The sequence below is a fragment of the Myxocyprinus asiaticus genome, chromosome 3 (assembly GCF_019703515.2).
Source record: "Myxocyprinus asiaticus isolate MX2 ecotype Aquarium Trade chromosome 3, UBuf_Myxa_2, whole genome shotgun sequence".
Lineage (NCBI taxonomy): Eukaryota > Metazoa > Chordata > Actinopteri > Cypriniformes > Catostomidae > Myxocyprinus > Myxocyprinus asiaticus.
The window spans coordinates 44,820,624-45,108,981 of NC_059346.1; the positions used below are offsets into that span (position 1 = coordinate 44,820,624).

At 38.9% G+C, this 288,358-nt stretch overlaps 5 protein-coding genes, 1 long non-coding RNA gene and 2 other non-coding genes across 16 annotated transcripts in view; 4 read left to right on the forward strand and 4 right to left on the reverse strand.

Moving 5' to 3' along the window:
- Positions 1 to 56,911: 56,911 nt before the first annotated feature.
- Positions 56,912 to 56,983, forward strand: trnaq-uug (transfer RNA glutamine (anticodon UUG)). The gene has a single exon. It is a non-coding gene; the product is annotated as a tRNA-Gln (tRNA).
- Positions 56,984 to 58,160: 1,177 nt separating this feature from the next.
- trnaq-uug (transfer RNA glutamine (anticodon UUG)) lies at positions 58,161 to 58,232 on the forward strand. The gene has a single exon. It is a non-coding gene; the product is annotated as a tRNA-Gln (tRNA).
- Positions 58,233 to 62,429: 4,197 nt separating this feature from the next.
- LOC127430952 (MAM domain-containing protein 2-like) lies at positions 62,430 to 92,487 on the reverse strand. 2 transcript variants are annotated; one of them, XM_051681084.1, is made up of 14 exons: positions 92,318 to 92,487; positions 91,955 to 92,074; positions 81,088 to 81,338; positions 79,673 to 79,757; positions 78,205 to 78,342; positions 77,748 to 78,004; positions 75,366 to 75,459; positions 74,897 to 75,043; positions 74,134 to 74,399; positions 73,230 to 73,326; positions 67,398 to 67,553; positions 67,012 to 67,265; positions 66,701 to 66,785; positions 62,430 to 66,132 (listed from the first exon to the last, which is right to left on the reverse strand). In XM_051681084.1, the coding sequence occupies exons 1-14, from the start codon at positions 92,445 to 92,447 to the stop codon at positions 66,071 to 66,073; spliced, it is 2,142 nt and encodes a 713-aa protein (XP_051537044.1). In that variant the 5' UTR covers positions 92,448 to 92,487; the 3' UTR covers positions 62,430 to 66,070. The 2 variants fall into 2 exon arrangements, with proteins under 2 accessions (XP_051537044.1, XP_051537051.1); XM_051681091.1 differs by lacking the exons at positions 62,430 to 66,132; positions 66,701 to 66,785 and having other exon boundaries at positions 67,071 to 67,265; positions 67,402 to 67,553.
- Positions 92,488 to 96,001: 3,514 nt separating this feature from the next.
- LOC127431052 (uncharacterized) lies at positions 96,002 to 107,871 on the reverse strand. The gene is made up of 3 exons (XR_007895520.1): positions 106,990 to 107,871; positions 97,126 to 97,186; positions 96,002 to 96,734 (listed from the first exon to the last, which is right to left on the reverse strand). It is a non-coding gene; the product is annotated as an uncharacterized LOC127431052 (long non-coding RNA).
- A 1,394-nt stretch (positions 107,872 to 109,265) lies between these two features.
- Positions 109,266 to 125,558, forward strand: LOC127430989 (protein prenyltransferase alpha subunit repeat-containing protein 1-like). The gene is made up of 7 exons (XM_051681159.1): positions 109,266 to 109,364; positions 110,449 to 110,618; positions 110,782 to 110,848; positions 113,705 to 113,809; positions 115,080 to 115,314; positions 120,103 to 120,392; positions 121,261 to 125,558. The coding sequence occupies exons 1-7, from the start codon at positions 109,279 to 109,281 to the stop codon at positions 121,604 to 121,606; spliced, it is 1,299 nt and encodes a 432-aa protein (XP_051537119.1). The 5' UTR covers positions 109,266 to 109,278; the 3' UTR covers positions 121,607 to 125,558.
- Positions 125,559 to 126,766: 1,208 nt separating this feature from the next.
- On the forward strand, positions 126,767 to 216,066 carry apba1a (amyloid beta (A4) precursor protein-binding, family A, member 1a). 6 transcript variants are annotated; one of them, XM_051681056.1, is made up of 15 exons: positions 127,367 to 127,805; positions 150,430 to 150,622; positions 151,358 to 151,454; positions 183,122 to 184,813; positions 193,930 to 194,040; positions 195,509 to 195,548; positions 197,122 to 197,267; positions 202,664 to 202,696; positions 204,281 to 204,367; positions 205,046 to 205,231; positions 209,261 to 209,440; positions 209,972 to 210,184; positions 210,331 to 210,450; positions 210,601 to 210,741; positions 213,683 to 216,066. In XM_051681056.1, the coding sequence occupies exons 4-15, from the start codon at positions 183,200 to 183,202 to the stop codon at positions 213,752 to 213,754; spliced, it is 2,943 nt and encodes a 980-aa protein (XP_051537016.1). In that variant the 5' UTR covers positions 127,367 to 127,805; positions 150,430 to 150,622; positions 151,358 to 151,454; positions 183,122 to 183,199; the 3' UTR covers positions 213,755 to 216,066. The 6 variants fall into 6 exon arrangements, with proteins under 6 accessions (XP_051537004.1, XP_051537016.1, XP_051537009.1 ...); XM_051681049.1 differs by lacking the exon at positions 151,358 to 151,454 and adding an exon at positions 178,562 to 178,658; XM_051681044.1 differs by lacking the exons at positions 127,367 to 127,805; positions 151,358 to 151,454 and adding an exon at positions 126,767 to 126,870.
- Positions 216,040 to 242,580, reverse strand: LOC127430967 (endosomal transmembrane epsin interactor 1-like). Of its 2 annotated transcripts, none has more exons than XM_051681107.1 (11): positions 242,075 to 242,580; positions 239,891 to 239,947; positions 236,592 to 236,702; positions 233,955 to 234,074; positions 232,091 to 232,198; positions 231,791 to 231,924; positions 231,158 to 231,236; positions 230,686 to 230,773; positions 228,794 to 228,943; positions 224,686 to 224,987; positions 216,040 to 222,722 (listed from the first exon to the last, which is right to left on the reverse strand). In XM_051681107.1, exons 1-11 carry the CDS (start codon positions 242,408 to 242,410, stop codon positions 222,438 to 222,440), a joined length of 1,770 nt encoding a protein of 589 aa, XP_051537067.1. In that variant the 5' UTR covers positions 242,411 to 242,580; the 3' UTR covers positions 216,040 to 222,437. The 2 variants fall into 2 exon arrangements, with proteins under 2 accessions (XP_051537067.1, XP_051537058.1); XM_051681098.1 differs by having other exon boundaries at positions 231,158 to 231,284.
- A 39,622-nt stretch (positions 242,581 to 282,202) lies between these two features.
- The window catches only part of zgc:158260 (uncharacterized protein LOC571389 homolog), a 10,971-nt gene continuing 4,815 nt past the window's right edge, over positions 282,203 to 288,358 (reverse strand). For both annotated transcript variants that reach the window (XM_051681178.1, XM_051681168.1), the window contains exons 2-8: positions 285,761 to 286,133; positions 284,679 to 284,848; positions 284,328 to 284,487; positions 284,057 to 284,248; positions 283,734 to 283,856; positions 283,533 to 283,610; positions 282,203 to 283,418 (exon numbers count right to left, since the gene is read on the reverse strand). In XM_051681178.1, the coding sequence (XP_051537138.1) occupies positions 283,344 to 283,418; positions 283,533 to 283,610; positions 283,734 to 283,856; positions 284,057 to 284,248; positions 284,328 to 284,487; positions 284,679 to 284,848; positions 285,761 to 285,943 (981 nt within the window). In that variant the 5' untranslated portion in view covers positions 285,944 to 286,133 and the 3' untranslated portion in view covers positions 282,203 to 283,343. The remainder of the gene's footprint in view (positions 283,419 to 283,532; positions 283,611 to 283,733; positions 283,857 to 284,056; positions 284,249 to 284,327; positions 284,488 to 284,678; positions 284,849 to 285,760; positions 286,134 to 288,358) is intronic.

A 288,358-nucleotide genomic window follows, 5' to 3' on the forward strand; every position in this document is an offset into this window, starting at 1 on the left:
AATGCAGAGTGCGGTCCTCTCCGAAAGTGCACAGTGATACATGTCCAGGAAGGGAGCTGGTAACCATGATGCTGTCAAAAGAACCGATATATGGCGTCCCTTTAGGCTCTAAAATATGACTTTGCATCACGCACTCGTCTCACTGAACATTTCACTCAACATCTTGATTTTCTAAAGGTTCTGCCATTTACTCCATTAAATTCAAGATGCAGACGAGATGTTGACGCAACACAGACATCACATAAACCACGTGTGTCAGTGAAGCATCTAGGCAGATGTCTCATGTCATTCACGTGTTGCAATGGAGTAATTTGTGTTCAGTTTCGCTAACACGTATTGCAACATGGTATGTAACACAGTTCAGTGAAGCGTGTCAGCGTCTGCCCTAATTACTTTCCTTCACTTACTTGAACGTCTGCGTCTGCCATTTTTTAAGCACTTAACTATTGTTCCTGTTATCCCCTATATGTTATGTGTTTTTCTTGGTCAACTTGTTCAATGAACTTATAAATATATTTTAAAAATAAGAATGTATTGCAGGGGTGTCAAACTCAGTTCCTGGAGGGCCACAGCCCTGCAGAATTTAGTTCCAGCCCTGCTTCAAAATGCCTCCTTGTAATCTTCAAGCACTCCTGAAGACCTTGATTAGCTGCTTCAGGTGTGTTTAATTAGGGTTGGAGCTAAATTCTGCTGGACTGTGGCCCTCCAGGAACCGAGTTTGACACCCCTGATTTATTGCATCACACTCTTTTGTTTATGGCAAGATTCAATTGTTATATTGTCAGTATAATGCATAACTAGAATGAGAAAAGAGATGCTTAAATTTAAAAACTCTACCAAATATAACATAAATAAATCCTTAATAGCAAAATATAAATGTGATCAAAGATAGAAAAGAAATACAATTATTATCTTTTATATGAAATCTACACACTAATTTGCATTGCATAATATATTATTAGAATAAAAAGATACTTAAATTGACAGTCATTTGGTTTGATGCATACAACTTTGTTTAGGTTTACATGCATTTTATCTAAAGAAACTTACAAATGAGTAAAACAATATAAACATCCTTGTCCCGATCTGGGACAAAAGATCTAAAAGGTGGGCACTGGCAGCGGCAAGGGAGCGACCTCCGTGGTCGTGAACACAGGCAGTGACAGAGGAACGACCTCCGTGGTCGTGGGCTGCTGCTTTACAAACTCCCAAAAAATAAGATCTGTAAAAATTTTCTGGACGATTCTAGCATTTTCATATTTTGTTCAGCCCCCTGAAGTATTTCAAAGACAAGATAAGTATACAAAAAGGTTCGTAATAACTCATTAACTAAGTTTGTACAATATCAGCAACACACTTCATTAATTCAGTCTGATTTTACAAGAACTAGAGTTATTAGAGTTATCAATATGTATTAATGGGATATCTATTTTAACCATTTAATACACATCTTATGAAACAATCTAACAGTGAAGTACACACTTACAGCTTTTTCAAATTTGTCAACAAGGTGTCATTTGTTTTAAGAGTTTGTAATTTGTAACCCCATGTTTTATTAAACAATGTTTTTTTTTTTTTTTTTAAATACAAACAACATTTGAACACTTATGTTATGTCCCTTTATGTCTATGGCGACATTTTAACACTAACAACATTCAGTACATTTAATAAGATCATTTTTGCAAACAATTTTGCATTTTGCCAAAAGCCCACAAGGTAGCAGTATTGCATTACTTTCTATTCCAGGAACAGCGCAACAGTTTGTTTCCGGAAATGAAAATCTCATTAATTTTGATTTTCAACAATAACTTATCTTATTTTAACTATCCATCTGCGTTATCTTAACTTCATTGTTTAAAAATCAAATTTGATAGCAGAATACATGGTAAACATCTACATTACCCATGTACTTCAGAGAAAGTGTGAAGTGGCACACGCAGACATCATGTTCATTCAAACGAGCTAGTGAAGTGATGTGAAGGCACATGCAGAAGTCATGTTCAGTGAGACGAGTGCGTGATGCAAAGTCATAGGCTGTGTCTCGTTAGGAAGGATGCGTCCTCCGGAGGTCGCAATCTGTTGGCCACATACGTCATCGAGGCTGTCTCGTTTCATAAAAGTGAGTAGGACACTTCGAATGCAGACTTCAAATGCAACCTTCTTTCACGGGAATTCGGAGATGCATGAAGTGTATCCTTCGTGGGCACTCACAACCCACAATTCTTTGATTCAACGGAAATTTATTTTAAAAAAATGACGCCAATTTAAGAAAAATAAGATCAATGTTCAAATGCAAGGAATGTTAATTCCCAAGTTGAAGTACCTCAGTAGATGGGTGCAGAGTATATAATATGTATAATTATATTAATATATAATCAAAATAAAGTATTAGACTAAAAGTACACCTGTAAAATCTTTTTCTTATCTCTTTATCTATCATTATAACTCTCCTAAAATGTACCTCATAAATTCCCTTCTAAAGGGACTTTGTTCCCTTATCACTTGAAGCGCTCGCGCTTGTTAAAGAGTGGCGTGCTGTCATAGCAACCATGTTACGTTCCATTTCCATTTGTCCTACCAAGACCGTCTCATTTAAATGAGGCTTGTTTAAAGGAGGACGCTTGGTATACTGCAGCCTTCAAAGGACGCGTCCTACCTAGCATGCAGCCTTCCAAATGAGACACAGCCACAATTTTGACCCTAATGGGACGTCATACTGATCCGTGCCACTGACTGAAATCACGCGCCTGCCATGCTCGTGCTCCACCAGCGTGATGTACCGAGCAGCTGCAGAAAGACTGCAGGCTGCAGCAGCCATTAGATCCTACCAGAAGCGAACGCTTCTCTGTGCTGTCTGACCTTCCAGTTATTCATCTATTTTATATGACTTTACTCTATGACCGCTCTCTCTGCCATATTTGTGAACAAAACCCCCATATACTGTACCTGAATCATTCACAGCCACTGGGATTCGATACAATTTACTAAACTGTTTCTATTTATATAGCTTGATAAATTGATACTGCTGTTCGCTTACACAACCAGAAAAGTTTTTTTTTTCTTCTTTCAATTAAAGTTATACCTTTTAAGTAACATGGCTTCATTTCACACAATTCAATCAGTAAAGGGGAAGAGCGGGGGTAAAACACTTATTGATTTTTGATCATTTTTATTCAGAAAATGTTTAGCCTAAAGCTTTGACAGTTTACCTGAAAAATCTATGACATGTTAGTTGCCTGTGTCAATTAAATGTAAAACACAATTGAGTCTGATACAATTAAACTGTAAACTAATTAATGTTAAATTCACTACACCAAGACTACAATTGCAAGAGAGGAATGTGACAAAAGTAGCAATACTTCACAAAGCACTTCAATGCCAATTTACAGTGTGTGTTTAATGTGGGTATACTGTATAGCTACTGTTATAGTCAATAAACATCTTTATGAAGATGTGCACAACACAAGATTAAGAAGCACAGACTTTATTTTCAACATTAAAAATAATCATGTACACAGCAGGTAGATATTATAAGTTTTTAAATTAGTATTCCAAAGAGAGCGTTTTAAATGCTTGACAACAATTAAAACACAACAGTAGTTTAAAGGAATAGTTCACCAAAAAGTGAAAATCTGCTGATAATTTACTCACCCTCAGGCCATCCAAGCTGTATCTGAGTTTCTTTCTTCATCAGAACAGAATTTAAGGACTCCTCCTTTAAACAATGCAAGTGAATGTACTCCATTTTTTGATGGTCCAAAATGCATATTCACACGACTCAAAATACATCAAAATAATCCACACAACTCCAGTCGACAAATAAAGTTCTTCTGAACCCAAACGATTGATTATTTTTAGAAACAAAACAATATTTATATACTTTTTAACTACAAATGTTCGCTTCCGTACATCTCTGTGACATGCGCTCATGAGAGGGATGCTGAAGCTCGTTGGTAAGGTCACGCGTCATGTGGAGGAGGCAGGAAGCGCATCATTATTCACAAGAAACTTGCACAGACCAAGCGCTGTTCACAAACCAAAAAATCCAAAACAATTTCAAAACAATATAAAATAAAAATAATAATTTCCAAATAATAATAAATAAAAAAAACATTACTGTAACAAGGAAGGACACCGGGAACTGGATTCTTCAAACACAGGTAGGGAACTTCTCTGGCTTACATCTCACTACAATTAAAGACAGGTGTAGTCATAGTTTGGCTCAGCACCCTTTCCTCTCTCTCTCTCCTGAAGGACGCTCGACCATGCCCCTGCTGCCACATATCCCCACCGCCCGACTCAGGCCAGGGAGACATCCGGACTGCCTATCACCCCCCCCCCATTTCTGGACAGGAAGTCGGTGACAGCCATCTGCGTTCCCAGTCTGTGGACCACCAACCTTGAATTTAAAGGGCTGGAGTGCCAGATACCACTGGGTGATCCGCGCGTTGGTATCCTTCATGCGGTGGAGCCATTGGAGTGGGGTGTGATCCGAGCAGAGGGTGAAGGCCCGCCCCAGCAGGTAGTAACGGAGACTGAGGACAGCCCACTTGATGGCCAGACACTCCTTTTCCACGGTGCTGTACTTTGTTTCCCTCAAGGAGAGCTTGCGGCTGATGTACAGCACCGGGCGCTCCTCCCCCTCCACCACCTGCGAGATTACGGCCCCCAGCCCCCTGTCTGAAGCATCCATCTGTAATACAAAAGGGAGAGAGAAATTAGGTGCATGTAAAAGCGGCCCCCCGCAAAGTAAACGACTGTTGGCACTGCTCCGTCCACTGGACCGGGTCTGGAGCTCCCTTTTTAGTGAGATCAGTCAGCGGGCTGGTGATGTCCGAATAGTTAGGCACAAATCTCCTATAATAGCCAGCCAGCCCCAGGAACTGTCTCACCTCCTTTTTGGTCTTGGGTCTCGGGCAGGTCGCAGTCGCCGCCGGCTTGTCAATTTGGGGACGCACCTGTCCGTGGCCAAAGTGGAACCCCAGATACTGTACCTCCACCTGCCCAATTGCGCACTTCTTAGGGTTTGTTGTGAGCACCGTCCGTCGCAGCGACCTCAGAACTGCCCTCAGATGATACATATGCCGCCGCCAATCATTGCTATAAATGATGATGTCATCCAAATAGGCAGCGGCGTAAGCCGAATGCGGTCTGAGGATTCGGTCCATGAGGCACTGAAACGTGGCCAGAGCCCCAAACAAACCAAACGGAAGTGTCACAAATTGGTATAACCCGAACGGTGTGGAGAAAGCCATTTTTTCACGGGAAATTGGTGTCAAGGGGATCTGCCAATAACCCTTTGTCAAATCCAGTGTCGAGTAAAAACGAGCAGTGCCCAACCGATTGAGCAATTCATCAATACGAGGCATTGGGTAGGCATCAAATTTAGACACTGTGTTGACTTTTCTATAATCCACACAGAACCGTACAGACCCGTCGCTCTTAGGCACCAGAACAACCAGGCTGGACCAGTCGCTGTGGGATTCCTCTATTACTCCCATATCGAGCATTGCATCCAATTCTTCCCAAACTATTTTTTTTTAATGTTCAGGCAATCGGTAGGGACAGGTATGTACAACCACCCCCGGCTCAATCTCGATGTGGTGTTGGATGAGGTTCGTGCGACCCGGTAGATGTTAAAACACATCTGCGAATTCTTGATGTAGTTTTGCAACTTCTGCGAGTTGGTACAATGAGAGGTGGTCTCCGCAAGTGACCGGGGTGATGTGATTGTTTTTTGTGTTTACTTCCAGCCCGAGCTCCGCCCTCTCCGGAACTACCATAGCCAATGTCACCGGGGCCGCCTCCCTCCACAATTTCAGGAGGTTGAGGTGAAAAATTTGACGTGTGCCCACTCTATCGGTTCGCTTTACCTCATAATCAAGTTCCCCCACTCGTCATGCGACCTCAAAGGGTCCTTGCCACTTGGTGAGTAATTTGGAGCTCGATGTGGGGAGTAATACGGGTACCTTATCTTCCGGTGCAAATTCCCTTAGCTGAGATCCCCTGTTATACAGTTGGCTCTGTCGTTCTTGAGCTTGGAGCAAATTCTCCTGTGTTAGTTGCCCCAAGGTGTGGAGTTTTGCTCTAAGATCAAGAACGTACTGAATTTCATTTTTTACTGGTTGAAGGTCCCTCCTCCTAAGCTTCGTGTATGACATCAAGCACGCTGCGCCGGCGCCGCGATGGCGCTGAGTATGGCTGCTGCATTGTAAGCTCTGAACAACATTGTAGTTTTTTGTTTGTTTTGTTTACAATTCTTATGTTTTTTGTCTTGGATGTTGTCTGCCTTATAGTCTACGACAGACAAACACTTTTGGACATTGGTTCTGCAATTACACACCGTAAACTGGACTTCAAATTCCTCAATGCCGACCCGCTGTTTACAAACACGGCAGCGGAGCCCTTTGTCTGGGCTGCCCGGCCGCGAAAACGCAGAAGGAAAATGGGAAACAGAGCCGGCGTTCTCATCAGAGTAAGACGTTGCGCAAATCGACCCCCACTACCCAATATTCTACTGGCAAATATTCAGTCTCTGGACAACAAGTTCTGCGAGCTGAGAGCGCGGATCTCTTTCCAATGAGAGACGAGGGACTGCTGCATTATCTGCCTTACAGAAACTTGGATGTCTGCGGAGATTCCAGACGCAGCCATCGAACCCGCGGGGTTCTCCGTGCACTGAGCGGACAGAGCGAAAGACCTCTCAGGTAAAAGCAGAGGTGGTGGTGTATGTTTTATGGTCAACAAATCCTGGTGTGATCAGAGGAACGTACATTCTATCAAGTCTTTCTGCTCTCCTGATCTGGAATTTCTCATGCTTCTGTGTCGACCATTCTGGCTACCGAGGGAATTCACAGCGGTCATTATCACAGCTGTGTACATCCCCCCACAAGCTGACACAGACCGGGCACTCAAGGAACTGTACGGGATTATAAGCAAGCAGGAAACCGTGCACCCTGAAGCCGCGTTCACTGTGACCGGGGAATTTAACAAAGCCAATTTTAAATCAATTGCACCAAAATATCACCAACACATCAGTTTTAACACACGAGGGGACCGGGTTTTGGACCATTGCTACTCTCCCTTCCGGGATGGTTACAAATCCCTCCCCCGCCCACCATTTGGCAAATCGGACCACTCTTCCATTCTGCTTCTGCCTGCTTACAGGCAGAAACTGAAACAGGAAGCACCCACCCTCAGAACGATCCAGTGTTGGTCAGACCAATCAGAATCTATGCTACAAGACTGTTTTGATCACGTGGACTGGGAGATGTTCCGGTCCGCCTCTGATGACGACATCGAGGTTTATGCTGATAGCGTAACGTGTTTCATCAGAAAATGCGTAGAGGATGTTGTTCCGTCCAAAACAATACGGATCTACACGAACCAGAAACCTTGGATTAATAACAATGCTCGCGCGGCACTTAATGCGCGGACCTCCGCTTTTAATTCCGGGAACACAGAGGAGCATAAACAAGCCAGTTATGCCCTCCAAAAAACTATCAGAGCAGCAAAACGCCAGTACAGGAACAAGACTGAAGGACAGTTTAACACCACCAACTCTAGAAGCATGTGGCAGGGAATGAATATCATCACAGACTTTAAAGGGAATAAAAACTCCGCCATGAACACCGCTGCCTCTCTCCCGGATGAGTTAAATACTTTTTATGCACGGTTCGAGGGAAATAACACAGCCCTCGCAGAGAGAGAGCTCTCATGGCCAAACCTACAAAGGTTAGTTCACTCTCCGTCTCTGTAGCGGATGTAACCCGATCCTTCCGATGGGTGAATATCCATAAAGCCGTGGGTCCAGATGGCATTCCGGGCCGCATCATCAGAGTGTGCGCGAACCAACTGGCTGGTGTTTTTATGGACATTTTCAACCTTTCCCTCTCCTTGTCTGTGGTCCCCACATGCTTTAAAACGTCCACCATTGTGCCTGTACCAAAGCAATCCAAAATCACTTGCTTAAATGACTGGCGTTCTGTTTCTCTGACCCCCATCATCAGCAAATGCTTTGAGAGACTAATCAGAGATTACATCTGCTCTGTGCTGCCTCCATCACTGGACCCATTGCAGTTTGCTTACCGCAACAACCGCTCCACTGAGGATGCCATTGCATCTACAAAACACACTGCTCTCTCCCACCTGGAAAAAAGGAACACTTATGTGAGAATGCTGTTTGTAGACTACAGCTCAGCATTCAACACCATAGTGCCCTCCAAGCTTGATGAGAAACTCCGGGCTCTGGGCTTAAACAGCTCACTGTGCAGCTGGATCCTGGACTTCCTGTCAAGCAGACGCCAGGTGGTTAGAATGGGCAGTAACATCTCCTCATCACTGACCCTCAACACTGGAGCCCCGCAGGGCTGTGTTCTTAGCCCACTCCTGTATTCCCTGTACACACATGACTGTGTGGCAACACATAGCTCCAATTCCATCATTAAGTTTGCTGATGATACAACGGTGGTAGGTCTGATCACTGACAATGATGAAACGGCCTACAGAGAGGAGGTGCACACTCTGACACACTGGTGTCAGGAACACAACCTCTCCCTCAACGTCTGTAAGACAAAGGAGCTTGTGGTGGACTTCAGGAGAAGAAAAAGCGAACACAGCCCCATCAACATCAATGGAGCACCAGTGGAGAGAGTCAGCAGCTTCAAGTTCCTGGTTGTCCACATCACTGAGGAACTCACATGGTCCGTTCACACTGAGGCCATTGTGAAGAAGGCTCATCAGCACCTCTTCTTCCTGAGACGGCTGAGGAAGTTTGGAATGAACCGCCACATCCTCACACGGTTCTACACCAGCACTGTAGAGAGCATCCTAACTGGCTGCATCTCCGCCTGGTATGGTAATAGCACCGCCAACAACCGCAAAGCCCTGCAAAGGGTGGTGCGAACTGCCAGACACATCATCGGAGGTGAGCTTCCCTCCCTCCAGGACATATACACCAGGCGGTGTGTGAAAAAAGCTAGGAGGATCATCAGAGACTCCAGCCACCCGAGCCATGGGCTGCTCTCACTGCTACCATCAGGCAAGTGGTATCGCACCATCAGGACCCGCACCAGCCGAATTCTTCCCCCAAGCAATCAGACTTTTGAACTCTTGATCTCTCACGATCAATATACATCAGCACTGCACTTTATTTATCTTATTATCTCACACTGAACTGTCATAAATTATATTCTCTTAACAACACACTGGCAACTGACTACCAACCGACAGCCTGAATGTGAATACAGTACAATACAACCTACTGTACATTTTATATATACTATATATGCTATTTTTTTATTGTATAATGTGTATTCTATATTGTGTGTATTGTATAATGTGCATTGTAATGTACAATGTACAATGCCCAATAATTCGTAAAGCTCGCATAGTGTTCGTGACATAAAGGTTGTGCCCTGATTGGTGAAGATTTCTTTCGGAATCCCCACCCAGGAGATTATTTTGAAGAGTGCCTCCACAACACTTCATGCTGAGATGTTGCGCAGAGGCACTGCTTCCGGATATCGTGCTGCATAGTCCACTAGGACCAATACAAAGCGATGTCCGCATGCTGACCGCTCTAATGGCCCGACGAGGTCCATGCCAATTCTCTCGAAGGGGACCTCGATCAGTGGAAGAGGGCGCAATGGCGCTTTTGGGGTGGCCAGTGGATTCACCAGCTGACATTCACGGCATGCCGCACACCACCTGTGGACATCGCCGCCAATGCCCGGCCAATAAAAATGGGCTATTAGGCAGTTCAGTGTTTTTCTTTCCCCTAAGTGACCCGCCATCGGATTATAATGAGCCGCCTGGAACACCATTTCCCAACGGCTACGCGATATTAAGAGCTGGGTTGTATCTTCCTTTGTTTGAGCGTTCTGCATCACTCTATACAACCGCTCGTTTATAATTGCAAAGTAAGGATATGAAAGTGCGACATTCGGCTGGAGTTGTTGACCATTGATCACTCTCTCTTGGTCAAAGGCGTGCTTGAGGGTTTCATCTCACGACTGCTCCAAAGGGAAATACCCTTCGGGAAATCCCCTGAGGATGGGAGGGGCTGCAGCCTATCCCCCCCTCATTTCATCCTGATGTGGATCTGACGAAGACGGCCCCGGCTCCGCCTCCCCTGCCAGAGCGTCACACATTTCACATCTCATCGCTTTTGTGCAGGACCCATCCGCACATTTTCCCTTTAAAACATTTCTGAATTCAGGCCAATTAGTCCCCAAAATCAGCAGATGGGTGAGGCGGGAACTAACCGCGGCCTCCACTCTATGCTTTGTTCTCCTAAATTTAATAACAAGGATCACCACAGGGTAGTTGTGAATATCCCCATGTACACATTTCACCCTCACCCTTTTAGCTGTGCCCAAAGACTCGTGTTGAACCAAGCATTGGTGGATAGTGGTCTGGTTACAACCTGTGTCCACCAAGGCTTAGTGTGTACTCCCCTTGATTCTTACCGGTATCCTGTACCCTCCAGCCCGATCGGGGGCAGCCTGTGGTGCGTCGGGGATCCGGACTACAGTTCCCAGCTCCATCACAGGACACTGATCCCGGAAGTGTTTCGGATCCCCGCAACGGCAGCAGGCCGGCCCAGGCGCTACACTCGCACTTGTGGGGGCAGGTATATCCACCTGAGGGGGAGAGCAAGTAGACCCTGAAGTTGCCGGGAAAGGGATAAACCAGTGCAATTGAGGAGCCGGTTTAACAAGGAAGGACACCGGGAACTGGATCTTCAAACACAGGTAGGGAACTTTTAACTGACCACTTCTCTGGCTTACAGCTTCACACTAACTCATCAGCTTCACACTAACTCATCAGCTTCACAGTAAGGCTCTCGACCCAGTCTCTCTCTCCCAATCTGGCGCTGGCATGGTCCTTTTATGCCGCTCTCCCCAATCTCACTACAATTAGAGACAGGTGTTAGTCATAATTTGGCTCAGGTGTATGCTCAGGTGTATGCACCCTTACCGTTCTCTCTCTCTCCCCCGACGGACGCTCGACCACACCTCTGCTGCCACAATTACTGCAGTAAATAACCATCCTTTATTTTGGAGCAATGCCGTTGCTTTATCTACTTGTGCTTTTTCTTTAGCAGAAATAAATAGGCTATATGACTGTCAGGAATTCAAGCCACACAAGTTGTAGTTAGTGAAACCAAGTGTGAGAGCGTTTACTGAGATTCACAGGATTTACACAGTGAGATCACATAGAAGAGAAGCTTCACAAACTGAAGAGGTAACAGGCAAAACAACAGGGTAAGCACTAAACAGATATCGACGAAGATCAAGAGCAAATACAGACAGGTAAATAAACACTGCGTGAAAGCAGTGCAGTCAAACTAGAGTCCTTTGTGTGAGACTTGACAGTGAAGTGGCGTGAAGGTGAGTTATTTATGCAGGCAGTGATGAGCGAGTGAATTGAGTGCAGGTGCGGTGAATTAGAAATCAGGTGATGAAGAGCGGAGGGCTGAGGGAGGTGCAGAGCCCGAGGGAGGCGTGACAATGACAAAGTTTTCACACATACCTGAGTTCGCTGGAAAAACAGCATGGGCACAGCCGATGAATTCAGATATCAACGTTTCTTTCGATGGTCTGAAATCCTCAGGGGTATAATGTTCACTGCACACCCTTCAATATTTGAGAGAATGTAGATGTGTACTGATATCCAGGTTCAGCACGATAAGCCAGAGCTTCAATCGCTCATGACCATGTATAGACAATCGATGAAAAGTTAACATTTTTTAATATTGCATGCATTTTCTTTGGGGTTTCTGATGGTTGAAGCATCAAGGATACACACGCCAAATGACCATTTTGAACAATACACTTATACAAATACAAATCTACAGCAAAGACTATTAAACTTTTGTACAGCGCTCCTTCTCTTGTAAACAATGACACACTTTCTGCCTCCTCCTCCACGTGACCTTAACAACGAGCTTACGTCATCCCTCTCATGAGCTCGTGTCACGAGTACACTGCCCTACAAAGGCAAAAGACCTTAACTCGCTAGAGTGTGGAACTGAGAAAAATGACTTTAAAGTTTTTTAGTTGTCCAGCCAAATCTGGCAATTAGATGTTTTAGTAATGACATTTATCTACATAAAAAAATTTTAAGCTCAAACTTTACTTTTGACCACTATTTTGAAGCTACTGTACTCTGCCTTTGTATTGTCTGCAAAAAGTGAGAATTCACACCAAGGCAAAAGGCAGTAACTTCCACATTATCAATATTTTGTTGATGTCACCATTTACAAAATCATTATAGTAACACCTTTATAAAATCTAGTGATCATGGCATTTATTTTGGATGATTTACAATTACTTATAGCCATGTACTTATTGCTATCCTGTGCTTTGGTTATATTCTGATGGCATTTTTAATACATTAGACATGACACATACCTCCATAGTGGTAAAGAATATCTTCAACTGGTGTGCAGCAAAACTAACAGATTGACTGCAGACAGGTGACACTTAATTATATGAATAAATACAAGATAAGCATATTTCTAATGAGTAAACATAATAATTTAATTAATAATGGAATGCAAAGACATAACAAATCATGTACAAATTTAAAATGCATGGGATTGGAATAAGAGATAATAAATACAGCCACAGGCCTACAAGGTAGTGCCACAGCTGGTTAATCAAGGGTTAAGTTTGGCTACCATGCTCCAGTGCACAGCTCTCTGACTGGTGGACTGGATTGGCCAATCTCAAAGGCTATAATATAGAGTAATATGACTATATTATTTGTTTTTCTGAATCTGACTGTAACTGACATCCAGACAAAAAGTTATACTTGTGGTTGGATACCGTTTTGAAAGCAATTTATTTATTGCAGTGTTAACTAACGTAAAAGGATACAAGACATAAGTTAGCCTAAGTGCTTTTACATCGAATTGAATGAAAGTAGTCTAGCCTAAAAGATCGACTTGTGGATTGATGTGAACGCCATCAAGTAGGAATAATGCTCTGAAATCAGAATGCTTGTGGATTGTTGTGGATTAAACATCTGCGATGACGTTCATTGCCATGGATTTTATCGGGTTACTAGAAAAGGTAGGACAGATTTAACTGCGAACTGTTACTACTGATTTTATGTGTGATCATGCTACATGCCATGCTGTCATGGCATTCGAGTCCACACTCGTGCAACTAGTGGGCAGACTCAGACTCACTGACACTGATGTTGACAGCTGTCACTGATAGGCTGGCACTGACTGAATAATCTGCATTATGGAAAAAAAAAAACTTTGAGAATATTTACGATTACTTATTGCTGGCAAGTTATCCAGTCTTTGCTTGTTTACAGTGCTTTGTTATATCGAGCAGTTTGGTAGCCTATTCATTGGATAGCCGAGTAGCCTATTCATGCTATAGGCTGCTAGCTAGCTAAATGAAGTAGATTGTGATCTATCTATCTAATTAGTTTTTCTAATGCATCTTTTGTGTTATACACTTTCTTACCTTGACCTTGATGTCGTCGTTTCAAAGCAATCTCAACCATCATTTTCCCTCGAGAGGCCATCCTTAAACGCTATAGAAAAACACACAACAATATTTGTTTACTACACTTTTATTCAGGTATCGTGTGCGTCAGATTGCTTCAATGACAGATGTATGACAGTACACAGGCTACACCGTAAATTAAACGCGGTAAACTTTAATGTAAAAACAAAGGCAGAGTACAGTAACTCCATGCCGGCACAGTAACTTCATTTTGACGCACGGCTAAACAAAGGCAGAATACCCTAACTCAATTTGAGGGTTCCAAAACAAAGTCAAAGAGCGGTAATTTGGAGTTACGGAGTTCTGCCTTGGTTTCTCTTAGGTTTTTGGAAGTTACTGTTAAGACAAACCATTATTTTATCGAAAAAACAACGAAATTGACTCAAGATACTTATCCACATGATAAAGGAGGTCTTGAATGTCTCAAAAATATCAATAACTAATTTTCGACCAAAAACGAAGTTACGGCCTTTTGCCTTTGCACGGCAGTACAGAAGTGAACATTACATATAAGTATTGTTTTGTTTCTAAAAATAATCAATCATTTGGGTTCAGAAGAACTTTATTTGTTGACTGGAGTCGTGTGGATTATTTTGATGCACCCGAAATATGCATTTTGGACCATCAAAAAAATTGAGTTCATTCACTTGCATTGTTTAAAGGAGGAGGCCTGAAATGAAATACTATAAATCTTAAATTCTGTTCTGATAAAGAAAGAAACTCAAACACATCTTGGATGGCCTGAGGGTGAGCACATTATCAGCAAATTTTCATTTTTGGGTGAACTATTCCTTTAAGCTCTACCATTTTCAAAAAAGTATGCTCGCTTCTGTGTATCTGCTGGTCTGCATTTTCCAGTTCATATTCAGGCAATTCTTTCAATAATAAATGAACCTAAAATATTAAAAAGATGGACATAATTTGTCTTAAGTGGAATATGATATCACTGAAAGTGGACTGATAGGATGAGGGAAGGTCTGGCTGCAAAGAGAAGCTTTTGCTTCCAGTGGGATCTAGCGGCCGCTGCAGCCCGGAGGTCCAACGTCTTTTTCCAGCTGCGAAACTTATATCGCTGCAGAACAAAAATTGGCTTTTCTCACCACTGCCGTGGCAATCAGTGGGTGTTTTCAAACTATTGAGATTCCCTACATTAATTGATTAGTTTAGAAATGCCCATCCTGGTTTGGAAACACCCACTGATTTCTACACTGAGATTCCCCACTTTCATGGATAGTTTAGAAACACCCATCCTGGTTTGAAAATGTCCACATATTTGAAAACACCCATTACTGTTCTGCAGAGACCTATACTTACCAGCTGCTCTGTACCTCACGCCGGTGGGAGCGCGAGCATGGCCGCCGCGTGCTTTCAGTCAGTGGCATGGATCAGTTCTTTTGACAACATCACGGTTACCAGCTCCCTTCCTGGACACGTACCATTGTGCACTTTCGGGGAGGACTGCACTCGGCATTTAACTGCAGCAGTGACAAGTGACCATTAACTTCTGACGCATTTTTTCTGTGCGAGCTTCATAGATCGTAAACTTCTATCAATTGCCATCCAATGACAGACCATCTTACATCTCCTTTGAGTGGGATGTGAGAGAGGGGGTGTGTCTTAAAACTGAGTCGAAAGTTCATTGGATGCTCCCGTATCAACTGTCCAATGGCATTTTTAAACTTTGTCAAAATGGAAGTTTTTGACAAAACTTTATCAAAGATTGTCAAATGGATAAAGAAAAGCCAAAGTAAAATGAAAAAGAAAAGCCATTGGCAAATAGATGAAGAAAAGCAACTGGCAAATGAATGAAGAGAAGCAACTGCCAAATGCTTTTTTTAAAACAATTTAAAAGGTGCATTTAAAAATAACTTATTAATGTGCTATTTTTGTAACACTGGTGTCTTGGAGTGGAAGAGAGGAGACACAGGAGCAGATACTTTTCATAATAAATGCTGTAGTGGAACAAATGCTGGAGTGGAACAAAACAATAAAGCTAAACATAATAACACAATGTAATACTTCAACACAACCTAACACTTCAAGAACTGACAATTGAATTAACAAAACTAGAGGGTATATATACACAAGGAACTAATGAGGGAATGGAAGGCAGGTGTGGATGATGATGAACAGATGGAAGTGATGAGGGTAGTGAATTATGGGAGATGTAGTCCAGGAGAAAACTTCAAAATAAGAGTCCTTGAAGAACATAAGGGAGAGAGACTGTGACATTACCCCCCCCCTTTAAAGGGTGACTCCTGGTGCCCAAAGATGGATGAGGAGGGTAGGGTGACGCAGAAGGTGAAGGAGGATCCAAGGAGGACGATCAGGAGGCCTGGGGAGTGGCCACAGGTCCAGGACTGAGTCAGGAGGCCTGGGAAGTGGCCACAGGGTAAGGACTGGGTCAGGATGCGGAACTGCTGGAGGAGGAAATTCTGGGGAAGCGGGTGGAGCCGTGGAAGAGTCTGAGGGCAGAGCCGTGGAAAAGTCTGAGAGCGGAGCTAGGAGAGGCTCGATGAAGGCAGGCGGAGCCATGGAAGGCTCTAAGGGTGGAGCCGTGAGAGGCTCGAGGGGCGGAGCCATGAAAGGCAGAGCCGTGAGAGACCTGAGGGGTGGAGTCATGGAAGGCGGAGCCGTGAGAGACCCAAGGGGCGGAGCCAGGGAACTTGGTGCCCGGAGAGTAGCCGACGGCTCAAAGGGCAGGGTGGAGCCGAAGGTTTGGAGGACTGAGGTAGCCCTGAAGGCTCGGAGGATTGAAGTGGAGCTGGGGGATCTGAGGACAGAGGTGGAGCCAGTGGGACTGAGGTGGAGCCCTAGGGAATGAGATCCCCAGTGAAGCTGGAGGTTCGGAGTGATGAAGCATAGCTGGAGGATCGGAAAGCCGAGGCGGAGCCAGGTGACCCATTGACCAAGGCAGAGCTGGAGGGACGAGGGACCCCGGAGAAGCCAATTGGCTGAAGGACCACGGTGGAGCCAAAGGGACATAGAGCCGAGGTGGGACAGAGGGAACGAAGGGCCAAGACGAAGTCCAGGGCTCGGAGGGTCTAGGCAGAGTTGGAGGGTTTGAGGTTCCCCTTGACCATGGTTTCGCAGGGAGTGAAGGTGTGACCGTGGTTTTCTCTGTGATGTGGGAGGAGCCAGTTGACCAGGAGGAGGAGGAGGAAATGTATTGAGTGGAACCAGCAGAGGAAGGGACAGGGCACTGGACGGCACAAGGGTGTCCATTATGCTGGCTGGAACCAGCGGAGGATGAAGGGTAGTGAGGGTGGGAACTAGGGTGGGGAGCAAGTCCAGGTCTATTAACTTGGTGAGAGCTGGCTCAGGGGCGGTCAAGGCAACAGGCATTGGCACTGGGATGGTCAAGGCTACAAGCACTGGCTCTGGGACAGTCAAGGCTACAGGCACTGGCTCTGGGATGGTCGAGGCTACAGGCACTGGCTCTGGGACGGTCGAGGCTACAGGCACTGGCTCTGGGACGATCGAGACTACAGGCACTGGCTCTGGGATGGTCGAGGCTACAGGCAGTGGCTCTGAGATGGTTGAGGCTACAGGTGTGGGCGGTGGCTCGTTGACCATGGCAGGCGTGGGTGCTGGTTCGTTGACCATGGCAGGCTTGGAAGGAGGAGTCGTGGACGGCTTGGTGGGAGGAGCTGTGGAAGGCATGGAGCAAGGAGCCATGGAAGGCGTGGAGCAAGGAGCCGTGAAAGGCGTGGAGCAAGGAGGTGGCACAGGGTTCCTGCCAAACCCCACAATGTGAGGGCAGAAAGCTGAGAGAGGAGTAACTGTGGTAATGGAAGATAGCGAGGGATAATGGATGTTCAGTGTAGCTAGGATATAATCCGCTAGGGAAAGATTCTCCGCCTCCAGAAGCGTTGTGAAAGTTGTGAAAGTTTAAGCCCATACCATAAATGGTTTTGAGGTACATGTCAGATATGGAGGTTGAAGCAGCGAGTTGGATGAACTTGGTGGAATATTCCAAGAGGGGAAGATCCTGCCTGAACAGTTCCATGTATACACCTGTTAGCTCCATGCTCTGTGATGTGCTCGTGAGGTCTGGCTTTCTAGGAGAGTGGGATCGATGTAGTAGAGGAGGACGTTTGAAGGAACAGGTAAGTGAATTCAGTATTCTTTGTTGGTCAGTCCTTCTGTAACGTTGGGTACTTGGAGAGGAAGAGAGGAGATGCAGGAGCAGATACTTTTCAATCTTTTAATAATAAATGCTGGAGTGGAACAAACGCTGGAGTGGATCAAAACAATAAAGCTAAACATAATAACACAACGTAACTCTTCATCAACACAATGTAACACTTTAAGGACTGACAATTGCATGAACAAAACTAGAGGGTATAATGTATATACATTTGTGCTCAAAAGTTTTCATACCCTTGGAGAATTGGTAATATATGTACAATTTTAAAGAAACATGAGTGAGCAGGCAAAACACATTTCTTTTATTTATTATGGGATTCATATTCAACTGTAGGTTATAACAGAATGGCACAATCATAAAACAAAACATGGCAACAAAGAAAAAAATGAAATGACCCCTGCATACCTTTTAGTTCTTAATACTGTGTATTGCTCCCTTTAGCATCAATGACAGCATGCAGTCTTATGTAATAGTTGTCTATGAGGCCCCAAATTCTTGCAGGTGGTATAGCTGCCCATTCGTCTTGGCAAAATGCCTCCAGGTCATGCAAAGTCTTTGGTCGTCTTGCATGAACTGCACGTTTGAGATCTCCCCAGAGTGGCTCGATGATATTAAGGTCAGGAGACTGTGATGGCCACTCCAGAACCTTCACCATTTTCTGCTGTAACCACTGGAGGGTCAACTTGGCCTTGTGATTAGGGTCATTGTCGTGCTGGAAAGTCCAAGAGCGTCCCATGCGCAGCTTTCGTGCAGAAGAACGCAAATTGTCTGTCAGTATTTTCTGATAACATCCTGCATTCATCTTGCCATCAATTGTCACAAGATTCCCCGTGCCTTTAGAGCTCACACACCCCCAAAGCATCAGTGAGCCACCACCATGCTTCACAGTGGGGATGGTATTCTTTTCAATATAGGCCTTGTTGACCCCTCTCCAACATAGCGCTTATGGTTGTGACCATAAAGCTCTATTTTGGTCTCGTCACTCCAAATTACAGTGTGCCAGAAGCTGTGAGGCGTGTCAAGGTGTTGTCAGGCATATTGTAACAGGGCTTTTTTGTGGCATTGGCAGAGTAAAGGCTTCTTTCTGGCAACTCAACCATGCAGCTAATTTTTGTTCAAGTATCGTCGTATTATGCTCCTTGAAACAACCACACCGTCTTTTTCCAGAGCAGCATGTATTTCTCCTAAGGTTACCTGTGGGTTTTTCTTTGTATCCCAAACAATTCTTCTGGCAGTTGTGGCTGAAATCTTTCTTGGTCTACCTGACCTTGGCTTGGTATCAGGAGATCCCTGAATTTTCCACTTCTTAATAAGTGATTGAACAGTACTGACTGGCATTTTCAAGGCTTCGGATATCTTTTTATATCCTTTTCCATCTTTATAAAGTTCCATTACCTTGTTACGCAGGTCTTTTGACAGTTCTTTTCTGCTCCCCATGGTACAGTATCTAGCCTGCTCAGTGCATCCACATGAGAGCTAACAAACTCATTGACTATTTATACACAGACACTAATTGCAATTTAAAAAGCCACAGGTGTGGGAAATTAACCTTTAATTGCCATTTAAACCTGCGTGTGTCACCTTGTGTGTCTGTAACAAGGCCAAACATTCAAGGGTATGTAAACTTTTGATCTTCTGTTATCATTATGATTTAAAAAGGAGCCAAACAACTATGTGATAATAAATGGCTTCATATGATCACTATCTTTAAATAAAAGGATCAGTCATATTTTAAAAATCAATGCCAAAATTTCACAATTTCTGCCAGGGTATGCAAACTTTTGAGCACAACTGTACACAAGGAACTAATGACGGAATGGAAGGCAGGTGCGGATGACGATGAATAGATGGAAGTGATGAGGGTAGTAAATTATGGGAGATGTAGTCCAGGGGAAAACTTCAAAATAAGAGTCCTTGAAGAACATAAGGGAGACAGACTGTGACAATTGTATTGTTACATTTAATTAAATTTTAAACATTAATTAAATACATGATTCATTAATGCAATTTAACTGTTAAATATAATTACATTTTTAAATGTGAATTAAATAAACATTTAAATGTGTCTATTTATTTGTCCATTTATAAATTGGTTTATTTATCCACGTTTTTATATTCAAATTAATAGATTGATCATTTATTTCTTCATTCTTTTTTAATCGGCACTCTGCAGCTTCCATAGTAGATAACAGTTTTTATAGTTGAGGCTCTGATACAATCAAGGTCCTGCTTCGTTCTTCACTCCGTGCTAAAAAGTCGGTCGACACAGTCGAGCAATGGTGTACTGTTTGCGAACTTTTGGACTAGAGGTTGACCGATATATCGTTTTGCCGATTAATCGGCACGATAACAGATTTCTGGAATTATTGGTTATCTGCAAAAATCCACACCAATAGTTTTTCCCCATTGCATCTGGGAAGGGTCCATTGTCGTTGTACAGTATGAGAGCGGCACTTCACTGATGCCTTGTGGTGTTTGTTTTGACATGTGAGACTATACTCTGCATGGAGTGGAACACTTCAGATGCAGATTTAAAACATCAACAGTGAAAATGTATGTATACAGTACACTACAGTACACGTTGTCATATCATTATAAAGTAAGGCTGAGAGAGGACGCTAACATTAAAGCTAACCTCAAGTGATTAGAACAATGTGACAAAAATACAAATGTCCTCCCCAAATGTCTAAATGTCTCGATTGTTTCCATTTTTTACCATCTATTTGCATTAGTTTATATCTAGCTGGTCATGTTTATGCATGAGTTAGCCAGCTAAGTTGCATATTTAAAGCTAGTGACATGAGAAAGCAAACTAATATCTTCATGCAGCTGAGAGAAATGTATAAACAAATCAGAAACGCATCTGATTGCAGTTCAGTTTTTTTATCCTCACTGTAATACGATGACTTCAGATCGATCACATTCTTGTACTAAAAAAGGCTAGACACAGCGCAGCAAATACAGTTTAACAAAAAGAAGGTGTCTCAATATGCTTTTAAAGTTCTTTTTAATTAGACGCATCATCTAAAAAACAGCGCTCGTGCATGAGACGCTGAATAAACAAAAACAAAGGGAAACAAATGGATGGTTGCAAAAGCGTTCAGTGTGAACAGCCCCTTACAGTTGGTGGAGGTCTTTGGCCCTTGCGTCTTGCTCTCTTATAAGCATTTCTCAGATTAAGCAATGAGTTGTTTAAATGCTTTGTCAGGAAAGATGTTCAACTTGGAAATGTGTGTCTCGAGATCCTTGCGTTCGGTTCCAGTCTGTTGTGTTCCATCTGTTTGAAAAGCCCCTGGCCTGGGCTCATAGTCTGAGCCGCTTTACCACCGAGTTCAGCCGAATACCACAGCTATCTGTGAATATTGCTACTCTACATACAACTGTACTGAATAAAAAACAATGTGGTATTTCGCTGTTATTATGAAGCTTGAGTCTGGAGAATCAGTGCAAGTGTAACACCATATGAACTGTCTAACCCCACCCCCCTCATTTTACTTTTGACTTAACATTTGAGAATATGGACCGAATAAATTTTTTTATTTATTTATTTAATGCACATTAGTTGAAAATGAAATGCTCTTTTTTAACAGCCAGGATAGGGATGTTCAATCAATAATTTTATGGTTTATGTATTTATTGCGCCCTCTTGTGGACTAAGAAAACAACGTCAATTTAAAAACCAGCTGACATTAAAATTAGAATATTAGTTCATATATATTAATATTTATATATTTATTTCATTTAAAAAAGTACAATACATTTTCATGGTTCAGTCAATACTGTTTATTTTTGTAATAAAGTTCAGCACTATTTTACTTTGAGTGTTATTTTTACATTCAGTATCAATTTTAAAAAACTATCGTTTGATTAATCGGTTATCAGCAGGTACTGCCCAACTTAGTTATCGGTATCTGTAAAATCCACCATCGGTTGACCTCTAATTTGGACACCACCCACGCCGCTGGAGGCACATTTAAATATAAGACACATGCTGTCCTGTCAACAGACTATATGTACATAAAACATTAACTAATGTGACATTGAAATGTGTTATGAATGACTACATGCCTCATTCTATTGCTGAAAATGTTTCATGAACTCTTGATTTTTGTAGGGGTATAATCCACATGAGATCAGTAAAAGAAGCTGTTTACCACTCAGCGATGATTTAAAGTAATATATATGCAGTAGATAATGTGTCATTTGTTGTGTTTACATTCTGCATTCATGGCGCTAATGGTAATGCTAATGCTAACACTAACATGCTATGCATGTCCATAATATGCACCAGTTACTAGGCTTGAGATCGATGCCTTTTTACACACATCGATAATTGGAAGATTTTCCCAATGATTATTGATATACAGGTATATCTGGATTTTTTCAGCTATACAGCTGAAGTCAGAAGTTTACATACACCTTAGCCAAATACATTTGAACTCAGTTTTTCACAATTCCTGACATTTAATCGTAAAAAACATTCCCTGTCTTAGGTCATTTAGGATCACTACTTTATTTTAAGAATGTGAAATGTCAGAATAATAGTAGAGAGAATGATTTGTCATTCAGCTTTTATTTCTTTTATCACATTCTCAGTGGGTCAGAAGTTTACATACACTTTGTTAGTATTTGGTAGCACTGCCTTTAAATTGTTTAACTTGGGTCAAACATTTTGGGTAGCCTTCCACAAGCTTCTCACAATAAGTTGCTGGAATTTTGACCCATTCCTCCAGACAGAGCTGGTGTAACTGAGTCAGGTTTGTAGGCCTCCTTGCTCGCACACGCTTTTTCAGTTCTGCCCACAAATTTTCTATCGGAATGAGGTCAGCGCTTTGTGATGGCCACTTGAATACCTTGACTTTGTTGTCCTTAAGCCATTTTGCCACAACTTTGGAGGTATGCTTGGGGTCATTCTCCATTTGGAAGACCCATTTGCGACCGAGCTTTAACTTCCTGGCTGATGTATTGAGATGTTGCTTCAATATATACACATCATTTTCCTACCTCATGATACCATCTATTTTGTGAAGTGCACCAGTCCCTCCTGCAGCAAAGCACCCCCACAACATGATGCTGCCACCCCCATGCTTCACGGTTTCCTCCAAACACAATGATGGTCGTTATGGCCAAACAGTAAAATTTTTGTTTCATTAGACCAGAGGACATTTCTCCAAAAAGTAAGATCTTTGTCCCCATGTGCACTTGCAAACTGTAGTCTGGCTTTTTTATGGTGGTTTTGGAGCAGTGGCTTCTTCCTTACTGAGCAGCCTTTCAGGTTATGTCACTATAGGACTCGTTTTACTGTAGATATAGATACTTGTCTACCTGTTTCCTCCAGCACCTTCACAAGGTCCTTTGCTGTTGTTCTGGGATTGATTTGCACTTTTCGCACCCAACTACATTAATCTCTAGGAGATCTCCTTCCTGAGTGGTATGATGGCTGCGTGGTCCCATGGTGTTTATACTTGTGTACTATTGTTTGTACAGATGAATATGGTACCTTCAGGTGTTTGGAAATTGCTCCCAAGGATGAACCAGACTTGTAGAGGTCTACAATTTTTTTTTTCTGAGGTCTTGGCTGATTTCTTTTGACTTTCCCATAATGTCAAGCAAAGAGCCACTGAATTTGAAGGTAGGCCTTAAAATACATCCACAGGTACACCTCCTATCAGAAACTATTTGGCTAATTGTCTAAAGGCTTGACATAATTTTCTGAAATTTTCCAAGCTGCTTAAAGGCACAGTTAACTTAGTGTATGTAAACTTCTGACCCACATGAATTGTGATATAGTCAGTTAAAAGTGAAACAATCTGTCTTTAAACAATCGTTGGAAAAAATTACTCATGTCATGCACAAAGTAGATGTCCTAAACGACTTGCCAAAACTATAGATTGCTAATATTAAATCTGTGGAGTGGTTAAAAATGAGTTTTAATGTCTTAAACCTAAGGGTATGTAAACTTCTGACTTCAGCTGTAATTAGGGCTACCAGTTGGACAATAGTCTGTCTTTTCAAACATATTTCTCCACATAACTTTCGTAAAGTGTGAGCGACAGGGTAAATTTTAGGAGGTCGCATCTGGTGGACAATGTGACATGTTCTAAAATTCAAAACAATTAATTTCTATAAAGGTATCAAAAATCTGCAGCACCACAGAGCATAACTCACATAGTTTTCCATTAAATTTGACCCAAATCATTATCAAAGGACAAAGATTTTTACTCTAGCCATCAGTGGATGATATATTGTGTATATGCATCTTTCATATAGCCTACACAATGTATTTTCAGTTACAAGTATGTCTTTTTGTGGTTTGATAGCTTGAATGAAACCTCTTCAAAGATACATACACAGAAACTGTACATCAATTTCTAATCATTCCGTTTGTTCAGTTAAATCAGTTTCATACATAAACCTGCAAACTCATCAACATCACTTTAATTCTTGAAGTACAAAAACCTTTGTAACTTTTGTGTGTATGCATCCTGTGCAAGGAGCACTAAAATACCCATACTATGTCGTGATCCCTGTGCCTTGCAACCTGCTTCAATAAATGTTATATAACCCCCTTGTGGTTTCCCAATGTTATTACGCCAGACATTCAACCGAAGCCCAATTTAGGGTATAATCCACATGAGATCAGTAAAAGAAGCTGTTTTAACCGCTTAATTCTGATTTAAAGAAATATACATATGCACTAAAAAATATATATAATTTGTCATGTTTACATTCTCCTTTGCCTGTGCTAATGCTAACATGCTATACATGTGTATGCGTCCTGTGCAAGGAGCGCTAAAATATCCATCCTATGTTGTGATACCTGTGCCTTACGACCTGCTTCAGTAAATTTTAGATCACCCCCTTGTTGTCAGGGTTGGGAGGGTTACTTTTTAAATGTATTTTACTACAGATTACAGCATACATGCTGTAAAATGTAATTTGCTACATATTCTGTTAGATTACTTTATGACATACCTACCTGATATCAGTTAACCAATACTCTGTTACTTTATTTTATTATATATTTTGTAAAAAAAAAAAAAAAAATGTTTTTAATTAAATCTACATAAAATCATGAAAAACATCTTGTCAAGCAAGACACTGGGTCTCATTCACTAATAATCAAGTGGATTTTGCTTACTGTATATGCACAGGAATTTTTTTTAGAGAGATTTCTGTATGATTCACAACACGTGTGTATGCAAATTAATTTGTTCTTACCCTTGTTCTAATGTTAATGAATCCGGATTATTCTTAATAAAGGAGAGAGCACCCGTAGTTTGTAGATTATTTAAAACATGCCCATTTCCATATAAGGGCTTTTACCACCACCGCACCTGTTCAGTTGCAAATGTGTACACAAAGATGCTTAGAATTTAGAATACATTTTTGTATAATCTTATTGATGAATTATGTTTTCTGCGTGAAAACGTTTACAAAACAAATGTGTGCATATGCACATTTTATGAATGAGACCTGTTGATACTACTGCAAAGATGGGTATACAGAAGGGTTAAAGAAAGGTGTCAATGGACAGAACACAGAAAAAAGAATAATGATTAGAGGCATATCTCGCTTTGGACTGAAGTGTGAATGGATTACAGGCTGCAGACAAAGGCACATGAAAGGAGAAACATATCAAACAACAATGTGAATTGGCACCTTAGTGTTTTAGTAGATTTGGTTACTTTTGTAGATTAATAAAAAATCCATGACATGGTCTTGGAAAAGCAGGTATGTTAGTACCAGCTCAGCAACACTGTACTTCAGTATGTTCATTGACTGATCTTGACTGAGGGAATAAATTAACCAGAAAAAGATGTTAGGGTCACAGTAGGTGGAGTACCCAGTCACACCCACTGATTAAATGGACCAATGGCAGTATAAAGGTGTTTGACAGCCGGTACGAAGTTTTCATGGAAGTTCACGCTGGCAAAGCACTAAACTAAAAAAAAAAAAAAAAACGTATTTTTGACCAGATTTTATTCAAAATGACATCACACTTGTTCTTTTTTTATTCTGCTAGAAGTATACTGGCAGATTTAATGTGAGTGGAGAACAAAGTATTCAGCAAAGAAATAAAGATTTTTTCTCAAGTGCATCAAGCAATATTTAGTCGAAACAAATCAGAACAGCTCTAAAATAAGCATTATAAGCACAGTGTTATATGTTTCTTGAGCAAACTCTTAATCAAGGCACAATTTATTTTATTACAGAGATTGTGAAAGACTCTCTCAACAGCAATTCAACCTGTCTGTAACGAATGCTGGCAATGACAGGCAGATGAAGACAATGGTGATGTGAAGAACCCAAGTGCAGTTTATTCATAAAAGTGAAATCCAAAAACCGTGAACAGAAGACAAGACAAGACAAGACTTGACTTGACTTGACTTGACTTCCAAACAATGTTACATAAACAATACCTGACCAGAGACAATGGCAAACACGAGGGCTTAAATACACAGACATGGGTAACAAGTAAACAAGACAACCAATCACAAGACTGAACTAATGAACAAGATAACAAGACAATGACCATGAACCAATGACATAACAGAACTAATAACAAGACTATAACCAATGGGAACAGGACACATGAACATGAGGGAAACAGGATAATCACATGATTTGACATGGATACAGGGAATCACATGACATGGTAAGGAAACAGGAAATAACATGACATGGAAACACTTTTCAAAATAAAAGACATTAACACAAAACATGAACAAAAACACATCTAGACGTGACACTGTCCTGCATCAATCGGTGAACAAATGACTATGAAATCAAGGTTGGAAGTGGTGAGGGGAGGAACGCCACTGAGCTATTCATGGACTAAACAAAACAAGACCAAATGCAGATTGACCAGCTATGGCATCATTTAAATCTCATTTGGGACAGGTTTCAAGTGACTACAGAGTAAAACAGAAAACTACTAAACAATGTAATTTTTACAACACTAATGCCACAACCCATTTGATAATCTCAAGTATAGTGAATACGTTAACTCATCATTTCCTTTTCTTATCAAACTTCTAAAACACAGCAAACTCACTCATTGATGCTGATCAAAAGAAACCATCCCAGAAGTGTAATAAGGCACCTATCTCCAGACAAAAACCTACAGTAAGCCATATATGCTTGTCAAAGCGATGTGTATTCAAAATTCTCTTCACTGTGGGGAGAAGAGGGACAAAGGCAGATGTTCTTTAGATGAAGCTAACAGCCGCTACACAGACATGAAAAAGTCAGAGTATGAAGCAGTCTCCTTGAAGCTTGAAAATGATTGATCAAAAGCTCTCTCACTCTTCATTCTTTTTGATTTCAGAGTGGTCTTGCTGGAGTGGAAAATGGAAAAAAGAAAATGAAACACTGGACAAGGAGCTAAAATGAGCATTGTCTCATATGAGACAAGTACTCTAGACTGGCACAGGATGACACCTGTGTAGCAAAACACTATCTCTCAAAACAATCCCATTATTTCCTGATAGGTGTATAAAATTCCTTCTGAGAAGGCAGATGATAGAGCATGTAATAACACCTTACCTATTATTTAACTGAACATTCTATCATTGTGATGTGTTATTATCCGGGGCAGAGGTGGGCTTTATATCATTCCTGCTTCAACAAAACAATGATCGTAATGCTGAAATAAAAAGCAAAATGATAGATAAAGAATGACAAACGGATCCTAGATCATTCAAGGGAAGACAAATCTTCAACTCTGGACAACATACTATTATGGCTTGCAAGAAATCCGTCTACTGAATTAAAGGTGGTGAGGATCTTTTGTTCTCTGATCGTAAATCAGTAAAATATCTACTTAAAAACTGTATCATAGTCAGTAGCCACTTTCACACATGAAACCTGGTAAATTGCAAAAAAACTGTTGTATTGTTTTTACTGATAAATGTACCACATCTGCTATTCCATAGTGATAACAAAGAAAACAATTAATTAAGGCATATGATAGTCTGCATATGTGAGATACATCTTATGTATAGCTCTACCACACACTATGCATCTCAACCACGGTGACCACTATTTAAATTCTGAAAATTATAGTGTATTATTGAGTCTAACATCTTACTCTTGTCTTACAACTCATTAAAATATAAAAATTACTTATTTTAAAATTCACTGAAAATACATTTCAGGCTATATTAAAGATACATATCCACAATATATCCTCTTCAAGCTTCAAAAAGAGACAACAGAAGTCTAATAAGTTATTCCATGAGACTCAAGCATACGATAAGGTTTGGTGCGAAACAAATTAAGCGAAGCTCTTCACTGATCGTTGATCTCCTGTGTGCATTCATGAGTCTGCACTCAAGCTTTTGAGCTCTTTGCACTAGAGCAACAGTAGTTACACAGCACGTGGTGCCAGTTCATAGCCGACGCGGTTACCGACGGCAAATTTAGAAACCAAGCAATCGACAGAATGTCCCGTTGCTCGTCGCAGCTGCTTAGTACAAAAAACTCTGATTAACATAGAAAAGATTGTGCGTCGTATTGTGTGTTGTTTGGTGTCTGAGTAGGACACGGTGTGACTGTAGCTACCTTCAGCCCATCTCTCTGTTTGATTGAGGACTCCAGTTCAAACAAATAAATCTGGACATTGAAATGCATCTATTCTTCTTCTACAAACTCTTCATACATGTTTGTAAGTTCTGTTCTATGGTTTGTGTGCAGCTATGTTGTGTTTTCTGTTGTTGATATTGCTGATGATCATGTTGAAGCAAAACAAAACGAGTTTTTGCTTGAATCCCCCCCCACTGGATGATCGCTCTGGCTGTCAAGTCGATCTGATCACAAACTCACGTGGAAACACACGCCTCAGTTCTAGGAGATGCATGACAGATGTAAACAAACAAGGATGTTTGGGGTGCTGCCATTACTCTGTTCCGGGTAGCGAAAGAAACAGGTCGAGCGCATTTGTGTGCGGTTTTGATTGGAAAGATGGAGACTGCGGCGCAAGTTTGAGGTGAGTGCCGTTAAATGTTTTCTCCACTTTGAGCGCTTCTCGTTTGCCATCTCCATTTCTTCATGCTCTAGTGACGTAGCCACACATCGTCGATTTCCATTGGCTGCTCATCATATGACTTCAGACTTGAGTCGTGGAGAATCATACACTATGAGATGTCCTCCACAGTAGGCTCTAAAATATCAACAAAAAAATTTTTTTTGGAAATAAATGGAAAAATTTCACAATCTGTTCAATTTGATCAACTTTTTTGACTCCAGAGTAACTGAATCATCTCTGTCTTACATCAGTGCAACCTGACCTTGTACATGCTCAAACCATTAATCTTACGACTCTGTTCACACATAGCATCGTAACTAAACTTTTCAGGTAATGTTACAACTTCTCATTCAGGGAAATAGCCAGTGTTCAATTTATCTGTATTTTTGAACGTGTCATGTTAACACATTACCTCTAAACTGAAAATTGCAGTTAATTGTCTGGAAAAGTATGTGTGATACCTACTAGTGACTAACAATAGTGATAAATAGTGTGCCTGTACAAAACATTAAAGCACCTACAACAACAAAAGGGGTTGAGCACAAAGAGACCCTGATTGTGTTTTTCTGTTCAAACTGTAATTTGTCATAATTGTTTAGGTGTTGAAACATAACGAGGAATTGCTATTACCCATGACTGTAGCACATTCAGCTGCACACCCCAACACATTAACAGCATAATGGATATTATTATTCCTGTGTAGTTTCTGCTTCAAATCATCACCTCTTTATCAGCAGAGCTGTCTGCCTGAGCTATAGAAACTTCAGCACCATAGGCCATTAAGCAAGAGATTTAACAGTATAAAAAAAAAAAGTGCTAGCCAATAAACATCATCATGTCATTTGTCCAGAACTCACTGAGTAATACTGAACTTTTAGATAGATCAGATCAAGATTAAAATGGACGTGATCATACACATGTTGGAAGCTTTGATAATAAAAGACCTCATGAAATCACTTGACAAGTACAATTTTCTTACCAGTGTTGACATATTTCTTACTGAAACAGGAACTTTGGGCAGGACATACAGTATGGAAGGACTCATCCCTTTTTTTGTATAGCCAATAAGCTCTTGTTATGTCAAAGCTACGATTTGCTAGTCTGTTGCAGTCAATAGAGGGAGGCAATTTAGCATTCACTAAAAAATGTTTTTAAAGATTTTTGCATTTCAATTTCATAACAAACTTTCATTAAATTGTGTAACCTTTGAGATACCTTTAAGAAAACTGAATAAAAAAAATAGATATTTTAAGTTAATTTAATTTAAAGATTACACAATTCAATTTGATGGAAATTTGTTATGAAACTGAAATGCGTAAATCTTAAAAATAGACTTAAATATATAAGTTCTAGAGAATAAGCGACTGGACAAAAATCTGTGTAGTGCATAATGAGTCATCAGACTTTTTGGATGTTTTATGGAAGAGAAATACTGTAAATTTTAAATGTGTGTGCTAAAAGTAAGTTTTGTCTACATTTAGGAGTTCTCTTGGAAATAGATGGCCTCAAAGCTAACACACATGGACTAAACTCATGATAACTCTCATTTCGATTTCATGGGGTCTTTGAGACATCTATGACTGAAAGTTAAATTCTTCTTTATTATTTTGGGTAGTCAGTGAACATGGGGAAATGAGTACTGGGGTCAGAACTTTTTTTGTGGGGTAAATGATATTCAATGAAATTTAAACTCAGCGCTAAGTGCTATAATCCTGCTGATTATTGGACCAGCTGCAAAATAACAGGCACTTAGAGCTGGTGTAATTGCGGGGGATTACCTGCACCGTATCACTTCTGCTTATTACACTGATGTACGTAGGTGAAGCCCCTGTGAGGACCTGACATGGCCTGGAGATGCCGGTTGGATGGTAATGGTGTTTCTGAGCTGATCTGAGGCTAGTTTTCTTGTTTCATTCATAACAGCCAGCATTACAATGGAGGAAAAGAAAACCGATCCCATAACAGCCAAAAGAGGGAGTCTAGGGAAGGCAGACCTGGATAATGTCATGCTTCTGTCTTCTTTCACCACAGTTCCCTCAAAACAACTGACACTGAGCAGGTGTTTTTGTCTCTGTGTGTAAGTCAGGATGTAAAGCACAGTGGGAAAAACACTGGAAGTGCCGCACCTTAAACTTTGAATGAATGCATATGCTTAGGTCAATCTCAAGGTTTTTATAGAGCTAATTTCTTGCAATAATAATGTACAATTCTGAAACTGATGCAATACAATTCAATAGATTTCTGAAATCAAATTATACTTTGCATTCTTTGATTTTAGATTACTCTGTAAGGGTAGTGGCTTATTTTTCTCTTATGGTTTACTATAACTTTTACTTAGAAGAAATAAAAGAAAACTGCATTTGTATTCAGGTACGGTATTACACAAACAGTACTAGTGGAGCATACCTCAGTCCCTGCATGAGAAGATCAAGGGCTTTCTCCACATCCTAACAGCAGCAAAGCTACAGAATACTTTGCCTTCAGACAGCAAAACAACCTGGAAAAGAAACAATGCGCATCTTTAATTAATACAGGTGGTGAATTGTATAGTAAACAAAAATACTCCTGCACTCACAAACAACAAAAATTTCTGCAATGGTAGAGTTAATGCATTAATATGTATGACCCTGTTCTGTACTGAGAGATTACTGGCAATTTGCAATTCAATTTAGAGAACATTTACAGAATAATGAATGGTGAGAAATCATGAATTGCTTCAGGTCAACTAGACAAACAGTGCATGAGCCTTAAGCAGGTTCATTCACCTCTCATCAGACATTTCCTCCACTAGCTTCTGACACAATGACACAAAAGCAAGAACATTTTATAATTTTTATAATGTTAATAATATTAGTGTATAAAAAAGGGTAAAATAAAAGTATATATTTAATATACATAAGTAATTTATTTAAATAATAATAATTAATTGTGTTATTTATTTTAAATCCTTATTTATTATTAAAATATTTGGTAAAACTTACCAATAAGGTTCCATTCATTAACATTAGTTAATGCATTAGGTATCATGAGCCAACCCAGTCTCGTGAAAATTCTTACATATTTTGGCTATTTCGTATGATTTCATTTGAATAAATTTGTACGATTTCATCAAGTGCAAATGCCCGGATGTCTAATGCGGAAGTGCGAGTTTCGCATTCGAGGTGTTAAGGACATGCTTATTAATATTATGCTCTTACCCAAACCCTTTATGCAAACCTAACCGATCAGTAGAGTTTGTAAACGTGATAGGAAGCTGTTGTGTGTGACAGAAGCAAGTAATTGTCGCGTATTAGATGGAAACGATGTCCAGTGGCTTCATTGGCTGTTGTGAAGGTCATACGAATTCATACGAGTGCAGTTGTACCATATCATACAAATTAGCCAAATTTAGAAAAGTCATATGAATCCTTATGATTTCACCGTGAGAGTGTGTAGCATGAACAAACAATGAACAATATATTTGGCACAGCATTTTTTCATCTTTGTTAATGCTAGTTAATACAAATACAGTTGTTCATTGTTAGTTCATGTTAGTTCATAGTGCATTAACTAATGATAACATATACAACTTTTGATTTAAAAAATGTATTACTATATGTTGAAATTAACCAAGATCTATAAATGCAGGTACTCTCCTTGTTACTATTAAACTCTGAGACTGTTTTTGTTCACATCATATTTTTATTTAAAAATAAGTAAATAATCAGTTTATTTATAAACTAAACTGGGGCCAAACTTTTTTATCCGTATTTATCACACTTTTCTTTTATCTTTTATCACACAACACTTTTATTGTAACTAACATGTTAACATGTAAAAACAAAACGGTTAATAATGTGTTTATTTACATTAAAATAGTATTTAATTACGTTAAAAGAGGTATTTAAATAAAATGTTCAAGGTCTGGCTGTAAATTCCTTCTTAAAATCTGGCTCAAGAAAAAATATTCCCTTACATCCTCAAATAACAAATAGGTTTTGATTAGCTTTACTTTGAAAATAAAAACATACAAAGTAGGGTTATGGTTTATGAAAACTGAGAAAGAATATTTAGATCTGCTAAAGTCTGTATCTTTGTCAATATCAACACACATAAGAGAACTATGGCAATATAATGTTGAACTATCTTTTTACACAAAATAATTGTAGCCTAAAACTGAAGAAGAGCATTATGTCTGTTTTTCCTTTTTACATTTTTTATTATCCCATTCAGTGAGGGCAATATTTGCCTTCCTTATCCTGCACACATTAATTTGCACAAAGGAGCCAGATACTTGTGCAAATAATAATCATTAGAAACGGTGAACAAACTGATTTGAAGATGTTCATGATTGAGAACGATGTAGAACCAAACACTGTCAGGATATATGCATAGGCAGGTTCATTGACAATTCACATAATCTTTTTACAAGCACTACAGAAAAGAATGGAGAATAAAAGCTAATTTTCCTATGTATTTTCTTTGAAAGTTCGGTTATCATCATCGTTTTGCCTCTTGTGAGAAAAGGTTGTGCATATGAGCTGACGTCACTTATGTAACAGCTTTTTTTTTTAAGTCTGTTGTTTTGACTCCCTAACACTGTTTGGGATGCAGACACACTCGCTCAGTTTAAGTCTAGACTAAAGGCTCATCTATTTAGCAAGGCATACACCTTATTTATCCATCAACTCACAAATAGGCTGCTTTAGTTAGGTCTGCCGGAACCAGAAACATCCATCATGATCTATAACTCTGCATAAAATTGAATGGCATCTACGCTAATATTATTCTTTTTGTTTCATATCCCGAGGTTACCAGAGCCGGCCAGATCCAGCTCTGTTCCTGCTTGGTGTTGGACTCCACTGCTCCACTGCTGAGTGATGACGACAAACTACAGCCGGTGCTAGCCAGACATCACTTCAGTCTTGTGACTTCAGGGGATGAACTGATGCCAACTCCAACTGTCAGACATGGGATACTTCATATGCCACTGCCTGAAACTTGGACTTAGGATGGACCCCACCGAACCTCACCTGAATGACCTGCCGGTTGAACTGCGATGCACCTCATTGATCTCTGCCTGCATCACCTTTGTCTATTGATGGACTACTCTCTTGAAATGGAATATATAGACTAAAGGTGTGTTCACACTTGTAGTTCGGTTCTCTTGGTCCGGACCAAAAAAGAAAATGATACATTTAGTCCTGGTTCTCTTAGTGTTCACTCTGGCATTTATAACACCGAACCTAAAGATACAAAACAAAAGGCATAAGGATAAGGTCACAACCTGATTGGACTTCTTTTATGAGGTATATTTTGGGACGGAACTTGCCGAACATCCAAAAAAATGCTGGATGCTGGGCTAAATGCGCTCATTGGATTTATGTATATATGGTGGTATTTTTACCTGCTGAGAAAAAACAAAGAGCTAATAAAATGTGTAAAGGAGTCAAAACAGTGCCAGGAATTCCTCCGTTGCACACACAAATGAAGATATGCTGCAGGGACGGCTGACGGTGTTTCCGACGCCTGTACCGAACTGTAATGGGCAACATAGCTCCTATGATGAGAAGAACCAGGTATGCTTGAGGTCAGTATTAGGCAAATTACTTCCTGTTATTGGTCCATTTAGACGTCTTTGGTCTATGATGCGTTCATATATCAGTCAAACCGCACCAGAGTTTGTATGGAAGTGGACCGAGACCCACTTTTCAGGGGTCTCGGTCCACTTGTTTGGTGCGCACCAAGGTTCGGATGGCAGCGTTCACACTTGTTCAAATGGTCGAGTTCATTTTAATCTAACCAAACCTGCCAAGTGTGAACACACCTTAACATTTAATTGCCAACAAAAGCCTTCATCAGCCAACTAACAAGGACAGTAAATCTATGTGAACTTCTGCAGTTAATCCAGGATGGACTTCAAAGACATTAGTCATAAATCTTAAAGTTAATAAAAAATCATTTTTTTTTCTTCTGTTTTTTTTTTTTAACACTGGACTTTAACGCTTACTTAATTTACAAATTTTAAACCATGACCTGCACTGCACACAAATAACTAATATTGGCATTATATTCGTGTTGTTTAACCAGAGAGGAACTGGCCCCCACAGTGAGCCTGGTTTCTCCCAAGGTTATTATTATTATTATTATTATTTAATTTCTATACACAGTCATATTTAATCAGACTACACAATGATCACTCTAAGACTTTATAGATATTACAGTTTCATTATTTTATTTATTTGTTTATTTTAATGCATGATTTTCTGTAAAGCTGCTTTGAAATTATATACAAATAAACATGACTTGACTGCACCTAGCAGCTAAGCAATTTGCATAAATACATTTGAGTGAATAAGACTCGTTAAAATGTGCTCACCCAAAAGTTGCTGGTTCATGTTTTGGAGAAGAGTGAAACTGAATAATGTCCAAACAAGCTTAAACACGCGCGCTCCACCGGAACTGGTCCACGGATCACTTGACTAGCGCCGATGCTGTTGCACGTGCTGAGTGTTGTTAAACTCATCGCTGAGTTTTGCATAGAGAGCGTTCGATGTTTACCGCGATTTTATCAAAATCATATGGAAGGTCAGATAAAAGTGATCGGAGGACCGCATCAAATCACTTACTTACATTAAATAAAGACATTACATCGTACAGGGAGACTCTGAGAAGTGGTGGTAGGCAAGAAAAACTGCCGGTACCCTGTAGACAAAATTAGAGAAGTGCAGGTATGGAGTCCCTCTTTAAGCACTTCGTAAAATTATTGTTTATTGTTAATTCATGTTAAGTAATGGAACCTTATTGTAAATTGTTAACAAATATTTATGAAATATTTTATATTTTATTTAGATAAGCGATTTAATATCTAATCTTAGTTTGTTTGTTTGTTGTTGTTGTTGTTGTTGTTGTTGTTTTCTTCACATTTTCCAAACAAACACTTGCTTCTAATAGATCTGTTTATTGCCTTTTGAGCCTTTTTTCCCTCTTAAGTTAAAATGATAAAATACTAAATAAAACTAAAGGGGTATGTTCATAAAAACATTATTTTATCCAAACTTCAAAAACTACAAAAGTTAATGATAAAAATAAGAATAAGAATAACTATATATATATATATAAAATAAGCTATATAAGAATAACTATAAAAAATACACGTGGAAAACCTTTTTTATGACTTTTCAATTTGTGCATTAATGCTATTTTGAGAGGTGTCTTTCAGGTATTTTTCAGTGTTTTTGCTCGGAGAGCATGTCTCAAGCAGACTGCTGAATGATATTGATAGCTGCTCAGTTAAGCTGTCCTCCAACTGAGACCCACCTGAAATGACATCAGGGGAACACAGTATTCCATGATTGTAGGGGATCAGTTATTCATGGAAATGTCTGTGCATTTGTAATTTACAACAAGGTGGTCTCAAAGAAAAAAAGTGTTCAGTCTTAAAAACACAAGCAGCACAGCAAGCTTTCAAATATACAAAGGGGCCTATAGCAGCATCAACATATTACAAACCATTTGGCTGATGCTGGTTCATCGTTTAAGAAAAATAAATCAATGCATTTGGTTAGTTTAGAGGTCACTTTACTTGCTTAGCAAGGACAATATACTCATCTACCAAAAATACTTTGCAGGAAGTTCCAAGCACAGCATAGGCCTATAGCACAAAAACAAAACAAAAAATGGGGAAAAATGAATAAACACTGGCTTGATTTCATTTTGTTTTTAACCTTTTTTAGAGTTTTCATTTTATATATATTCATGTATCGACTTACATCTTTCTTACTTCTACACCAATTTATATTCTGAATATGGTACCCCAAAGCAGGGAGCACATTGGAAGCATTTGCATCTGTTAACTTCATTTGAACAGTAAGGAGGGAGAAGCACCTCAGCTAAAGCATAACAGACAATCACATATTTGTTTTATTTGGTGCAACCTGTTGCAGTTAATTATTTAATTTAGGTCTGAAAATGCATCTGATAAATATAGAATAAATAACCCTAAAGCTCCAGCACTCTGTTAAATTTGTTTCACAAACTATGCTGCAATCCCAAGGAAGACCAAGAGATGAGAAAGCAAGACAGAAAGACACATTAGTGGTGGAGTCACTTGGAGATAGTGATTAATGGTAATTTATGGGCTGAACATCCTGCGATGACTTCAGCCCTCTGTCCTCTGCACTTCTCCTCTTAGCACCCATCCCCCAACCCCAATTCCAAACTCCATTACCATTTTCAATGGATTAATAGCTGATCAGGCCCACACAGCTCAACTTTTTTCAACATTGCCGCCAAAAGTTAGATAATCTTGGAAGGACGCCCAGCCCTTTTCTTCTTGATGCTAGATTCCCTCCAAACAAAAAGATGAAACAGCTGAAAATGAGAGCTCAAAGTGGGATGAATGATTTTCACAGACACATCTGGTCAGGGCTGAGCACGGCATGTGAGCTGTGGGAAAGACTGTTTCAGCTAATCCATGCAAAGTCACGGTGCTGTCAGAGAAAAAGTTGAGAGTCTGGTAGTGGGCCACAATGGCAGACACAGCTGTCTTGGTCAACAAATGGTTTCCTGGTTTCTCTTGAACAACACCTGAATTTAGAGTGGAGAAGTACTTACAAAGAGACTGACATAAAGATCTTTGCTAACTTCAGTGAACTGTCTTTTTCATAATAGGGGGGCAGGAAAAAAAAAATACTGAGAGAGTATTGAGATAGAGATGTAGGAGGTGTTCAGTGCCAAATGTCTAATATGTGGAGGCAAACACTATTTTTTGCGGAATCAAAATTAGAGACTTTCTTCTTTGTTTAATTTTTTACCAAATATTTAATACACTCTTATAAGCACTTCTAGGTTAACTAGACCCTCAGCTATTTTCCCTATAGTGTAAAAATTCATTGTGTTTTATCAGTGTAGATACATAGGGAAGTCAGTGCAACATGATCACTATTTACATAATGAGAGGAATGGGAATATAAAACCATGAGAACACAAGGGCATGAGTAAGACAGCCTCGAGCCTTAACCTTGCTAGAAATAGATATCACGGGGTAACATCTCGAGAGAGAGAGTCTCTAAAATATTAGGAAAATGTAAAACAAATTACATGATTTAATTCATGGCGAAGGTTGGCTGAGATTCATTGTTGAAAATTATAATAAAAAATATAAAAATGAAAATATAATAATAATTGCCATCATCATCATCTTAATAATAATTAACATTGTTATTATTGTTATTATAAAGATTAGACTAATGATGAGAGACGGAGTGAGTTAGGCATCCTGTCTGGCTTACATGAAAAGATGCTGTATCTGGTTTTCGAAAATTATACTAAACTGACTTTTGTATAGTTTTGACTTGAACCAAATTAGAAAAATGGACTGGAAACAAAAGGCCAATTTACTGTAATGGACAATCTAGGGGAAGAGTGCCATCTAGGCACCAAATGACACAACAGCATGCATCAATCTAAACATTGCTTGTTTAAACATTGTATTTCAGTAACAACTGAGGCATATCAAATACCACAGCCAATTACATGCTCTCATAGTCTTTTTGCTACCACAGAAAGTTTTGGATGCATTAAAAACATTACATTAAATACATCAATCTTGAGGTCTGCTGTTAGAGATTACTTAAGGCATGTTTTTGGGTCATCATTTGTCTCCTCACATTCCAATGTTTGTACATTAAACCAGAATCACAATTTATTCTTTGTGTCGCACATCATCTATGAAACAAACCAGTTTTTCAATAACTGTATTATATCCATTAAAGCTTCAAAACTATGCATCTCAGCAATGAAAAACTTGGAACAAGCACAGGTTGATGCTTTTGTAAGATTTAATGACAGTTTGGCCTGTATTGGATGTCTGTTCACCCTTGGTAAAAAATGTAACATTATGTTATAATCACAGACCGTGTACATTTGGGGATTCCTTTAATCATGTCTTCACAGTTGCTATCTGTTCTTATCTGTCAATGAAGGGGAGCTCAGAAGCCTTGGGTCTGTCGTCATTTGAGGCCACATCAATGAAGAGGAATGCACAGCTCAACAGTCCATTTCCAGCAGATGACACTGGGGGTGGGAATTATGGGCTGTTTGCTTTAGTGTTTTAAAGCTCTGTGTTTTGCATTCAGTTGACGTTCTCGGTAAAGACGCTGATGTAAACACAGAGAGGGTGCGCAATGCTAAACCCATCTGTGTAGCGCATGATAATCGAGTGAAAACGTTCCACTCAAACTCCCTCACAAACATAATGCAAAAAGTCTAACTTAATGAAGACTCATATATATATATATATATATATATATATATATATATATATATATATATATATCATATAATATAAACTCCACTTACAATGTGTGCTTAAAAGAAGGATTGTCCTTTGTTTTTGTTTTCTGCAGTGCATTTCATGTAATGCTGCCAATCAAGAATGAAATGCAGATAAATATCTCTCATTTGATTGTTCCTCATCACTAGATTATTAATTTAGATCAACATCACTGCTGATAAAAAACATGGATAAATGAAAATTGTTGAAAGCAGCTTTGTTGAAATGAACGGAGCCACGTTGATTAGACTGTCTGACTGACGGCTTATTACGTAAAGGTTGTTTTGGCTCATGAAACTTACCTGTGATTGGCTGGATGGTCTCTCAATCATCCCAGAGTAACAAAACACAAAGAATACTGTATACAAATCCACCATTTGGACTCAATATGGGTTTAGCTTTAAAAACTGCAGGGGACCAAATTACCTTTTTGAAGAGTATGTCCCCAACGTCCCCCGTGGAACATCTCCTTTTTCTGTTACACAAAAGTAAGAAACATGATCACACTGGAAGTCAGCATGTTAAAAGGAAGTCATATGGGTTTGGAACAACATATGGGTAAATGAATTTTCATTTTTGAGTGAACTATCTACTATTAAAACTATTTTAATAACCAATATGATGTAATGTGATCAAAGAAATAGTGTTTGTAATATAGCAGTCTGGACTATACGACTACCACACTTTGTAGGGAACAATATCCCTTTAATTGTCTAAAACATTTTTAAAAAATGCACTAAAATTGATTCTTTAGTTGACTTGTGCAAATGCAAAAGCTCTAACCTGCACTATACTAACTAGGCCAAGCGTCTGGGCCAACTTAAATGGCATGTCTCTCTTGCACACAAATGCAAGGAAAGAGATGTAATCAATACATTCCAGATGACAGGGGATTCAGGGGGCACATCTCACCAGGCACTGTGTAACTCAAACATGAATAAAATCTCTTCTGCCTCATGTTTTAATTTGTGTGCAGCAGAGCATCTTCAACAGATCAGCACTACAAACACTGATCTTTTCAGCATGGCGACATTTAAAATAACTGGCACCTAGTCCTTCAGACTCTGATTCATCACTGACAACAATAGTTCAAGAGGCTTGAGGTTTCACTCTTGCGGAGAAAGGGAAAGTTAAGGGAAGGAGGAGGCCCTGGTCAAAATCTGCCCTGCTGCCCACTTAAGAAAAGTGAACATGAGCAGCCTTAATCCGAATAAAACGTTTTACAGACATGACACATCCAGTGCCAAAACAGCGTGCTTAATTAGTGGGCAAGTTCCGGTCTGATGGGCAGGGCCATGACCTTCCTAGGGGAATAATGAGCCAGGCAATGTTTGGGGCCTCGAGCTGTGGCATCCACACAGAAGCGAGGTGCTGATTGCTGCTTTAGACGTGCTAAACTGACAGATTCATGTGACCGGACAGTGAACCATATACTTGGCACAGGGAAGCTGAAATATTTGCTGCCATGTTGGGGTTGGTCAAAGCTCTTGTTTTGTGTCCTTTTGTTTCCGCTTTGTGAAGCTAGATGAGATTGGTCAGCTTTCTCTTTGTCCTTGAGCAAGAGGAGAGCTTTTGAAAAGCACAGAGCGGGGCTATAAATCCTAGATGTTTTATCAGCATGGGTTAAGAGAAGCTATCCAAATTATATGTATGAAATCTGTGTGGTGGTTTTTGTGAAGGAAGTCAAGTTTAAGTCTTCGCAGGGTACACTGTTTGTATTTGATGTAAAATTAGGAGTAGCAAGTTCACAGAAAATTGGCAGTGAGAGAGAAAAAAAGGGTGGAAAGAATGAGATGAGGAAAAAGTATAAACATTTCCATTATAGACACTAAAAGAGTCTGTCATACTGGCATGTTTTAGTTTCACACATTTTAATGAAAGTGTTAGGTTGATTCTATTATTTAATGACAACTAATAATTTATTTGGAACAGTTTAATAGTGACACAAAATAAAAATACACAAAGAAAAGAGTAGGGAGGAAAATATCTACAGAATATCCATGCTAATTCACAGACAAACGAGGGGCTTGAAGTGGGACCGTCCATATAAATCATGAAGGACTAGTTTATTCTACCTGGGGTCCTGCTTCATCTGCCATATGAATAAAACATTTCCTCCTCATGGCCTAACTCTCCTCTATACCTTAAAACCTAAAAATCTGCTGACCTTACACGGAATAGACCTAAGCCATGACATCTTTACCTCCCAAAAACGTGTTGTAGAAACAACATACCTAACGAGTTTGGCAATCACATGATACCATAAAATATCGTGTGTTGAGATGTGGCAGAAGTGCCATCTGCTGGTAGTTCAATTTAATTGCATCCTTCTGGGCCTTCAGTACAAAAGTGAACCAGCCTTGCTAGTGCTGTGCCTCAGTGTGTGTGTGTGTGTGTGTGTGTGTGTGTGTGTGTGTGTGTGTGTGTGTGTGTGTGTGTGTGTGTGTGTGTGTGTGTGTGTGTTGTTTCAGGTATAGTTCGGGCTGTGAGGGGCGTGGCTGACACACCTGACACTTGTTCGTGGTAGCTAGTTCAGCGTCCTCGCGGTCATCGGGCTGCGTCGTGGATCTGAGAGCTTTTAGCGCCTAGTTTTAGCTTTGTGTTTCTTTCTTTATTTTTTGCTGTGTTACACATTCAGGCATGCTACACTACATTTGCCCCACGCACTTGCAGACATGACTGATTATCACTTATACTGACTTGAATTACATCTCATTGCTCTTCTGTTAAAATAAATGTATTATTTTTGGTACTTTTGAGCATGTTGTCTCCATTTTGTTACAGCCTTAGAGCTGGGTTGTAACCAGTACTGATTCTTGACCAACTGAATTTAAAAGATTACTTTCCTGAAGAGGTCAGTTGCTGACAAGATATTAAATTTAGTACAGAGCGCACATCATGAGTGGCGGCTCCAGAACTTTTTAAGTAGGTTGGCCATGATGGGTCCAGATATATTGTTAAGGTGGCACACAGTTTTTGACCATTTTTAGGCTATATTAATGCTACAAGATATTAATGCTGAAACATATAAACTCAAATTAAAAATGTATTTTTCTTCTTATATTTCATTTGTGTGTTTGTGTGTGGCAGCACCAGTAGCGGCTTTAACCAACATGCAAACCACGCAATTGCGTGGGGCCCCGGACATCGGGGGGCCACCCACCCAGGTAGGAAAGCTCGGCAAACAACGCTTGAGGGGTGACATGTTGTTCTGGGTACATGCGCGAATACGCTGTTGTCAGCGCTCTCAGAGCGTTTTACATTCCAAGTCCACCGGGTTTGGGTCAGTTTTTCAAGTAGGAGTTCGGTATGTAATTTATGAAAAAATATACAAGCCTTCCAAACTTGTTTCACCCGCGTGCTTTCACTCACACTGATACGTGCGAAAGGATGAGTTAAGAGCTGTTCACACTGAAAGTGTTTTTGTGTGCATCTGCTCTGTTTTTCCATTGTTTTTCTACGTAAACACGCACTGGACGAACGTCCTTGACTACTGCACCGCATCTCACTGTTTCTTCAGTGTCTCACGCAGGACCAGCACATTTTTAGGCACTGTGTCAAGTTAACAAGAACTTAAGGTCTCAAAAACGCATGTCAAAACACCTGCGTTCTGTTTCATTCGTTGTGCTGAATCTAGATTGTTTTTAGCACAGGTGTCACAAATATTTAACATGCTAAACAAGTTCAGGTTGCAAAGAGGAGACTGTTACAATGTTTAACATTATTCCAGATTGTTCTGCACCAAGCAAAGTTTCAGAGCTTGATAAACAGCAATGTTTTTTCCTTCTAGTGTACTGAGAGGCTGCCGTGTCTTGTATGTTTACTGTTACAGTTACAAATGTTGCCTACACTGCTTACATAAAATACAGCCTTTTGCAACATGGTGAACAATACACTGCAGCATTAGAATATAAGCTCCAGAAGAAAGTAAAGTAAATAAGACAGAAATATATTACTATTGTATACAGCAAATCCTCAAAGTAATAATAATAATACTGTATTAAATTATAATGACAAACTGGACAACACTAAATAATTGTTGGGTTATAATATTAATATATACTGTAACAACAGAATTCCAAAATGTTACTGGGTGAAGTAGTTTTGCACATCATTTTCACACAAAAAAGAGAGAAAAAAGTGTTTTATAAAATATATGTACGTAGGTAAATATAGCTTTTTTTATCACTGTATTGTGGAAAAACTGGAAAACATGTATTAATTATCTTTAACTAGATTTTTATTTCATTAAACATTTTTAATGTACTTGGCTAAAACGGCTGATAGGATGAATTTAAAATTATTATTTAAAATCTATTTTGTCATTTTTAAGCAACATTTTTCAAAATGGGGCCCCGGGTTGGTCGGTGAATTAAAGTACCAATTTCCTTCCAAAACAGCAAAATCTGTACATTATTCCAAACTTTTGGCCGCCAGTGTATATCTGTAGATTTGGTATTGCAGATATCTGGAAATGGATTTCAAATATTAATAAACAGGAGTTAAAGATTTAAAGAGCCCATATTATGCTAATGTACAGGTTCATGATTTTATTTTGGGGGTCTACTAGAATAAGTTTATATGCTTTAATGTTCAAAAAACACATTATTTTTCTCATACTGTCAGGGTTGGGGAGTAACGGAATACATGTAATGGGATTACATATTTAAAATACAAAATATAAGTAACTGTATTCTACTACAGTTACAATTTAAATCATTGGTATTTAGAATACAGTTACATTCAAAATGTATTTTGATTACTGAAGAGATTACTTTGCATTTTATTGTCATTTGTTTCATTTAATATTTATTCCTTTCAGATGGAAAACATTTATACATATAAATGATGCGATCCAAAGTGCATTTGAACAGCGGTGAAACACTTTCTTATGATGTGTTACATTCATACGAGCAGACAGAGAAGTAAGTTTGAAGTAAGTTTGGAGCAGAAGAAATAGAAATAAACCTTGTGTAAATTGTCAGCTTTACGCTAAGCTAAAATGCTATTTCTAGCCATTTTACATGCACGTTACCAGGCACGATCATATTTTTTTATCAAGAAAATTCACGTTGGATCATAATTTCTTTTTTCTTGTAAGACCTTTGATATTAGGGCAAAATTCTTGATAATAATTTTTGTTTTGTTTTCCTGTAAAAATATCTAAAAATCCTTAAAACAAGATCATTTTGATTTATCTTGTTTTAGAAACAACACTGCATAAGATATTTAGGTTTTTCAGAGAATGTATTTTTAACATGTGTATTTTGTCTAACTGTACTGGCAGAGTTTTTATAGTCAAAACAAGTCAAATAAAATCTACCAGTGCTGAAGAAGTAATCCAAAGTATTTAGAATACATTACTGACCTTGAGTAATCTAATGGAATACATTACAAATTACATTTTACAATATGTATTCTGTAATCTGTAGTGGAATACATTTCAAAAGTAACCCTCCCAACCCTGTATACTGTACATTGCTGCAACACCTATTTTCATCCTCTGCTCTGATTTAGCTCCTGTCTCTTTAAAGCCCCCTTTCCGAAAAGCCCAGTCTGCTCTGACTGGCCAGCTGGCCCAATCTGTTGTGATTGGTCAACCGCTGTGTGTCGGAAATGTAACACCCCTTACCATAACTGAGTTTCAGGCTTCTTGGGCAGCTGTAAACACTATTGTATCTATGGTAACAGTGGTGTCGGTTTTGCCATACCAGTTTGAGCCAGAGTTCGATAATTAAAGTTTGGAAGAACAAGCTGATTGACCCGAACCACCTTCGCAAGCATGACTTGAGCAGGACGTTTCACAGTAAGTTTTAATTTTGTAGATTTCTTACAAGTACACTGTTGATTATTGTGAACCTAACAAAGCTTCAAGTAAAAGACATGTAGTGCATCAAAGTTAGTCATCTTTTGCTGGAATGGGTGTAGCTGAACTTTGTTCGCCCGAGCTATGAACGGAGAACAGAGGCTTACTCCCGGTTAGTGAGCAAGTTAGCCATGGACTACCATAGATAGCGACCGTAACATTACAGCTTGTAATTCTATAATTATAGAAGACTCTTGAGATCGACCATTTTGTTATACAGTTTTTAGGTGAAAGCCGGCCCACAGCTGAATAGTAAACCCTTACCAAAACAATAACATTACATAGCAAGTTATCCGAGCACTACCGTGGATAGCAGACATAAAATTACCGTTTGTAAAAATACATTTATCTCCACACTTGATCACTATTCATGATAGTAAGAATGACAAACAATCTGCATAATTCTACACAATTGTAGGTAAAAGTGGGCCTGCAGCTGATTAGCAAAACTATTTCAACACTATAACATTAGCTAACAGGTTAGCAGAGGCCTATAGCTGTGCACTGGGTTTACACGGTAGCTACAACACAAAACTCCGCATTTCAACTCTCGGTAGCAAATAAATCCACAAATAATCAAACATACTTACAGGTTATGATCCTGAAGCACCAGATTGTCCCAACAAAGTGGACACCATCTTTCAGGAGTAACCATCTTGAAAATCTGGCATTGGTTGTGGTTGTACTGCTGAGGAATACTGATACTTCAATTCGTCTGCCTTTGGAAGTCAAAGCAAAGAGATTTTGCTTTTGCAGTGAAGAACATGGCGACAACACTAACCCAACTCATCCTGGCAGGTGGGCCAAATTAGCCCTTAGGCGGGCATTATGCAAATGTGTTACATAGTGACGTAGATACTTTACGGAAGAAATGGCTGGACTACAAAACACAAATTGTAATCTCTACACACTAAAGGAAAGATAAAATCCCAAAAAGCAAAATAGGGCCTCTTTAAGGTTTAAAAGACTTTCTTACCAATTACAATCACATTACAGATATCTGAAAATAAAATTTTCACTAATGAAATACCAAATTACAGATTTTTAAAGTTGCAATTCTATTGTTGATATCAGGAATTAATTTGCACTAGTATCAAAATAATTATTGATATCAAAAAATAAAAATTTAAGAAGTGCATTGCTGGTATGTGAAATTGGATTTTCAAATAGTAAGAAATTAATTATAGATATGGTCGTGTATCTTCCGTTCATTCCATATCCGTTTTGAAATAAAAAAACGGAAAACGAAAAACTTTTAGCAATTGTTTACGTAGACTATTTTACCTTCTATATATATATATATATATATATATATATATATATATATATATATATATATATTTGTTTTTTGTTTTTTTTGTTTTTTTTTTTCGGTTAAGAAAGTGAGAAAAGTAGCTAGACAAGCACGTAAAAATTGTGATTTGCCCCCTGCGTTTCAGAACATATTTTGCAGAGGGACAGATATAATGTGTACGAATTGTCCATATTTTTTATTCAAGAGTGTAATATAGGATTTCAGGCTCACTAATATCACCAGTTCTGTCATATTTTGCCAGATATTCCAATCAATTTCTTCTAATAATCCCAGATCCAGAATATGATCATGTTTAAAATGTCCTGCATAATTAATGCACTGCAATAAATATTCTGATAGGTCAGTTATGTGGCGACAGTGTGCAAATGCAGAAGACACACCCATCTCTATGATTTCTGCAGACATTGCTTAAGTCCTATCCTGCAAATCAATGGTAAATTTATAGACATCTGCAGTAATAACATACAGACATAAGTCCGGTAAAATGATCCTGTCTGAATAGGGCTTTCCTTCCCCCTTAAAAGTCCCTTTACTGTATATTCCTTAAAATCACCATGTTAACATTAGTTCCCTAACGACTCAGTACACTTGACATTGCGTGCTAACGCATATGGGAGTGTCCTTCCAAACAACCTAGTTGAAACCTGTCTACAATAAAGCCAATATTTTAATATTGGCTATGGTGTTTGAGCCCCGCCCTTTTAGGCACGAAGCAGTCTGCTATAAAACCAGGCGCGCAAACACCATTCCTCAGAATTTTCTTCCTTCAAGACAGCGATTAATTTCTCGTCTAGAAGCCCTCTACTGCTTCATCGTCGACTACACGAGTCAGTGGGCGGGATCTTCACGGTAACGAGAACACTCTCCGCTCCCCTGCAGTGCTCCTGGGAACATCACTCCGCCTCGCCGCATTGACGCTTCGCTGATGAACGGGCTGCCTCAGCATCCTGATTTCCCACAGCGCTTCAGCAGGAGTTGTGTATCCTTATAAAGCAATTGTATATTGTGTGTGTGTATATATATATATATATATATATATACTGTATATATATATATAAAATAGTCGCTAACGTGTTCACATCTTTTTAAAGATGTTGTTTCGTAAGTGTTCCTTGTGCGAGTGGCACATCCCACCGTCAGATCAGCATGAGAGCTGCATTCTCTGTCTGGGCCACGGCCACGCAGAGTCAGCTCTCATGGACACAGACTGCCCTCACTGCGAGGGCATGAGTCTCAAAACTCTGTGCTCGCGAATCGCCCTCATTCTGAGTGTCGATTCAGACTCCCACAGCTTCCCACCTGCCTCTTCTGTGATACCCGAGGGATCACACGAGGAGGCATGGTGGGGCCATGAGTTTGAGCAGGATGAATTTGAGGCGGGCCTCGTGCCGGCACACGCCCCGCAAGCCACTCAATCTCCATGCAATGCGTCTATGCAGATACATTATGTGCGTGATGAGCTCCGGCCCTCCACAGGAGCGCACAGCCTCGTCTCGTTCAGCGGTTCTGATGCTGGGGATGATGACGATGTCATGTCTCTCACTGCATCAGGCGAGTGGTCAGTGGATGATGCTACCGCCCCTTCCCTCAACGAGGAAGAGGTACACGCCACTTACAAGGAGATGCTTCGCATCCTTTCAATTGCGAAGAGCTCGATATTAAGTGGTCTCCTCCAGAGGAACCTACATAATCTCACCTTGATGAATGGTTCCTGCAGTCCGGACACCGTCAAGCGACCGCGTCTCATAGATCTGCCCCGTTCTTCCCTGAAGTTCATAACGAACTGTCAAAGTCCTGGCACGCACCTTATTCAGCTGCCCGTGCAGCGAATACATCCTCTCTAATGTGGATCATGGGGAAGAAAACAGTTATGCCCATCTACCCCCTGTGGATACGTTTGCCGAGCATTACGTCACGACTCAGCAACACTCACAGGCTATGAGACACTTTATGCCGAAACGGAGTAGTGTATCACAGCCAGTACGCTCCCGCTCTGTTTCGAGCCAGCGCAGCCACCGCCGAGCCACCGGTGGCCCAAACGGAAGCAGCCGTATCAGTGCATGCCCCGCGCCAGCGTGCAGCAAAAGCGCTTGCTGTTCCCTCCAGGTCTGCTCCGAAGAAGGCTCAATTGGAGACACACATCACTGTTCCCCATCTCCCTACTGTTGTTTGTCTGGAAAGGAATATTGCTGTTCACAATATTGTTCAGAATGTTGTTTCTGTGTCTCACATTTGTATGAATGCCATAAAAAATGCAATAAACACAAAAATGAATACAGCGCTCATTGCACATTCACAAGATGCTCACACATTCTCAATAAAGAGCTCTTTTCCTCTTCAAAGCCCACACATTGTGCACAACCGCTTCCCACTGGCAAGCGGCGCATTATATCATACAATGAACAAAACAAATTGCCCTCTGTCCCGTTACGTGGATGCGTGGCGAGATATTTCAGATTGGGTGCTAAAAACGATCGAACATGGGTATACGGTCCAATTTGCATGCTGGCCACCCCGTTTCAACACCGTTCTGTCTTCCACAGTTTCGTCTGAAGACGCGCCAGTGTTACGAGCCGAAATAAACAATCTCCTCGTGAAAAACGCAATAGAGGTTGTTCCAAATTGTCAAACTCAAAAAGGATTTTACAGCCATTATTTTCTTGTCCCTAAGAAATATGGTGGGCTTCGGCCAATCGTAGATCTGCAAAGCACCCATTCAAAATGATTACTAAGAAAAGGATCTTATTGCACGTCCGCCCACACGATTGGTTTGCATCGATAGATCTGAAAGATGCGTACTTTCATGTCCAAATTGTACAACATCACAGGGCACTCGAGGGAACAACGTATCAATTCAAAGTCCTGACCTTCGGGCTGTCTCTGGCTCTTTGCATGTTCACAAAGTGCATCGATGCGGTTCTCGCCCCTCTGAAACTGCATGCGCATTTTGAACTACCTCGATGATTGGCCCATTCAGAGGTTCTGTAATGCCAGCACAGAGACTTACTGCTTCAGCATCTAAACAGCTTGGGCCTCAATGTCAACTGGGCAGAGAGCACGCTCTCCCCCAGCCAACAAATCTCCTTTTTGGGAGCCCCCCTCGACTCCATGAGCGGGCATGCGCACCTCACGAGCGAGCATGTCCAGGCCATTCTACAGTGTCTGTCTCAGTTCAAACTGGGAGAACACTTCCACTGAAGCTATTTCAAAAAGCATTGGGGTTTATGGCAGCAGCATCTGCGGTCAATCCATTAGGACTTTTACACATGAGACCTCTTCAGTGCTGGCTCAAGCGCTGTGTGCCACGACATGCTTGGCACCATGGGCGCATGCGCATCACTATAGTATATCGCACTGCTGTATAGCTGCTCTAGCACCTTGGACAGCTCCTGCCTTTTATCAGCGAGGTGTCACGCTGGGGCAGATTTTCAGGTGGAAAGTGGTGACCATGGACACTTCCAACACAGGTTGTGGGGCAGTGTGCGATGGACGCCCGGCTTTTTGGACCAGTGTGAGGAGGGCATGGCACATCAACCACCTAGAGCTATCAGCTGTATTTCTAGCCTTGAAGGCTTTTCAGTCAGAAATAGCAAACTGTCATGTTCTGGTTCGCTCAGACAACATGACAGTTGTGGCTTATATAAACCACCAAGGTGGAATTCATTCACCGCCATTGATGAGACTGACGCGTCACCTCCTCCTGTGGAGCGGGCATCATCTCCTTTCCCTGAGAGTGACATATGTCCCAGACCGTCTCAATTACGGTGCGGACCTATTGTCATGCCAAGGGGTGATACCAGGGGAATGGAGACTTCATACTCAAACTGTCCTGAGGATTTGTGAAATATTCAGCACAGCAGAAATCGATCTATTTGCCTCAGTGGAGAACGCCCACTGTCCCCTCTGGCACTCAAAGTCCCAAGTCCTGCTGCGAGCACACACAGTGGCCCACAAAAGACTGGGGAAACCCAACTATGCATTTCCCCTGGTGTGCCTAATTCACTCTGTGAAATGCAAAGTCCGAGAGAACACAAGGAAACGATTCTATTTGTTGCACTGAAATGGCCCAATCAGCCATGGTTTCCGGAAATGATAAAGATGTTATACAGCTCGTCATGGGAAATACCGCTGAAGAGAGATCTCCTCTCTCAGGCGCAAGGCACAATCTGGCATCCCCAGCCCAAGCTGTGGAACCTGCATGTGTGGCCCCTGAACAGAGTGCGCTAAACGTGCCAGAACTGTCGTATTCAGTCATGAACACCATTTTACAAGCCAGAGTGCCGTCCACAAGATGCCTCTATGCACTGAAATGGAATGTGTTCACTTCCACATGGCAAAGACCCCGTAAACTGCCCCATAAATTAAATTCTCATATTTCTACAAGAGTGATTAGACGCAGGACACACTCCATCAACGCTTAAAGTTTATGTTGCGAATATATCTGTGTATCATGCACCTGAATCCGGTGCCACTATAGGCAAACATGATTTAATCATAAAGTTCCTTAGAGGAGCAAGACGATTAAATCCATCTTGGCCGGCTATTGTCTTGACTTGGGACCTAACTTTGGTCCTAAAAGCGCTTGCAGGGCCCCCCTTCGAACCTTTGGACTCTGTTGATTTATGCATGCTCTCCATTAAGACCGCACTGCTGCTGGCTCTGGCCTCAGTAAAATGGGTCGGTGACTTACATGCACTATCAATTGACAATTCATGTCTGGAGTTTGGCCCCGGTCTTTCAAAAACCACTGTCAAACCCAGAAAAGGCTATGTGCCTAAGGTTCTAACCACGCCCTTCAGAGCGCAAGTGGTTCAACTTCAAGCCTCCTCCCCTCCATTTAATTTGGATAATCCGGATATTTGTTATGCTCTGTGCGGGCGCTACACGCATACGCTGTGCGCACCCTCCAGTTCAGACTGTCTGATCAGCTCTTTGTGTGCTATGGAGGATGCACGAAAGGAACGTCTCCAAGCAAAGACTTTTTCACTGGATTGTTGATGCGACTGCCCTGGCTTATGAGTCGCAGGGTAAGATTTGCCCAGTTGGTGTAAAAGCACACTCAACTAGAGGCATGGCCTCATCATGGGCTTGGACGAACGGTGTGTCTTTACAAGACATGTTTTGCAGCAGGATGATCTTCTCAAAACACATAAGCAAGGTTTTACAACCTAGTAACGTCTCTCTCTTCACAAGTCCTCTCTGTTTAGAGCCCTTGCTATTTCGTTTGCCAAACATATACTAATGCCCCTCCCCTTAAGTAAGGGCTCCCCATCATTTTACACAACCGCCTGCATTCAGGTCATTGTAATTTACCATAAAGTCACAAGCACTTTAATTATAAATAAACTTCCTCCCCAACTGGGTTCATGAAGGGGTTAATTCACACTATATGACTATAGTTCATATATTCATTCTGAGTGCTCCCCTTCTGGCCCAACATGAGGGTCACTCACTTGCAGCATACTCATGTCGGTCGCCATCCCATGGGACGGCAGCATCATGTTTCCCCTCTGGAAGTTATGTTGTTTTGTGCGGCATGATGGGATTCTGTTCCCCATATGCATTAGCATGCAATGTTAAGTGTACTGAGTCATAATGGAATGTCTCGGTTACGTACGTAACCTTGGTTCCCTGAGACGAAGGGAACAAGACATTGCGAATGCTGGCCGCACTACAAGACTCAGAGTTCTTTTGAGGTGCGAGCGATGCACTCCTTGTTTCTCAGTCAGAAAATTCTGAGGAATGGTGTTTGCGTGCCTGCTTTTATAGCAGACAGCTTTGCGCCTAAAAGGGCAGTGCTCAAACACCATAGCCGATATTAGAATATTGGCATTATTGTAGAGAAGTTTCAACTAGGTTGTGTGGAAGGACACTCCCATGTGCATTAGCACACAGGGTCTCGTTCCCTTCGTCTCATGGAACCAAGGTTACGTACGTAACCGAGACGTTTTTCCACAAAATGCCATATTTACTTTACAATTATTTATCATCTAAATAGTCACATCCTCTTACCCCATATAAAATATACAGTATATTAGGTATCTTATCTTTACTCCCCCTGCTGGTGACTTTTGTAAGTGTTGATGAGAAGAGTTAAGTAAATTAAAATAGGAGTTTTTTTAGATTTTAGTTTTTCTTCTCTTCAATTTTAGCTTTGAGGAGGGAGAATGAGAAACCAAAAATAGAAAAAGGCTAAAATTCTACTTTTTTAAAAATTAATCAATTTATGTTTGTTTTTTACTTGTGCAGAAAAATTTAAAAAGAAAACACACTTATTTTTTCGTTATCCATTTTTTGATTTCAAAACAGAAATGGAATGAATGGAAGATACACGAATTTGGTCCGTGTGACACTTCACAGTTCAATTTTCAGACTATACCAATCCAAATGCAAAAATAGAAAAACGGGTTAAACCTTTCATTTTTCATTTTCTCAGATACTTCAAGAATGGATAATTGACCTTTTCTCTCTTTTTCTGAATTTTTCTACATTGTGACTCGTGACATTGTGAAAATTATTGACCAATTTCTGTTTTTACATTTTGTGTCTTGCAATTTACACTTTGGGTTGTATTATAGTTGTCTTGAAGGGATCCCTCTCTTGCCAATCTCACGAGATTCTTACACGGCGTGAAGTCTCAGCAACAAAGAGCGCTCGTAAAAGATTATTTTAAATTGTCTGTTTTGATGAAAACTCAGTTTTGATGATCAATTCAAGCTCTTAAAATAAATATTTCACATAATACATTTTAGAACATTAGCTCTACATCTGCTATTTTTGGTCATGAGATATTGTTGGTCACTGGAAAAGTACATCAATCAGCTCAGTGGTTAAGAGTCTGACTGTATGGTCAAGTAGTAACGTATTTGCCCCTTATATAAGAATTCCCAGGTTCTAATCCACTCAGATGGAACTTTATATTTTAATATAAGATTGCATCTGCACTTCAGTGGACGTATTTCTTGAGTGGGGACACATTTGTTTGCATTTTTCTTTGCGATCCGACTGCAAAGGAGTGTGAGCTGCAGAACACAAACAAAATCTCCACAAGATTTGTTTTACATTTTCCAGTTCTAAAAGAGATAAAAGACTTTAAACAGCAGCAAGTTATTTTCAACACAAACACTTTTTAATTAATGAATTATTACATAACAGTAACAGAATCTAAGATTTAAAGTAATATGTGTCTTAACATGAACATTTGTCAAAATATTACTGTATCCTAGAAACATGGGATGCTATATGAGATTTCAAGAAGACAACAGGATTTCTTAACAATAATAAAAAGGAAGAGGCTATTTGCACTAAGTGTAAATAACAACATTTTTGCACTAGTGTTAGACAGATACTATTTGCACCTCTAATTAAATAATAACAGGGCATCACTGCAGTGTGTTTATGTACAAGACTCACAGACACCCTACACCAACCTATCACTGCGAGGAAATCAACCTTTATATTCGTTTTATTTATTATTATAAGTAGTATTAAAGAAAAATATTAAGAGTGGAGACAGGAAACAGGATAGGGGAAACTGGGTCAAAAGAAGGATTAGAACCCAGGTCATCCACATAGTAAAAGCACATTTATACGGCCTTATCACACTAAGCCATTATAGAGACACTCAAGCAGCAGTTTGTCTTAAATTTTTTTTTGTTTCCACCAGACTATTTCAGTGCAAATTGCCGTACTATGTGGCAGGTATTTTTGCAAATAGCCACTCTATGATAATGATGATAATAATAATAATAATGTTATATTATTGATATTATTGAAGTTCTAATGCTTTCCATCATTAATACGCTGAGATGCAAGCAAAAAAGCACAGGCAAAAGCATCTTAACACAATGCGCATGCGCGAGAAGTTGACGAGAGAGAGATCCCTTCTAGACACAACCTTGTACTATTAGCATGGGGGTGAGTGTTAGGAAACGGACTGCATGTATGCTGAGGAGTAGTTTAAAAGGCTTGCACAGGGGTCGGCAACCGAAGGCACATGTGCCACCTTTGCCACATGGAGGGGTAATTATTGGCACTAGCAATAGCAAGAGAGTATATATATATATATATATATATATATATATATATATATATATATATATATATATATATATACACTGGCGGCCACTCTGGAAAATGTCTACATTTATTTTTTTAAATACATGGAAATTATTTTCAGATATCCAAACTGAAACATTTACATTATGCATACTTATTCTAAATAAGACTAATATCAGAATATTCTTGTTCATGTAAATGTGCTCATTTAATAGTAAATTCAAACGTATTTGCATCACTAAAAATCAAAAACACAAGTCAGCGCACAATGGCACACCAGAGCATGCTTGTCAGTTGACATATGCAACAGAATATTTTCAAGTCAGTTTCTGCCTTTATAAATCCCGATTTGATCCTCATTTTTGACGTAGGTTCAAATCCATGGAAATTAAGATTTATAAATGAGGACCAGGTCTTTCAATTTAAGATTGCCATCCTAAGTCTGTCACATTAGAGAAGGGCAACTGAAAAAGAAAGCTACCAAGTGGAGAATGTGGGCATCACTCCCACTACATCTCGCATGCTAAGCAAGCGCTCCATTTGAGCTATTTCCACTACATGTAGTATTACAACATGCCTTGCTTTCATTGTTTTTTGGTTCCTCGGTTGTGCATCCCTGAGTTACCCAAACACTCTTGTTTGATTCTTTTTGGCTTGGGCCATGGGCCAGAAATACCTTGTAATAGTCAGAAAGACAACATCCAAGGAGAATCACGAGGTAGTGATCCGCTATGAAAAGTGAGTGTGGCAAGGAGGAGGGCGGGGCCGGGCCGTGATGATGCACGCCCAGCCTCTAATCAGGCTAATCAAGCCGAGGAGAGGGATAAAAGCGTCCGGAGGTGGCAGTTTGGCAGAAAGAGAGCTACAGGCAGCTGCCCTGTATGCGTTTGTGTTGTATGTCTTTTGCTTTAAGTTAATCATTAAATTATTATTTATATAGTCAAGCCGGTTCTCGCCTTCTCCTTTCCCTTTTACCCTGTTACATTGGTGCCGAATTGCCGCCTCCAGCTGCCTTTATCCCTCTCCTCAGCTTGATTAGCCTGATTAGGCATGCATCATCATGGCCCGGCCCCGCCATACTCCTTGCCACAGTGAGTTTTCTGGTCAAGTAGGTTTGCACCCAAGAGGAATGTGACATGGTGAGTGCTCCCAAGGAAACTTCTATACACATTAAACTTGTGTTTCAAGAAAGATATAGATGCAGATGACTGTGCAATGAGTGCTAATGAGAAATAGGACAAAAGAAGCACATTTTAGGATAGCATTTTAGTTATGATTTATTGCTGATTTGACATAATATTGAACTGTATGCTTGCCAAAGAGTTTTGAAGATTTCTTTGATTACCCTGTCATTTAAATATAAGCTGTAATTGCATGACTGGAAATAGATGTACGTGGAATGTTGAGCTCCAGAACTTCATGAGGTTTGTGTTCAACTTGCAGAAGAGAGAAGAGAGCTCAAGGTGTCTTGTTGATCTAGGGGTATGGTTCTTGCTTTGGGTGTGAGAGGTCCCAGGTTAAAATCCTGACGAGCCTGTTCATACCCTTCAAAATTCACTCCCATGGAGTGTATCGTCTTACTGTTAGCATTATGACCTACCAAGAATGTTGTGGGACTTTGGCCCCAATAAAAGTTCTGCATGGCAAGTTAGCTCAGTTGGTTAGAGCATGGTGCTAGTAACACCAAGGCTTTGATCCCTCTACAGGTCCATAAGTGTTTTGTTTTGAATCTCTCTTCTGCTCAGCTCTCCTGTGCTGGCTAACCTCATGCAATTCCATTTAGAGCAATTTATATACACTCCTAGGCTGAAATAGCTCAGTTGGGAGAGCATTAGACTTATGATCTAAAGGTCCCTGGTTTGATTCTGAGATTTGGCAACCAATTTTATCAGCTGCTTTTAGTCCATGGCTGCCTTCGGCCCACTTTGTACCCCTTTCCACAGAGCTTACAATCTCCACCCCCAGATGGGCCACTCAGAGAATGGCTCAGTTCCATGGTGTAATGGTTAGCACTTTGAATCCAGCAGTCCAAGTTCAAATCTCAGTGGGACCTTCTGCAACTTCTGTGCCAAAGGTATAGAGGACACAGTCAGAGGGGCTTTTCAAAAAGAAGTTAGCCTCCAAATCTCCTGAAGGGAAATCTTTCGTACTCTGATGGCCAGTGGCCTCACTGTGTTTGTGAAATGACCTTAGTCATGGACATACAACAATTTCCTAAATGTTCCTATGAAGGATTTATAAAACATCCCTAAGCACAAAAATATTTTTCTTAATACATCCCACTTCTGCATGACTGATTAGCTCAGATGGTTCAAGTGTGTTGTTAATAACACCATGGTTGTGGGTTGTATCCCTGTATGGGCCAGGAAGTGTTTTGTTTTGAATCTCTCTCTCTTCTGCTCAGCTCTCCATGCCAGCTGGCCTCATGCAAATCCATATAGAGCAATAGCACAAAGCTGCTAGGCCAGAAAAGCTCAGTTGGGAGAGTGTTAAACTGAAAACCTGAAGGTCCCTGGTCTGATCCTGGGTTTTGGCCACTGACTCTGTCAGCTGCTTTTTATTCCATGGCTGTCCTCAGCCCACATCATACCCGTTTGCGCAGAGCAATTACAGTCTCCACCCTCAGGGGGGCAATTCAGAGAAACACTTGGTTCCATGGTGTAATGGTTAGCACTCTAGACTTTGAATCTGGTGATCTGAGTTCAAATCTCAGTGGGACCTTCTTCAACTTTTGTGCCAAAGGTATGGAGAACCCAATCAGAGGGGCTTTTCAAAAGCAGCTAGCCTCCGAATCTCCTGTTGGGAAAGCATTCTCTGATGGTCAGTGGCCTCATTTATACAGACAGAGTGTTAAACTGAAAACCTGAAGGTCCCTGGTCTGATCCTGGGTTTTGGCCACTGACTCTGTCAGCTGCTTTTTATTCCATGGCTGTCCTCAGCCCACATCATACCCCTTTGCGCCCCTCAGACAACTGCTTGGTTCCATGGTGTAATGGTTAGCACTCTAGACATTGAATCTGGTGGTCTGAGTTCAAACGTTGGTGGGACCTTTGTACCTTCTCTTGCACAAAAAAACAGAGAAGTTGGCTGTTCTTATGCCTCTAAAGAGACTGACTGTCAGCCTTGTTCTTGCCCATTTTCACCAAGTAATTACATTCTCCACATCCAGGGAAATGCTTCTGAAAGCAAATTGGTTTCATGGTGTAATGGTTAGCATTCTAAATTCAGCTATCCAAGTTCAAATCTCAGTGGGACCTTCTTCAATTTTTGTGCCAAAGGTTTGGAGAACCCAATCAGACGGGCTTTTCAAAAGCAGCTAGCCTCGGTATCTCCTGTTGGGAAAGCATTCATACTCTAATGGCCAGTGGCCTCATTTATAAAGATGTTTGTAAAATGACCTTAGTCATGGATGTACAATAATTTCCTAAATGTTCCTACAAAGGATTTATAAAATGTCCCTAAGCATGAAAAAAAATTTCTTAATGCATCACACTTTATAAGAATTTTGTGGGAATTTGGGCCCAAATAGCATTTCTGCATGACTGGTTAGCTCAGTTGGTTTGAGCATGGTGTTAATAATGCCATGGTTGTGTGTTTGATTCCTGTATGGGCTGGGAAGTGTTTTGTTTTGAATCTCTCTCTCTTCTGCTCAGATCTCCATGCCAGCTGGCCTCATGCAAATCCATATAGAGCAATAGCTCAACACTGTTAGGCCAGAAAAGCTCAGTTGGGAGAGTGTTAAACTGAAGACCTGAAGGTCCCTGGTCTGATCCTGGGTTTTGGCCACCAGCTCTGTCAGCTGCTTTTTATTCCATGGCTGTCCTCAGCCCACATCATACCCGTTTGCGCAGAGCAATTACAGTCTCCACCCTCAGGGGGGCAATTCAGAGAAATGCTTGGTTCCATGGTGTAATGGTTAGCACTCTAGACTTTGAATCTGGTGATCTGAGTTCAAATCTCAGTGGGACCTTCTTCAGATTTTGTGCCAAAGGTATGGAGAACCCAATCAGAGGGGCTTTTCAAAAGCAGCTAGCCTCCGAATCTCCTGTTGGGAATGCATTCTCTGATGGTCAGTGGCCTCATTTATACAGACAATCTTAAACATTACGTACAACAATTTCCTAAATGTATACAAAGGATGTATAGAACGTCCCTAAGCATTAAAAATTTTCCTTAATGCATCCCATTTTATAATTCACAACTCCCAAATGGAGAACGCTGGTATCATTGATCCCACTACATCTCGCATGATATGCGAGCACTCTACCATTCCCCTACATGTAGTTGTACAAGGCGCCTTGCTTTCATTGTTTTTGGTTCCTCAGTTGTGCATCCCGGAGTTTCCCAACCACTCTTGTTTGATTCTTTTTGGATTGGGCCATGGGCAAGAAATACCTTGCAATATTCAGAAAGACAACATCCAAGGAGTATCACGAGGTAGTGATCCACTATCAAAAGCGAGTTTTGTGGTAATGTAGTTTGCACTCAAGAGGAATGTGACATGGTGAGTGCTCCTAAGGAAACTTTGATACACATGTAGGACTTTGAGGCTGAAGAAAACTAAGAGAAATTGAACAATTCTACACAGAATGACTTAAATATAGAATCTACACTGACTTTCTCCTGAGCTAAAAATAAATTCGGACTGGTGCCAGGAAGTCTGAATTTGTCACATCTGGCAAACCTTAACTGCGGGGGAAAGCACAACAAAATCTCTCTCCTTTTTGTTCTTAATCAGATAAAACCCCATCTTAATTTATCACGACAAGTTGAAGGACTGTTCTATGACCGCCATGGAAACCTCTATTGTCCTTCAATATAACCAACTCTCTACACTTAAAATTATTATTTTAAAGGCTATTATTCCCCACAAACTTTACTTTTGTGACCAGGACAGTGATATTTTGAAATGTACCTATTTCCAATGAGAAAACAGGCAAATCTGTGTCTTTTCGTTCACATAAAGTCTAGTATTACTAAAGTAATATTCAAAGCCATGATGGTCCATAATGGTAACAAGTACCCATCTCTTCCCCTGGCTCACTTGGTGCACCTCAAATAGGATTACAACAGCATCAAGACCTTGCTGGATGCCTTGAAGTATGATGAGTACGGCTGGGAGGTCATAGGAGACTTCAAAATGGTGGCATTCCTGATGGGTCTCCAAGGCGGTTTTACCAAGTTTTCTTGCTATATTTGCCTTTGGGACAGCCAGGACACCAAGGCACATTACCACAGGTGGGACTGGCCACAGCGGACCGAGTTCTCTGTGGGGAGGAACAACGTCAAGTGGGAGCCACTGGTGGACCCCCGGAAGGTGCTGATGCCACCACTGCACATCAAATTGGGCCTTATGAAACAATTTGTCAGAGCTCTAGATAAGGAGTCGGCAGCCTTCAAGTATCTTCAAGACTTCTTCACTAAGCTGTCTGAGGCAAAGGTCAAAGCCGGTGTCTTCATCGGGCCACAGATAAAGAAGGATTTTGGATTCATATGTTGTTTTTTTCTGACTTTATGTGAACGAAAAGACACAAATTCACCAGTTTTCTCATTGGAAATAGGTACATTTTAAAATATCACTGTCCTGATCACAAAAGCAAAGTTTGTGGGGAATAATAGCCATTTTCTATACTTTTGAGGCATAAGCAATTAGGAAATAACACTTACTACCCAGGAACAAAAATTGTGTTACATAGTGTTATATGTACAAGTGTTTGGTATGTTAGTTATTGTCTTTTAAATTCCAGAGTGATGGTGTGAAGTATTTTGGGTTATTTCCAGTTATAGTTGTCTTATAAAATTAATTATTAAAATGTTCACTTTTTGAGCGGGAAACTCACAAACCTTAGAACAATAGGTCTTAAATTAATTATCTTGAGGGGAGGACAGAAATGACCATGTGACCTAGCAAAAGACACATCTGATTGGCTCAAGAGACTTTTGGGGTGCGGTCAAACTCAACTCAACAAAACTTGCCTGCCTTGGACAAACGCCCTCTCTGTTCTTCATTATTCTTCTTGCCCACACAGTTCTTCATTACTGGTTAGCTCAGTTGGTTAGAGTGTGATACTAATAAAACCAAGGTCTCAGGTTTGTTCCCTGTATGAGCCATGAAACATTTTGTTTTGAATCTCTCTTCTGTTCATCGCTGGCTTTATGCAAATCTGTATAGAGCAATTTATCAAAGCCATTAGGCTGAAATAGCTCAGTTGGGAGAGTGTTAGATTGAAAATCTGAAGGTCATTGGTTTGATCCCAGGTTTTGACAACCAACTATTTTGGCTGCTTTTAGTCCATGGCTGTACCCCATCTCACAAAGAAATTACGGTCTCCACCCCCAGAGGGGTCAACTCAGAGAGAGGCTCAGTTCTGTAGAGAAATGTTTAGCACTCTGGATCATTAAATCCAGTGAACCATGTTCAAATCTCAGTGGAACTATCTTACATTATTGATCCATACGTCACTGATTATTTTCACATGCAAATGAGCTTTGCGGCGAGCTTTGCGGCAAACTTGCGGCAAATTGCCCATTGTTGCCAAAGGTTTTCTGCAGGTTCACCACTACTGGTGAAGAGCTGCAAACTTCTGGCAAACATTTGCAGTGAATCACAAGCTCACTTGCATGTGAAAATACGGAGTGGTAAATTTGCGTCAAAGTTGCGATGAACTCTCGATTCTTGTAAGGGAGTCCATCTAAAATGCAAGGATCATACTTGGAGAATGCCAGCATCAATCCCACTACCTCTCACATGGTAAGCGAATGCCCTACAGCTTGAGCTAATTCCCCTCTCTGCAAGCCAAAAACGTGCATGGCTTTGGATTATTGTTTTTTTATTATTGTTTTTGATTTTGGTTTCGCAACTGTGATTTCCGGTGGTTACCAAACCACTCTTATTTGTTTACTATTGGATTTGGCCATGGCCCAGTAATACCTTTTGTCTACACTTGGAAAATTTTCTCAGACCAAGCCCTGGATAAGATTCCAATAGTCAGAAAGACAATGTTTGAGGAGTAGTTTTGTGGTCCAGTAGATTTTCACCCACCAGGGATGTTCCATGGTGAATGCTCCAAAGTAACCTTCCATACACATTAAACTTCTGTTTTGAGAGAGCTAGGTGCAGATGACTGTGCAGTGAATGCTTCATGAGAAAGGGGACAAAAGAAGCTAAATGTTATTCAACTTTTTGCTTGCCAAAGAGACATGGTATTCTAAGCATCAGAAATTCTTTTGGTTTGAGTTGACTTTGCAGTGCTGAGCATGCAGAGCAGGATGGCTTGTTGTTCTAGGGGTATGGTTCTTACTTAAGTTGTGAGAGGTCCCTGCTTCAAATCAGTGCCTGTGCATTGTGCGAGGCGATTGTCTGTGTTCAGCGACTACTATCGAGTTGTTGAATAATGTATAACATGAGAGGAAGGGCAGCTGGTGGAGTTTCTGGTGCCCCGCTAGGGAGTTGGTGACCTATGCAGACGGTGTAATACATGTATAGGGAGCAGCGGTACTTCACTGAGCATTAAACATTTAGACAAAGTAACAAGATTAAATAGACAAAACAAGGAAACTAACATCAGTGGACAATACAGTAAATTTCATGTAACAACACACTAACAAGGCTATAAACACAAATCTGTTAATTGATGATATTTTTGCCAGCATTTAGATTTTGTGCATGTGTGATGGTGGAAACAGTTCATGTGAGCACATGCATCTTCTCTGTCCCTTCAAAATAAAAGTCCTAGGTCACAGTTAGTCTGTGACAAACTCGTCTGTAGAGTACTCCAAAAGCATATGTGGCCGCTGTTCCCCGTTCCTACCTAAACCAAACACTCCTCTGCTCTACCAGACTTTCACTGAGTCCCAACATTCACCGCGAGGACACCACATTTTCAGTTATATCACATTTCCCTTAGACACATTTGTAAACATCAGAGTTTCTGCTAAAAAAATGTGGTTTCACAACGTTGCAGTTTGGTTGCAGTTATGTTATGTTGCAGTCCAACATTTTAAAACATCCTAAAAATGGCACCTGAATAACATAACCAAAGTACAACATATTAAAAATGTTGTGAAAGTACCAACCTAGTATGTTTTCTTTAAGTAGCCACAAAATGTAAATATAGCATGTATTTAATACGAAAATATAACCAGACCAAACTGTGACTTTTGTGGGACATTTTATTCAGATGTAAAAATAACGTAATTAGTAAGTTTGAATAAGACATTTAAAATAGGCTATGTCATAAAAATACCAAAATATAACCAGGTCAAATTACAATGTTTGTGTGACGTTTTATTTAGGTGTCAAAATAACGTAATTTGTACGTTTGAATAACATTTTTAAAATACATATGAAAATGCCAAAATACAGCCAGGCCAAATTACAATGTTTGACCCCCCCTTTGTTCAGGGACTAACATTATTCCATTTCTGTTAGTCACATGTCTGTGAAACTTGTTCAGTTTATGTCTTAGTTGTTGAATCTTTTTATGTTCATACAAATATTTACACATGTTAAGTTTGCTGAAAATAAAAGCGGTTGAAATTGAGAAAACGTTTATTTTTTTGCTGAGTTTATGATCAAACCATCTTGACATCAGATGAGAGGTTAAAGGTGCTATACATAATATTTTTACTGTACTAAATCATAAAATGACCATAATATGTCATTAGAGAATTAGGAAACATGCTAAGTTGAAATACTGGCTTCTCCAATAACAATGATACAGCCAGTATATTCTATTTTGAAGTTTCCATTCCGGGCGGAATTTCTGTTTATGTTTTGGCCTGTGTGATCCCGCCCACTGCCCACTCACCAACAGAATTGACACCGCTGGGTTGCCAGTTTTGAACAAGTTTTCAGGCAAACAACACTGCGTGCTGCAGCCATAAAAGCCAGCAAACGAACTGGATCAGAGATAACAGATTCCACCCGACCTAAAAAGCCTCACCATCCGTCTAAAACCACCATGACCAGAGGCGTAGTAAAACAAGGATAAATATTGGAGATGCCTTTGGAAGATGGAGACAGCTTAAAGCTCAAAAATCTTTTAAAACAGATGCTGAGTTGGCTGATTTTGCATGTCAACATTCTGGCAACCCACATGAGCTTCAAATCTGGGGCGGGGCAGACAACTCTCCAATATTTTGAATTTGAACTGCAGTAACCATTTCAAATGCTTGTTGTCAATCTAACATATAGCACCTTTAATGACATATTCTATGGAACTCCATATGCTTTCATAGCTGACCTCAATCTCAGGTAAAGAAAGAATGAGGAGCCAGGGAGGTCAAACATACACTGTAAATCCTGAAATGAGTGTAAACCATATTCGTCGTATAGGTTCCCTATTTTATAAATATCTTTTGAGACCCACAGTGGAGATGTGAAAGGTTTGTCCCCTGTCAATATATACAGGGATTAAAAACTATTCATTTTAATAAAAACACATGAATGTAAAAAACATTTATGGTACAGCAAGGGCATAGCAGCCACAGGGGACGTGGAGGACACATCCCTCGCACTCTTTAAAAAGGTGATTTTTGTCTGAATACTGAGTATAAATGGTGGATTTGAATACAGTATTCTTTGCGTTTTATTACTTTGGGCTGATTGAGAGACCATCCATCCAATCACAGGTGATCAGTATGACAGTCTAATTAACTCGGCTCCATTCATTTCTACAAAGTTGCTTTCAACAATGCTCATTTATCCATGTTTTTTATTGGCATTGATGTTAAATTAATAATCTAGAGATGAGGAACAATCAAATGAGAGTTATTTATTAGCATATCGTTCTTGATTGGCAGCATAATGTGAAATGCACTGCAGAAAACAGAAACAAAGGGCAAACCTTTTAAGCACACATTGTAAGTGGAGTTTATATCAGCGCATGAGCCTTCAAGTTATGCTTTTTACATTATGTTTGTGAGGTAAAAGTTTGATTGGTTGTTTTTGCCAATTTAAGCAGATTACTAGATCTGTGTTAAATATGTAAAGCTGTTTTTTATATCAGCTCCTGTTTTTTTTACCTCTACGTTGGTGTGCAGTCGACAAACTGTAGGAAAAAAGATAGATCTGCTGCGTTCTTAGAACACTTAGACATTTTACTGAAGTGAATAGATATGTAGACATGCTTTTTTATACATGAAAACATACGGACATTATTGAAACTCATTTATAATTATTATAAGACTATTATTGTTGTCTTTTGATAAAAGTCATGCTCAGCAGCTCAAAAACTGTAGGGAAATTATAGATTTGCTTTTTGTTCTTATAATGCTTAAAACCTCTACTAAAGTCTCTTTATAGGTCAGCAGACATACAAATTGTAAAGGATTAAAATGTTCTTTTGATCGTTAATTAAGTGACTAACTAATTTCACACAAGACACTCATTTGTCACCCTCTTCTGGCATCACCAGAAATGATCACTGAATCATTAAATGGATCTGATCGAATTTTGGTGAACGTAGTCAAAACACTCGAGCCACTTGGATGCATTTAAATCCCACAATGCACAAGCACAGAGTAAAAAATAAAAATTGTTTGTCATTATTGTAATTGATTAAATAATTTATTCAGGACCAGCTTATGCTCATTCTTTTATTGTCATGTGTGAAACAGAATCAAGTGCTCCAAAAGATGCCCTTTATTTTTGCAGCTAATTTAGCAAAATTTTTGCAATAATTGAATCTTTAAAATACTACAAATATTAAAAGTAAATAATACGTATATATTAATATAATACTTATATGAATATATACTGTAATATATTAATACTGCACTGTAAGTGTTGGGTCTGTGTGAGACACCTACTCACAGCTGTCCCCCCCCCCCTTTTATAAAATGTCTGCTACACCCCTGGTTATAGCATTTAGATATGGAGATTATGTATGTAAACTAACAATTATAAAGCTAGATTGAGTTTACTATACATTAATCTCCCGCAAAATAATTGTATTTTATCCGGGAAACGGCAGCATGACAGTATCATCGCCTGAGTCTTGTAATACACAAGCATCTTGCTGTCTGGACCTCCCCTGTATCTGCAGTAAGTACATAATCTCAGTACAACAAACTCTTCAGGTTCTGACTAGACTCAATGCATGCTTTAAAATAAACATAATTATCTACAGTTCTCAAAACATGTCCAACTTTACAGCTGTGAAGGCGCTAATAGGCTGCATAGCTTATCAGGTTAGTCTGCTCAGGTTCTTCTATCGATGGATAAAACTCAACAAAATAACTCAAATGCTTCTATTTGCAATATTTGGCCGTCATCCTGAAATCCATAATCATTAACAGTAGGTGGGAAGAACAATATCGCCTCGCTATAATTCTGTGATCATTTGTTCTCAAGTTTCTGTCATTTTTAATGCTGCGTTAGTACATAACATTACGATTGTGTACACTTAAACGGAAGTTCAGCCCACATCACCCGCAAAGCGTCATGGGACTCAGGAATATTGTGGATATGGTTTATTACTAAACCTGACAAAGCCTTTTCAATTAAAAACAAAGGTTGTTTAGTAAATGTAACACTGTAAGTGAGAATGTATACAACTGGACACGGATCAATGTAAAAAGAAACAAGAAAACATTCACATCAGCAAAAAGTTTTAACAACAACCCATGTATGCTACCCAGCAGCATGCTGCTGAGCAATGTCAACACATTACAAAAATTAAAAGTAATTTCTGATATTCTATAAACAAAGTACACAAAACTAAAACAGTTCCCAAGATGTCTCAATGCCTGTTCCCAGTGAATCACAAATAAAAACAAACACACATCAGCATTCCAAGGCCTTGCTTAGTACTCAATCTCATTAAAATTCTCAGAGAAGCCTGAGTATGGGATGCTGTCTGCAGGATCTATAGAAAGAGAGAGAGAGAAAGAGAGAGAGAGAGAGAGAAATAAAAGTAAAAAAATATATATATTATACAAATACATTGTTCTATATTATTTTACAGGGTCCGATATTACTGCTACCTCCGTGAACTGACAGACAGAATCAGGTAATTGCAATGACAGTATGTAATCCCTTCCACAAACCACTTGTATGGGAAATGCAGTAAAAAAAAAAAAAAAAAACTGCTTCCCCCTCTTGCTGTTACTGCACTCTAGCAGTGCAGCCAACTGACCTCACACAGGATGCCTCAATACATCATGTAAAAGAAGCCACTGTACGACACAAATGAGCCGTGAGAAAATGAGGTGATGTCTGAACCACTGACACTTCCTCTTCAGCCTTCTGGTTATGTATTTGAACACACAGACTACAGCTCAGAAGAAGTCATTCTTCTTTGAAGAAGTTGACATTCATTTTAATTTCAAATTATGTAAGAGTAGAGCAGGAAATTGTATTACACCCATGGATGTCGCATTTGAGCAACACTGTATTCTTGTTTTGGTACCAAACCAAGTGTTTTTTTCACTCACCTTTGCAAGGTCCCTTTTTAAACACAATATCATCAATAGCAATGTCACTCCTTACTGAAGATCCTCTGATGGCTTCAAATATAATCTGCAAACAATTAGGGAGACATTAAAACTAAAAATAAAAATAACAACATCAAGTAACAAAGTGATGTTTAAAGTATGTGATACTGTGATACTCCATCATTTGCCTGGCATGCAAGTACCTTCTTTTCAGTGATCAAACTGCCTTTTAAAGGTTAATAAATAGTTTTGATGTGGACATTATCAAAGACAGTATTCAACAAGAAAGGAAGTATGTGTGTGTCTCTAACCCAATGCCTTGTGTAACACTCATAATCCACTGTGGCCTTCATCCAGGACACACTTTGTTCCCCTTGTCTCGTCCAAAGCAACATCTCTCTGTCCCCCTTATGCAGCAGAACGCTCAGGGTCCCTGTGCCCGAGCCATACATGTGGTAGAAGAAGATCAGACATTGCGGTCCGGTTGAACCCCTGAGCTCAGTGGACATCAACCGGGCAGACTGACCGGGTAACATGTGTGACGCCTCAATGTACATGAAGTAACCTTGAAGTCAGAGCAGGACAAGACTTAGTGTGCACTGTCTGGTAAAATCAACGATTATAAAGCATTTCACAAATGTTTTTGTGTTAAATCGGAATATCTCTGCATTTGCACTGAGGATTAGAGTTGACTCACCTACCCCTAAGGTGTGGTCCCCCTTCGGTCCTGTGTAGGAGGTGGGTGTCTGTCCCCTAATCCGTAACCAATGTCCCTTCTTAATTTTCTTTTTCTGGGTGTAGCCACAGTCACCAGTTTCAAAGTTACAATGTCCAGGAGGTGGCTTCAATGGTCCTAAACAGAGCACAAATCTATGATAATGGCTAAGAGTAATCCTATGCAGGGACTAAAAATGGTTCAAGGAACGAAAACCGAAAACGAACTAAAGTTTTAGCAGAATGTAACCGTGATTTTAAATTGTTCTGGAGTGAAAATGTTATTTTTAAATGCTGGTAACTGGTTATAACTGGTTAATTTTGTTCCGAAAATGTTTTCATGGAACGAAAGGCCAAAGGGTTTATCACAGTAAATTTTTGGAACTACACCACTTCATGTTGCCGGAAAAAATGAAACGTGCTTTGATCCTGAAGAAAACTGCTGCATTACACATTTCTTTGCCTAACTGCCCATTGTGAATGTCGCATTCTCTGAATGAAGGCCTGTAGAACTATGTATAAATACTAGAGTTGAAGTCAGAAGTTTACATACACCGTAGCCAAATATATTTAAAATCAGTTTTTCACAATTCCTGACATTTAATTGTAGAAAACATTGCCTGTCTTAGGTCAGTTAGGATCACTACTTCATTTTAAGAATGTGAAATGACATAATAATAGTAGAGAATGATTCATTTCAGCTTTTATTTCTTTCATCACATTCCCAGTGCGTCAGAAGTTTACATACACTTTGTTAGTATTTGGTAGCATTGCCTTTAAATTGTTTAACTTGGGTCAAATGTTTTGGGTAGCCTTCCACAAGCTTCTCACGATAAGTTGCTGGAATTTTGGCCCATTCCTCCAGACAGAACTGGTGTAACTGAGCCAGGTTTGTAGGCCTCCTTGCTCACACATGATTTTTCAGTTCAGCCCACACATTTTCTATTGGACTGAGGTCAGGGCTTTGATATGGCCACTCCAATACCTTGACTTTGTTGTCCTTAAGCCATTTTGCCACAATTTTGGAGGGATGCTTGGGGTCATTGTCCATTTGGAAGACCCATTTGCGACCGAGTTTTAACTTCCTGGCTGATGTCTTGAGATGTTGCTTCAATATATCCACATCATTTTCCTTCCTCATGATGCCATCTATTTTGTGAAGTGCACCAGTCCCTCCTGCAGCAAAGCACTCCCACAACATGATGCTGCCACCCCCATGCTTCACGGTTGGGATGGTGTTCTTCAGCTTGCAAGCCTCACCCTTTTTCCTCCAAACATAACGATGGTCATTATGACCATTTTGTTTCATCAGACCAGAGGACATTTCCACAAAAAGTAAGATCTTTGAAAACTGTAGTCTGGCTTTTTTATGGTGGTTTTGGAGCATTGGCTTCTTCCTTGCTGAGCAGCCTTTCAGGTTATGTCAATATAGAACAAGTTTTATTGTGGATATAGATACTTGTCTTCCTGTTTCCTCCAGCATCTTCACAAGGTCCTTTGCTGTTGTTCTGGGATTGATTTGCACTTTTTGCACCAAACTATGTTCATCTTTAGGAGACTGAATGTGTCTCCTTCCTGAGCGTTACGATGGCTGTGTGGTCCCATGGTATTTATACTTGCGTACTATTGTTTTTACAGATGAATGTGGTACCTTCAGGTGTTTGGAAATTGCTCCCAATGATGAACCAGACTTGTGGAGGTCCACAGTTGTTTTGTTTTTTTCTGAGGTCTTGGCTGATTTCTTTTGATTTTTCCATGATGTCAAGCAAAGTGGCACTGAGTTTGAAGGTAGGCCTTAAAATACATCCACAGGTACATCTTCAATTCAGAACACCTCCTATCAGAAGCTAACTGGTTAACTGTATAAAGGCTTGACATAATTTTCTGGAATTTTCCAAGCTGCTTAAAGGCACAGTTAACTTAGTGTATGTAAACTTCTATCCCACTGGAATTGTGAAATAGTCAATTAAAAGTGAAACAATCTGTTTGTAAACAATTGTTGGAAATATTACTTGTGTCATCCACAAAGTAGATGTCCTAAATGACTTGCCAAAACTATAGTCTGCTAATATGAAATCTGTGGAGTGGTTAAAAAAAAATTAGCTTTAATGACTTCAATATAAGTGTATGTAAACTTCTGACTTCAACTGTACATGCATAGTTAATCCAGATACAAGGAAAACATTATTAGAGGTAAAAATTAAGTTTCCAAGTCTTCGCTGAATTATTGTTAGATATGATGCATTAAAACAGATATGATGCTGCCGTGTTTTTACTCAGAAGCAGATCTGTAAATAAAACTATACTTAACTGTTAATGAACTGCTTGCTATGCCGATAAATCCACCACACATGAAAAAATGTATTGCTTATTTTGGTGACACTTTACAATAATGTTCCATTTGTTAACATTAATTAACAACTTTAGTTAACATGAACTAACAATGAACAATACTTTTTAAGCATTTATTAATCTTAGTTAATGTTAATTTTAACATATACATTTTTAAAATCAAAAGTTGTATTAGTTAACATTAGTTAATGCACTATGAACTAACATGAACTAACAATGAACAACTTTTTTTTTTTATTATTATTAACTAACAACATTAACAAAGATGAATAAATAATGTAAAAAATATATTGTAAATGGTTTATTCATGATAACTAATGCATTAACTAATGTTAACAAATGGAAACTTACTGTAAAGTGTTACCCTTATTTTCACTTATTTTGGTGAGGCAAGTTACTTATTTTGGGCTTGTTGTTCCAGACCATGTTGCTTGTTTCTCTTGAGAGATCTGGCAACACTGCAATAGGTATTTCATCCAGCCCTTTGCACAGAGTACTGTCATTTTTAAAATAACTTTATTAACTGTTCTGTTATTTTGTTCTAACCAGTCACCTTTTGGAAAGGAGGCTGCGGAAATTCTGAACCGGAACGAAAAAACATTGTTTTTGCTCAGAATGAACCGAAATGAAAAACACTACTGTTTTTAGTCCCTGATCAGAATCAGAATCAGAATCAGAATCAGCATTATTGCCAAGTATGCTTACACATATAAGGAATTTGTCTTGGTGACAGGAGCTTCCAGTGTACAACAATACAAAAACAATACAAAAACAGCAGCAAGACATAGATAATAATAAAAAATAAAAAATAGTTATACACATACGTACATACACACACAGACACACACATACATACATACACACATACACATACGTAGTGCAATCTAATACAAATCTGTTATCTGTTATGTACTGTGCACATACAAATCTGTTATGTACAGTGCAATGTTTTTTTTGTTTTTTGTTTTTGTTTTTTCCATAGGAATGAAGTGGCAGAAGAGGTTGGATGTGTTGGATAAATATAAAAAAAGACTAAACTGTGTACTGCACATAGTTATTGCTCAATGGGGCAATTTAACTGTTGATGAGATGGATAGCCTGAGGGAAAAAACTGTTCCTGTGCCTGACGGTTCTGGTGCTCAGAGCTCTGAAGCCCCGGACAGAAGACAACCATTCAAAAAGGTAGTGGGCAGGGTGAGTGGGGTCCAGAGTGATTTTTCCAGCCTTTTTCCTCACTCTGGAAGTGTATACTTCTTGAAGGGAGGGCAGGGGGCAACCAATAATCCTCTCAGCAGTCTGAATTGTCCTTTGTAGTCTTCTGATATCTGATTTCGTAGCTGAACCAAACCAGACAGTTATAGAAGTGCAGAGGACAGACTCAATGACCGCTGAGTAGAACTGTATCAGCAGGTTGAACTTCCTCAGCTGGCCAAGGAAGTACAACCTCTGCTGGGCCTTTTTCACAATGGAGTCAATGTGTGTCTCCCAGTTCAGGTCCTGTGAGATGGTAGTGCCCAGGAACCTGAATGACTCCACTGCTGCCACAGTGCTATTTAGAATGGTGAGGGGGGTCAGTGTTGGGGTGTTCCTCCTAAAGTCCAAAATCATCTCCACCGTTTTGAGCGTGTTCAGCTCAAGGTTGTTTTGACTGCACCAGACAGCCAGCTGTTCAAACTCCCTTTTGTATGCAGACTCATCATCATCTCGGATGAGGCCGATGACAGTGGTGTCATCTGCAAACTTCAGGAGCTTGACAGAGGGGTCCTTGGCGATGCAGTCATTGGTGTAGAGGGAGAAGAGTAGTGGGGAGAGCACACATCCCTGGGGGGCACCAGTGCTGATTGTACAGGTGCTGGAAGTGAGTTTCCCCTGTCTCACAAGCTGCTGCCTGTTCGTCAGAAAGCTGGTAATCCAGTGACAGATAGACATGGGAACAGAGAGTTGGTGTATTTTATTCTGGAGTATAGCTGGGATGATGGTGTCGAAAGCCGAACTGAAGTCTTCCGGCTCGTCTTCCTCGCCTGCGTCTCCTGAACAACAAAGCCACGCCTCCAACTAAAATGTCTAGCAAAATGTCTGAATATTCAAAAACCGGGAAAAGACTGTCTGGTATAAGCTGTCGAATGTTCAGCAGTTCGTCTCTGGTAAAACTGACTGGAAAAGGATTACTAAACACAGGACAAACAAACAAAAACAACAAAACAATAGGAGCGCTCCACACCGAGGCGGCCATCCACGGCGCCATCATGATGTATATCCTATGCATTATAAAAATGAGCAGCAATTCTAAAACTGTTATTAGGCCATACTCTATTTTCATGTCTGTAAACACTACACGAGTGAAATGGCTAAAGCATGTCTATTTCTGTCTACCACAGCCGGCACTGCCCATTTAATTTCTATGCTTTTGAGGGCAGATGTTCGCCATTGCCATGGAATATTGATCTATAAACAGCATATTTAAGAACCTTACACAAGGGCCTTGCCCATTCTCTTCCACATTATTTATAACCTGCTCACAATACAGACAAGTAACAAGTAATAAAGTTTGCCCTTTAATAGAACAAATGAGCACCTTAAATCTTCCATGAATCATGGGTTTCAGATTGATAAAAGCAATAAACCTGGGTTGAACGGCATTTTTTTTTTGTAGGACAATTCAAAATTTAGGGTCACTTTTCTCATTAGAAGATGGAAAAAACACTTTGTGAGCCAAAATATTAACAATGCTTATATGAATGGAAATTTTCAGGTGAGTACACAATTAGGTTCTTAAGATTTTTAGTTGTTCTCCATTAAAGTGAGAATTCGGTAGGGTTAGGGTTAAGTATGCAATGAGCAATAAGTTGTTCTAACACAATTTTCCAAAAATGGAGGATGCTGGTCTACAACTTTTTAGGCCACGTCCACACTAATACATTTTCATTTGAAAACACATCTTTTTCTCTACGTTTTGGCCTTTCATCCACAGAGATGGCATTTTTGACAGCGAAAACTGAGCTTTTTGAAAACGCTCTCCCAAGTGGATACATTTGTAAACACAGTCTTCGTGTTGGAATGTGGACAGGGGAAATCGAGATATTTGAAAACGATGACGTATTTGTTGTCATGTGACGCAGTCATGTGATCCATTCAACCCAAAACAATCATGATGGCGGCCCTCGTTGAAGTGGCATTGTTGTGCCTGCTATTCACTCTGATGGCATTTGTAAAGATAAATGTTACTTTGTACAACCTTCATATTGTATTCCTTCAAAGCGATGGAAGTTTACTTGGAATTACTGTCCAGCGACAGAACACGAGGACAACTGTGTTTCAGACCGTACATGGAATGGTGATTTTTCACATGCGCAGTAAGGGGATTTAAGACTTTTCATTCATTTCAGTGAGGAAGACAGCAGTGTGGACGAAGAGCTTTACTGATTAATGCGGACGTATTCTTACTCTATCAAGAGGGACATACCTGTAGTGACCTGACAGTCTCCAAGGGCCACTGAGATGTCATCAAGAGATACAAGTCCACAATCCCAGAAGTTTCTGCAGATGCTGACAAATGCTATCTTAAAGGGAAGATAATGAAAAGGTAAAAATACAAATATTAAGACTGATAAATTAAGAGCAATAAGTGTTGTTCAACTATTCAAACATCATTATCATTATGATGGGTTTATGTCCCAGACCCTTGTAACTGAACCAATTGAACAAGGAACTTTTATTGAAAAAACTATTTATTAACTATTGACAAAGATTAAATAACTTCAACAGTCATTTTCAAATATTAATGACTACAGTTATTTGTCTTTAGAAAATTAGCAAAACTCAATTTAAAACATACCTGTGATTTTACGGTAATATTTCTTTGAAATTACTTTGACATTTTGAGGAAGCACAACGTATTCCACAAATGGGAAAGCTATAAATGTGGTTTTGATGTGCTATGCCGGTAGCCAGACACTGCATTAATAAGAGTTTTGCTATTAAATTATACTCAAAATCAGAATCCTTGAGCTTACTACAAGAATTTAATCTAAGTCCTTTTAAATTAATTTATGGGGTGAACTGAAGTGCAGTTAAAGATTTGAGGTGGCTTATCATTTGGTAATTATAAGAGAATGTTTTACTAAAACAAAAAACTTTAAAACTGTATTTGTGCACAGTGTCCTTCCATCATCTCCAATCTGAAGAACACTTAAACCTTCAAGTTATTTATCATCAGACCGATTTATTATATTATTATATTTTACTCCACTAAACACTGAAATAAATCAAATCAGCCTTGATCATGAACAGAATTCTGCTTTGATGTATAATAGTTAAAAACTCTCTCATTTATTGACCAACAATCCATCAGTCCATTTTAGACTTACTTTAGTAGACATTGGCTTCTGGTAGGTGACTTCCACCTCTGTCCAAACATCTTTAGACCTCTCAAACACAGTCCAGATTTTTTCTTGAGCAACATTGTTTTCATCATAGACGTACAGTGCCAGAGCATTATCTATTTTCATGAAGCCATGCAGGGCATAGTAGAACCTAAGGCAGTATTTGTGGTTCCCTGGTAGGAAGGGTCCAAAAAGGCGACCCACATACCCTGGACGAGAGGTAAAACGAGTATTGGCCAGAAGAAAAGACCCTGTGGATGTAAAGGATGGATTAAAGTTGTTAGCGTTTGAGAGATCATTCTCATTGCATTCAGTTGTCAGACCTTAATATTTCATATTACCATTTAGACAGGTTCTCTCTGTCTTACTGTTAAATAAATCTTTGAGTACTCCAGAGAGAATTTTATGATATTTTAAATACTTTTTGTTTAATTTTCTTCTTTGGTAATTTCATTTATAATGAAGGAAAATTAAAAATGCATGAGGTAGATTCTGTTCTAGGAGTCTCATGCCTTAAAATATTTGCATAGTCTATTCTACATGGGATATGAGAATAAAAAATGACCAAATATTTTACATGCATGAAAACAGTTTTAAAGTTATAGTTTTTAACCACCCCAGATAAACAATATCACTTTATTATGTTTACACTTTATTAAGATATAATTTGATCAAGCTATTGCAATTTTTGGATGTCACACTCCTCAAATTTGGAGAAATAAGGGATAGAATAGGCTCACTTCCGCACCAGTGCCTGTGGTGTGATCCCCGATGCGGTAAGCATTTGGTTTCACAGAGACCCTGTTCCACACTGCACCACCAATCTGTTCCTGATAGTACTGACACAGTCCTTCTTCAAAGTCACAGTTTGCAACAGAAGGGTCAAAAGCTGGCTCTGAAACATGAGTCACATGAAACAAAATCACCAACTGAACATCTGCCATTGCTGACTGAAGGGAATTTCTCACTCTGATTGCTAAATAACTAAATAACAGCAAGAAAATCCCCTGCTATACATAGAAAAAGACTGTATGTCTCCAGATTCCCAACCAAAAACACATTTCTAAAAAAGATTTAACAGATGATACACAGGTAACATTGACCCTTGAAGTGAGGCCATACAAACTTGCAAGTGCTTTAGAACTCCACAGACAGTATTGTGATGCTTAGCTGCATAAGGCATGTTATTGCTTATTATGCAACGGCACTGTACTGACCTGTCTCTATGTGGCAGAACTCTGAGGAAAAAGAGATGTCATCTAGAGCAACATAGCCACTACTAGCACTGTTAAATGCCACCTCAAACACCACCTTGAAAACCAAATAGAACAATCTTAATTATACATATGAATTTCCCAACACAAAGTGAACAACAGTGCCCAAAATGCTTCAATTCAGAAGGAGCTCTTTAGAGAGTAAAATCATCTGTAGCAGAGGATCTCCACACTCCACTCACACACTCCCACTTTCATTATTTACATTGTCTGCCACAATTGGCTGCTCACAGTCAAACATGGCAGCCACAGCACTAGTTTTTCACTTCATGTTTATATTATTCCTACAGATGGAAAACAAAAACTCCTTTGTCCTCAAAAACATTATGTATGGCCTGAAATAGACCACACTTTGAGCTGCATTTGGAATTCCCTTCTCATCCTCAGTTCAGAACTGTGGCTATACAAAGCTGTTTTAGTTTTCAGTGGAATTATCCATATTTAATTTGGTCCATATTTAATAAGAAATTTCGCTCTACGCTGCGGAGGATAGTTCAAGATTGGCAAACTCTGACCTGCGAATCTGGATGACAAGAAGGAGTGTGACCAATAGAAGATGGAAACATCACAAACTGATCTCTTGGCTCTTTTCAAAGATACATATTTCAAAGCTACGTTTTTTTTTATTGTTGCTGGAAAGTTAGTTGACTGTATAGAGAGCACTATATTAGGTACACCTGTACACATACTTATTCATGCGATTATCTAAATAGCCAATCATGTGGCAGCAGTGTAATGTATAAAATCATGAAGATACATATCAGGAGCTTCAGTTAATGTTCACATCAACCATCAGAATGGGGAGAAAATTTGATCTCAGTGATTTCCACCGTGACATGATTGTTGGTGCCAGACGGGCTGGTTTGAGTATTTCTGTAACTGCTGATCTCCTGGGACTTTCACACACAACAGTCTCTAGAGTTTACTTAGAATAGTGCAAAAAACAAAAAAACATCCAGTGAGCGGCAGTTCTGCAGACAGAAACGCCTTGTTGATGAGAGAGGTCAATGAAGAATGGCCAGACTGGTTCGAGCTGACAGAAAGGCTATAATAACTCAGATAACCACATCTCACTGTGGTGAGATGAATAGCATCTCAGAATGCACAACATGTTGAATCTTGAGGCAGATGGGCTTCAACAGCAGAAGACCATGTCAGACACTTTATTGGACCACAGTGCTCCTAATAAAGTGCTTAGTGAGTGTGTGTATATATATATATATATATATTAATGTTCTAAGCATTATCTAATGTAATAATGTTTGCAAATGTTATTAATGAAAATATTTCAAAAGTGTTACCCATTTATCAACTGTCCACTGCAGTTGTAAATATATTCATAAAGATGGTGTGAAGAACACTTCACTGAACATTAATTCATATTTGTTTGACTATAACTTGGCATCTATATTATGACATCCATCTGCACAACGTCTTATATACGTTTAGGGATACTATGTAATAAAAGAAGGCCCCTTTTATAAATATGTGGTAAGTCTTGTTAGAATGGAGTTCTGGTGTGTACACATGGGAAATATTTCTCTTAAATCGGGAAGTGTATTTGCAGATGGCGTTAGTATATCATGGGTAGTTCAAACTTAAAATGATATACTAACTGGACATACCATCTGTTCTAAACATGAGATTACTTTATATGGATAGTGTCAACATGTGAACGTCTCTTGTGTATACATGTGGTATATGGCCTGCAACCTGTAGCATAGCAAATGAGCGCACAACAGAAAGATGTTAAAAGGTCTCCTGGGCACTTTTAATTATAAATGTCTAAGGCTAAATGTTTGTTGTATTCAATTTTACTTTATTAGATATTATTTTAAATTCACTGTATTGAGGAATTTAGTTTAAAATTAATTCATATTTCCAGATGGAAACCCAACTAAATACATTAATTCAATTAATTACTCTTATGATAAATACATGTACATTTTATAGCAGACATTGTAAAACCGCATGACAGACTGTGAGCAAATAGAGTCTGTTCTCTCTCACATATAGTGTGTTTCCATGTGCTAAAGGGTGATTTACAGCCTGTTCTGCTGTCCTGCTCCCCTGCATACCAGTGCCTACTGTGGCAGGATTTACTTAATTATTTAGAAATGTATTTAAAAAACAAAAGTACAAAGAAATATTTCAGATATTTAATACATCACAAATATGGAGTGTTTTTAGCAGCTTATATTAGCACCTGCACCTATGCAGATGAATGTCAGTTCTTAAACCTGTCATCCTACTCTATGAAGAAATATATTTTAGAAAACTCTGATCATCTTTGGGACACACAATTTTTATAAAAACCTCACTGACCTCTAAAGAATTTGGTGCCTTAATATCCACTTGCACTAACTTCCAACTTGATGTTGCATACACATCAGGCCTCCATATTTCTTCATAGTGGCCTAGCTGGTCCTTAGTGAAGATGGAGAAGAAATTCCCAATGGCTTGGTCCCTTTGATAGTAAAATGACAAGCATCCTGCCATTGGAGTGGTAGTCATTGGCGACACCAACTTGGCCACCTCCTGGAACTTTTTAGCATAAACTGAGTCCACATACATGTAATGACCTAGTTCAGAGTGGAAAAATAAAACAAAGGATGGATTCACACAGTACATTCCTCAGGGTAGGAGAGTAAGCAACTTCCAAACTAAGAGAATAGTGGGTTGGGAAGATGCTGACAAAAGCTATGGTTGTAAAGCCTAGGTCAGTATGATACATTACAGCATTTGAGTTATTGTATAAAGCTGTTCTGTTAGCCATTATTACCTCTTTCATTGTTCATGGTGTGGTCATTTGGAAGTTTTGACTGAGGGTCCCGGGCCAAGCTCCCTCCCACATACCAGTTCACATTGGGATTCCATTGATTACTATAGCCACACAAATGGTGCTCTTCAAAGTTACATTCTGAAATAGACAGAGCATTAAAGGAATTTAAATTCAGTCTCATACTCTCATGCCGTTCCAAACTCATCTGACATTCTTTCTTAAAGGAATAATTCACCCAAAAATGTAAATTCATCATATACTCACCCTTATGCCATACTGGATGTGTTTGACTTTCTTCAGAAATTAAGATTTTTAGAAGAAATTCTCAGCTCTTTTGGTCCAAGTGAATGGATGCCAAAATTTTGAAGCTCCAAAAATCACATAGGTCAGCATAAAAGTAATCCATATGACTACAGTGGTTAAATCATTGTCTTCAGAAGCAATCTGATAGGTGTGGGTGAGAAACAGATCAATATTTTAGCACATTTTTTTTTTTTACTATAAATTCTCTTCCCTGCTCAGTCAATCTCCACTTTAACATTCACTTTCAAATTCTTCTTCTTGTGTTTTTGGTGATTCATATTCTTCATGCATATGCACCCTACTGGGCAGGGAGAAGAATTTCTAGCAAAAACTGACTTAAATATTGATCTTTTTCTCACCCACATCTATCATATCACTTCTGAAGTTATGGATTTAACCACTGGAGTCTTACGGATTACTTTTATGCTGCCTTTATGTGCTTTATGGAGCATCAACATTTTGACACCCATACACTTGCATTGTATGGACCTACAGAAGAAAGAAAGTCATACACATGTGGGATGGCATGAGGGAGAGTAAATGATGAGATACTTTTCATTTTTGGGTGAACTATTCCTTTAAGCAGAACACAAAAGGAGATGTTTTAAAATAAGGTCCCCTCTGTATTTTTAGTACTATGGCAGTGGATAACTCTCTTTAAAGCTTAAAAAATGACCTAAAAGTATTATAAAAATAGTCCATGCGACTCATACATCATATTCCAAGTCTTCTGAAGCCATATGATAGGCTTTGGTGAGAAATAATTCAGAATTGAACTAAATTTTCAGTGAAAATCTTTCTCACGCGAACATGTGCCACTGTGAACTCTTCTCAAAGCGCTCATGAACGCACAACAGACATCAACGAATGGTCCATGATATTCATTAAAACATCAAATTTTGTATTTCGCACAAGAAACAAAAAAGTAATACAGGGTTAACTATTGCTTAAAACATTCAAATCAATTAGTCTAAAAGATTACAACACAAACTTTCCATAGTGCAGGAGCATTATTGTTACTGAGTGGAAAGTATCATTGCATTAGCATACTGTAACACTGTCTTCCTACACATCTTTGTAATTTTTGTAAAGCATCAGAGATGCTGTGCTCCATAATACATACATTGTGCCAGTTAACAGTAGGGTATAAAATTAGAAGACCTACCTATACAGTACCCAGGGATGATGCTTATTTCAAAAACAGCGATGCTGTTTCCTATTCCTCTCCTGTGTTTACCCTCAAATAGTAGCTGAGAATGTAAAAATAAAATAAAAAATAACAAAGAGAAGTGAAATAGGGCTGTTGAACAGCATGAGTTTACACACATTCGAATCTTAGAGTAAATATAAAATCAGAACATTTACATCAGAAACCAAGTCAAAACTAGCATAATGGATTCCTTATCTTTCCAGTCATACTTCACAGCACTTGTTAATAAACAAAAAGTCGATTTTTATTCCTTTATTTACAATGAGCAAGCATTTCACTCAATCTGTTTTCTAAATTCCTACAAACATAGCACAAGCATTAGTGTAGTAATATAGTACAAGTGGCTTGTATGATCAAAGCAGAGGCATGTCCACGGTAGTATTTACAAAGGCTCTTTTCTTCAGCTCTACTCAAACCCTCTTTAGGCTTGGAAAACTATGAATAATCTGAATACATTATATCACCAGGTTTGGGGAGTAATGAAATACATGTAAACGGTTTTACGCATTTAAAATACAAAATATAAGTAACTGTATTCCACTACAGTTACAATTTAAATCATTGGTAATTAGAATACAGTTACATTCAAAATGTATTTTGATTACTGAAGAGATTACTTTGCATTTTATTGTCATTTGTTTCATTTAATATTTAGTCCTTTCAGATGGAAAACATTTATACATATATATGATGCGATCCAAAGTGCATTTGAACAGCGGTGAAACACTTTCTTATGATGTGTTACATTCATACGAGCAGACAGAGAAGTAAGTTTGAAGTAAGTTTGGAGCAGAAGAAATAGAAATAAATCTTGTGTAAATTGTCAGCTTTACGCTAAGCTAAAATGCTATTTCTAGACATTTTACATGCACGTTACCAGGCACGATCATATTGTTTTAACAAGAAAATTCACGTTGGATCATAATTTGTTTTTTTCTAGTAAGACCTTTGATGTTGGGGTAAAAATCATATTTTTTATAATTTTTGTATTGTTTTCCTGTAAAAATATCTAAAAATCCTTAAAACAAGATCAGTTTGATTTGTCTTGTTTTAGAAACAACACTGCATAAGATATTTAGGTTTTTCAGAGAATGTATTTTTAACATGTGTATTTTGTCTTACTGTACTGGCAGAGTTTTTATAGTCAAAACAAGTGAAAAAATCTACCAGTGCTGAAGAAGTAATCCAAAGTATTTAGAATACATTACTGATCTTGAGTAATCTAACGGAAAACGTTACAAATTACATTTTACAGCATGTATTCTGTAATCTGTAGTGGAATACATTTCAAAAGTAACCCTCCCAACCCTGTATATCACATACAGATCAACCTCTCTGTTTCCTGCCTCTGTGCCATGTCATGTAGATACCTGGTAAGCCCCAGACATATTGCGGAGGTCCACACTGGCAATGAGCCAACTGTCTGAGGGTTCCTCTGCTGTCCATAAAGTGTAGTCAAAGTTCTCACCCTCAGGTCGTAAGTGAAGTTGAAGAGATCCCGAGCCAGTGATTTGATAGACTAACCGCACACAGCTCCAGTCACGGAGCTCCAACTCTGGGCTGACCAGAACATACTTTTCTTTTTCACCAATAGACATGTTGTCTGCTGTGATGAAGCGACCTAAAGGAAGAGGAATAATTTCAATTACATAAACATAACTTGTGCTATATGGTGATTTTACTCATCAGGCCATCATGGTGGGGTGCAACTAGGAATGTTGATCAGGACCCTGTGACCAGGGGGGCCCAATAAGTTCCTCTATGGTATAGCCTACTCACTGGGCCCAAGTCATGGGGGCTTCTTGCATAAAAAATAAAACAATTGTCCTGGGTCACCTAAATTTCTGTGTGCATGTTTTAATGGCTGATGTCATAAGTTTAGGTCTAAGGACAGAATAAAAAACATACATATATTTGTTTGAGAAAGAAGTTTATGATTGTTTATGATTGTTTTAAACACTCATCTGTTATTTTTTCTGGAGGATTGACTGCTATAACAATGGAGTTTTATGTTCAAAAGACAAATCAATCAAATAATCCTTATATACAGATATCTGGGTCACACGTGGTAAGCAGTAATGAACAGAAACATCTTAATAGATAAAGTAAATTAAATGAATGGGTGGTCCCTGTAGCACTAGGTTAAACTGTGTGTCAAAAGACAGGTGTAATCCATATCAGGTTCTCAAAAATGTAAAACAAAGACTCACTTAACAGTCCCTTTATTGTCTCCAGTTTAATGGACAGACTGTTTAGAGCAAAAAAAAAATAGACTCCCTCCACATTTAAGCAGTTTAATTAAAAGTTTGAGAAGAAATATAAACTGTCAGAAACAAAGCAATTACAGATGTTGTGCATTTATCTGATTTTCACTTGTTTAATAGGCATCAAACTTCCAAATGATGTAAAAGTGTTTTGTTGCGGTTAACTTTAATGATCTCCTCTGATACCTCCAGACGTTACCATGGTGATTCATTCCGTGTGCCAGAGGAGAACCATGTCTCTAATTTTTCTTTTCTTCTCATGCCTTCTTGCAAAAACACACTAATTTCCTTCACTTTGGGTTGGCTCATTTTATAAAATTTTTCATGCATTTAGCCCATGAGTAAAATACAAGCCACTTCTCAGGCCAAGATTTACATGAACTGAGCTTTTTGTTTAAAATGGTGAAGTCATGTCTTTTGTAAAGTCCATTAACGTTAGTCCTCATTTTGGATGGCAGGGTTTGATGAAGTTCAGTTACCACAAAGCAGTGTTGACAACACCTCTCATGATTAGCATCTTCAGAATGTCAACTGACAGTTCACTTAAAGACATAGGCTAGTTCACCCCAAAATAAATATTCTCTTATCATTTACTCACCCTCATGCCATCCCAGATGTGTATGACTTTCTTTCTTCTGCTGAATACAAACAAAGATTTTTAAAAGAATAGTTCAGCTCTGTAGGGTCATACAATGCAAGTGAATGGTGGCCAGAACTTTGAATCTCCAAAAAGGAGATAAAGGCAGCATAAAAGTAATCTATACGGCTCCAGTGGTTTAATCAATGTCTTCTGAAGCAATCCAGATGGTTTTAGGTGAGAACAGACCAAAATTGAACTCCTTTTTCAATGTGCATCTTGACTTAAAGCTAGATTACACTTCCTAGTGCTTGAAGCATACAATTATGGTAATTTTGTAGTTTTTGGAGTTCTGGTCACCATTCACTTGCATTGTATGGACCTACAGAGCTGAGATATTCTTCTAAAAAATCTTTGTTTGTGTTCAGCAGAAGAAAGAAATTCATACACATCTGGGATGGCATGAGGGTGAGTAAATGATGAGAGAATTTTATTTTTGGGGTGAACTAACCCTTAAACTGTTTAAAACAAGAACAGGCGCAACATATTTCATGCCACCAATTTAGGAGGGAAAGGACTGATGCCTACACATACAAATATTTGCTGATTCAGTTTACCTCATGTATACCAGGCCTACTGAGCTTTTCAAGACAAAAATTCACAGACCCAAGGAATAGTGAGAATGATGCATTGAATTTAAATTTTTTGGTGAACTATTCCTTTAATGGCAAAGTGGCTGAGGATTCTCTACACATTCACAACCTCCCCTTGCAGCAGCTCTTTTACAGAGATTGCACATTGTGGTGTTTTATGTAGCCCACTTCTTTTTCTCCATAGGAAGGGTCAGAACTCTGTGAATGTCTGCTGTACATCTCCAAATGCCTACAATAATTTCTACAGCTGTCTGAAAACGCTTCCTCATATATCCTCTTTCTCTTTCACTCCATCCTTCTGAGAACATTTGGCCAAATTTCCATGTTTTTAGCTGGCTTTACATTCAATCAATAAATTGAGTAAACACTCCAAATGATACAAAGATAGACAGCCGTCATCACAGACAGCCATAGAGACATTTTTATTATATAACAAAAATGTATATGGTAGAAAGATAAAAAAAAATTTTTTTTCAAAAAATGAAATTCTGACCAAATACATGAAAAAATCATTTATAAGCACCCTATTGTTCCCACTTTCCTAAAACTAAAAGGTCTGACTCTACTTTGTTTCCACCACAAAGTCTGTGTTGTCTAGGAAACCAAATAGAGGCACACATTTGTAGCCCAGTCTTGTTTTATAGCTATTCTTATTGACATGTGGGGAAAAAACTAGCACACACAATCCATGCCCAAAAGGTTGAGAAAAGGTGACATCTTGCCAGTTAAACTGCCCAATGTATGTTCACAGGATTATACTTCTTCCATTACACTTCAGTTCACAGTCAGTCAAACTCTTTTTTTTTTCCACAACAGCTGAGCCCACCCAGTTGTACACCAGACACATATTTTTTGGCAGAGGCTAGTAACAAAAGTAAAGCAATGATAACAAGGCTTATTTTTAGAACAGAACACAATTAAGCCAGAAAGGTTATGCAAAATGCTTATCCTGCTGAATTCAATATTAAGGGTAATTTAAAAGACAAGAAACAACAACAAACAGGACAGCTATCATTTAACATGTGTCTCTAGCAAGACGGTAGTAGGAGGGGGATATTGAGTGTGCATAATACAAGCCAGTTACACAATCTATGGCAGCCCTTAGCAGTAGTTAGAATGACAACAGCAGAGATCAGATAAAGTACTGTCATGTACCTAATGAAGTATATCTGTGAAACCAGCAGTTCTAAATGCTGAAGAAACAAACACTTTCCATGAGGCCTGTATATACGTATAATGTATTATAAAGGTATTCTTAATGGATTACAATGCATTCATAATGCCTTATAATAAACCTTATTATTAATTGTCTGTTCTTGCAAATAATTGTAACCAAAGTTATAATAAAATATTATACATACCTACCTCTTCATGTTTTATTTTTAAAAAGTATAATGTATTGAAACACATGGTCAACACCAAATTTCATGCACTGAAACAAATGTATTCCCTAAAAATGTGCTTCATGAGGTAACATGGTCATTAACTGGTTTCATTCAAGTAAAAAATATTATTTAACATCACTGAATCAACCTGAATACATTAGGCTACACCAACAAAACTATTTTTAGGGTTAGATCAGGTAGAAATAACTCTTTAAGGTAATAATTGCAGGTTACTTTTTACAATGTGTGTTATCATGTTATTTAACGTAATATACTCTTTCAAGATGCATGGATAGGTAAGTATTATAACTGTAGTTACTATTAATTATAAGAAGACTGTAGTTTACAATGTGAATTATAATGAATTATGATTAACATTATAATGCACCACATAGAGTATGGGGCACCAAGTGTAAAATGCCTAATTTTGTGGACTAAATGAATTACGTGACACCAAATGCAAGATTTCATGGCGAAATGCAATTACAACGAAATGCATTTCGTGCACAGAAAGAGGACAGAAGCCAGTTGCATTATGTCTACGAAAATGTAAAGTCAGCTCTAACAGAAAACACCTTTCATGGACAAAATGCACCCAGCATACATGTCACAAAAGGCATTTTGTCAAAGCAAGGGGATGTCTGGATCACAAAAACATTTCATCCACTAAATTATTTCTGTACATTCAATTTCGTGATCCAGACAACCGCTTTGTCCATGAAATGTATTTCTTGACATGATGAATCACAGAAATGGATCTTGCAAAAATCATTTCATAGACGAAATGCATTTTGTGACACACTGAATCACAAAATGGAATGTACAAAACTTATTTTGTGGACGAAATGCATTGTGTGATCCACACAGCTCCTTTTTTGGAAATGCAAAAATCATTTCATAGACGAAATGCATTTTGTGACAAGATGAATCATGAAATGGCATTTACAAAAATCATTTTGTGGACGAAATGCATTTCGTAACATACTGAATCATCAAATGTCATTTACAAAACTAATTTTGTGGACGAAATGCATTTCGTAACATAGGGTGCGTCTCAATCAGTCCCTAGTTCAGTAGTTAGGGCACTGATCAGGGAGTCGCCCATTTAGAGGGCTGTCTCAGGCCACGTCCACACTAATACGTTTTCATCTGAAAATGCATCCATCTTTTAGATGCAAGGGTGCACCTTATGCAATTTAAGATTTTACATCGATTTTATTGGACCCCCTCTAGATTGTATAGGCTTGGTCTCAAAGACACACCCACCTGATGGCGATGCCAATCAGAAGATGGGGACACAACCCATGTTTTTTGGTGGTGTGTTAAGATCCAAGATTTTTGGTTGAGGGTTCAGAATTTTATGTGCGACGTATTGGACACTCAAATTCCATTTTGCCCCAGACTCTGTATTTTAGGCAATGGAGCGGTCATTAATATAGGGGATAAATCTATACAAAAATTGGGTCCTAGCCAGTGTTATGATGGAAGTCGGCTGGAGCGCCCTCATTTCAGGAGTGGTTCATTGAGATGGGCAGGGTGGCGGCATTCGAAGAAATGTCATATAGAAGGCAGGGAAACTTGGAGTTATTTAATAAAATATGGGGCAGCTATTTGGCATTTTCGGGGGAGAGGAAGTGGAGAGAGATGTGTAGTTTTAAATGTGTGTGATTTTAATTTTTAAATTTTTTTATATATATTTTTTGTTTTGTTTTGTTTTGTGTGTATTCTCAAATTGGACCACAGGGATATTTGTTGAGAGTCAGGGTGGGGTTGGGGATTGGGAGGACGAAAAGGAATTATGGGGGTTAAAAGTTGATTTGGTGTATATATATTTGCTTTTCTGTTTCATGTGTCTGAATCAATAAAAGTGTTAATCAGAAAATGCATCTTTTTTTCAACGTTTTGGCCTTCCGTCCACAATGAGATGACTTTCTGACATCGAAAATTTAGCTTTTTGAAACGCTCTCCCAAGTGGATAAATTTGTAAATGCCGTCTTCGCATTGTAGTGTGGACAGGGGAAATGAGGATATCTGAAAACAATGACATATTTGTTGTCATGTGACACAGTCATGTGATCCATTCAACCCAAAACAATCAATACAGCGACCCATGTTGTAGGTTATTGTGCCTGCTATACACTTTGATAGCATTGTTATATAAATGTTAGATAAATGTTACTTCGTACAAACTTTACATTGCATTGCTTTATGAAGTCAAAGCCTTATTTTCTCTTTAAAAGAGATGTTTGTAATGTCTTTCATCCATAATATCCATGAAAGGGAAACAAATATTACAGTTGCTGGGAGAAGGTTAAAAATATTTTTTACTTTATTTATGTCATTTATCTTTCATAATAACACTGCATGTTTAAATATCTACAACGAAAACGCACATTTATACATCAATGTTGTTGATTAATACCAGCTGTGTTTTAATGCATAAGCTTGTAAACGTGTCTCAGGTAACTGCTGTAACGTGCTTCATTTACTCCGTTACATTTACTTGAGTAACTTTTTGGAAAAAAAGTACTTTTATGAGTATATTTAAAGGGGGGTACATTTCACACTTACTCAAGTAAATTTCTAATAATTTTTTTTTTTACTTTTACTTCGTTACAATGTCCGACGTTCCTGTCATTACATTACTGGTTGGCGCTGTTTTGGCGGCACAATGGAGACCTACACGATATTAGGCAGTTGGTTTTAATGTTGTGGCTGATCGGTGTACGGAAAATATTAGAGGTAAAAGTTAATTTCTCCTTTACTTCAGAGTCACTGATTGGTTAATTAGATATGATGCATTAATACAGATTTGATTTGACCGGAATTTGTCGGCGAAGCAGACGTGTAATTAAAATTATTTGTGCAGTTTTTTTTAATTCAAGCCTTAGTTTGTGATCACATTCGGTTTCAGCTGGTTTATTACAGCTAAAGTCAGGGTTCCCACCCTTTTTGGCATATGAATTTCCATATGTTTTCCTTATTCAAAATAACTGACTCAAAAGAACAATTCACTTACAAATGAGCCATCATTATCGACTGTACTCAACACAATAAGCGATTTCAAGCCCATTAAATATTTAGAGTAGAGAAACACTATATACAGTACATATTTTAATATTCCCTGATATTTTCAGGTTTTCCATGACAGTGAAAAAGAGCAATGAGTGTGTGCTCCCTTTTGATTTATCACAAATTCCATTATTAAAGCAGTATAAAGTTAATTCAGGACTTTATTAACTCCAGAAGAACATGTGCACGTGCACTCTGGAGGGAAAAAACTATTATATGCTCGCGTAACGTGATGTTTAGTTTAAACCGGCTACTTAATGCTGTTCTATGCTAGCATATAGCATATAGTCTTGCGATCTCTCACACGTCATCCATTGAAGGCAACACCTCGCAACAGCACCAGTTATGTGCCCAGCAACAAGTTTACTACATATGGCATGCATATTTTACAGTGAGTGGTGGTTCAGGACAATATTCCATAAAAATGTAGACAAATTTGCAGAGCTGTCCCAACTCTAATTCTGGCTGATAGGATTAAAGCAGTACAGAAGACGGGGCTGGTTGACCAATCTGATGAAAGGGGTGTTTCAGTGCCGCCCACATGTGCGTATCAAATATTCAAGAGATAAAGTAATTTCTTAAAGTGCACCTATTATGGTTTTTATTATTTTGTTTTAAAGGTCTCATACAATAGATTTACATGCATCCAAGGTCAAAAAACCTCACAATTTAAATTGCAGCATTACCTTTTTTTTCCCAGTGTCAAAAATGGCTCATTCAATGATCCGTTCTAAAGGATTCGTTCTAAACTCCTCCTTTCAGAGCATACTCTGCTCTGATTGGTCAGATGTCCCAGTCTGTTGCGACTGGTCTACCGCTTACAGCACATGTCGGAAAGGAAATGCCCACTACCATATCCGAGTTTCAGCTCCGTCTGAAAAAATGTCTGATTTACCTTACCAATTTGAGCCCGAGTCCGATAGTGATATATCGGAAGATCAACCTGAACCACCATCGCAAGCACGACGAGAACAGGATGTTTCTCAGTGGTAAGTTTATATGTATTTTGACAATAATGTGAGTAATAACAGCTAACAGGCTAACAGCCTGCACTGGCTGTACATGTAAACAGACCAGAGGTGGGTTTTTTGTTACCAAATTACATAGGTTAGTACAGGAAGTAAGTCTGGAATTACTAACGACTTGTTTCAGGTGTTCAGAATCAGTTCTTTCTTTTGGGAGTCAATAACTCAATTTGTCGTGCACTTTGGTTTTTGAAACTTTGTAGACTTTTTTACATTCACAAACAGCTATATAACACACTACATGAAAGGTAATATTTGAAAAACCATAATAGGTGCTCTTTAAACAATGAACAAAATAGGAAAGAAAAGCCATTTCCCCCTTTCTCTTTATTCTTTTTTAAATAGAAAATGAAATGGTCAACAGAAAACGAGTTTGTATCTGCTAATTCTATTCATCAGTGTTAAAACCTATAAAGAATAAAACATATTTTTCGTTTTTAATATTTGGGTTTTAAAAAAATGGAATGGACGCAAAAGGACACAGACCATTTGTTCTTGCATTCGCTTTTTCAAATTTTCAGATCGTACACATATTTTTCTTTAAATCCACACGGAACCGGATGTTACAGCCCAGTCATCCCATTTCAAACAGATCGCCAAAACTACATCTTATAATTAAGATAACAAAATTAATTCACAAACTAGTTTACTCTTGATAACGTCAACAAACATGAAAGAACGGCTCATGCCCATTTTGCTATATGCAAAAGGAAACATTTAAGAAAGACAATTATAATAAAGACATTGGGTAGGGAGATGTGTGTGAGTTTCATTTTATTTTCTAATAATATTTTGTCTTCTGCTTCCTAATACCTTGCCCTCCTCTTGCGCTCTCTCTATATTTCATTGGCTGTGGCTCATTGTCACGATGCGCACACCTGAAGACAAGACATCTCGATTTCAAGCATTCGTTTTGAAAACTGTCGTAGCATCTGGGACTCGTCTCGGCATGTTGCAGGAGTGCGCACACAACAAGACCGTTCATCGTGAGATCCAAGACTTCTCTTGTCGCAGACCAGTCATCAACTCAAAACATCAAAGGAGACGAGCTTCAGTCGTGTACACTACACTGTAAAAAATGTCTGTAATTTTAATGGTAAAAGACTGTAAAAATGCTACAGAATTTTTTTCTTAATTAATGAGTATTAACTGTACAATATAAAGTTGTAATATATTTTAAAAGACAATACAGTAGTTTTTACAATAAAATGTTTATTTTAGATGCAAAAATATGATTTTCCTGTATAATTAATGGTAAAAATGTACATTATGTTTAACAAGAGAGTACACTTACTTTTTACAGTAAATTATTGTTAAAATTACCATAAAAAATTATAATCGGGTGTTCCCACGATTCCCTGCATGACCCATCATATTTCATTATATTTTATGGGAATAGTTATGTTTCTTCTTATTTTTAATATCAGTTACGTACATTTAATTTCACGTTTTACCCTGATGGTGTTTAGTGTTTGTGTGTCTCTACATGTTTATTGGTCATTGCTCCTGAAAGAGCCACTACTGCTGAACTTCATATCATCATGTGCTCTTCTGTAATTTTTACGGTGATTAACAATACATTATAAAGTAAAAAGCAGATTTTTACAGTTTCAAAAGGTTAATATCAAGGTTATGATGTTTTTTACTGTGAATTTAACAGAATTATTATTATTTAATTTTTTACAGTGCAAGCATGGTCATGTAAATTACAACAGTTTTAAACTGTAAAATGTTCAGGTGGTTCTGTGAAGTTGTTTACATTTTTACTGTATTTTTTTCTGGCAACTGTTCTGTAATTATTCTGGCAACCACAGCTGCCAGTTTTTTTGTATTATTTTTTTTTTTAAACAACAGGATTTTTTTTTTTTACAGTGTAGGCTTTATTTTGGGCTTGTTTTTCCAGATCAGGTTGCTTGTTTCTGTTTTATGATCTGGCAACACTGATCCTAATATACACTGGATGAACACCATTCCCAGTGCCCGAATTCATGTTCACCATATACTGATTAAGGTCTGTGATGAGGAGGAGGGCGGCCCTTAATTGGGCTAATCAGCTGAGGAGAGGGATAAGTGCAGCGGGATGCGGCAGTTCGAGAGAGAGAGAGAGCCACACGCAGCTGCAGTGTGTGTGTTTATGTTTTGTGTCTTTTTGTTTAAGTTCTTATAAAAAAAATTAAAAAAAAGACACAAAACATAAACACACACACTGCAGTTGCGTGTGGCTTTCTCTCTCTCTGGAACTGCAGCATCCCGCTGCACTTATCCCTCTCCTCGGCTGACTGGGGGACAGGCGTGCATAGTCAAGGCCCGGCCCGCCCTCCTCCTCATCACAACGACACAGGGAGCAAGACTGATTGAGAAGTACCCATACTGAATCACAAAATGGAATTTAACAAAACTGTTTTTGTAGACAAAATGCATTTTGTGATCCAAACAACCCCTTTCGTAGACGAAATACATATTCAGTCACAGAATGACTGGGTGCATTTTTGTATGTATTTTTTTCGCAAAAGGTGTTTTCCCTGATAGCACACTTACATCCAAAATTCTGTACATCACCTAGACCTCTATTTGATGTGTGTGTGTTTACATCTAGAAGACGTGTCGATGAGACGTTTCCTCTCGGTTGTCAATAAGACATTCAGCAGATGTCTTCGAGAAGTTTATGATGTAGAATGTTTGTAAATCTGATCTTATTAAGATGTTTAGCAGATTTGTATTAGATTGTGATGCGTTCCAGATGAAACGATCTAAAACAGACATCTCGGAGGTGTAAGTGTGCTATCTGGGTTCTGTTATCCACAAAATGAAAATCATTCTAATGTCCACGAAATGGAAGGAACTTGTCTCAGTTTCGTGCACGAAATCCAGTTTTGGTTTAGAATTTTGTGCAGTAACATAAAGTACTAACTTTACATTTTCGTAGACAAAATACAACTGGCTTTTGTCTTCCAGTGCACGAAATGCATTTAAGTGTAACTTTATTTAGTCACGAATTACTGCAGGTGGTGTCACGTAATTAATTTATTCTACGGAATTAGGCATTTGAGCTGCACTTGGCGCCCCATAGTAAAGGCTTCATTGAAAGTTCCATGCAACTCTTTCAAAACAAATTGTTTCCCACTAATAAACTCCAAAGCTTCCTGTGCTGGTATTGGTATTTTTGTAACCTGTTGCAATTTAAACTTAATGGAAAATATCAAATGCATTCGCAACTGACCAAACTGTGAACTCTACAATAAGAACCGATAGTTTTCATACCTTCTTCGTTAATGGTCCAGGCAGCGTAAGCGGGATCAGACGTGTAGCCGCAGCTGTCCAGGTCGAAACTGCAGGAGCCGCGCAAGAGCTGTGGCTGAGCTCTCACTACAAGTGCGGCGGCTGAAGAGGGGGTAACATATCAGAGTATATAAAACATCTAAGAGGCACCTCAAGAATATTAAACTCTCATTAAGAGTGGTCTATCTCTTCCGCACCGATGGATCGAGTCCACACTGAAGAAACGGCAGTAAATTCAACTTGCACAAAGGTATAGAAAGTTGCAAGCAACCGATTGTCTAGCCAGATATTCAGATCAATCGAGCGCTTATTTATCAAGACATTCAGGAAAAAATGATGACTTACCCAGGAGGGTTGATAGGTGAAGCAAACTCATGGCAAAACTTGCAGAGTGATGCTGAGTGGAAGAGTTAATGTCCACTAACGCAGATTGCGTACTACAGCGTGATTTTACAGCGTACCGTTGCTGTTGCATTGACTTGAACTCTCCATACTCCGACTTTGGCAATGCTGAACAGACAGTGGGAGGAGGGAGGGGTTCGTTGTTGAGGTTTCTATCTCAGAGCAGGCAATCAGTTCAGTAAGTAATCCTTCAGTAAAGAGATCACTGATTAAGTGATGTATAACAATTGAGTGCCTCTTGCAATAAACGAGTAATAAATGAATAAAACCAAAACAATTGCAGGATTTAGCCACTCTCAGTAAAACAGTGTCTATATTTATGACATGGATATTTAATGCCTAGATGTGGAGTCTTCAACATAACTGTAGACATACAGACAGTACTGTATATACGTACTGTAAAAAATCATCTACGAAATGAATTTTCCCACATAGTACATTTCTGAGATGTTTGTTTTAGATCTTTTCATCTGGAAAGCATCTAATTAACATCTACGAAACATCTTAAAAAGATCAGATTTACTAACATTCTACATCACAAATGTCTCAAAGACATCGGATAAATGTCTTATTGACATCCGAGACATACTTCTTTACAAACATCTTATAGACGTATTGCAGATGAGCAAAAAACTTTAAAAACAAAACGTCTTCCGGACGTAAACACACACATCAAATAGACATCTGGGTGATGTACGTGTGCTTGCAGGGTTGTGACCTGCTGGGTGCCACACTGGCTTAACCTTCTGGAAAACCAAGGTACTCTTTAAATGAGTCTTAAATATCCTGTTTATGTAGGGGAACTTCAGTATTTATATTAGTGCCTTAACCTTTTCATGAGTAGGGTCTAGATTCCCCTGCAGTGGCCCCCTGGAGTGACACTGCACAGAGGGGGTAGAATGTAGACAAGTTTTTATTTATTTTTTTATTACATTTTAATTTTATTTCTTGTCATTAAAAAATAAAAATACTGTATATAATATAGTAAACGTGAACAAATGGGTTATGTCTGCTGTACTGTATTTGTTTTGTTTATTTTGTTTATATATAGCTATAAAAAACAACAACAAATGAACAAATAATATCAGCAATCCGGTTTGCCTATGCACTGTTTGACATCTCTGATATTGTGTGTGTGTGTTTGTGTGTGTACATGTTTATGCTACATTGTGGGGACCAAATGTCCCCACAAGAATAGTAAAACCTGAGATTACCTACATTGTGGGGACCAGCCAGCAGACCCCATGAGGGAAATGGCTTAGTAAACACACTAAACAATGTTTTTTTGAAAATGTAAAAATGTAGGGTTAGGGGATAGAAAATATCGTTAGATCTGTATAAAAATCATAAAATGCATGAAAGTCTATGGAGAGTCCCCACAATGATATAAAAACAAGTTTGTGTGTGTGTGTGAGTGTGTGTGTTTGACAAGCACTAATGTAAACAGACGTCACTGCGTGCATCTGATAATCGTGCTCAGCATGTGTTCACTGTGAGTATGTGAGTTTTAAACTGTTATCGTGGTGCTTTTGTGATAGTTTGGCTGTCTGTTTCAGTAAACAAACATATTATATGGCTGAAAAGACTGTTTGAGTTGCTATTTGTGTGAATGAAAACCGCATGTGCACCTAAGCAGACGTGGCTGCGTGCATTGGAAGATCGTGTTTAGATATAATGGCTGTGCATAAACAAGCTGTAAATTGTTATCGTGGTACTTTAGTGACAATTTGGCTGTTTGTTATGTAAAATAAACATATTATGTGCTTGAAAAGACTCTTTGAGTAGCTGTTTGTTTGATGAATGACAACCGCTACTAATGTAAACAAATGCCAGCACGCATCAGAGAAAGATCGCGTTTGATGTATTAACTTATTTTGTGGTTTAAAGACTGTATGAGTAACTGTTTGAGCAAATATAAATTACAGCCACTTGACCAGTGCAGCCTGTGTCGGTGCGAAAGCCAGTTTGAATCTGGCAGCTTGTAACATAACTGGATGTTGCAGAAACACATATGTGTGATACTATTCTGCTGGCCCAGTTGTTAACCGTCACATATTTGTGACAGTACGTATGAAAGGGTTAAACCTTTACCCTTATGATGCTATTATTAGAGGAATCATTGACAGCCTTTAGAGTTCTCACAAGAACTATAAGTCAGTGTGACGATGAAGAGGGCGGGGCAGGGCCGCGACTAAGCACGCCCGGCCCCCAGTCGGGCTAATCAGCCGAGGAGAGGGATAAAAGCAGTCGGTTGCTGCAGTTCAAGAGAGAGAGAGCCACACGCAGCTGCCTTTAATGCATTTGTGTTTTGTGTCTTTTTGTTTCATTAAATATTTCTTTGTCTGTTCAGCCGGTTCCCGCCTCCTCCTTGCCCATTTTAACCCTTGTTACATTGGTCCCGAAACCCAGAAAGGAGGAGGGATGCGCTGTCGTGGAGTCTTCCCCACTGCTGTCTGCCCAAAGGAGCAGCCGTGGCCATCCACCGGGGGACGGAGGAGTCGCTGCTGGCTGCCTGGATGCAGAGGAATGGCCGCCATCCACGAGGGGAGGGGCTCGTTGCTGGCTGCCTGGACGCGGAGGAATGGCCGCCGTCCACGAGGGGAGGGGCTCGCTGCCGACTGCCTGGAACAGTGGAGCCGGTGCCAGGGACGGAGGGGCTCGCTACCGGCCACCAGAACATGGAGGGGCATTCTACCCGCCAGGGGTTGGAGGACTCGCTCCGGTCCACCCAGGGAGGAGCGGCTGTCATCCGCCAGAAAGTGGAAGAGTGGTCGAGGACCAGGCGACGGCATGTCTGGGAACCGGCGAGCAATTTTTTTCTCTCTTTCCTCTCTTTCTCTCAATGTCGCTCTGCCTCACTCTTTCCCTCTCCTCTTTTCCCTCCCCTTGTCTCCCTCCCAGGTCTCGAGAGAGGTGGGGAAAAGCCTGCCGGTAGGTGCAGCCTGAAGGGCAACCCCAGAAAGAAGGGGGAGTTGTACGTCATGCTGTGGGTTCCCCGGCCTGAGGCAAAGGAGGGAGGTTTGTGACGAGGAGGAGGGGGGGCCGGGCCGTGACTAGCATGCCTGGCCCCCAATCGGGCTAATCAGCCGAGGAGAGGGATAAAAGCAGCCGGTTGCGGCAGTTAGAGAGAGAGAGAGCCACACGCAGCTGCCTTGTGTGCGTTTGTGTTTTGTGTCTTTTTGTTGAATTAAAGATTATTTGTCTGTTCAGCCAGTTCCCGCCTCCTCCTTGCTCATTTTAAACCTTGTTACAGTCAGTTTTTCAGAGAACTGAAAGAGTGCCTACCAGTGTCAAAACTGGTGTCCTATTTAACAGAACTTCATGGGCACAAACAAACAAACAAGGCTTTGGAATACATAGTGATGATCTTTTATGCGTATACATCTGCATTTTGTGCTATGATGTCTCTACTCATATGCATAAAACGTTTAATAAGTACTCTAAAGATGTAAAACCAAAGTTTTGCCAGAGCTGTCATTTTTATTTTTATTGCGATTTTCAAAACACACACCATTACAAAGTAGCTGTACAAAAAATTATGCTGTAATGTCTGTAATGCCTTAAAGTCCTCATTGAGCAGTTTAAATTAAAAAGTGACTGAAAATCATGCTTTAAAAATTATTTGTCTTTAGGCCCCCAGTGAGCAAGCGAAAGGCGACTGCAGCAAGGAACTCAAAACTCTATAAGATGTTAATTAATTGAGAAAAAAACCTTGGGAGAAACGAGGCTCAGCTGTGGGAGTCAGTTCCCCTCTGGCCATACTGCATGAATATACTGCCAGTATTAGTTATCTAAGTGTAATACAAGTCATGTATTAATTGAGTAAAATTTTGATTGCCATTGTTTAAAAATAAAGGATATTGACTGAACTTTAAAATTAATAAATATGTGCCTTTGAAGTCCATCCCAAATAAACTGTGGAAGTGCATGTAAATGCAGTGTCCTTTTTTATCTGGCTGATGAAGGCTATAGTTGGCATTAATTTATTGTCTATGTATACAATTTTAAGAGTGTGTAATCCATCCTATGACCAAGAGGTCATGAGGTGTGCCTCGTAGTCTGGCTGGAAGCTTCATTTCCAGTGAACTCCAGCTTAAGTCTGAGGTGCAGGCAGTGGCCAGTTAAGTATACCTTGTTGTATGGTTGAAGTTGGCAGCAGTTCATCCTCTGTTAAGTCCATTAAAATAGATTTAAGTGATGCAGACAGTGATCAATGAAGCACCCCTCACTGTCTGGTTGGCACAGGATGCAGTTAGTAGTCATCGCTCAGCGACACATAGCGGTCGGAGTCAAACATCTGGCTGGACTGGAGCAGGATCTGGCAGGCTCTAGTAACCTCAGGATATGTCACCCATTTTCCCTGGAGTAAATAACAATTAGGATGAGATCATGGAACAAAAACAGACATTCAGCTTTTATTGGTGTAAACTAAACCAACCACTGGCACAGTAAGAGAGTACCAGCACAGGAGAGACAAACCCTAAGTGATTTCGTAAAGTGGTCTGATGGAGGTAAAAGCACAAAACAGTTACTTTGTTTAAAACAATGTACTGATAAAATGGGATTTGATGATAGGTACACTGTCTGGAACATTTAAAAACAGAGATCCAGCTGCTGGCTTTAAACAAATCTATTGTTCAATAGTTTATTTGTCTTATCCTTGCAGGCACAACTATTTTCTCAGAGTAACAAATCCATTGCATATGCACTCCATTAAGATTGTGGTAATTGTCATCAGCTTCATAACTCACCAGGATGGCCCCACAGTGTTTGTGCTGCTAATAATATAACATGGAGTCTCCAAAACATTGCCTGGGGAAAGAGAGAAAGAAAGAAAGACAGAAAGAAAAAAAAATCAAAGATATGATTTCTGCAGCTAGGGGTTGCAGCTGATTTTTAATGATCGATTAGTCAAGCCCATTAGTCGAATTCGACTAGTCATGACGTCAGTGTATTTAAATGATTTTGCATAGTAGTAATTCTGTTATATTTGAAGGCTGTTTTGCATATATTGGAGGTTACTGTATCATCTGTGTACTCTTTATCAAAGTACATTTGTGCAACTTTGCTCTTTCAGTGCAGAGCCATTGGCTTCCAACCCGCTGGCAAGTTTCCGAAAAGTAGAATTGCAGGGAAAGAATCATTTATATTCATGAGGAATGCAATAACTGATTGGACGATTAAGTTATATTTATCAGGAAAACGCTACCTCCGAGAAATTATAACTCAAACTCTAAACCAATCCCTAACAAATCAGGTAGAGCTTTCCTCATTAATATGAATGTGTCTTCCCTTGCAATCCTATATTTTGGAAATCCGCCACCCGCTGTATTTCCTACAGACAAGTTTTGTAAATCATGTGGAATGCGACTAGTCGACTTCAGGCTGACAGTGTCAACTACATTAGTTATAGCTGACTAGTCAACTTGTCTATGCAAATCCTTGCAGTTACATACAGATCATTTACTCTAAATCTGTGATTTTTTGCTATGCCACTGCATTTTAGAAATGTTGAACATGTGTAGTTTAGCCTGTCAGCAAATAAAAGAATATTTCAAAATGTTCAAGTTGTTCTTTGAGGTCATGTCTCAGTGTAAACCATTTGGGCCCTGCCGCACATCTGGCAACTTCTGTGAATCTGTGTTCATAGACAAAGGATGAATTGATTGTGTGTTGATGTAAAAATTACAGCCTTTTTTATTTCAAGGCCTCCCAATGTTGAAAACAATATTAGAAGCCACTGACCTCTGGTACTTCTGCTGTAATGATGACAAAGCTGCTTGTTTTCAATCTTTTAATTTTGTAATTCCAGAAGTTTTAAGAACTTTTTTTTTTTTTTTTTTTTTTTAAAGAACGGTTCTTTAAGTGTTGGTTCACCCAAAAATGAAAATTCTCTCATCATTTACTCACCCTCATGCCATCCCAGACTTTTTTCTTATGCAGAATACAAATGAAGATTTTTAGAAGAATATTTCATTTTACATGATGAGAGAATTTTCATTTTTGGATGAACTATTACTTAAAAGGGAGCTGTTGAATTATTAAATGCGAAATATGTCAGTTTACATCTTGTACATCTTGATTTTTGCCTTTCTATCCATTTTTAGCCTTTTTAAAATTTATTACAGCAAGTTAGATTATTTAATAAGCTATTATAATTAGCTTATTATCTTACTTTAATGAGCCTAATTTTAAGTAATTTTGAGGCCCCCTAGGAAATTTGCTGAGTCCCCCTAATGGGTTACAATTGATGGTCTCAACAAAGCACATGAATGATGTAATTACAGATTGATGGTAGATGGTCAGTGATGATCCATATTTAAATGATCTGATTTGTTCAATTTGAGTTGTTCAAGCACTATTATCCAAGACTTATTGCTACTACATTAATCTTTTTGATTATTCAGAATAAAAATGTTGACATAGTTACAATAGACTACTGTGCACAAAGTACATTGAACACAAACAGCTTTATTATTTATTATAAACTGATATCAGGGATAATGTGTCATTTTTCTCTCTCTGCTTGATTCTTGCCACGCACCAAGTGAGCTTGGACAGTGTTCTGTAAATTTCCCCTCATTCAGGAAGCCTGCTCTCAGGCAGTCCTGTGTAAAAATCCTGGGTTTTCACTAACCATGTGTTTAGCTTGGAGGACTGCACTTTTCCACACACAGCCCGGAGAAAAGGAATGATGGGATTGGTGAAGGATGAATTCTCCACCAACCATAAAAACCCACAGATCCTGGTTCAACCAAATAACACTAAACAGGATATGAAAAAAATAAACTTCAAATAATAGAAAGTGTTGTTTTAAAGCTCTAAAGGTTTGAACAAAACAACTTATTCAGTCTTTGGACTGTGGAAAGGCACTCGTGATTTAAATGTATTACATAAAGTACATCTTTATGTTTTTAAATGGCCAGATCAGCAATGATAATAATGCATTATCTCTTCTTAAATCACTTGAAAATAAAACAGATGTCTGTCTTCATGATTATTGTGTTTCCACTGGCAGGTCTTCACATCAGTAAAGAATTGCATGTGGTTAGGATATTCAGTCCAGTGGTACTGACTACTGTAATTAACTTCATATCTCACATGCAGCAAACAAACATTTCAAGGTTTGTTTTGTTTTTTCAGTTTCCTGTGCAATTTCAAAATGAAGGAATCTCATTTGAGACAAAAAGCTGTTTTGACACAAGAGAACAAGGAGATGTACATTTCAGTGGTGGCAAACTATTTTATGAAACAATTAAATTGACACAAAAATTCTATGGCCACTGTATGCCCAAATTTATGGTTGGCTCTATGTAGTCTATCCACACTGAGTGTCTTGACACTCCTTTAACACTGCTGTGACCTTATTTCAAATATGCACTGAGATAACTGTCTAGACTTCGGAGATGGATCCCATGCTAGACAGAAATAATAAAATATTCCTCAAGGATAAATTTAGGTTAAAGACACACAGTTGCATACACCCATATCTGCATGTTACCTTACATAACTACATAATTGTCACCCTGTGGCTTCCTGCATGGAAAAGCTTCTCACTCAAAGAGCAGTTGGTAGCAGAGGCACAGCTAAAATTGCTGGAGGCTAGATGCCTAGTCATTTCTTGTTGCCAAAGCATTTAATGCGCCTGGATTACTGAGTATATTTGATGCAGGTGCTGAGCTCGCCAACCGTAGCAACTTTCCTGTTCCAAAACCACCATGACATCATCAGACACATATTCTCCCTATGATTTGTCAAATTTACAGGGGTGTGAGACAGATGAGGGCACTTAAACATAATGTTTGCTTGTTGGCCTGTATTGAGACTTGTCTCTTGGTTTAGAACCTACTGTAACAATCAATAGATGCATGCATGTCTTTGTTTTTGAAACCTAAATTGATGGTGATTAAATAAATGTTCATAGTTTAATTGGTAAACAACACAACCTTTGCATCACTGAATGTAAGACAATTTGACCTTCTAATACCAGTGATCCAAAAAGTCAACATTAGCATGCATGTGTTCCACAGACACCACAAAAGAGCTTGAATTTTATTTACAGTTAGCAGCTTGTGTTAATCAGTGTACAAGAACAAGAAGAATATGTTTAATTGGAGTTTGTGTGACAGTGTAAACTACTTGCTCAATAATAAAAGAAAAAACAGATCTAAATGAACAGTGGCTCTAATTACATGGTTGCGAGTCATTCAGTTGCATAAACCACAAAAGGGTGTTGTGCATAAATGTCTTTGTTAATTCATACAATCATAGCAAGAATAAAAATATTTACAGGAAAAATTATTGTACATTTAGGTTCCTTTTTTTCCCACAATTCTGTCAGACACACACACACAGGTTTTGTTTTATATCATCGAGGGGACTTTCCATAGACTTCTATGGATTTTATATGGATCTAACGATAATTTCTATCCTCTAACCCTACCCCTAAACCTAACCCTCACAGAAACGTTTTTGCATTTTTACATTTTCAAAGAAAAACATCGTTTAGTATGTTTAATAAGCCATTTCCCTCATGGGGACCGCTGGCTGGTCCCCACAATGTAGGTGATCTCAGGTTTTACTATGGAGATTAAACCTGTACGCACACACACGCACACACACACACGCACACACACGCACACACACACACACACACACACACACACACACACACACACTTAAATTGGCACAAATTGTCTGTTATTGCTTAGAACTGTCTAACATGGTTACCTCTCTGGTGATAAAAGAAGGTGATATGACTTCAACTAAATGGACACTGATTTATATAGGATAACTGTTTACTGCCTAAAGTTATGCTGCTTGAAACAGTAACAGCACATGGTGCTTCAAAACACCAGACCCACTTGCTTTATATGGGTCACACAGAGGGAGTCAGTCAGGATACTGTGGTTTCCTCCACTATATTATTGTCTTTCTCTGAAAAAAACAAAAGAAAAACATACCAGTGAAATGCCATGGAAAATTATGCCATGGTTCCTTATAAGCATATAAACAAATTAATCATAGCAACAAAAAGGTCTATGCAAAAAAAAAAAAAAAAATGTGGACTACATTGTAGTGTAAAAGTCTTGCATTTGTCTGGCAAGAGAACAAGACCCACCTTGAATGAAAATCATTCAGCAGGCCTATGTAAGATAATGTAAAGACCATGACCAGCAGCAGCACAGCGCCGGATCATTTTGAGAGCATGCTGAGGCATTAATTTATTAAACCGATGCAGAGTTTTGATCCCAAAGGAAAGATGAACTGCGCTGTCTATTTAACTAGGCATCTGTGTCTGCTGTTTGTAAGGATATGTGAAGGACATTGAAGTCTGATTTGACCAAATATCAGAGTGTTATATTTCAGTTGTTATAAATGAAAATAAAACTATTTTTTATTCCATTTTCTAATATATATAGGGGAGTCTGTGGCTTGTTGTCAAACAGGGAAGTTGTAACAAGGACTTTGTCCCAGTAATTAGGTTTTGAGTTAAAGCCAGCAGTGGTTTTGCATGTGTAGGTTTCGATCACATTCTGCCAATAAACTGTCAGGCCAGTCAGCTGAGAGTGATTCTCTCTGAAATCAGGTTGGCTGTCAGTCATGGACTACTATGGATAACAGAATGCAGGATGCAATCTACATTCACTACATGAACAAAAACTTTTATATATAGTTACATGATGCTGATATGTGAATAGCCTACAAATGCACACAGGAAATTCCCTGTCCAGTTCTCTAAATCTCTACTTCCTGTTCAGAATTTAAAAAAAGCATTGGAAAACACTGTTTTAACGTGAAGCGTATGCCGTTCCTTGGAGTTATTATGGTCCTGTTAAAGCTGAAGTGTGTAAATTCTGCAACACTAGTGCCACCGAAAAGAATTGCAAAAATAAGCATAGTTTTCAAACAGCTTTCTGAATACACCCCTCTCTACTGTTGATTGAACAAACAGATAGTCCTGCCCCCAACTCACACCATTGGTTGAGTCAATGTTGTTGTGTTGGGCTGGATGGGTTGCTCAAAACAAACAGAGGAGTTTTCAAGAAAATTAATGTATGAATGACTTTCTTATAGTTGCTGGGATACGAGAAAGTATTTTAATACAAAAACATTTTTCACACTTTAAGGGAATGAAGGAGATTCACATATGGTTGCATTTTTAAAGATAAGAAACCCAAAGATACATTGAAAAAGAATATAGCAGTATAATGTTCCTATAATGAGTGACCCTCAGTTGCATCATCTGTGTAGACAATAAATTAGGGAAGGATTTGAACACAGACTGAACCACATCTGCAAATGACAAGCTTCTTGTTGAAATTACATGTTTGTCTGAACCTGCTTGCAGTTTAACGCTCAGGTAATTTCTACTCTGTTTGGAAATATTATCAATTAATTTCAGTACTTGCAATACACTGTAAAAAATTAATTTCTTTTTACAGAGAAAATACAGTAAAATTTAACATTCATTCCCCATTTTTCAGTAAAAGTGTTAAATACATTTATTCACACCAAATTTACATTTTCCTTGTTACTTAAATGATTATAAGTATTACGTAAAAAAAACAACAGGCATTCTTCTTTTAAATGAAGGTAAACATCATGTTTTCACATGTGAAAAAGTAATTTTAACCTGAGATGTCTGTAAAAATATGTGCATAAAAGATTTATTTATGTGTAAAAAAAAAAAAAAAAAAAAGTATTTTTACAGAGAAAATACAGTATAATTAAACATTAATTACATTTTATTTTATTTTTTTTATAAAAGTGATAAATTCCCCTAAAAATACATTTATTCACACAAAATGTACATTTTTAGCAAATATTGCTCATGGAAAAAAACTGATTTTACTTATAAAAGTTATGTTTTGAACTTTTCTTAATTTGACGCTACATTTGCGGGCTCAAGATATTGAGTTCATGCTGTTCACATAATATGAAGAAACTCTACAAATAATTTTGAGGGTCAAAGTTTCGAAAACTAACTCCAAAGTTACTAACTCCAAGTATTTTGCATGACTGAAACTGGGTGGGGGATTTATATAACTGTATGTCATATTGTAATTTTTACAGAAAAATTATATAAAAATGTTACAATATAAAACTTTAATTAACAGGTAGTTACCTTAACATATACAGTAAAATATATATATATATATATATATATATATATATATATATATATATAAGATAATACATGTAATTTTATAGTCAAATATTGTAAAATTTAAAAGTATGATTTTACCATATAATTAACAGTAAAAATATATATTATGTCTATCAAGACAATACATGGACTTTTACGTTAAACTATTGTTAAAATTAGAGGGAAATACAATAATTGGGCATTCCCAGAAGTCCCTGTGTCCCCTTCACATTTCATTATATTTTATGAAAATAGTTGTTTCTTCTTATTTTTTTATATCAGTTATGCACATTGGGGTGATCTATGTAATATTTTATGTTGTTTATTTAATGTTTATTGGACAATTTTAGTGTCACATGTGTTACCCTGATGGTGTTTTGTGTTTGTGTGGGTAATGCTGTGCACACGGTCTCTACATGTGTTTTAATTATTGCTCCTAGAAGGGTCTCTTGATGAACTTTAAGTCATCATGTGGCCTTCTGTTGTTACTAAGGCGTCAAAAAAATTAATTAACAAAAAATAAAAGCAGATGAAGGGAAAAACAGATTTTTGTAGTTCCAGAAGGCTGATATATTAAGTACTGTATATAAGATTAAATAATATAAACGATTGTGAAATTGTATCTGTAGATTTTTTTCCCCTAGTATGCTTTGCATTAGACTCAACGGGGAGATGTTTGATTTTTGGTTGAGCTTGAGCTTAAAAGCTCCTAAAATGTAGAGTGTCTAAGTCTTAAAATAATATGTCTAAATGAGCTTAAAATGCATAGAGGAGTAAACCTAGACTCTTAGGGTTAAAAAACTGAAATGTATTTGTTGGCAAGGCAAAGTAATTACTGAAAAAACAAGCTAACAATGTTATTTCTATTTAAAGTCAAAACAAGTTTTTCAATTAATGGTATACAATTTTTTTTGTTTTTTTTTTTAATGAACAGCCAAAACAGTATAATTTCATTTTATAGTTGAAATATGTTTTTTCAAATTACATTTTAAACATGTCATTTCACTCTTTAAAACATGTTATTTCAGTTTATGGTAAACGTTTGTCACCCTGTACTGTCATGCATTTACCTTTCTTTTATGTCGTTTTTTTTTTTTTTTTTTTTTTGTGTAGGTGACCGCATGCATGATGTATGAATGGAAATGTTTGAAGTGCATGAGACTGTTTTAACTGCTAAAGGAATTACAGTGGGCACAACTACAGTCCTTCTTAGCTATACCTGATGCAATATTGCAACAGAAATCATACTCATGGTCGAAACGTGGGCGAACATACAGTAATTCAGCACATATGTACAAATTCCCTGAAAACTGATAGCCACAAGTGGATCTGCACCCAATGCATCAAGCTTATTTACTGTAACACTCCCAAAAGAGAAGATCCAAATCAGTCAAATCTATTAAGGTTAAGATAAAAGAAAATCTTTTCAGACAAAGTGCTTTTTTCTTGAGATGATTCAGTACTGCTGTATTAAGATGCTATATCTTTCCCAATCCCATATGAATTATTAGCCTAAACTAATAATATTTTTCACACTGAGTTCTTAAACTCTGAGATTACATTCCATAATTTATCATGCTACAACTTCTGCAGATACTGTTGACCCAAAAGCAGAGCCAAAAGAACTGTCGCCTGAGCTACGTCTTCTGGATCTCTCCTGTAACCTTTTGTGATCATGCAATGAGGGGAACATGTTTATAAAAAAAAAGAAAGAAAAAAAAAGGAGAGTGTTAAAATGTGAGCAGTGAAATGATAAACACTTTTCCACATATTTATCAATGAGAATTATATTCCTACAAAAAAAGCTATGTAAAACTACTGCATTTAAATACATTAAACTGTTCAACAATTTAGGTGAAAAAATATATCTAGTCAAGTAGATTTTATAGATATATTATCTACAGTACTACAGATTACAGAATACATGCTGTAAAATGTAATTTGTAACATATTTCATTAGATTACTTAGGTTTTAAGATTTTAAGGATTTTTAGATATTTTTACAGGAAAACAATACAAAAATTATTATCAAGAATACGTTTTTTGCCCTAATATCAATGGTCTTATTAGAAAAAAAGAAATTATGATCCAACATGAATTTTCTTGATAAATAAATAAGATCGTACCTGGTAACATGAGCATGTAAAATGGCTTGAAATAGCATTTTAGCTTAGCGTAAAGCTGACAATTTACACAAGGTTTATTTCTATTTCTTCTGCTCCAAACTTACTTCAAACTTACTTCTCTGTCTGCTCGTATGAATGTAACACATCATAAGAAAGTGTTTCACCGCTGTTCAAATGCACTTTGGATCACATCATTTATATGTATAAATGTTTTCCATCTGAAAGGACTAAATATTAAATGAAACAAATGACAATAAAATGCAAAGTAATCTCTTCAGTAATCAAAATACTTTTTGAATGTAACTGTATTCTAATTACTAATGATTTAAATTGTAACTGTAGTGGAATATAGTTACTTATATTTTGTGTTTTAAATACGTATTCCCATTACATGTATTCTGTTACTCCCCAACCCTGAGTATAACAGATATATTATCTATATTATACCACGTAACTTTTTTATTATGTCTTGTCAAATACTGAGATACACTCAACTGCTGAACACAAACTGGCATGATAATTTTCATTTCTACACCACCAAGCGTTGCCTACTGTTCCAGATTACCATCTCAACACACCAGACCCAGATCAAAAACCACAAGTCTCCCTCTACCGGCAGTCACAGCAAGAACAATCCGGACCCCACTAAACACCACACATATGCACCATTCATTGGTAAAAGTGCCTTGGAATAATTCAAAGTACATGAGGATGAGCTCACGTCCATGAAGCAAGTGCACAGCAGTACAAAAAAACAAAAAACATCCCCCTTCCATTCTATTGTATGGTGTTTGATGCTGTGCTGAGAAAATTGCAACTAGCATGTTGTCCTGTTTATAAGCATTACAAATACTATGGTAAAATGTTAACTAGCTAAGGAATGCAAATAATTATGGCAACACTTTACAATAAAGTTCCATTTGTTAATGCATTAGGTATCATGAACAAACAATTAACAATATAATTTTTACATAATTTATTATTATCTTTGTTAATGTTGATAGTTAATAATAAAAATACAGTTGTTCATTGTCAGTTCATGTTAGTTCATAGTGCATTAACTAATGTTAATATATACAACTTTTGATTTTTAAAATGTATAACTATATGTTGAAATTAACATTAGCCAAGATTAATAAATGCTGTAAAAGTATTGTTCATTGTTAGTTCATGTTTACTAATGTTGTTAACTAACGTTAACCAATGGAACCTTATTGTAAAGTTTTACCAGAATTATTAACTACTGTTTTTGGAAAATTACATCCCTTTTTGAAAAGATAAATGGAAAGTATTAGTATGAATAATACTGTATATGGTATAGCCAGAGTTGGGTTACTCACAGTGATGGAGAACAGTCTGATGATGGCTGGGCTGCAGAAGTGAAAGCTGTCTCATGGTGTTGCCAGGATCGTCCATAATCACCATTTATACCAGCAGTCATATCACTCTGTAGCTCTAGACTGGTTGCCCACTGAAGCTAAGCATGGTTGAGACTGGTCAGTAGTAGTACCTGGATGGGAGACGTCCTGGGGAAAACCAAGTTTGCTGCAAGAAGAGGTTTTAGTGAGGCCAGCAGGGGGCGCTCGGCCTTCAATCTGTGTGAGTCCTAAACCCCCAGTACAGTAATGGGAACACTATACAGTAAAAAGACTCAGTCCTTCGGATGCTATGTTAAACCGAGTTCCTGACTCTCTGTGGCCATTAAAAATCCCAGGTCACTTCTCATAAACAGCTGGGGTATTGGCCAAATTCCCCCATTGGTCCTCAAGAAACATGGCCTCCTAATAATCCCTATCCATAAATGTTCTCTATAACTCTACTCTCTCCTCTCCACCAATAGCTGGTGTGTGGTGAGCGTACTGTCACACTATGGCTGCCGTTGCACCATCCAGGTGGATGCTGCACACTGGTGGTGGTTGAGGAGAGTCTAGAAATGCAACTTCTTGTCGACTTCAAACTTTTCAGACATGTTTTGTAAATTCTGTTCTCTGGTTTGTGTGCAACTGTGTTGTATTTTATATATATATATATATATATATATATACACTGAACAAAAATATAAACGCAACATGTAAAGTGTTGGTCCCACGTTTCATGAGTTGAAATACAAGATCCCAGAAATTTTCCATACGCATTGATTAGATTAGATTAGATTAGGGCCAAATTCATTTATTTCAATTGACTGATTTCCATAAATGAACTGAAACTCAGTAAAATCTTTGAAATTGTTGCATGTTGCGTTTATATTTTTGTTCAGTATATATAATCGCTGGTGGTCTGATTGAAGCGAAACAATGCTGTTTCTCGCTTGAACGCCCAATTTCGCAAGTGGGGGCTGCGTGAACTGCTGCTCTTGTGCACTCTCATGAAAATAAAATCAAGGGTGCCTTTTACCCCGTTGTACATTAAATGGATATTCCGGGTTCAATACAAGTTGAGCTCTATCGACAGCATTTGTAGCATAATATTGATTATCACAAAAAATTATTTTATTTTCCTTTACTTCTGGGTTTCTGGCTAACAGTGAGGCACAATGGAAGTGAACGGGGCCAATGTTTGGAGGGTTTAAAGGCAGAAATGCAAAGTTTATAATTTTATTCACCTTATGCACCAGAGAAACTAGCGCGCAGCCATCTTGATAGTTTTGTCTTTGATCTTCCGTTCTAGTGGTTCTATAGATATCTGTGGCGTTGATGTCTAAGTGTAGCTAGCGAAGTGGATTTACAGGTTATAGAGTTGTCATAACTATCATGAATATTTTAAAGTGTTCAGAGGACATCATAACAACTGGAAGCAGACCAGGGAGATTTAAAAACAAGAGTACTTCATTCATAAATACACAAGATCCTCCCATCACACTGCAGACATACTGATATTCTTCTGTGCTCATGAAACTCCAAGAAAAAACACAAAGTCATTCAAAAATATCTCTGTACCACACCTCTCTCTCTCTCGCTCTCTCTCTCTCTCTCTCTCTCTCTCTCTCACACACACACACACACACACATTTAAGCCTCTAAAAAAATGCAGGGTGACAAATTAATTCGTCTACAAAATATACATTTACAGTGACAGAAAAAACACCTCACGAGCATTTTCACGTAGTAAAGGTGTGCTGTAGACTCACACCATCAACTCTTGGTGAAAAATACTTTCTGTGCTCCCACACGAAATCCATTTTAATCGACTCTTCTCAGTAGCTTCAATACAAACAGGAAGTTAGATGACAAAATTCGGAAGAGCGGAGCGCGGAAAAGGGGCGGGGGTGAATAAGGATACACATTAATTATTTTGTTAAAACTTGAGTATTATTTGAGCTGTAAAGATGTTTAAACCGTCGTTTTTGCCGCATTACAGGTATTTTCTTTCTTCTTCTTCTTTTTTTTTAAAGACAAGAATATTGATATTAACAAGTTTTTTTGGAAATCAACATTATGCCACAAATGCTGTACATATCTTGTATTGATCTCGGAATATAAAGTGTCTGTATCATGAGTATCAACAATATTTGGTTATGGTTATGGTTACCAAGACAACCTGTCTCCTATTACTGTCCTGGTGCGCTACACACTGTGAAATGTCCCGGATGAGGTTGAGTCACCCACGTTGACGTCACTCGAGCTCTGAAAATGGCCGAGTTGGAAGAGGAGGTGGATGTCTTGGTCCAGAGAGTTGTAAAAGATATCAATAACGTCTTCAAAAGAAACCCGAACATGTACGTATGTGCACTCGCATTGCCGTTTGTAATGCAGTCGTCCAGCGATGCTTTACAGCGGTTTACATTCTTGCTTTCAGACGCAGAGATAACATGGTGCAGCAGCCTGGGTAACTTGCACGCATTGGTTGGCTGGCTAACTGGCTACTTTATTTGAGCTAACCGGCCATAACCCTCTGGCGCACGGTACAGGCCAACAGCAGGCACAGCTCACCAGCCTCACTGGTCTAATGGCACTGGGATGCATTGAGTTGTGTCTGGACTGGCTGTTAAACTTTAGGTTGATTGCTGCTCAGAGCAGCCGCTGAAGTTTCTTGAGTGAACCGCTGCTTGGCGAAGTAGGAGTCTTGGGTCATTGTGTATGCTTGTCATGCAGCTGGTGCTGGAACTGTGCATGATTGTGAATGTTACAATCGTTGGACAGTGAAGGGCGTTGCGCGCATTGACAGACACTAACGTTATGTTACTTACTGTCACAATTTTCTGTAATTGTCCATGACCGGTTTACCCGGCTTTTGCAGTGTCCATGTTAAGGCTAAGAGAGTCCGTGGTTGCAAATTTTCAACTTTGCAACATCCGAATATGTCACTTCGATTGGTTGTTTACTCCACAAACGAAACATCTCATAGGTTTTGCATATCGTTGTCTGCTGAGCATTTAAAGGGATAGTTCACCCGAAAATGAAAACGCTCGCGTCATTTACTCAAGTCGTTCCAAACTTGTATCACTTACTAACTTAAAGGTTAAGTTACAGGTTTGGAACAACATTAGGGTGAGTAAATAATGACAGAATTTTCATTTTTGTGTAAACTACCACTTTAACTACAACAGCGACCAATATTGGAATTGTTATTGTCTCGTCTATCTAGACTCCAATTACTTGATCCATGAAAGTCAGTGCCCTGTCCCAAAAATGTATCCCCTAACGCTTCTCTTATGTCAGTCTTGTATCTCTGCCAAAGAGAGTCAGTGTCAGCAGAGATGTTTGGCAGTTTGTTTTTTTGTCATTTGCCTTGTCGGGTTTCTCAGAATAGTCTTGTGACTTAATCTCTTTTTGTCTGTGCTTTTCCAATGTTGTTCACAGTGATGAAATCGGACTCATTCCATGTCCAGAGGCCCGATATAACAGAAGCCCCATCGTCCTGGTGGAGAACAAGCTGGGAGTGGAGAGTTGGTGTGTCAAGTTTCTGCTACCATATGTCCATAATAAACTCCTGCTCTACAGGCAGAGAAAGCAGTGGCTAGACCGGGAAGGTAGGATGAATGTTTATTGGGTTATCTCGTTCAGCCAGCTCACGTTGTTATGACTTCAATCTTTATTGAAAGACGGTTGTACATACAACAGCTCATACCAGTGGTGCTGGAAAAAGGTGAATTATCGAGAAAACTGATCTGTCTTTCTCTCTCTTTCTCCCAGCACTGGTAGATATAACCTGCACTTTGCTTCTCTTAAATCCAGACTTAACCACAGCTTGGAATGTCAGGTACCGTTTGCTTTTTTTAATACTTGCATTACCTGAACAAAGAAGCTAAAACAAACAAAAAGATCTTTATCTCTTCTGACAATTTTTCCATATCAGTTTTCATGGCTCTGAAGTTGGTTGATAACTTTTATGTGTCATTGTTGCTGTTTTTAGAAAGCTGTCTCTAATTTTGGAAAAAGGACATCAAAATACTGCTTCTGTATGAAATACTCCTTTTTATCATTTCAAATAGCGAGTTATAATTTCCACATTCATACAACGGGGCTAAAGGCCCACACTTGGGGTAGAAAGCCCACGGGGGGGAGGGGGGATTATATCATGTAAATTTAGGGACAGTAGTTAGAGGGCAAAATTTGTCAACGTATCTAAATACATTTGAGACATTAAGATGCTTTATTTTTTAATTTTTTTTTATAAAATGTTAAGACAATACTTATTTAAAATAACCACTTCAGTAAAGAGTTAAACATTTTATGTTCATTTTAATCACATTTGGCATTTTATATCAAGTTTTTAAAAACAAATTAATCCCCATTGTGATTGGATCAGTCAATGTGAGCCCACTTTGAACATTTATCAGAACAAATTTATTTGCCCCACTTACAGTTGAAGTCAGAAGTTTACATACACCTTAGCCAAATACATTTAAACTCAGTTTTTCACAATTCCTGACATTTAATCGTAGAAAATATTCCCTGTCTTAGGTCAGTTAGGATCACTCCTTTATTTTAAGAATGTGAAATGTCAGAATAATAGTAGAGAGAATGATTTATTTCAGCTTTTATTTCTTTCATCACATTCCCAGTGGGTCAGAAGTTTACATACACTTTGTTAGTATTTGGTAGCATTGCCTTTAAATTATTTAACTTGAGTCAAATGTTTTGGGTAGCCTTCCACAAGCTTCTCACGATAAGTTGCTGGAATTTTGGCCCATTCCTCCAGAGAGAACTGGTGTAACTGAGCCAGGTTTGTAGACCTCCATGCTCGCACATGCTTTTTCAGTTCAGCCCACAAATTTTCTATCGGATTGAGGTCAGCGCTTTGTGATGGCCACTCCAATACCTTGACTTTGTTGTCCTTAAGCCATTTTGCCACAACTTTGGAGGTATGCTTGAGGTCATTGTCAATTTGGAAGACCCAATTGCGACCGAGCTTTAACTTCCTGTCTGATGTCTTGAGATGTTGCTTCAGTATATCCACATAATTTTCCTTCCTCATGATGGCATCTGTTTTATGAAGTGCACCAGTCCCTCCTGCAGCAAAGCACCCCCACAACATGATGCTGCCACCCCCATGCGTCACAGTTGGGATGGTGTTCTTCGGCTTGCAAGCCTCACCCTTTTTCCTCCAAACATAACGATGGTCATTATGGCCAAACAGTTCCATTTTTGTTTCATCAGACCAGAGGACATTTCTCCAAAAAGTAAGATCTTTGTCCCCATGTGCATTTGCAAACTGTAGTCTGGCTTTTTTATGGCAGTTTTGGAGCAGTGGCTTCTTCCTTGCTGAGCAGCCTTTCAGGTTATGCCGATATAGGACTTGTTTTACTGTGGATATAGATACTTGTCTACCTGTTTCCTCCAGCATCTTCACAAGGTCCTTTGCTGTTGTTCTGGGATTGATTTGCACTTTTTGCACCAAACTACGTTAATCTCTAGGAGACAGAATGCGTCTCCTTCCTGAGCGGTATGATGGCTGCATGGTCCCATGGTGTTTATACTTGCGTACTATTGTTTGAACGGATGAACGTTGTACCTTCAGGCATTTAGAAATTGCTCCCAAGGATGAACCAGACTTGTGGAGGTCCACAATTTGTTTTCTGAGGTCTTGGCTGATTTCTTTTGATTTTCCCATGATGTCAAGCAAAGAGGCACTGAGTTTGAAGGTAGGCCTTAAAATACATCCACAGGTACACCTCCATTCAGTACACCTCCTATCAGAAGCTAATTGTCTAAAAGCTTTACATCATTTTCTGGAATTTTCCAAGCTGCTTAAAGGCACGGTTAACTTAGTGAATGTAAACTTCTGACCCATTGGAATTGTGATATAGTCAATTAAAAGTGAAGCAATCTGTCTGTAAACAATTGTTGGAAAAATGACTCGTGTCATGCACAAAGTAGATGTCCTAAACGACTTGCCAAAACTATAGTTTGCTAATATTAAATCTGTGGAGTGGTTACAAAATAAGTTTTAATGACTTCAACCTAAGTGTATGTAAACTTCTGACTTCAACTGTAAGAAAAACAATGTGTTTTACGGGGGCCTTTAGCCCCTGCAACAGGGGGGCGTTGTACCCCAAATACCATCCTTTCACTTATTGGACAATTATTAAAAAAACGTTTTATTTAATCCCCTTGAACAAAACTGAAAATGACAAATAAGTATTTAGTCTTAAAATAAATGTGATAATTTCAAGGATTCACATTAACTACATAAATTTGCAACATTAAAAATAAAAAATTATTACATATATCAAATTAAATAAAAATCTAACTTAGACATTGCACACAATGATCTCATTTATCAGGAATATTTTTGTAGTGTAACACAAGCAGGTGTTAAAGAAAGTACTGTGGTAGTTTTGGTTGCTGTTTAGTGTTTAAAACCCTACTACCTAGTTTCACAAGGCAGCCTCAGCAGTCATTACTGTTCTGTTTACTGAGCAAAAACTTTATATGGCAAGTATTTGTTAAAACTATTTTCAGTTACGATCCGAATTGCAAAAGAATCTTGGTTTGATGATTTTTAAAATAATGTTGTATGATTGTCCAGTAGGTGGTGCTGTATTGTTTTTTATGGTTGATTTGATAAGTCAGTGAATTTCTTTTATATAAAATTATATTTAATGTTTTGTAGGAAAGAGCTCCTGCAGTGTGGTGTGTTGAACCCTGAGAAGGACCTTTACCTGGGCAAACTAGCTCTAACCAAGCATCCTAAAAGCCCGGAAACATGGATACACAGGTTAGAGACACCATTCAGTGATATTTTATTTAGCCACAAATGTATTTTAGCGTAAATGAGGAGCAAGATGACATGTTTACCAAATCATTGGTAACTATGACTTAAATGTGAATAATGTGCATGCATGCAAACCCCAATAAAATCAGTTGCTTCAGTGCATTTTTGGACATTGTGTAAGCCTGAAGACTTCTACTCTGAGTATTCAGTTAAATGAAGTGTCTTTAAATATTAAAGATCAAGTAACACATAATTAAGGGCTGCATTGCTGCACCCCCTGAAAGTGACCTATTTTCAAGAGCACCTTTAGTATGCATTGTTTTCCATTAGAGTATGGGTCTGAATTTTTAAATGGTGGAAAATAAATCTAGTAATGAATTCATCCTTTTTAATAAAAACAAAGCAATGATGACATAGTTAGATGTGCAGTACTTGCTTTTATGTTTAGGAAGTCTGTTGGTATGGAAGAGACTTTGTTCTGCTTTGAACTGAATAAAAGAATGGAAGGAGTGACTAGGAGACCATGAAATGAAACATTTTGCAATTGCATATCTCTTGCAACATGTAAACAATGGCTCTGGCTGAAGCAGAATTTCATCACTACCGCAAGGACATGGGCAAAACACTTGACATGGATCACTTGGATTTGAGCTGTCAGATAGTTTGTGAACAATATTATTATTAGTATTATTATTATTATTTTATATAACCACGGCTGTTCGCCATGTCACTTTGGATTGGAGTATCATCATTAGTAATGACTGCAGATAATAGTGTCCTCGGATCTCCCAGGATGATAAGGAGGCACGATGTACTGAGATGAACTGGATCAGCTCAGAACTGTTTAGAGGATTTGAGGGAAGAGGAATCTTAGTCTTAAATACACATATGATTTATTTTGGATTTCTTTACAAAACTACATTTATTTTTATTAAAAATAGTGAAGGCAAAGTAGCCAACAAGTGCTCAACATACATGGGAACACTTTCTACCCTTTCATGAAGTTGCTTGAGAGAATGCCCGGTGTGTGCAGAACTGTAATCTAGACAAAGGGTGGCTCTGAAGAGTTTTGACTTTTGAGTGTTGGTCACTTTTTTTTACACACAATTCCTATGCTCATTTTCCCAATGTGTTGTTTCATATTTTTGATAACCATACTATTATTTTAAAACATAAGTATGTGGACAATGGTTATAATAAAGAACGAGTAGGTGTGTCCAAGCTTTTGACTGGTAGAGTATATTTATGATCAGTGTTTGTGTTTTGGACACAGGCGGTGGGTGCTGCAGTGGTTGCAGAAGGAGTGCTCTCCCTCTGGGTCAGAATTAAAGGAGCAGGTTGAACCCAGGGGTGACGCTGAGAGGAGTAGTCAGTGTGAGCGCCTGCAGAGAGCCTTGCAGGAGGAGATGAGGGTCTGTGCAGATGCAGCTGGCCGTTACCCCAGCAACTACAATGCCTGGTCCCATCGCATCTGGGTGCTGCAAAACTTGGCCAAAGGCAGTCTGAAGGTAGGCTGACTCAGTCAGTTCACTGTGAGTTTCCGCTGTAATTTGTTATAATTTATCATAATAACTGAAAATGCGTCTCCTAAGCATCGCTTGGCTTGCATACATTTCATAGATTACAGTTGTCATTTTGATTACTGCGAGCAGTGATGTATCACACTATAGATATAACACCATAAATCATAAGTGTTTATATAGTGAAAGCAACCTGACACATTTATTATGAGGTTGATAAATGTTGATGATAAATTATGTTTTGTTGCAATGCAAATTTGTTTGGAGGCTTACCTGAGCCTTTAACTCTGATCACACCTGGAAAACATCAAAAAATCAAAAACATATTTTGTTCCAGTGTATAATAGGCCAAGACTACACTCTCATCTTCATGTTCACTTCAATCCATCTTTAACTCACAAAAAAAAACAAAAAAAAAACACTCTCTTCCTAGAGCTGTGTATCGCCAATTTTCTTCACGATAAGATACACATACAATATATTCACGACATCACGTTATAATCTAGATGCCTCAAATGTGCACGAGTGTCCCAGTGCCAGGGTGTGCATCAGCCTGGAGAAGATTCAATCTCTCCCGATTGGGTCACTTCACACGTGTCATTGAAGCAGCGCTGACCGCACAGTGTCGGAGTTTGTTTATTTACATGACCTGCTTCCTTATTATTTGAACTTTAATAAAGGATGCATTAAAGATATAACACTGGGGTGTTTCCTTTAAAGATGCTTTGATGTGCAAGTTTTGTTTAAAGGTGCAATATGTAACAATTTTCATGTAATTCACCTTTTTTTCTTTTTTTTTTTCTTTTTTTGCCAATGTGTGAACGCCATGTAACGCAACTTAAAAATTAGCCCTTCCCGGACTTCCTAGGTTGCCTATTAAATCCTGTTGACTGATTTTCATGTGAAGGGAGCGGGTCAGCTTTGCCGGGAAAATCCAAAGGATGTGACATTTATGCGCACTCCCGAGAGCCTTGCCTCAGTGCTTCTCTTCCGCTATTCAACAGCGACAACAAACTGCAACACTAGGTAACGTTATCTTAAAGATGGAATCCAGCAAACGTCCAGCTCCCAGCACAACACCGACTCCTGCACAAACTCAGAGTAAGCCCCAAAAAAAAAAAAAACAGTTATCTACTGAATCCCGTCTGGCTAAGCGGGAACATGATCATGGTCGAGTGAAAACTAGAGTGAACATCGGTAGGGCATTTGATTCCTGGAGGGACCTTCGTTCGGTTTTGTGGATCAAAACCGACCCTGAATTGCCGTTCTTCTTATTGGACACGTAAGCTTAGATAACTGCAAAGCATGTGAAATATAGTGCCATAAGGATTGATCTGTGTAATATTAGCTAACTTGATCTTGCTTGCTAACACTGTCAAAATGCAAGCTACCTTGCTTCATAACTTTCAAATAATTTCAACGATCTTCTCTTTATACTAAAAGTCAGGTATACAGGATCAGTTTAAGCAAATACGCTGGTTTCTTGATCGTAGTACAACATATGACATACAAAACATACAATAGTGCAACATAACAGTGCAGTGCAACAGTAAACTGTCTGGTATAGTTCGGTAGTATGTAGCTGTATGTGTGTAACAGTATGCTATGTTAGCTGATAAGTAGTTTTAGTTTAGTCTCAAAGTTTGTAGTAAAACAATCATAACTGTGTAATTTTAATTATGCTACCTCATCTGTCAGCATGATGCCGGTGAATCACGTTCAGTCTCTTTGTACGTTACATTATTGTTTTGGCCGATGCTCGCTCACTCGCGTCCCGATGGAGTGTGTGCACGAGCAACAGATAGCTGACTACAGTTCACTTAATGGCCACAGGTGTCATTAATAACAAGGGTTTCTGAATCTTACATACTGCACCTTTAAGCGGAATGCCAGATCTGGCATTCCAGACACTGCTTCTGTATTTACTTATTTTGTATTTTTGCATTATAATTCTTTCATTCTTGGTGATCTACATCACCTTTTTGGCTGTTTGGAAAGTTTGGAGTGCTTGTTTTCTTCCTCTCCTCAATCAGGCGCGATCTGTAGTGCTGCTCTTGCGCGGCATCATTACAGTTTCATATGATCTCATGTTACATTAAATGAGATCTAACAACTATTCGACAACGACAAATTGTATTTAACAATTTTGTATTGTCGACGTTGTCAAACGTTGACTTATTGTTTCAGCCCTTATGTAAATAAGGCCTCACTCACTAAAAAGCCTGATCACAGACTCAAAAACGTCATATAAACGAGAATGGCGATTTTAGGGCTGGTACGATTAATCGACGTCATCAATTACAGATGCGCCAACGCATGTTATGCAAATCGACGTGTCACAATGGAGTAATTAAAATGGCAACACCCAGTTTAAGCATGGATTCCTCCGAAGAACAAGCTACAGCTAAAAAAAACTCACCCACGGTCATCTAAAGCATGGGAGTATTTTAACCAGAGACCCAACAATGTGGTGCTGTGTAAGCTATGCAAATTGGAAATGGCTTATCACAGCAGTACAACCGCCATGAACGAACACTTGAAGCGAAAGCATCCCGTAGCGCTTTGTCAAGAAGTTAGTACCGTAAGTCCTGTTTACTTTTTGTCCCCACAAAAGCATGACATTAGTATTACAACACGTGTTTCTTTTAGTAGTAGTCACTTTAAATTGAATTTCTAAATGTTTCCTCATCGCCCCCATGTTAAAAGTAATTTCTGCACCGCTGCTAACATAGGATGACCATACGTCCTCTTTTTCCCAGACATGTCCTCTTTTTTTGGACCTTAAAAAAGCGTCCGGCCGGGATTTCTAAATTTGCGAAAATGTCCGGGATTTGGCTTTAGTTGCATTATGATGTGCATCTAATCTAATACTTCATTGTGTGTTCGCGCATATTTGCATTGCTTTAACCCCTCTTTGTAAGTCCCGCCTTCTCGCACACCAATTGGTCAATTATAAGAGGCTTGCAGCAACTATTGGCCAAATTCCTGCCTGTCAATCTCTCCGCGAACGCGTGAAGCGCTGTTGTGTTCGGCATCAGTTGCTTGACAGTAGCAGCAAATGACAGCTGAGTGGAAATAATGCCCAAGCAAAAGTGCAAATTTACAGAAGATTTGCACAAAACATTCCCATGCTTTCGTCCAGGTCGAGATCTGTGAAAAGCAGAATGTATGACATGTAAAGCTGGCACTTATGTGTCCGTTGCTAATAAAGGTGCAAATGATTTAGAAGCACACATTAGCTCTGCGACGCATAAAGGGTCAGCAAAAGGTGAAAGTTCATCAGGTAAATTAACGGACTACTTTTTGTGACCAGGTAAAATTATCACATTGTTTCTTTTTCCATGGCCATTCAAAATAATAGTAATAGTAAATGAAGGTACATTCATGGCATCAAATATTTTATTTTAGTTCATGGACATTCAAAAGAATGTTGGAAATTATTTATTTATTTATATATATTTATGTTATGCAAATAGTGTCTTTTTCATTGTATTAAAGTTTGCATTCATAGTAACACTGTTTTGAACCCTATTTTTCTGATCAGGTATTAAGAATGCACAAGTTTTAGTTATTCCTGTTAGAAAAACATTTGTGTTACTCAAATTGCACTAATTTTACTGTAAAATGATTTTATGTTGGACCGCTAAACTCGAGGTTGGTATTCCTCCTGAAAGTGACTTGAATTTTACATTTGTTTCATTTATTTTGTTTTTGGATTGCTAAATGTAGATTGCAATTTCCTTTTACTTGAATTGAACAAGTTCTTTTATTTTGGAGAGATTTTATGTTGGACTGTAAAACAGAGATTACCAGTTAAGACAGGGCTATTTTTGTTGCAGAATAATGCCCTGCAGTGCACACTTTGTTTCTTGTACTTGTGTTTGTGTTTAAGAGAAGATGATTTAATAGAATATTGAAATATTAATGAGACAAGTTTCTTATATTTATTTTGGGTTAATTGTTATATTAATCAAGTAATAATTATAAAAAATCTTTAGAATAATCTGCAAATTAGTCGTTAGATTAATCGACTAATCGGAAAAATAATCGTTAAAGAAATAATAATCATTAGGTGCAGCCCTAGCTGATTTGCTAATACAGTTTAAGGGATTAAGAGAAAGTGGTTTAACACACCTAGGTTTCTTCCGAAGCAAGCTGCTTATGTGGCCATGTAAACAAATACGTGGTGGTTCCAACAGGTTTTTGAAGGTTGTGCATGTGCGTGGAACAGACCTAATAACAAACGTCATAGGATGGAACCCAACAACAAGTCGACAAAACATTTCTGGGAGTACAGTGGGGAAAGCACATACACTATATAAACTATACCCATTTATATATACAACTGTAAAATGTCGATGGTCCATCACGTTTGTGTATATGCTCCTACAATGAGGGAATCCCGGAGTTTTACGGAAAGGGAAACCCCACTGTTGAAGCGCAATTCCGCTGCAGGTCACGATAGAGAGTTAATGAAATAAACACAGCAACAACTCTGGAATATCTGGAAATAAAGCGAATCAACAGGGAATAAAATGGCGAAGTCTTCCTCGGATATCATGTTTGTTATTTATAAAAGCATCACGGGGAAATTATGTTGCTTTGGAGAAAGCTGCTTACTGACCGAGCCACATGTATACAGGGGTAAAGAGTATGCTGCTTATACAGTGCATGTAAACGGGAACACTGCTTTCTCGCAATAACCTGCTTTCTGGTGTCCACGTAAACGTAGTGTTTGGCACCAAATAACCACCTGACTTTAATTTTGTACTCCAGGTTCTGCATGATGAGATGTCCTCCACCAGGCTCTGGGTGTCCATGCACGTGTCTGATCACAGCGGCTTCCACTGCCGTCAGTTCCTTCTTAAAGCTCTGGCCAGTGAGCTCAGCCAGGCCGGAGAAAGGGAACTTCGCCCCACCCAGCAGTCCAACGGAGAGGTCACGGCAGGTACATCTGATGACGTTCACCATAATGACGTCATTCATCAGCTCTTCCACGAGGAGATGGAGCTCTGTACTGACCTCATCGAGTCATATCCAGGGCATGAAACTCTGTGGAGCCACAGGTGAGAGTGATTGGACAGATGGAGTGGTGGAGTGTTTGAAGCCAGTAAAATCTCTCCAGGTCTTGCAGTGTTGATGGTAGCCATACAGTTAGTCAACATCAGGTTCTGGTTCCACAGGTCTCAGGGTGAATACAGTGACATTGTTTGCTAGAAGCCTGTCCTTGGCCCTCAGCTGGGCCGGCATGATGTGTTCATGGCTTAGTTAGCTCTTTCGGCTCTCCCCCTTCCCAGCACTGTCGCCTGTGGTTGTAGCAAGCAGCAGCTGCTCATTGATTGGTGTTTATATCTTTAGCTTGTGTTTTCCTCAAAGTTAGTCATGGCATCAGATCTATTTAATTTGCAGTTATGCTCTTTGTTTGTAGAGAGATGAAATTCTGATTTGTGCAACATTATGTGGCATTTAATGCAAACTATTATGAAACAAGAATGTGGGGCATTAATAGTAAATGCTTTACTGTCTGTATCACTCCCCCTGTGTTCGGGTCCTTCCACACTCACAATCATGCTGTTGTTCTGTATGCACTCTTGCTTGTGTGATATTGCTTAATTACAATACTTTTTTTGGTTGGTTGGTTGGTTGGTTGGGGGGGGGGGCTTTACTAGTAAAAATGTGTCACCTCAACAACTATCTGAAAAAATATGACTTTGTGCTTGATGGATATCTTGATCTCCTGCCTTTGCCTTTACCATTTTATTGTTTGTGTGTATTATGTTGTAGTATTTTGCTTTGTATGTTTTTCTTTGTCATAAATCAATACAATATAAATAACAAACATTTACTATCATAAAGAGTTTTTTGATCTGTTTTTCAATGCATGAGATGTGTTTTTTGTAACACAGCAGAATAAATCCTTAATTTCTCTGACAGGCGACATGTCTTCTACCTGTGGCACCAGTGGCGGCGGGAGCACTTTCTGGAGTTGGGGTCACAGTGTCCAACTCTCACCCACACTGACGTCCTCCTCAGTGAGGAGCCCTGTGATGACAGCTGTTCCTCCCAGGCCATGGACATTGACTGCGTTCTAGATGGGAGCAAACATGGAAGCTACACGCAGGACACCAAGCGATTAAAGCGGGGACCCTTGCTGCCCCACCACGGACTTTCCTCTGAGCACACATTTGTCTCTAGAATTCTTGCAGGGAGCCGGAGCCCCGAGCAAAGCCGGTTTGCCATTGCCTACAGGAAGTGGTTGGACTCTGTTATAGGTCAGTAGCATTAGAAAGACACTGCCCACCATGAGGTGGGAGAGCTGTGATAGGTCAACTTATTTCTGGCTTCAAACCACCCACACCCTGTTCTCTAAAAATGGCTGGACTCAGTGGCTGGTTTGTCAGAGATGCTCTGCAGGAGCAAATTCCCCCCTCATGATGAAAACCCATGACTGGTCGTTACAGTGTAAGCTTTGTCTGTTTCAGCTGCTTTAGTTCAGGTACTGGAAATCTCAGGTCTGTTTTTCAGTGTATTATCTTATTTACAATCCTTTTTTTATCAATTGTCAATTTCTTTCGTATAATTTTTGTTGGTTTTATGTTTTTTAAAGTCTTCCACCAAAAATCAATTACAGCATGTTCTCATCATGCTGACTGCAGTTTTATGATTCCTGTCAGGAGTCTTAAATGCACCCTGTGGTGCATAATGAAGGGAACATTTAGAGCTTAAAGTGATTCTGACCCAGTTTCGCTGTTTTGTTTAATTGAGGGCTGTACGACGCTGAATCCTGTCTACTCCTCTTTTGTACTAAAGCACGACAATTTTACAATTTATATGTTTGCCTCAATCAGTAACGTGAGCACAATCATTGAATTTAAAGGGATAGGTTACCCAAAAATTAAAATTCTCTCATCATTTACTCACTTTCATGCCATCCCAGATGTGTGTGACTTTCTTCTGCTGAACACAAAGGTTTTTAGAAGAATATTTCAGCTCTGTAGGTCCATACAATGCAAGTAAATGGTGACCAGACTTTTCAAGCTATAAAAATCACAAAGGCAGCATAAAAGTAATCCATACATACAGTGGTTCCCAACCCTGTTCCTGGAGGCCCTCAACACTACACATTTTGGATATCTCCCTAGTCAAACACACCTGATTCAACTCATCAGCTTGTTAGTGGAGACACCAAGACCTGAACTGGGTGTGTCAGAAAAGGAGATATGCAAAATGTGCAGTGTTTGGGGGGCCTCCAGGAACAGGGTTGCGAACCACTGATTTAATGTTTTGTGAAGTGATGCAATAACTTTGGGTGAGAAACGGATTCATATTTCAGTCCTTTTTCCAGAGCTGAAATATTCTTCTAAAAGTCTTTGTGTTCAGTAGAAGAAAGAAAGTTAAACACATCTGGGATGGCTTGAGGGTGAGTAAATAATGAGAGAATTTTCATTTTTTGGGGAACTATCCCTTTAAAGATTCTTGGTGCCATTTGATATGAAATATTAGGGCTAAAGGCGACATTTTCATAAGACTAATGTTTATAGTGCACATGAACTTGAACAGGAACACTGCCCTCATTCAGGTAAGCATTTGTATTATGATATACTAGTATAACATATCAATGTTTTAATGGTTCATTGTACAGACAATTCTTGGACTTTAAGAATAAATGCTCCTGACGTACATTTACCACTTTTTAGGACAATGATGGTATAGTCAAGTTAAGCAAATCTCAGCATTTAAGCAGAAGTTTTGGGTTATAGCTCATCCATGTGGTCTCACAGGTGTATGGGTTTTCATTATGAAAGGGAATTTCATAGTAGGAGTAGTCTTTTCTCAGCTTGGCCCAAACGTTGGCTGCAAAAATAATAAGCTGCCACGTTCAAGTCCATCTGGTGCAGAATGGTGCTGATTCTCTGCTCTGGGGAGTGTGGCCCCTGAAGGGCCTGGGTTTACAAATGCTGCTTTTTGTTTAACACTATTTTAAACGTGAAGTATATTTATGCAAATATAAAAAAGTGAAATGTTGTTGGCTTCACTTATGTCATGATTTATTATAGCTAATAAGCTATTAGACAGTTATGGTTGACTCACTGTTACTCTGTAATTATTAACTTTCACAGTTTCACAGGCTCAGTCTTGCACTGACAACTTGATTTCATCACAGCTTAATTAGAGTAGGTTGTGAACATTTGAAAAGACTATATAATATCTGGATAATGCCTGTTCCACAGATGCATAAGTATTCTGGTTAGATGAATTCATTTTAACAGTCTAAGAAAGGTTATACAAATCCATGTCTTTGAGCATATCTGGAAGATTAGTAGAGTTCGATCTTAAAGGGATTGTTTACCAAAAAATGAGAATTCTCTCATTTACTCACCCTCATGCCATCCCAGATGTGTTTGACTTACTTACTTCTGCAGAACACAAATTAAGATTTTTTTAAAAATATTTCAGCTCTTTTGGTCCATACAATGCAAGTTAATGGGTGCCAAAAATTTGAAGCTCCAAAAATCACAAAGGCAGCATAAAAGTAATCCATACGAGATATTTTAGTCAATTTATACTATAAATTCTCTTCCCTGCTCAGTCAATCTCCACTTTCACATTCTTCTTGTGTTTTTGGTGATTCACATTCTTCATGCATATCGCCCCCTACTGGGCAGGGAAAAGAATTTCTAGCAAAAATTGACTTTAATATTGATCTGTTTCTCACCCACATTTATCATATCACTTAAGATATGGATTAAACCACTGGTGTCTTAAGAATGACTTATTATGCTGCCTTTAAGTACTTTTTGGAGCGTCAAAATTTTGGCACCCATTCACTCACATTGTATGGACCTACAGAGCTGAAATATTTTGGTGTTCTGCAGAAGAAAGAAAGTCACACACATCTGGGATGGCATGAGGGTGAGTAAATGATCAGATAATTTTCCTTTTTGGTTGAACTATTCCTTAAAGTTTCAACTCCTAAAGTGTATTGCACAAGAACTAGATTTATGAAAGCGTTTCAGTTATATAATTTCAAGACACTATCCAGGACAATTTCAGAGTGACTTTATCAGTTACTGGATGCCTTGGCTGTCCTTATGCTTATGTTTAAGGTGAAACAGCAAAATGGGGTAGTGGGTGGTTTTTTTTTCTGTTATTGGATATCTGTCCCAGATCTCACAGGTTTACCTCAAAAGTAAAGCCAGCTTTTCTCCCACACCATTCCTCGATATAACTAAATGTTTTGCTACGCTGACAGCTTATGATCATTGATCACTCAACATACGAACAAGTGTGTGCACAAGTTCTTTGTTTTAGTAAGGTTTTAGCATCTTTCTCCTCCTACACCTGCTGTTAGACAAACAGATCTACATTTTCAGCAAAAATGCCTTTAAAATGGGTCTTTTAAAGTCACTGTGCTATATGCTGCTTGCATACATGGATCAAATCAGTTGCAAATGTTATTATCTAAATCCTGTGCTCATGTTTTTGCATGGATGTTACATATGTGCTGTTTTACTGGGATCAAAATCATGTTATCATTGCATTTGATTTACTTTTTACTTTTATGAACAATAGAGAGAAAACATTTACAGTTTATTATTTTTTTTTTATTCCCAAAAATGAACTATTTGGTGTAATTATGGTAACAATTATTGCCCACTGTATTACATGTTAATTACCCTAAAATCAACCACCCTTGGCAATCTTAGGTTCAAGGTTGATTAATATTTAGGCTACAACATTGTTTGTCTTATCTGTTCTATGCTTCCGGTTTCACATTATTCTTTCAAAGCGGTTTCAGAAATAGGTAGGCCAATATAACCTTATAGGTTTCGAATGTGTGTAGATTTATCTGAATTGCATTGAGGAAGCAGATAGTATTTCCAGTTGTGTCCGTTTCCATGGTTGAAAATGTAATTTATTTTGGGAATACCGACATTAACACCTGTTTAACTGTAAAGCATAAAAAAGGATCTTAAATTACTGGTACATCTATGCAGAAGCATTCTCACGAAGTTAATTTAGCTTTAGAAAGAACAAATGTAGCCTTGGACTTTATATTTTCTTCATGTACAGTATTGTCTGATTAGGTACTCTAGGTTTTTACAGCAACAATAACCAACATTTATAGCATGTCAACCATTATGTATTTTATATTTATTTGTAAAAAAGAAAAAAGTATTGAATAGTTTTGTCAGTTGCCTACCATATGAAATAAAGCTTCTCTGAAAAAGGTTAATCTCATGTTTTCTTTCCTATTATTTTGCATTCATGATGACTATTTTAAGTTATTTTCCTTAACCATGTCATGTGTCTTAAGATGACCACACCAATGCAAAGATCTTGTACCTAACACATTAAGTGTAAATTCACGTTGGGCAGCAAGGACAAGTTTAAAAGATACATACAGTAGTTTTACTATCACTTCTTTCTTCCTCTTTTGATTCTTTAAATCATAGCTATCTTGAGTGGTAGGGCTGGGCAATTATATGTAACAAAAGTACTTGTTTAAGTTCATGCCACTGTGCATTTCACTCTCGATTTGTTGAAAGGGCTCTGACAAATTAAAGGGATAGTTCAACCAAAAAATTTAAATTCTCTCATCATTTACTCACCCTCATGCCATCCCAGTTGTATATGACTTTCTTTCTTCTGCTGAATACAAAGATTTTTAGAAGAATATCTCAGCTCTGTAGGTCCATACAATGCTAGTGAATGGTGGCCAGAACTTTGAAGCTCCAAAAAGCACACAAAGGCAGCATAAAAGTAATCCATACGACTCCAGTGGTTTAATCCATATCTTCTTAAGCAATCCAATCGGTTTTGGGTGAGAACAGACCAAACAATAACTCAACTTCACTATAAATCTTGAAATCAGCAATCTCCGATTACACTTCCTATAGCGCCATCTAGCGCTCTGCATATGCATCAAGCACTAGGAAGTGTAAGCTTGAAATCACGATTGTGCCTAGAGACTGTAATGGCAAGCTGTACAGTGAATGAGTTTGATTTTGGTCTGTTCTCACCCAGAACAGATTAGATCGCTTCAGAAGACATGGATTAAACCGCTGGAGTCGTATGGATTACTGTTATGCTGACTTTGTGATTTTTGGAGCTTCAAAGTTCTGGTCACCATTCTGTTGCATTGTATGGACCGACAGAGCTGAAATATTCTTCTAAAAATATTTGTTTGTGTTCAGTAGAAGAAAGAAAGTCATACACATCTGGGATGGCATGAGGGTGAATAAATGATGAGAGATTTCTCATTTTTGGGTGAACTATCCCTTTAATTGGAACTAGATTCGACTCTCGAACTTGACTGCATTACAAACATACACGCTTTGATTGCTGCTAGTTTTAATGCTGCAGCGTGTTCATTGAGAAATTGGCCAGCGTTTGGTGTTGTTTGATTAAGGAATCTCTGATGGGAGGAGTCGGGTTGCTCATAGACAGAGTGAAAGGCAGGCGGGCGATGAAGATGGTGGATTTAGACACACATACATCGGGTGGACCGTTAGATTGCTGGAAACTGCAGTGAACGCCCAGGTGAGAGAAATCAGACAATGCTCCACAATGCCTTTAAAGAAAAATGCTGCAAAAGAGAAACCATCTGGCGATGAAATCATTGCACTTTAATTTAGTGGTGCGGTTCGTTCGAACTGACTGTTGTGATGTCGCGCGCTCTCTCTGTATATCAGTAGTTTATACTAGGAATAAAGAGATGTTTTCATTCCAGTTCAAATCACTGGATCACACCCAGTTACCAGAAGCAATACAGGCGAAATGTGAGGGCCCAAACTGCAAACTTCAGCAACTGTGCAACAGTTCTCAGATACAACATTGACGCAATTTGCAATGCAAATAAAATGTCGTCTTCATCAGCTAGATAACAACTAACGCAGTTCCCAACTTTATGCGTGCGTCTATACGCGTATGCGTCTCGTGATTGTGTAGGAGGGTGTGACAGTGTAGCAGCCTCGAATCAAAGCTGCTGAACCTCAGATTTCACTTCTATCTAATCGTCTTTACAGACGTTGAAGTGTCACAACTGACGACTCACTGTGGTGTACCGCCGTGATTGTAAACGCATCCACTGTGCTTCTCTCTCTTTCTCTCTCTGGTCCATTGGGGTTCGGTCAGTGTTTTTGCGAAATAGTGCTCTGCTGTTGAATGGCGTCTTCAGAACACGCTTGTGCTTTAGGCATTGCCAACCTGCTTTCCTGCCAAATACATGCCCTTGATGCAGACGCACTCACTGCGCGGTGCCGGATGCTGTGCCGGTGGGAGCGGACAGCTCTGGCTTGATAACTGACTTAAAAGAAGGCGAAATGACAAGGATGAGTCTTGCAGATCGTTGATACAGAAAAGCCTTCATAAGACTTTGCTAAACCGTATAGAGCTTTTCACGTGAGATGCCACATCCATCCGCAATATCACACCTTTACTCTCTCCGAGTGATGCTGCTGCTGCTGTCTATGCAGGTAGGGCTGCGAAAACACTTCAGTTTACGCATTTCATTCATGTTTTCATTGGTGGAGACTGAGAGTTTTTTCCCAACTGGATCACGAATGTAAACTTTTAAAATGCTTGTGTTTAGCTCCGATAAATTAGTTCACTTTGTAATCCCTTTATTTAGAAAAGGGGGGGGAAAGCATGTGTTTATGTCGCAGTATGCTGTTATAAGGACGTCAATCGATACAGGGAATAGGTAACAGTGTGACCCGCCCAGTGCAATTGCGGATTTTGCAGAAAGTCGTATTAAATCTAGCGTTTTAATACACGAGAAGCTGGGTATAAGGGAGGGTTCCCAGAAGACTCGTATAGCCCTCTAACGTATCAAGCCATGACTGAGCAAATAACGGCGATAACATCAGAGGATATGTTTGGCATGTGTGCATTAGCCCAGGTCTCCTAGAGATAATAATAAGCAGAATGGTTGTTGGTTAAACATAAATATCATGAATGTGACACTGTGCATTTGTGTTCTGGTGCCCTGCACAGTCAGATTTTCTGAGCACTGCTCTCCTGGCACATTTAATATGCACACATTTTGATCTTTTTACTAACTGTAGTAGAACAGCATATATGGTTATTAAAGAATTGTGCCTGCCCTGATTAAATTGCTCGTGCATTGTCACACACTAATTGAGTAGCCTCTGAGCCTGTCAACAGCTGTTCAGTTGCACCTGTTTAAAGGGATAGTTCACCCAAAATTTAAAATGTTCTTATAATTCACTCACCCTCATGCCATCCCAGATGTGTATGACTTCCTTTCTTCTGCTGAACACAAATTAAGATTTTTAGAAGAATATCTCAGTTCTGTAGGTCCATACAATGCAAGTGAATGGTGACCAGACCTTTAAAGCTCCAAAAATCATATAAAGGCAGCATAAAAGTAATCCATATGACTCCAGTGGTTTAATCCATGTCTTCAGAAGTGATATGATAGTTGTGGGTGAGAATCAGATCATTTCAATCCTTTTTTACTATAAATCTCCACATTCACTTTCACTTTCAGAATGTCAAAGAAGGTCTGGTCACCATTCACTTGCATTGTATGGACCAAAAGAGCTGAAATATTCTTCTAAAAATCTTCATTTGTGTTCAGCAGAAGAAAGAAAATCATACACATCTGGGATGGCATGTGGGTGAGTAAATTATGAGAGAATTTTAATTTTTGGGTGAACTGTCCCTTTAATATGATTTCAATAAATTATTTCATGAACAGGTTATTTGCGGTATACCATAGAATATTTACAGATTTTTTACGTTTCTTATTCACAAAAAAACCTGCTCAATATGCAGAATTAGAGTTTCGCTTGACTACACGGCTAAACCCTGATCAATAAATTGATCTAGAGAATGGGTAAATGGATAAAGTGCAATGATCATTTATCTCGGCTAAAGACTATGTTGTAGCACTTGCACTAGCATAATATTCCTTTTAGAGTATTCTCATAAGAATAAAAAAAATAACTTTTCCTGTATAATAGTATTTAAATAACCTTTTATTAGGATAATTTATTTTTATTTTTTTATTTTTTTTGTTTTGTTTTTTAGTATAAAGCATCCTGAGGAGGGGTGCATTTTGATCGTTTAGCTGTCCGACCAGAGTGTGTCAGAAGTTTCTGGAAAAGAGAAAATCAAGGAAAATCAAGGGTTAGACCCCAGTAGATCTGGCTCCTTCTGAGCACAGTGAGTAACAGTTCCAGTAGCATTTCCACTTGAGCGGCTAATTGGTTCGGTACATATTTTTACAAACCATTCCTGCCCCAAATTTCTCAGCAAAGCCTTGCGCAGGACAGAGAACCATTCTGGTAGAATGCCTTTAATGACGTGGCTACTCACAATTGGTCACTTGCCCATAGGCATGTGTGGGTAGCAAATTTTCACATCACGATAATTGCTGAAGCTTTTATCATGGTATACGGTATTATCACGGTATTGAAACAGATTACAAAAATGGGTTGAAAGATAAACAAACTTTATTGTTGTTCTCTTATTAACAAGTTTAATTAATTTTTTTCAATTCCAAATTGGCCTTTAAAATTAACATGTAACAAAGAACTTTGAAAAGAACCCTTAACATTTAAAAAATGAATGCATGTTTGTTTGTTTTTTCTGGATAGCAAGCCTTCGATTCTTGCTATTTTCCAAAATATGATGGAAGCACAAATGTAACAGTGTTCACAACATACAACATAGTGAGAATACTCAGACATCAGGTTTTACATTCACAGCACACTTATTTTCAGGTGCTCTGGGTTTTAACCAAAGTAGAACCAGAATAACAATGTTTGAATTGAGAATCCCCTGTTAAAATCTAAAACAAAAATGTAATGCAAAGTAAAATTACTCCACTTCAGACATTAATGCTTTATAATATGAGCACATAAAGCTCATATTTTGGCAAGTTCTTTGTACTTACCATACAGTGTCAAACAAAAGCAAAGTGCAAAGGTGACAATACACCAGTAAACAAGAAAAAAAATACCCAGAGGGCTGCCAGTGAGAACAACATTCAGAAACTCACAACAGCACAAGTACATAACAGCCATTATTAATTATAGGATTTAGAATTAACTGATTACAACAGTTAAAAAATTAACTGTTTTAGTTGTTACAACAAGACGTAAACATTACTGTGTTGCTAGCGGAGTTTTAGCGTATTGCTCTTCGATAACAATATCGTGCATGTTAATTACCGTGATATATCGTATTACTGAATACCATCACATGCCTACTTGCCGAGTCAGGCCATTCTAATCCTGATTTCGCAGCACCACAGTAAAAAAGGAAATGGCAACCGTGCCAATGAGCCTGGATCGGTATGGAAAGGCACGGTTCTGCAACGAGAACCGTTTGGTACCAGTGAGTGGAAAAGCAGCAATAGTTTCAGGGTCAAGTATGGAAATGAAGATTATCATTAAGTGGGAGGACATCCCACTCAATGTGTATGATGGTTACGGTCATGGATCTGAAGGAAAAACAGACAGCAGTTTTTGAATCAATGGTGGTCATAGCCTTGCGCTCAAACAATGATTCATCAACACAGGTTACAAAGGAGAAATGCAACATGCACTCTTTTAGCTGAGTAGAAGGAAGAGAATGGGTGTGGTTAATATCTCCACCTCAACTTTAAGCATAGGGTCTGAGATACCAAATCATTCAATTCATGCAAGACTAGTATACTGTTACAAAAGGAATTAGAAAAGAATTAGAATGTTTGACAGTTTCCCAATCAATGTTCATCATAAATTCTGTGGCTGAGATTTTAACATGCAGTATACTAAAAGCATTTGTAAACATTGCACAGTGACTGAAATGGAGAGACGGTAAACCTTTTCCTGGCCATGTTTGCCTTTCACTCTGTACACCTTGTCAATTAGTTCTCTGTGCAAATCTGTCATGCCAACCTGCAGTAAGATGTCTAGTTGCTAGCTGATAGTGGGTGTTTTAAAAGACAGACATTTTAGTGGTTATTAGCAAATAGACACATCCAAGCACGCATGGATATTTGTCCCAATACATGGAGAGGAGAGATCAAAGGTGATCCTAAACTGAATTTCTCTAAAGGCACTCAGTGATTTTTGGTTTCTAGTATTTTTCTGTCTGTTGTTGCGCATTTGTGATTGGAGTTAAGCCTCAGGTCCCAGTGGAATGTCTTTCTAGGCAAATTATTGGAAAAGCTGGAATGGGAAATATCCCTCCCAGAAGGGCTCTTTGACCTGCAGCATAATGGGCTTATTCTGATTACTGTTCTATCTAGCTATATGGACATCAGGGTTTTGCTAGGCAGCTTCCCAAATGTGTGTTGTATATATAAAACACACAGGAAAAGGTTTGACGAACACAATGTTTTTCCTGTGTTGATGTATTTCCTATTGAAACAGGAAGTTGGGGCAAGACATATCGAAAGGCCTTTATTTAAACATAGCCAATAGCATTTGATTTAGCCATCGAACCATAAGTGTTTATTTTTTAGACAGGCTTACTCTCTGTGATAGTTTGGAGGGCATTTCCATTTTTGCATGTGTTAATCAAAGCCACCTTGGACACCCAGTTCTTTATATTGTCTCTGCATATATGCATTGACAGATAGTATTTTCACACATTCATTACCAGTGCAAAGTTGCACCTGCTCTCAACAGAACACGTATCTGGGATAAAATTCACGCTACACTCCTTTGAAATAAAAGGATGAAATTGGATGAAAGCTTCAATATTTGCTTCAGATAAAACTAAGAATCGTTTTTTTTTTGGTACATCAAATATTTCATTTACAATAGCCTTCTTTTATGTTTATTAATCCAATACATTCAATCACATTCCTTAATTGCATGTTCATACATACCAATATTAGAGTTTATGTGGTCAAGTTGTTTATTGAGATAAAGCAAATCTCTTACCATACTTCCATTTAAGCAGTATGTTATTTAAAATATAGAGCTGTCCCTTACATGGGATGTAGCTGTATTAATTTTTAAGCAGTGAGTGTTTAGTTTTGTCTGGTGGTCTCATATGAAATCTTGAAAGTAAAACAGCTGCGCTTCACCAATACCAAGAGCCCGGTGTGGCCATGGGCTGGTTTTGCTCATGTATTATTTGTCTTGTGTGGCCTTTCAAGTCAGCAGATTTCTGTCAATAGAGTGGGAGAAATGATTAAACTGCTTTCAGAGTCTGTTTTTAGACTTGGTAAAGATTTTTTCATTAATATTCTCAGTGCCAACATAGAGGAATTCTGCACCAAGGTAGCATCCAAATGGTTTTAAACAAATATGATCTGAATATCTGTGTGGATAGAATAATGACTTTGGGTGTGGTGAGGACCTTGAGGCACAGTTGAAATATTTTAAAGCCATTCATTCAAGTGTTTAATAACAAATATTTTATTTCTTTCCATGAAAAAGGTGTGAGCTGTGCAAGAGTTTGAGCTGCATTGAAACCCTGTCAAAATTCACACCTAATGCCTCCTACACACTGCATGATTTTCAAAGATGTCGGATTGTGGTACCGTTCATATTACACAACTGTCTGTCTTGTCATGGAAGTCGTATGGTTTTCAAATTACACAAGGAATCGGCGACAGGGGTGAACACATTACAAAACGTTTCACTATTGACGAATCCCCGATGACTCTGCCTGGACTCCAAATTACGTTACACAACAGAGTACACGTGAGAAGTGATACGAGATACAAAAACAAATGCATGATCATATGTTATGCATTTCAGAATATGATGTGTATATTTTTAATTGCCTTTACATAATGTGTAAAGGCATCATATATTTTATTGGTTACAATATGAAAAAGTACGTCCTACTGAAAAATCTATCTATTTGCTTACCTGACTGTCCAAGAGAATTGGTAATTTCTCTCCAACTCTTCTCTTTCTCCACCCAGTTGTGGTACAGTTCAGAGGAAACATCAAATAGGCACTGGTGCTCCTGCCAATGTTCCACAAATTTTTCCTCCATTTCTTCGGTCCATTGAGACTTTCTTGATACCGCAGCCATGCTAGATGATGTTCTGTTGCAGGTACATCAGGACTCCTCCCACTGAAACTTCCCGTGCCCCATTTCTTGCTCTCTCATTGGCTGTAGGCCAACGCTGCAGTTGTATTCAGTCAAAACACATTTCAAATTGGTCCAAATACTTAACAAGCTAGATATTTCGCTGACATCGGCGACGCGTCGGCGCTCCTCTCAGATCGCATCTTTGATAAATCATACTTTGCGTTCGTCACTCACGGGAGCGAGCTCTGATTTGCCTATGATTTCAGGCTTTTGTCGGCGAGCTCCACAAAACTGTCGGTGAGTGAAAATCGGGCCTAAAATCGTGTTGTGTAAACTCGGCATAAGTTACCAGAGGTCACATCCTTGTCAACACAGTGAATATTTTCAAACACCTTTACGTTCTAGTATCAATAGTCAGATTCAGACCATCATTGAGTGGAGCTTGGGATAGTTCACTCAAAAATGAAAATTATGTCATCGTTTAATTACCCTTATGTCATTCCAAACCTGTATGATTTTCTATTGTGGAACACAAAAGGAGATATTTACCAGAATGAAATCCCCAGTCACAATTCACATTCACTTTGTATTTGTTTCCATACAATAAAATTGAATGGTGACTGAGTCTGTCACTCTCTAATATTCGAGTATATTAAACCTACTTTTGTGTTTCATAGAAGAAAAAAAGTCTTGGTTTGGAATGACATGAGGGTAGGTAAACAATGGCAGAATTTTCATTTTTGGGGGAACTATCCCTTTAAGGCTATTCATTTACATAGTGTCACTGAAAGTGATTGAAAGGGATAGTTCACCCAAAAATGAAAATTCTTTCATCATTTACTCACCCTCATGTCATCCCAGATGTGTATGACTTTGTTCTTCTGCTGAACACAAAGAAGAATATTTCAGCTCTGTAGGTCCATACAATGCAAGTGAATAGTGGCCAGAACTTTGAAGCTCCAAAAATCACAAAGGCAGCGTAAAAGTAATCCAAAAGACTGTAGTGGTGTAATCCATGTCTTCTAAAGCAATATGATAGGTGTAAGTGAAAAATAAATCAATATTTAAGTCCTTTTTTACCATAAATTCAACTTCCTGCCTAGTAGGTGGTGATATGCACAAAGAATGCAAATTGCCATAAACAAAAGAAGAAGAATATAAAAGTGGAGATTTATAGTAAAAAAAAAAAAAAAAGGACCTAAATAATGATCTGTTTCTCCATCCAGCTTGACCTTTAAATATCCCGCGATTTCAGAATCTAATGACACGTGGCTGTCCATGGTGTCAGCATCCTCCCGTTCTGCAAAGTCTTGAAAAGCAGCCTTTTTTGCTGGCGGCGGTTGTAGGTTTTCCTCTGTGTTTACCTCATCAAACCCCAACTCATTAACTAGCACTTTGACAAAGTGAATCACAGATTGTCTTTCATTATCATCAATCATCTTTAACTGATGCAGTTTGGGAGTAAGGAATGTCGCTATTATGTAGAGCATGTGAATTCCATTTGCTGCCAAACTCTTTGGCAACATTAGTTTGTCCAGACGTTGTACACAAGTCGATGCAATTTCAGTGAGAATGCAGTCAGCCCTGTCTACTTCGCAGTGGTTTCTTAGTCTTACGGACCACGGCAGAACTAGAGATGCACTTAAGGCCGTATTGTCTGACTCCAAGTCACCAGGGTTTTAAGAGTATTCTTGTTGATGCACCCTACTTTGTCATACTGTTTATTATCCAACAGGATTGTTGGATCATACTGTTGAGACACAGAATCTAGCATTTCAAAATTAGAATTCCATCTTGTCATTTTTTTGATATTTCTATTTTGTGGGAGTTTTGCGAATCATTTTATTCTCCCGCAACCCGCACACACATGAGAGTTCTCCCGCCCTCACCCGCGCCGCACTCTGTTGCGTCGGGTCCCGCAGGTCCCACGGTAGTCCCACGGGAGTGCAGGCCTCCACTTCAAAGTTCTTGTCACTATTCACTTGCATTGAATGCACTTACAGAGCTGAAATATTTTTCTAAAAATCTTTGTTTGTGTTCTGCAGAAAAAAAGTCATCACATCTGGGATGTATGAGGGAAGGTAAATAATGAGAGAATTTTCATTTTTGGGTGAACTTTCCCTTTAAATTTATGGGCATAAAGTACTTTACAGCATTGGAACTAATTTAGTTCTCTGATGTGATTTAAATGTCAGTGTAAAATTATAATATGCAGAGTGGGGAGGACAAGGAAGATACAGTTGCCCTTTGCTGCTGATGTGAAATGTTTTATTTTTAAACATTTAAAGGAATAGTTCACTTAAAATTAAAACTGTCATAATTTAATCACACTCATGTTGTTCCAAACTTGTATGGGTTATTTTCATCATAAGGAGATGTTTAGTGGAATGGTAAAGGCTGTGCTTAACCATACAGTTGGGGATTAGGGCTGTCAAGCTCCATAATTAACAAAGACAATATATAAAAGTACCATAAAAATGGTACATAATCTCTTGCACAGTAAGTCTTCTGAAGCCAAAGCTTTGTTAATGTAAATTTCTGAATAAAATCTAATTTGCTCTTGTGCACATTCAAACAATAGCTTACAAGACATGCAGGAATAAATCTTGGTATGACACTAGGTAAATGATGACAACATTTTATGTAATTCTGTAAATGTGAAAATGATGAATCAATTTTCATTTTAGGGTAATCTACACTGCGTACACAATTATTAGGCAAATTGTATTCCTCAGGATTAATTTTATTGTTGAACAAACACAATGCTCTGTCAATCCAAAATGTTATTGAACTTCAAACCTGAATGTTTAAAGAAAAAGTCAGTTTTGTCTTTCTCAGGGGAATATATAAGTGTGCACAATTATTAGGTAACTAAATTACAAAAAGAATTTCTCCCAACTCAATTGTTTATTCTCAATTTTTAGAGTAGGTGGTTTTTAGATTTCATACAGCTAGGAAGATTCAGTTTGAAAATAAATCTAGGGTCTGCTGATTACTGTGAACTTTCGAAGTGTTAATGGCCAGGATGAAAGTTTTCTTTTTCCAACTTGTGATTTATTTTAATTGCAAGAGATAAAAGATTTATTTTATCAAGCCAAAACATCCCTTACACTTGTTTTGCACCATCTGGCAGTGGTTTGTTTGTTCCCTTTGTTGTTTATCAAGGAGTCATTAACTTATGGAGGCTGCTGTAAAAAGAGGTTTGTCCATAATTAGATTCACATTTACTTGCATAGAATTATAATGAATTTTATATAAGAGAATAATGGCACTGCAGCTAAACTAATTGAAGAATTCTGACTGAAAGAGAAGTGCTTAATTTTGGGTTGGTTTAATCTAGTTTTTTGAGCTTGGCAAATTTTTATTTAGACGTTGTCATTATTAAATTTTTTTAACAATCTGCAAGAAGGCACGACTAGGTCATGTTTCTATTATGAGACATAATTCCTCTGAATAATAATTCCAAGCTGTATTGCTGGTGAAAAAGCAAAGCTGACAGAATATTAATTAAGACAACAGACAGCAGTGACTTAAACCGACCGTGTATAATTGGCTTTTCTAAACAAATGTATTAATAATCATTAATATCACAATCTCCCATATAATTTCAGCAAAGCTGGTGTTTCATGTGTTGAGATTGCATTATTTGTTCTCTCAAATAAGGGAGACTAGAGCTAGTTCTCACGTTTTACTCCAGTGAATATTTTCAAGGTTGATTTGAATTTTGAATGTCAATGTATAAACAGTATGTGCACATACCATCTTGTCCTGGCTACAAAAGGCTATTGAACATTTCTACTGTTATTGCTCAGGAAAAAGATATTGTTCATTGAACACATGTTGACCTTTTGTGTTCGTATTGCAGGGCATGTTGTCATACAATATGTGGTAAGTTGTCATAATGAGAACCTTCCGTTTGTTGACACTGATTTGAGAAAAATCCTATACATATTTCAAATGTATAATAGGCTTTTCTGCAAATATTAAACAGTAAAAAAATTATTAAACACAAAACAATGAAACCGAAAAATGTAACAACTTGCCCCAACTTGACATTTATGAAAAATACCTTTCCTGAGATCACAGCTCCTTTTGGTTAAAATCTACTTCATAGCTGACCCTTGCCTTAATATGCCAGTGTGGTTTTGGGTTCACTTCTTTACCCAATAGCTATTACAAAAATATAATCATATTGGAATTGTGGTTTGGTAGATAGAATTCACAAATGTCATATATTACGACAAAGTTGTTTGAAACAAACACATAAAACCACTGCTTGAGAAAACAAGCATTTGTGCAATTGGATTTTTGACTCAAAACCTGATAAAGCCCGTGTGACAACTTCCCCATATGACAGTTAGCCCTGGCCTCCCCTTTAGCATCTAACACATTGTAAATATTCAATCCCACACTTACTACTACTAATGTTAGCTACCAATGTTGTTCTTATGTAAATACACTCACTGAGCACTTTATTAGGAACACTATGGTCCTAATAAAGTGCCCAATGTTTTCTTCTGTTGTTGTAGCACATCACCTCAAGGTTCAAGGTTCCTCAAGGTTCGACATGTTGTACATTCTGAGATGCTATTCTGCTCACTACAATTGTACAGAGTGGTTATCTGAGTTGTTGTAGCCTTTCTGTCAGCTCGAACCAGTCTGGCCATTCTCTGTTGACCTCTCTCATCAACAAGGCATTTCCGTCTGCAGAACTGCAACTCACTGGAGGTTTTCTATTTTTGTTTTTGGCACCATTTTGAGTAAAATCTAGAGACTGTTGTGCATGAAAATCCCAGGAGATCAGCAGTTACAGAAATACTCGAACCAGCCGGTCTGGCACCAACAATTATTCCACAGTCAAAATCACTGAGATCAAATTTTTCCCCCATTTTGATGGTTGATGTGAACATTAACTGAAGCTCCTGACCCGTATCTGCATGATTTTATGCACTGCTGCCACACGATTGGCTGATTAGATAATCTCATGAACAAGTAGGTGTACAGGTGTTCCTAATAAAGTGGCCAGTGAGTGTATACTTTATATAGAGGCGAGTATAAAATGTCTGCTGATGACATTATTTCATTATTAGCAGTGCAGCAATCACACTGCATATTATAAAGCTATGAGCCCTGTGGGAGGACAGGTGTCCTGATTTATTCTACAAAAAATATCTCTTTCTCTACTTCACTTTTTCTCTCTGTCTCTCTAGCAGCTCATAGCTAATGGGGAAAAATCAGTTTATGAGAACTGCAATGTGAATGATCTATTTGCTGTTTACTTTGATGATATATTTAGCACATTTTCTGGTTGTCATTCTCATCTCATGAGAAATTTACTCTGATGTTTGCCAAACTGATCTCAGTTTAGGCTGGCTAACAGACACTTTGTTGAATGTGTTTTGTCCAAGACATATAAAAGCCTGGAGATTAACAGTGTTGGATTGAATGAAATACACAAAAGATGGGGTTTTCTTTGTTGTGATGCTGCCCAACCCCTCCAAGTTCTCACGATCCACAATTCATTGTCTTAGCGAAGAGCGTGAAGCTACAGCTATGGTGTGTGTATCAATTTGTGTCTGGGTTTGTGTTCAGAGCCTGCTGTGTTAATTCATGAGCACTTGAAGGTCGCACCACATGAGAGCTGCTCTGTCTGGTATTCAGAGACCATGCTCAGTAGAGTTTGGTGTGTGGTGGCTAATCCAGTTTCTGGTAGAGATTATCCCAACATAATGTAAGGCTGGGAGTCTTTAGACGATAACCCCTACTGCTTAAAAACAAAACAAACATGATTATTTCATGTTTAGACAGTGATAGGTGTATATAGGAGTTGATAATCAGTCATCAGAATGTGGTTTGTATTTTTATTTACGCTTTAAGCAGTCATTAAGTTCTTTACAAATCATAGGGAAAAATTGACGTAACAGTTGCGCATCTTTTGCATGCAGCATTTCAGCGCAAAAACCTTAAACCATTTGCAGTCAAGTTGAAATGGTGATGCACAGTATGTATTTAAATTAAGTCAGTAGCTATGATTCCATCCAAGCTGCAAATTTATTTTATGCAAAAAACCATAATATCGCAAAAACAATGTGCGAATAAAGCCGCGTTTCCATCCCATGTGTTCCAAACAACAAAACAGCCACTTCCGGAGAAATTGTAGCCACTGTGTGTCTTTAATTCATAAAATACTCGCGGTTTAAAGCACACAGACAAAACACTGTAAAGCACTTTGTCCCATGTCTGGGAGCGACAGCGCATCACACAGTTCTGGGAGCATCATGTGTGTGCGTTCCTCCTTCCTTATGTCTTTGCCATGTGGATCTATAATATATTTTACAAAAGTGTCAATAAACCTGCTCTTCGGTACAGTTAAAGTTTGTATTCGACTTATTTGCCCTGCAAACTCTTTGCAGGGTTTGGATTTTCTAGACACTGTTATTTCAGGATGACCAGAGCAACATTTCAGATGCGATGATTGGTCCGCTGGTTAGTCCAGTTATGAACAAGTTATTCAATCACATTACTTTTTTGATGCGCATCTTGTATTCCTAATAAATTCAGTTGGAGTTTATTCAGTATATGTGTTTCCATCATAGATTATGCGCATTTCTTCTTATCGAAAAAAAAAATACAAAGCGAGCAAATGCATTTTTAATGGGAGATTTTACTTGCATCTTGGTGTTTCCATCCAGCAGATATATGTGATATTCCAAAATGTGCATAAAGAGACATGGATGGAAACATAGCTAGTGGCATGCTTTTCAGTGCAAAAATACCTTCTTTCTTTTTAAATTAGGCTTATTTTCTGCTAAATTCAAAAAACTCTGCGCTATTTGGCTGCCGCATTTAACATTGCACTATTACCGCCCACAAAAGCCGGCGGTGAACAGTATTTTATTTAAAAGAGATGTTTGTGTACCTTTTCTAGTGATCATGTCAGCAGAAATTTGTAAAACAATGAATAAATGATGGAGAAGATCATTATAACCGGGCATATATTGAGACTGCCTTTGCCGTTATATTTCAGTTGCCTTTGTCTTTGTTTTAAAGAGCCGATTCATGTGCCTATATTGCAGTAGTGGAGTGATGCTGAACAGTCTCAGTAAAGAATGCCTCTGCAAACTAGCACTCAGAATTGGCCGGCAAATGGGATATTGCCTCATGCAAATTGTGTCCACCACAGATTATTTGGCTATGTTCGGAACGTTACCTGATTTGAATTACTCCTTTTATAAATCATGTGCTAAAACAATGTAGACAGCATGCGCTAATAAATGAGGCTATCAGCAGCCAAAATTAATTCTTAGTGAATTCCCCCCACTGATTATTTTGATTTTACCTGCTCATTGTTTTTTCAGTGATACCCCAGACCTCTGCATGAGCTGTCAGGTGATATGTGTGTGTGTGTGTGTGTTGTGCTTTATAGCTTGTGGAAAGGTCATCTCTCTTCACCTACAGCTCCAGAGGGAGTAATTACAGACCGATGTGGCCACCCACATCTCTTTTCTCGCCCCTCTCTCTCCAAACACACTACAGAGCTCACCATCAGCTGGGACACACGGGTCCCTGCTGCTGTTTCATCACGTTTGATTTTAGTCTGACAATTTCTAAATTGTACCAGAAATTTCTCTCACTCTGCAGTGGCTCCTTGTTCTGCAGAAAGAAGAATTACTCTGAAACAGTGGAAGATCTGTAGTATCACTGCTCTGTGTTTTTAAATCAGTTGACCAGATTTTTATTTGCACATTTTGGCAGATGGTTTAATCCTGTATAAATTTACGGTGCATTTTTTTTATCAGTATGTATGTTCCCTGAGACTCCAACCCATGACATTGCTAGCATCATGCTCTACTGTGCTATTTAACGTACAGGAACACTTTTGTGTCATGCTTAATGCATGTCATGCATGTTTGTTTCTTAAAGTCGACTGATGGCACTGTTTTTGAATGATTACATAGCCTATGAAAGTGGCATAATCAGGTTGATCTGGAGTTCAGTAAAGCATTATATCCTAGAAACTGAAAACATAATGCAGACTGCATGCAGGCTTTCATTTCCCACTGGCTTGTACTGATTGGAAGGGTAGGGGGGAAAAAATTACCTTTCTATATATTGCAGAATATTAATCTAGATCAGAGACACTCAAAACGAGCCATCTTTTGCAACCCTGTGTTATTTCATCATCAAATATATATTTATCAATAGCTTATCAAATGTGTATTAATTGTGAGGTGTCCATTTTCAAGAGTATTTACGGTAGTTCTCTGTCTCACTGAATCACAGTTTGGTTAAAGAGGGAAATAAACTAAAAAAGGATGTAGACATTGAAATGAACAAAGAATATCTAAGCATAGCTGATGTTACATGAGAATGGCGGTCAGTCAATCAAACATGCGTGCTTTCATTCTCATTTGAGTCACTTAGTGTAAATCTGTGTCAAACCCATTTGAATACCTCAACAGTCATAACAGGAATAAAATAATCCTGCAGCAGCGTTGACACGCCTTCACGCAAGTGCTTATTACACTAAAAAGGCTGAACAAATCTTTATTACTTCTCACTGGAGAAGTTTTGGAGGCAATATTGAATATATCTCTCTTGTTTTTGAATGTATCGCTGGTGAGTGTGATGTTGGACACTCATGGTGTTTAAAAGTTGACGGTGTCTTTTACAGTGACAAGAGAACTGATCATATCTATTTTCTACAATGCTATAAATGTGGTAGAAAGTGGCTCTTTGAAAAATTAAAACCAAACCATAAGAAAATTTAACTGTTAGACCCGTAATTTAAAGGCTATGTGTATAAAAAAATGAAATGAACTATGAAATGAATAATTTTTTACTATAAAAAATGTTTACTAAGAAAAATATTTATTAAAAAATCTATAATTTTGGTGTAAATAGTACAATAATAGATTTTAATAGTAAATATTTTTGATATTAAGGGACCCACCATAAGGCCAAAACAAGTTAAGTTTCAAATGAACTTAACATTGTGTATTATCTTTACCAGTTTTCATAAAAAATCCAAATTAGATTTTTTACATCGGAAAATTCTAAACACGCCCAAGTTTGCCACGCACTGTTTTCTGGAGGAATTTACAGACAGCGACTGAGTGACACTGTCAGAGTGAATCCTTCACCTCACAATATTGGTAAGATATAATTTTTCTTTGAATTATTATTGTTGGTACACCTAAATTACTAATATTAATGCTGCACTATGTAACTTTTTGCTCTCTTGCCACATCTGTTTGAAACATAAAATTGCAAGCAATTCACTGCTCCTCTGGCGGATGAATCTCATGATTTGAGCACATAGCCTGTATGTGATCATGAGGGGAAGATTCAAAGCTGGAGTCATAACGTGCTATTTTCATCTTGATATTATGTTATACGATTAAACATTTAAAAATGAAACATGACTTGCTTTGATGAAAATAAAAAACACTCCTATTTACACATTTTGAATGAATGAATTTGACACATATAGCGCTTTTCTGACACTACAGTCAAAGCGCTTTTACATAGAGAACAGGGGACTCAATCACAACAGGTTACCAGTATATTTTAATAGGATTATTCAAGTGTTTTATCTACTATTAATGTTTGTATTGTACTACACTTATCAATTATTGTAATATTATTGTACAGCCTCAGTTGATAATGCAAGTGAACTGAAATACTACAATAGTACGTCTATGCAATTTACACAATAACACTGTAAACTAAAAACATAAAACAAGGATTCAATATTGATGAGGATAAAATATACTTTATTAAACATGAAAATAATATGCTTAAATACGCAATATAACAATTACAAGAAGTCAATTTCGAAAGTCATAAATATTAGTAACCATGTAACAGTAACTTGCCCCAACAATGTAGATACACCGTGATCGGTTAACACGATTAATGTTCGATTCATACAAGTATGACAAGCAATATACGCTTCAATAACCCTATCAGACAACATATCCAAGCATAATAGTAGGTAAACAACTTTGCCAAACGGATAACAGGTAAATGATCAAAAAAATAAATAATAATATTTGAAGTACTAGCTGTACTACTTAAGATTTTTTTGGTTAAAAATTAACAAATGCCATTATTGATTGAGTACATAAACAATTAGTGTTAAAAACAATGTCCTTAATTAAAAATTATTTGTATTTTGAGATGTCGGGTCAGATTTGGCGTGAAATGTCGTTCATCCTTGCATCATTATGCCATGTCTGTAAAGACAGGAAAGAAGCTGGCTACCGGCTGTCTCATGTTCTGGCTGGAGAAACTATAGATATATGTAGATGCCTTATTAGCAGCTGTTCTATGGGCCACGATACATTGGTAATTAAAGGGGTGTCTATAATTAGCTGGATTACTGTTGTAATTTGTTTTTCCAAAATTAAGCTTCATTGGAATATCACATAGATTGTGAAGGGGCTCTGACTCCATTTGAACACTGTATATATATATATATATATATATACCAGAGTATTCAAATATAAATCGTAAAATTAAAAATAGCCAAATCTACTGGATATTTCTCTTAAATTTACCCATAATGAATGGGTATTGGTTAACTATGGTTCCCAACATTGTATTTGTTTTACGTTGTGATATTGCTTAATTGTTAAATCTTAAACATGAAGAAACTGAAACAATCACCATACAAGTGAGATTTTTTTCAGATAGCCTACACTTAATGTTTTACTTCCAACAATGTAGAGTGTCTCAAAGCAGTTTTTACAAAGTGGCGAGTCTAAACCCTCAAGATGACTGTCTGGTGGAATAAATACTCAAAAAAATTAGAATGTGAAAATACAGTCTCTTCAAAAGCTAAAGCAAAAACACTAGCTCTCTTAAATCACCACTAATTCCAAACATTTGCAGATATATACACTGAAAAAGGCCTTTTTATCATAAGCACATGTGGGATGGAAACCCCTTTAGTCATAAATTGAATCACAGCTCCCTTGTTCAGTAGATAAGTGATAAAATGAAGAGAAAACACAATTTCCATCCCACATGTGCCATGTTATGTTTTGGAATAATGTTTGCTCTGGAAGCAAGAAGGCTTGATAGCTGAGTGAAGTGACGGAGTAGAATTCCCAGAATCACAGCACTGGACATGAACAGATAGTGAAAGGGAGCATAAATGTATCCATCACTCACACGCACACATGCGTACACACATACAAGTGCACGCACATAACACAACCCGGGGTAGGAGTGCTGTTAACTGGTGAATGAAAAAGGCCTGGGAGAGGCTTAGACAAAACACAAATTTAACTGCCACTGTCAGCAGAGGACAGATATGATGGAGCCTGTGGCCTAGATACTGGCAGGAGCCTAGAAGAAGCATTGTACCCTACACGAATGTGTGTAATATTCAGCAGGCGAAGGATTGTTTATGAATGTATAGTGGGCTCAAAAATCTGAGAGCACTGCTCAAAGCACTTATATTTAGCTAATTTTCATTATATATTATACTTTATTTTTTATTTTTATTTTTGTACATTCTTTTTAAAATTACATATTAAATAATGAGCATAATTAGTTGAATTGAAATATTAACATGAATTTCTTAATTTCCCCCTTTTGCTTTAATGACTACTCTCCAGCTGGCATGGACTCCATAAGTTTGTACAAAACCTCATGATCCATTTTACCCAGCATGATTTCAGATCATTTTGTGCTTCAATGGAAGCAAGGACATTCCTTGTGTACAAAGGAATTGACATGGTAAATGTCAAATTTGCTCATAGTGACCTAGAAATTGTGAAGAATCTTTCTTCTCCTTCTACTTCATAATGTTTGTTTTAGTTAGATTTTTAATGACAGATTTTCAATCTGGTCCCAGACTTTTGGACCCCAAAGTATGGATAACATATTGTACAATAGTCTCTCCTTTAGCCTTTAAGATGTAATTTCCTAAATATTGGAGGATAGGCTATTTATATTTATATTTTATATCACTTTTCTATCTCTTTTTTCCCCCAAAGCGACTCCTAGTGTACTTGTTATATAGGGACTATTCCCCTGGAGCAACCTGAGGTTAAGTGCATTGCTCAAGGGCCAATGATGATGGCTCATGGCTTGTTCCTTGCAGAGCTTGAACTAGCAGCTTGCCAATTACCAGCCCTGAGCTTTAAGACTGCAAAAATTATTTTCTTAATTATCTTTTTAGTCTTGTTTCCAGTAAAAATATCTAAACATCATTAAAACAAGAAACATTTACTTAAGAAACAAAATTGTGTAGGATAATGAGACTTGTTTTTGAGAATGTATTGGCAATTAGTTGCTTGTTTGCTTGTTTTAAGCATAATTATAACATTTAATGAGGTTTATGCTTAAATAATAGTAATAATAATAATAATAACTCAACACTTAATTTAAGATATATGTACTGAAAACAAGTCTTATCTTACACAATTTTGCTTCTCAAATCTAGTAATCTTCACATATAATCTTGTTTCAAGCTACTACTACTACAACAACTACTACAAGATATTTGACTGGAAAACAAGACAAAAGTAACTATAAGAAAGTGATTTTTTTTTACCCCACTGTGATAAGGAAAAATAAAAATGGGATTCAATGAATATTCCGTGTTCAATGCAAGTTAAGCTCAATCGACAGTTTTTGTGGCATAATGTTCATTACCAAAAAAAATAAATACAAAAATAAAAAATTTGACTTGTCCCTTTTCTTTAAAAAAAGCTAAAATCAAAGTTGCAGTGAGGCACTTTCAGTGGAAGTGAATGTCTTGTGGCTATACTTTTGAAACAGTGAGTATTTTAACATTTACTGATGTCCCCATTCACTTCCATTGTAAGTGCCTCACTGTAACCCAAATATTTGCTTTTTTAAAGAAAAGGAGGGGCAAGTCAAAATAATTTTTTGTGGTAATAAATATTATGCCACAAATGCTTTAAATTGAGCTAAACTTGTATTGAACCTGGAATATTCCTTTAAAAACTAGAGTTTTAGAAAACAGTGGGACAATCAGTGTTAATATGACTTAAGGAATTTTTTTTTTCTCTCTCCCCTTTTCTCCCAATTTGGAATGCCCAATTCCCACTACTTAGTAGGTCCTCATGGTGGCGCAGTTACTCACCTCAATCCGGGTGGCAGAGGACAAGTCTCAGTTGCCTCCGCTTCTTAGACTGTCAATCTGTGCATCTTATCACGTGGCTCGTTGTGCATGATACCACGGAGACTCCGCATGTGGAGGCTCATGCTGCTCTCCGCGATCCACACACAACTTACCATGTGCCCCATTGAGAGCAAGAACCACTAATCGCGACCACGAGGAGGTTACCCCATGTGACTCTACCCTCCCTAGCAACCGGGCCAATTTAGTTGCTTAGGAGACCTGGCTGGAGTCACTCAGCACACCCTGGATTCGAACTCACGACTCCAGGAGTGGTAGTCAGCGTCAATACCTCAAAAAAAAAAAATTGTCGACCTCTACAAGTCTGGTTAAGCCTTTGAAGCAATTTCCAAACACCTGAAGGTACCACGTTCATCTGAACAAACAATAGTACGCAAGTATAAACACCATGGGACCACTCAGCCATCTTACCGCTCAGGAAGGAGATGCATTCTATAATAAGAATAATAATAATAATAATAATAATAATACATTTATTTATAGGCACCTTTCAAGACTCTCAAGGACACCTTACAGACATAATCAAGTTTATAATAAGAGAACATAAAAGATAAAAAAAAAAAAAATCTAAAATCACAAATAAAAAATTTGCATTATCATTGGAATAAATACCTTCATAAATAAGAGTTATTTGTAATAAGCTAATTTAAAAAGGTGGGTTTTGAGGAGGGACCTGAAAGTGGAAAGGCGATCACAATAACAGATATCTGGCGGTAAAGGGATCCAGAGTCGTGGAGCAGCACTGTTAAAGGATATGGACCCCATATAAGTCAGACGAACCGAAGGTATCACGAGAGAGAGAGAGGAACAGGATCTAATAGTGCGGGTAGGAGAATATATATGAAGAAGATCGAGAAGATAGGAAGGTGCTAGGCTATGAAGAGCCTTGAAGGTCAATAACAGAATCTTGTAATCAATACGAAATTTAACAGGGAGCCAGTGAAGTTGAGTTAGGGGTTTGTGAAATAATCCGTGCAGCTGAGTTTTGTACCAGCTGTAATTTATGCTGAAGTTTTTGTGGTAGACCAAATAGAAGGGAATTACAATAATCCAAGCGGGACGTGACCAGAGCATGTATGAGAGTGGCAGTGCTGTGAGTTGAGAGGGAGGGGCGAAGACGATTTATGTTGCGCAAGTGGAAATAAGCGGTAATATTATTTACATGTGCTTCAAAAGTAAGAGTGCTATCCAGAATGACACCCAGACTCTTAACTTTCAAACAGGGAGGAACAGTGGAATTGTCAATGGTCAGAGCAAAATGTTTTGATTTGGCAATATTAGACTTAGTACCTACAAGAAGAACCTCAGTTTTATTACTATTGAGTTTGAGAGAGTTACAAGAAAACCATGATTTTATTTCAAGTAAACAGTTATGAAGTGAAGACGGTGGGAGAGAAGAATTTGGCTTGGTGGACAGATAGAGCTGGGTGTCATCTGCATAGCAGTGTAAGTGGATTCCAAATTTCCTAAAAATATAGCCGAGAGATAGAAGATAGATTAAAATAATAAAGGGCCCAAGACAGATCCCTGTGGAACACCAGTAGTAACTGGAGAGCACTGTGAACGAAAATTCAATTTAACGAACTGAGTGCGATCAGAGAGATAAGATTTAAACCAAGCAAAAGAAGTGCTGCTAATACCAATGGATACTAATCTCTCTAAAAGGATGTTGTGTGAGATAGTGTCAAAGGCTGTGCTTAAATCAAGTAGAATGAGTATAGACTGAAGTCCTGCATCAGCTGAGATTAACAGATCATTAGTGATTTTGACCAGAGCAGTTTCAGTGCTGTGATGTAAGCCAAAACCTGACTGGAACTGTTCATAAAGGTCTGTCTCCTAGAGATTAATGTAGTTTGGTGCGAAAACGTGCAAATCAATCCCAGAACAACAGCAAAGGACCTTGTGAAGATGCTGGAGGAAACAGGAAGACAAGTATCTATATCCACAGTAAAACGAGTCCTTTATCGACATGACCTGAAAGGCTGCTCAGCATGGAAGAAGCCACTGCTCCGTCATAAAAAAGCCAGACTACAGTTTGCATTTGCACATGGGGACAAAGATCTTACTTTTTGAGAGATGTCCTCTGGTCAGATGATTCAAAAATTGAACTGTTTGGCCATAATGACCATCGTTATGTATGGTGGAAAAAGGGTGAGACTTGTAAGCCGAAGAACACCATCCCAACCATGAAGCATGGGGGTGGCAGCATCATGTTGTGGGAGTGCTTTGCTGCAGGAGGGACTGGTGCACTTCACAAAATAAATGGCATTATGAGGAAGGAAAATTATGTGGATATACTGAAGCAATATCTCAAGACATCAGCCAGGAAGTTAAAGCTCGGTCGCAAATTGGTCTTCCAAATGGACAGTGATCCCAAGCATACCTCCAAAGTTGTGTCAAAATGGCTTAAGGACAACAAAGTCGAGGTATTGGAGTGGCCATCACAAAGCCCTGACCTCAATCCGATAGAAAATTTGTGGACAGAACTGAAAAGCGTGTGTGAGCAAGGAGGCCTACAAACCTCGGTTTCAGTTTTCGGCCCTGTGTCTCCAGGATTTTTGGTTTCGGCCAAAAAATTTCATTTAGGAAATTGGCAGTGGCAGGTAACTACTTCAGCCTTACAAGCTACTTTGGCAGGTGGGCGCAGCTGGAGCAAATTTAATTGTATTCATCTTGTGTTCAGTGCTTTATAAGCAGTAAATATGCTTCTCATATCTGACACGCGCATCTCCGCGTGATGAATGAAGCGTGCTTTCACGCGAACCGCCGCAGCACACATCAGCGTGCTCCAGAGATAAGTGCAGAATAGCGCATGACGAAACTTGCGTGATTCTGTCGGTCTTCACTTGATATCGCGGTGGCCAGCGGAGAACATAGAACTTATTTGATCCATTTGAATTTTACTGAGAATTTTCTTTTTTAAAGCACTATTTGGAGGAAGCCGAACCTCTCAAACTGCTAGATAGACCTGACATTATAAACAGCACTAGTTACTTTTATCACTTTTTGTGGGACGGGGGATTTTGGCTAGTGAAAATGCTGAGTAGTGACTTTTGAACACCACAAGCCATAGTGGCCGGTGAGCCAAAAAGATAATGTCAGGCTCTGCTTGTCAAACCTACCTAAATAGGATGCTAACCAATGCTTCATTTAAAAGTGATTTAAAAAACATTATCTTTTAAATAATTTGGTGTCTTAGCTCAAAGTACCATAAACAAAGTGATGTTTTAGGATCTGTGATGTTTACTTTGTGTCAGGCAAACAGCTGTCTTAAGGATTCTGGCAGTGGGTTTAAATGCATATTCTGCCTGTCCATTCTGCTTGGCAGTTTGCAAGATTGAGCTGCATCGGAGGAGCTTCATGTTTTTGTTTTTGTATTTTAATGACAGCTTTGTTTATCATTAATTACCATTTGTTGTAACATTTGTTACAAACATGAATCATCCCTGAAACCACACGACTTGCTGAGCAGAGATGTGCTATTACTTTTCTAAGTGATCAGATTTTAAATTTTTGCCTGGCAGACAATAAAACAGGCAAATTTTGCTGTGATTTTGCGGTGGGCTCTTTTATGTCCAGCAAGTAGCTAACATCTTAGCAACCAATCAGAGTACCTTACCGCATACCAACTCTAACAACATCTCAGAACAATGTAACAACCACATAACAATGCCTGGAAACTACCATGAACACTCTGGCATTGTAGGGCCATGTTTTGTACAGGCAAGCACCAAACACATTTTCCTCAGAATGTGAAAAAAAATCTAGTTTTCTATTTACATTTTTACTCAAACTTTCTGAAAAAACCTAAGATTCTTTTTGGTCATCACTGATAAAACTTTTTAAAATTAACCCAAGCATGAATATTATGCAATTTATTGTGTGTCTCTCTGTTTCTGTGTTTGCAGTGAAATGTTTGGCTCTGTCTGACTGCACCAACCTGGAGCTGAGCTGCTTTTTCCTTCATTTCCTGCCTCCAGATCATGAACCCTGATCCTAATCATTGCAGAAAAATTGCAAACCCTTAACTCATCTACCTTCACATCCCTCTACCCTGCTACTGGCACTCCTTCAACCACAGAAAATAGATGAGCCTGGGAGGTGAGCGCCTGTTTCTTACTGTCAGATATTAGACTGAGATCAGATCTCTCACTAAAACTCTTACACTCTATTTGGATGTTCTCATATCTCACTCATTCCTTATATGAAAACTCAAGGGCTTACCACGCAAAGTGAACAGATGGACTAGAAAGAGTTTGTGAGTGAGAGAGAACTATACAGAGAGTGAAGGTTTCAATATATCCTCATCACAGTTTATGGAATAACCTCTAAATGATGGACTCCTATCCACTGGCTGAGTGAAATCTGTCCTTAAACATCGAAAAGGGGTAGTGTGTAATTTCTGCACCACTAGTGTCATCAAACAGAATTGCTAAAATTACTAGATTTTTACATTTTCTGAAGAAAACGTGAGTGGTGCTTGCCCATGCAAAAGTTCCTGCCACCATGCTAGTGTCACAGTCTGTCTCCCTCATGTTCTTCTTCAAGGACTCTTATTTTGAAGTTTTCCCCTGGACTACATCTCCCATAGCTCACTTCCCTCATCACTTCCATCTGCTCCTCATCATCCTCACCTGTATTCCATTCCCTCATTTAGTTCCTTGTGTATAAAAACCCTATAGTTTTGTTCATCCATTGTCAGTCCTTGAAGTGTTACATTGTGTTAAGCTTACATGTTGAGCATTATTGTTTGTTTCCACTCCAGTGTTTGTTGTACTCCAGCAATTGTTATTAAAGGATTTAAAGTATTTATTCCTGTATCTCTTCCACTCCAAGAACCCAACGTTACAGCTAGGGTGTTGTGACTGGCCCAAGTCTAGAGAGTCTCTGTGATATTCTGTTCCCTAGATATGGTTCAGGTCCCTTCTTCATGGTAAGTCTATTGGATATCTTTTAGCCCATTTTTCTCATTTGCCAGGCAAAAATCATAATTCCAATTGCTTAGAAAAGTAATAGCACACCTCTTTTCAATTAGCCATACAATTTGAAGTATCCATTTCACAAACAATAAAAGCTGTGTGCCATAGTTAAACACTTAGGGTTAGGGGTTTGTTCAAATCTTTAACCCTAAAGATGAGCAATGGTAATAGTACTGCTTGCATTAACAAGCACCACTAATGATTGTTTTCCGAACTGTGAATCTGATTCACCACTGCATTTGATACATTCAGCACTTTTACCAGAGCAAAAAAAGCCTGTGATTGATTCCAGTACAGACATGATGTTAAACTTCTTGCTGTTCTAAGATAATCTGCTTTATCAGATTGTAGCTGGATTTGACTCTTATCCTCTGACAATCCTTGTGATATTCACTCTGCTTAGAGCAGATATCCTATCAGCAAGATTTGATAATATTTTAGCCATTGCAGTAGCTGTGCATTGTGTGATATAAATAATGACTATACAAAGCAGCGGTAGGCATGGAACATACCATTTTCAAAATGGAGGGTATTGTCACCATGTGAAAACCACTTGCATTGGTTCTCTTGGGGCAATCCATTTGCGCTGTACTGCAGGATATTTGTTTATTTTCCCCTGTGAAACATTGCCTGAATTCTTAAGTGGGAAATTAAAAATGTAAGAGATGCATCATCCTTGGCAAATTTTTGATGTGTGTAGAGATCTTGACAGGTTTGATTTTCAGATATAGAAAGAGATAAGAACATACCCTTTTTTCCAGTATAAATGGTGAAAGTTTTAATATCCAGAAGGGAAATTTGTGAATAACATTCCCTTTTAAGGGCACCATGGTGGATTCTGATGCTTGACATTGACAATTAGATAACTGGAGTCATATGAGAGTCCACTGTATTAAGTAGACAAGGAGAGAGAATGAAAAAGCAGTAAAGTTGCCACTGATAGGTGTTGGATTAGCGTTGTGACATTACACCAATTTGACCACACATGCAAACCTACACCGTTATGTGTGATGCTTTTATTAGTGATCTTTTTCATATGTAAATTTATGCAAGTCAGGACTTGGTTTAAATCTGGTGCAGTTTGACAATTTGGCTTTGATATCTTGAGCAGTTTCAAAGATTTCAATGGAGGAAGAACCCTGGCATTGTTCTTTCCCTGCTGTCCCAATCAGAACAGACCTGTGACCCACTTTTAGGTCACAACCCACCAGTTGAGAAACACTGGTGTAGAGGAAGTGATGTAAAGTTTATTTCAAAGAAAGCACAACCACATAAGGACAGCAGCCAGGCTTCTGTTGGAGGAAGATTACAACAGAATCACTTAGTCTTGCAATTGTTCCAGTTGAAAAAGAATAACAGTACTGGATTCTAGCACCATACATACTGGAGGCTGTGCCTCCAGATTATTTTTAGAATAAGGGGTGAGTTAACAAGGTCTAACAGCTCGGCTCTCTTAAAAAGATGAAATAATTAGAGAGACATGACAGAAGTATCTAATCCTATATCAAGTGATTGTTAGGATGAAAATGTATTTAAAAAACCCCCAGCTGTAGCCAGTTATCTTGAAATTCTGCAGTAGAAGTTCTGTAAAAACCATCATGGCTAGTCTGCATTTCATTGACCTACTGCGTGACTAACATTTCTCATTATTCTGGCAAATATAATTTCAGTTGCTATGAGGTTTTTATTGGCTGATCCAGTTACAGTGAGTCACAGGTCAAATTTGATTTGCCAAAGGCAAACGTGAGTGGGTAGATCTATACCATTGATTGGCCATATTAGTGAGGTATGCAAATGTGTCTTCATTTATGTCTTTTCTTAAAGCTCCACAAGACACCATTTGAAATGTAGGAGACCACGTCGTTTTAATAGAACATCCCTCTGGGAAATCTGAGTGGAATAATATACAATTCACTAACATAACTGTGCTTATTAAAACTTATTTACAGAGAAATTGTATGTGACGTTGTAGCTTAATGGCATGTAGGAGCAATATTACAGCAGGTTCTTTTTTTTTTTAATTAATTTTGCATACTAAATACATAACATTATCAATTCAGCTGACTCTGGTATCTGTCATCGTGTGGCACCAGCTGTCAATGTAATTGTAGTATGCTTTTAATAAGCCTGAACCAGTACATTAGTGGGTGAAGTTTGGCATGTTTTAATGGTCCTGTTTGACCAGATACAAACCCTTATGGTACGTCCCACCCAAACACCACACACCATTGACAAGCACTAAGAGTACTATTGTGCATTATTCAGTCTCTCTCTCTTTCTCTCTCAGAGAGATGTTAGGCACTCTTCTGTCAGTTAAAGTGACAGTTCACCACAAAATTAAAATTCTGTCATTATTTACTCACCCTCATATCATTTCCATCCTGTATGACTTTATTTCTTCCATGGAACACAAAAGGAGAATTGTACTGGTTCTCTTTTACTTACAATTAGGCCCATTGGTATTTAGGCTTTCAAGCTTCAAAAAGGATGCAAAAAATCATGAACGTAGTCTTTTTGTCAGTTTGACTGGTGAGCCAGGTCTTCTAAAACCGTAAATTTAAGTCATTATTCACTGATAATCCTCCCCTCCAGTGAGCTGTTAACAGCTGCAACTGGATCATTTAGTCAACTAGAGAACCAGATCAGTCTGATTCATGAACGATTCATGAATGAATCATTCAGACCAGTTTATGAACTTCAAAAAGGATCCAACTCAGAAAAACGATTGGTTCACAAATCGGACATCACAACTTTTCTTATGAATGCACCAAAGATTACATTCTGTCCCTCACTTAAAGCTATCGTATGACTCTAGGAGACTTGGAATATAACACTAGGGCTGCAATTAATTATTATTTTGATAATCGATTAATCTTTTATTCCTTCAGTTAATCAAATTTTAAAAAGCCAAATTTTAATGCCTGTATCTTAATGTTTTATTACAAAACAAATGATTGTATTCTCTACAAAATATTTGTCCTCAAAAGTTTTGATGTTACACTGTAAATTGCATGTAGTTTTTATTTATTTAAAAAAAAAAAAAAAAACTTTGTCCTCAGTTTGAAAGCTGTAGGACAATTTAAACTACTCAATTACCAGTGTTTATCAAATAGCACAGTTTTATCAAAATGGTTGTGCTTTTTCTGTTGTAATCGGTTTGACACGAATGCATGCATGCTCCCTTGCTCAGTGAAGTTTAACTAACTTGTGGTAAAGACAAACAGTTTTGCAAAAATGAAAATACGCCCCTTATTTTAAAGTTAACATTTTATGCATTATAGAAAAAAGACAATATCAATAAAATGTTATGCCTGGAGGGAAACAACTCGAGCGTAACAAACAGCACAAGCACTCTGTCAATGTACCTGATGTGTCAACAGGCCCACATTAAACAGTATGTTTATGATCATTTAAGTGTTTAACAAACTGCTCCCGTGCACTGGACAACTTGGGTTGTGTTTTTTCCACTTCAACTTTCTTTGCCATTTTTCAAACAAGTTTTATCATGCAAATTAATTCACTTTACTACTGCCGAGTGAAAGAGCTTCTCTGTGCGTGCTGCACAAATCCAACTAATTGATAATGAAATTTATTGTTGATTATTTTCATTATCGATTATTATACATTTTATCGATTAGTTGTTGCAGCACTATGTAGCACAAAGGTTTTTAATGGACCACTTATGATAAATTTTCATCCTTTTTTTGAAGCTTAAAAAAGCCTCAGTCCACATTCATTGCAATTGCATGCAAAAAGTGACCAGTACAATTCTTCAAAAATGTTCCTTTATGAAAAAGTCATATAGGTTTAAAACGACTAATGAAATAATTTCTTTGAGTGAACAAGCCTATTTCTTTAAAAATATGGTAGTGGTAATCCTGTTAGAGGAACAATTAAATCAAACTCATCATACTGTATGTGTGTGCATTTTTGTGTATTAGTGGATGTGTGTGTGTGTGTGTGTATGTGTACTATGTTTATATTACATTGTGGGGACCAAATGTCCCCTCAAGGATAATAAAACTGAGATCACCTACCTTGTGGGGCCCAGCCAGCTGTCCCCACAAGGGAAATGGATTATTAAACATACTAAACAATGTTTTTTTTTTTTCTTTAAATGTAAAAAGGTTTCTGTGAGGGTTAGGTTAAGGGGTAGGGTTAGGGTATAGAAATTGTTAGATCTGCATAAAATGCATGGAAGTCTATGGAGAGTCCCCACAATGATATGAAAACAAGTTTGTGTGTGTGTGTGTAATTGGGCAATTGGAGTAAAAAGACTTCTTAATCATAAGCAACTGGCAGTCAGAATTGCAATGGAGTTTATTTTGTGCTCGAGTTGACGAGCTCATTGTGTGTATGATGATACACCACATTGATTCAGAGTAACACTTGTTTCATATTGGTTTGAATTACAGTGCTAATTCACTTTCAGCCTTGAGGACCCCACTCAGCAACTCTGTTTTGACTGTTTCTATTTAGCTGCTAATGCTTATAATTCAGCTCTACTGTTTGAGTCACTGTCATTGTGTCTAAAGAGAAGGCAGTTTTAGCTGTGACTCATTATCATGAGAACACACTCAGTGTGTTTTTGCATGGGTAGCCTCAAAAAGGTAAAAATAAATAATCAATTGCAGATGGCAAATATTGCCACATAAAAGTTGAATTTGACATTGTGCAAATTCACTGTTTGTGTAACTTATCAAAAGGCTTCCATCTGGTAAATTTAATTCAGCATAGGTTTATCCTTTGCTGCCTACGATATGTCAATTCTGCATGTGCTGGTCGGTAGTTAGTTAAAAGAATAAAAATGGTGTTCATCAAGAAAATTAATTTGTAAATGTAGTACATGCCTATTATAAAAGTCGGCATGAAATGAAAATTCACCCTATCTATTTTCTAAATGCATGTGATTGATCTTATTGTGAACGATTCATCCATGCATATGTTTCATTTTTATTTATTTTACCTCGTAATCTTTAATCAAAATGTAATAACTCGATTTTCTGGTGAAGTGACAGACTACTTTCTGGTTACGTATGCCGGACTTCTCCAATCATTTAGCCCGCTTAAACCCTGCCCCTTTCTTATAAATACCACAACCTTGCGTAGAGTTGAACAAAGCATCAATCGCATGTTGGTGATGATGGCAAGGTGTATTTTCAGCTGTTTTCCTTAAACTCCTTGGTTACGTTTCAGCTGGCTTGAATTTACATTTAGAATGAGGAGGAATAATGGCAAATTCGTGGTTGTGTTTGAGACGTTTCACGCCTGAATTGCTGAGGTGATCACTAATGAATACAATGCTTCGGATGCCTCTGGATTTTATGTATATTTTTGAATGCAGTTATCTTGGGATGCACAGCACGAGTAAGTGTTTTTTTTCCCCTTATAGTTAGTGTATTGTGATTCAAAACGTTAAAATATGGTTCTTTCACTCGTTTGTCAGCGGCTGCAGCCTCTTCGTAAGCAAAGACCGCGATGTGCTCGTATGTTTGTTGTCAGTTTGATCATAAACATGTTGATCGCTGCTCAATTTCACAGATAACCGGCTCTGATTCGAGCAGCATGGTAGTATGGGTTAGAGGTCTGCAACCCGACCTGGGCCCAATGGGACCCGAGAATCCGATGGGTTTCGGGCCGGGTTCGGGTCAGTTTTTCAAGTAGGTCTTTGGGTTCGGGTTTGTAGTTAATGGAAAAAATAAGCAGTTCGTGCTCTCTCTCACAAATGCTAGAATTGACGAGTTAGGGGCCGTTCACACCGAATGTATTTTTGCGCGTGTCTGTTTTCCCATTGTTTAAACACATGCTGGACAAATGTCTGACATTTGCACCACGTCTCGCTTTTTGTTCAGCGTCTCGTGCAGGACTTGTACTGTTTAAACACCGTGTCAAGTTAAGAACTTCAAATTTTCAAAAACGCATGTCGAGACACCGACGCTCTGTTTCATTCTTCTGCGCCTAGATTGTTTTTAGCGCAGTTGTCTCAAGATTCAACGTTCTGAACAAGTTCAGGCTGCATAGAGGGGACTCTTGCAGTGTTTCATATTATTCCAGATTGTTCTGCACCATGCTGTTTCAGCAAATAAACAGTACGGCAATGTTTTTTTTTCCTTCTGTTCTAGTGTACTGAGGGGCTGCCATGCCTTGTTAAAACTATGTTTTTCAATACTGTTACAAATTTTGCCTATATGCTTACCTACATAAACTACAGCCTATTGCAACAGTACTTGCTAGGCGAAGAAATTAGTGAGCGATGTCGGGTTCGGGCTTAAAATCTGACGGTATTGTTTGGGTAGGGTCGGGCCACATGGTCTCAGGTATTGGTTGGGTTCGGGTTTCATTTTAAGGCCCGTGCAGACCTAGTAGTGGTGTGTGTCCACTGCAAACTCGCATTCAGATCTGCCTCTGTTCCGCTATGCAACAGCCATGTTTTCACTATCCAACCAATGGATTAACTCATCCACGGCCTATATTTTGTTTCTTGTTCTAAGCTGTTTCACTCGGAAATGTCACAATACGGAGGTAAAGTCGGTCGCAACTTCCCTTTCATGCCGACTTTTTTCTCTTTCTCCCCAATTTGGAATGCCCAATTCCCAATGCGCTCTAAATCCTCGTGGTGGCGTAGTGACTCGCCTCAGTCCGGGTGGTGGAGTATGAATCCCAGTTGCCTCTGTGTCTGAGACAGTCAACCCACACATCTTGAGTGCATTACCGTGGAGACAGCACGTGTGTAGGCTTCATGCTATTCTCCGCGGCATCCACGCACAACTCGCCACATGCCCCACCGAGAGCATACTACATTTATAGCAACCATGAGGAGGTTACCCCATGTGACTCTATCCTCCCTAGCAACCAGGCCAATTTGGTTGCTTAGGAGAACTGGCACGCCCTGGATTCGAACTTGCGACTCCAGGGATGGTAGTCAGCATCTTTACTCGCTGAGCTACCCAGGCCCCCCATTTCATGCAGACTTTAATATTTTTATTTTTTTTGTCAACTTCTACAGAGAAATAAGCAGTCTCAAACAAGTTTAAAGGGTCGCAACACCCGACTGTTTCAGCACATTTTTAAAATATGTAAGCAAAGTGGCCGTGATCAGCAGCGGAGTGAGGGGGAGTGAACCCAACAACTGTCTGATCCAGTCACTCAGCATTATTTTAATAATGCAGTTAACAGCATCAGAGGTTCTCACAATTGCTTGTAACAGAATGCATAAATTATACACTGTTTTGTAAGCTCACAATACATTACTTGCACCGGTAATTTATATCTGTAATTGAATACGCAAATAAATGCCAAGCCATGTGTATTGAAAATGTTAATGTTTTTTACACTTTAATAACTTTTGTGACTTATTCCAAGAAGATGATTTACAAATAAGTGCTTAGATCAGTTAACACGGATGGATGGATGGATTATGGATAGCGTTTGTGTCTGAGACGATCAAAATAAACCGCGTCACTAATGAGTCCCAGGCAGAGACCCCGCACATCTCAAAACACTCATGTTAATAAATGCGTGCTGTGCGAACATTTAAAAGGTGTTGCCTTTTGAATGAAGGCCTGTCCTGTCCCTCTGTCTGGAGCACGGGGGGGGGCGCTTTCGTCACAGTACTATCAACTCTCTCAACTGACTGATGGCGCTTGAGAGTTTGAAGCGCTGGTCACATGCATGGCAACGACTCACTTGTCAAAGGGTAAAGGCCACGCTTTCTCATTAATAAAATTGAGACACCCATGACGTTGATGTGCTGAAATTCAATGAAAAGCTAAACCCGGTATGTCAGGACCTGTAACGTGGACTCAGGGTGAATCTCAGGGTCCAGTTCAATTCCAGTCCTCAAGAACGCAAGTACCGAGAATGCAGGAAATTACCCGGATGTGTCCTTGAAATTGAGGATGCATCGGATATGACTTGTGGGCAAAAACTCGGTACTACGATGGCAGACGAAGGATATTTATTTTGTTTTTCCTCAAGAATATCCCGCTTTAAGCTTGCGAAAGTCTGATGGCTCGAGTCGTTATACTCCAGTATGTGTTTTGTCTTTTTGCCATTGGAAGGGGGGAGACCGGTAACAAAATCCATGGCTATATGAGACCAGGGTCTCGAAGGGACTGGCAGCGGTTGGAGAAGCCCGGCCGGGGGTTGACTGGTGGATTTATTTGAAGCACAAATGGAGCAAGTGGCTACGAACCAGCATACATCCTGCGTTAGTGATGACCACCAGAATCTCTGTCTAATGAGCTCCTGGAGCCGCCCTTGGATGACAAGCGACATTGGATGAATGGGCCCCACTGTAGGACGTGCGTCCGAACTGATCGCGGAACAAATAACAGTAGATGGTGGGTAGAATGGTATCCGGTGGGATGGTAGAGGTCTCAACTTCGAAACATCAAGATAACGAATCGGGTTAGAGCTTAAGAATCTCTTAGAGAAAAACAGTGCCCAACAAGCCTTTAAAAACGCGGCTTCGGCCTGGGGAGACCAACAAAAGTCATTGCGAGTGGAGGTGAGATCCGTAAGCGGTGTGGTGAGTTGGCTGTAGTTACAAATACCTACGATAAAAATTAGCGAGCCCCAGAAATCTCTAAGGCCTTGTGGGAATCTGGGGTTGGCCAGTTGGAGAAGGCTCTGAACTTGGCAGGGTCCATGCGCACTCCCATGGATGAAACGATGAACCCCAGGAACAGAACCGACTGTGCGTGAAAAGCGCACTTCTCCGCTTTAACGAACAGCCGATTCTTTAGCAGTCGCTGAAGCACCTTCCTGACATGCTGGACATGGTCCTGGATATTCTGGGAAAATATCAGAATATCATCTAGATAGGGGAGTCACGTGACACCATGCGAGGAGCGGACGTGTAAATGGCGAGCTCTGTGCACTTTGCTAATTTAATTATTTTTATGTCATAAACCGGTGAGATTCGACATCCTACTACATATCTGTTCTTTTAAGTCAACATAGTAAAGAAGTCAAAATCCTCTGGCTCTGGAGATGTTAAGACACTTACGTGCTCAAGCTGAAACCTCTGATGGGCCTGCAGACCAGGGATTCGGTTTGGATGGTGCGGTGGGAGAAATCCAGCATCAACTGTCCAACTTGTCTGTAATGCTGACGAAAGTTGTTGCCGACTTGGATCTTGCTGTAATACTTAGATCGATTACTGCAATTTGGAAACAAAATTGTTGGTTACAAGATTGTCGGACGTCGAGAGACGGATCGATTATGTGGAGTCATCAGAGAGGGAATTAATCTGCTGCTAATCTGCTGGCGACCAAGATTTGGAACGAGTTTTTGAAAAACTGGAAGAGTTAGAGAACGGCAGTAGGTGGAATAACGTCCAAATTGTTGGAATTCCTGAGCATGAGGAGGGCTGAGATATGGTAAAATTCCTAGACGAGCTCTTCCCGAGTCTGCTTGACATAACCGGCCACAAGATGGAAATCGAGCGAGCTCACAGAGTCCCGGCTTGGAGATCCTCTGAGGGAGACAGGCCTCGATCAATTCTGGCCAAATTTTGGAGATCATTCGATAAAGATCTTGTGTTATGCAAGGCGAGGAGCAAAGGAAAGCTTTTTTTTTTTTTTTTTTTTTTTTTTGGGAAGAATCACAACATTTTCTTGTTCCCAGACTTTGCGAATTCGACGAGAGAAATGTGATCGATTCAAGGAATGCAAGAAACTCTTACATCAATGGAAGATCGCTTTTACTTTGTTCCCGGCCAAGTTGAGAATAGATACTAAGGATGGCCACAAAGTATTTACATGTCCACAAAAAGCAATGACCTTCATAGAGGCAATGGGTGAGTAAGCCATTTGATGTTTCTCATGCGGCCCCCGAGTGAGCTTGTCTCACCATACACTTGGTTGTCCGAGGAAGCTGAGCGCCTTTGTTTCTTTGTGCTGGTTCCACCTAGCGGCTAGAATTTGTTTTGTGGAGTATTATTTTTTTTTATTTATTTTATTTATTTATTTTTTTGAATGAAGCTTTGGAAGGATTACGTCATCTGCTGCACTTATGAAACAGCCAGAACATTCGTTTGACAGTCCGAGGAAACTGAACTGCTTTTTGTGTGCGTGTATGCTGGTTCCTCTAGCGGCTGGAGTTTATTTTGGGGAGGAACACACCTTCGGGACAGTTATGCAGATGAATCTACACGTTCTTTGTGTTTATTCTGCATATTGGCTGGAGTATTTTCTGTTATGTAATTTTGTCTCAAATTTGTATAGAAGCACCGGACTTGAGCAATCCAATGGCAAAGTTGTTGCGGAGACTCTCGTAGGCGTACGTGGACAGTTGGCGCTGTCGTGTGCAGGGTTAAGGCATATGTTTTTCTGTTTGTTTGGTTCTGGGGGAAGTTTGTTGCACTAATGGGGAATTTGCTCTTTATAATCTTGTTTGACACACAATCTATGTTTTCTAATATGTCAGATGTTAATATGAGTGGATTGTCTCTCTCCACGTGGATTGTGAATGGGTTGGGGCATCCCATAAAAAGGAAGGTTATTTCTTAAGAAATATAATAGTGTTTCTTCAAGAAACGCATCTTTCCTCACAGGAAGATGGAAATTTGGGAAGATATGGGGTGGACATGTTTTCTTTAGTGCTTGCTCAAGTAAGAGCAGTCATTACATTGATAAGTAAACATCTACAATTCAAATGTCTCAAACAGATTAAAGAAATTAGGAAGATAAACATTGATCAGGGCTTTTTTTATAGATCTTGAAGGGACGTTGAAAGCCATTGGCACCCCTCATGATATAATATTGGGAGGAGACTTTAATATTTTTATGGACTCAGTCCTTTTATCATAGTGAAGCAAAAGTGTGCAAGCCCCCTAGAGCAACATTGATGCTTCACAGGATGTGTAAAAATCTTGGTCTTACAGATATTTGGAGACATTTGAACCCATCTGGTAGGGACTATAATTTTTTTCATCAGTCCATAAGATTTATTCTAGAATAGATTTTTTGTTATAATATATACAATATATAGTGTGTGTGTGTGTGTGTGTGTATACACACACACACACACACAGTTGTGCTCAAAAGTTTGCATACCCTGGCAGAAATTGTGAAATTTTGGCATTGATTTTGACATGATCAGTCATATTTTCATGGAAATAAAATGTCTTTTATTTAAGGATAGTGATCATATGAAGCCATTTATTATCACAGTCAAGGAGTTTGTTAGCTCTCACGTGGATGCACTGAGCATTCTAGATACTGAGCCATGGGGAGCAGAAAAGAATTGTCAAAAGACCTGCGTAACAAGGTAATGGAACTTTATAAAGATGGAAAAGGATATAAAAAGATATCCAAAGCCTTGAAAATGCCAGTCAGTACTGTTCAATCACTTAAGAAGTGGAAAATTCAGGGATCTCTTGATACCAAGCCAAGGTCAGGTATATCAAGAAAGATTTCAGCCACAACTGCCAGGAGAATTGTTCGGGATACAAAGAAAAACCCACAGGTAACCTCAGGAGAAATACAGGCTGCTCTGGAAAAAGATGGTGTGGTTGTTTCAAGGGGTGGTTGTTTCACTTCTTAATAAGTGATTGAACAGTACTGACTGGCATTTTCAAGGTATGTAAACTTTTGATCAGGGCCATTTGGGTGAGTTCTGTTATTATGATTTAAAAAGGAGCCAAACAACTATGTGATAATAAATGGCTTCATATGATCACTATCCTTAAAAGACTGATCAGTCATATTTTCAAAATCAGTGCCAACATTTCACAATTTCTGCCAGGGTATGCAAACTTTTGAGTGTGTGTGATTTTATGTATATAATATATATTAGTCCCTCATTTCATCTGTTGTTGATTGCTCAATTGGAAACATCTTAATCTCGGATCACACCCTGGTGAGTTTAGGTGTTGCCACATATGGAGAAAAATAAATCATATAGTTGGCACTTTAAGGGATCCTTTTTGTGGACTTCAGTATGGCTTTCAACACCATCATCCCAGCTATTCTCCAGACTAAATTACACCAACTCTCTGTTCCCACGTCTATCTGTCAGTGGATTACCAGCTTTGACAGACAGGCAGCAGCTTGTGAGACAGGTGAAATTCACTTCCAGCACCTGTACAATCAGCACTGGTGCCCCCCAGGGATGTGTGCTCTCCCCACTACTATTCTCCCTCTACACCAACGACTGCATGGCCAAGGACCCCTCTGTCAACCTCCTGAAGTTTGCAGATGACACCACTGTCATCGGCCTCATCCGAGATGACGATGAGTCTGCATACAGAAGGGAGGTTAAACAGCTGGCTGTCTGCTGCAGTCAAAACAACCTTGAGCTGAATACGCTCAAAACGGTGGAGATGATTGTGGACTTTAGGAGGAACCCCCCCCAACACTGTCCCCCCTCACCATTCTAAACAGCACTGTGGCAGCAGTGGAGTCATTCAGGTTCCTGGGCACTACCATCTCGCAGGACCTGAAGTGGGAGACGCACATTGATTCCATTGTGAAAGGCCCAGCAGAGGTTGTACTTCCTTCACCAGCTGAGGAAATTCAACCTGCCACAGGCGCTGCTGATACAGTTCTACTCGGCAGTCATTGAGTCTGTCCTCTGCACTTCTATAACTGTCTGGTTTGGTTCAGCTACGAAATCAGACATCAGAAGACTACAAAGGACAGTTCGGACTGCTGAGAGGATTATTGATTGCGCCCTGCCATCCCTTCAAGAACTATACACTTCCAGAGTGAGGAAAAAGGCTGGAAAAATCACTCTGGACCTCACTCACCCTGCCCACTACCTTTTTGAACTGTTGCCTTCTGGCCGATGCTTCAGAGCTCTGAGCACCAGAACCGTCAGGCACAGGAACAGTTTTTTCCCCCCAGGCTATCCAGCTCATGAACAGTTAAACTGCCCCTTTGAGCAATAATTAAATTGCAATTAGTGTCTGTGTATAAATAGTCAATGAGTTTGTTAGCTCTCACGTGGATGCACTGAGCAGGCTAGATACTGAGCCATGGGGAGCAGAAAAGAACTGTCAAAAGACCTGCGTAACAAGGTAATGGAACTTTTATAAAGATGGAAAAGGATATAAAAAGATATCCAAAGCATTGAAAATGCCAGTCAGTACTGTTCAATCACTTAAGAAGTGGAAAATTCAGGGATCTCTTGATACCAAGCCACGGTCAGGTAGACCAAGAAAGATTTCAGCCACAACTGCCAGAAGAATTGTTCGGGTTACAAAGAAAAACCCACAGGTAACCTCAGGAGAAATACAGGTTGCTCTGGAAAAAGATAGTGTGGTTGTTTCAAGGAGCACAATACAATGATACTTGAACAAAAATGAGCTGCATGGTCGAGTTGCCAGAAAGAAGCCTTTACTGTGCCAATGCAACAAAAAAGCCTGGTTACAATATGCCTGACAACACCTTGACACGCCTCACAGTTTCTGGCACACTGTAATTTGGAGTGACGAGACCAAAATAGAGCTTTATAGTCACAACCATAAGCGCTATGTTTGGAGAGGGGTCAACAAGGCCTATAGTGAAAAGAATACCATCCCCACTGTGAAGGATGGTGGTGGCTCACTGATGTTTTGGGGGTGTGTGAGCTCTAAAGGCATGGGGAATCTTGTGAAAATTGATGGCAAGATGAATGCAGCATGTTATCAGAAAATACTGGCAGACAAATTGCATTCTTCTGCACGAAAGCTGCACATGGGATACCCTTGGACTTTCCATCATGACAGTGACCCTAAGCACAAGGACAAGTTGACCCTCCAGTGGTTACAGCAGAAAAAGATGAAGGTTCTGGAGTGGCCATCACAGTCTGCTGACCTTAATATCAGCGAGCCACTCTGGGGAAATCTCAAACGTGCGGTTCATGCAAGACGACCAAAGACTTTGAATGACCTGGAGGCATTTTGCCAAGACGAATGGGCAACTATACCACCTGCAAGAATTTGGGGCCTCATAGACAACTATTACAAAAGAATGCACGCTGTCATTGATGCTAAAGGGGGGCAATACACAGTATGAAGTCTGTGTACGGGTCATTTCATTTTTTTTTTGTTGCCATGTTTTTTATGGTTGTGCCATTCTGATATAATCTACAGTTGAATATGAATCCCATGAGAAATAAAAGAAATGTGTTTTGCCTGCTCACTCATGTTTCTTTAAAAATGGCACACATATTACCAATTCTCCAAGGGTATGCAAACTTTTGAGCACAACTGAGATATATATATATATATATATATATATATATATATATACGCATGCACACTACCGGTCAAAAGTTTTGAAACACTTGACTGAAATGTTTCTCATGATCTTAAAAATCTTTTGATCTGAATGCGTATGCTTAAATGTTTGAAATTAGTTTTGTAGACAAAAATATAATTGTGCCACCATATTCGTTTATTTCATTATAAAACTAATGTAATTACAAAAAAAGAAGTTTTTGAAATTGATGACTTGGACCAAATAATAAAAAGCAGCCAATAAGTGCCCAACATAGATGGGAACTCCTTCAATACTGTTTAAAAAGCATCCCAGTGTGATTCCTCAAAGTCGGTTGAGAATGTCAAGAGTACATGTCTGCAAATTCTAGGCAAAGGGTGACTATGAAGATGTTAAAATATAACACAGTTTTGATTTATTTTGGATTTTGTTTAGTCACAACATAATTCCCATAGTTCCATTTGTTATTCCATAGTTTTGATGACTTTACTATTATTGTAAAATGTGAAAAAAAAAATATATATATATATATATATATATATATATATATATATATATATATATATATATATATATATATATATATATATATATAAAATAAAGAATAAGTGTTTCAAAACTTTTGACCGGTAGAGAGTGTGTGTGTGTGTGTGTGTGTGTTTTTTTATTTTTTTTTATATAATATATATATATATATATATATATTTTTTTTTTTTCTCTCTCTCTCTGTGTTAGTGTGTGTTTATGTAAGACCACTAGGATGTTCGTTTGGGGTCGGGTGGGGTTCTTGATTGGGGAGGGGTAGAAGTGGAATTTAAATTTTAATTAATTGTATATATGTTTTGTTTGCCTTTTGTGGAATCAATAAAAATGTTAATCATAAAAAAAGAATATCATCTAGATAGACAAACACAAAATGGTCAACCATGTCTCTGAGTATGTCATTCATGAGCCCCTGGAAGACGGCTGGGGCATTGACCAATTCGAAAGGCATAACCAAATATTTGAAGTGCCCCCTATGGGTGTTAAAAGCTATGGGTATTTTCCACTCATCCCCCTTCCTGATCCAGTGATAAGCATTGAGGAGCATTGCATAAGTCCAACTTTGTAAAGACAGATGCTCCCTGCAAGAGTTTAAAAGCTGAACACATCAATGGCAAAGGATAACGATTCTTCACCGTGATGTAATTCAGCCCCTGATAATCTATGCAAGGTCTAAGTGAGCCATCCTTCTCCACAAAGAAGAACCCCACCCCTGCCAGAGAAGAGGAAGGGCAGATGAGACTGGCTTCCAGAGAATCATTGATGTACCTGTTCATGGCCTCCCTCTCAGGAGCAGAGAGCAAAAACAGCCGTCCTTGTGGAGAAGTTCCAGGGAGCAAATAAATAGCACAGTCGTATGGGCGATGAGGAGGAAGGGTCGTGGCGTGGGACTGGCTGAACACCGCCCTCAAGTCATAATTTGTCAACAGTACTCTGGATAAATCCACCGATTAATCCTGAAACGAAACACAAGACTGGACAGGAGAGTTAAGACAGTGAGACAAACAGTATGAACTCCAAGCAAGAACAGTATTGGTTGACCAGTCTATGTGTGGGTTGTGCATTACCAACCAAGGATGCCCCAACACTACCGGCACCAATGGAGATTGGACCAGGTAGAAGGATAACTGTTCAGAATGATTGCCGGAGACGAAGGTAACTAGCTTGGTATAATGGTGATGATGGTCAGGGGTGTGCCACTGATGGCATGGGCTGTGATAGGTTCATCCAACTGGACCACTGGAACTTGCCGCTTGGAAGTCGATGTCCATAAAGTTCCCTTCAGCTCCAGAATCCACCAATGCGGAAACTGCGTGACTGGTTGATCCGTACTGCAGTCAGGCTGGGAGAAAAGTATGTAGTATGGGGGGTTTTCTCAGGGGTGTTGCACTTGTCAGTAACCCCCTGCCTACTGACAAGCGGTGGCTTTTACTGGACAGGAGGCGGAGACATGGCCAGGATGGGCACAATATAAACCCTTGGGTGAGGCGTCGCTGCTGCTCCTCCAGAGAAAGCGGAGTCCTCCCGATCTGCATGGGCTCTGCCTCGGACCATGATTCTGATGGCCTAGCCGGAACAGTGGACTGGGTACAGCGGTCAGCCACCCGGGCAGGTAGAGAAAAGCGACAGCGGCAACGCAGGGTCAGGCGCTGATCCACTCAGATGGCCAGGTCCACCAGGACGTCGAAGCGGGGAGGCAGGTCCAAGGCATAGGTTTCATACTGAATGTTGTCGGATAGCCCATGCAGAAACCAGTCCTACTGCGCACAATTATTCCACTCACAAGATGCAGTGGGTGCTGAACTCGATGGCTCGATGGGATGGTCCGTAACCTGCCGGTTTTCCTGAGACAATCCAGATAAAACCCTCGCTGCCTCACGAATTTGAGCCAAACGATCGAACACTCGACGGAGCTCCGCAAAGAATGCATAGAAGTGCAACAGGGATGTCTGTTGTCCCACAGGGCGGTTCCCCATTCACTGGCCCTTCTGGTGAGGAGCATGATGACGCATGCCACCTTCATTTTCTCCGATGAGAAAATAGAGGGCTGCAACGAGAAGTACAAGGAACACTGTGAAAAGAAGGTGCGGCAAAAACCCACCTCACCTGAGAACGGGGCTGGAGGATTGAGACGAGGCTCAGAGTGTCCAGAAACGTGGGGAACCGCCGGAGTACCTGAGGGCGCTTCCTGGGTGGGACCGGTATCGGGAGGCTGGCAGAGTAGTTGGACGACAGAGGTGAGCTCAGCTAGGTTATCTCCAAAGCCCAGTTAGAAGCGGAGATCTGATCCTGCTGACGTCCCAGTAAAGCTTCCTGCTGAGAAAGGGCAGAGCGAAGAGTGGATTCCTCCGCTGGGTCCATCCTGGCTAGATTGTTCTTTCAGAAACAAGAGACCCATGAGCAGAGGAACAGTTCACAGGATTTACTGACAATAAACAGGACCAACTGAGGCAGAGAGAGCGAGGAGAGTTACTTGAACACACTACAACAATCTAGCAAAAATCATGACACAACGAAGGGTTTAAGTAGGCAGAGAATCATCGGAGAACAGATGCTGTCAGCACGCTAATTAGTGGCATGATCAGCATTGCCATGGAAACAATCAGTATTCCCATGAAAACGCCGATCACGCATGCTGGCAGGACCTGAGACACATGAAGTAGAGAAAAACAAAACAAACGGAACAAACCAGGGAATTCACTGGGACCGTGACACAGCCTTCCAAATACACATATCATCTGCTGTTGATCAAAAAAACAGTTTGTCCCTCACCCAACTCGCAACAATGGTTGAGTTAATGTTGTCGTGTTGGGCTGGATGGGTCGCTCAAACTAAACAGACACATTGTTTATAGTTTTTGAGAAACTTAATCCAAGAACAGCTTACTTATTGTTGTCTCTGCATATTAAGCAGGGATAGAAGTTATTTTTACACTGAAAAAGTTAAGCTACACATTTCAGCTTTAAGCACAAGGAACAACTTCATTTGTAAATAAAGCACTTACACTCGTGGTTCTCCGCTGTTTTTTTTTTTTTTTTTTTTAATCCAGTGTTTTGAATGTGATGTCTCCTTAGCTCCTATGGGATTATGGGATAGTAAAAAGTGTCCTTGTCATGAACTAAATGTGTACCTGCAATATTGTCTTGCATTTCTGCGCTTTTGAATGCGAGGATCACCCTGAAGCACTCCAGTTACATTAAAGCGCTTCATTATGTGTTCAGGATGTGCATAAATGGTTTTGTGCCGCTCTGGTATTGGAGCCTTTCCTATTTCTTACTTTCTTTTGATAGTTTTGTGAAATAAGATGTTATAGTAATTTAACCCATTTAGTTGTTGAAATATTTGTTGAAGTGCTGCATTTAGCGTCCTTACAGTATATCCCTCTTAAAGGCATCTGATCGGGGTCATGTGAACATAATGGAGCCTAATTATCAGGGTTGGGGAGTAATGGAATACATGTAATGGGATTATGTATTTAAAATACAAAATAAGTAACTGTATTCCACTACAGTTACAATTTAAATCACTGGTATATGTGATCCAAAGAGCGTTTGAGCAGTGGTGAAACACTTTATGATGTGTTACATTCATACGAGTAGACAGAGAAGTAAGTCTGAAGTAAGTTTGGAGCAGAAGAAATATAAATAAACCTTGTGTAACTTGTCAGCTTTACGCTTAGATAAAATGCTATTTCTAGCCATTTTACATGCACACGTTACCAGGCACGTTTTTATCAAGAAAATTCACGTTAGATCATAATTTCTTTTTTTTCTTGTAAAAATCGTATTCTTGATGATAATTTTTGTATTGTTTTCCTGTAAAAATATCTAAAAATCCTTAAAACAATAATCAATTTGATTTATCTTGTTTTAGAAACACTGCATAAGATATTTAGGTTTTTCAGAGAATGTATTTTTAACATGTATTTTGTCTTACTGTACTGGCAGTTTTTATAGTCAAAACAAGTGAAAAAAATCTACCAGTGCTGAAGAAGTAATCCAACGTATTTAGAATACGTTACTGACCTTGAGTAATCTAACGAAATACATTACAAATTACATTTTACAGCATGTATTCTGTAATCTGTAGTGGAATACATTTCAAAAGTAACCCACCCAACCCTGCTAATTATACATTAGTATTCATAACACAGACTCAACTAGTCATTTAAACAACCGACCAACTAGTCAGTTATGAAAATTGGTAGTTTTGCACATCCCTACTTCATTGGCATACTGTTTTTGGCGTACTATATAGTAGGTAAGTATGTATATTCGAACGCAGCTAATGTCTTAATCGAGTCATCAACATGATTTGATTGGAGGATTTGTCTATAAGCAGGTGAGGCATGTACTATTAATCTTGAGGGGACTGTTAATTCACACCCTTTCCATTTCAGGATTGTAGGCTGCAATGAATTGCAGTGTTTGTTTGGAACCAAGCAGCAGAATGTCTTTATAGCAGCATGACCCCTCACACCCTGCCAGCCGTGCAGACCAGAGAGTATCCACTCAGCTGTGGTTGTGTATGAGTGAGTGTGTCTGCTAAATTTTGCCTACCAATCACAGACAGGTCTGCACCCAATAATCTTTTCAAAGCAGAGGGTGCTACTCTTCAGTTTCCACCTCTTCTTTTTTTAACAAAGAGGAAAAGACAAATACATATGTTGCAGTATTGTTTCATATGCACACAGCATGTTCACTGCAAATCCTGTCCTTAGTATCTCTGTCTTCTCAAATATACAGAGAATACACTACTTGGCTAAAATTATGTGGACACCTGAACACCAAACCTATATGTGCTTGTTGAGCATTTAAAGTCGCAACAGTGTGCATTAATAGGTATTAGGTCAGTGTTCTAATTCACCCCAGAGGTGTTCAGTGGGGTTCAGGTCTAGACTTCAGATTTACAAACATTCTAATCATAAACGTCTCAAAGACATCTGCGGAATGTCATATTGACATCGAAGAGGAAACTTCTCATAGATGTTTGCAGATGAGCAAGCAAAAAAATATGTCTTTCATATGTAAACGCACACACGTCTGGATAATGTACATGTGCTATCAGGAAATGCCTTGAAATGTTTGCCTAAGGAGATTGTATGGTTGTATGCTTAATTTTTGTAAATGTTAGTGATGGGTGTAGCTGAAATAGCTGAACCCATTAATTAGAAGGGGTGTCCACATACATTTTGCCATGTAGTCTTGAATATGTGCAAGTATATGGTTGCACTTTTTGCAGTGCTGGTGTTCAAACAATCTTAACCAGCAAGACTTCCATGGTTAATCAGTAATACAAGAAAAAAACCATACTGGTCAACCGGATGGTCAGCTTAGTATTGCTGTTTTAGCTTTTGGTGATGCTGGTCTTTTCAGCAGAGATTGGCAGATTTTATCACTTGTTTTAAGCAAAATGAAGTGCAGTTTATGCTTAAAACAAGTGGTAAAAAATGCAACGACTTATTTTTACCATATATTTAAAGATATGTTCTGTGAATGTTTTAATATTTTAGCACTAGCAGTAATACAGTATGTATTTTGCTTCTCAAATAGATTTATGTTAAAAGATGTCGATACTTTACTAGAAAACAAGAAAAGCTACTATTTAAGAATAAAATTCTTTGTAGTGTTGTAGGATCACTCAAATCTCAACACATGGCTCATCATGTCCTTCATCATCCTGCTTTCTGCTTGCAGCAGTAGACAGCATGTTGATTTGTCCTTGTGGGGAAGCCATTGACTGAGACCTCCACTGGGAACTGGGTGGGAGAGAGAGCTGTGAACACCCTCTGATTAAACCTGCTCCTCACACATAGTGAACACTGAATGTGTGAGATCCTTTTGTGTGTGTGTGTGCTTGCTTGAGAGAGAGAGAAACTGATGGTTGTAGAGCAACATGGTGTTCTTTTGCATCAGTCATTTTTAGTCAACCATTGCCAGCTACCTACCTTCATCACGTTTTTAGACTGTTTTCTCTTTCCTTGTCTTTGTAGCTCAGGTGAGGTTACACATTCATGCTGATTTCAACCCATGTTACATGCAGGGCTGGTATTACCATCTCATATGTTAACTGTCTAAAGCTCTGTATGTTTTTTTCATTGATGGAAATATGTTGACGTTTCTTTTTCCTAGGCAGAAATTAAGGAGTTGAGAGTTCTTGCGTCAGGAGCTATTTATCTTGCTATACTGCATGTTCATTCATTGGCGCTCATGACCAGCTATCTTTATTTTTGTGTTCACTAATCTATTAGCAATGTTGGTTTGGAATACTCAGATTGAAGCACAGTGTTTGATTTTTGGATACTGCTCATACCAAATTCTGCAAGTCAGTCTCTAAAGACCCAGTGAAATGGATTGTTGAACAAAATTATCTTATTTGTTGACATAGTTGTGGTGGGACATATTGAAAGCCTTGTCCTTTTTTAAAAAAAAAAAAGCCAATAGACTTTAGTTTAAGACACAATACCAAACCATTATTTGCCACTTGGCAGTGCTAGATGATTGCATTACACTATTCTGCAGGCAATAAGTAACCAATTGTTCTGATGAATAATAATATTTATTTTACAAGCAACATATAAATGGAAAATATTTCATTATAGTTTAGTACGGGTATATTCTTTATCCATGCCTGATATTTTTGGAGGGCTTATAAAACTATATATAAACAAAACAAAAAAAAAATTCTGTTGGCTCCCTTTGATGTCACCACTCATGCACTGGCAAGTCACGTCAATTCATTTTTATTTATATAGTGATTTTCACAATACACCATTTTAAAACAGCTTTACAGAAATTCCTACTAATGTCTTTGATGTCTTAAAACCCCTAGTGAACATCTTTATAGAAAGTCATGTCTTCCTTAATATCTTTGTCATTAAGCCCACAGTGAGCAAGCCAAAAGTGACCGTGGCAATGAAAAAAACTATATAAATTAGATGTTAGTATGCGGGAGGGAATCCCCGGAGAAACCAGACTCAGCTGGGGGAGCTCATCCTCCTCTGGCTATACAGCATGAACATATGCCAATATTAGTTAGCTAAATATTGTAGTATGTGTAATGCAAGTCATGTATTAATTGAGCCGATTAATTGATGCAGTGTTTAAAACTGTAAAGGGTAGTAGTCATCAGCGAAGGGCTTTGGGTTGTGTGTTCTTGTAGTGCCATCAGCCAGTGTTGTCAGGATGGCATTTTCTAACAGCTCCAGTGTGATCTCAAATGTGCCCAGAACTCAGTGCCAATAAGGAAAAATGGCAGAATCCAGGTTGCATACTTCTAAGGGAGCATGCCGAGAATACTAACTGATAGCTCTTGCCAGGTACTGTGTTATAGACATCCTTGGTGTTGGTGGATTCTCTTTTTAGAGAGCATTCTATTGCCCAATGAAAGTAAATGCCCCTGAACCGATACTGTCATAAATATTTTTTGTTAATTTCCCAGAAGAGAAACACAGTACATTTGAAATGCATATGTTTTGGGCTTCTATTGTTTTGGATGAAACAAAGTCTCAGCTTCATATGATGTTAAAGTTATCATGAAATTCAAACTAAATGTTTTCTTTAATGTGGTGTGTCTAATCGCTTCAGCTGCTATCAGTTCAGATGGGAATGCTGAATTGTGTCTCTTCTATCAGCCCTCCTCTTCACAACAAATTACAGCAAGAACATAACATATGACTGAACATCAGAAGAGATGCTGAATGATACAATGCAATTAGCTGAAATTATCATCTTTAATGTAATCCGCAAATCAGTGTTTCAACCACAGGGAAGACTAACTGTACATTTTTACCTCAGGCAAGTTATCCAATGTCCATAGCTAGTTAGCTTAAAGGAATAGTTCACCCAAAAATGAAAATTTGCTGATAATTTACTCACCCTCAGGCCATCCAATATGTATCTGTGTTACTTTCTTCATCAAAACAGAATTTAAGACTTTTAGGATTTCATTTCAGGCCGCCGCCTCTAAACAATGCAAGTGAAAGCCCTCCATTTTTTTGATGGTCCAAAATGCATATTTAGGGTGCATTACAATAATCCACACGACTCCAGTTGACAAATAAAGTTCTTTTGAACCCAAACAATTGATTATTTTTAGAAATAAAACAATACTTGTATATACTTTTTAACTACAAATGTTCGCTTCCGTACATCTCTGTGATGTGCGCTCATGAGAGGGATGACGTAAGCTCATTGGTAAGGTCACGCGTCACGTGGAAGCGGCGGCAGGAAGCGCGTCATTACAATAGAAACTTGCACAGACCAAGCGCCGTTCACAAACCAAAACAATTTCAAAACAATATAAAATAAAAAATAATTTCCAAACAATGTAAACAATGACACGCTTCCTGACTCCTCCATGTAATGCATGACCTTACCAACGAGCTTACGTCATCCCTCTCATGAGTGCACCTCACCGAGATGTACAGAAGTGAACATTTATATTTAAAAAGTATATAAGTATTGTTTGTTTCTAAAAATAATCAATCGTTTGCATTCAGAAGAACATTATTTGCAAAATTATGAACAAATAATTTTTAAATGATTTGAAAAATGTGTAAATAGTAAAAGCATGCATCCAAACCACAACAAACAAGCAATAAATGAGTGGCTTTTACAGACCCTGGTTACTAAATAGTTGGACATTATTGAATAATTTGTAAACGCATTGTGTGAAATGGTGAAAAATGTACATTTAACTAATGATCTGTTAAGCATTATATCATGTTAGTTAAATTAATAAGTAAATATTAACAAGCACATCATCTTATATTTCTAACTATTTGAATATACATTAACTAATGATCTGTTAAGGCTTATCACGTTAGTTAAATTTATTAGTAAATATTTACAAGTGTATCATCTTATATTTCTAACTATTTGCATCTGGAAGAAGTATTGTTTATGTTGTTTGCTCTAAGTTTATGATTAGAACATTTGTAAATCTTTAAAGATGTTTAACAGATGTTAATTAGAATGTAATGCTTAATGTAAAACCTACATTAGTTAACATGAACTAACAATGAATAATACTTTTGCAGCATTTGCTAATCTTGGCTAATATTAATTTCAACATATAAGTGTATAAAAAAACTTTTAAATAGTATGTTAACATTAGTTAATGCACTATGAACTAACAATGAACAATTTCATTTTTGTAAACTAACATTAAAAAAAGATTAATAATTGCTGTAAAAAATACATTCAATGTTAATGAATGGAACCTTATTGTGAAGTGTCACCTAAAAATTCTAATGTATCATAAAGCACGAGACCTTTTTTTTCCTTTAGTGCATAAAAATTAATAATGTGTTTCTGGGTCAGTGCGACTCGATACAGCAGGTCACATTTTACCTGCTAAAAAATTATTTCGTCAACTTTTAGTAGTACACTAGCATACACTCAAAAAAAAAAATAGCACTTTGGCTGAACATGATTCAATCATGGACAGTGGTACCATGCGATTGAAGTGTATATGACTGGAAAAATAATCTTTTATTCGACTGAAATCACAAAATGCAAAACAATGCAGGTGCATTTTGAAATGTTTTAACTAATCATCTTTTAATGAATGTCACTTCAGTTCTACTTTCTGAGTATGAATTATCATATGCAGTGAAAGACAGAACAACATCAAGCACTGTAAAAGGTTTAGCCACAAACTCAACTGACTGGCTTCTCTCCTGTATGATTTCACATGAGTCTCTTCAGACCTGGTTGATTTTAGTTGAGAGATGCGATGGTGTAGGTGTCTTTGCATAGTGCTTGTGTTAGCTGCGGTGTACGGCACTATTTTCTTACAGTGCTTACATATTGGCTGTGTCTCGTTTGGAAGGATGCGTCCTCTGGTGGTCGCATTTGTCGGCCGCATACGTCAGAGGCTGTCTCATTTCATTTTTTTTTATTTTTTTATTTTTTATTGGGAATGCAAAAAAGGTTAACAATTGTATAAATGTAAGTGCATATACATAGAAGGCATTGACAATAGAAAAAAAAATAAATGAAACGTGACAGACTCGATGACTAATGTGGCCGATAAATGCGACCTCCGGAGGACGCAGCCTTCCAAATGAGATACAGCCTTTGTTCGTGTCTCGTCTGTCACTCTGTCGCCATTTATTGTTTCCACCCTGTACCTAAAATGCTGCCACACAAATGATTTAAAAGTGGCAGGGGCATCTTCTATGCTAATTTCACCCTCACACTCCGTCATGCTGATATCGTGAGACAGCTTTTCACCTCAACGAGAAATATCGTCACGTTTCTCGTGGCACGAGATCTCATCACACCCCTACCTATTATGCTTTTTGGGATTTTACCTTTCCTTTAGTGCGTAATATAGCCTTTTGTGCATGTAAAAGGTCTTCAAAGTTTCAAAGCACAAAGTCCACACAAAAGGGGTTATACTCTCCCACAGACAACACTGCTCAAGAACAACAAGAAACAGCTGGATTGTAGTCCAGCCATTTCTTCCGAAAAGTATCTCTGTCACTATGTAACACATCTGCATAATGCCCGCCTAAGGGCTACTTTGGCCTGCCCTCAAACAAACGTAGTTACCGCGCATCCGGAAAGTATTCACAGCGCTTCACTTTTTCCACATTTTGTTATGTTACAGCCTTATTCCAAAATGGATTAAATTCATTATTTTCCTCAAAATTCTACAAACAATACCCCATAATGACAATGTGAAAAGTTTATTTGAAATCTTTGCAAATTTATTAAAAATAAAAAAACGAAAAAAATCACATGTACATAAGTATTCACAGCCTTTGCTCAGTACTATGTTGAAGCACCTTTGGAACCAATTACAGCCTCAAGTCTTTTTGAGTATGATGCTACAAGCTTGGCACACCTATTTTGGGCAGTGTCTCCCATTCTTCTTTGCAGGACCTCTCAAGCTCCATCAGGTTGGATGGGGAGCGTCAGTGCACAGCCATTTTCAGATCTCTCCAGAGGTGTTCAATCGGGTTCAAGTCTGGGCTCTGGCTGGGCCACTCAAGGACATTCACAGAGTTGTCCCAGAGCCACTCCTTTGTTATCTTGGCTGTGTGCTTAAGGTCGTTGTCCTGTTGGAAGATGAACCTTTGCCCCAGTCTGAGGTCCAGAGTGCTCTGGAGCAGGTTTTCATCAAGGATGCCTCTGTACATTGCTGCATTCATCTTTCCCTCGATCCTGTCTAGTCTCCCAGTTCCTGCCGCTGAAAAACATCCCCACAGCATGATGCTGCCACCACCATGCTTCACTGTAGGGATGGTATTGGCCAGGTGATGAGCGGTGCCTGGTTTCCTCCAGACATGACGCTTGCCATTCAGGCCAAAGAGTTCAATCTTTGTTTCTCATGGTCTGAGAGTCCTTCAGGTGCCTTTTGGCAAACTCCAGGCGGGCTGTCGTGTGCCTTTTACTGAGGAGTGTCTTCCGTCTGGCCACTCTACCATACAGGCCTGATTGGTGGAGTGCTGCAGAGATGGTTGTTCTTCTGGCAGGTTCTCCTCTCTCCACAGAGAAATGCTGGAGCTCTGTCAGAGTGACCATTGGGTTCTTGGTCACCTCCCTGACTAAGGCCCTTCTCCCCCGATTGCTCAGTTTGGCCAGGCGGCCAGCTCTGGGAAGAGTCCTGGTGGTTCCAAACTTCTTCCATTTACGGATGATGGAGGCCACTGTGCTCATTGGGACCTTCAATGCTGCAGAACTTTTTCTGTACCCTTCCCCAGGTCTGTGCCTCAATACAATCCTGTCTTGGAGGTCTACAGACAATTCCTTGGACTTCATGGCTTGGTTTGTGCTCTGACATGCACTGTTAATTGTGGGACTTTATATAGACAGGTGTGTGCCTTTCCAAATCATGTCCAATCAACTGAATTTACCACAGGTGGACTCCAATCAAGTAGTAGAAACATCTCAAGGATGATCAGTGGAAACAGGATGCACCTGAGCTCAATTTTGAGTGTCATTTCAAAGGCTGTGAATACTTATGTACATGTGATTTTATTTTTCATTTTTTATTTAATAAATTTGCAAAGATTTCAAACAAACTTTTCACGTTGTCATTATGGGGTATTGTTTGTAGAATTTTGAGGAAAATAATGAATTTAATCTATTTTGGAATAAGGCTGTAACATAACAAAATGTGGAAAAAGTGAAGCGCTGTGAATCCTTTCCGGATGCACTGTATAGCCGAGGCCATGATGAGTTGGGTTAGTGTTGTCGCCATGTTCTTCACTGCGAAAGCAAAACCTCTTTGTCTGAACTTCCAAAGGCAGACGAATTGAAGTATCAGTGGTTAAATTTTTTTTTACCAATATTCCTCAGCAGTACAACCACAACCGATGCCGGATTTTCAAGACGGTTACTCCTGAAAGATGGTGCAGTTCCCACTTTATTGGGACAATCTTCAGGATCAGAACCTGTAAGTATGCTTGATTATTTGTAGATTTATTTGCTACCGAGAGTTCAAAAGTGGAGTTTTGTGTTTTAGTTACGGTGTACACCCAGTGCACAGCTGTTGGCCTCTGCTAACCTGCTAGCTAATATTATTGTGTTGAAATAGTTTTGCTAATCAGCTGCGGGCCCACTTTTACCTACAGTTGTGTAGAATTATGCAGATTGTTTGTCGTTCTTACTAACATGAATAGTGATCAAGTGTTGAGAGAAATTTATTTTTACAAATGGTCATTTTACGTCTGCAATCCACAGTAGTGCTCGGCTAACTTGCTATGTAATGTTATTGTTTTGGTAAGGGTTTACTATTCCGCTGTGGGCCGGCTTTCACCTAAAACTGTGTAGCAAAATGGTCGATCACAAGAGTCTTCTATAATTATAGAATTACAAGCTGTAATGTTACGGCCACTATCGGTAGTCCACGGCTAACTTGCTCACTAACCGGGAGTCGGCCTCTGATCTTGAAAAAAGTTCGGCGACTCCCATTCCAGCAAAAGATGACTAACTTTGATGCACTACGTGTCATTTACTTGAAGCTTTGTTAGGTTCACAATAATCAACAGTGTACTTGTAAGAAAGCTGCAAAATTAAAACTTACTACTGTGAAATGTCCTGCTCAAGTCGTGCTTGTGAAGGTAGTTTGGGTCGATCAGCTTGTTCTTCCAAACTTTCATTATTTCATTCATTATCGGACTCGGGCTAGAGCTGGTTCGGTAAAAACTGACGCCACTGTTACCATAGTTACAGTAGTGTTTACAGCTGCTCAGGAAGACTCGGGATCTGAAACCCCTTATGGTAAGGGGCGTTATATTTCCGACACACGTTCTACGGGTTGACCAATCACAACAGACTAAGCCAGCTGACCAATCAGAGCAGACTGGGCTTTTCAGAAAGGGGGGCTTTAAAGAGACGGGAGGTAAATCAGAGCATTTCAGCCAGAGTATGTAGAGCGGTGAAAAGAAATGTACAGTATGAGAAAAATGTGTGTTTTAAACATTAAATCATGTAAACCTATTCTAGTAGACACCCACAATAAAATTATGAACCTGTAAATTAGCATAATATGGGCTCTTTAACTTAAATGAATGGTGTTAGTTTAACATGAATGAATGGTGTTCATTTAATTTGAATGAATGGTGTTCATTTAACTTAACTCAGTTATGTTCTCCTACATTTAAGCCTTCTTGTTTAGCCTACATGTTTATATCATGTTAGTTGAAGTTGATTAGGCCAAGTTACTAGAACTAGGTATAATGCTAGTTATAAATGTCAATTCTATTTTCTCATTCTTCAGTGACTGTCAAATGAGACTACCAGCACATGGTATGAAACTAATCCATTTATTGGAAAAATTCTGAAGTCAGCATTCTGGCAGCATTTTCCTTGTTTCGGGTGCAGCCTTGAAGTTGCACCCACATGCTCGTGTGGATCCACCGCGATCCTCAATCTCCTGACAGTTTAAACAGCCTGGTTCGCCTGCTTGGATTGTCACAGATGGACCATCATGAATTGTGAATGAGAGGAACTTTTGATCCGGATCCTGAATTTTTTTGTTCTGGCTGATAAAATACACGCTTCAGAGGAAGATATTAGATGAGTGTTCGACGGGAAGAAAATGCTGGATTTTTGTGAGGTTTGTGAATGACATAATTTTAAATGAGATTTCTGCATATTTGCAGACAGTATATAATAGAAGTTTTATTGATATTTGCCTTTTATCATTAGAAAAGTTACAGGGAACTGTTGAGTAGAAATTGTTAGAATACGTGCTTTAGAGGGAAATAAATGAGCATTCCACAGGACACTGGATCTGCTGAAATTGTGTGAGGTTGGTTTATTACATCTGTTTAAACGAGATATGCACATATTTGTAGATGGTATATGATATTAGTTTTGTTGATATTTGCCTTTTTATCATTAGACAAGACAGTTAAAAGTTACAGGGAACTGTTGAGGAGAGCGAGGGAGAATGAAACAGGCGAGCACTTTAACATTATGAGCTCAAACGCGTCTGCCGCTGCTCTGATATGCGGACTGTTTAAATAAGTCTGTGTTGCACACCGGTCTATTATTTTATTAAAATGATGGCATGTAACAACAAAACGAACCATGACTGATCGTTTACATGTCTCTGACACTTCACATGCAAGCAGGCGATTTTCGGTGCCCTCAAGAAAAAATATGGCTAAATGGGAAAATGTATCGCCCAATGCCGATAATTAAAAAAAAAAGTATTTTTGATTTATTGGCCTCAGTGATATATCGGTCAACCTCTACTATATTGTGTGATATATTGATATTATGTTTTTTAGGGAACATTTTCCTTGTTTTAAGCATAAACCTCACAAAATTATATTAGATTTATTGCATACATTTATTTTTTTTTTGACTTGTGATGTGTGGGTGCACCTGTATGTGTATAGGTGTACATTATGTGTGTACAGGCTTTTTTGGCCCCTCACTCAAATCAGCAAGATGGTTTAAGCCCATGTTTTGATGCGGAGAAAGGAGAGGAGTGGCTCACCTTTGTTTTAATTTCCTCTGGCAGTCCACCACTTTCTCACATTTAGGCCAATTACTGCAACCTTCTGATGCATTCTGTATTCAAATCGTCACTTTTGATCACACCTCACTGCAACACAAACACCGTGCCTTCTTTCTGACATGATATCTCTAACAACATGCCATAAAACGTCCTGCATGGACACAGACATCACATTTCCTTCAGTGACACATGTTTTAATTGGCTGTATAGTTGCTGTTGTGTTCTCCTTTCACCTCTATCCTCTCCCCATCATTTGAGATGTGGTGCTTTAGAGACACATGGTTACTAAATCCAGGTAAGCTGTCAGGCACTGAATGAAAATGAGGCTAATTGTTTGTGTTGATTAAGATCACAGCTCGTCTCAAGCGATGTCTCATTTCCAAGTCTAAATACAAATGTCCTTAAAATCAAACATTAAACTGTAATAATATTACCATGAATGGCATCAGCCCAATAATATGAAATATATCAAAATAGAATAGGAAAATTAATAAATTTGGTTTCTAAACCTCTCACAAAACCCATTATGGTCGGCACAAACCATGTTTATTGTCCTGAATCTGTATTTAACGAAGTCTGGGTCATATTTTTCAGTTCCTTACATAATTTTGTTCATGGTTTTTTAGTGCTGTAACACAACCTGTCCATGTTTCCATCTGTCTAATTTGGCTAGCTTTTACCACATGACAGATATATTTGCTGCAAAATAATGTAAAGTTTGATTGGACGCAAGGCCTTTGACGTCAACAACAAAAAAATATGGCAAACATTTTCTCCTTTTTTGGGTTGCAGCCCACCAATTAAAAACCACTGATGTATAAAAAATGCATGCGTTGCTGTGGATTTGTTGAGATCCAGTTTTTTTTTTTGTTTGTGACAGTGTATTATCACTGCTCTGGCAAGAATTGTAGAAGTAGGACACATTTACAGTCTAGTCTAGATAATAGTGCTACCTTTTGCCTGTATACCTAATGCACAGGAATTCCCTCAGGAGCTCATTGAGACAGGAAAAGAAGTAAAGAGATTAATGTGTAAATATGGCAGGTCAGATAGTATGACATTTTAATATGTCATGCTATATTTCATATTAAATATCTTATTAAAATAATTGCATAATCTTCTTATTCAAAATGTTTTGTGGTGCTTCCCTACTCATAGCTGATGTCAGCAGTAGGGCATGTCAGTTAATGTTATTGTATCATTGCCTTAGATGCTAAAGGAGATCCTCCTTTTACTGACTATTATGAAGTCACAAAAGGTCTGCGTAGTGAGTTGTCGTGAACTCTTAATATAGAGAGGTAGATATACTTCAATTGTGCTACCATACATAATTCTCAGTTTCATACATTTAGACTGGAGTATGGATGAATATTGTTTAACCAACATATGCTGACATCTTTTTACATAAACTACAGAGGCAGCTGATCTTGATCTGATACTAATTCCGTGCTTGTTTCTATGGCACCATAGTAAATATCACTCTGTGCAAACATCTGCAACAACAAGGCTAATGGTTGTTTTTTTCTCCCTGGTAATTTTAAAACTGTCAAAGAAAATTTGACTATAAGTGAACTAGTCTTAATTAGTGGTGATAACTAAGGCATGCATTACTTTTCTTATTGCTCTGTCTTACAGTTACGGTTTTCACCACTCACATTTTTTTCAGAATTAATGAAGCCCAGACAGTTTTTGTAGTCCTATGAAACCCAAGCATGTTCTAATGCATTGCTGTAACCTTTATATTAATTATATGTTTAATGTTTTTATTTTGACTATTAGTTTCACATATATTTACTAATGTACTTTCATTACACAGTTTCATTAATCTTTCTCAATGAGATGAGCTGTTTTAAGGTTTATATCTGTTTTGTTTTGGATTTCTGCAGGTTTTATTTAAGGTTAAAAAGTGGAGCCCTGCCTGGGAGAAGTAATGTTCTGTGTGTAGACTCTGTCCTGTTCCAAGCATGAGCCACCAGGAGGCGCCGCACAGCCAGGAGTTGAGAGATGTGGCAGAGGCAGACCTGGAGCGCAGGGGCCCTGAGGGCCAGCAGCCCCCTTCATCCCACCGTAGACGCCATGAAAATGGAGATGGCAGCTCTCGTTCTGGTCGCTCCCGCAACCACCACAGCAGCCATGGTACAGAGAACAATCACCACCAGTCCCAACAGCAGGGGGCCCCGCACTACCGCAGGTACGATGGATCCAATGGAGGGACAAACCGCAGATATGCTCCAAGGAGGCCAGTTGAAGAGGGTGAAGCAGAGCAGCAGCCTGTTCTGCAGCCCATACCGCGACCTGCAGTGACACGTTACCGCAGACAGGGGGACAACGAGGCCCGACTGCGGGCGCAGCAGCAGAGACAAAGACAGCGAGAGAGGCAACGGAGAGAAGCAGAGATAGCTGAACAGCAAAGACTGGAGCATCAACAACAACAACTTAGTTCCCCAACACAGCCTATGCCATCTACCAGAGAGCCAGAGGAAGCCGAAGAGGATGAGGGAGAAGGAGGCAGCGCTTTGGCCCGATCTGCCAGCACCGAGAGTGGCTTCCACAACCACACGGACCGGGCAGAAGGGGATGCGGTCATGGCTCTGGAAGCTGAACCGGAGGATGAAACCACATATGGCATCCCTTTGCGTCCCGAAGCTGAAGAGTACACAGAGAGCGCAGAGTCAGAGCAACAGCACGGTGGTCCAGCTTACCCCCAGCCCCAGTATCCCCCTCAGCCACCACCGCTACCTCGAGAGCCCCTTCCCAATGCTGAGAGGCCACAGAGCCGTGACGCAGAGATGCTAAACCCCAACTACTCCAATTATGTTTACACTCAGCCCATGTACCGCAGTCCCACTGGGGCAGGAGAGACCTGTGAGGGTGGACCAGCAGAAGACGAGCCCTACTCTGAGCCTTATGCTGAATACACCCTCCAGGACCACGTTTATGAAGAGATATCAGACGCCCCCTTGACCAAAGCTGAGGGACAGACTCCACAGCAGTGTAGGGCGGAATTCAGACTCTTAGAGAATGACTTGTACCAGCAGCAGGAGACCGTTGGTTCCAGGCTCCACCACTATGACGAGCGATCTGATGGGGAGTCGGACAGTCCAGAAAAGGAAGCAGAGTTTGCCCCTTACCCCCGCGCTGACAGCTGCGAGCAGGACGAAGACATTGACCAGATTGTGGCTGAGGTGAAGGAGAGTCTTAGCTCGCAGAGCCTTGATCGTGTTGCGATGGGCCTGGACAAGGATGGGGAGGTGGAAGAAGAGTGGCCCGAGTCTGAGCACCAGGCCCACGGCCAAACGGAAGAGATCAAACCCCCAGAGCCAGAGAGTGAAGTAGAGAGTGGAGAGCAGCCCCTCAGAAGCCCCTCAGAAGAGCCAGCTTCAGTGAAAAGCAACCGTGAAAAGAGAGACGCAATCTCACTGGCTATTAAGGACATCAAAGAGGCAATAGAGGAGGTGAAGACAAGGACAGTTCGCTCACCTTACACACCTGATGAGCCCAAAGAACCCATCTGGGTAATGAGGCAGGACCTGAGCCCTACAGCAGAATCTGACCTCCAGCCATCTCTGGGGGGTGATGTGAGTATGAGCTGAATCATGTGTGATGTCTGGCTTTTTTTTTTTTTATTCTGTCGTCACTGCTCTGTCTTTCACTGTTTTTAAAGCATAGTTATAATGCAATTTAGAATAAAGACATTGTTGGTAATGACAGACCAATATGTGGGCATCAGCTGATAATCATGGCTGCTTGGCCAGTTAACAACAGTGTTAATTACAGTTCTGGAAATGCATCACATTATGGATATACCTCAAACATTTTGGTTAGGTGTTTGATCTAAAACCCCAACATATACAATTAATTCAGCCATACAGACTTACAAACTTTGTTCTGTAGATTATTTCAGCCCTAGTTATAATTTTTTTTTCTCAAACATAATACTTTATGAAATTTAAGAATTACATGTATGTTCAAAAGTCTCCCATCGACTTACGTTGATAGAATGTTCAACATTCAAAATTTAACAGACAACGATGACATTATGGTAACATTTGTATACTGAATTGCTATTGGTCTTATTACATCTATTTGCCTACTGAATTGTGATTAATCTTCCTTATATATATTTAACAATATATAACCGCATTTGCTCTGCACAAAGACTACAGTATGATTTTTGTGTGTAACCAACTGAAAACAAGATGCACGCTGAGTTTCATGACTGCTGCAATGCGGCTCAGATGTGACATTTCATTTACACAGAACCAAAGCATAAAACTTAAACACAAATTAAACTTTAACACTGTTCTTTGCATATCTCTTTTATCACTAAATGTTATATATCAGTATTATATCACCCATCAGCCATTTAAAAACCCATATTAGCCAACCACTTATTATAGATTGATCATGTTCAGAGAACTATTGTTAAAATTATTATAGTGATATATATAGCTTATATCTGCAATAATAAAGTACATTGTTATGTCTTTGTAGCAGGTGCACCAAAATATATATATTTTTTTTTACAAATTTGCTCAGGCAAAAAGTGTACAATGCGTTGTTGTTTTCCTAGGCTGTCTCACAGGGTGAATCGTGTCATTGCACTGGTCATAACTTTACCACTCTATCACTATTCTTTTCTAGAGAGAACAGTGGCACATGCTTGCCTCTTTCTCATAAGTGGTGCCTGCCACTCCTGCAAACAAATTATATGTCCTAGAAAATGAAGAATGCTCACACTCATAGAATGGCACTCCTTATCCGTAGCCTGGAGAGCTCATCGGTATTCTGTGAGTGCTACACATGACCAGCGCGTGCAAATGGAGCTGTCCTGCTTCTCAACCACAACAGGCATTGTCTAAAAATACCAGAGACAGAGAAAAATGAGCACTTGGTATAAGAAAGGCAGCGAAATTACCATGTCATTACTTGATTTACTTCAAAATCAGATCGGCCCACCTTCCTCTTTCTTCGTTCTCTTTATAACATCTCTCTTTCTCTTTTTCTCCACATTAGCTAAGTATTACCCTTTTTATTAACATAATGAGTAGGGGGGTCACGTGACACCATGCGAGAAGCAGACGTGTGAGCGACGAGCTCTGCGCACTTTGCAAAAAATTGTTTTTATTATTTTCATGTTATAATCTGGTGAAATTTGATACACCCAGTTGCACATTTGCTCTTTGAGGCAAAACATGGCAAAGAAGTCAAAATCCTCAGGCTCTGGAGACATTAAAAGACACTTACGTGTTCAGGATGAAAGCCCCGACAGGCCTACAGACCGGAGACTCGATTTGGATGCCATGGCGGGAGAGGAGATCCAGCGTCAGTTGTCCAACATGTTGGTGATGCTGACGAAGGTTCTTGCTGACTTGAAGGATCTCGCTGTAATATGTCGATCGATTACGGCGATGGAAATAAAATTCTCTGAGTTAGTTACAAGAGTGACTGATGTTGAGAGACGAATTGATTGTCTTGGGTCTTCGGAGAGGGAATTAACCGCTAATACGCCAGCGGGAATAACGTTCGAATTGTTGGAATTCCTGAGCATGAGGAGGGCAGAGAGTGGCATTTTTTATATACATCTCCGTCTACTAATGAAGATATTAGAAACTTTGTGGAACCAATTGATCTTCCTAAACTGATGACTGAGCAAAAAAACTCTGAGATAACCATGGAGGAGCTTGATGAGGTGATTAAGTCCCTACCTACTGGCAAGGCTCCGGGGCCAGATGGTTTTGCCGCAGAATTTTTTAGATCCTATGCTACAGAACTGGCTCCAATTTTGTTAGAAGTTTATACTGAATCATTAAAGAATGGAAAGCTTCCTCCAACCATGACACAAGCCCGGATCAGTCTGATTCTTAAAAAGGACAAAGATCCAAGCGAGTGTAAAAGTTACCGTCCAATCTCCCTGATCCAACTAGATGTAAAAATGTTGTCAAAAATTTTGGCTAACCAATTAAGTAAGATTATGATATCTCTTATACATATAGATCAGGTGGGGTTTATTTGGGGCCGCAGCTCTTCTGATAACATCAGGCGTCTCCTCAATATTATGTGGTCAGTAGCGAATGATTAGTCTCCGGTCGCTGCCATCTCACTTGACGCCGAAAAGGCGTTTGATATGGTAGAATAGGATTATCTTTTTAAGATTTTGGAAATGTATGGGTTCGGGAGTACATTTATTGGTTGGATTAAGTTACTTTATAGACACCCTGTAGCAGTGGTACAAACAAATGGATTAATTTCAGATTATTTTACTCTGAATAGGGGCACTCGGCAGGGTTGCTCTCTTTCCCCATTATTGTTCAGTCTTGCCCTGGAACCATTAGCAGCCGCGATAAGAAAGGAGGATAATTTTCCAGGGGTGGTGGCGGGAGGTGTGGCGCATAAGTTTCTGCTTTACGCAGATTATATTTTATTATTTGTCTCCGACCCCACTAGATCTATGCCTTGCCTCCACAGAATTATTCATTCCTTTTCCAAGTTCTCAGGATACAAAGTCAGTTGGTCTAAATCCAAAGTTTTGGCTTTGTCAGCGTACTGTCCAGTAATGGCCTTCCAGCTGGGCGCCATCCAGTGGCCCAAACAGGGCATTAAGTATTTGGGAATTTTATTCCCAGCAAATTTGTCTGATTTAGTCAGAGTTAATTTTGATCCCTTAATAAAAAGGTTTTCGAATGATGTGGACAGGTGGGCTTCATTAAACTTATCGATGATTGGGAAGGTTAATGTAATTGAAATGAATTGTATTCCAAAATTCGACTACCTGTTACAATCTCTCCCTATAGATGTCCCCCTCTCTTATTTCAAGCAATGTGATTAGCATAGCGAAGTCCTTCATTTGGAATGGTAAGCGTGCCAGGTTAAATTTCAATAAGTTACATAGGCCGATTGACAAAGGTGGGTTAGGCCTACCCAAGATTTTGTTTTATTATTATGCATTCGGTCTCAGACATTTGGCTCATTGGTCGCTTCCACCTGAGAGAGCCCCTCCCTGGTTTTGTATTGAAAAGGAAGCTCTTGCCCCTATCTCACCTCTGCAAAGCCTTTCAATCAAATTAATCAGAGAAGTTAAGTCACACCCTGTTATTTTGCATTTACACTCGATATGGACAAAAGTGTCCAGAGTGTTTAATTCTGATATTTATTTAAACGTAGCCTCGAGCATATGGCAGAACCCTAAACTGTGCATTAATAAGTCCCCTTTCTGTTTCTGTCAGATTGGAGGGGGGTTAATACACTCGGTGACCTATATGAGAGTGGAGTATTGAGACCTTTTGAAAATTTGGTTCAAAATTTTGGGATTCCCAGATCTCAATTTTATAAGTATTTACAGCTGCGCCACCTACTCTGCTCTGTTTTTGGGAGTGGCACGCACCCCCCTAGTGCGGCACATACTCTGGGAGTGGTGATTACTGCTTTTGGAAAAGGTCATGAGGCATCAGTGTATTACTATCTGCTAATTCAGAGTCTTGGGGACGTAGCTTTAAATGATCTCAAAAGATTATGGGAGGAAGATTTAAATTTGTTTTTGGAGGAGGGAGTGTGGGCTAGGATTCTTAAAAATGTCAAGTCTGCATCTAGAGATGCAAGGGTGCGCCTTATGCAATTTATGATTCTACATAGATTTTATTGGACCCCTTCTAAATTGTATAGGCTTAGTCTTAAGGACACACCCACCAGCTGGCGATGCCGTTTAGAAGATGGAGACACCACCCATGTTTTTTGGGAGTGTTGTAAGAAACAGGAGTTCTGGTTGAGGGTCCAGAATTTTATGGGTGACGTATTGGGCACTCGGATCTCCTTTTGCCCCAGGCTCTGTATTTTGGGTGACGGGGCAGTCATTGATGTAGGAGATAAGTACATGAAGAATTGGATCCTGACTGGTGTTATGGTGGACAGACAGGTTATCCTTAGAGGATGGAAGTCAGCTGGAGCCCCCTCGTTTCGTGAGTGGTGTGAGGAGATTGGCATAGTGGCAGCTTGGGAAGAGTTGTCATATAGAAGGCTAGGCAACATAGATATGTTCATCAGGAGGTGGGGCAGCTATTTGGCCTTTTTGGAGGGCTCTCGGGAAGGGGCAGTGGAGGGAGACGTGTTGTTTTAAATGTGTATGTTGTAGCCTTTTTGTTTTTGAACATATACTTTTTTTAAATGTATTTCTAAATATTTTCTTCTGTTTTATTGTCTGTTTGTGTGTCTTTGTCAATTGTATTTGACCACTGGGGTATCTGTTTGTGTTGGGTGGTGGGGTGGTTAATGTTCGGGAGGAAGGGTTGTAAATAATATAATGTGATTCCAAATATTGTATTATTATTTTTTTATTATTATTATTATTTTATATATATACATATACATATATATATATATATATATATATATATATATATATATATATATATATATATGTATATGTATATATGGAATCAATAAAAACTTTTAATAACAGATTAACATAATGAGTACATGCCATTCAATTGTGCCCACGGTTAGTATTATAACTTAATGTTATCATTTCATTCTGTGTACATGGTTTTTTTATACCTTATATTTTCCATTTACATAATTAATAGATTCAGTGCTGCATAATTGTAATCAATCTCAGTTGAATCTGTCAAATTGTCTATTACCAACACATTATAAAAATACACATAATCTTGTCTTGCTGAACAAACATATAATTTTTTTACAAGACACAAAAAGCTAAATTCCTCTGTTGCCTATTTTGGCAGTGTTAATTAATCACCATTGTTTATCTGTGTTGTATTCATGAGCACAGGGCCTCATTTAGTGGCAGTTCTTCGGGAAAGAGGGGTTTTGGCACTCTGGCGAGAGTGAACAACTTTTCTGTGGCATTCTGAGAAAAAGAAAGAGTTGCACTTAATTTAAAAACCCCAGTGGCTTTTTAAAAAGACACAAGCCACCACACACTGCAATTATAGCTGAAGTAGTAAATGATTGTGTAGATGATAGAGATATACACTCACTGAGCACTTTATTAGGAAAACTATACCAATACTGGGTAGGGTCTCCCTACAAAACAGCCTCAATTCTTCATGGCATGGATTCCACAAGATGTTAGAAACATTCCTTTGAGATTCTGGTCCATGTTGACATGATTGCATCACACTATTTCTGCAGATTTGTCTGCTGTACATTTATGCTGTGAATCTCCCATTCTACCACATCCCAAAGGTGTTCTATTGGATTCAGATCCAATGACTGGGAAGGCCACTGAAGAGCAGTGAACTCATTGTCATGTTCATGAAACCAGTTTGAGACGACTTGCTTTGTGACATGGTAGCCATTAGAAGATACAATACTCATAGGCTGTGGCATTCAAGCGATGATTGATTGGTGTTAATGGGCCAAAGTGTGCCAAGAAAACATTGCCCATACTATTACACCACCGCCACCATCCTGGACTGTTGACACAAGGCAGGATGGATCCATGGATTCATGCTGTTGGTGCCAAATTCTAACCCTACCATCTGTGTGCCTCAGCAGAAATCGAGATTCATCAGACCAGGCTAAGTTTTTCCAGTCTTCAACTGTCTAGTATTGGTGAGCATGTGCCCTCTGCAGCCTCAGCTTTCTGTTCTTGGCTGACCGAAGTGGAACCTGACATGGTCTTCTGCTGTTGTAGCCCATTCGCCTCAAGGTTTGACGTGTTGTGCATTCTGAGATGCTATTCTGCACAGAACTGTACAGAGTGTTTATCTGAGTTACCATATCCTTCTGTCAGCTCGAACCAGTCTGGTCATTTGCCGATGACCTCTCTCATCAACAAGGGGTTTCTGTCTGCTCACTGGATGTTGATCTAACTAGCTGGCTTTCCATCCAACTATTTTTATGCTTATTTTAAAATTTAGCATAAGAAAGCCTGAATGGAAATGTTTCACATGTGAATAAACTCTCTAAATATGCTTAAAATGTAATGCACTAGGAGGAGGTGGATTTTCCAGAGTTTTGCATTCATTAAAATGCGCATTAAGGTGATGGAAACAGTTTATTCGCAAATTCTGACATGTTTTGACCATTCGTTTATATATTATGAGTGTGCTATAGCTTGATGTGACTGGCCCAACGAAAGGTCAGACCTTAGGTGAAACTTGCCTAATCTGATTTGCTGGTTTTCCAGCCTGGTCAGGCTGGTCTGGTTTGCTGGTTTAGGGGGGTTTGGGGCACTTGTAGGAACCCGACGAGCTAAACCAGCTGAAAAGCTGCTCTGCCAGGCTGGGAGACCAAGTCCAGCAAACCATTTTAGGCTTGTTAAAGCTGTTTTCAGCACCATAGACAGTAGCTGGCGTGGAGTTTGTCTTTTTAGAGTTTTAAACATCCCCAGAAGGAGTTTCAGACATCCCGGATTTCCTATTAAAGTTATGCTTAACGTAGATCAGTGGTATCCTGCCCACTGCCATTCTATGTTGTTTTCAGAATTTGACATTTCATTGGAAGCCTGATATTTTTCTCCTCCACAATATGATTTATTTAGTGCAGTCAAGAGACACAGAAAGAGACGGCCTGTAAATAATTCAGGAAGGTTCATGTAACACCAGAGAAGAGAAACAGCTTTTTCCCTCGCCCTGCATTAATGCTTAAAGTGCTTCACACTGCTACTTATTTATACGTATTATACTCTGTTGTACAAGCTCAATGTATGGGGAAAGTGTTTAGTATATTTAAGTATGTGATAAATGAAGAGAGTCAAATAGAAAGTCAAAAGCAAGTCAATTACTAACAGTGACTTCAAGTACTATTAGCCAAGTTAATTAGTGCTGCTTATTCCACCTGCTAACATGATTGAGACTTTAACAGCAATGTCTGAGTGATTTTAAACAGGATGACACTGTATTGTTGTGGTTTAGGAAAATAATTCTTAAGGGGATCTGTTCCATGAACCGTTTTTCCAGGTAGAGCTTTGGATTTAGCCATATAATTATCATTTTTCCTGTCAGTAAGAAAAAGATGCATGTAGTAGGTTAAATAATATTATGGTAATAAATGGTCAGGGCTAAATATACAGTATACAGTATGTTCTGTATATTTCAGATTCTTCAGTTAGGAATGGTTCTGTTCCCTAGAATGATCTTAACTCATAAAACACAATTTTTTTTCCATTTAGTTGTTATGAGTAAACAGTTTTTAATTTTTAGAAGAATGAATCTCTGATCTCAATACTGCTGTCATCACCATCATGCCAAGCATTTTACAGAACAATCGAGTATTTTATTATCATGGAAATGAGTGGTCCGGTGGTCTCAAATATGAACTTTGAGGGCAGCTGCTCCAGGAACAGTTTTTCCAGGTAGGGCTGTAACTGAAGCTGTGTTCAACCCTGTTGTCTGGTGCCATTATGAGCTCATCTGTTTAAGTTTGATGACAGAGAAAGAGCCTCTTAAGTTGTTCTTATATCTTGTACCCTATCCAAAGAGCAACATCTGCTGTAGCACTTGACTTACTCGGTATAACTTAAGACAAAGCATTGTTTTTCCCACTGGAGCTTTCAGAATTGTGTATTGACATGGAAAATGTCTGGATGTATGAGGTAGATCGTCACCATGGTGATGAGGTGAGGAGCTAAATGTGTAAATATGCTCAGGGGTTATCTCTGAAGGTTTTCATACTTCAAAAGTGTTACATTAACGTGTAAGATAAAATAAATATTTATTTATAGGATAAAGTAAAAAAGCTTTTCCATTCCATTCTGCATATCTGACTGTTGTAATGGAGCTACAGTGTGGGACTGTGTAGTATTTGTACTACATTATGATGACAAACCATTAACAACAATAGGTTTTAATATTCATTTTTACTGCTCCGTGGTTATTAAGGGTGTGGGTAATTTGTTCTCTAGCTCAGTATTTCACATTTCTGACATGCCCTTTTCAGAGATGTAAGGCTTAGTTCACTTCTTGTCTAGAGAGAGCTATACATCTACTCAAGATTGCAATGGACAATGTAGATGGAGATTGTTGGCTTTTTTTTTTTATCTGCTGTCAGACAAAATCTACTGCCAACAACAGTACCTCTGACAGAACTTGGCAGTTTCAAACTGTATCAAATTTGTGCACAATGATTTATTGTATAACTCCCTTTTGTTTTAACCTACCTCAGTGCTTTGCCTTTACATTTTTATTTCACAATGTTTTTTGATTGTAAATTTCAGTTTAGTTTTAATTTGTTCATATAGTTTTTATTTTGTTGGGAAAATGAATTGTTCTTCCATAATAACACAGCAGCACAAATTGTTCCATCTGCCTATGATAACACTACTACAAGCTGTCAGAAAATGCAGTAAGCAAACTGTGGCTAGTTATATTGGATCAAATGCTTCTTGTCTATTTGAATGGTTCTTTTTGACAATATAATGATAGTCTAAAGTCAGGCTTGAGAGATTAATTATATCTGACCATCCAACATTGATTGTAGTGTAAAAGCAAAAGTCATTTTGTCTGAAATTGTATCTGGAGTTTATTCATTTTTAGTGCACATTTATAGTAACTCACATTTTAAACAAATGTTTTTTCACTTCCAGTTTTAATCTTTTAATAGTTTCGTTGAGAATAATAATAAAAGCCTTGCTGTATACATCCATGTATGTACTATTTGTGTTTCTTCAGACATGGTGTCCAAATTAATAGACTGTAAAGCATGCATGCAATATTAATGTGTCTCTGTTCTCCAGTCTCCAGGCTCAGGCTCCACCTCCCCACAGGGGGCGGAGTCATCCACCCGTCACCTGCCATCACATGAGGGGAGTGATAGTTTTGAGTCTCCATCTCCAGCCATTAAAGAGGTAGGAGGCTGTCAATAAACCTCTGAAAATCTGCTGAAATCATATTATTCTTTAATAGTATTGGCAATAATCAGACATGTATTACAGGACATACATTACTGGCTCTGTGTGTACCCTGTGTGTGCCAGCGTGATTTAGGAGCTGATATAAATTATCTAAGATACCATTTTAATAGATTAGCTGGACCAGATTAAAGTTTAAAACAGTGTATTTCTCCTTTGCCTTAATATTTATGTAAAAATAATTTAGCCATATAAATGTTATTCTTTGGAAGAGAGGAAAGATGAAGCAACTTTTAAATGTTACATAATTTGTACTCATAACATTTTAAATATGCTTCAATATGTTTGACACTAACAATTTGGCATGACAAGATCCATTATTACCCTTTCAAAAAATTATTTTTGTGATTGCATGGTTCATTGGACTATTGCTAATAGCATAAAAAAATGTTTTAAATCATTTTGTTTTCTTGCCTTGAAATAGAAGCTGAACACCTTAAAGTGAAATTAAATGCACCACATTTGAAAAGAAAAAAATGTGTTTTGAGGCAAATTCAAAATTTGAGAGTAAAGGAATAGTTCAGCCAAAAATGAAAATTCTCTCATCATTTTCTCACCCTCATGCCATCCCAGATGTGTATGACTATCTTTCTTCAGCAGAGCACAAATTAAGACTTTTAGAAGAATATTTCAGCTCTGTAGGTCCATACAATGAAAGTGAATAGGTGCCAAAATATTGACGCTCCAAAATCACAAAGGCAGCATAAAAGGCATCCATACGACTCCAGTGGTTAAATCCATATCTTCAGAAGTGATATGATAGATGAGGGTGAGAAACAGATCAATATTTAAGTACATTTTTGCTAGAAATTCTTCTCTCTGCCCAGTAGAGGGTGATATGCATGAAGAATGTGAATCACCAAAAACACAATGAAGAATGTGAAAGTTAAAGTGTAGATTGACTGAGCAGGGAGGAGAATTTTTAGTAAACATTTACTAAAATATTGGTCTGTTTCTCACCCGCACCTATTAAGTCACTTCTGAAGATACTAATTTAACCACTGGAGTCATATGGATTACTTTTATGCTGACCTATGGGATGTTTGGAGCTTCAGAATTTTGGCAACCGTTCACTTGCTTTGTCTGGACCTACAGAGCTGAAATATTCTTCTAAAAATCTTAATTTGTGCTCTGCTGAAGAAAGATAGTCATACACATCTGGGATGACATAAGGGTGAGTAAATTAAATGTAAATTTTCATTTTTGGGTGAACTATTTCTTTAATCATGTTAACACCGAAAAACATTCTGAACTCATTTGTAAGAATAAATTGAATATTTTGCACAATATATATATAATATATACAAAAAGATATAAAACGGATGCAACTAGTGCCAGCAAAGTGCAGTATACAGTGACCATCCCTAAATATAACTGCTTGTTTTTCCTTGTTCTTTTATGTCCAGTCAAGGAGAAGTCTTGCTTCATTCCCAACATATGTAGAAGGTAAAGTGGTCTCTAATCTCTTTTAGTTTCTGTTAGTTTTCCTCAGTGCTGCTATGAACTACTGTAGAAGTCTGTTAACGTTTCCTTTAAAGGTGTAGTGTGTAATTTCTGTGGCAATAGCATCACCAAATTCCAAAAAGAACAGAAGAGTGTTCAAACTGAATTCCCGAACTCTTCCCCCTGTCTTCCATTGGTCATGCAAAAAGATAGATAGTCCCGATAGATAGACAAACTCACTATGCCGGGACACTCAAACAGAGTAAAGTTTTGATTCTGCCACAGATCCGTAGTGTTTACATTTTTCAGGGGAATCAAATACAAATGACTTATAGCTGTCTCTGCACAATAAGCTAGGATACAAGAACTAAAATAACCTTGTAAAGCCTGGCATGTGAAAGAATTGTTAGAAATGTTTTGACATTGAACTGTTTTTAGTACCATTAGACAAACTATAAAAAGAAATAGTAAAAAAAAATTCTGCACAACTTTTTTTTTAATGTATCATATTTGATACATTAGGCTTTAAAGGCCATTATCCTCCTGAGGCCCAGCAATTCATTTTTGTGTAGGACATTTGTATAGTCCTGTATAGTCCCCATATAGGCTACAGTGGTAAATCTTGGGGTATTATCAGATGACTCCCTGGGCTTCTCAGAGATACCAAATGTTTGAGAGATCGCCATGACAACTTCCTCTTCTTGGTCTGTAAATATGGATTGAAATATATCGTAGTTCAATTCAGCACATCTAATACAATATGAATAAATTATAATTTTTTCAAAAAACATTTTTTCATTTATATTTTATGCACCAATTGACATTTAAAAAAGGGAAATTGTAAAACTTATTTTGCTGAGTCTCAGGAACTTGATGTAAGATGACATTATAATAGTTTGTAATGTAAAATAATGATATCTTTGTAATGACAGAGCTGGCTGTATATATGAAAATACACAGAAATATTAGTTCACACTTTAAATATATCTTTTAAAATCAGAATTTTCAAAGCTCATTGATTTTTTTTTTTTTTTTTTTTGTGTGGTGGTGGTGGGCATGTAATGGAATGTAATGGTGAATGAGAGATATACCTCAAAAACCTGTTGTATCACATTTGATACATGGTTTTCAATAAAATAATATAAAAGAATTTTACCAAACACAAGTTGCTTATATTCAGCAAAGACTGATTTTAAAATATCAGTAACAATATAATCATTACTGTCACTTTTACTTTATTAAACAAATTATGTCATATTACTTTATTCCAACAGAAGAGTCACTTTTCACGCAAGTCCGCCGCCATTTTAAATGGATCGATATAAACATTGAAACTTACATACCATAGGTTGTTTGGCTCGTCAGTTTGAACAAAGAGTGAAACAGGAGCCATCAAACGTGTATCATATTTGATACGAACGGCTTTATAGGGTTAACATAAAAAAATTATACACATCACCTTTAAATGTTATTTATTTCATGTTGAAATCCTCAGATAATGTACTATACAAATCTCTTATAGCACATCCAAAGCATGTTTTTACAATTATCTGGAATGTTCTTTTATCTCACTCAGTACCAGGTCCATGTGACCCAGAGGACCTCATTGATGGTATTATCTTTGCTGCTAACTACCTGGGCTCCACCCAGCTGCTCTCCGACAAGACTCCCTCCAAAAACGTCCGCATGATGCAGGCTCAGGAGGCTGTGAATCGCATTAAGGTGAGGCGAAACAGCTCTGACTGCACTTCTCTGAACATACTTAAGGACACTACCTAAGCAATACGTACTTCAGGATCAGCATTAATGTTCTAAGAAACCAAAAGTGACATTTTTAGGACAAAAGAATGGGGTATTCATAAGAAATTTAGAGCTGTGCTCTGACTTTTAGTATACAGAGTGTGTATTTATTGCACAAGCATTTTATTCCTCGGACGCAAAATGATGAAGGTGCATTTTTTTTCAAGGCAGAAAGTCTTATTTTGTCATTCAAATTGAAATGTCATGCCACATATATGAAGAGAGATGTTTTTAAAAGTAAGAGTGTGTGGACCTCCTGTGACAATGTATTACTCTGTTGTCAAATGCTGACATAGGGACCTATACCATGATTCTTGTTCCTATAGGATCAGAGACATTTCCCACCTTCATCCTCCTGCAACATGAATCAGCCATTCTCCGTGTCAGCTGCATTACTTCAGCATTTTTTACCTCCACCTTAAAAAAAGCAGTGAGCCCAGCACCTGTACCATATAGTGTTCTTTAGCAGTGTTGTGCAGTGCATTAATCGGGTTCTTCTTCAACAGCATCGTTTTGATTGGCTGCCATGGACCACTTACACTCTGTCAAACAGGAGAAACGATGCGAAAACATTTGAGTTATTTGAGGTTTTTTTGAAGATTATACTACTTTTTATTTATTTATTTATTTTTACTAAAATTTAATTATGAAATTAAGATTTATTTATTAAATGCATACACATGCACAAAAAAAAAAAAACGGAAAAAAAACGTTTCATAATTTACATTATTTTTCAATCTCCATTTATATCACCCCTTCTCTGAAGGGTTTGAAGGTGCCGACTGCACGCCACTGTTCTTCAGCATGTGCTTGTGTCATCAGAGAACACATTTTGTGTGAATATAACTTATAATGTCAATTTCTGTTACAGATTGTTATAGGTAGTTATATAGGGAATTGGTTGATTGTAGATTAGAGTAATTATTGGTTTGGTGCTGGTGTAGCTTGTGGACCAGCATATCTATGCTGTTCATCATCACAATTTAGCTCGTGAAGCTGGTTGACCAGCACAGTCATTATGGTGAAATGGGTTAACCTATGTAGTCTTGCTGGTTAAACTAGTAAAACAGCATGGTGGGGATACTGGGACACCAGCATCCCATTGTGGGGATCAGGGGCCCTATTATAGAAACTTCTTAAAGGAATTGTTCACCCAAAAATGAAAATTCTCTCATTTACTCACCCTCATGCCATCCCAGATGTGTGCGACTTTCTTTCTTCTGCAGAACACAAATTTAGATTTTTTAATTTCAGTTCTGCAGGTTCATACAATGCAAGTGAATGGGTGCCAAAATGTTGATGCTCCAAAAAGCACAAAGGCAGCATAAAAGTTATACATAAGACTCAAGTGGTTAAATCTATATCTTCAGTGGATAAATCTATTTCTTCAGAAGTGATATGATAGGTGTGGGTGAGAAACAGATCAATATTTAAGTCCATTTTTGCTAGACATTTTTCTCCCTGCCCAGTAGGGCGCGTATGCATGAAGAATATGAATCACCAAGAACACAAGGAGGAGAATGTGAAAGTGAAAGTTAAAGTGGAGATTGACTGAGCAGGGGGAGAATTTATAATAAAAATTTACTAGAATATTGATCTCTTTCTCACCCACACCTTTCAAATCACTTTTGGAGACATTGATTGGTGTCATATGGATTACTTTTATGCTGACCTATGTGATTTTTGGAGCTTCAAAATTCACTTGCATTGTATGGACCAAAAGAGCTGAGAAATTCTTCTTAAAATCTTAATTTGTGTTTTGCAGAATAAAAGAAAGTCATACACATCTGGGATGGCATGAGGGTGAGTAAATGATGAGAGAATTTTAATTTTTGGGTGAACTATCCCTTTAAATTAAGATGAATGACAAACATATGAGATCCTAACTGAAATCACCATGGTTGCTAAACTTAAGATATGATTCTAGGAGTTTGGATGTTTCTATAATGCAGCTCCAGCATCACTATAACACTACTGTTTGTACAGTATGCTGTTGGCCAGCTATGGTGGTCTTTTAAGCGATAGTTTGAAGAGTTTTTCAAATTAAATTGATCAAACAATGACACTGAACCCTCATAAAATTGTAATATTAACTAAATAAAAGGCTGTACATTGACACACTTATTCCACCCGACTGCTTTAATGACAATGATAGAATAATTAAAATTTAAGAGTAAGCAGAGAATGTTATGTAATGGTTAGAAACAAACGTTGTCAAAATAACATTAATGGAACATGGATGATGTTATCAGTCATCGTTCGTACGTCCTTGAAAGGTCATTTTTTTCCCTCTTTAAAAAAGTTAAAATCCCAAAGAAATGCATAGTAATTTTTAAACATATGTATAAAATCATGAACAGTCACATGAGATGAAGACTCCAGTCATATTAGTAACTGTATTTTACATAGGGAGGGTCCCCTCACGGGGGCCGCCATGTTTGAATCACATGACTATCCGAATACTTTTTTTTTTTTTTTTCAATTTGGAATGCCCAGTTCCCAATGCACTCTTAAGTCCTCGTGGTGGTGTAGTGACTCAATTTGGGTGGTGGAGTACGAATCTCCGTTGCCTCCGCGTCTGAGAGCGTCAATCCACACATCTTATCACGTGGCTTGTTGAGCGCGTTAACGTGGAGACGTAGCACGTGTGGAAGCTTCACGCCATCCACCCGCCCCACCAATGCGACCACGAGGAGGTTACCCCATGTGATTCTACCCTCCCTAGCAACCGGGCCAATTTGGTTGCTTAGGAGACCTGGCTGGAGTCACTCAGCACACCCTGGATTCAAACTCGTGACTCCAGGGGTGATAGTCAGCGTCTTTACTCACAGAGCTACCTAGGCCCCCAACTCACTCACTTTTAGTAACTGCCCTTTAATTGGACATTTTCACTCAGTGAATAAATTATTCATGACTGACTGTGAATGGTAAATTTCTACAATGGCAGTGGTACCTGTAAACTATTGCATTTTAATGATGCTGAATTCATGACCCTAGATGTCAGTGTAAGTCCAAAACAACTGCCATAATGGCTAACATAAACTGAACAAAAAATACTGAGTGCACCTTTACATTTCTGAGAGCGATTAAGAAGTGTTCAGAATGTTTTCAAATTTTCAGGAATGTAACGTTTGAAAAATATTTTAAGAACATAAATTGGTTATCTGGGAGGGACGTTCTCACATTTCACATCAGTAACACATCATCCTAAAAAGTGCATTAGATCATTAGTCAAAGTGAGCAGCAAAGAATAACAAATAGCATTAGGTCTCTTTCAGTTGCATCATGGTGGGACAAGTAGTCTACCAGATCTTTACTGATGTATAGTTTTTCCAGTTCTCTTGTAATGGAGAGAGCTCCCCCTTAGAATAGGAAAATCTGTACTTATGCCAAACAGTTGTCAGATTTTCTGATTTAAGGACTTGACCCTCAACTGTCCCTTTGCAAAAAATATCAATTCTGCCATTGGTTTACGATTACCACCACATTTTATATTGCTTACAGATCTTGGTTCTCAGTATTTTATCTACTTTGTTAAAGATGATTTAAAGTGGCTATAAGTTTTGAATTCTTTGTTTTAGTTGCTCACAACTCATCTCAGTGTTTGAGACTCTCTACCTTCTCCCTTACTTAAATGAGTGGCAATACATTAACACAGTTATTTGAAATGGATTTTCAGCTTCCATGTAGTGTGCCAATCAAAAGCCAGATTCCATACAGAGAGAGAGAGAGAGACATCTGAACCAATATGCCCCGGCTCAACAGCCATTGGCATAGGTCTTCCTTTGATGGCCAGTTTGATCCATTTTCACAGCTCAGTGACATGTCTAAATTTGCTCTTAATCTAATTTTCAGCATAGTTCCTCTCTGCTTTTTATAGTTGAGGTTTTATGAACAGGATGTTCTGTAATATAACGTCAATATTCAACATATGATATTAAAAGCACAAATGGGCCACCTGGTGGATGGTAATGCAAATTACCATGAAGAAACAGCCCAGTGGATTTGGTCAACATATTGTAGGGTGGTGTCTTGTAAGCTTTACTACGGTCCTCCCCATGTGGATAAATATCCCAGGAGTCATTTTTCAGACACACTACATGGCCAAAAGGATGTGGACTCAAATTAACCCATTACTACCAGCTGCAAAACATCAAGCATACACCCATAATCTTCCTAGACAAACATTTTCAGTAGAATGGGGCATACCAAAGAGCTCAGTGACTTTCAACACAGCACTGTCATAAAATAGTTTACCTAGTCTGGTGTGGAAGCCCAGACCTGAGCCCCATTCAACAGATTTAGGATGATTTGAAATGCAGAGTCAGGCCTCAGCCTTTCCAGAAGAGTGGAAGATTTTATAGCAATAAAGGGAGGGATTAATGTGTATGGTTATGAAATTAAATGGGTGCAGTGTTCAGGTGTCCACATACTTTTGGCTATGTAGTGTACACGGTGTGTCTTGAGCAGAAAGACTCTCCAAAAGATGGTCTCATTAAGACCCCGTTTCCACCTGGTATTAAGATGTGTTTCCGATCACATGTGGTCAGCCCTAAATACAGGTCTAAATGGGGTCTAAACATTTTGTGATCGGATCATAAAAACCACATATGAATATGGTCAAAAATGCATGTGTCCACATAGCATTTGAGGTGTAAACGCTAATCCGTCCTGTATGCATCCCGGCAGCAGTGAAGCACCACCCCTCACCTGTCAATCAACTGCTGCGCTAAAACAAGAGTTTAAACTTTGCCTGTTGTGAGCACTTTCAAAGAAAATAATTGTCCGATCAGAAAATTTAAAACAGCAGATACATACACAATCACGAGAGCTTCACGGATCTTCTTTAGTGTGTCTATCAACACAGATGACAAGCAAGATACACTAAAATAATGGATAATTCTGCTTGACATGTTGCGTTTGTGCTTAGATTACATTTCAACCGCATCTAGGAGAAACAGCGCACTGTTTTTATTGCGCTTTCTTTGTCTTTTCTGACTTTGTTTCACTTTAATATCATGCAGTAACACACTGGCATAGTGACTGATGTATGTTGTCATAAAACAGAGACCCTCCCCTCCAAATCCGAACTCAAGATCACAGGAGACGCATTTAAACGACCAGGTGTAAACAGCCATGTGTCTCATCTGACACGTGATCGGATCACCTAATTGCATCTTAATACCAGGTGTAAACTAAGAATCACTGTGGTGTTTTTTCAGACTGATAGCTTCACCCCAAATGTGATTCATGTCCAAGTTGCTCAGCTCTGCTTAATCTAACAATGTTCCTGTCTCTGTTTGTTCCATGCTAAGCAGACGGCCCAGAAATTAGCCAAAAACAGGAAGAAGGTGCAGTAATTGATAATCAGTTTGGTGTTTTGTTTTTCTTTTCGTTCTTTGTCGTCTTTTATACTTGGTTTCAAATCTTTTGACGTTTTCATATTTCTTGTCGTTCTTCAATTTGCCATTTTTCTGAATCCAGCAACAAGTCATGTACCTGTGTTTGTCTACTCAGTCTGTTAGCCATTGTTCATCCCACACCAAACATTGCCTCAGTTTTATCACCAGATCTTAGGCTACTTGGAAAATTTTGGAACGTGTTAGAGGGATAGTTCACCAAAAAATTAAAACTCTGTCATCATTTACCCTCAGTCACCATTCAGTTTCATTGTAAGGAAAAAATATACAATAAAAGTGAATGGTGACTGAGGCTAATACTCTGCCTAACATCTCCTTTTGTGTTCCATGGAAGAAAGAAAGTCATAAGGTTGAGAGTGAGTGAAGGATGAAAGAATTTAAATTTTTGGATGAACTGTACCTTTAAAGTTCAGTAATTTAAAGTGTAATTTGCTGGATACAGAAAATGCTAGTGTTCTTTACTTTCTTATTCTTTGTATCTTATCCTTTCCATTCTAAGATACTATGCTGTGTTTGTGGCTGTTTTTGAAGGTGTATCTCTGGCACAGCATGTTACGCACTTCTTTTGTTCTTTTAAATTCAGTTGTTCAGCACTCGGGGTTCTCTCACTTCTCTCTTTCTTTCTCACTTACTAAGTCTCTTTAAATGAAGAACAAAACTAACCAAACTAACCACATGTCAGCTTACCATACAAGCTGACTTATGAAAAAACGCACGGGTAATCAGAGTTCTTAATGAAGGAGATCAGGTAAGAGTTTTTCCCAACCAGGGGTATATGTATGTAGGTTCCAGAGGGTAGATTTTGCTTTATTCAAACTATAGAGCAAACATTTCGACTTTAAAATTAAAATATTAGGGCTGTCAAAAGATCAAAATAATGGGGAAATTTTATTTTTATTTTTTTTAAATAAGTGTATGACACTTAGAAGAACATATATATATATATATATATATATATATAATACACACAGTATATACAGTACTGTGCAAAAGTTTTAGGGATTTGAGATGTTTCACAAAAGCATTTGTCTTTAGATGGTTATTTATATCTTCACCTTTAGTGTGTCTATAGGAAATAAAACATTCCTTTTGCAACTAGAATAGAATAGAAGAACAGGGAACCCTGCAACAGATGACATGGCCCCCACAGAGCCCACCATTGAACCTTGAGTCGCTCTTATCCACAACAATACAACACTATTTCCTAGCTAAATGCAGTCATAAAATAACAGATAAAATAACTGCTTCAGTTTAAGAAATATCAGTGACTAAAAATGGTTGGGAAACACTGATGTAAAAGACAGTAATGTTTTTGGCCTTGAAGATGGCAGTGTTTGTTAATCAAAGCAATGTTCTTGAGTTTCATCTTAAAGCACATGGAAAGATGCTTGCACACTCCTTCATGGCATCTCTGGGCCTTGTCATCTGTCTCTTTCTTTCTCTATCTATTACTGACTGTCTCTTTTTCTCTGCCTCAGTGACTAATGGCAAAGGGTCCTCTCTCTCTCTCTTCAGGCTCCAGAAGGTGAAGCTCAGCCCATGACGGAGGTGGACCTCTTCATCTCAACTCAGAGAATCAAAGTGCTCAATGCAGACTCACAGGTACCTCACCATCACATCTGCAGGTTTTGTTTTCACACACTGCCAATGCAAAAACTACTTTTACTTTTTACTGATGTACAAATGTGAACAAAATGCTAGTGCAGAGTCAGACATCCTACATGTGAGCAAAAGGAAATCTTTATATTTTAAAATTCATTAATATGAGTGCCTCATATTATTGATGGATCACTAGTCTGTAATGGCTTGTGTCAGTGAGAAGCTACTCTAAAACTGTAGCTTCACAAGCTACAAGCTACTCATCATTTAAAGTTGTTAAAAGTCAAGCTACCTTAAAAAATGTAGGAAGCTACACTACAAGCAAAAAAACAAAAATTCTATATAACCATATTGAAGCTTTTTCAGGGGGCTATATCTTTTATATACACATTATTTTACTCTCAGTTTATATTTTTTAATCATAGCAGTATTTATCTCATGCAAAAACAATTATCAAAGATCTCAATTAGTCTGCAATAGATTTAACTTTACAATTAATGTAACTAATAAAATTAGAAAATACCTGAACTATATATTTTGCTATAAAAAAATAAAATAAAAGTTCCAGGGATTAAAATTAATTGGTGGGAAAAAAAAAAGTATGTAATTTTTTTTTTTTTTGTTTGTTTTTTTTTTTAAATCAGTACTCTTACCATTCCATCATCTCCTTCTGATTCATAGGAGACCATGATGGACCATCCTTTAAGGACCATCTCCTACATTGCTGACATTGGGAACATTGTGGTGTTAATGGCCAGAAGGAGAATGCCTCGCTCTGACTCTCAGGAGAACATGGATGCATCTGACCCTGCCCAGGACGAGAAGCGCCAGTACAAGATGATCTGTCACGTATTTGAGTCAGAAGATGTGAGTTCTTTATTCTAACTACTGTATGATTCAGTGTGACCTTATCAATCATCGGCAAAAGAAGGCTTGTCAGTGTGATTGGCATTTGGATAAACCTCACCTCATCTCAACCAGAAAAAGGCTTTGATAAAACACTGAAACAAAAAATTCCATCACTTTGAAAACAATCTTTTGCTGTTTGAACTAGCTTGTGTTTTAAACTCTTTCAGTAACCTAATTCAGATTATTGCTTCAACATGTAAACATTATAAAATGATGTATTATAAAATGTAGGGATATGCAAATGTTTGGCAGATACGATACGGATTTTAACAAAAACATATAGACCAATAACGATTACGATAATAATATTTTGCAACTTACCTTATTTTATCATCAGATCAGTGTTTTTCTTAGGAATGCTGAAAATGTACAAAGTGGTACAAAAGCTCTTTCACTGTTCTAACAATAAATAATTTCCATTGAACATTGGATCTGTTGAACACATGACTGGACAAAATTTTAAAGAGAGCCACAGTGAAAGATACATATAAGAAAAAAAGATAAAAAAGCTACAAAAAATAACTAAATATGACAACATGATGATTGATATAAAAAAGATTATTTAAAACGCAGCCTTTTAAGGTTTAGTAATCGCACAAAGTCATATTGCAGTTTCAGTATTAATTCAATCAGTAATGTGGCATTAATGGATATCATACCGATATCTCAGAAGTCAAAGCTGGTTTCAAAGCATTTTGGATGGTTTCCCTCATTGTGTAGCCTATAGGTAAGTTCCATTTTCACAACTGTCACATCCATTTATGGCATTTTTTCCACATTAACGTGAGGATGAGAAAGAATACAAATGAAATATTACATGTTCTTAGGAGTCCCAACCCTACTACATATTGTGGCTATTGTTATTTCTGAATTGTGCATTTGAGTTTTTACAAAGTGTTACTAATTAGTTTTAAATAAAACATCAGTTTTTCATATTGCTGTTTTCATGCTTATTACCGATATGCCAATGGTTTAAATTTGGTCAATAACTGGCTGATAAATATCGGCAGCTGATACTTCGGTGCACCCCTAATAAAATGTGCAGTTCTGACTCTAAATTGTGATTGGATAAGCCATGTTAAAAACCCTTGTAAAATGCACAAAAAATCTGTGACATGTTATATATTAATGCGGGAACCATAAAAGCCTACATTTAAAGGTGAAGTGTGTTATTTATGCGCCAGTAGTCGTCACCAAACATAATAGCAAAAATATTGTGTTTTCAAACAGTTTTCCTGAATTCTTCTCCCATCTGCCATGGGTCAAACATATACTTTTGCCAAACTTACCCCATTGGTTGAGCTGATGCTACCATGTCTGGCTGGTTAAGATGCTCAAATAAACAGAGCAATGTTTTGAAACATTACATTTTTCAGGAGAATCAACTTTCAAATAGCTTACATATAGTCGTCTCTGCATATTGTGCTAGGATAAGAGAAAAAATACAAATACTTTAACTATTTAATAAACATTGGTGGCTTTTATCATATTGCTGGTGCCACCTTTACAAAAGTAATAGGAATTGTTATGAATTACAGTGATTTACCACGGTTCAAGGGATTTTATGGACAATGTGAAACTGAACAACCCTTATCCATGGAAAAATCATTTTAACGAAAGTCTTTTGTGGCTTATTGCTTTAATATTCCACCTTTCTTGCACATAATCCTCTATCCACCACATTTATTTTTATTCTCCTCACATTGTTTTCCAGCATGCTCAGTATTGCAGTCACTGGACATTGTGGTGACCTCTAATAACATTAATCCAGATGGTGTTCTCGGCGTCTCACTGTGTGGGTGGAATCAGTAGACAGTGGATTGACCTTTTCTCTGTTCAGCTGTAGTGAGACTGGATGAATTTAAAGAGGCCGTAAATGTCATAGCGTTTAGTCCAACAGTGAAATGAGAGCATATGGCGTGTTTTTGACCATCCTGAGGGGCCCCACCCTTGTGATCTCTTGTGTGTAGCTGTCATGTTGTTTTTGTATACAAAACAAGTGCTGTTCTCTAGGTATGGTTTGATAAATCAATTTGCATTCAGACAATGTAATATATTAGTTATACAATATCATATCTGGTGATTGGTAACACTTGGAAACCACAGTGGCAAGAAAAGGTATATGAACCCTTTGGAATTACCTGCATTTATGGATAATTTGTATAAAGTTATTTGAACAAATGCAGTCTGTTTTAACTAATAACACACAAATTATTGTATTGTTCTTGTACATGTTCAAACATTCATAGTGTAGTTTGGAAAAAGTATGTGAACCCCAAGGCTAATGACATCAACAAAAGCTAACTGGAGTCAGGAGTTGATAAACCTGGCATCCAATTAATGAAGCGAGATTGGAGGTGTGGGTTAGAGCTGTTTTGACTAATAAAAAGCACTCAAACATTTTGAGTTTGCTATTCACAAGAATCATCTGCTGATGTGGACCATCCCTCACAAAAAATATCTCAAAAGATCTACGATCAAGAATTGTTGCTTTGCATAAATCTGGAAAAGGTACAGAGTTGTCTTGAAGAGCTTAGAAATTCATCTGTCCACAGTTAGACAAATTGTCTATAAATGGAGACGATTTAGTACTATGGCTACTCTCCCTAGAAGTGGCTGTCCAGCCAAGATGACTCAAAATGCACACCGCAGAATGCCCAATGAGGTTAAAAAAAAAAAAAAATGAACCCTAAAGTGACAGCTAAATACTTCAAGGATTCATTGGAACTTGTTAACATCTCTGTTCATGAGTCTACTATACAGAAAACATTAAACAGACATGGTGTCAGTGGCAGGACACCACGAAGGAAGATGCTGCTTTCCAACAAAAACATTGCTGCATGTCGAAGTTTGCCAAGGACCACCTATCACAACGCTATTGGGAAAATATTTTTTGGAATGATGAAACTACGGTTAACATATGGCGTAAACAGGGGCATCGCCTACCAACATGAAAACATCATCCTAACGGTGAAGTACGGTGGATGAAGCATCATGATTTGGGCCTGCTTTGCTGTTTCGGGGTCTGGACTGCTTGCCATCATCGAGGGAATTTTTTTTTTTTTCCGAAAGGTAATCAAGATATCCTACAGGATAATGTCAGGGTGGCTGTGTGCCAGCTGAAACTCAGTAGTAGTTGAGTGATGCAGCAGGACAATGACCCTAAACATCAAAATAAATCTACTACAGAATTACTTCAAAAAAAGAAAATCCACCTTTTGGAGTGGCCCAGTCAGAAGATGCTGTGGAATGACTTCAAGAGAGCCGTTCACACCAGACATCTTTAGAAAATGGCTGAGCTGAAGCAGTTCTGTAAAGAAGAACAGTCCTAAATTCCTTCTGAACATTGTGCAGGTCTAATCCACATCTACCGGAAATGCTTGGTAGAGGTTATTGGTGCCAAAGGACGATCAACCAGTTATTAAATCCAAGGGTTTGTTTACTTGTTCCACAGCACTGTTAATGTTTAATGGGATGTGTTCAATAAAGACATGAAAGATTATAATTTTTTGTGTGTTGTTAGCTTAAGCACATTGTGTGTCTATACTTGTGATGAAGATGAGATCACATTTTATGACTAAATTAATGCAGAAAACCTGCTAATTCCAAAGGGTTCACAATTTTGTTAACACAATAGTTAACTAATGTTAACATATAAAACCTAAAATTTTAATAGTTGAATTCAAATGAATTAACAATACATTTACAGCATTAAGTTCATTTTGGGTAATGTTAATTTCTACATATACTGACACTAAAACATATTTTATATTAAATTTTGTACACGCTAACATTAATGCATTATGAACTTGAATTTACAATAAACAAGTATTTTTATCAATTCATATTAACCAAGATTAATAAATGCTTTAAAAATATTCTTCATCGTTAGTTCATGATGCCTAATGCATTAATAAATGTAAACATATAGAACCTTATTGTTAAGTGTTAGCAGTTGAATTTTAACTTGATTTTCTTTTTCATCAGGCTCAGCTCATAGCACAATCCATCGGCCAGGCTTTCAGTGTAGCATACCAAGAGTTCCTGCGTGCCAATGGCATCAACCCAGAGGATCTGAGCCAGAAAGAGTACAGCGACCTCCTCAACACACAAGACATGTACAACGATGACCTCATTCACTTTTCCAAGTCTGAAAACTGCAAAGATGTAAGTGGAAAATACATGACTTGAATTTAAGTGTGATAACACAGAAATATTGAAGACCCCTTGAAATTGCTTGTTGAGCACAGTTTTCTTTCATATTTCTTTCTATTGAAACAAAAATTTGGTGGTGGTTTTTAGGTGGTAATAAGGGGAGGGGACATTCTCATTCTAGACTGTATTTGATTGGACAAAAATATGCCATGAGTGCAAGATGAGTCAATCAATATTAAAGAAAGAAAATGTAAATTTGAAATGTATATATTTGCTAAATGTTAATTTTGGCAGCTTTTTAGGAGTACACTAGCATATAGATGGCCCCAAAGCTAACAGACCTGATCCAAAAGCCACAAAACTACCAATTTTGATTTCATGGGATCTTTAAGAACTTGCCTTGATAGCAAAAACAAAACGGTAATGTGAAGAAAATGTGTACCATATATAATACGCCTTCTTCTGGCAGCTGTAGTGTTTGAACAGTGATAAAAGTGGTACGTGACTTTTTGTACGTGGGTGTGTTCACTTTACTGTGTGCAGGTTTACATAGAGAAGCAGAAGGGAGAGATTCTTGGGGTGGTGATTGTGGAATCAGGCTGGGGCTCCATCCTGCCCACAGTTATTATAGCAAACATGATGCATGGCGGCCCTGCTGAGAAGTCTGGAAGACTGAACATTGGAGACCAGATTATGTCCATCAATGGCACCAGCCTGGTTGGATTACCCCTCTCCACCTGCCAGAGTATTATCAAGGTACAGCAGGTCCCAGATTAAGTGAACTTCAATATTATTGTGATTTAAGGTTATTTTATTATCAAGACTTCATAGCAAGGAGTGTCCTGAATTTTCATCACATTTTAATCATTTTAAATTCAAATAATATTGCTCTTATCTATTAGGCATTGAAGAACCAATCCAGAATAAATCTAAACATTGTGAGATGCCCACCTGTGACCACTGTTCTCATCAGAAGACCAGACTTGAGATATCAGCTTGGCTTTAGTGTGCAAAATGGCATTGTGAGTATTTTAAATAGTTCATAAAAGAAGTCTTGCAGTGCTGTGAGATTTTTAGTTAGTGTTGCAAAGTCTTTTTAATAGTGTCTGAATTTGAATGAAAGTCACAAGTAAAGTTTAACAAAAATGAAATTGTATTTTTTTGCTCTCCAGATCTGTAGTCTTATGAGAGGAGGGATAGCAGAGCGCGGCGGGGTCCGTGTCGGCCACCGGATCATTGAAATCAATAGCCAGAGTGTTGTGGCTACTCCTCATGAGAAGATTGTACACATTCTGTCAAGTGCAGTTGGTGAGGTAAGTCTGAGGAACATGGTCAAGTGGATACTCACACACTTGGCAAATAATGCTGCATTCACGTCATGTCGGAAGTACGAGATGACAACTCTGTTATTCTATTCAGAGCTGTTTACACCCTCGTACTGAGAAAATATTTTTTTCTATGGCAACACTCATGAAGTCAGAATGGGTCCTTGTGCGGCTGTGTTGTTGATGACAGCAAAATATTGAATCTCTGCTTTAATTCAATAATAGGATAGTTCACCCAAAAATGAAAATTCTCTCATCATTTACTCACCCTCATGCCATCAGAGATGTGTATGACTTTCTTCTGCAGAACCCAAATGAAGATTTTTAGAAGAATATTTCAGCTCTGTAGGTCCATACAATGCAAGTGAATGGTGGCCAGACCTTTGAAGCTCCAAAAAGCACATAAAGGCAGCATAAAAGTAATCCATATGACCCCAGTGGTTTAATCCATGTCTTCTGAATCAATCGGTCATATGGATTACTTTTATGCTGTCTTTATGTGCTTTTTGGAGCTTCAAAGGTCTGGCACCATTCACTTGCATTGTATGGACCTACAGAGCTGAGATATTCTTATAAAAATCTTCATTTGTGTTCAGCAGAAGAAAGAAAGTCATACACATCTGGGATGGCATGAGGGTGAGTAAATGATGAGAAGTTTTATTTTTGGCTGAACTATCCCTTTAATTCTCCTCAATGTTCTTGCAAAATGTTAAAGAACAGAAAGTGCGCCTGGTAACAGTGGCTATAATAAGATGGCATATCAAACAGAAGTATATGTAAACCTTTAAAGGAATAGTTCTCCCAAAAAATGAAAATTCTGTCATAATTTACTCACCATTATGTCATTCAAAACACATATGACTTTGTCTTATGCAGAAATCAAGATTGACAAACATCAAGATTTTCACAGAAAAAATACTTTTAGGGGTTGTTTCTCACCAAACATGTACAGTACCTTCAGAAAACTCGTAATATGACGCATGAGCTGCACGTTTGGCCAAATCTATTGAAATAAAAAATCACAAATAAGACATAATGCCAGTAAAACTAAGATTTCATTCTAATTTGACAAGGAATCACTTTTCTTGTCCCTGAAAATACACATTCTGCAGGGGAAAGTGTTTTTATATGAACTGCAGCAGAGCTCATGCATCTTATCATTAATAAGATGAACAATCTATCAATGTACAAATCAAACTCACTCAGACGCATATTTTTTTATTATAACCATTGTATGTGGTTACAGAAAAATCATAAAGAACAGTTATAGTAAATTGCTCACAGAAACGTATCTTTTCTGCTTGCACTCAACTCCATTATCTCAAAGGAGACGGATGATGTGACCTCCACTGACACCCTCTTCACTCCTATTGGTTTTCGCTCCCGAAAGTCGCTCCTCAGTTGCATAAAGTTAAACTTTTCTCAACTTTAAGTCGCTAGACACGCCCACATCTGGTCGCCAAATGTCGCTGTCTCTTGTGTCGCCAGAAGTGAATGAGATCTAGTCGCTGCGTGTGTATATGAGGCTTAAAGGTGCACTCAGCGATTACTGAGAAACACTGTTGATATTCGAACTCAACTGCCAAAACAAACACACCCCTCCTTCAGTGCTCCTTTGGAAGCTCCGCCCCCAAATTCATGCATGCGAGATGGTCTTACGCATACCAGCTCCAGACACTCACATCTCTCCTGCTACTAAATCTAACATCACAACAACTGCATATATGGGTTCTGTTAAACATAGCAAAATTTATGTTACTCACCTATCGAGAAGAAAAAGAGCAACTTCTGCATCCATCTTCAAGCCTTTTACCTCTCGGAGGTCTCTCCACCGCTGAATAGCCTCGCCGATGTTGACGCGGCTCCTAGCCTTCGACTTATCATAATCCTTCTTTTTTAGTTTATATTCATCTGACCTTTTTCTCTTGGTCTGTTTCTCAGCCATTTGTCCTCCTTGGAGTTTAGAAAGTTTACATCAGCCAGATTTGCCGTCGCTCTTCTAATGAATTTCCCTCTCGTTCTGTCCCCACCCCCCATCCTGTGCATGCGCAAGAACCACCCCCTGTTGCTGATTGGCTGGAGTAGTGTTGTGTGGATCAATCTGTTCCACTTTGTTTTAGTCCCATTTACAGAGCCAGGGCTGTGTACAAATACTAGATTTTTTTTTTTCAGCCCACCCACAGAACGGACAGCTAGCAGACTGTGAGGAGATATTTGCAGAATTTGACCAAGTGTATTGGATTAGAATTACTGAGTGCACCTTTAAGAAAGACATATGGGTTTGGAATGACATGAGGGTGGGTGAGTAAATGATGACAATTTTCATTTTAGTGTGAATTATCCGTTCATGATGAACGCCACCAGTCTTAATAACTAGTGGGAAACTCTGGATTTTCTTCGAGCCCAGACTTTCCGAGTTGTGTCAATTTAAGAATCATGGCGGAAGCAAATTGGTTTTGGTAATAATTCAGTTTTACTTGAGGATTTTGAATGTGCATTTTAGTTTGTATGCACTTTTTGTACTGTTAATAAAGAATAACAATAAAACTTTCCAGAAAATAAGACTGGTTTAGCTGGTTAATTCAGCAGCAAGCAACAAAACTACATTTCTCATTATTATATGTGGCCGCACAAGAATGATAAAATAGGTAGATAAACCATTAAATACACAACTAATGTGTGGCTTTGCTCTTTATTTTGTTGCATTTGTGCTAAAAAAAAAAAAAAAGCTCCCTGCCTTCACTAGTAAGTGAAAAAGAGAGACAGAAATATGAAATTTCCGACTAAAACCAACTGAACACTCATCATATCGTATTTACGATTTACGACATCGTAAGAACGAACTTCCCTGGAGGACTTGAATGCACCAATAGCATCTACAAAGACGTGAATCGTTTTAACAAATTTGATTCTGATTCTCTCTGAACAGATTCACATGAAGACTATGCCGGCTGCCATGTACCGCTTGTTAACAGCCCAGGAGCAACCTGTTTACATCTAAAGCTCCAACGCTTTCTCAAGCCTCCTGCCCTGCTGTCACCAGATATAACCTTAATGTTGATGTGAAACTCTCAGCCCTGTGGACTGCTGTGATTGAATCCACTGAAGCTCTGCTAAACACGACTCTCCATGAGGCTTCAGTTCCTCTTCACTGCCCCCCCACCCCCGATCACTTCATCTCTTTTCTGTTACTGTGAGTGAGTATGCTGTGCTGTGTAATACCTCTCTCTGTGTGCACTCAGCTTGGTTGGTAAAAGTGAAAGACAGGGTGGAAGGAAACAGAGAGAGGGAGAGCAAGAAAGATTTAAAAGGCCCTATCGCTGGAAGTGGTGTCCTTCAAAATACATATTAAAACCAAATTCCTACTCATCCTCTATTCAAAACACAACAGTTTTATGGGTGACAAAAAGTACAGCTGTGAGATAGTGAGGTGTGACCATTAGATGTGTTTGCCTTACCATAGTTTTTTGCTGTTATGTATTTGAATACATCAAGTGTTTTAGATTCAGCTGCCATTTTTAAGGGCAGTTGTTGAGAAATATGGAGAATGAAAATATGTTTATGGAGATTCTCAATCATCCAGGGCATGGCAGAATGTCTTGTAGAAATGTACTCGGGAGCATCTTGACGTGTTTTTCAGTTATCGAGGACTATGTGTCAATCATACAAGTATGATATCTTCATTATTTGATGGAGGGTGCTGATTCCCTGGTATTTAAATTAATCAAGTACACTAAAAATGTGCTTAATGTAGTAATATCTAAATTAACTGGTCAAAAATATTAACATTTTTGGTTACAATTGCAGTTTACCACTTTTTACAGTGTACTGCAGTGTCATTCCCCTGTGGATCTGATCATTTTAATCATGAATTGGGGTGAACAATTTTGAGGTACATTTCAAAACCGACAACTTGTTAAATGCTGGGCAACAGCAACTGGATGGATGTCAAAATAAAAAACAAGTCTGTATGCATCTAAATCAGACAGTAGTAAAGAAAGTGACCAAACAATTTTTTATCTTTGTCCTGTTAAAAAGCATTCTTAAGGACAGTTCTTGTCAAAATGACAAAAACTTTTCCATGTAAATACACATAATTACAATATTCATATAGTTTATCTGGGATTATATGAATACTATAGTACATATACAAAGTGGATGAAATGCCTCACAGAATGATGATGATGCCATATTTTGAAAGATTTTGGATTTTTCATTCTTTGAAGTGCTGAACTGAAATAAAATTTTGGAGTGAGTGAAGATCTCAGAATAATTTACTCTCCTTGCGTGGAACACTGTTAGGGACATTTTGGGCTTAACAAGTGAACCTCTTAAATAAAAAATACATAAAAAAAAAAAAAACACACTTATTAGAGTCAGTTAAAGGGATAGTTCACCCAATAAAGATTTTTAGAAGAATATTTCAGCTCTGTAGGTCCATACAATGCAAGTGAATGGGTACCAAAATGTTGAAGCCCCAAATATCACAAAATCAGCTTAAAAATAATCCATATGACTCCAGTGGTTAAATCTATATATTTAGAAGCGATATGATCAGTGTGGTTGAGAAACAGATCAATATTTAAGTCCTTTTTTACTATAAATGCTCCTCCCTGCCCATTAGGTGGCAATATCTATGAATAATGTGAATTGCCAAAAACAAAAGAAGAAGAATGTGAAAGTAAAAGTGGAGATTGATAGTAAAAAAAAAAATAAAAAAAACGGCTTATATTGATCTGTTTCTCACCCACACATCATATCACTTCTAAAGATATGGATTTAACCACTGTAGTCTTATTGATTACTTTTATGATGCATTTATGTGATTTTGGAGCTTCAAAGTTCTGGTCACCATTCACTACCATTGTATGGACCTACAGAGCTGAGATATTCTTCTAAAAATCTTCATTTGTGATCAGAAGAAAAAAAAGTCATACACATCTAGGATGGCAGAATTTTCATTTTTGAGTGAACTATCCCTTTAATAGGTAGAAAGCATTCTTAAATTAATCATCATGTTTGTTGTGTTTACTGCTTTTTTTCAAGTTATTGTTTGACATTAACGTGCAATATTTTTTGTTGTTTTTGTAAATTATTGCATTCCATTTTATATGCACAGAAAACCTCCCATTTTTGTCTTGATCTTCTGTATATAAAATAATATTACAGAAAATTAAATATGCTCATATTGGCAGAATTTTATTTTAAAAAAATTATACTTGAAACGCATCATGTAAAGAAACACAAGGGGATATATATCTTTTGTTGACATTTTCAGGATGGTCCTTTTTATCTTTTTTTTTTTTTTTTTTTACCTCATCATACATTATGAATTTGAGTCATTGGAGTCTCTTTTTTTTATCAACTCAATGATTAATTCATGTGTGCTACTTTTCCACTAATTACTTAGGAACAGAATGTGTCTTCACAAAACTGTATTAACTCTTAGTCTGCTGCATTTTGAGGTGGATTTCCCAGGTGATTTAGTATGTATAATTCTGCTTTAGATACTGATCCAGTATACTACTTTAAAGAAAGTATCTCAACGTGAACCAATGCAACCCAGACTTCATTATAGAGACTGCAGCCAGGCACAAACCTTTTCCATATTTGTGGCATAATTTGTGCAAGAACTGATCAGTGTTTGACCCACAGCATTCTTTGGAACATCCCCATTACTACCTATTAGAGACAGACTGTAAGTCTGGTACATATTACACTATAAATGTGATTTTATATCTAAAGAGATCTGAGTAACAGAACATGTCTTATGAAATTCTACCTTCCCCCATTTTCTTGCTTGCATGTGTGTGTGCTACCTGGAATTCCACATACACACCAATGAAACTCTCTTATTTGCAAAGGTACCTTTTGTCACTAAATGAATGATATAGCAATATAGATGGTCACAATATGTTGACCATAGTGTTATATCTGTATTGATACAAGAAATATTGTGATCAATTTTATTGCTATGTAGTGGCTGTATTGATGGGATTATGGCTCTTTAAGATATGCTACCTTGCCTCTGTATTGATCACAAGCTCCCTGTATTTGAAATAAAAGGTACGTCTTGAATACATATTGCATAAACTGATGAGTTTCACCCCCAAACCACATTCTGACCTCGTTAACACTATATTATTTTAACACGCAGAGAGGGACTCATGTTTCATTATGTTTTTGCTTAATGTAAAGCATGGTCTTTTTTGTCATTTGGTATGCATTGCTATTTGTTCTTGTACTGAGTGTGAAGTGCGATTACAAATGATTCCATTATAAAATAAAAACCAGCTAGACCAGAGGTCTTCATCTCTGTTCCTGGGGACCCACAACACTGCACATTTTGTCTCCCTTAGCGTCTTTAATGAGTGTCTGCTAATGAGCTGATGATTTCAATCAGGTGTGTTAAATAAGGGCGACATCCAAAATATGCAGTGCTGTGTGTCTGAAGACCTCTGAGCTAGACACTTTCATCATATATATTTATTTACATATAGCATAATATATACTGTATATCCATTGAGTATATACCATGTGTACAATAATGAAGGTGAATTGTGCAAAAGTCTTTGACACCTGTTGTATTACTATCTTAAGGGGCATCATGTATTCCTGAATGACTTGTGCAGGCTGATAATATTGCAATTTTTGCCATAATGTTTTTGGTTCACTATAGCCATGGAGTTTCCCATATATTAAAAAAAAATCGGAAGTCATAAAAATCTCAGTAATCAATAAATAAAACTTTACTAATCACATGTGAACAGTTAAGACATCTGGAAGTTTTTTGAGCTGTAAGAGCAGTGTCAACTCTACGACCTAATATAACTCAAGTGTCCCAGACTTCTGCACTATAAAGTACAGGGCAGACTCTGTCCAACTCTGAATCATTTACAAGCTTTAATGAGTGATGGATTTAAATATGTACTATTGGAGAAACAACACAAGTGGCTTAATGTGTTAATGAAATGACACCAAGTACAAATTATCAATGTAAATATGTAAAACAGGGTGAGCAGAGTATAGAATGGGTTAAATGGAGATTCCCACCTCAAGACTGTAGAATACAAGGCCTCAGCAAAATTGTGGTTAGTACGAAAGAAATTGTGGGTTTGATTAATATTTATACTGTATAATGCACTTGCTCTGAATGTAATTACAATGATATGTTTGTCAATGTCTGAAGTAAAAATACACACTTTCTGTAAAGCAATAGCAATGTTTATTTATTTGCTAGCTTTTCTGTGATATAGACACATTCCTTCACCATAGCAGGAATGTTTGTAACAGTATTTACAACATTAAATTAACTACTGAGAGCGTATAACCCTAGATTGTCTCTTTAATCCCACTCACAGCAAATATCAGCATGAATCTCTTTTAAAACAGTTCATTACATCATCACATTCAAAATGGTTGCTGTTGTGTACTTGCCCACAACAACAGACAATATGATATACAATGTGCAAGGATAATTAAAAGAAACACTAAAGATTTAGTTAGAAAACTGTTTAGTCTGCCGTTTCATTTATAATTGTCGGTAGAAAATATGTCACTTTTGATATGTCTGGTTATGTGCTTTTCGTAATACCTAAAATACATTTTCATAACATCAACACAACATCAGTGTCTGTGGAATTAACTGTAAGTCCTCTTGCCAATGCATTGGTACAAAATGCATTCAAATCTTTCAAAATGTATGAAATATTTCTCTCTCACTCAAACTCAACCATTTGATAAACTCTGTGTATCTACAGCATATTTTGCACAGTTCTACATACTGTTTTGAAAACGCTACATTTATGTTTAAAACAGAAAAATCAACTGAATTGGACTGCAATATCTGTTATTTCTACCTTAATTTTATATTGAAGAATATTGAAAAGTAAAACAATTAGTTAAACCTGATAAAACCAGCTGCTTTCTCTTTTACCTGATGACCTACTCAGCTGTTTTGCTTTATCAATGATGTGACCATCTGTATACTGTAAAAAAGGGGTCAAATTTGTAATGATTGTGTTATGCTAACACGGCTGACAGAGCAGGTAGATTGGTAGGACGAGGAAGGAAAAGAGGAGTGCATATGCGAGGTGCAAGGCAAATGAGAGGGGTGACATGGAGACTCAGTGGGTAGCACTGTCGCCTCACAGCAAGAAGGTCACTGGTTCGAGTCCTGGCTAAACCTGGACCTTTCTGTTTGGAGTTTGCATGTTCTCCCCTTGTTCGTGTGGGTGTCTTCTGGGTGCTCCGGTGTCCCCCACAGCCCAAAGACATGCAGGTGTTTTCCCACCTTCAACCCAGGACAGCTGGGATAAACTCCAGCACTATCCTAAATAGGCTAAGTGGTTATAGAAAATAAATGGATGACAAATGAGAAGAAGACCCAAGGCAAGGAGTCTTCCCAAGGTTTTTTGCCAGAGAAAACATTTGATGTGATGTAGATGAGAAATTGTGGCTAAAAGCAGAGGACCACTTTGACTAGCACTTCAAGTAATTACTCTTTTGAATTGAGTATTTAGGCTTTGTGTGTGTGTGTGTGTGTGTGTGTGTATTGACAGTGTTGGCCTACTCTATTCAGAAAAGACCATACTGAATCATCACATTTGTATTTTGTTCATATAACTTGCACTGCAGTGCATCCTGAATCATCCTGTGTGTGTTAGTAAATGTTTGTTAAAGATGCACTCAGTAACTTTTGTCTTTGAGTCATCTTGGACTTATACTGACAATTAGCGGCTTGGATGCAGCATCATTTAAAATCAATAGTTATCAGTTTCAGATGCCATTGTAGAAATTTTGTGTTCACAGTCAGGCATGATTACTTTAATCAATGAGTGAAAATGTCAAATAACAGGATGTTTACTGAGATTAAGCGAGTAGTATTCAGCTGGTCATGTGATTCTAACATGGCAGCCCCCATGTGCGGACCCTATCCATGTAGAATAAAACAGCTTTTATAAGGTTACTGATATGACTGGAGTCTTCATTATAATGTACGAGATCATGATTTCCTACATATATTGCAAAACTACAATTCATGTCTTTAGAAAAAAAATTACTGAGTGTACCTTTAAATTCCAAGTTGTTTGGCCAAAAAATAACTTATTAAATTACACATCATATGTTACCAGTATTTAGTGTTATGAATGACAAACTGTGTTTGCTGGGTGAGAATGTTTGATGTGTTATGTTAGAATGGGCTGATTTTGAGACATGTATGAAGTGTTTTGTGTTAGTGAATTTTGAAAGAGAAATTAACAGATGTGTCAAGAAAGATGCATGTTGCAAAAGACAACTGTGTGAAGTGTCTGCAAAAGGGTACTCAATATTAAGAAAAGCACGTAGCTAATTGTAAAAAAAAAAAAATTAAACATTAAAAACCATATTTAATCTTGGGTGAGTTTGGATAGTATTTTTCAATCATATAATGCAGATAAGCCATCTCAAATTCAGTAATAATGCATAGCAGACATTTAAAGGACACATTTGGAAGAACAGTCAAATGAATATAAAAAAATGATAAAAATTCTCACAATATGCTGATTTAATTAGTGATCAATATTTCTCCATAGTGGGGGCCTGGGTAGCTCAGTGGTAAAATACGCTGGCTACCACCCCTGGAGTTCGCTAGTTTGAATCTCAGGGCATGCTGAGTGACTCAGCCAAATTGGCCCGGTTGCTAGGGAGGGTAGAGTCACATGGGGTAACCTCCCCGTGGTCGCTATAATGTGGTTTGTTCTCAGTGGGGCGCATGGTGAATTGAGCGTGGTTGCAGCGGTGGATGGTCTCCATGGCAACGCGCTCAACAAGCCACGTGATAAGATGCGCGGGTTGACGGTCTCAGACGCTGAGGCAACTGGGATTCGTCCTCCGCCACCTGAACTGAGGCGAATCACTATGCGACCACGAGAACTTACAGCGCATTGGGCATTCCAAATTGGAAGAAAAAGGGGAAAAATCCCCCCCCCCCAAAAAAAAAAAAAAAAATTTCTCCATAGCACATCATGGTAAATAAGGCCATACATACAGTGAGTTATTTTTGCACGTGACTGCACAGCCGGTAGATGTGGGCAGAGTGTAGAGGAGTATATTTTTGTCATAAAAACAAAAATACTGTATATAATATAGTAAATGTGAACAAATCGGTTTTGTCTGATGTACTGTATTTGTTTTGTTTTATTTAATTTTTTTAGCTGTAAAAAACAAATGAACAAATAATATCAGCAGTCCAGTTTGCCTATGCACTCTTTGACATCTCAGACATTGTGTGCGTGTGTGTGACAAGCGCTAATGTAAACAGAATTGACTGCATGCATTGAATAATCACGCTAGATCAGCATGTTTTCACTGCGAGTACACGAGTTTTAAACCGTTATCGTGGTGCTTTTGTGAAAGTATGGCTGTCCGTTTCAGAAAAGAAACATATTAAATGCCTGAAAAGACTGTTTAAGTTGCTGTTTGTGTGAATGAAAACCGCATGTGCACCTAATCAGACGTGGCTGCATGCATTGGAAGATTGTGTTTAGATATGATGGCTGTGCATAGACAAGCTGTGAATTGTTATCGTGGTACTTTAGTGATAATTTGGCTGTTTGTAACATAAAATAAACATATTATGCGCTTGAAAGGACTCTTTGAGTAGCTGTTTGTTTGACGAATGACAACCGCTACTAATGTAAACACATGGCAGCATGCATCGGAGGAAGATCGCGTTTGATGTATTGACTGTGCGCATAAGAGCTGTAAACTTTTTATTGTGGCACTTTAGTGATGAGTTGGATGTATGTATATAAAATAAACTTATTCTGTGGTTTAAAAGACTGTATGAGCAACTGTTTGAGCAAATACAAATTACAGATGCTTGACCAGCACAGCCTGTGTCAGCGCGAAAGCCGATTTGAATCTGGCAGCTTGTAACGTAACTGGATGTTGCAGAAACACATATGTGTGACGCCACACTGTGGGGGCCCAGTTATTAACCGTATGTGTGATGGTACGTATGAAAAGGTTAATAATATTGTATTTTTTACATAGTCTATTTTTAAATGTCACTAATTTTCAAATAAGTAACATGGAAAGTTGGTAAATAAAACTGTTGGTTTATTTCCCAGTGTTTTATAAGAACCAATGCATAATTAATGTGTGAAAACATTAAAACGACAATAAAGCAACAGTAAATTCCAACTGATGGAATTCCAACAGACCACAGCTAAGTGAAAATGTAGCAACTGAAAAGTAAACACTCTGACATCACAAACAGACAGGCTTTAAAAATTAAAGGGCCAGTTTCCTCAAAAATTAAAATGATCAATTATTCACCCTCATGTCATTCCAAACCTGAACAACATGACTGTTTTTCTTCTGTGGGACACAAAAGGAAATGTAAGGCAGAATGATAGCCTGAGTTCACTTTCAGTGCATATTTTTTTCATACATGAAAGTGAATGGTGACTGAGGTCAGCTAATTTTGTATTCCACAGAACAAAACAATTATTGCAGGTTTGAAAGAACATGAGGGTGAGTACATTATGAATTTTCATTTTTGGGTAAAATCACTTGTACTGTATACAAAGCTTAGCTTCCATCATGTTGTGGTGTTCTCTATACCTACGTCAAGGCGGGCTAGAGTCTATTTCCTCCTCCTTCCACTCTAATTAAGTCTGTGTGAGACATTCCTTCACTCAAAGGACAGTTTCGCGGAATATTCCTATAAGGCTGTGTGGCCGCTCGTGTTCCAGGCGGCGGGATCCTGCCCGAGAGCCCATCCTGGAGTTTGTTCGAGAATGGGAGGCCGTGTGGGTTCCGGCTTTGCGCTCTGTCCCAGCTTGCAGCTCTGCCCAGGTAAATGAACTGAGATCCCCGCAGCTGCGCAGGTGAAGGATGCCTGGCCGCTTACGCAGAGGCAGCGTGTTGGAAGTTAGCCGAGGAGCGGGTTGCGCTGGTGTGACCTCTGAAACTATTATAGCCTGGAGAAAATAGAAAATGAGTTCATCATAATTATCATATTGATGTTTGCTTGAAACGATTCAATCGGTTTTGGGTCAGAACAGAGTAGACCAAAATATAAATCCTTTTTCACAATAAATCTTGACATCAGCAGTCTCCTTGGCGATCATGATTTGAAGCTCGATTACACTTCCTAGCACCATCTAGCGCTCTGCTCATGCGTCAAGCACTAGATCGAGTATTTAAGCTTGAAATCACGATTGTCCCAAGAGACTTTAATGCCAAGATGTACAGTGAAAAATGAGTTATATTTTGGCCAGTTCTCACCCAAAACTGATTGGATGTCTTCATAAAACATGGATTAAACCACTGGAGTCTTTGGATTACTTTTAGGCTGCCTTAATGTGCTTTTTGGAGCTTCAAAGTTTTGGACCCCATTCACTTGCATTAGATTAACAGAGCTATTCTTCTAAAAAAAATGTGTTTGCGTTAAAAGACAGACAGATAGATAGATAGATAGATAGATGGATGTTGGTCTTAGTTTTCAGATTTTGGAAAACCCTAACAAGCTTAAAGGAATAGTTCACCCAAAAGTGAAAATTCTTTCATCATTTACTCACCCTCATGCCATCCACACTTGGCACAGATCTTCAGACTGTTCTGACTCAGGTTGCAATGACTTTTTAAACCCTAACTCCATTTAAGCTAGCTAGCTGTCTGTCTGTCTGTCTGTCGTTTTTTTTCTGTCTATCTGACATTCTTTCTGTCTCACTGTTGGCCCAATAAAACTTTCAAACTTTAAGCTTTTAAAACTAGTGTACGGTACACTGGAATGTAGAAGGTACAGTAACAGTACAGTAAAATTATTTCGTTTTTTTGATGGAGGATGTGATTTTTTTATTTATTTACTGTAACAGCTAAGGGGGAAAAAAACTGGTGTACTGTAAAGAAAGTATTATTTATTGTTCCTGAGAATCTTGCTGCTGGGTTTTGTCATGACAAAGATCTTCATCAGCATCACATGCAATGTTAACCCTGTCCAGGCAGTGGTGCAAATACACCCTGGTATGCCTTATCCACCCCTAAAACAGTCCTAAGGCAATGTCCTCACAAGTCTAGTCCATTCCTTATAGAAGGTTTTCTCACTGATAGGGATTTGTATCATATACTTTCCACCACCATGCTGAGAAGAACTCTGGGTTTGAGGAATGGGGAATATGGTGATAGAAAAAGATCTACCTCATCCACCTCCACCTCTTCCTCTTTTAACTCCACCTCTCCTATTCCCTCTCTGTCTTACTCTATCCTGACCTTTCTCTGAATTGTTGGGATCCATTTTTTCCAAAGGCAATATACTCACTAGCAGTCCTAACAGCTTTGCCTACTAGTGTTCACATGGTGAGAATTAAGTGATAATTGAGTTCAGGTTGTGATGACATTGTGAGGGTTTTTGAATATTAATGATTTCTACATGGTGTAAAATGCTGAATTTGTGGTAAGTTTATCAGATTTGCTTGTGTGAACTTGTGTGAAACACAGTGTTCATAGTTTTGAGAAATAAATTATCTATTGGAAAATAACATTATGGTTTATGGTATCTGGCTCATGGAATGGATTATAGTGTATAAGCAATTGAGAAAAACTGTGAAATACATTCTCCTATCCTAGTTTGATATGCAGAGTCATCTATAAGTAAGCCCTTTGTATGTCACAATAATTTCCCAAAAAGTGTAAACACTTTGGCTGTGTGGTATTACCAACATGGCTCAGTTTGTTTGACCAACCAACCCAACACAGCAACATTGGCTCAACCAATGGCGTGCATTTATGGTGGAACTATCTGTTTGAACAACCAATGGAAGACAGAGGGAGTATCATTCATTTTTGCATGTCCGTTTGGTGACAGTAGTGACAGAAATTACACACTTCATCTGTAAAACTCACAATCTCCATTAATTCTACATGTTTTCTCCCATGACTTGCCTGGTCAATGAAGCTGGCACAGCGAACTGCCTCCTCCATGTGTTCCTCATCAGAGCGCAGCACAGTTTTAATGCTGTTGACCAGCTCCTGCACCTCAGGAGTCAAGCTGTAGGAGGACTGCTCCAGAAAACGTGCCACCAGCAGTTTTGTGTCTCTGTAGCTCTGGTAGTCCACCATGGAGTTTGGCCGCGGCTTCCGTTTGCCACGCCCTTGTCGTAATGTTACCTTTTTTTGCTCTGTTCCAGTCACTGATCCGGGGCCAGGACCTAACTCTGTCTGTGTTGCTGCTTCACAACTCATTACTGTAAGGGAGAGGGAAAACAATATAAAAATGAGATGGAGCAGATTTATTTTAATTTGCAGTTAGTAATTTTTTCCACTTCAAAAGTTGAAAACCTAAATCAATGAATAGTACAGGTGCATCTCAATAAATTAGAATGTCGTGGAAAAGTTCATTTATTTCAGTAATTCAACTCAAATTGTGAAACTCGTGTATTAAATAAATTCAATGCACACAGACTGAAGTAGTTTAAGTCTTTGGTTCTTTTAATTGTGATGATTTTGGCTCACATTTAACAAAAACCCACCAATTCACTATCTCAAAAAATTAGAATACATCATAAGACCAATAAAAAAAACATTTTTAGTGAATTGTTGGCCTTCTGGAAAGTATGTTCATTTACTGTATATGTACTCAATACTTGGTAGGGGCTCCTTTTGCTTTAATTACTGCCTCAATTCGGCGTGGCATGGAGGTGATCAGTTTGTGGCACTGCTGAGGTGGTATGAAAGCCCAGGTTTCTTTGACAGTGGCCTTCAGCTCATCTGCATTTTTTGGTCTCTTGTTTCTCATTTTCCTCTTGACAATACCCCATAGATTCTCTATGGGGTTCAGGTCTGGTGAGTTTGCTGGCCAGTCAAGCACACCAACACCATGGTCATTTAACCAAATTCTGGTGCTTTTGGCAGTGTGGGCAGGTGCCAAATCCTGCTGGAAAATGAAATCAGCATCTTTCAGCAGAAGGAAGCATGAAGTGCTCCAAAATTTCTTGGTAAATGGGTGCAGTGACTTTGGTTTTCAAAAAACACAATGGACCAACACCAGCAGATGACATTGCACTCCAAATCATCACAGACTGTGGAAACTTAACACTGGACTTCAAGCAACTTGGGCTATGAGCTTCTCCACCCTTCCTCCAGACTCTAGGACCTTGGTTTCCAAATGAAATACAAAACTTGCTCTCATCTGAAAAGAGGACTTTGGACCACTGGGCAACAGTCCAGTTCTTCTTCTCCTTAGCCCAGGTAAGACACCTCTGACGTTGTCTGTGGTTCAGGAGTGGCTTAGCAAGAGGAATACGACAACTTTAGCCAAATTCCTTGACATGTCTGTGTGTGGTGGCTCTTGATGCCTTGACCCCAGCCTCAGTCCATTCCTTGTGAAGTTCACCCAAATTCTTGAATCGATTTAGCTTGACAATCCTCATAAGGCTGCAGTTCTCTCGGTTGGTTGTGCATCTTTTTCTTCCACACTTTTTCCTTCCACTCAACTTTCTGTTAACATGCTTGGATACAGCACTCTGTGAACAGCCAGCTTCTTTGGCAATGAATGTTTGTGGCTTACCCTCCTTGTGAAGGGTGTCAATGATTGTCTTCTGTACAACTGTCAGATCAGCAGTCTTCCCCATGATTGTGTAGCCTAGTGAACCAAACTGAGATACCATTTTGAAGGCTCAGGAAACTTTGCAGGTGTTTTGAGTTGATTAGCTGATTGGCATGTCACCATATTCTAATTTTTTGAGATAGTGAATTGGTGGGTTTTTGTTAAATGTGAGCCAAAATCATCACAATTAAAAGAACCAAAGACTTAAACTACTTCAGTCTGTGTGCATTGAATTTATTTAATACACGAGTTTCACAATTTGAGTTGAATTACTGAAATAAATGAACTTTTCCACGACATTCTAATTTATTGAGATGCACCTGTAGTTTTGACAAATAATACTGACAAGACTCAGTCGTATCAGTTGCTTAGAAAAAGCTATTTAATTCTGCATAATGTGAGTCACCTCCTTATGATGCCAGCTCTGACTAGCTGTGTATTGCAATTTTACCAATTTAAAGGGTTAATTTACACCAAAAATGATTGAAGGTGTGTGTGTGAGAGAGAGAGTGCTAGCATTTTCTGAGGAAAAATGGATATTAAATGTATGGCAGTTTAAGATCCCTGTAAACTGACTTTCTCTGCAGATGTCTGCCTGAAAACCAGACTGTGCTGACCCCCATAACAGTAACCATGAGAGAGAGACCTATATTTAAAATGTGCTTAAAGTAGCCACTGACAGACAGGGTCACTATATATTTACAATGAGAAGTGTCAAGCCCATCCCTCTGCCCTGGAGACACAAACCAAGAAGCCAAAAAAACCCTTCTCCATCTGTCTTTAAAGAGGTGCCATAGTTCACAAACTAATTATAAAGGAATTGTGTCAGTGTCTGCTCTTTGCACCTTGTATGGCAAAAATAATTTTAAATAGAATAATTAATCTTCATGTAGACTACATAGCACTTTAATGGGGGAATTTACAAAAATGAATTGCATATTTTTAATTTGCATGTCTACATTGTTTTTTTTAAGGAATTACACCCAACAGGTAATGGCGCAAACAAAATGCACAATGCAAATCCAGTTTTTGCGGGTCAGTTTTAAATGCTAGGTTGTGGAGAATGCAGCAGATTACCACGACGTGTCTCTTTAACCTCTTGAGACCCGAGCGTGACTGCTGTGTGCATTTTACCATTCCCCTTTTTGATTTTTAACTAGTAGCCCCTAAAAACATGCATTTTTTTAGACCAAATAGTTTTTCTAAAAATGTATGTCCACAATTTTAAATAATACCAAGCAATAGAAAGTCCTTTCTTATGTTTCCAGGACTGGGTTATTCATGTTTTTGAGACGTTACAGACATTACATTAGAAATTAATAAATTATAATTCATTCTGATTCAAAGTAGTGGCCATCATCATCAAATCAATGCTAACCATGTTAAAATAACATTTTGCATGAAAAATTCTGAATCTATGTACTAATTACCACTGTCCCATGTCTGCCAAACATGTTGAGTGGTCCAAACCAAATCTGCAGCCTGAAACTAAATTTTTGGTAGAACTTTAAGAGTGAAAGCTATAGGATGATCCCTTGCTCCCTAATTAGGGAATGACTTAACCTCCAGTGTGTTATCTGTCTGCACTGGTCTCAGAACAGTTTGAAATGCACCTTTTTTTTATCCTAACTCCAAATACAGCCTCTGAAAGCAACATGTATCAGCTTTTGGATGCATCCATTGATTCTCAGTGTGATAATGCACAGTGAATATTTTGAGGAAAATGAGCCTATAGTCCACGTACGTGGTCAGTGTGTTTAACAGTGTGCCGTATTGCAATAAATCGATTACATTTTTTGATTAAAATGGCATATCGGATGAAACAAGAGACTTTACTCTCAAATAGGTTTCAATGTAAAAACTTAATGAGGTTTCTTACCAGATGTAGTTTTGTTGCCGTTTCTCCCAAAGGCAAACTCAGCTGAGATCGGTGCCATGTTGTTTTGTCACATGACTCAGTGCGTCAAAAGTTTAACCCTTTTATGACAGCCTAGAGTCTCCTGAACTGAGATCAGTCAATTTAAATGAAAGTAAATTATGCACCGCCTATAGCGAAGCCAAAACGTAATGCCCACGCATGTGGACGTGGGGTCACAGGAGGTTAAAATGCAGAAGGTGTGCTCGGCAGTTCTTGATAGTGTAAATGCCGGTTATAACATTCTTCTCCGTCATTTCATCACCTTTTGATGAATAACTGCAGCCACGATCAATATAAAATGTACACAAACAATCTCTATTCAAGAAAATTCCGTTTACTGAATGCTTCCATGCAATGTTAATTACGCCAGGCAAATTGAGCTGAGTTCTGGGAATAAGGGGCAATTCATAATAAGTCTATTTTACAAAGAAAGGTCATGTGTTTGCAACGTTAGTGACAATGACTTTTGCATGACTGAAATAAATTCAGCCCTAAGTCTAAACAAAATTCAAAATACCTTCCATTACCTTTGGCATTCAGATCCAGTAGGACAGGATCGCTGTTGGACCTGCGGAGACGGGGTCTTTGGGGTCTTCTGCTGGAGGGAACTGCAGTGTGAGGCTGTCTGGATTGTATTGGCGGTGTGGGGCTCAATATAGCCGTCTGACAGCACCTATCTGAGTAAAACATGCATTTAAACTAGGTCAAATCGAGTGTCAGCAACATCCTAAAATCAACAGATGCACCTTTATTTTATTTTATTTTATTAAAATAACACAGCATTCCTTTATGGCACTTTTTTATTGTAATATACAGTGGGGGCCAAAAGACCACTAATGAAAATGCTTCTATTTTGCATTCTTTTAGATTCATACATATTTTCTTCATTAAAAATTATATTATCAGCATACCAACTTAAGTGAAATGTTAAATGTACATGAAAAATGTATATTAATTTTAGAATTTCTTTCCAGAAGAGAAGTTCTCATTTTGCTTTAATAGCCCCTTTCACACATGCAACCAGGTAAATTACAGGGAAATTGTTGGGTTGCCTTTACTGGTAAATGTACCACATGTGCTGTTCACACATACCATCAATATGGAAATTTATGATACAACTTCTCATAAAAGGAAATTGCCAAGGAGTTCTAAAAAGGTTGTGTTCACACATGATCTGTAACCTGAAAAATGCAGTAAATTTTCTGGAAAAGGCTGTATGTGTGAAAGGGGCTAATGACAGCATGCACATGAGCTAGCATGCACTTCAACATTTTGTGCAAAACCTCATGATCGATGTTATCCAGAATGATTTGAGAATGTTCAAAAGAGCATCTTCACTGCAAAAAATTATTTTCTGAATTAGTATTGTCTTGTTTTCCAGTAAAAATATTCTTAAAACAAGATATATTTACTTGACAAGCAAAATGGCATAAAATATTAAGTTTTGTTTTCAGACAAAATTAGTAAACTTTATGCTTAAAACAAGAAAAAAAAAAAAAAAATCAGCCAATGGGATAAGAAAAATAAACTTGTTTTCCCTTTGAATTAATTTTTATTTTTTATTTTAAGCATAACCTCAATTTAAATACATTTCTCTCAAAACAAAACAAACCATCTTTTGGCATTTTGCTTCTCAAGTAAATGTATCTTGTTTTAAGAATGTTTACATATTTTAACTAGAAAACCAGACAAAAATACTAATTAAGATTAGGATTTTTTGCCTTGTTGTGCACATCAGTGGAAGCAAGCAAATGCGACTTTTTGTACAAAGGAATTCACATGATCAGTGTTATAAATTGCTTATTTGATTAATGACCTAGAAATAAAATTTTCATTTTTTCTTCTTCATTTTTACGTCATTACATTGTTTTTGTTTTCAATTTTTCAAAATCCTAGAACTTTATTTCCAGGTTAAAAATTTTTTTCATTGTGGTCTCTGACATTTGGAGTGGACCACACTGTATATAATTTGGCCTTGAGAATTCATTTAGTCAACTACCGAACCTAAACAGCTTTCCTCTGCTAGGATTTGGAAAGTACCATTCTTATACATTTGCAGGACTATGCTATATTTGAATGTGTTTGAGAGTACAGACAGCTATAAAAATAAATATAAATCCCCCACTAGTGAACACTGGATATGCAACTGACACCACTAAAATACACTTCTTTTAATATGCAGATGACATCATTACACCTGTGAGCATCTTGATTAAATATATCAGAGTATATTTATAAGTGTAGCAGAGGCAACTGAACTTGAAAAAAGTAGTGCCAAGGAAATGTATAACTTGAATATAAAAGGTAAGTGCAACCAAAAAGTTTTTTTTTTAATAGACTTCTTGTTTACATGTCAGTGCATATGTAAACAATTGCTCTTTTCCACAAGCCCATAAGTGAGAATTCAACTGGTTTATACCTTGGTCGATAGGTGTCTCCATCTCAGTTTCTGTGCGCTCTGTGAGAACCTCAGTCAGATCAGTCATTTGCACCTCAGTGTTCTGGGTCTGATATGAATATACAAAGGGCTTTATTTGAGCTGTTGCCAATGTAATCCGCAGAATGTCATAGTGTCATAGTGTCAATTCATGAGAGTTCAGCGAGGTCTAATTCAGAATTAGAGCAGAAATGCTATCATGAATAACTCTTTAATAACAGAGATAAAAGATAAGTGTGATAAATGATAGATGGCATTTTGTACACCAATAAATAATCATATGAATACTGTGTATCAGTCACATGAATATGACCATTCCATAAAACAAATGAGATCTCTTTAGTGTCTTAATCGTTTCTCTCAGAATAAGTCTGCAATCAAAATGAACTAATTTCTCATCAAATTCTTCCAAGACCAAATTTTCCAAGCTATGCCATCCACATTAATTGTATACCTGTGCTGTTGGCTGTGAAGCTAAAGCTTCATAAGGTGGAGGAGGATCTAGAGGACAGAAGACCTCCACTCCTTTAATTCTGGCACCATATATATGAGGAAGAGAAATCATACTGTCAGCAAACATCCTGCCAAAACACACACATTTACACTGTAAAAGTAGATACAACTCCAAACATAATAAACAATTTGATAAAAAAAAAAAAAAAAAAAAAAAAAATTTATTCTAAATAAACTCATTGAAGCTTGACCAGAACATCTAATGAAACAGCAGCACAACATGCATTCCCACAGGCATTTCTAGGAAAACTTCAAAAACATTTTGGTTGCCAGCCAAACATGAAGCCAGTCACCCACAGATCTGTTCAAGTCAAAGTAAATGTTTTTTCTCTATGCTGAAGGATCTAATTGAAGTTTTTAAAAGCAATCCATGTGTGTGCGTGTGCGGCTTCAAGAGAGCAAGAATACATCTGTGTTTTAGCCTACTTCACTCTCTAACAGTGTGTAACACTAGTTCTTTCAGCAAGATATGGGTCTGGTGAGTTTAGACCATGGAGATCTGATCGAGTTGAACATCATAATTTCATGGAATTCTGTGTTGTTCCAGAAAGAATGAGGGCTGTTTGTATGTTACCTGCGAGCTAGGCGTGGGGTGTAAGAGTAGAAAGTGGAGAAATATGAAGGAGGAGGTGCAGGTGCGACAAACTCGTCAGGGTCAGGAAGATGAGTCTGCTCCTCTACTTCATCTTGAACTGGCCGGGCCTCTTCCTACCAAAGAAGATCATAATCAATCACTGAGAGACAGCAGACACCTCTGAACATCTCACAATATGTCTAAACAGTCTTTATAAACTACGTAGCAAATTGATAAATAATTAAATCGTTGTAAATCAAAAAATAAAGGTGTGTTTGTTTGTGTGCAATACAATCTCACCATGCAGGGCCGTCTGGTTGAGAAGATCTGGAGATATCTGAGCGCAGCAGCTACCAGACACACAGCTGTGGCCAGAACATTAAGTGCACACAATGCAAAGAGCACTTTCTGAAAGAAAGGAAACTGCTGACATCCAAATCTACCGATGTCAAACTAAATTAATTTCAACATTAATATAAGTATGCATATACTTCTCTCACTCTAAACATAACAAACAAGGCTCAGAAATTGACCAGAAATTGAGGCTGTCTATACTGGAAGTGTTGACGTGAACATTATTATTATATTATTATATAATTATGAATTATTACATTATAATTACTAGAAATGCATACACATATTGTTAGAAACAAAAGATTATTTATATTAGAAGACCAAGTGGGCTTTGATGTTTCAGTCAGAATTTATTTAGATAAATAATAAATAGAGCTGTCAAACTTATCACATTAACAAATGATTATTTAAAAAAGTTTAATGCATTAATTGTTCTTAATCGCGATTAACGCATTGACCGTTAATAAAGTATAAACCAACATAAACACTGGTCTGAAAAGGGTGGAACCTTTGCGATGTATCGATGTGTTCGCCCGGAGTCATTACAATGATGCACACACCACAAACACACAGCAGCTGTGTCAGTGATTAAATTATGGGGAAAGAACCACTTAACACAATCTGTTGTACAAAACAAGCCCTGATGCAAATACTCTGCAGCTTGTGTATTTTAATTATCACAGAAGCACATCAAGTCCTAACTACCATGAAAATGAAGAATGAGACATTGTTTGCAAGTGCTTTTCATGTTGAGTTCAAAGCGATGCTTGACGCTGACATTGACGCCCTGACGCAAATCATGAATGCGGCTTCACGATTGCTGTAGCATAACGGAACTCATAGTCTATGGAGGATAAGAGTTTAAGAGATTTATTGCGCATTGCACTGAATATGCAACCTATGGGGCGAATAGTTCTTTCAATTAGTCAACGTCCCACTTAGACTTTACTAAATGCTTTACGTTACTTCAATTGGTGTTATTTTAGTGCATTTCTATCTTTATACTGTAGAGGGCTTTGTTTGGAAAATGTTAATAAAGCATTATTTTTTAACATTTTGTTTTGTTTTCTTCCCTAAGAAGGAAAAAAATGCATTTTGACAGGAAAATAACTATATATAGAGTAAAATGTCAGCACTTTCGAAAGTTGCGGTTAATTGATTAACTATGAAAACTTTTGCGATTAATCGTGATTAAAAACAATTTTAATTGACTGACAGTACTGATAATAAATCAATTTCATTGCAAAAAATTCACACAAATAGTATTTGCCAAGTAAAACCATTTTATTTTAAATGGATGGGATAATAATGTTGCTGGAGAACCTCTGCAGAGCATCATTAATAGAAAGGCTTTCGTCAACTTAAGGCGCAACGCAATGGATGCTTCCAATGTAGACAGCATCACTGATTATAATGGGGGAGATTTGCTTGTTGAAATCCAGTAAAGCCTAAGCCTCCCCAAATAGTTAAAACGTGGGGGAAAAAGTACCCCATAATAAAACATTTTTCATCCGTTATCTAACATTGGGTGTAGGCGGTTTCATAATATTCCTTTATAGGCCAATCTAGTTATGGGTCTAAACAATGTAGTTACTATTTCAATTAATTGGTTCAGTTGAAGTATTTGATTTAAATAGACAACATGCTGTGTGTTACGTAGTAGAAACAAATATGCCCTCATTAAGTTTAAAAATGCCCCCAAAAAACAATTCCATGGGGGAAATATCACCCCTCAATAGCAAAACAGAAACTTTTTCACACTGTAATATACTATATACTGCAATAAATTTGGGAACATGCATACACACACCTTGAGCAGGATTCTCATTGTGCTGCATGCATGGCCAGCGTAGATCTTTACCAACTTCTCTTCTTGGCACTGACTGCTTGGAATCTCAGCACAACAGTAACAGAGATCACCATGTTCACTCTGAAACAAACAAACATACAGTATACACTGCGTGCCCAATTATTAGGCAAATTGTATTCCTCAGGATTCATTTTATTGTTGAACAAACACAATGCTCTCAGTCAATCCAAAATGTTATTGAACCACAAACCTGAATCTTTAACAAAGAAAAAGTGAGTTTTGTCTTTCTCAGGGGAATATATAAGTGTGCACAATTATTAGGCAACTATTAGTGTGCACAATTATTAGGTAACTAAATTACAAAAATAATTTCTCCCAACTCAATTGTTTATTCTCAACTGTTAGAGTAGGTGCAACAAATAAGCAACAAAAAATGACAATTAAATAAAATTTTTGGCCTTTCAAAAATATTCAATGACCAATACAGCCACCCTTCTTTTCAATAACTGCCATGGGCCTTCCATCCATGGAGTCTGTCAGTTTCATGATCTGTTCACGATCAACTTTTGCTGAAGCAGCAACCACAGCCTCCCAAATGCTGTTCAAAGAGGTGTATTGTCTTCCCTCACTGTAAATCTCACGTTTGAGGAAGGCCCACGAGTTCTCAGTAGGATTTAAGTCAGGTGAGGAAGGGGGCCAAGTCATTATTTGGGCATCTTTGAGGCCCTTGCTGGCTAGCCAAGCAGTGGAGTATTTGGATGCATGTGATGGAGCATTGTCCTTCATAAAGATCATGGCCTTCTTGAATGCTGAGGACTTCTTCCTGTACCACTGCTTGAAGAAAGTACTTTCCAGAAACTGGCAGTAGGTTTGAGAGTTGAGTTTCAGTCCATCTTCAACTCGAAAAGGTCCAACTACCTCATCCTTAATGATAGCAGCCCATGCCAGTACCCCTCCTCCACCTTGCTGGCGCCTGACTCGAAGTGATGCCCTGTGTCCATTAGTGATCCAGCCACAGGCCCATCCATATGATCCATCAAGAGTCACTCTCATTTCATCTGTCCATAAAACCGTTGAAAAATCTGTCTTCATGTATTTCTTTGCCCAATCTTGATGCTTCAGTTTGTGAATATATTCAGTGGTGGTCGTGTTGCAGCCTTCTTGGCCATGTCTCTGAGCACTTGGCACCTTGTACTTCTGGACACTCCAGGTAGGTTGCAGTTCTGGAATATGATAGCATTGGAGGATAATGGGTTCCTGGTAGCTTCACGTTTAATTCTTCTCAAGTCTTGAAGTTAATTTGCGCCTTTTCTTCTCCATGTGTTTTTTTGTACCCCAGTTGACTATTCGCAACAAAACGTTTGATTGTCCGGTGGTCACGCCTCAATAGTTTAGCTATTTCAAGAGTGTTGCCGTCTGAAAGGTATTTTACAATATTTGACTTTCCAGTGTCAGTTAAATCTCTTTTTTGGAGGTAATGAAGCTGCCTAATAATTATGCACACCTTGATACAAGTCACTTTCACCACACCCTCCCTCATTACACAAATACATACCACCTGAAAATGATTGAATCCAATAAGCATTCAAGTTTATATGGTTTGGAGTTGGAAAATGTGCATGGAAATAATGATAAGATCAGAATACTCACTTGCCTAATAATTGGGCACGCAGTGTATTCACTTGCATTCATTTCTCAATAAAAATTGATGATATGATCCACTTAAAGCTGAAGTGAGTAAACTTTTCTGTTAAAATACTTTCTCCTATACCAGCTTAACATGCATAGACAACTATAGCCATTCGTAGGTTGATTCCCAAGAAAACTGTAAATACTGTGTGTCTGTGGCACTATAAAAATGTTGCTGTTTGTTTAAGCACCTGACCACCCAACACGGCACTTGATTTTCAGCTTCATGTCATGCTAAAACCCTTACCTGTGGCAAAAATTTGTGGCTTATTGCTATACTAAAGAGAATTCAAAGCAGTAGATAGAGGAAGGAGTTTCCAGGCACTGTCTATATTTGACATAGTGTTTTGAGAAGTCTGGCACTGTATGTGATAACAGCTCAAAGATCATAGGTCACCAATATGGCATTTTCATAAGAAGTGGAGATGATGAAAGAGCTTCACACACTGGAAATGTCAGCAAGCCCAAAACGTAACATAAATCCAAGAAAAGCTGGAACCTGACTTTTTCAAACTCTGCATTTCACAGATAGGGCTTCTTGCTATATTTCACTGCTCTCTTTGACTTGGACAAACTTTTCAAGATCACTTCACTATGCAGATGGTCTGTACAGATGCACCTTTTCCATTATGTGTTGTTAATCAGTACACCAAATCATATCAACCTTTGCTAGTTTGTTGATTCATACAAGAATTTACATTAACATTTACTCATTTTAATGTATGGTGTTGTGGGTGGTTGCCAGGGTGTTAATATGCAGTTACTAAGATGTTATAGTGCATTATGATAATGTTGCTAAGGTGTTCTGGGTGAAAGTTTGCAATGCATTACCATCTAATACATTTGAATTTAAAGTTATTTGACATCTTGATGTTATTAGCTCAACACTTCTGAAAACAAGTATATATAAATATTCACAGCGCATGTCTAAGTGCACAGATTTCTCACCAGTTGACAGTTAATGGTACTGGAAACCAGCTGAGCCCCCTGACAGCAGAGGATGAACCCTGCCAGGTTTAGCAGGATACAGACCACAGACAGCAATACAAACAGATTTACCTGTGTGAGAGATATTATGAAAAATAGGAAAAAAACAGTAAATAAGAGAGACGTATACTATTCAGTAATTATATTTGAAAAACATAATATATAATAATTGACAGTGAATGGCAAGAAAAAGGAGCAGAACGGTCATTAAGGTTGTTTTCATACTGGACATGATTGCTCCCGGCATGCACATGATGGAGAACACAACGTGGGTCGCTATATTTGTGTTTTATATTTATCTGGTGTCATTATGCACACCAGAGTGAAAGACACTTGCTCCTCTGTGCATCGCATGCACTGATAGCCACCGGAAGCCATATTGGTATTCCTCAACTGCCATAGAGCCTCAACGACTGATAGCCGATACTGCTGCCATTTCACTGTCTCCAACCTCCGTATACAACAGTCTCATTTCGCACCCCTGTGACAATCGTGATTTACTTTTAATTTGCTCGTTATGGATAATACTCACTCAAAGGGAAAAGATATATGCGGATTGTAACAAACTGTAATGTACACTACCGGTCAAAAGTTTTGAAACACTTGACTGAAATGTTTCTCATGATCTTAAAAATCTTTTGATTTGAAGGCGTATGCTTAAATGTTTTAAATTAGTTTTGTAGACAAAAATATAATTGTGCCAACATATTAATTTATTTAATTATAAAACTAAAATGTAATTAAAAAAAAAACAGTTTTTAAATTGAGTTTGACCAAATAATAAGAAAAGCAGCCACTAAGTGCCCAACATAGATGGGAACTCCTCAATACTGTTTAAAAAGCATCCCAGGGTGATACCTCAAGAAGCTGGTTGAGAAAATGTCAAGAGTACATGTCTGCAAATTCTAGGCAAAGGGTGACTACTCTGAAGATGCTAAAATATACCACAGTTTTGATTTATTTTGGATTTTGTTTAGTCACAACATAATTCCCATAGTTCCATTTATGTTATTCCATAGTTTTGATGAATTTACTATTATTCTAAATGTGAAAAAAAAAAAAAAAATATTATAATAAAGAATGAGTAAGCGTTTCAAAACTTTTGACCGGTAATGTAAAAAGTAGCAAAATCTGCTTGTTATATGGCTCTCAAGTCACTGTGAGATTAAACAATTTACGCAAAACTAACTCAGAATGAACACTTCGATGTTCGCAATAAATATGTCTGAAAATGTCAGTATCTTACCTCAGTTTCAGTTAACTTGTTTACATTCACATTGATCTGTTCGCCACTGTAGTTAGTTAGAGCTACTTTATGATATAGATACACTCACTCAAGCTTTCAAGAAGCATGAAAATTTCCTGACTCTAAATAAATAAACAATTACATGCGTAGGAAGTTTGCTTTGTAGGGCTTTACAGGCAGATTTCAGATATACAAGTGGTGGTTGAATGACTAATGTTTACTTTTTGAAATGAGATATTTTCCTATTAAGTCAATAAACACACTGGTATGTTTGGGCATACAATATGGCGGCGAAGTGGCTTCAATGTTATGACATCATAAGCAATCCAGTTCTAAATTTTATAGTAGCTCAGTGGTCGCATGTCATGATTCAGCAGATATGCATGTCCGGGAAAAGGCAACTATATCTGATGTGCGCAAACTGTCTATTTTCAGGAGACAGCTGGTTGCGAGCACAGTATTTGCGCTCCTTATGTTCCTGCCACTCATGGTGCACGTGTGTGTGTGTTTTTGTGCAACTGATGATGCTGTCATACTTCAATCGGTCATACAAAAATGAATGCACAAGTTATTTTACTTCCTGAACAAGTGTGGACCCGAGCACAGGTTGCTTTCTCAGGGAGCTTTCACACTGTCAGTTTATTCCAAAACAGAGCACAGTTAGCATGAACAAATGGAAATAGGCATGCTGTTTTGCGGACCGTGGAACCGAACCCAATACTACCTGTAGGAGGTGGTCTGAGCTGCAATGGAACCGTGACACAGTTCGCATTGGGTGAAAAAGCAATCTGTACTTGGGTCGCACTTGTTCAGGAAGTAAAATAACTTGCGCATGCGTTTTTGCCGATTTAAGCATGACCAAATCATCAGTTGCACAAAAACAGACACACACGGGCCCCAGTGAGTTGCAGGGGAACATAAGCAGCGCTGCAAATACTGCTCGTAACCAGCTGTCTCCTCAAAAAAGACTGTTTGCAAGCATCAGATATAGTCGCTTTCTTCCGGACATGCATATCTGCTAATATAATGGCATGTGACACACAGAGGTGCAAGTGTCGTTCACTTTGGTATGCATGATGACAGCAGCGTAGATTCCGTGCGGGATGGGGGGAGGTAACCCCACCCAATAATCAAAACAAGCAAGTACAACCCCCCCAATATTTATACCATGATGTAAATGCTTAAAGCTGCAACCCCCCCCCCACCCCCAATGTTCACGACAAATCTACACCCTTGCATGATGACATCAATTTAATTTAAAAAGCCACAAAAATACTGTAACCAGCGTTGTGTTCTCCATCATGTAGGAAAAGCATTGGGGTTTGACAAAATCTCAAAGAATCTGAAACCAGACCAGTGCTGCGGGGCGTGCCGGGAAAAATTGCACTCGGATTCGGAACGCAGCAAACATGCCCAGTATGAAAACCACCTCACTCGTGCGAACTTTGCCACAGTTCCATTGCAACCGAGCTCAGATCAACTTCTACAGGTAGTCTCGGGTTCTGTACCACGGTCCGCTCCCCAGCCTGCAAAACAGCTTTCATATTACCAATTTTTCAAGGGAACCATGCTCTGTTTTGGACTACACTGCCAGTGTGAAACCCCCCACTAAATAAATGAGTCCTAAACTGAATGACTGGTGTGCACATATCCTGTTTGAGGGGTCATTTAAAGGTCCCCAAAACCTAATTACTGCTTCTAAACCTATACTGGTAGCCACAAAAGGGATTATAGATTATCCTCAAAACATATGTTTGTGACAAGAGAGGATTGCTTTTGTGAACGAGTTAACTAGCTGCGAATTGAACTCAATTGATTGCCACTGTAAAATTAAATGATCTACTACAGTTAATTTCAAAGACAAAATTCACATCATGTGATTTGTGGGCAAAGAGTGTATTAAAATAAATACAAATCTTCACTCTCAATATGTACAAGAAGATCTGCCAGAAGATCTACCTTAAAGTAAACAGCCTTAATGACTATAAGTTTAAGATTGTCCTAAAACACATACCAGCAGCAGCATTGGTCGTTTCCATGTGGTTAGCCCTATAATTCCAGATAAGATGACCTGCAAAAAACAAACACAGCCCATTCAGCAAGAGGCAAACCCTCACAGACAGATTAACTGAAAATGAACCCATTATTACCCATCAGATGCTGCACACTTTCAAAATGGCCTTCAGCACTTTTAAATCCTGTTTTAATGACTCATCTCACTCACTGTGTTGTAGGCAGAGCTGTCTACAGCAAACTCACTCAAATACCATTGTCCATACTTGGCTCCCTTGCATTTCCTCTAAACACTGCCACTTCCTGTCAATTACACTGAATGCTGTGAGACAGCTATTGCAGTTTGATAGGAGTTCTTATGTTTAGCTCATTTTTTCAGAGGCAGCAAACAAAAGAACCGTGAGTGTGGCAAATACCATATTATCATTGAAAAACTTCCATACTACATTGTTAACTACAGCAGAACTCCCACCCCCTGGAAAACAAATACTTGCAGCATGGATACACATGAGATGCTATTGTTTAAAAATCAAAAGTTTGAGTATATTTGATTAACAATTTTTTTTAGTGATTTACTGTATATGCATAACATGGCAGCCAAGATACCACATGTGCCCTTTATTTGTAAACAGTATCTTACTAAAGAGTTTTAAAGAGTACTAAAGTGTAAAAGACATTCACACACTTGGCTTAACTGCAAATGACCCCATAAATGAATTTGGAAAAGAATAATGAAAATTGCACTTTTGAGGATAACTTGGGCCAGATTATACACAGCAATGAGAGGGTAGTTTCTGAAGATCTGAAAATGTAACATTCCATCTTAAAGTTTATTAATATAAAAACTACAGAAACAGCTATTTAAATGTCTGAGCTCTTTCCAAGTGGTGACTGCATCCAGGTCAAATATACCAAGAGATTACTGTTAAAAATTAAGTAATTTAAGGGCATCTTGATCCACATATTCATGTGACACATGTAATATTGACAAACATCTGACCTGTAATGGTCAATAATAGTTAATATTATAATAATAATTAATTATAAGACAGGAGAATCACATTATGTGATCACATGGCTATTTGCTGATATTTATTCACTGGATTTGGTATTAAACCATTTACTAACTGTTTATTAATAGATTACAACCTATTGACAGAACTGATCTTTCATCATAGTGCATTATTGGTAAACTACAGTCTCTAAAGTGCTCATACTTTTAAATACACTGAGTGATAGGTTCAGTACCACGTTTAAAACCATTTTAACCTAAAAAATGTGGTAACATCTTAAATAACTGGTTTGATTCAAGTCAAAAAATATTATTTAGCATGTCTGAATCAGGGACAATTTTTTTTTTAATGTTTATCATTTCAGTTCATTCTGAGCAGAAACAGTATTTTTTTCTGTTTCGGTTCCTGTGTTCCACGGCCTCCTTTTCCAAACTACCGGTTAAAGTAACTTTTAAAAAATTAATTTTGAAACATATATATAAAATCATGAGCAATCACATGAGATGAAGACTCCAGTCATATCAGTAACCTTATAAAAGCTGTTTTATTCTACATGGAGAGGGTCCACACATGGGGGCTGCCATGTTAGAATCACATGACCAGCTGAATACTACTGGCTTAATCTCAGTAACTGTCCAGTTATTTGACACTTTCAGTCAAGGATTCAATTAATAATGTCTAGTACTAGTATTTAAAAATAATGTTTTCACTGCATAACAATTGAAAGGGATTTCGTTCCAGTTTTCGGTTACATTCTGCTAAATATTTCATTCGTTTTTGGTTTTCATTCTTTGAACCGTTTTTAGTCCCTGGTCTGGATCAATCTGAATATATTAGGTTACACCAACGAAACAAATTTTAAGGGTTAGATCCAGTATCCAGTTTCTTAAATTATCAATTTCAGGTTACCACTTTTTACACTGTACATTGGAATCACATCAAGACAACTGCATGACAGTGTATCTCAAGAATAAAGTGTAGATCACAAAACAGCTTCACCACTGTACCTGTTGATCTGGAATGGGTGAATAAGAAACTGTAAGAGTGATACAGTGAGATATCAAATAGATAGACATTTTGATGCCATCAGGCTACTACTGCCTGTAATATCTAGCAAACTAAAGTAACTCTGATTATGGCTGATTAGTAATCTCGAGTAATATAATACTCACAGAAGATCCGGCCCAAAACGGACAGGAGTTTCTAATAGGGGGCGAGTTACTAAGGGACAGAGCCCCGAAAGAGAGCGCCACCATGGAGCAGCCGAGGACCAGCTGCAGCAAGCCGAGCGAGAGCAGAGGGCGAGCGGGCAGCAGCGCCGGAATGATCCGCGTCTGAGATCCAGACATACGGGATGATGGCAGGATGGACACACAGCGGCCACGACTTCTGTAAGATGCGTCCCCAAACTGATGGGCCAACGCCGCCCCCGATAAACGACAACAAGATCCAGGCAGAACTACGGGCAGAGACATTGGAGACGCACAAGCAGCCAAACAACAATACATATTAAACGAGCATAGTGGCGTTCCCTCATTTTACTCTGTATCTTTCAAAGCGACGATTATTTCTGTCAACTGTCCGTTCGCTGCTACTTCCATGTTCCTGTCGAGATAGCTGACTGCTGGTTTTAAAATAACTGGACTCTGTTACCTGCTGCTCGGATTTGGTTTCACTTTTTTTTGGGGGGGGGGGAGCAGAGAGGCGAGGGAGGGTGTGCGTGGGAACAGGCCACACACCCGGGTCTCTGTTCCGCAAATGTGAAGAAATACAATGTGAAATCCTAATGTTATCTAGTGCATTTGTGGTAAACAGTATTATTATTCACTGTGGCAAGAGGACATATTTTATTGAGTAGTCTGTAATGCTGAATGTATCGTATTGCTGGATATTAGAAAAAGCTCTTTTAGCAGATAGCCTATTTAATTTTTTCCCCCTGACCTAACCTGGTTAGCTGTTAGCCCAGCCTGGTCAAATAGCTGGTTTTAGAGAGTTTTGGTGCACTTTTTTAGCTGGCCAGGCCGGGAAACCATCTTAAACCACCTCAGACCAGCGAAGACCTGCCAACCATTTTAGGCTGTTTTTTTTATTTTATTTATTTTTTTACTAAGTAATAAATTGTAACACAAGTGAACACTAAGCTTTAATTCTCCAAAACACAATAGCATATGACCTCTCGGTTATGTACGTAACCTCAGTTCCCTGAGATGAGGGGAAGGAGACATTGCGTCTCTAAGCTGATGCATATGGGAAGTGCCCTTCTACACGACCTAGTTGAGACCTCTCTGCAATAAAGGCAATTCTAATATTGGCTATGGTGTTTAAGCCCTGCCCTTTTAGGCGTGAAGCTGTCCGCTATAAAAACGGGCGCGCAAACACCATTCCAATTTTCTGACTGAGTGACAAAGAGCACATCGCTCGCACCTCAAAGAACTACAAAGTCTTGTAGTGCGGCCAGCTTACGCAATGTCTTGTTCCCCTCATCTCAGGGAACCAAGGTTATGTACGTAACCGAGAAGTTCCCTTACGACTCAGTACACTTGACATTGCATCACTAAGCTGACACATATGAGGAACTGAGTCCCATCACAGCGCAATACATGACATAACCTTCCAGAGAGGAAATATGACACCGCATCCCGCGGGACGGCGACCGACATGAGTATGCCGCAAGTCAATGACCCTCATGGTCAGCCAGGAGGGGAAACCTGAGAATATATATATGAATTATGGTCATAAAGTATGAATTAATCCCTTTACGAGCCCAGTCGGAAAGGAAGTTTCTTTATAATGAAGTGCCTGTAACTTTGGGAACACAATGGTCCGAATGTAGGCGCTTGTGTAAAGTGACAGGGAGCCCGTACTTAAAAAGAGGGGCATAAGTATATATTTGGCCAATAAAATAGCAAGCGCTCTAGACAGAGAGGACTTGTTTTTATAGAGACGTTATGTCTAGGTTGTAAAATGCGAATGTGTTTTGAGAAGACCATCCTGCTGCAAAACATATGTCTTGTAAGGACACACTGTTCGTCCATGCCCATGAAGAGGCCACGCCTCTAGTTGATTGTACTTTAACAGCAACTGGGCAATTCGCACCCTGCGAATCATAAGCCAAGGTGACTGTATCAACGATCCAGTGAGAAAGTCTTTGCTTGTTTACGGACATTCCTTTGTGCGTCCTCCATAGCACACAAAGAGTTGGTCAGACAGTCTGTACTAGCATGTGCGCTCAACGTCTGTGTGTAGCGCTCGCAAAGGGCATATCAAATGCAAGGACTGTTCCTCATCCAAATTAAATGGAGGAGGGAAAAAGTCTTGAAGGTGAACCACCTGCACTCTGAAGGGTGTGGTTATAACCTTAGGCACATAGCCTTTTCTGGGTTTGACAGTGGTTTTGAAAGACCCGGACCAAACTCCAGACGTGAATTGTCAACTGACAGTGCTTGAAAATCACCAATCGTATTACTAAGGCCAAAGCCAGCAGTAGTGCGGTCTTAAGAGAAAGCACACACACAATTCAACATAGTCCAGAGGCTCAAAGGGAGGCCCCACGAGCACTGTTAGGACCCAGTTACGTCCCAAGTCGGGGCTGTACCCGGGCGAGGGAGATATAGCTGCCCCGCCCCCTAGGAATTATGATTAAATCATGTTTTCCTACAGAGGTGCTGGTTTCAGGCAGATATAATCAGCACATAAAATATAGATGTAGACAGGGTGAGCTCTGCATCCGATTGCTCTTAAGAAATGTACAAATTTCAGGTATGGGGCAGTTCACTGGGTCTTTGCCATGTGAAAAGCAACAATTAGTGAACACATTTTATTTCAGTGTGTAAAGGCATCTCGTGGATGGCGCTCTAGCCTGCAATATGGTGTTCATAACTGACCGAGCCTGGCTCGTCCGCTGTGCTCCATTCAAAGGCCACATGTGTAGGCTTCGCAGCTCTGGCTGGGGATGCCAAACCATGCCTTGCGTTTGAGAGAGAAGATCTTTCTTCTACAGTATTTTCCATGGAGGCCCGTCCAGTATTTCTACCATCTCCAGAAACCAGGACTGATTGGGCCATTTCGGCACAATTAACAGAACTGTTTCCATGTCCACTTGGACTTTGCTGATGACAGAATGAAGGAGGCACAACGGGGGAAATGCATACTTGCGTTTCACTGGCCATACATGGGCCAGCACGTCATGGCGACATAAACTCAGCAAAAAAAGAAACATCTTCTCACTTTCAACTGCTTTTATTTCAGCAAACTTAACATGTGTAAATATATTTGTATGAACATCAAAATATTCAACAACTAAGATATAAACTGAACAAGTTTCATAGACATGTGACTAACAGAAATAAACAGTAACAGTCAGTATCTGGTGTGGCCACCAGCTGCATTAAGTACTGCAGTGCATCTCCTCCTCATGGACTGCACCAGATTTGCAAGTTCTTGCTGTGAGATGTTACCCCACTCATCCACCAAGGCACTTGCAAGTTCCCGGACATTTCTGGGGGGAATGGCCCTAGCCCTCACCCTCCGATCCAACAGGTCCCAGACGTGCTCAATGGGATTGAGTTCCGGGCTCTTCACTGCCCATGGCAGAACACTGACACTCCTGTCTTGCAGGAAATCATGCATAGAACGAGCAGTATGGCTGGTGGCATTGTCATGCCGGAGGGTCATGTCAGGATGAGCCTGCAGGAAGGGTACTACATGAGGGAGGAGGATGTCTTCCCTGTAACACACAGCATTGAGATTGCCTGCAATGACAACCAGCTCAGTCCGATGATGCTGTGACACACCGCCCCAGACCATGACAGACCCTCCACCTCCAAATCGATCCCGCTTCAGAGTACAGGCCTCGGTGTAACGCACATTCCTTCAATGATAAACGCGAGTCCGACCATCACCCCTAGTGAGACAAAACCATGACTCGTCAGTGAAGAGCACTTTTTGCCAGTCCTGTCTGGTCCAGCAAAGGTGGGTTTGTGCCCATAGGCGACGTTATTGCCGGTGATGTCTGGTAAGGACCTGCCTTACAACAGGCCTACAAGCCCTCAGTCCAGCCTCTCTCAGCCTATTGCAGACAGTCTGAGCACTGATGGAGGGATTGTGCGTTCCTGGTGTAACTCGGGCAGTTGTTGTTGCCATCCTGTACCTGTCCCGCAGGTGTGATATTCAGATGTACCGATCCTGTGCAGGTGTTGTTACACGTGGTCTACCACTGCGAGGACGATCAGCTGTCCTTCCTGTCTCCCTGTAGCGCTGTCTTAGGCGTCTCACAGTACAGACATTGCAATTTATTGCCCTGGCCACATCTGCAGTCCTCATCCCTCCATGCACCATGCCTAAGGCACGTTCACGCAGATGAGCAGGGACCCTGGGCATCTTTCTTTTGGTGTTTTTCAGAGTCAGTAGAAAGGTCTCTTTAGTGTCCTAAGTTTTTATAACTGTGACCTTAATTGCCTACCGTCTGTAAGCTGTTAGTGTTTTAACGACCATTCAACAGGTGCATGTCCATTAATTGTTTATGGTTCATTGAACAAGCATGGAAAACATTGTTTAAACACTTTACAATAAAGATCTGTAAAGTTATTTGGATTTTACAAAATTATCTTTAAAATACAGTGTCCTGAAAAAGGGACGTTTATATTTTTGCTGAGTTATATATGCCACTACTGTTCTGTTGTCCAAACTAATCAGAATGTGGTGATTCACAAAATTGGAATGAAAAGCTCTCAAAGCTAGAAAGACCTAGCTCTAGGCCAGGGTGTCAAACTCAGTTCCTGGAGGGCCGCAGCCCTGCTTTAGTTTCAGCCCTGCTCCAAAATGCCTCCTTGTAATCTTCAAGCACTCCTGAAGACCTTGATTAGCTGCTTCAGGTGTGTTTAATTAGGGTTGGAGCTGGTGGGGGCCTAGGTAGCTCAGTGGCTACCACCCCTGGAGTTTGCTAGTTCGCTAGTTCGAATCCCAGGGCGTGCTGAGTGACTCCAGCCAGGTCTCCTAAGCAACCAAACTGGCCCAGTTGCTAGGGAGGGTAGAGTCACATGGGGTAACCTCCTCGATGGGGCGCGTGGCGAGTTGAGCGCAGATGCCGCGGTGGATGGCGAAGTCTCCACATGTGCTATGTCTCCATGGCAACGCACTCAACAAGCCACGTGATAAGATGCACGGGTTGATGTCTGAGACGCGGAGGCAACTGGGATTCATCCTCTGCCACCCGGATTGAGGCGAATCACTACACGACCATGAGGACTTAAAAGCGCACTGGGAATTGGGCATTCCAAATTGGGTAAAAAAGGAAAAAAAATAAAAATAAATTAGGGTTGGAGCTAAACTCTAGGCCTTTGACATGTCATGGCCATTTCGCACCTATCCAGGTGTCGAAAGTTGGGTGTCCATTACACACCGTGCCCCAACCTGTGTTGGATGCATTTGTGGTCAGCATTTTCCTTCTGAAAACTTGACCCAGTATAGCGAATCTAAAAAGCCTCCTGTAACGTGGTGTAATTGGTATATGAAGTATGCATCCTTCAGATTTATTGACGCAAATCAGTCCTGATGACAGATGTGCAGTAAGATCTGTTCCTGAGTTAACATTTTTAAATAATGGCTGTAAATCCCACTGTGTGTGTCACAGTCAGTGGGACAGCAGGCTTATTAATTCATATGAAACAACCTCTATCGCATTCTTTGCGAGAAGATTGTGTATTTCGGCTTGTAACACCGGCACGTCTTCAGATGGAACCGTGGAAGACAGAACACCATTGAAACGGGGCAGCCGACATGCAAATTGGATCGTATAACCATGTTTGATCATTTTTAGCACCCAGTCGGAATGCCAGTAAGAGATCGCCATGCGTCTGTGTAATGGGAGAGAGGGCAATTTGGTATTTCATAACATGATATAACGTGCCGCTCACCATTGGGAATCGGTTGTGCATAATGTGTAGGCTTTGAAGTGGGAAAGCTCTTTATTGAAACAGTGTGACGAACAACGAACGTTGTGCAACGAACGTTGTACTCTTTTTTTTGCAATCTTTTATGTTCATTACAAGATATAATGTGCCTCTCACCATTGGGAAGCGGTTGTGTATAATATGCAAACTTTATTGCATGTGATTAATGTGAGACACAGAAAACAACATATTGAACAACATTTTGAATAACAATATTCCTTTCCTGACAAACAGCAGAGGGGAAGAGGGGAACAGCATTGTGTGAGGAGCACTTTTGCTGTGCGGGGGTTTAATTCCCATCTGTGCGGGGCTTGTGCTGAGGCAGCTGGTGTGGGATTGTTAGCTAGGCGCTGGCCTGAGACAGAGCGGGAGCAAGCCATTTGTGATGAAGTACTGCTCCGTTTTGGTATAAAATGTCTCATAGCCTGTGAGTTTGCCGAGTCGTGACATAGCACTCAGCAAATCTATCCACAGAGCCTCCGAAAAGGCCAGCTGGAGACACCGGAGCATCAAATAGAGTGGCTTTTCCAGTGTCACGCATTTCTGTGAGGGTCAGCCAGATGTGACAATCCAAAAATACCAGGTTGCTCAATGACTTGCCAATGGCCTGTGCAGTGACTTTCGTGGCTCACAGCGCTAAGTCCGTAGCAGTGTGGAGCTCTTTGAACATCTCTGGATTGTAGCCTTTCTCGTCCATTTGTTTGAGGAGCTTAGCTTGGAAAACTTGGAGCACCGTCATCGCGTGGAGTGCTGAACCAGTTTGGCCCACCGCTGAGTATGCTTTTCTAGCCAGTGCGGACGTTAGTCGACACGGCTTAGAAAGATGAACGGGGCATGAGTTCCACGCCCTTCTACTCACCGGGCACAGATGTGCAGCTACCGCCTCTTTCAGGGGGTAGTTGAGCATAACTTTTGTTTTCCCCATGGTCCACTTTAATGAGAAGAGTGGAATCGCTGTGCGAGCAAGCTGAATAGAGCACGTGCCAGGATTTTGTCAGTTCGTTATGAACTTCCGGGAAGAGCGAGGCAGATCTGCGGAACATGGTTGCTTGATGGAGTCCGGACTGCACGAACCATTCATCAAGGCGAGGTTTTTCAGGTTTCTCTGGAGATTACTCGAAACCGAGCTCTTCGACCGCCCTTGAAAGGATGCAAAGCATCTCCTTTTCAATGGTGCGTGCATGCTCCGCGCCCTCGCTGGGGGAAGGGCGGTCATCCACTGACCACTCACCAGATGCAACGAGACATAACATCATCATCCCCAGTGTCAGAACCGCCGAACGTGATGAGGCGGCGCGCTCCTACAGAGGACCGTAGCTTGTCACGCACATACTGTATCGGCATAGACGCAGTACATGAAGATTGAGGGGCTCGCGTGGCGTGCCAACACGAGGTCCACCTCAAATTCCTCTTGCTCAACCTCGTGACCCCGCCATGCCTCCTCGTGTGATCCCTTGGGTGGGAGGGCGCGTGAGGCTAAATCATCCCTTAGAATGAGGGTGATTCGCGAGCTAAGCATTTTGTACTCGTGCCCTCACAGCAAGGGCAGTCTGTCTCTCATGCTGATCTGACGGCGGGATGTGTCCCTCACATAAGAAAACACTTATGGAACGACATCTTTAAAAAGATGCAAACACTTAACGCTTTTAGTTATATATATATATATACACATACATACATATACACAATAACACAATAGCTTATAAGGATACAAAACTCCTGCCGAAGGGCTGCGGGGAATCAGGAAGCTGAAGCGGCCCAATCACCAGCGAAGCATCAAGGTGGAGTAAATGTTCGCCGGAACACAGCAGGGGAGCAGAGAGTCTTCTCATTGCCTTGAAGATCCCGCCCACTGACTTGTGTATGTCGAAGGCAAAGTAGTAGAGGGCTTCTAGACGAGAGATGAATTGCTGTCATGAAAGAAGAAAATTCTTCTTCGGAATGGTGTTTGCGCACCCGCTTTTATAGCGGATAGCTTTGCGCCTAAAAGGGCAGGGCTCAAACACCAAAGCCAATATTAGAATTGCCGTTATTGCAGAGAGGTTTCAACTAGGTCGTGTAGAAGGACACTCTCCATATGCATCAGCTTAGTGACGCAATGTCAAGTGTGCTGAGTCGTAAGGGAATTGTAGTTTTGTAGAAGTCACAGTGTAACGTATGCTGGAACTGCTGACAATGATGGCAATGACGAAGACGTGAAGATGAAGAACCCAAGTGCAGTTTATTTACAGATGTGGAATCCCAAAACCCTGACTATAAACGTGAACTAAACGTAAACATGAACTTGACTAAAACATGACTTGACCTAACATGACTTGACTATAACCATACACATTCACATTCAATACTCGACAACCAGACAATGCAAACATGAGGGCTTAAATACAAGACATGGGAGAACATAAACCAATGAACAAACAGAACTCATAACAGGCTAATTAAACAATAACCCAATGAAAACATGACACAAGAACATGGAGGGAAAACAGAAAAATCACATGACAAGGGAAACAGGAACACATGACATGAAACAGGAACTAGAATTTCAAAATAAAAGACATGAATCAACAAAATACACCTGACATATCCCCCCCACTAAGGGGTGGCTCCTGACACCCCAACACATAAACAAAACACGTAAAACATGACATAAATTCAAAGTTCTGTAGGGAGCGGGGGGGGGGGTGTCTTGAGGTGTGGGGCGTGGCGAGAAAGGGCGCATGGGACCAGGGCAAAGTCCGTGGGGGGTGAAGCCATGAGAGGCTCGAGGGGCAGAGCCATGGAAGGTGGAGCCCGGAGAGTAGCCGAAGACTCGAAGGGCCAGGGTGGAGCCGATGGCAGGGAGGACCAAGGCGGTGCTGGAGGCTCGGAGGAACAAGGCGGAGCTAAGGGATCGGAAGACTGAGGTGGAGCCGGTGGGACTGAGGACCAAGGTGGAGCCGTAGGGAAGGAGGTCCCCGGTGAAGCTGACAGATCGGAGGGACGAGGCGCAGCCAGAGGATCGGAGAGCCAAAGCGGAGCCAGGTGACCGACAGACCAAGGAGGAGCCGGAGGGACGAGGGACCCCGGCACAGCCGACAGGCTGAAGGACCGTAGTGGAGCCGAGGGAACGCCGAGCTGAGGCAATGTCGAGGGACCGACAGGCCAAGGCGAAGTCCAGGGCTCCAGGCGGGGTCAGAGGGCCGAAAGTTCCCCTTGCCTGCTCAGGAGAACTAAGGGTGGGTATAAGGGTGGGAACCATCTCCAGGTCCCACTGCTCAGGTGTGGCTGTGACATGGCATGGAGCAGGCTGAGGCATTGCTGTGACGTGGCATGGAGCTGGCTGAGGCGTTGCTGTGACGTGGCATGGAGCAGGCTGAGGCGTTGCTGTGACGTGGCATGGAGCAGGCTGAGGCGTTGCTGTGACGTGGCATGGAGCAGGCTGAGGCGTTGCTGTGACGTGGCATGGAGCAGGCTGAGGCGTTGCTGTGACGTGGCATGGAGCAGGCTGAGGCGTTGCTGTGACGTGGCATGGAGCAGGCTGAGGCGTTGCTGTGACGTGGCATGGAGCAGGCTGAGGCGTTGCTGTGACGTGGCATGGAGCAGGCTGAGGCGTTGCCGTGACGTGGCATGGAGCAGGCTGAGGCGTTGCCGTGACGTGGCACTCTGGCTCGGCGGCGGCCACGTCGTGGACCTCTGGCTCGGCGGCGGCCACGTCGTGGACCTCTGGCTCGGCGGCGGCCACGTCGTGGACCTCTGGCTCGGCGGCGGCCACGACGTGGACCTCTGGCTCGGCGGCGGCCACGACGTGGACCTCTGGCTCGGCGGCGGCCACGACGTGGACCTCTGGCTCGGCGGCGGCCACGACGTGGACCTCTGGCTCGGCGGCGGCCACGACGTGGACCTCTGGCTCGGCGGCGGCCACGACGTGGACCTCTGGCTCGGCGGCGGCCACGACGTGGACCTCTGGCTCGGCATCCGCCTCCCCCACAGTGAACGGGGAACCGATGAACCGTAGGGCGAGGTCGACATATTGAGCCAGGCTGAGGGAACTGCAACTGCCAGGCATCAAAAAAGAAATGGACTCATTCAGACCAAATCTAAAACAGTCTTTGAGGGCAACCTCATTAAAGTCCACCTGGCTGGCTAGACCGCAGAAGTCCTCAACATAGTCCTCCAGGGGACGATTCCCCTGACGTAGGCGCAGAAGTAAAACTGCTGGGTTCATGGTTGGTCGAGTATTCTGTAACGTATGCTGGAACTGCTGACAATGATGGCAATGATGAAGACGTGAAGATGAAGAACCCAAGTGCAGTTTATTTACAGATGTGGAATCCCAAAACCCTGACAATAAATGTGAACTAAACGTAAACATGAACTTGACTATAACATGACTTGACTATAAACATACACATTCACATTCAATACTCGACAACCAGACAATGCAAACATGAGGGCTTAAATACAAGACATGGGAGAACATAAACCAATGAACAAACAGAACTCATAACAAGCTAATTAAACAATAACCCAATGAAAACATGACACAAGAACATGGAGGGAAAACAGAAATCACATGACAAGGGAAACAGGAACACATGACATGAAACAGGAACTAGAATTTCAAAATAAAAGACATGAATCAACAAAATACACCTGACACACAGTTGCCAAAGACATCATATGAGCACCATTTGTGAATGAACCATTTATATAAAAATATTTCTTTATACACTCACCCAAAAATGAAAATTCTCTCATCATTTACTCACCATAATGCCTTACCAGATGTGTATGACTCCTTTTAGATTTTAGATGTGTATGACTTCTTAATTCTTAGAAAATTAAGATTTTTAGAAGAATATTTCAGCATTGTAGGTCCTCAGAATGCAAGTGAATGGTGACCAAAATTTTGAAGTTCCAAAAAGCACATGAAGTCATCATAAATGTAATCCATAATACTCTAGTGGTTAAATCAATGTCTTCTGAAGCAATCTAATCTATTTTGGGTGAGAACAGACCAGAATGTAACTCCTTTTTCACTGTACACATTTCACATTGCAGTCTTTAGGCACGATCATGATTGATTACACTTCCTAGTCCTTGAAACATGCACAGAGTGCTAGATTGCAAAAGGAAGTGTAAGGAGAATGCAGATGTCAAGATGTATAGTGAAAATTGAGTTACATTTTGGTCTGTTCTCATCCAAAACTGACTGGATCACTTCAGAAGACATGGTTTAAACCACTGGAGTCTAATGGATTACTTTTATGCTGCGTTTATGTGCTCTTTGGAGCTTCAAACTTCTAGTCACCTTTCACTTGCATTATATGGACCTACAGAGCTGAGATATTCTGATAAAACTCTTCGTTTGTGTTCTGCATAAGAAAGAAAAGGCAGAGGCTATCTGCAAGTGTGAAAAGCAACAAAAAGCATCTTCTTTGCACTAAGTGCAAATAGCGTTAGATGCTATTTGCACTCTAGTGCAAATAGTGGCAGATACTCGTACACCCATTTAAATACTAAGGTACAGTATAGTGGCGTCACTGCAGCATTATTTATTGTGGTTATTTGGAGTCCCACAGACACCATACACCACCCCCTGCCCATAACCCTACCTTACAAAAATTAACTATGGTTTTTCTACAGTAACCATAGTATCAGTATATTTCTAGTAAAATCATAGTAACCACTATTAACAACATGTTACTGTAGTAACACCATGGTTAGTACATCAGAACTATACTGTTTCCACCAAAACACATGGTTACAATGTTACTACAGTAAAACCATGGTTAATTTAATACGGATTAAATCCTTCTCTCAACTCCCTGACCTTCACTGTAACCAAATCACTGCAAGGAATCTCTTTTATCTATTATTATACATAGTATTATAGGAAATATTAAGAGTAGAAACATAGGAAAAAGAACATCAAGGAGTGAGATTTAAACCTGGAACTCCATCGTGACAACACAAACACATACCGGACTTCCTTTCTACATCCGCTGACTATTGGGCATTCCAATTTCTCCCATTCATTTTAATGGAAGTGGCCCGTCTCTGTTAAATGATCTCTGGTCATACACATCTGGGATGGCTTGAGAGTGAGTAAATTATAAGAGAATTTTCATTTTCGGTGAACTATTCCTTTAATCAAATTCAATATTACTATCGTTTATAATAATATTGACAACTTATAACCCAAAAGGAAGTGTGTTGAATTTGTGTTTCGTGCAAGTCCTTTGTTAGTTCATTGTCATAGACTAAAGTAGGTATTACAAAACGAAAAGAACGCATGCAGAAAGTTGTCATTTTTGTTATTGTTTTACAGTTTACAGGAGTCCTCATGATTACGATTAAAACTCTACTTAATTAGAACTGCACATTCTTCTTGAATGTAAACAGAGAGTATTTAGCAGAGATGGGCCACTTCTATTAAAAGGAATGGGAGAAATTGGAACGTCCAACAGTCAGCGGATGTAGAAAGGAAGTCCCGCCTTATAGGTAAAAGGGCCAATCACCTTCAAGATACAGACATCGCGTGTCAATCATCTCGAGAATGCGCGTGCGCATTAGATATACATGCCGAGAAAATGTAGTTGTTTTTTTTTTTTTCGTAATCTGAGGTATAGAAGCACAATTTATGATCCCATCGTTGTCATCTTTTACTGCTGATTTGAAATATTATCTTTGATCGTAATCTTGACCAATCGTGTTTGAGATTTCGGTGTTAATAGTAAATAGGAGCTGCACTTTCATGATGGGAAATACCTTCTCGAGTGCGCTCCAAATATGGCCAACAGTGGACTGACTTGCTAGAAAGACAGAGATGTAAATCCTCACGGAGTGACGTTTTACAAGCTAATTGATTAGCTTGCGGTTGTTAGGGTGACAAAAATGGCTTCATTTTGCCAGTTTAAAAACTAGCTAGCAAGGTAGGTAGCTATCATGACATGTGGAAATCAAACAAATAAAAAAGCTTGTGTTTTAACTTAGATTTTAAACTTTTAAGTCTGGTTTATTTGTAGCGGGAGAGCATTTGGAAGTTTTGTCATCTGACCATCAAAAACAAAGCTGTCAAACATGACTACATCACCTGTCACAAACAGAGCACAAATGTCATTGTGTGAGTCAAGATTTTCCTTTTAAAATAAGTAAATCTTCGCCACATTAGCAGGACTTAAATATTCATCTGTTTCTCGCTACACCTGTAATATCTTTTCTAAAGACATGGATTTTACCACTGGAGTCTTATGGATTATTTTTTTTCTGCCATTTTGTTGTTTTGGGAGCTTCAAAATTTTGGTCATCATTCACCTACAGAGCGGATATATTCGTCTAAAAATCTTTGTTCAGCAGAAGAAAGAAAGTCATACACATCTGAGATGGCATGAGAGTGAGTAAATGATAAATGAATTTACATTTTTGGGTGAACTATCCCTTTAACACTTATTATATATTTTATATCCTTTTAAATATGACCAGGAGATTTTCTTGACAGGTTTCATGAGAATCACCCTCTTGATGTTTTGGTTGCAGAAGGGTTTAGCAATGACATGATTTTCTTTTGTTTATTAACACCATTGTCTCACTGAATATATCTTAAAGAAACAGGCAGTTATCCTGCCTTCTAAGCAGAAGGCAGATGTACTGTAGATACTTTGAGGTGTATGAACTTCTCAAATAGATGTGTGCCAGAGAATGCACTTGAGGAGAATACTCAGCAGGTGTTAGAGCTACAAAAGAAGCTTAAAGAGGTCGGTTGGGGTCAGTCTTAGTGGACATATTTGGCTATGTTTTGCAGTGTATTAAAGTCAAGTATTTTTAGAGTGTTTTTGTGACATGGCTTAGTTTGATCACAAATTATCATATAATGCTTATGTAATGGAATTTCAAAAGATCTGTTTTAGATGCATGGCCTGCCCACCCAACATTTCCTCAATTCAAAATTTCAGAAGATTCAAATGGAAAACAATTTGGACCTCAATTTAATTCCAGACATGTGAACTGGCCTCCATTCTTTAGCTGTTGCATATATTACACATTTCTTCTCATTTTAATTTGTATGTATTTGCAAGAGTGTGTTTGTCTCTTGGTGTTCAAATTAGGTAATAAGTAAACCATTACCTCACATTATAAGCCCAGAAAACTCATTACCAGTCATGACCAAGAGATCCAGAAGAGTGCGCTGGAGTCAAAGAAACAACAGACATAAGAAACTAAGGTAATGAGACCACAGACCAGTGTCCCAACCCTTTTTGGGTTTACACCAAAACTGTAGAATTTGGATTATTGGATCCTGGATGTTTCACATCAGCACAGTCTGACTGATGCATCTGGTATGCTTGATAGTCTTCATATGCTCAATATGGCTGTAGCTGTTGGACTCTACAATGAGAGAAGTGTTTGTTGGAATGTAATTAAGTCCTTGTCTGCTGGTCCAGGTCAGTTCTCTGTAGGAGGAGTTGGCTCATGTCCAGTCCAAGGCTGAGAAGGCCATGAGGGGGAGAGACCTCTCAGCCCAGCTGACGAAGAACTACAGTTCTGCCAACTTATAATAATAAACAGCAGTCTATGCCACTCAACTTTCCAATTTACTGGAAAAAGTGGACAGTGTTTAAAAGTGCAGAGGTTTGTTTTACAGTTTTGTATCATAAGTTTTGCAAGATAAACTAAAAAGATATAACTTAATAAAAGATGTCATAGACATCTATGGAGACTTTTAACCCATGAAATGCTAAACTGAGTAGCCTAATATGTCTAAAGTTATTAGGTCATTGGCAAAATAACAATGTATGTTTTCAGTTTTAGCATATACATCCGCATATTTAGAAATACTTTACTGAATTACCTTTTCCTGTTACATTAGTTAAGATGATTACATTGCTGCTAACTCTTTTTACTGTTGTTACATTTAAAGCTGGAGTTTGTCATTTCTGCGCTCCAAACGGAATTGCAAAAAGAAAAAACACTGGTCAGCCAAAAAGATTGTCCAATCCCAAATTCAAGGTTGCTGTGTTAGGCTGGTCTGGATGCTCAAACAAACAGAGCAACATTTTGATAGAGCCATAGTATTTACACTTTTCGTTGAAATCAATCTCCAAATGGCTTACTTATAGTTGTCTCTGCAAATTAAGCTGGGATAAAAAGTATTTTAACATCGAAACATTTCTGTCACGCATCACCGTCCAATGTCTGTCTTTGTGTGAGCGCGTGGTTTCATTTGTATTCCCTGCCGTGTGTTCTTCGGTCTGTCTTGTTTCGTGTCTGGAGTATGGTGTCTGGGTCCTGACTTCGTGTCTGGTTCGCAGACGTTGGTAGTAACGTGCTACATTTACTCTGTTACATTTACTTGAGTAACTTTTTTGGGAAAAAAATACTTTTAGTGTATGTCTAAAAGTGGGTACTTTTTACTCTAACTCAAGTAAATTTCTAATGACATTTTTGTACATTTATTTCTTTACAATGGGCGGCGTTTCTGTCGTTACATTACTGGGTTTAATTTGAATTTATGTGTAATTTATTGAGATATTATTGAATGGGACTTTTATGACAGCGGAAGTTCACACAGCTGCATGCGCTGACACAGACTCAAGCCGAGTCCATCACTGCTGCAGCATTATGCTCTTCAAGCAAAGTGAAACACTTTCTTTGCTGTGCACAGTGAAAAAAAGAATAGATTTGTCATGCAGTGCCTTCATTTTACACCAAGACAAGCTGATATTTCAAGATTAAAATTGCAGCTCCAACCGAAGGCAGCACGCTGAGGTAAGTTTTGGCTCTAATGATAACACGGGCTTTTCTGTGACATGGTGATGGTCATTTTCAGGGTGATTCTGTAAATATGGGCTCTTGTGACATCAGTTTTTAAGTGTACATTTTTAAATCAGTACAGCAATATATCAATGCGCTTTGTCCTGTGTCCTGCATGCCATAAGCAGTATTTACGCATGTACCCCGCACCCTAGCGGGGGTACTGAAAACTATCGCAGCTACTTAAGGTGGATAATTGTATAAATCCATGTAAACATCCAAGTTAAGTGCAAATGCCTTTTGCTCTGCTGATCACGTTATTGACAACTGGAGCATGAACAGAAAGCATTTCTGCGCATGGTGCCCTACGTAGGCTGCATATTCTGCGTTTAGGGAGCGGCGGTACTGCTATACAGAACTAATGATCTAAATTCTTTCGACACTGAAAACTGTAACTACACTGAATTAACAAATAAAAGCTATAAAATAGCAAAAGTATGCATTAATAAAACATGATCTTGCTTTGGTTTATATTTCAATATGGGACATTGTTCACGTTTTCACTGTAATAATTACTAGAAAGGTTTCCAAACCTCTTTTCTTATTGACAAATTCATCCACATCTGACAAGAGCCCTTAAAGGAATAGTTCACCCAAAAATGAAAATTCTCTTATCATTTGCTCACCCTCATGCCATCACAGATGTGTATGACTTCTTCTGAATTTCTCAGCTCTTTTGGTCCATACAATGCAAGTGAATGGGTGCCAAACTTTTTATGCTCCAAAAAGCAAATGCATGCACCATATCTCATTTTTGGGTGAACTACTCCTTTAAAGTGATAGCTCAGCCATAATTTAATATTCTGTCATCATTTCCCTAACCTCATGTTGTTCCAAACCCGTGTGACCTGTATTCTGTGGAACCCAAAATATGTTAGACAAAATGTTACAGACTGACAGTCTCCGTTACCATTCACTTTCAAAATATATATATATTAAAAAAAAACATTCACTGAAAATAAATGGTGACCAAGGCTAATATTATGTCTAAAATCTCCTTATTGTGTTGCATGGAAGAAAGAAAGTAATACGGGTTTGGAACAACATGACGGTGAATGATGACAGAATTTCCATTATTTATAATAATAATAATAATAATAATAATACTAATTCTGTAATACATGTATTATGTGTGTTATGTAATGGAATATAGGGGCGTTAACGTCCATTGTCATTTGTGAAAGTAATGGGTTACTACTTGAGTACTCTTTTAATTGGATACTTTCTTACTCTTACTCAAGTAATTATTTATGTTAGCACTTTTACTTCTGCTTGAGTAATTATTTTTTTAAAGTAATTGTACTTTTACTTGAGTACAGATTTTGGCTAATCTACCCACCTCTGCTGGTTTGGTTTCGGTCTGTGTCGGGATCCGGACGCTCATGCTCCATGTCTGTCTATTATTGATGTGGGTGCATCGCGCTTATGTCATCTTGGCAGCATACACTCGCATCAGTAGTCTGTCTCTCGCGAACACGGGTGCACCTCGCGTCACGCTCGCGTTGCACTGCGTGCCTGGGTCGCGAGCTGTCTTCATGTTGTGCTGAGGTTCGGTCACTTTGGTCTGAGATTTCGGGATTGTGTGTAGCCGAACTCTCGCACAGGTGTCCTGTCTTGTTTTTGTAGCATGTTGCGTGCATCGCATGGCGTTTGGCTCGTGATGTACGCTCAGGTTTCGTTTAGTGTGAGAATGCGTGGCATCACTTTGTTTGGCATTGCTACGCATCCTCTCATCTTGTTTGTCGGTTTGCGGATGTTGTTTTCTTTTTTCAAACTGGTCCTCCTGCCCACCAGCGCCAGCGTGCAGAGCGCGTAAGGAGACTCTGCAGGGTACGGCAGGAGGAAAAGTCAGTGTGGGGGTATGCCCTATTTATCATTGTCCTCGGGTCTGGGATATGATCAGAACTGCCTAATCGATCTCTTTTGGGCAGGTCTGAACGAACCTTTTAGATCTTGGGTCCCAGATCGGGATGAGGATGGAGGTTTTCTCGAGGCAGTCAGACAAGCTATGAAATGGGAGGAGTTTGTTTCAGCCTGTGCCTCGGAGGACTTTCATTCCTCATCCCAACCCGAGGTTGAGGGCACCCCCCACACGGAAGTGGACGCCTCGGCCAATCCCACTGGAGGCTACTACAGCAGCAGTACTTCCCTCCACCCAGAAGAGGAGGAGGAGGAGGAGGGCGCCCACTCCTCAGTCGCTCACAGCGCCCACGGCCACGGAGGCCGTTCCCCTGCTGCTGCCAGTGCCCACGACCATGGAGGCCGTTCCCCTGCTGCTGCCAGTGCCCACGGCCATGGAGGCCGTTCCCCTGCTGCTGTCAGTGCCCACGGCCATGGAGGCCGTTCCTCTGCTGCAGCCAGCGCCCACACCTGCCATGGCCAATGAGCCAGCGCCCACGCCTGCCCCGGTCAATGAGCCAACAGCCACGCCTGCCACGGTCAACGAGCCAGCGCCCATGCCTGCCACGGTCAACGAGCCAGCGCCCATGCCTGCCACGGTCAACGAGCCAGCACCCATGCCTGCCACGGTCAATGAGCCAGCGCTCATGCCTGCCACGGTCAATGAGCCAGTTCCTGAAGCCTTGTCCATCCCAGAGCCGGCGCCTGAAGCCTCGTCCGTCCCAGAGCCGGCGCCTGAAGCCTCGTCCGTCCCAGAGCCGGCGCCTGAAGCCTCAGCCGTCCTAGTGTCAGTGTCCACGGTCATAACGGTCGCTCCCACAGCAGTGTTCCCAGTTGCCCAGCAGAGGAGGAGGAGAAGGGCTCCTGTTCCTCATTCGCTGCCACGACCACAGAGGCCATTCCCCTTTCGCTGCCTGTGCTCACAGCCACTGAGTCTGTTCCCCTGTCCCTGCCAATTCTCATGACCAAGGAGGTCCTTCCCCTGTCACTGCCTGTGCTCACAACCATAGAGGCTGTTCCCCTGTCACTGCCGGTGCTCACAACCAAGGAGGTCATTCCCCTGTCACTGCCGGTGCTCACGACCAAGGAGGTCGTTCCCGTCAATGCCAGTTCTCATGGCCATGCCTGCTGTGGTCACTACCCGAGCCTTCCACGGCTCTGCCCCCTGAGCCGTTCCCTCCTGAACCCTGTCCAGTGGCGCCACCCAGTCCTCTGACCCCTCTGCCCTGAGGCTGCCTCCCAGACCATCAGACCCTCCGCCCTAAGGCCTCCTCCCAGGCCACCAGACCCCGCCTCTTCCCTGAGGCCTCCTTCCAGACCACCAGACCCCATCTCCGCCCTGAGGCCTCCCCGCATACCGCTGGACCCCGCCCCTTTCCTTAAGTTCCCTCCCTGGTTTCCCTCCCTTCCCTACCTTTCTGTTGTGTTTTATGTTAGTGTTCATTTTGTCTGTCTTGTGTATTGTTTGATGTTCCTGGGGGGGGGGGGGGGGTGTACTGTCATGGCCCTGTCACTGTCAGTCTGGGTTTTTGTCTGGCAGGACCGTGGCATCATCGTCCCATGTCTGTCTTGTGTTTTGTTGTCTGTCTTTGTGTGAGAGTGCGATTTCAGTTGTATTCCCTGCCATGCGCTCTTCGTCTTGTTTCGTGTCTGGAGTATGGTGCCAGGGTCTTAACTTCCTGTCTGGTTCGGTTTCGGTCAGGATCCGGACACTCATGTTCCATGTCTGTCTGTTATTGACGTGGGTGCATCGTGCTTATGTCATCTTGGCAGCATGCACTCGTATCAATAGTTTGTCTGTCTCTCGTGAACACGGGTGCACCTCGCATCACGCTCGCGTTGCGCTGCGTGCCCGGGTCACGAGCTGTCTTCACATTGTGCTGAGGTTTGGTCACTTCGGTCTGAGATTTCGGGTTTGTGTGTGGCCAAACTCTCGCACTGGTGTCCTGTCTTTGTCGCCTGTTAAGTGCATCGCGTGACGTTTGCCTGACGATGTACGCTCAGGTTTGGCGTCACTTTGTTTGGTGTTGCTACACATTCTCTCGTCTTGTTTGTTGCTTGGCATGGCACTCATGCCATACTCAGGACACTTATTTCAGTGATAACTTTCAGGGAGTAGGAACAATTTCTGCATTCAATTCCATGGGAGAAAAAAAAAAAAAAATGCTAACAGCACCTTTAACTTTTTATCAACATTCTTGAAAAATAGCTGTTGACCCGAGCAGGGCTGCATCATATGTACTGTTAAGCAGTTAAGCAAACCTTTCAGTGCTTTGATTTCAGTGCTGTTATGCCTGATTCAGGAAGAGAGTGGTGGGGAGAGAAGGCAGCTATTGGAGCAGCGTGAACTGGAACTGCAACAGGTCCGTGTCCAGCTGGAAGAGGTTCAGGGTTTTCTGAAGGCCATGAGGGCAGACACAGATGACTGGAAGATGAGTTCAGAACTGAAAATTGTCACATAGATAACCTGCAAGCAGCTGCAGTGTGGACATGCTACACGACAAAAACTGCTTGACCAATGACAGATCGACCACCTCAGAGTGGAGAATCAGCAGCTGAGGGCCAATAGCCTTTAGTTTACATCAGGGGCGGTTCTATGGTCCGTGGATATTCGGGGCTTAGCTCAGACCTCTGTGGATATGTATTGGGCCATCTTTTTATGAAATATTGAAATATAGTACATTTTATAATAACAGTTTATACTGTATATTACAACTGTGAAGTAATGTTTAAAGATTACTGGAACTAAAATGCAGATGTCATACTTTCAATCATTGGGTGTTTTTTAAGTTAGTTTAGAACAGGGGTTCTCAACAGGGGTTGGTTTTGCTCCCTCAGGGGTAGTTCAAATGATGCCAGGTGGCGCTGAGAGCAAATTAGTAGAGAGGGGGGCGTTAGGTTACAAATAGGGGGCGTTTATTAGTCATAATCAAATCTATTGTCAAATTCCTCTTTGCATTAAAACTTTTATCTAGACTTGGAGTATATCAGTTGGTTCTCAATTATACGGGTTGGTATGCATTTGTACTGCGGTTCATCTGATTTTGAAGTCTAGCGACGCATCTGAAGTATCTGGTTTAGCAGCGTAAAATACACAGGCAGAGGCGCAACCTCGGCTAATGCACCTGTATGGCTCTGTAGATACGGCTCAATGGACAGAGCAGCGTGAGCACAAAGAAGGTGCGTTTTTACTTGCAGACCGGTCTCATGCTCTTAAACATGCACCTCTGATCATTGTAGTGCTGCAAGAATCAGTGAGAAGCAAGGCGCAAGAAGTGGGAAACATTTGAATTCGGCACAGAATTCTACATGACCACCCTTGAATTTATTATAGTAACACTAACTGTACTTTAGGCAGAAATAGATTCATAATATATACTATCATATCACTACTTCAGCTCTATTAAATTGTATTTATTGTTTTTACATGTGTTTAGAGTAGGCTTACTGCTTGTAATTACAAAAATGCCATAATTTGTTTTATAGAAATCTTGTTACATCTAACCACGGTAGTGAAGATCCATGCTTCCATGTGTTTACTATGGTCTTGTTACAAAAACCACTGTTACACAGACTATAAAAATAAATAATGAATAAATTAACATTTTCAAAAGGGTAATTGCAAATTACACTATTTTTTTAAAGATGAAATAGAAATGCATAAATCCTAAAGAATAGGCTAAAATATTTTTGTTTGAGTGTAACTAGAGTCTAATGGATTACTTTTATGTTGACTTTATCTGCTGTTTGGAGCTTCAGAGTTTTGGACCCCATTCACTTGCATTGTGTGGACAGAGCTGATTCATCTTAAAATCTTAATTTGTGTTCTGCAGAAGAAAGAAAGTCATACACATCTGGGATGGCATGAGGGTGAGTAAATGATGTGAGAATTCTCATTTTTGGGTGATCTATTCATTTAAAATATATTAATAATTTAGTATTTACTTGATAAGTCGATGGTCATTTTGGCATCATGACAAAATAATGAAAACATTCAGGGCTTAAGCCCCGGTAGCCCACCCCTTGTGCCTCCCATGGTTTATGTCATATGATTTGCTGCTTGCATTTGTTAGTCAGAGGCAGGTTGTATTAGGGGGAGGGGACATTATCATTCTATAGAATGCATTTTATTGAACAAAACTTTGGAGTGCATGGTTAATCGTAAATATTTTTGTTCCGTTTTCCTGAAAGAGACTGTAAATTTTTTATTTATATATTTGCTAAAATATTATTTTATAAAAACTAAAAAGTATGCCAGCATGACCTCAAATCTAAAAGACATGGACGAATCTAAAATTTTCATTTCATATGGATTTAAGCATTACGTCTTAGACTTCCAAAATTAATCTAGACAGTTGCTAATATTGCTTTAATAACGATCACAATAAAGGATACCTTAGCTATTAGTTGTTTTCTGTGCAGAGATTAAATTGATTATAGATTATATTACCTAATTCGTGGGAATTATAGTGAGACACAATGGCTCAGGCAGGAAGACCTTTGAAGCTTAATATATATTGCATGGTTATTTTCTTGGATCCAAGCTTTTATATTGTTTTATATTGCATATCTTCTCATAATTGTTCCTTGTTTGTGATCCATATACTGGATGATTTGACAGGCTGCATTGAGACAGACAGAGCTCAGACTCAGCACAGTGCAGAGCGAGAAGGGCTGTCAGCAGGCCTTTCTCTCAGACAAGATCTGCAGTGGTCATCAGCTTACTGTAGAGAAACAGCAGAGGACCGCTGAGCTGGGAGTGTGCTGTATGCAGCTTACCCAGCTGAAAGGCACAGATACAGATTCATCTACATGCCACCAACAACTGCAGCTATTAACATATAGATGGACTATCAACGTGTTTAAAAGGTTGAAGTGTTTAATTTCTGCACTGTTTGTGGCACCAATTAAAAACATAAGGACTGTTTCACAAACCACTGTTTTAGACTGCTAAGACAAACAGATAGTCCCACCCTAAATTCACTCCATTGGTTGAGCCAATGTTGGGCCTCTGAAACAAACACAGCAATGTTTTGGAAGCACCACAGAGCCATAGTATTTACACTTTTCTGGGAAATCAACCTATGTATGACTTGCTTGTAGTTGTCTCTGCATTTAAAGACTGTGGATGATGTACAGTATATTTTACTTGATAGAAACAACAAATTATTTCTTCAACTTTGGGCACTTTTAGCTCTTTTCACCTCTAGAAAGTAAAGTCTCGATAAAACATTTCCCACACTCTGAATAATTGTTTTAATTTGTCTATTAACAATGTTTTACATTGTACTGTATGTACAGTACACCTCAAAAAGGTTCCAAGTCAGTTTTAATGAGACCTTTAAAAAAGTTGTAATCTGTTTTTCATAAAAATCAACTCCTGGGACATGAAAATGTCCAAAGTTGAGAGACCCAAAAATGGATGGTTTAGAGTGTAAATGGGTAGTTGTGGGTATGGATAGTCTTGAAATAGTTTTGAAAAGTTGACATGTCCTGTGGTGTGACATGCTATACTTAGTCTGAAACTATTTTAAACAGCATTTTTAAATAAATTGTTAAAAATTTAAAAGAAATTATAATACATTCATATAAATTTAAACCTAAAACCTTGATGTTGTTAAAAAAAAGAAGTCTATTGACACGTTATGTGTCAACTACCCCTATGGTGTTTGAATATTACAACCCGATATTACAAGTATTACAGGTAGATAAGGAAACAAATTGCAGAAAGGAAAAAGTACCTGTACTATTGTAAGACCATCAGCGGAATATAAGAAGAAAGGATGTTCAACAGTTTATCTGTCTTCTGTCTGATGAATAGGACATTAGCTAAATTACTAAAGTTCAGCCATGTAAATCTATGTGGCGCAAGCTGATAGGCTCTTTGAACTTACCTTTTAGCCAATCAGCTTGCTCACATGTGACAAGTTAAGCCAATCTGCTTGTGTGGTGTAAACTGATTGGTCCTTTGAAAAGTAATTGGTTAGCAAATCAGCTTGTAGCTCTCTTGTCTAACATTTAAATAGCTCAGTTTTGGAGCTAAGCTGGTTTCACTGCAGCATGTTGTGAGAGTTTTTCTCTGAAACCCACCAACACCCCAGCTCCAGTATGCTTAACCCAGTATGTCTGTGTATATTCTAGCAATAGCAAGTCTCCATACTTGCTCTCAGGTCCGTAACCACAATATACATTGAGGTTATCCTTATTGCTGTTCTGCTGCAGTCCATTATGCACCACTGTCTAATTGTCATTAAGTTGTTGCTGGAATAATATTATGGTTTAAAAAAAGTTGCATTTTACAGTGCTCAGTAGTCCAACACCACTCGTCAATGTCATTTGAGATAGCCAATCAAATCGATGAAGGCGGGACTCAAGTGTCAGAAGCTAAGCGGGAACCTTGCGGTTTATTCCAGTGCCAAGCATCAACAAGCAGTTCAGATTAAGAGTGTAAGTGTCATGTAAGATGTAACTAACTAAACATGCAATATTTGCCCATTATTTTATGATTGAAATGTTGTACTGACCGACATTAATTTCCAGGGGTGCAAACTATTGAGTATTGACCATTTGTTGAAATTTGCCATTTTGAATTGACAATAAGTCATGTACAGTGATTCGTATGTCATTTATAATTGTGAATGTGAAAACAATAACGGAGTACTTTTCAGCATATCAGTCTTAAGACAAAGAGTGAATGTGTGTATTCTGTAAAGGCACTGAATGAATGTGGTAATCTGGCAGGCTTTTGAAGTAGCTTTTTAGAAAATTCACTTGACATTGTCTAAAAAAAAAAAAAAAAAAAAGATCTATAAAACACCCTTAGAACTAGAACATGGTAAGACTTGTGACTTCTATTATGTTTTTAGGTTTTGGCAAGGACAGTGTCATATATTTTTAATGCAAACATTATTAGGTAATAATTTAAAATCAGTTTAAGATTTTCTAAATAATTTCTTTGTCTTTAATTAATTATGAATTTTGAACAGCATCTCCTAAGAGTCTACTTTTAAAAGACCAGTTTATTTTGAGTATGTCTTGTCAGGTTTGTGCTCAAAAAATGAGCCACCAGTTAAAGTCATTCACCTAAAAATGGAAAATGTACTTTTACTCCCTCATTTACTCACCCTTATGCTGTTCAAAACCCATATGCTGTTACTTTTTCTTGGAACATAAAAATAGATATTTTAAGCAGCTCTGTTCCATTGAATATCAGTTTATAGTGAGCAGGAGCTGTCAAGCTTCATTAAGGACAAATACTATAAAGCACTATTAAAGTTTCAGTATAAAGACATCATTACAGTTGTCCATATGCAGGGTTGGGGAGTAATGAAATACATGTAATGGGATTACGTATTTAAAATACAAAATGTAAGTACCTGTATTCCACTACAGTTACAATTTAAATCATTGGTAATTAGAATACAGTTACATACAAAAAGTATTTTGATTACTGAAGAGATTACTTTGCATTTTATTGTCATTTGTTTCATTTAATATTTAGTCCTTTCAGATGGAAAACATTCATACATATAAATGATGCGATCCAAAGTGCATTTGAACAGCGGTGAAACACTTTCTTAGGATGTGTTACATTCATACGAGCAGAATTGAGGGTAGTAAAATTTGTGTATTTTCTTTTTGCTAACCAGCTAACACAGTCATGTCATTCTACTGATACATCAGTGAAGAAAATAAATTCTTTTTTCAGAAGTCTTTTCTTTGAGACAGCACAAAAAATAAAGAAAAGATGACTGAAACAAGAAAATTGCTAGCATTGCAGACAGTTTATCTTTCAAAACCAAAAATTATAAAATGTTAAATTTAAAGCCTTTATTAAGAAAATAATTTCATTCAGCACCTTTACTATTTTAAAGTACCAACGAGGACCACTATATTTGTGTCCTCAACACCTGCGATTCCCCTACCCCCAAAATGGTTTGGTCCCCTCCAGTCTTCAAGGCATGGATACGGCCTTGCTTGCTCTGCAGCAGCGTAGCAGACTTAGTCCACCAAGACCAATATCCTATCAATATGTCATACCCACATTAACATGCTAAATCTTTCAGAGAGTTGACATGACTTAACTGTGTTTGCTCTAATTCCTCAGAGGAGCAGGAGGCTTTGAAATAACTGCTCAGCAGTAGGACTGGGAAACTGGAACAACAGAACCTTCAACTTGCGAATACTAGAGGAGGCTGATGGGCATGGTACATATAGTACATGCACACAAAATTACAAACTAACCATTTAGTTTTTCACTATTTTTTAGATAAAAGCATATTTTAAGGCCACAAATAAGATAAAATACAAGAACAACAAAATTATCTTTTCTTTTAGCTTAGCAAGTGTAGTACTCTCAGTAACCTCACAAGACCAAGACCTGATTTTTACAGATTTCAAAGCTCTGAAAAATGTTTCAGGAAATCCTAATTACATCAAATACATATATAGGCGTCCACGCCCATTCATAGCTCAGCTGATATTTAAAGTTAGGATGTTTTTACATAATCCACAGAGTTACCTCAGGAAAAAACTAAACTTAGCCAACTGTATATAAAATAAAGGGCGGAAGACCACATACTATTTTGCTGGATTCATTTACCTTCTTTAAGGAGAGCCAGTGTGTGGCTATCTTGTTGTTTTTCTGCATTCTGGATAATGGCAGGAAGACAACATACTGAGATTATAGATCTGGTCCATGTTAGTTCATAGCCCTCCTGCTGTCATGCCACTATGTACTTTTCCATCACTTGCACTCTACACAAAGTATTCATTTTAGACATGTTGTAAGCTGTTCACCATCAGTGTCTTAAGATATTGTTAAAGAACATTTTTTTTTCACTGTGTGCAAGGGTTTTGCCATGTTAGATAATATAACTATGAGTTCTTAGGTCAGACCTTTGTAAATCTCTATTGCTTAGTTTTTTCCTTTTCAGTTGTGAGAAGGGCAGAATGGGAAAATGGTCCCATATGACGTAAGGTTTAGTTTACTGGTTCACCAAACAATGTGTCTTTTGAAAAGTAGACAATACATTAACAATATACAGTAGCACAAGTTATTTTCCTGTGACCATGTGATGCAGCTGACATAACTTATTCTTCCTAAGTTAATTTAAATGTCAGGCATTTCATAGATTAGGGTGATACCTCAATAATGCATTGTGCTTTCTAAATATTCCTCTTTCAGCCAGGACAGTTGATACTCTAAAGTAGATATTTGACAGTGCAAACTGAACATTCACAGTCCATAGCTGGCTATGAACTGGAATCTGTTTGAAAACAGTGATTATTTGTATGATTCTGTTTGGTGATGCTAGTGGCACAGAAATTGCACAGTTCAGCTTTAAACTTGAGACCATTTTATTCTTATGTTTGCATTGATAAGGATGTGTTCATATGTTTTTTAGGTCTTGGTTGCTTTGGGGACGTAGAAACATATCACTGCTAAAAGGGAGCACACTGACTTCTTGCAAGGCCAAATTCAGCTCTTGGAGAATGTTAGAGAAGCTCAAGCTGGTGGAGTGCAACACCAACACCCTCATAATTTTTCACAGTACCACCCTGTTACAAAATATTGTCTATATGCAATGTTAAAAGAGAAGGTGTTCAGCCCCCTAACTGTTGTTAACTACAGAAAGTGTGGAAAACTAAGATTTTTAAAGTTTATGGAAGACAAAAGACCAAAAGAGGTTTTGCAAAAATATACTTTGTCTTGACAGCACTTCACAAAATTTCAGAGCATTAACACCTAACCATATTCTGATAGGCTTATGTTCCAAATAATACACAATAACGTATCTTAACATGGTTCTTTTGGGGGGAAAATGTCTGTCCTCAGAAGTTTCAAATTATTGTAAAATTAGTTCCCTTTCAAGTCGGTCACTATGACGCTGTATCAGTAGCTGACGCTGTGGAAGCTCCTCCTAGGGACAGTGACCTTGGAATTTTTTTACTATCACAGCAGTTTGATTGGCTGGTGATGCTTGGTGCTCTGCTGTATGCTTGCATAATCGCAGGCATATTAGACAGAGCCCAGTGTCGCACCATCAGAATTTTAAGCAAGTAGCGAGTCCTTCTTTTCCCTGTGTGCTCCAGCAAAAAAAAAAAAAAAAAAAAAGCATATCCTTAAAACACTTCCGTGTTTGTACCTTTTACATTGTGTTTCTTAATGAGTGTATTAAATAAACTAAAAGAGCCATTTGCTAAAACAGTGTCTTTTTAAAGGTGCAGTATGTAACCATTTTCATGTAATATTCGCTTTTTTATTTTGCCAATGTGTGAACGGCTTGTAACGCCACTTAAAAAATTAGCCCTTCCTAGGTTGCCTATTAAAGCCTGTAGACTGATTTTCATGCGAGGGGAGCGGGTCACTTCTGCTGGGAAAATCCAAAGGATGTGACATTTATGCGCGCTCCCGAGAGCCTTGCCTCAGTGCTTCTCTTCCGCTATTCAACAGCGACAACAAACTGCAACACTAGGTAATGTTATCTTAGAAATGGAATCCAGCAAACATCCGGCTCCCAGCACAACACCGACTCCTACACAAACTCAGAGTAAGCCAAAAAAAAAAAAAAACATTTATATACTGAATCCCGTCTGGCTAAGCGGGAACGTGATCGTGGTCGAATGAAAACTAGAGTGAACATCAGCAGGGCATTTGATTCCTGGAGGGACCTTCGTTCTGAATTGGCGTTCTTCTTATTGGACAGGTAAGCTTACATAAGTGCAAAGCATGTGAAATATAGTGCCATAAGGATTGATCTGTGTAATTTTAGCTAACCTGAGCTTGCCTGCTAACGCTGACGAATTGCAACTACCTTGCTTTATAACTTTCATATAATTTCAACGATCTTCTCTTTATATTAAAAGTCAGGTATACAGGATAAATTTAAGCAAATATGCTGGTTTCTTGATCATAGTACAACATATGACATACAAAACATACAACAGTGCAACATAACAGTGCAGTGCAACAGTAAACTGTCTGGTATAGTTCAGTAGTATGTAGCTGTATGTGTGTAACAGTATGCTATGTTAGCTGATAAGTAGTTTTAGTTTAGTTTCAAAGTTTGTAGTAAAACAGTCATAACTGTGCAATTTTAATTATGCTACCTCATCTGTCAGCATGATACCGGTGAATCATGTTCAGTCTCTTTGTACGTTACGTCATTGTTTTGGCCAATGCTCGCTCGCTCTCGTCCCTATGGAGTGTGTGCACGAGCGCAAGCCATTTCTTAAACTCAGTCAGAATAAAATAAGCACCAAAACATTATAAATCTAAGGGTTTACACATAACCAGGGTTGGGAGGGTTACTTTTGAAATGTATTCCACTACAGATTACAGAATACATGCTCTAAATTGTAATTTGTAACATATTCCATTAGATTACTCAAGGTCAGTAACGTATTCTAAATACTTTGGATTACTTCTTCAGCACTGGTAGATTTTTTTCACTTGTTTTGACTATAAAAACTCTGCCAGTACAGTAAGACAAAATACACATGTTAAAAATACATTCTCTGAAAAACCTAAATATCTTATGATGTGTTGTTTCTAAAACAAGATAAATCTAATTGATCTTATTTTACGGATTTTTAGATATTTTTACAGGAAAACAATACAAAAATTATGATCAAAAATAAGATTTTTGCCCTAATATCAGAGGTCTTACTAGAAAAAAATTTATTATGATCCAACGTGAATTTTCTTGAGAAAAAAATATGATTGTGCCTGGTAACATGTGCATGTAAAATGGCTAGAAATAGCATTTTAGCTTAGCATAATGCTGACAATTTACACAAGGTTTATTTCTATTTCTTTTGCTCAAAACTTCTCTGTCTGCTCGTTTGAATGTAACACATCATAAGAAAGTGTTTGCTTCCACTGTCAACAACACAAATAAATGGTTTAGAGAATTGTTGTCGATGCGCCCTGTGTAGACAGCCTCAAGCTGTTGCATCGCGTTGCGTTAACGGACGCGCCCGGTGTATACACGGTGTCAGCACCATAAACTATCACACAGTCATGACATATGAAATATTCATGAATGAAACGGTTTACTCCCGTTTTTTGCAATCGCATCCAAGTGTTTTTAACTGCCTCATCCTTCAATAACAGTTCCTTTTTGCAAAGCTTGAATCATACGATATGAGCCAAACATACAATCAACTAAAATGTGCTTAAGACATCCAATTTCCAGTATCATTACATCATGTTTTCATACACCAACAACTAAACATAGCGCAGATGGGTGAAAGAACGCATCCATGATGCATTCTGCAACTCCTTCAGAGTTGTAACTTGACACCGCGTCTTTTAAAAGCAGCCTGAGATATGTATCAAGAGGTCAAAGACGTCTGTCTGTACATGTTTATGTAGAAAACATTTAAATCCAGACAGGCACATGAAGGTGTCCTGTGTAAGTGACTTTGGATGAATCCCCTATCTCACTTTGGCCTATCTCTCTGCTCTTCACCTGCTGTGACTGACTCTGAGTGGGCGGGGCCAAGGGTGCAATGACGAAAAATAGGTGTTGCATATGCAGATGTATTTGGTTCTTGTGACGTCACAAGTTCCACGAATTCCATACGAGCAGTTTTTGCAACTTGGTTTAAATAAATGCTCTTTTTCTATTAAGGAGGAAGTTTTCAGTTCTGAAACCTACAGTATGTTTTTATAGTACAATGACCTCTTATCAACAAAAAAAACATTTCCTCATGTCATAACCCCTTTAAAGACTGAAATGTTTTGCAAGTGTTTTCCACCTTGTGAGTGAAATGTCCCTCTGTCTGAAGGGCACGAGCACTGTCTTTTATTCTTGGGCTAAGCTCACGCTGAAGCAGCACTTGTTGGGTCTGATAGTGTTCACTGTGAATGCATGAAGCTCAGGACGCTGTGCTCGCGGCTCGTTTGAGAAAGTTGAAGCCGCTCCCCCTCCCTCCCACCTTGCTCCTTCTGTGCCTACTGAGGGATCACATGAAGGATGTGTGCAAGGACGGGATATAGAATATGGAGACTATAAGGAGGATTTGTAGCCGGCACAAGCCTTGCGCAACTCTGCTTCTCCATATACAGTGTCTTCAATTTTTGGGGTTGTCCGTGATGACCTGTGCTCTACAATCAATGCACATGGTTCTATCATGTTTGGACAAAGACAATGAGAAGATGCTATATAGCTGGAGGCCTCTGATGCTGAGTCCTGGTCACACTCAGTTGATGAGCAGGGTGTTTGTATTTCCCCTCGAGTGGTGGAAAACAAAACTATATCTGCTTCAGAGATAGAGTTTGTTGAGGTTCAGTTGGTCTGGAGACTACAGCTCGAGTGGCCAATGTCTGATGTGCTTTCGACTGGATGAACAGTTGTTGCAGGGCCGGCATAATCGAGCATTGCGTTGTCTGGGTATGTTCTTTTCCAAGCTGCACCACCAACTGGTGAAGACATGGCATTTGTTGTACTTGCTGTACTCATGTCTCTGGTGCACCGACATTCACTTCTATGGATCATGCCGAGCTTAAAGGCTATACACAGCTTCCCACAGTTGAAGAGGCAGTAGTGGCCCATCTTAGCACCTCCTGTTCTGCACTGGGGAGGAAATCTAAGCCGGTGCATCCATCCAAGCCTATGTAGCCATGCCACATCCACGTTGTTGTGTTCGCCCCATAGTGATGTTGCAGGCCTACCAGGTGGATATGCTGAACTTAGTTGAAAATGATCCGGATCCTGAGTCCTTCTAAGAGCTGCATTGCGCCATAGAAATGGTGCTCTGGGCTACCAAGATCACTGCCCAGGCCATCGGCAGATCTGTGGGTAGCCTAGTATCCGCTGAGCCCCATATCTGGCTCAATTTGTAAGATCTGAGCAACAAGGCCATGGCCGTCTTGCGTGATGTCTCGATGTGTCAACAGGGCTTCTTCTGTGATGCTATTGATGCTTTCACCAAGAGGTTTCAATCAGCTAAGAAGCAATTGCTGGCATACAGACACATCCTGCTGAGGCGGGGTAGATCTGTAGCCCAGGGGGTTTGCTGGTGCTCTTCCTCAGGGAAGCGTCCAGCCAAACAGAGTGCTGCAATCACTAACCCATTTCCTTCTCGTAGAGTGGAGACGGAGCGAGCAACAGTGAGGAAGCAACCCCAGCGGTCTGGACCCAAGTGGAAGGTGGCGCTTCCTGGGCCAAGCATTCCTGATGGTTTAGCACCTATGAAGCAGGGTCGTATGCATATGAACCAGTCTATTCCGGCTCCGAAGAATGCCCGGAACACTTCTGTCCGCACAACATTCCTTTTGCTCTCCCCACGGTTCTATTCTAGGCATAAACACAAAAAATGGGTAAATTTACAGCTTTAACCAACTCAGTTATGCTGAGCGACCGCCCCCCGTCCACGTATTGAATTACCTAAACTACTGGTTACTGCTACAGTATTTCAATCCGAGATACAGGCATGCAAGCACAGAGACCTGTTGCTCATGCATTTGGAGCAGTTGGGCCTCGGGTCAACTGGAAAAAGTGTGTGTTGGTGCCCAGTCAGCAAGTAAAGCTGTTGGATGTTCCCCCATGGGAATTCCTTTGTGGACGGATATGCTTTTTCCAGTTTGAAGCACGATCTGGCAACCTCAGCCAGTGCTGTGGTAACTGCATGTCTGGCCTCTGAACGGGGTTTGTTTGACACAATATGATTGTTGCATCCAGTGCTAGGCACCATACTACAGGCCAGAGCCCCCTCAACGAGGCAGCTGCATGCCTTTAAATGGTGACTTTTATTCTGATTGGTGTTTGTCCTGGGGTGAGGACCCAATGCATTGCCCTATTCAGACAATACTCTAATTTCTGCAAGAGCCTTGGATGCAGGACAAACTCCATCCACACTTAAAGTATACATCACTGCAATTGCAGCCACTCATGACCTCTTGGAGGGCTTGTCTGTAGGCAAACACCCTCTGGTCAGTATATTTTTGCATGGTGTGAGATGGCTGAGACCCAGTCTGGGACCTAGCAATGTTATTGTATGTGCTTATGGATTCCCCATTTGAGTCACTAGAGGTGGTAAGCTTACACATACTCTCCTTGAAGATCGTGCTGCTACTTGCTTTGGCATCAGTCTAACATATCAGGGACCTTCAGGCCTTTTCATTCAGTGACTCTTGTTTAGAGATTAGACCAGGCCTATCAAAGGCCATTCTCAAGCCCAGAGAGGGTTATGTGCCCAAAGTGCTAGAAACCCCCTTTAGGGCTCAGGTTGTTAACCTGTAAGTGTTCTCTCCTCCTACCTTTGAGTCTGACAAGGCTAAGAATCTACACATTCTCTACCCTGTCAGGGCACTGCGCATGCACATTAACCAAACGAGTCAATTTAGGGTGTCAGAACAACTCTCAGGGTTCGGCCATCTCTAAGCAAAGAATTTCCCACTGGGTCGCTGATGCCATTGTGCTCGCTAATGATTCGCAAGGCATATAATGTTGCATGGGTCTTAAGCTCATTCCAACAGGAGTATGGCCTCCTCCTGTGCATGGACAAAGGGTGTGACAATAGAAGACAAATGTCTGGCTGCAGTTTGGGCTTCCCCTAACACCTTTTCCAGGTTTTATAACCTGCATGTATCTTCCCTCTCTTTCTAGATCTTCACTGAGAAAGAGGGTTGGCTGCCTAATGTTCACTGGCCAGTTGGTTGTATCAGCTGTTAGCTCAAAAACTGTGGTCTGTCTACTTTCACTGGTGTGAATGAGAGCATGCAAGCAATTTTTAACTACCCTGTTGGCTAGTGTCATTGTACCAAAACCTCTTAGCCAGGACCATCCTGCTCCCCTCCTTACCATTAAGTGAGAAGATGTGTTAAGGCATTGTACCACTACCCGGTATGGCTAGTGTCTCTGTCTTGGCCTCGAGCCATATGGTTTGTTGTTCTTCCACTTCCTTCCTATTTTTCAGTATGAAGGGGTGGTTATAGAAATGCATATTTACTACCCTTTTGGCTAGTGGGCATTACCCTATCAGTAGTACAGCGTTATGGTATATGATCCCCACAGCATCAGCTACTGATGCAGCATCGAAGTAATTGACTTGAAAGAGAATGTATCAGTTACTGATGTAACCTTGGTTCCCTGAAAGGAGGGAATGAGATGCTCTCTCCTTTCTTCAGTCTGAAAATTCTGATGGTGTGGCACTGGGCTCTGGCTTACACCTGTATGCTTGCATATGGGCAATGATGCAAGCATAGGGCAGAGTGCCAAGCATCATCAGCCAATTATATTGGGGAACCAAGGTTACATCAGTAACCTAGATGTTTTAGTAATTTGACATTTTGAAGTGTCAACCTCAATATGGTGTCTTCTTCTATAATCTTAAATATTTTACTTTTACCTATCTGAACTAAATTGAAACAGTGTTCATAAGCTTGAGACTAATCATTTTAAATAATTTTATTGACTTTTCCATTTGCCATAATACTGTCAGGGATTAGCCTCTCTCACCACCAATGTGCATCTAATATAAATAGGCGAGAATTATCAGAAGGCCATGACAGACAGTAGGAAATCTGGCCTGGATGTATGGTTAATTTATGGTATGATTGTTAGAAATTATATGAAATTATCTCAGAAAGCCTTGCGTTTCCCAACACATCACTGGTTTTGCTTGTGCTTCTATGTTTCATTGCAGATGAAATGTCTGAAACTAAAGTAAATATTGTTGGGGAATATTGTAAGGAACACAGTGGAGTTACAGTATACAGACAAAACTAATTTAACATGCTAATTTAAGTAAAAGTATAGTTGCTTTTTTTTTTTTTTTTTTTTTTTTTTAGCTCACATATATATATAATATGAGAAACACTCTGAAACAGAATGTTACTTAAAATTTTAGTGCACACAAACCCCAAGTCAGTACTTATGGAACTGTATTTAGTGTTTTGCTTGCTGAAATAGTGTTTTAAATCACATTAAAAAACAATAATTTGAAGTAGTCTGAACATTTGAAATAGCATTTTAGCTACAGTTTAAGACTGATAAGGTTTCCAGACATGAACACTGTGAAAACACTTTTTGTAGAATGCAGAGAATAATTTTCTTTAAGCATGGCAGGAATATCAAGTAACCTACTTTGCCATATTCCTCCCATATTTAATATTCTTCCTAAACTCATGAAGTGGTACACAGTGCCATTTGTGTGCATGCACATACAGTATAAGTGTGCATTTGTGTGTCAAAGGAGAAACATCAGCAGGCATTAGAGGTTAAAAGGCAGAAACAAGAGCTGGTGTTGGAGAGTGAGGGCAGGAGATGGCTGGAGACTGAGATGGAGGCTCTGCTTTCAAGCGAGAGAACTCAAAGGCAAAGCAGAGAGACTGGAGGCAGCTTTATACAAGGTGCCTGATGGTCTTAATATTAAACAGAGGGTTATTTTAATACAACAGTATGACTCTCAGATTATGGGGCATTTGTTCTGTATGTTTTATACTAATGTTGGTAACAGTTTACAATAAGGTTCTATTTTTTTAAATTAGTTAATGCATTAGGTATCATGATCTTACAATTAACAATACTTATTTAAAGAATTTATTAATCTTGCTTAATGTTTATTATATAATTATATAATATAAGTAATTTTAAATAGTAATTATAAAATTACTATTACAATTTGAAAAAATGTTCAGAATGTCTTAAACTACTTCAAAGAGTTTTCATCAAAAAATCCTCCACGTGCAGCAATGACAGCTTTGCAGATCCTTGACATTATAGCTGTCAGTTTGTCGAGATACTCAGGTGACATTTCACCCCACACTTCCTGTAGCACTTGCCATAGATGTGGCTGTCTTGCCGGGCACTTCTCACACACCTTACAGTCTAGCTGATCCCACAAAAGCTCAATGGGGTTAAGATCCATAACACTCTTTTCCAATTATCTGTTGTCCAATGTCTGTTTCTTTGCCCACTCTAACCTTTTCTCTTTGTTTTTCTGTTTCAAAAGTGGCTTTTTCTTTGCAATTCTTCCCATAAGGCCTGCACCCCTGAGTCTTCTCTTTACTGTTGTACATGAAACTGGTGTTGAGCAGGTAGAATTCAATGAAGCTGTCAGCTGAGGACATGTGAGGCATCTATTTCTCAAACTAGAGACTCTGATGTACTTATCCTCTTTAGTTGTACATCTGGCCTTCCACATCTCTTTCTGTCCTTGTTAGAGCCAGTTGTCCTTTGTCTTTGAAGACTGTAGTGTACACCTTTGTATGAAATCTTCAGTTTTTTGGCAATTTCAAGCATTGTATAGCCTTTATTCCTCAGAACAATGATTGACTGACAAGTTTCTAGAGAAAGCTGTTTCTTTTTTTGCCATTTTTGACCTAATATTGACCTTAAGACATGCCAGTCTATTGCATACTGTGGTAACTCAAAAACAAACACAAAGACAATGTTAAGCTTCATTTAATGAACCAAATAGCTTTCAACTGTGTTTGATATAATGGCAAGTGATTTTCTAGTACCAAATTAGCAATTTAGCACGATTACTCAAGATGAGGTGTTAGAGTGATGGCTGCTGGAAATGGGGCCTGTCTAGATTTGATCAAAAATGACTTTTTTCAAATAGTGATGGTGCTGTTTTTTACATCAGTAATGTCCTGACTATACTTTGTGATCAGATGAATGCCACTTTGGTGAAAGTACCAATTTCCTTCTGAAACAGCTAAATCTGTACATTATTCCAAACTTTTGGCTGCCAGTGTATGTATTAATATATATTAAAATTAACACTGACCCAGATGAATAAGTGCTGAACAAGTATTGTTCATTGTAAGTTCACCATGTTAACTAATGTAGTTAACTAATGTTAATTAATACAACATTATTGTAAAGTGTTACCCTAATGTTAGTGACATTGCAACCATAACATTATAATGTATTGTATCTTTAACAGATGTTAGACAGTTTTGCTGAATGCCAAGACTTTATTCACAAGCAGGAACAAGAGCTTATGAGACTAAAGCTGCAACATGCTTTAGATATGAAGGTAAAAATGCAGAGATTCAAAAGATTGATAAAATATTTAAATTTATTAGTCATTTTTATATTATTTTTGTGAAGCGTGTAATTTTTTTGGGATGTTAAAATACTTTTTCCTATTCCATCTTAATATGCAGAGAAAACTTTAAGTAAACAATGTGTAGGTTGATTCTCCAAAAAAACATCGCTGTTTGAGCATCCTGACCAGCTTTTCATAGCAACAATAGGCGCTTTTTGACCATTGGGCCAAAAGGTTAATATCAACCGTTGCAGTTTTGTACTGATCCTAGCTTGCTTGACATGGTTCCGTTTTTTTTTTCCCATTGTGGTTCTGCGAAATCATGAATAGAATGGACTGACTGAGCAAGTGACCAGTCGTGAGCGGCCACATCACTAAAGCTGCTCCACCAGCACATTTCTCCTGTCCCAAGTATGGCTGGCTCGCCATGCAGAGAAATCTGGGCCGGGAATGGTTTATAATTGTACTGTGCCAAAAAGGGTTTAGGAGGGAATTCTACTGGAAGCTCAGAACTATTTGGTCCGATTGTGGAAAAGTGCCTATTACATTTACATTTATGCATTTGGCAGACGCTTTTATCCAAAACAGGGACAATACCCCTGGAGCAACCTGGAGTTAAGTGCCTTGCTCAAGGACACAATGGTGGTGGCTGTGGGGATTGAACCAGCAACCTCCTGATTACCAGTTATGTGCTTTAGCCCACTACACCACCACCACTCTATATTAGCTCAACCAATGGCGTGAGTTCCAGATGAGACTATCTGTTAGTTCGACCAACAGCAGATCAGAGGAATGTTCATGAAACCTGTTTAAAAATAGTTATTATTTTTGCAATTCCATTTGGTGACACTAGTGGTGCATAAACTACTCACTTTACCTTTAAAATGTCATTATAAATCTACTAAGTCTCATTATTCTTATTATTGTGTATGCCAAAATTTGCGCAATGTCCCCAGATCTCCAGTCAGCAGCTGTACTCCACAGACTCATCTTCCCCTCACTCAGCACAATGTGAATGGCCTAATGGAGGTAAAAAATAAAAAAAGCCCTGCTAACCACCCACCCTCATGAAGGTCTGAATTGACAGGATGTGCTGGAATGGATTTCCCTCTGGAATCTTTCCAGCTTGGAATCGGTGACCCCATTGTGGAGCTGAGGAGTTTCATAAGAGAGCTGCGTTGTGGGATTGATGAAGAGCATGGACCACACACTAACACAGGCTTCAGAGGAGATCTGAGGAAGACCACAAATCTAGACAGTAAGAGCCTTATTCATGAGATTATGGAGCAAAGCACCTTATGGAAGACCACAGCATCAAGTAATGGGAAAAGTCAAAAAGAGTGAATACAAGACAAGTTTTGTGAGTACTGTGGATGCCATTGAAATGTTCTAAAGACTGCTGCTCAAGTGTTATCATTTTCTTAGCAGACTCAAAGAAACCAAAGATGCTGAAGTTACCACAATGCTGACCAGGAGAATAACCAGTCACAAGTAAGAAGAGGGTGGACTTACAGGTTAAATACAAGTAGTTTCATCACACAGAATGACAATGCATGAATGCTTGTCTGTTTTTGTTCTTCATTGCTTTAAGCTTTGCTCATGAAACGACTGTGCCTCAGTGAAGCTGTTTTGTAACATTTAAGTGCTTCCCTGCAGTTATTTATGCTCCCTCTCTTAGACACATTTAATGCATGTGCTGCTTGTGTTGCATGTGTGCCATGATGCAGCGAGCGAAGCTTTGGAACTGCTGAACCTGTTAAGCAGAATTGCAACAGTGCTTTTTCAGCACACAGTGAGTTTTTGTGTTACTACTGTACACTGATCAATTATTGGAAATGCTTGAGAAACAACAGATCCATATTATAGGGACAGATGAAAATGAAAATTCTGTCATAATTTACTCACTCTCATGTAATTTTAAACCTTTATGACACAAAAGGAAATGTTAGGCAGCATGTTAGCCTCAATCACCATTCACTTTCTTTCTCGTGTTTTACGGAAAAAATAAATTCATAGGGTTTCGAACACCTCGAGGGTGAGCTAATGATGCCCGAATTTTCCTTTTTAAGAGATAAATAATGTTAGATGAATGTTTATGTCTCTTATTTAACAGATAATATATTAGTTTTTAGAACAGGCCAGACATGCTTTTCCCGTTCTGCTCATGCAGCAGGACGCAGGTCTCCTGTGCATGCTCTCCTCGCCTCTGATCTTCCCGCTGAAAGAAAGTATAGGCTGGAGACAGAGCACCCTGCCAACACTAAACGGATATGTGAGATGAACACCTTCACTTTACATAAAACACAATTAGAACTGTTTTATAAATTAAACAGACAAACGTTGCCTACAGCATAATTTATTTAACTGAGACAATTATTTAATTTCTCTACTGTTATGTTGACCATCACAGGAAGTAATTTATTGGTTAAATAGCTGGGGATTTGTCTGATCATTTTGGTCTTTTATCAGCTGCCAACAACCAAGAGGAGCTCACAGAAGGACAGACATCTAAGAAAATAATAACCTGGTGGAGGATCCTGGTCAGAGTGACACAATTTGTATCTATTTTGTGCTAAAACTCTGTAAATGTCACAATGATACATATTATGTTAAGAGTAATATCCTTTTGATTTATGATTCCCAATTATTTTTGTTGCAGAAATGTCTTCTAAAGGGCCAAGAAAAAAGGATGGAAATACAATTTTATGCCCAACTCTTTATGTAGTTTAACCCTAATCAGCATATTTTGTTTTTAATAAACAATGTGGTCTACAGTTGTTGATATTTCTCTTTGCCGGAAATCACACACCAGGCACCTTTACAAAGCTTAGACAATAGCAGCTTATTTGCATGGCAGAATTCAAGTCGTTAGACTTTAGGTAGTCTCACGTAAAATTGATTTGTAGAATGTTTAAGAACCTGTGAAATCAAAATTAAAGTTTTGCTGCTTTTAGTCCATATCTATTAGCTTTAAGTTCATCTATGTGGTAGTGTACTTTTAAATGTTGACAAAATTAATTTTCAGAAGAAAGCATTTAAAATCTGCAGTCTATTCTGGCTAAACAGACCCAGGCAAAATCATGATGCCACATAATGGATGAGAAACCTTGTCCAATCAAATACTTTCTAGAATGAGAATGCACCCTCCCCCTACATCTGATCGGCACACATGTTTGTGTTCTAACCCGGGCTGATGATGCCTTGTCAGGGCACTTCAAACAATCCATCCTGTCGGGTCTTACCAAACAGAACTGCCAATAAAAATCACTTGAAAAGTGAGTTGTGAATGACCATTATTATCTTTCAGCCCTCTGAAGCCCTCACAGTGGAGGGTAATTATCTTTGAAGGGAAAAGGGCATAGGGATGAACAGGCATGGACTGGCCATCGGGAGCACCGTGACATTTCCCAGTGGGCCAGTCGAGTAGTGGGCCTATCTGAATGACTAATGACAGCATTTTGTTGTCCATAGACATTTGTTTAACCTTATAATATTTTACTTCTGACTGCAAACATTTCAAGTTCAGTTTCACATTGTGTAGTGCAGTTGTAATTTCAAATAATCGTATTGAGGATACAAGACAAGTAATAATAACGACAATGCTAACAATACTAAGCTGATTCTTTATACATGTGATTGAAGAAATATGTTATAATTATTTTATAATAACTCAACCGCTAACACTGAGAAATGCGTCTGTCAAGCCACTTAAGGGACTTTAAAAAAATTATTTGTCTTTCCTTACTATGACAGGCACAGACATGGAGTCCAAAATGAATGAAATCCCAGATGTAGTTTATTGATCAACCAAAATCCCAATAATAACTTCAAAAAATGAAGATTTGGTGTGTAACGTGGGACTTTTAACTATAAACAAAATCGAAGTACAACGAGGACTCTTATTTTGAAATGACAGAGACTTAGCTCTGTTTAGACACTATATTTAAGTTTTTACCAAATGAAGCTTTTTATAGCCTATATGATGAGGTTTAATGAGGAATAAGGTTAATTATAATTCACAAGAGATGAAGTTGGAGACAAGATGTATGTGCTGACAGAGTACATTTCCATATACAAAATCACTTTTTTTTTTTTTGCATGCCCTCGCTTGAATATAGAACACTTGATTATCTGAGGATAGTGAGAATAAAATATGGACGAATATTGTCAATGATGAAAGATTCAGAAACAGCAAATCCCCACGAGGTACAGTATCAGTGATTGTTTTTATTTCACCTCTAGAGGCCGATGTTATACTGTAGAATCAAGCCATTCCACAGGGGAACACAAAGGAATAATAAATCAATAAAACTATTGACAGCTATCAGCATCTTTTTTTACCGATATCAGATAGTTTCAAAAAGCAAAATTTCCATCAAACTTGCCAATCAGACTATATCGAATGGTTAACTGTGGGCGCTCCGTGGATGTGCCATCTGAGGCTGAGAATCTACTTTAGGCTACTTACCAATAAAAATCTTAGAAAGCCCTTGCAATTCCTACAAAGATGCTGAGAACAAAATGTGTGTTTTCATAGAAAATGTTATGAATGATTGAAGAAAACTATGTAACATCCCAAATATGCTCTAGTGGAAACTCTACACACATATTTAGTGTGACGGGATCAATAAAGAAAATAAAAATTTGGTTTGATGGTAAAACATTCCTTAAAGCTTGAAAATTTGCAGTCATGAGATTTTCACCCTGTAGATGATGCATTAATGTTGAAGTACAATGTAACAACACCATAAGAGAATATTACTCAGTTTAATGGAAGGCTCTCCTTTTAGGTGTTGATATAGTGCTTGTAGTGTCTAAACCTCTGATCCTGTTCCTCGTCAGAGAAGACAGCACTGAGAAACTGCACACGAGAACATACACAAAATAACTTTACATAAAATTCTGTATTTATATTACTTGAATCAAGAACTATTCTGCTGTTTCTGTAGTTTTGTTCGGGAGTGAATACAATTACCCTTGGCATTCTCCGTCCCTTGCTGATAATGAACTCCCTGAATGCCTGCATGATGTGAATTTGCTTCAGCTCCTTATCCTAGATGACAGGGAAAATATGAATGTAACTCCAGCAACTAAATACAGATTAGAGTGGTTCATCTCATCATCAGCTGTCACATTATCTGCTTGTTTTATAACCAGTAGCTGTGTTCAAACTCACCTGCTCACTCAGTTGTTCTTCAATGTCCACACTTTCTGAGATATCAGATGGGGTTCTCAGAGGAACATTTGTAACCCTCTTCTTCCATGTTTTGGAAGTCTGGGGTCTGTTTGGTCTATCGGCCTGTTGGACAAGTATAGACTTGTTAATAAAGGACACATCTGCACTACGCAATTTTGCGTAAACAAATAAAAAATCCAGGACATAGAGTATACTGTAACTTTATACATGCAACATCCAGCACAGCATTACAGATAGTTTAGTAGGTTTTCTACTGTAAATTATTTCTGCAGTGTGGTTGGAACAGAAACAATATTACCAACCTTGTTCAACTCTTTGAAGCATGTTTCAAGAGACTGGTCTTTATGATGCTCCTCTACAGAGCTGTAGAGTTTTGCTGGAGTTTTATAAGGATCCGTATTGTTAATAGGGAAGGCCAAGAAGGTTTTCTTCTCATAGTCACTCTTAAACAAGTCCAAGATGGTTGACTCTGTCAGATCATTGGTCTCTCCACCCTTAGATAATAGTCAGAGGTTAAATAAACTCTTATGCTCAATACCTAACAGTCTTAAAATTACAACAAGAAAATATTACCAGTGAAGTCATCCATTTGCAGAAGGGCCTGGTAATCATCAGCTTGTCATCTTCTTGAGATAGAGAGTGCAGGTGTTTAACATTGGCCATCTGATCTCTAGGTTCCTTCCATTTATAGGGATTTGTTGGCCTGGTCTCTTTAAATGTCCCCTTTTGAGACCTTGGGAAATGTACAGTAGGAAAAGTTATTTTCGGAATGGTATTTTAATATATGCATAACATGTACTTTGCTCACCCAAACATTGATTAAAAAATGTTTTAATACTATTTTTAACCTAAAAATGTGCTCTGAGACTTGGACCAAAACCAGAAACATGTACACAAACGGAGATAGTAAGACAGGAAATTCACTTGATGGTGATGGATGGTTTTGCAGTCTCTCTGAGGAAGTCTGGAGCTGACATTTCACATTGGGGTCTGCGCTCCTCCAGGTGCTCTATTTCCTTTGTTGGAAATGTTGTGGCCAATTCTCCATTCACACACATATCAGGGTCCAGAACTGACAACACCTGCTCAAATAACTTTCAGTGGATAGGATATTACATTTTAAAAGGCAGAGTTACATTGCAGTAATGTTTTTGTGTAAATGAAATGGCTATGAACAATTTACTGCCGTTGCCTGATTAATGTTATCATGCAATCCATAAAAAGTAACTGTAATCTGATTATGAGTATTTCAGTCTAATTGCAAGTGGGCTACTACATTTTTGTAATCCAGATTACATGTATTATGTTACTACCCAGCACTGTTTATCTTTTAAATTCTACATAAATAATAGGCTACTATTTTAGAAATGTGTAACACAAGTAATGTACTTAATACTTTTAACTGAAAGGCAGTAACTGTAATCTGATTACTAGAATTTAAAATGTAATGTTACACTACTTTTAGACTAAAAATGAATCAGATTACAGTAAGTTACACTTTGTAATCAGACTACACTCAACACTGATCAGCTCCTACATTTAAAGCTGCAGTAAGCAGTTTCCGCACCAAAAAACGACATTACATAAAAAATGATTGCTTCCAAATGGATTTCATTTCTTTTTTTGGACAAACAGGTGGTCCTTTCCCAAACAGAACCGGCAGAGAGCCGCCTCCGAGTTTTGATGGCTAACATGTGCAAGCCACGGATGGATTATTTTTTCGGTTTACAGAAGACTGATCTCTCAGTGAAATCGGTTTACAGAGCCTACAGCTGTCATAGAGACATTTACCAAAGAGGCATCAATCAAAATCGACTTACAAATGAGGAATTCAGACAAGTGTTAATTCTCAGGCCACATTTTTCAGTAAAATCTGTCAGGTTGTAGGGTGTGTTAAAAATGCTATTAAAAAAAACACATTCAGTACAGCAGTGATCTGAAGTGTATTTACATGTGGTAAATAAAACTATCACATAATCATGTTGACAAAATGAACAATTGGTTACCTCTGGTGTCATTCCACTCTCCAGATGTGGGTAGATTGCCAGAGGGTGTTGTTTCAGTTTGTACTCCACAGCATCAATGAACTCACGCTGGGCTTGACATTGTGGATTCTGCTTCGAGTAACATGCTTGATCTTTACTCAATTTCTTCAGCGGTATCTTCACTGAACAAGCGTGCTTTGGCATCCCAAAGACTGCAGGGGAGGTTCCACACTTACACTGGGTGAAGAGTGCTTTATGGACAGTCGGATAACCATCTCTAAAATCATCCAGTCCAGGAGACAGAAAACGCCATCTACGACCATCTAATGCCCCAGATAACTGTTGTTTTTTGCTTAAATCCCTTAGATATTTGGTCTGTAGCCTTTCCTTATACCTGAAGACAAAGTAAAGGATTGTGGTAATGATGCACTATTGTGAATGCATGTCCACCTTAATACTGTGGCAGTACCATGATGGTACAGTGATGGTTATGAGTCATTCCTGTTATGCAGTACATTTTTTGCTTTATAACTTAAAAAATAATAATATGCCTGAAATTTAAGGAATTTGATATAAAAGGGTATTTACCTGGACTTTCAGAAATACAGTGTGCTCTGGTCAGACTCTGGCACTTTAGTAATTATAACTTGATTATTTACACATTTACTTGTAAATTGACAGAACACCTAAAAGGATTAAGATCAAGTTAGCTATTGCTCAGGGAGGGAGAGTTAACCTACAAGAGGTTGTCAACTTTAAGTTCATTTTGATCTTTTTAAGGAACTTTTGAAATTTGTATAATTTAATTTCTGTAATTTTATCAAACATGTTTGAATGTTTTAGAGTGAGACAAACCACACAAAACTTCACTGAACTCAGTTTTTGCTGTTGTTTTCTTATCAAAAATGATATCACTTCTTGGATGATGATGTCATTGAGGAACCGATTAACAATTTGAACATTTTAATTAGGGAAAGGGAAAAATGAAGAAACACCTGGAATGTTTCATGTTTGTAAATATAGTTGGTGCATAGTGCCTACGGATGTGGCAAAAAAGTAGTGAAATTATTTAAATTATTTCTCCCTATGTTCATTAAATAAAGAAAACTAACACAAATTCAACCTTTGAAAATTGTTACTTTAAAGCTATACTATGTAACTTTTTTTGGTAAAAAAATAACAAAATGTTATTAATGAGAGTGCAACAAAAATCCATCTTCCAAACCATGTCTTTACCCAAATAAACTTTGACAAACCTATAATAATCGCATACATACGTCATTTGCCCGTGCGTGTTCAAGTCATATCCGTACACAGAGAAAATAAGATCCGGCTACTGTAGCGCACGTGTGGGAGCAGCTGAAGCTGAAAGTTTGTTGTCACAACGAACCAGAAAAATTGACCATGGATCATTAAAAACGGCAAACCTCCGGGGAATCACCGGTTGTTAAAACAAAGAAACCACGAACAGAGCAGAGTCTACAAGCAAAAAGGGAAAGTGACAGAGTCCGTAATAAAAACCTTGAAATCTTGAAATTATGTTGACCACTGGTTGGTAACAATGACAATCTATCGTGGTCTATTTGGCCAGAATATCCTGCAGTTATAAAAACTTTACAATGTTTGACCTTATCAGACTAGCAATCATTGTGTCTAATGTTTACAAACGTTGCCTAACTTTTGTAATGTCATTTATTTCAAAACATCAATGTCAAAACAACAGCATAAGATATGGCACTTATCTGCTCAGATGACATGTTTTCAGATATCTGTCTTTTCCTTTCTTTCGTTAGTTGTTTGTTCATTGCTCTGATAAGATGTCCTGTAACTATGTGTACACAGGTGCTTCGAACCATATTCATCCACGCAGAGGAGCAGAGCCGAAGCACAACCAAAACAATGTTCTTCCGCAAGACACATGCAGTTTTATTTTGTAACCGCTAGAGGGCCAAAAGTTACATAGTGTAGCTTTAATATGTTATCCAATATGTTAAGACAATTATGATGGACAAGAACAAAATGTTCTGCATACACTAAAAATAAAGTCGTTACCCTTAATTGAATTTGGCAGAGATTTTACAAGCAAATTAATGGGTTCATGAAATGCTCTTCTTTTATAATTTGATCTTCCCTGAGGTCCACTGATAATGTAAGGGTACGTTTACACGACAACGATGTACTACAAACGGAAAAGTTTTCCTTTGCTTTTTGAAAAGTTTCACATATAGACAACAACGTTGTCAAAACAATCCCCGTTCACACAGATCCGCGAAAACGACTAAAAACGCTGTATTATGCATGCCAGGCCAGTAGTTGGCGATGTCATTTTGTAAAGAAACACTACGTGCCTGCACACATAAGCATTCTTCCACAGAGCGGTGAATACAAAAAATGAAGATGGTGAAATTTGTCTGGACGGACGATGAGGTTTCTTTATTACTACAATTACTTCACTGGAGAACCATCAATAAACTCAAAATCTTGAGCAGCACAAACACAGTCCTGTAGTCCGCCATTGTAGTTTTGAATGTCTCGCGCGTTGTTTTGAAGTACTCGCACGCATGCTTATAGACTGAACTCTCAAGATTATTCAATAAACTCTGCTCATTTTTACCATCA

Bases quoted from the DNA above. Each gene is read 5' to 3' on its own strand.
- LOC127430967 (XM_051681098.1), bottom strand. From the start codon at position 242,410: ATGTATTGTTGTTTGGCTGCTTGTGCGTCTCCAATGTCTCTGCCCGTA. The intron at 232,199-233,954 runs GTGTGTGTATGC...CCTTTCTTTCAG, and splicing joins CAATGAGAATCCTGCTCAAG to AAAGTGCTCTTTGCATTGTG. The intron at 230,774-231,157 runs GTATACAATTAA...TATTCATATCAG, and splicing joins CTTCACAGCCAACAGCACAG to ACCCAGAACACTGAGGTGCA.
- LOC127430952 (XM_051681084.1), bottom strand. From the start codon at position 92,447: ATGCAACAGCAACGGTACGCTGTAAAATCACGCTGTAGTACGCAATCT. The intron at 92,075-92,317 runs GTAAGTCATCAT...CCCCCTCTTCAG, and splicing joins TCACCTATCAACCCTCCTGG to CCGCCGCACTTGTAGTGAGA. The intron at 81,339-91,954 runs GTATGAAAACTA...CTCTTCCTTTAG, and splicing joins CTGGACCATTAACGAAGAAG to GTCGCTTCATCACAGCAGAC.
- apba1a (XM_051681044.1), top strand. From the start codon at position 183,200: ATGAGCCACCAGGAGGCGCCGCACAGCCAGGAGTTGAGAGATGTGGCA. The intron at 202,697-204,280 runs GTGCAGTAATTG...CTCTCTCTTCAG, and splicing joins TAGCCAAAAACAGGAAGAAG to GCTCCAGAAGGTGAAGCTCA. The intron at 209,441-209,971 runs GTAAGTGGAAAA...TACTGTGTGCAG, and splicing joins AGTCTGAAAACTGCAAAGAT to GTTTACATAGAGAAGCAGAA.
- LOC127430989 (XM_051681159.1), top strand. From the start codon at position 109,279: ATGGCCGAGTTGGAAGAGGAGGTGGATGTCTTGGTCCAGAGAGTTGTA. The intron at 109,365-110,448 runs GTACGTATGTGC...TGTTGTTCACAG, and splicing joins TTCAAAAGAAACCCGAACAT to TGATGAAATCGGACTCATTC. The intron at 120,393-121,260 runs GTGAGAGTGATT...TTTCTCTGACAG, and splicing joins GAAACTCTGTGGAGCCACAG to GCGACATGTCTTCTACCTGT.